This window comes from Geotrypetes seraphini, chromosome 5 (genome assembly GCF_902459505.1).
Source record: "Geotrypetes seraphini chromosome 5, aGeoSer1.1, whole genome shotgun sequence".
NCBI classification, from domain to species: Eukaryota; Metazoa; Chordata; class Amphibia; order Gymnophiona; family Dermophiidae; genus Geotrypetes; species Geotrypetes seraphini.
The window spans coordinates 245,948,442-246,236,799 of NC_047088.1; the positions used below are offsets into that span (position 1 = coordinate 245,948,442).

The following is a 288,358-nucleotide window of genomic DNA, read 5'->3' on the forward strand; positions in this document are numbered from 1 at the left end:
CCCAACGTCCGATTCATCCCCCAGCCCCCCCGCATGGAGAAGCAGCCTACCGTTGGTTCCCGATGCCAATGAGCCCTGCTGCTTCCTCTGCCGGCGGTCCCACCCCTTCTCTGAGCCCTGCGCTGCTTCCTCTGCCGCGGTCCCCTCCTTCTCTGACGTCAGAGGAAGGGCGGGACCGCCGGCAGAGGAAGCAGCAGGGCTCACTGGCATCGGGAACCAACGGTAGGCTGCTTCTCCTTGCGGGGGGGGGCTGGGGTATGAATCGGACGTCGGGGGGGGTGCGAGCGGTCCTTCAGGATGGGGGTGCGAGCGGTCCTTCGGGGTGGGGGTGCGAGCGGTCCTTCAGGGTGGGGGTGCAAGCGGTCCTTCAGGGTGGGGGGGGCCAGCGGTCCTTCGGGGTGGGGCATCAGGCTTTCAGGGTGAGGACAGGACTTCAAGGGGGGACAGGACTTCAAGGAGGTTTTAATTCATGGAGCAGCATGCGCGTTATATGTATGTGCGCGCTATATATTAATTTCTTTACCTAAATTTCGGTTTCCCATGCACTATACCCGTGTGCGCGTTTTACACAGGTGCGCGGTATATTCGTGAAAATACGGTACATAAAATCGACGCGCTCAAACCATGTAGGGTCCATATGTTTCTTGAGGTTCCGGTCCTAGATGCATTTGTGTGGTTTATTTGTTTGCCTTAATAAAGCCATCAACTTGGACATTGATTCTCCACAAATTTTTTGGTTTCTTTGTGTGTTCTTTTTGTTTAATTTTTGGATTAAAAAAATAGGAACATGTCAGCCCTTACTACCGTCAGCTGCACTGGTTGTCAATAGAAGCAAGAGTACTTTTCAAATTTGCTTGTATTTGCTATAAGATGTTATTTGGATTAGCTCTGCTATATCTCTTCTCTCATTTTGAATAGTACTGTTCGACTAGGCCTACTCCGGCGTACTGGTTTATTTACTTTTCCTAATCCCAAAACTTGCCGTTATAAAAAATATTTTGATCGATCTTTGGCTTATCAAGCAGGTAAAGTTCAAGGGGCTCATAATCGAAAGAGAAAAACGTCCAAAAACCGGCCTAAGTCGGCACTTGGACGATCATAAACGAAAGGCATCCAAGTGCCGATAATCAAACCGGGTTTTGGACGTATTTCTAAATGACCTAGGCCTTCATAGTGCCGCTGAACGACCATAGCTAAACGGGGTGTTTCAGGAGTAGTGTCGAGGGCGCGATTTGGGCGGGACGTGACTTAGTCGTACTGCATGTATAACCGAAAGTTATACAGCAGAGGATCGACAAAACTTGGACGTTGTGACTTAGACCATTTAAAACATGGTCTAAGTCACAAAAACCCACCTAAAGTGACCAAATAAGCACTGCAAACACATAATACAGACCCCCATACACTACCCCAGGGATCACTGATCTCCCCCCCTAAAAATATTAATCACAACTTGAAAATTGTGCCTCCAGAACATCATCACCTGGCAGCCTGGCATAGGAAAGCCTAGTCGTGCTGCACATAGGCATCTTAAACCGTCTTGGGGGTGGGTTAGGGACCCATAGAGAGGTGGACCCATGCCCATAAGCTCCTGTAATCACTGCATTGATATTGAAACATGTGCACTCCCCTATATACCCCCAAAACCCTTTTTTATTAGCATATAAGTGACTCCTGCAGCCATAAGGGCTATTGGGATGGTAGATAAATGGGTCTAGGGGATTCTGGAGGTGATTTGGGGGGCTCACCATGACCTATAAGGGAGGTGTAGTGAGATGAAGACATGGCACCCTTTTTGTGAAGTTCACAGCAGTGCCCTATAAGGTACCCCACTATTTAGGTGCCATGTCTGGGTGTTCAGTCCATCACTTTGCAGACCCCTCCCATGTCCAACAGGGCTTGTTCTAGGCATTTTTGATTTGGACGAAAAGTTGGACGAAAATGTGGTATAAATTGGACAATTTAGCGGCTTGGATGATCAGATCAGCAGGACGTATAGTTAGACGATTTTCAAAACGAAAAAAATTTGGACATACTTTGGACGACTTGCGACTTGGACAAAAATGCACTTAGATGTTCCTTTCGATTATGCCCCTCCACGTATGGTTAGACGACCTGATTCAACAATGTGCATCTTATTGCAACTTTAGAAAATTGGTTAATACCTATTTGTTAAAAAAATTTGTTACTTGATTGTTGACTATGTCATAGTTTCTTATTGTATTTTTCACTATTGAAATATTGTACTGCTTTTCTATGTGCTTTGTATCATCACTGGAATGTCCAGTCCTCTTATTCTGTGAATCGACTAGAACTTTTTGGGTGTTGGCAGTATAGAAAAATAAAGATATTATTATTATTATTTTTTTTAATCTTTATTCATTATCAAACTTACAATAAGTGTGACAGTAAGTTAAAACATTTTAACATTAAATATATCACTTATTATTCAGCAATAATATAAATCATATAACCTTATCTCCCTCCCTTCCCACCCTTTCATAACAAATATTTTTATATAATATACTAAAAATTATTCCGTCCCTGAATATTGAACTTATAAATTTAAGGGAAAAAATGGGATCTATTCAATATTTTGTTAACAGCTCCCACACATCTTGAAATTTCCTTAAATACCCCTGCTGTGTAGCTATTACTCTTTCCATTTTGTATATATGACACAATGAGTTCCACCAAAATTATAATTCAATCTACTCCAGTTCTTCCAGTTACAAGTAATTTGTTGTATGGCAACCCCTGTCATTATAAGCAAAAGCTTATTATTATTCGAAGATATCTGACTTTTTGCTCTCATTGACATGCCAAATAATATAGTATCATAGGTCAATGCCACTGGGTTTTCTAATAAACTATTAACATGGCCCCAAATTGATTTCCAAAAAGTCATAATAAAAGGACAATAGAACAATAAATGGTCTAAAGTCCCTGCTTCAAGATGACAATGCCAACATCTATTAGACTTAGAGCTATCCAACTTTTGTAATCGAACAGGGGTCCATAAAGCTCTATGTAATAGAGAAAACCAAGTTTGTCTCATAGATGCTGACACTGTACATCTCATCCTCCAAGTCCAAATTCGTGTCCATTGAGACGCAGAAATTTGATGCTTAATCTCAATGCTCCAAATGTCTCTCAGACCAGTCTTTGGTTTCTTTTTAATAAATCCAGTTAATAATTTATACCACTGGGCGGCCTGGTGCCCCAGGAAGTCCACCTGAAAGCATAAGAATTCCAAGCTATATTAATTATTAAGATTTTTCTATTCAGGGAACCCCGCCTGAATGGCCTGCTTCAGTTGCATCCATCTAAAACTTTGTGATTTATTGAGGTCATATTTATGTTGCAACTGTGAAAAATCAAGCAGCTTACCATTAGATATAATATCCTCTAAAGTACGTATTCCTGCTATCATCCAATACTTCCAGATGATTTTAAATCCGCCAATTTGAACCTTAGAGTTCAGCCATATAGTTTGATTTGTTGATTTGTGAGTTGGAATAGGTGTTAAATTACTTACCTAAGAACATAAGAAGTTGCCTCCGCTGAGGCAGACCAGAGGTCCATCTCGCCCAGCGGTCCGCTCCCGCGGTGGCCCATCAGGCCCATTGCCTGAGCAATGGTCCCAGACTATCCCTATAACCTACCGCTACTCTTATCTGTACCCTTCAATTCCTTTATCCTCTAGGAACCTATCCAAACCTTCTTTGAAGCCTTGTAACGTGCTCCGGCCTATCACAGCCTCCGGAAGCGCGTTCCATGTGTCCACCACCCTCTGGGTGAAAAAGAACTTTCTGGCATTTGTTTTAAACCTGTCTCCTTTTAATTTTTCCGAGTGCCCCCTTGTACTTGTGGTTCCCCGTAATCTGAAAAATCTGTCCCTGTCTACTTTTTCTATACCCTTCAGGATCTTGAAGGTTTCTATCATGTCTCCTCTAAGTCTCCGCTTTTCCAGGGAGAACAGCCCCAGCTTTTTCAGTCTGTCAGTATATGAGAGGTTTTCCATACCTCTTATCAGTTTAGTTGCTCTTCTCTGGACTCCCTCAAGTACCGCCATGTCCTTTTTGAGGTACGGCGACCAATATTGGACACAGTACTCCAGATGCGGTCGCACCATTGCACGATACAGTGGCAGGATGACCTCCTTTGTCCTGGTCGTGATACCCTTATCTTAACATATCTTAATGTTTTCCATGTATCTACTAATATTCTGTTTTCTTTATACAACCTAGGCATTTTGATACTGAGAACATGGCATAATTGCAGAGAAACATGAGGCGCCATGCCAACCATAACCAATCTGGGATATTCTCAATGAACTCTGGGAGGATCCAATACATACAGAATTTTAATTTATGCCACTTACTTATTGAAAGGTTCTGATGCATCCACACTCTTAATAACTTAATGATCTTAAAGTCTCTGTGTCTCTGCGAGGACTGGCAGAGACACAGAGACTTTAAGATCATTAAGTTATTTGCTCCACCTACAGCTTAGTAATTTTGACACTATTTTTGAGAAAGTCTGATCCATTAGAAGTGTCTCACTGTAGGTAGGAGGGGGATGAGCCGGTGAAGACCTGGTCCCTTTCCAGTGCGGAAGCATTTACCTGTTCACGCACGGGGATCTGAGGCTCTCCCTTATGATTCATTATTTCAAAGAGTGTGGATGCATCAGAACCTTTCAATAATTAAGTGGCATAAATTAGAATTCTGAATTTAATAGCGAGAAAGTTATTGGATTTGCATTGAGTTTTTTTCCCTCGCTCCTGTATATAGGATATTTTAGGACCCAATACATACCCTGGCGCATAATTTAGGATTGATGATACCTATAAAAATTGGGAAAATTTACCCCTCCCTCTACCATCGGCTTTTGTAGAGATACTAAAGCAACTCTAGGAGTTTTACCCAGCCAAACAAATTATGTAAGAACACTATTTAATTTTTTATAAAAGGACCCTTGAAAAAAACCCGGCAACATACCCATTTGATAACAAACCACAGGCAAAATCATCATTTTAATAGTTTGGACTCTCCCCCACCAAGAAAGATGTAAAGGATTCCATTGCTCACACATTTCTGTTATCTTCAGTAATAAAAATTTTACATTCATTTTCATTGTGTCTTCCAGCGTTACCTAAATATTTTATTCCATCCTCCTTCCATAGAAAGGGGAATGAATCAAACAAACCTTTTGTACAATGCACATTAAGTGGTAGAACTTCTGTTTTACTCCAATTTATCTTGTACCCTGAAAATTTTCCAAATTTCTCTATCAATTCTAGTAAGCTTGGAATGGTTGTTTCCGGATTTCTCAAATGAAGCAGTGTATCATCTGCGTAAGCAGAAACCTTATATTCTCGATCTGAATAAGGAATACCCTGTATCTCCTTCACTTGCTGAATAGCTAATAACAAGGGTTCTAATACAATATCAAAAAGCAGAGGAGTTAAGGGACAACCTTGTCTAACCCTCCTCTGCAGACTAAATGCTCTGAGAAATTATTATTAATATACAATCTAGCAACAGGGGAGCTATACAATGTTTGAATCATTTGTAGAAATCCTGAACCTATACCAAACCATTCCAATGCTTGATATATGGAGGTACACTCAACTTGATCAAAGGCCTTCTCTGCATCCAAGGACACAGAAAAGGCCGGATCATTCACGGCTTTTGATAAATTTAACATATGTAAAGCCAACCTGGTGTTATTAGAAGAATGTCTCTGAGCAACAAACCCTGTCTGGTGCATACCAATAATAAAGGGGAGAGCCTTAGCCAAGCGCAAAGCCAAAGTCTTAGCTAAAAGTTTTCCATCTACATTGATTAAAGAAATGGGCCTGTAGCAGGGCCATTGATTGAATATTTGAATGATTAGATACCTTTTTATAGAAGAATAGTATGATATGGGATTGGGAGGGTATAATGTGTGAGATTCAATAAAATGTTTATATGTGTGGAAGGGAAGGGGGGAGGGGGGATAATGTAGGATGTAATATTATATGAATTATACAAGTGAATTGTATGAATATTGAATGTTTATTGTATACTTGTTATGAGATATAAAAATGAATAAAGAATTGGGAAAAAAAAAAGAAATGGGCCTGTAGCTTGAAACCAATGTGGGATCTTTATTTGGTCTTGGTAAAACTATAGTTAATGATTCTGCCATAGTACTTGTAATGCAACCTTTAGTTAGTTGAACCTGATATAAATTTAACAAATATGGAAATAGGGTATTTTGAAATGATTTATAAAACTCTACCGTGAAACCATATCCACCTGGAGAGGATCCAACTCTAAGGGATTTCAACGCTGTTTGCAACTCTTTTAGTGATATTGGCTTTTCTAAACTTTCTTTTATTTGATCAGGAATTTTTGGTCCCTTAATTCATTTTAAAAATTCTAAACCTTCCTTTTCTTTATCTAAATAAGGCTCAGAAGAATACAGGACTTTATAAAAATTTAAAAATTGTTTTAAAATCGGTCCAGTATGAGAATAGGTATTACCATTCTCATCATTTACTGCTATTATTTTTGTTTTTGTTTTGCTTTTAGATAATTTGCCAATAAACTTCCCGCCTTATTTGAATTTCCATAATACAAAGCTTGTTGAGAAAATAAGTCTTTCCTTATCAATTTAGAAGCAATCTCATTATATTTCCCTTTAGCTTTTAAAAGTGTCTGTAGTGTAGAGTATTCCCATTTATCAATCAATTTTGATTCCAATAACTTAATTTCTTGTTTCAAATTGGAAAATTGTCTTTTAACTTGTTTCCTAATATGTGCCGAAAATGAAATAATTTGACCTCTCATGGTTGCCTTAAAAGCATCCCATAAAGTTTCCATAGAGATATCTTCTGTATTAATAATATGAAAATAATCATTATTAATATAGCCATCAACTTGGACAACGATTCTCCACAAGTTTTTTCATAAACACGGACTGTGTAGGGTCCATATGTTTCTAGAGCAGTGGTTCCCAAACCCTGTCCTGGGGGACCCCCAGCCAGTCGGGTTTTCAAGTTATCCCTAATGAATATGCATGAGAGAGATTTGCATATAATGGAAGTGACAGGTTTGCAAATCTCTCTCATGCATATTCATTAGGGATATCTTGAAAACCCGACTGGCTGGGGGTCCCCCAGGATAGGGTTTGGGAACCACTGTTCTAGAGGTTCCGGCCCTAGACGTATTTGTGTGGATTATTTATTTGCCTTAATAAAGCCATCAACTTGGACATCGTTTCTCCACAAGTTTTTTTTGTTTCTTTGTGTGTTCTTTTAGTGGAGAGAATAGGGTCAATTTCTTTTGTTGTATCTTTTCACATTAGAAATGACACAACACAATGCGTTTTCTTGTTCTTCTAAAACGACAGTACATTCCCACAGTGCATATATTTTTCTTCTCTCGACTGGTCCTTCCCCCAGATCACCCATTTATCTCATGGTACGGGGGTAGGGAACTCCGGTCCTCGAGAGCCGTATTCCAATCGGATTTTCAGGATTTCCCCAATGAATATGCATGAGATCTATTTGCATGCACTGCTTTCAATGCATATTCATTGGGGAAATCCTGAAAACCCGACTGGAATACGGCTCTTGAGGACCGGAGTTCCCTACCCCTGTCATGGTGAAACCTAGATGACTAGATTTAGCTCTTGTGGGGAGGGAGAGATCAAAATTTTTTTAATTTACAGTAATTTAAGTATAGGTTAAGAATGGGCTGTACTGCAATTTAAGTAGAAGTTTTGAATGGAGAAGAGAGGGTAGAGGGGAGGGGGGCTTAAGGGGGGGTGAGGCGTAGACTGTGGTTGAATTTTAGTTGAAGAGGAGGGTTTTTATCGTTTTCCGGAAGGTCATCAATGAGTTCTATAGTCTGATTTGTGGGGGGGAGGGGAGTTGGTTCCAGGTACTTTGTCAAATGCCTTTTGAAAATCCGAATACACAATATCAACCGGTTGTCCACATGTTCATTCACCCCTTCAAAGAAATGCAGTAGATTGGTGAGGCAAGATGTCCCTTGACTCAAACCACGTTGGCTTCCTCTCATTAATCCATGCTTACGTATAAGCTCTGGCATTTTGTTCTTTATAATAGTCTCTACCATTTTGCCCGGCACCAACGTCAGACTCACCGATCGATAATTTCCCGGATCTCCTCTGGAACCCTTTTAAAAAATCGGTGTCACCCTCCAGTCTTCCAGTACTATGCTGGGTTTTTAAGAAAAACTACAAATTACTAACACCAGCTCTGCAAGTTCATTTTCCAATTCTATCAGCACTCTGGGATGTAAACCATCCGGTCCAGGCAAAGCCCTTTAAATCCCTTAGGGCTTCGGGGGCAGTTACTGCAGTGGCAGCTACTAGTGAGGCTTTGTAAAAAGGGGGTTAGTCGGTTAGTTAGGTCGGCGTCCTTTTATTAAGGACTGATTTAGTGAAAGCTAAATGCTAATCCTATGGGCATCTTAGCATTTGGCGTGTGCTATTTTTTAGTGTGCTCTAAATCAGTTAGTGCACCTGAATAAAAGGACCCTTTGGTCAGTTAGTTAGTTAATCTTTTTTGAGGTCACCAGAATAAAAGCATACATACAAATAATTACTCTAGTAACATTATGGGCTCCTTTTACAAAGCTGCACTAAAGTCTTAATGCACGGAATAGCGCATGCTAAATTGCCACGCGCACTAGCCGCTACCACCTCCTTTTGAGCAGGCGGTAGATTTTCAGCTAGTGTGCGCTAAAACCGCTAGTGCACCTTCGTAAAAGGAGCCCTATGAATCAGTAAGAACCCATAATGCAACCTGAAGTGATCTACAGGCCACTGAACATCCAGCAACATGATGTAACAGCAAATTATTTTGTAATACCAATTAATTCCCTTCCCCCCCCCAAGACGTGGCAGTTAGAAAATATCCGCTACCTCGGATCATCTATTGATCAGTAGACTATGATCCCTGTGATCCAAAGTCAACCAATACGATTCCCAGATGTATTGAAAAATCTGACCTCTACATTCCCTTGAATAGCTTGCATCCCTCCTTTCCATCAAGGCTAAATCAAACATAATATTTTTCTAATGGGACTAAAGAGGCCATCTTTTACTCTCCAGTATAGAAGAATGGACTTTCTTCCCCAATACCAAGGCTTTACGTAAAAATAATTTTTGTCCCTTGATCAAAAGAACTAGTTCTTTGCACCCTTGTGTCATCAACAAGACTTGGCCTCTAAAACTTTCAGTATAGTCCATGAATAATTTCAGAGAGTGACTAGGAAAGAATGCGTAAAGCTTAGCCAATGCGCTGGCATTTCCCTCATCATAATTCATAAGAACATAGGATTTTCCCTATTTGAGTCTAGCCTTACCTTGGAACTTATCCAACCTTGTCTTGAATCCCTGAAGGGTGTTTTCCCCTATTTGAATCCCTGAAGGGTGTTTTCCCCTATAACAGACTCCGGAAAAGCGTTCCACATTTCTACCACTCTCTGGGTGAAGAAGAACTTCCTTACTTTTGTACGGAATCTATCCCCTGCTAACTTCAGCGAGTGCCCTCTCGTTCTCTCTACCTTGAAGAGGGTGAACAACCTGTCTTTATCTACTAAGTCAATTCCCTTCAATATCTTGAATGTTTTGATCATGTCCCCTCTCAGTCTCCTCTTTTCAAGGGAAAAGAGGCCCAGTTTCTCTAGCCTTTCATTTTACGGCAACTCCCCCAGTCCCTTAACCATTTTTGTCGTTCGTCTCTGGACCCTTTCGAGTAGTACTATGCCATTTTTCATGTATGGCAACCAGTGTTGGATGCGGTATTTCAGGTGGGGGGTGTACCATGGCCCAGTACAATGGTCTTTTAAAGCACCCAAACTCACTCCTGCTCTGAATGGAAAGATTTCCAGCCTTTTCACAACCAGTGAATGGATGGAAACAGAGAAAGCTGTCAAGTTACAGTACAACATGCTCCGATAAATTGCACAAATCCCCCCCTCCCCTTTGCACTGTTCTCACACAAATTTACCTTGAGAATGATTGGACCGATATTCATATGCAATTATGTGGTCATAGCCAGCAGGCGGCAAATGCTAATTAACACATTTGCATTTTTTCAAAAACATATATGAAGGTATACAGGGCAGGATTAATTCGTTGAAGGCCCCTAGGCACCCAAGTACACTGGGATCCCTGCCATGCCCCGCCCCACCATGCACCCAGGCAGAAACAGGAAGCTGCATCAGCACCACTTGCAAAATTACTGTTCCCATTGCCTTTCTTACCCATGTTGCTTGCTTGTTTTACTTTCTGTCAATGGGGGGGGGGGACACGTTGCCGATTGGGGGGGCTCGCATTGCCGATCGGGGGGGGTCCACATTGCTGATCGATGCTGGAGGGGCCCATCGCCATTTGGAAAAAAACAATGTTCATGCCCTCCTTCATCGGGCCCCCCTGACCATTTTGGGCCCTAGGCATGTGCCTACTTGGCCTATTGGTTAATCCTGCCCTGAAGGTATGCAACAGGAGAATCACCTCCACAAGTTCAATGTCACAAAGCAAGAAGTGGAGATGTCCAATCAATTTATTTCACAAATCTCTTTTATTAATTCAAAAACCTAATGACTCGACATGTACATGTTTCTGCCAAAATGGCCTGCTTCAGGAGTCTTACAGCTGATTGAACCGATATTCGTAAGCAATTATGTGGTCATAACCAGCAGCTGGCAAATGCTAATTAACACATTTGCATATTAAAAAAAAAAAACGAAACATATCAGACCATTTAAATTGCTAACCAGCATGATACTCAAGGTTGGCACAACCCAATAAATGTGGTAAGTATGGCAGAGGACGCTGTCCTTTAGAAGACACCAAATCTTCCACAAGCTAAGCACTGTGTTACCTGTTGTGTCAGCCCTGCCACATCAGGACCCAGGGCCGCCTCCCCTCTCGCTGCTACCATTGCGGTTACCACTGCTGTACCTCTTCTTTGAGCTCATGGGGTGCAATCAGCATCAGTCTTAGGAGAGTCTTAGAGCCCATGTGCTCATGAAGATCCTTCTCCCTGACAATGGGACGCATGAGTTAGAGGGGGCAGAACCAGCAGGACTTACACCAGCTGCGAGTACACGAGCTGGGAGGCTCTTCTGTACATATTGTGCTTTGATTGCTGCTGCAGGCCGACCCAAAGGTACAGTATTAGGGGCAACCACAACAGATGCAACAGAAGACTGGGAGCTAAGGAGGTTTGAGGGGAAATGCTGAACTTGGTAGGGGAGGAGAAAGAGAGGGTGATGTTGGACCTGAGGGGTGCGGAGAGAGAGAGTGATGCTGGATGGGTGGGAGGGAGGGAGAGTGAGAGAAAGAAAGGGCAATGATGGATGGAAAGTAGAAAAGAGAAAAGGGAGATGTTGAACCTTGGTGGGGGATGAGAATGAGGGAGGTGAAGGAAACTGATTTATAGGTTACAAGTGGCATCATAAACCTTTGCACAAGCCTTGTGTCTGTAAAGAAAGAGGGAAGGAAGAGGGCAAGCAAAGGTATGTATCTAGTGCCGGCATAATGCTACACTATCCATATATTCAAAATATTACCAGGGATAGCGGCGCTGAATATATACATTAAATAATTTGTCAATGTTGATGTGTACAGATGTATTGATGTGTACCGATAAAGACCATTGGCTAAACCTTCTGTACTCGAAAGGCATCTTTGGCATTTGAACTGACTTACAGTAGTTCCTCCTTCCATGAAAAGCCATACTGGGTCTGAATTTGGTTGGTCATGGTGATGGTCTTCTCTACTCTGGGCCTGTCTTGCATGTTTATCAACAGAAGAATGGTGATGCCTGGCAGGAATTCCGAGGGATATCTGAAATAACTGGCATTTTATTGTCAGATGCCAAAGCTCAGCCAGGTGTTCAGAAAATGGAGCACTTTTTATATTCTATTATTATCTCATCTCTACAGAGCCCTACCCGTCCTGAAAAGTGATCTATTTTAGATATCAATTCATTTACCTACCTGCTGGAGCCACTAGAGGTCTCTACAAATCATTTGGCAAACTAGATGAGCTTCGTGGTCCTTATCTGACTTTCCCATGAGGTAACTCGCAGTTGTCCTAATTCTTACAGATAAATTTAAAAAAAAATGGATGGCGAGAGTTTTCAGTTGTCCACTAGATGGCCATCTTACATTTTTATTGAATGTTTTAAAAACAGTAGATTTTAAAGGCATTTTCTTGGGATTTCGCTATCCAACAGTATTGTTATTTACATTTGTGCAAAATGTAATTTTAACCCCTTTGTATCTCTTGTTGCATTGGATAAATGCCTATAATGGCAGCAGTAGAAAATCTTTCTTAAATAAAACTGTAGTCTAAACTTGAAGGAGTTATATGAAGTTTGTATGGGAAGGGTTTCTGTTCTACTGTCTTCCAAAATATGGAATGTAGTGGTAATACTGGATGCTAACCTGCCCATGAAATGTCAGATTAAGAGGGTAGCTGGAGTTGCTTTCTTTATAACTGTGTTTGGTGAAAAAATTGAAATTTATTCTTCAGCTAGATGAGCTGAAAATTATGTTACGGCCTTTAGTCTTGTCACATTCCAAGTCCTGAAATGCAGTTTTGGGAGAATTCTATAAATGGAAAGGGATTAGAACTTGTATACTGCCTTTTTGTAGCTATACAACCCTACCACACTCAAAGTAGTTTACATACAGGTAATAATAATAACAGTTTATATACTGCAGGACAGTGAAGTTCTATACCAGTGGTTCCCAAACCTGTCCTGGGGGACCCCCAGCCATTCAGGTTTTCAAGATATCCCTAATGAATATGCATGAGAGAGATTTGCATATAATGGAAGTGACAGGTATGCAAATCTCTCTCGTGCATATTCATTAGGGATATCTTGAAAACCTGACTGGCTGGGGGTCCCCCAGGACAGGTTTGGGAACCACTGTTCTATATGGTTTACAATGATTAAAAATGCTACAAATTGAGTAGAACCAACAAAGTTAGAAATTAGTGACTAACAGTTCTAAAGATCAGATGTTGTGGGAAAGATTGTACAAATCAGCTATCTAAGTACTTCCGGAACAGATATGTTTTTAGGTGTCTCCTAAATTCCCCATAGTTATTGGCATGTATAAGTAACTGTTCGAGATCTTTACCCCATAATGCTGCTTGATAAGAGAAAAGATGTTGATGATGTCTTTTAAATTTACAACCTCTAACCGGTGGAGAAACAAGCTTCAAGTGTGAGCTTCTCTTATGTCTGTTGGTTGAGAAAGAGAAAAGGTCAGTTATATATTTAGGGGCTAGATTGAATAGTACCTTGAAGCAAAAACATCCAAACTTAAACTTCACACGTGCTTCCATTGGCAACTTCCATTGGCAACTTCAAGCATTTTCCCTATCTGTCCTGGTGGGCTCACAATCTATCTAATACAGTATTTCTCAACTCATTCCTGGAGTACCCCTTTGCCAGTCAGGTTTTCTGGAAATCCACAATGAATATGCATGAAAGAAATTTACATATAATGGAGGCAGTGTACTCCTATTAAGCGCACACTACTTAAGCACACATGTCAATCCGGTCCGAAGGGCGTGCACTTAAGTGGATTCAACTGTAAATTAAATGACCCCTTAGCTATGGACCTTCATATAGAAGAGTCAGGGCACAGGGTTATTTATGAATGCCAAACTCAAATTAGTATAATAATTGTTTCCAGTCAAACAAATTGTCTTAAAACATCAATATCTTACATTCATAAATTCTATGAAGTATATCCTACACTTAAGTTTTATATTGAAGACATTTCAGTTGACTCTAGTCACCAACCAAGGTGTAAATTTCTGTGCCTAGTTGTTATCCAGAGCTTGAGTATTTTAGAATATGATAATTTACACTCCTATTTGTGTGTTCTACCCATGCTCCAGCCAAACTCTGCCCATCTAGATGCCTACTTGCATGTTGCGTACGTTTCCATTAATCTTTAAACAGTCATATATGCAAAAAAATAGCCACTTAATAATAATAATAACTTTATTTTTATATACCGCTGTAGGCAGCACTTCATGGCATACAAAGAGACATACACAAGGTAATGCTTATTATACTAATTTAATCGTAATATAGCAGTAATATACAAAACACAAATGATTTAGAACAACTTCACCATGACTGCAGCAACATCGCTCCTCACGGCTGGGAAATCCCCCTTTTCAGGCAGCCGATGGACTGGGTCAATTGTATGATTCTACCTTTATGGCTTGCCGATGGATTCCAAGGGAAGTCCCACGCTTGCTCCCTCTTTTATAATGTTTTGCTACATGACTAGTTTCACATTACTTGCTACATTCCTACCTATCATACCTTCCCCTGTATTTCTGCAGTAAACAGCAGGCTGGGACATTTATTAAGCCAAGATAAGATTCAAGCCTCCACCCCCCTAATGAAGTATCCTGAGATTCATTGTTCATTGCTCATGCTGATTACACCAAATTCCACACGCCAGTTTTTGGAAATGGCTGCACAACCACAGTACCACAAGCAGTTCAGAGCGGTTTACAGAAGAAGAGATGGTATACAGACAGCGATGTTACAAAAAAGACTTTCAAATTACATTAGCATGTTAAAATTAGTCAAATTTATCTGGAAGCATTGATTCAAGATGGCAGATTAAATACTTGGCTGAGCATTCCACTTCAGAGTGCTCGCCTAACATCATTTTTTTTTCTATCTAATTACCTGCAACATGCCAAAGCGGCAAGGTCATAGTGCTGCTGGAGCCTCATGGCGATCGGGCCTGGCTGGTCTCGGCAACATTGACGATCTCCTGCGCCGAATGCAAGACATCACTAGAGTGTCGGCACGCCCGCTGGAGATGCACCAGGGCGAGACGGAGGCATCCTCCTTGGGCCTAGAAACTACCTTGAGCCCCAAAGCTGGAGTGCCTCCCACTCCTCCTCGGATTGCCAGCTCCCCATGGGTAGAGGAGCCATCAGAAGTCGATGAGGGACTCTCCCCAGAGGGCAATGGGAACTTAGAGGGGAGCATGGAATTGGATCCCCTGCATCTTCAGGGTATTCCTATGGAATCTGGGGACTTGCCAGCACCATGGTTTGCCTGTGAGCAGGAGAGCTGTAGCCAAGAGGGAACCTCAGTTGGTGAGAACATTGACTTTTCTTCTAAAAAATTTTCTTTTGCATTAAAGAAACCACAAGAGGTAACTCTTGAAGCTATTTGGGACCTTGTGGTGGATTTAACTAAAACAATTAATCCTCAGCTCTCTCAGTTACAGCAAAAAATTAATACTCAAGAAAATGAAATTAAGAATATTAAAGTTGATCTACAAGATTTGAAAATTCAACATTGAATTCTTCCCAAGAAATGAAAGTTTCCCAAGAAATAAAAGTTAGGGCTCCTTTTACTAAACAGCACTAGAAGTGTTAGTGCAGGTCGGTGAGGTACATAAGAACATAAGAATTGCCGCTGCTGGGTCAGACCAGTGGTCCATTGAGCCCAGCAGTCCACTCACACGGCGGCCCCCAGGTCAAAGACCAGTGCTCTAAATGCGTCCAGCCTCACCTGCGTACGTTCCAGTTTAGCAGGAACTTGTCCAACTTTGTCTTGAATCCTTGGAAGAGCGTTCCAGTTTTCCACTACTCTCTGGGTGAAGAAGAACTTCCTTACGTTTGTATGGAATCTATCCCCTTTTAACTTTAGAGAGTGCCCTCTCGTTCTCTCTACCTTGGAGAGGGTGAACAACCTGTCTTTATCTACTAAGTCTATTCCCTTCATTATCTTGAATGTTTCGATCATGACCCCTCTCAGGCTCCTCTTTTCAAGGGAGAAGAGGCCCAGTTTCCTAATCTCTCACTGTACTACAACTCCTCCAGGCCCTTAAGCATCTATCTCGCTGGCCTGCGCCAAAAACCTCTAGCGCCGTTTAGTAAAAGCCAGAATTAGTGCTTTGTTTGATTAGCTTTCAAAGACAAACAATGCACTGTTAATCCGATAAAAAATATATATCACCTTTATTCCTTTTGTTTTATTTCTATTTAATTCTATATAATATCCTAAACCAGGGGTGTGCAACTTGTGGCCCAAGGGCTGCATGTGGCCCTGTGAAGTATTTTGTGCGGCCCCGGTCGAGGGCGATGCAGTGTTTTTCTCTGCTGCCCCGGGTGTTTATCGTCTTGCCAGCTCCCTCCTCTGTCTTGCTGCAGCGTTTGTGCGGCCCCAGAAACATTTTTTTTTTGGCCAATACAGCCCAGGGAAGCCAAAAGGTTGGACACCCCTGTCCTAAACAGTGGACTAACACAACTATCACACTTTGTCACATATGTAATACAGAGAAACCATGGCCTGAGTAAAAAGATTGTGAGGCATTCTGCTCTTTATAGTTTCATATTTTGTCCTGATTAAGCTGGAGCCCCTGAGAGCAAGCGGAAAGCGCTGAGCCAAATATTAATAATTCTATGTCCATATGAAAATGCATTGTCATGGGGTCAGAAGACCAAATAAAAAGAAAGGCTGAAAAATCTTCCAACATCTGTTGCTCCTGTGCTGTTATTCTTGGAGGTCTTTGGAAACACAAATAAAATCCATTTGGGGTTAACTGAAGCTCAAGGATCCCTACTGGGATAAAAGTTGCTTCCTACAACAAAATAATTGTTTTATTATGTAACTCTCGCTATACACTATCATCAATTCAGGACGTGTTTGTTTTGTGTCCACTAATATTTCATTGGAAAAAAGTGCACACGAATACTTTTATGGGGTTGAATTATCTTCTACTTTTTAACATGGATGTAGGGATGGAGATCTGATAAGTTCTGATCCATGGCATCAGAACACAGGCAGGGTTAACACGCAGGCGGTTCTGAACGCAGGCCGGGTCAGCACACCGACCTAGGCCCTGTGTGCGGATCTAGGCCTGTGTATGGATCTAGGCCTGGGTTTGGTTCTGAGGCCCTGTTTCTCATTTCCTCTCCCTCTCCCTCTCCCTCTCCCTCCTGCCACGTATACATTCTAAGCAAGGACAAGGGTTGCACCTTGAGCAGAAGGCTGAGGCATTCCCCCCTCCCTGACTCTTGCCACATATTAACCTGACATACATTTACCCTTTTTCTCTTATCTTGTTTAAGCATCCCTTATATGGGCAACAATCAGACTTTGCCTGAGCAAGGCTAATCAAGAGAGCTTAAGAAGCATGCATTATAACCTTTGGACTGTCACATGCCATAGTAAGATTTGAGACATATCAGAAATGTACACATTGGGAATCACTTTATTGTAACTGTTATTATGTATTCATATGTCACGTGAGATAGTAGCTTTGAGACACACATGATATAGATAAACAATGGTTTAATCCTCACTGTAAATGCATTATGAAATTATAACCTTGTAGAGCATTAACTAAGTAATTAATGGAAATATGATTCTCAATAAAAAGAGGGAGAGACTATTCATTTGGAGCGCCACCTCTCGACTCTAAGCCTGAGTGTTTGTGTTTCCTTTGTGGCATTCCTACACATGGAGTGTACTAAAAGTTCTATTGAAACCTTTTTTTTTTTTAACATTCTTTCCAATCCGAAAGAATGTTGGAAAGAAAATATGGTGCTTACAGAAGTGCTGTTCACATTTTAGATGTCCATAAACCAGCAAATGCCTCAATTAAACTTACAATGATAGCTAAGAAATTTGATCATGTGACACCTCTCCTTAAGAAAGCGCATTGGCTCCCAGTTGATCACCGCGTAACATATAAATTAAAGGTCCTTTTACAAAGCCGTGTTAGCAGCTTTAGTGCACGCACCTTTTTAGCGTGTGCTAAACCCCGCGCTAGCCGAAAATCTATCGCCTGCTCAAGAGGAGGTGGTAGCGGCTAGCGTGGCCGGCAAATTAGCACGCGCTATTACGCACGTTACACCGCTAACGCGGCTTCGTAAAAGGAGCCCTAAGTCTGTTAACTCTCAAATCTGAGAAGGGGTAAAACGCGGACCTCACAGACTTAGCGGATCTAAAACCGCACGTCCTTAAAAATCTGAGGTCCGTGTCCGTGCCGCTTGTAGTTTCTGTCTCTTACAGACCTCTATGACATTTTAGCGCTGACGGATCCGTCTCAGCATAGGGAGGGAAAAGTATTAGGATCCGTCAGCGCTAAAATCTCACAGAGGTCTGTCAGAGCCAGAGACTAGTGCTGGAGCGGCAGAGCAGAAGACTTCTTATGTATAGGTTTAAGTCTGCCGGATCTTATTATAGTTTACAGTAAAGGTACGCTATAGTGAATCAGGCTTCCTGGATCGCAAATTTGAGGTCTCTTTCAGGAGATCCAGAAAACCCGGCACTTAACAGGGCTGTTTAACCATTTTGCACTCTGCTTATCCTTTAAGCCCGACATATAATTTGGCTCTTACAGATCTCTATAAGATTTTAGCGCCGATGGATCCTAATACTTTTCCCTCCCTATGCTGAGATGGATCCGTCAGCGCTAAAATGTCATAGAGGTCTGTAAGAGACAGAAACTACAAGCGGCACGGACAAGGACCTCAGATTTTTAAGGACGTGCGGTTTTAGATCCGCGAAGTCCGTCAGGGTCTGAGAGGTCCGCGTTTTACCCCTTCCCCCTCAAATCTCTTCTTTACAAAACTCCCGCTTTTATTGATAAATTATTGATTCCCTACACCTCAATTAGAGTATTGAGGTCAAACGACCAACATCTATGAACAGTTCCCTCACTCAAAATCATTAATACACGGCGGTAATTCATCTTCTCTGCCACAGCCTCCCATACATGGAATTCCCTCCCTATCTATTTAAGGGAAGAACGTAATCTAGACAGATTTAAGAGCAAGTTAAAAAGCTTTCTGTTTAAAGACGCATTTGATAGTTAGAAAGCCTGACCAGGAGCCTCAATTAAATGGTATTTCATAACTTTTTTGAAGCCCGTTGCTTTCTCCCTTGCTGTTGTTTTTTTTTCTCATACATGTTTTATTTACTATCAACAACTTGTATTTCTCTTCCCATCCTCTCCTTTTGTTAGGTTAGTTCTAAGTGTTTGTTCTGTTTCCCCCTAAAATTTTGTAATTTTATTGATTTGTACATCACTTAGAATTTTTGAATAAGCGATTAATCACATTTATTGTAAACTTGAAACTTGAAACATGTAGACTTTATCTTGAATTAACATCTAAATCTCCAGGATAAACATGTCTAAACTCAAAAACACCTTAATCGGTATATCACCCTCAGTGTATGCCCAATTTTCAAGCAGTAAATGTTTTTTTTATATACAGTATAGTGCCTCAGAACACCACTCCAGGCTCACTGAGTTCACAGCCCGAAGCTTGTACCTATATTCGCTGATTGTACCTATATTCACTGATTGTCCAGCCCTTCTTTGTTGTAAACCGCCTCGAACTACTACGGCTTTGGCGGTATATAAGAAATAAAATTATTATTATTACTAGTCTTATAGCCCATTACATTAACGGGTGCTAGAATATATGTATATATGTCTGTCTTTATTTCTTTCTCTCTCTCCTTAGCCGCTTTCTGTATTACTGTCTTTCTTTCTTTCTGTCTTTCTTTTTCCTCGGCTGTCCACCACCACGTGTCCGTTCTTCACAGGCTCTGTTTATTTTCTTAATTTTAGCTAACTTCAGCTTTCTATACTTTTCTTAATCTTTAAAGTCCTTAAAGTGCAAGTGCAAATAGCTTTTTGTGCAACTCATTATATCATTTAAATGATCTTCTAGTTTTACACACCATTCTTTTTCTTTTTTAAATCTTTATTGATTTTCAAACTTTGACAGTGCAATACAATTAATTGAACATAAAATACTGCATAAAACGCACTATTAATTACACAAGTAATACATAAAACAATCATTTTCTCCCACCCTCCTCCCAATTATTAATACAATAAGACATGATGTGATTGCAATATTATAATTAAGTAATTTTAATCCTCAAAATACATTTCCCTCCCCCCCAGGAAGGAAATCTAAGAAAAGGAGAGATACATGACCCCTATTGCGAGGTAACAAACATATTCAATGGGCTCCACACTTTATTAAATGAACTACTAAACCTCATACATTCCGCATTCATTCTCTCATATTTATATGTAGTACACACATTTGCCCACCAAAATGTGTAATTTATTCTGTCGTGTACATACCATTCTTTAAATATCTTTACTTAGCTTTATACTGTGGTCTCAATATTTACTGCTTGAAATTTGGGTATACACTGAGGGTGATAAACCGATTAAGGTGATCTATTGGAATTTTTCAAGCTTTAAGATTAAATGTATATGATATTTAGAGTATCAACTCAAAAACATGCATATAGCAAGGGGGTGTGGCCTGGTAATGTTCTGGGTGGGACTAGGGCGGGGCTAAGCATAACCATGTGTTGCCCATTGGAGACAGAGAATGCACTTCTGTGTCTAAAAAGATCAACTTTGGGATTTACACCTGCTCCCCAGGATGCCGAGCCCCCTTTTTTACGAAACTGCGATAGCAGTTTCTAGCACGGGGAACCGCGCTAAATGGCCCGTTTTGCTCCCGACATTCATAGGAACTCAATAAGCATCGGGAGCAGCACAGGCCATTCAGCGCGGCTCCCCACGCTAGAAACCGCTATTGCAGTTTCGTAAAAAGAGGCCTAGTAGAGGTTTCAGAAAAAAATTCTTGTATTTAATAGGCACTTCACTGGTGGAATTAGGGGACACATACCTTAATCTCCCAGCGGTTGATGTCCTGGCTCTGTAACACAGGTGTGTAGTCAGGCCTAAGATTATGGGAGGGCACAGAAATTTGCCACACCCACATTTACTTGCTTCCTGAAATAGAAATAGTCTTGGGTTAAGCAAAGCCTTTCAGGGAGTGTGGGGGACACTCAAGAGAAGACTCGCTGGCAGGTATCGCATCGTGTGAGGTCCTTTGGGGAGGGTGTAGTTAAGGATACTCCCTGAGAAGACCTTAGTGTGCGGAGGGAGATCCGGTTCTTCAAGTACTCTGGGCCTATTTCCTTTGAGGGCCTTGAAGATCAGGCAGAGAGTTTTACATGTGCAAAGTCTCTCAATTCAGTCCAGCTCTTAAACCTGTGCATTTGTATACAGTATTTCATCACCAAAACACACAGTAAGCCTTCGCATGTCCTGACAGGAATTCTTTTTGCAATTCAAGATTACTGCCTCAGGGGGTGACCAGAACGTCACACACTGCTTCAACTCTCATGGCACAAAATGGCTGCACGCTTAACATGGTAAAAAAACAACATTTTGCAGTAATTTGCCTGTCAGTGCACACTAATCCTGTGGGGGTTTAAAAAAAATTTTTTTTTCAGGAGACGGAGTTTCTTGGGCGGGGAATGGTCGTGGAAGCATTATCTAACTAGCTCATTTGAATTAGCACATGCCAGTTGGATAACACTGACAACAAAGAAACACTTAGCACCTCCTAAATAAGAGACAGTAAGGGCCAAATTCTATAAATGGCGTTCCGATTGTAATAATAATAATAATAACTTTATTCTTATATACCGCCAGCAATCTTGCGACTTCTAGGCGGTTTACATTAAATAGAAACTGTAAATACAATAAATAATAGCTGTAGATACAATGAATAGAGCTGTACATACAACGAATTGAAGAGAATAACAGTGTGCATCTGATAATGTCATCATTAATAATAGTACCAACAGTTTGTGTGTAGGGTTAGGGTTAACATTTTAACATTGTAGGCAGCGGTAGGCGTCATACCCCCGCCTAACCAACCAATCGGAACACACGTTTTCTAAAAAACTAACAACCCGAGGCAGGCTGCCTACACTGTAGGCGTCTGTCGCGGGTGGAGGGAAACACCAAGGGATGCTTAAGCTCGCCCAAGGCTGGGCTTGAGCATGGTTTTGACCAGAAGTGAAATATTCCAACAAGTAATGAATAAATAATTTAAAGATAGAATTAAAATAATAATTAAAGTAAACAAAATAGAGATAAAAATAAGCATAGAGAGAAACAGAAACACTCTCCAAAAAAGCATCAAGATCTTTGACTTGTAATTATTATGATCATTTAACACCAGATCTTAAATGCCTTTCCGGAATACATCATATCCCTATCCCTCTCCATACCCACCTCCATCTCCACCCCAATTCACTTCAACCACCATTCCCATTCTATTCTTTAACTGCCATCAACCCCAGTTCCGATGGCTATCGTCTGGGTCCCGAGTTTCCTCCAAGAACAGGCGACATCTCTGGCAAGGTAATATCCACCGCTGCTGCACAGGATGCGAGATCATGTAATGTAAGGTAATGTAAGTCTGGGAAGTACATGAGAAAGAGACTGGGTAAAAGCTAGGGTACATGAGAGCCTGAGCAAAGGGGATATGTGTGTGAGAGAGAGAGGCTCAGAGGGAGCATGGGAGAGTGTGGGTGTGGGGTGTGTGCATGCATGTCTTGGCCCTCCGAATCAAATTAATTAAATCATGGGCATACAAAACTTTTTCCCCCAAATACCCCGTGCAATATAACAAAGTATAGAACATATCACAGTATAATTAACGAAACATATCAAAGCCCCATCAACACCTTCTATCGTATCAAGCAGCCTTATGGGGCAAAGACCTGGAAAAACTAATTATACACGCGAATAACTATGGCGAATTTAGGAAACACCTAAAAACATACCTGTTCTTGAAGTACCTAGGTAACGAATCTGGAGAATCGCTCCCATCACAATCTCTCCCTTAAATCTGATCCCTAAACTGTTAGCCACTAATCTCTAACTATGTATGTTCCACTCAATTACATAGAAACATAGAAGATGACGGCAGAAAAGGGCTCCAGCCCATCAAGTCTGCCCACCCTGCTTACCCACCCCCTGTCTATGCCCTAATGACCCAATTTCCTTATCTTGACCCTCGTAGGGATCCCACATGGGTATCCCATTTATTCTTAAAGTCTGGCACGCTGTCTGCCTCGATCACCTGCACTGGAAGCTTGTTCCAATGATCAACCACTCTCTCTGTGAAGAAATACTTTCTGGTGTCTGCAGCAGCCACTCTCTCCTCCTCTCCCTATTGGCTAAGGCTCTTAACATTTGCATCTCCTCTTCCTATAGGCTAAGGCTCTTTACACCTGCATTGTGATGTCATAGAACTTTCTGATTATAGAAACATGATGGCAGATAAAGGCCAAATGACCCATCATAGAAACATAGAAACATAGAAGATGACGGCAGAAAAAGGCTGCAGCCCATCAAGTCTGCCCACTCTGCTTACCCACCCCCTGTCTATGCCCTAATGACCCAATTTCCTTATCTTGACCCTCGTAGGGATCCCACATGGGTATCCCATTTATTCTTAAAGTCTGCCACGCTGTCTGCCTCGATCACCTGCACTGGAAGCTTGTTCCAATGATCAACCACTCTCTCTGTGAAGAAATACTTTCTGGTGTCTGCAACAGCCACTCTCTCCTCCTCTCCCTATTGGCTAAGGCTCTTAACATTTGCATCTCCTCTTCCTATAGGCTAAGGCTCTTTACACCTGCATTGTGATGTCATAGAACTTTCTGATTATAGAAACATGATGGCAGATAAAGGCCAAATGACCCATCATAGAAACATAGAAACATAGAAGATGACGGCAGAAAAAGGCTGCAGCCCATCAAGTCTGCCCACCCTGCTTACCCACCCCCTGTCTATGCCCTAATGACCCAATTTCCTTATCTTGACCCTCGTAGGGATCCCACATGGGTATCCCATTTATTCTTAAAGTCTGGCACGCTGTCTGCCTCCATCACCTGCACTGGAAGCTTGTTCCAATGATCAACCACTCTCTCTGTGAAGAAATACTTTCTGGTGTCGCCAAGAAATTTTCCGCCCCTGAGTTTGAGCGGGTGCCCTCTTGTGGCCGAGGGTCCCTTGATAAAGAAAATATCATCTTCCACTTCGACACGTCCCGTGAGGTACTTAAATGTTTCGATCATGTCTCCCCTCTCCCTACGTTCCTCAAGAGTGTAGAGCTGCAATTTGTTCAGTCTCTCTTCGTACGAGAGACCCTTGAGCCCCGAGATCATCCTGGTGGCCGTCCGTTGAACCGATTCAATTCTGCGCACATCTTTCAATTTGTAGCATCTTTTTAATCATTGTAAACCGCATAGAACTTCACGGTCCTGCGGTATATAAACTGTTATTATTATTATTATTATAATGTGATGTGCTCAAAAACCAAACCAAAACTGGAGCCATCATCGCACATCAGTGCTCCTAAAGCCGCCCGCCCATTGCAAACACAAAATATATACGAGGGGCCGCTGAAAGGTTCTCGGCCCAACCAACAAAGTTGGGGAAGTCTCCATCGAGGGCTATAGCCCTACAGGGAAATTCTACAAAGGGCGTCTAACTTAGGGGTCCTTTTATAAAGGCGTGTTAACCGATCTAGCGCGCCTTAATAAAAGGACCCCTTAATTGGCAAAATACCCTTAATAGACTCAATAATTGAAAAAAAATAAAAATAAAATTAATTCTGCGATAGGCACCTCTCCGATTCTATAAAAGACCTATCGCATGGCACTTGTGGCGCTTAACGCCTAAGTGGGCGTGTTTAAGGGCAGAGCATGACTCAGGCGCCACTAAGGGCTCCTTTTACTAAGCCGCGATAGCGTTTTTAAAGCGCGCTGAATTGCCACGCACACTAGACCTTATCGCCAGCATGGAGCTGGCGTTTGTTCTAGCCGCGTAGCGCGGGATTATCGCAGCTTAGTAAAAGGAGTCCTGAGTGCGATTCTCCAATAACTTAGGCGCCCGAAATGTAGGCCTTTAAAACCTTCGCCTAAATTTCAGGCGCCTAAGTTTTTACATAGGTACCGCTAGCCACGATTCTGTATGAGGCGCCTAAGTGTGACTGACACATGGCCGGCGCTTATTTTTTTTTTAGGTGCCAGCCAATTTAAGTGCTTCGACACAGAAGGGAGGGAGGAAGGAGCACTAACCTGGGGCATAGGAGGGAGGGAATAGAAAGGGAGAATTGTTGGGCATGAATGTGTGAGTGAGAGGGAAAGAGATGGCGCACATGAGGAAAATTGGGCAGAGAGAGAGAGAGGAGTGAGATAGAGATGCATGGGGAATAAAATGATGAGAGAGAGAAATGTTGAATATGGTGATGGAGAGGGAAGAGAGGAACAGATTGAAGGGAATGCAAGCGGGAGGAATGTTGGACATAGGGGTGGTGGGAGATATGTGGCATTGTGCTGGAGAGGGGTGATAGAAGGAGAAATGGGCATGGGGCTGGTGGGCAGTGGTGAAAAATGCTGCACATGATCTGTGGGATGAGAGAGGGAGGGATGTTGGATGTGGCAGTAGAGGAGGTGGGAGAGATGCCTGGATCTCTCAAGACAGATGGACAGTGAGAGAGAGAGGGAGACATTGCCAACAGGGATGGAGGAGAGAGGAAGAAAAGTTGGACTCATGGAAGGACAGACAGAGATGTTGGTTGGGGAAGGGCACTTTAAATTTATCTTTTAATGCGACGCGCTGACCTCCTGCATGCATTTGTCCCATGCGCTTTCATCTATGAACCGAAATCTCAGGAGGCACCAAGTTTGAGATACATTGACTTAGGGGATACTAGAAGAGGGTATTGAAAAGTTCTCAGCCCAACCAAGAAGAGAATGAGGTGAATATGGTTCAATCAATGAACTGATACAATGTGAAAAAAAACAAAACAACAACCCATTGAATTTAGTTTCTGCCAATTGAGACTTAAGGAAATAAGGTAACACTCTTTACAGCTACAGTTGCAAAATAATACTGACTTTAGGACGGTTCATAGACAACGGTGCGAAAGACAAGAGCACGCGCCGACAATTGAGCGCAGCGTGGAGGTGCGCGCCGCACAAAATTACAGTTTTTAGGGGCTCCGACGGGGGTTTTTGTTGGGGAACCCCCCCAGTTTACTTAATAGACATCGCGCCGGCGTTATGGGGGGTTTGGGGGGTTGTAACCCTCCACATTTTACTGTAAACTGAACTTTTTCCCTAAACCCAACCCCCCACACCGCCCCCACAACGCGGCGCGATGTCTATTAAGTAAAGTGGGGGGGGGGGGTTTCCCCCCCACGCCCCCATCGGAGCCCTAAAAACAGTAATTTAGAGCGGCGCGCGCCTCTGTGCTGCGCTCAATTGTCTGGGCGTGCCTTTGTCCCGGCACACTTTTGACCTGACACCCTTTAGGACAGGGGTGTCAAAGTCCCTCCTCGAGGGCCGCATTCCAGTCAGGTTTTCAGGATTTCCCCAATGAATATGCATGCTAAACAATTTTGGGATTTATAATATCAGTTCAATAGCTCTACTATATTAAAATATATTTTATGAACACAAAGAGCTATATTTGTTACAGATTTATAAACTAAAATTCAACACATACATCAATCACTTCTATTTATTTTATACTTTTTAAAAAAAGATTTTTTCATCCCACACATGTGTTAATACTTCATATCATATAAATATACACATAAATAACTTACTACATGTGTGGGGTGAAAAAAATCTTTTTTTAAAAAGTATAAAATAAATAGAAGTGATTGATGTATGTGTTGAATTTTAGTTTATAAATCTGTAACAAATATAGCTCTTTGTGTTCATAAAATATATTTTAATATAGTAGAGCTATTGCAGTGGTTTCCAACCCTGTCCTAGAGGATCAGCAGGCCAGTCGGGTTTTCAGGATAGCCCTAATGAATATGCATGAAGCAGATTTGCATACCTGGCACTTCCATTATATGCAAATCTCTCTCATGCATATTCATTAGGGCTAGCCTGAAAACCCGATTGGCCTGGTGGTCCTCCAGGACAGGGTTGGGAATCACTGAGCTATTGAATTGATATTATAAATCCCGAAATTGTTTAGCATGCATATTCATTGGGGAAATCCTGAAAACCCGACTGGATTGCGGCCCTCGAAGAGGGACTTTGACACCCCTGCTTCAGGAAGTTGGTTGGGCTGAGAACTTTTCAGCACCCCCTCCTAATACATTAAAAAAGAAATACACTCTAAAACAGTGGTTCCCAACTAGAGAGTTGCGCGGGGACAGAAATACCACCCATCCCTGCCAGTCCCCACCAGGATCCTCTCCGTCCCCACCCATCCCTGCAAGGAATTACTTCCATCCCCGCCCGTCCCTATAAAAAGCAGCAATTACTTCTGACAGGATCATCAATTCCACAATTTCTTTTGTGTTTGCGCTGCTGTTTTCCTTGTGGAATCTCTTTGGTGGAACCCTTTTTTTGTTTTCTGTTCAGGTAATTAACTTATAAACCCCCTCTTTTACTAAGGCTGACGTGTCCATTATATTATATGGACGAACCCTGCTTCCAAAGCCTTCCATCCCCGTTGGAGTCCCGTTGGCTAGAGGTGTGTCCCCGTGGGAGTCCCGTGGGCCAGAGGGGGGTCCCCGTGGGAATCCCGTGGGCCAGAGGGGGGTCCCCGTGGGAGTCCTGTGGGCCAGAGGGGGGTCCCCGTGGGAGTCCCGTGGGCCAGAGGGGGGTCCCCGTGGGAATCCCGTGGGCCAGAGGGGGGTCCCCGTGGGAGTCCTGTGGGCCAGAGGGGGGTCCCCGTGGGAGTCCTGTGGCCAGAAGGGGGTCCCCGTGGGTTGGGGGATTCCCGCGATCCCCGTTCCCGTGCAGACCTCTATTCCCTGTCCTGGAGGACCATCAGGCCAATGGGGTTTTCAGGCTAGCCCTAATGAATATGCACGAGAGAGATTTGCATATAATGGAAGTGCCAGGCATGCAAATCTGCTCCATGCATATTCATTAGGGCCAGCCTGAAAACCCGATTGGCCTGGTGGTCCTCCAGGACAGGGATGGGAAGGAACCGCTGCTCTAAAACACTTTTCTCAGCAGCAGAAAGTTTGATTGCAGGAGAAGGCAGCAGAGTTGCCCAACTCGAGGCTTTCATCCTTTCCCGCTCGGCTTGGAAGGGGTTAAAAGGCTCCGGCCCTCGGATTGGACGTGCTGGGCGGAGAATTCAGAGCCAGACTCCGCTCCTTTTGTACAATCCAACTTACGGAGCAAAGGGAGGGAAAGCGGCCGAAAGTTTCGGTCCCCGTCGCCGGGCGGGACTTGGCCGATCCAGGGGACAGAGCTGGGGGTCCGTTTGGCTACTGGGCTGCGCTGAGTCTTGACTGGGGTAGGAGGAGATCTTAGGGGGGGGGGGGACGCTACCCTGTCCGATCATCGATGCCAAAGATCTGTCGCCTCATCGGAGCCCCCAGAGTCCGGCTGCTTCCCCCCTGGATGCCGGCTGACCCCCCCTCCCGGAGCGCTATGACTTTCCGGAGGTCGATCGGTGCCGAAGCGGCCGGGTAGGAGCCGGAACCAAGGAGTCGGGGGTGCGGACGCCGAACTCCCGGGCCCCAAACGCCTCACCGGAGCCGGGCTCGTGCCGTCACCATGTCCCGAAGAAGGGCGATCGCCGCTTGCCTCCTGCCTTGCGTTTTCGTTTTGTGTTGCCCGCTCCACTGTGTCAAAGGTAAGACGCGAACCAGAAGGCGCGTTAAAGTGTGCGGAAAGAAAGAGTTTCTCGATGCAATAAAAGCAGCTTTAATCGGTGCCTAAGCAAATAATAATAAAAAAAAATAATCGTGGTGGGGTCGGGGGCCGTGATTGCGAACTTTCTCCTGAGTGGGTTTTTTATGGGGGGGGGGGGAGTTAGGGATTGAATAATTGCTTTAACCGGGAGATCGATAGCGCACTTATGAACTGCAGAGGTGGTGCGATGTCTGCTTATGGTTTGTTTTGGAGGGGGGGGGGATGTGCTGGAACCCAACCCGCCCAGCGGGCTCTGTGCCAGGACTGGAGGCTGCTCTTGATCCGGGTCAGAACCGGCCGAGCGCATCTGCCTTGCAAACTGCTGACCTCAAGCTGTCCGGATGCCTGAGAGCGACCTCAAACGGCATCTTAGCAGGGAGTAAACAACTGCACTCGGGGCCTGATAGGTCTGTTCCAATAGGTACAAGGGAGGGGGGGGGGGAGCAGCCGCAGTGCATCAAGTGCTCTTTGTGTCACTTTCAACGCCTCAAGAAAGTTCAGCGCTTTGTCCTGAATTCAGGGGTCTCAAAGTCCCTCCTCGGATTTCCCCAATGAATATGCATGAGATCTATGTGCATGCACTGCTTTCAACGTATATTCATTGGGGGGGGGGAGGGGGAACCCGACTGGTTTGCAGCCCTCGACTTTGAGATCCCTGAATGCCCCCACCACGCACTTGGGTTAGCCTCCTGGTTGGTGTGCCAGCCCCATCCATTTGCACGGCTTAAAGTGCCAGCCCTGGGCTTGGTTTGGAGCAGGGAGAAAGACGGTAGCGGAGTTAAGTGGATGGGGGTAGCCGACAGCTGGGATGCTGAGTGACAGAACTGAGTTTGGGAAGGCTAAGGACACCCCCCCCCCAAAAAAAAAAAAAAACACTTGAAAGTTATGTGCAAAGTTTCTTGGAGCTCCAGTTCACTCCTTAGGATTTGCACAAAGGTGTTCCAGTCAGGAACAGGGTCAGTTTAACCATTAGGCAGATAAGGGGTGCTTAGAGTGGCAGCTTCTGGGAGGGTTGGGAGGCAGCAAGAAGCATTTGCTCAAGCCTCAAAGCAAAACAATGGGCTCAGACAACCAGGAAAACGCCAAAAAAAAAAAAAAAAAAACCTTCAACAACCCATTAATGCAAACTTTGACCGGCAGTGGGGGTGGGGGCAGTTTTCAAGAAGCCCATTTCCAGATAAATAGCTATGTGCTAGGCCAGGTGTAGGCAATTCCGGTCCTCGAAAGCCGGAGCCAGGTCAGGTTTTCAGGATATCCACAATAAATATGCATGAGATAGGAAGGAGGCGGTTCATAGGCAACCCCGCGAAAGACAAAGGCGTGCGCCGACAACTGAGCGCAAGATGGAGGCGCGCGCCAAAGAAAATTACAGTTTTTAGGGGCTCCAACAGGGGGTTTTGTTGGGGAGCCCCCCCCCCCAGTTTACTTAATAGAGATTGCGCCGGCGTTGTGGGGGGTTTGGGGGGTTGTAACCCTCCACATTTTACTGTAAACTTAACTTTTTCCCTAAAAACAGGGAAAAAGTGAAGTTTTCAGTAAAATGTGGGGGGGTTACAACCCTCCAAACCCCTCACAACGCCCCCACAATGCGGCGCGATCTCTATTAAGTAAAGTGGGGGGGTTCACCCCACGCCCCCCCGTCGGAGCCCTAAAAAACAGTAATTTTCTGCGGCGCACACCTCCGCGCTGCGCTCAATTGTCTGCGCGCGCCTTTGTCCCGGCGCGCTTTTGACCTGACACCGAAGGAGGCAGTGCACTGGGGTGGTCAACCTCTCCCTTCCCCCTCCCTTATTTACGCTACTGCAGTGCTCACGCCTATCTTCCGCTAATGTCCTCTCCACCCTTAGCCATACCCCTTTTGAGTGTGCGTGCTATGAAATTTATGTGCGGATGTTAAAGAATGGCAACTAGGGCAGATGCGTGTGTAAATCCAAATTGTTGCCAATTGACTGTTGATGCCTCGTTAACCCATTGATTTGTACGGGCATCTGCCCTGGGCACCCAACTTTAGGCTTCTAACTTTGGGCAACCGATACAGAATTCAGGGATTTGTACTTAACACGGGGGTCCTTTTACTAAGGCGTGTTAGCCATTTTAGCGCGCGCTAAACGCTAACGGGTCCATTATAGTCTATGGACGCTTTAGTGTGCGCTGAAACGGCTAGCACGCCTTAGTAAGAGGACCCCCATCGCCAGTTATATTTAGAAGTACTTTTGAGTATCAGCCCTGATGATGTCAGAAGGGCAGTATATAGGGATGATGATGATTATTGTGCTTAATTATCAAAATCTCAAGTTGGGTCTTGGGATTCTCAAAGTTAATTGATGGGACACTCAAAGCTGAATATTTACGCAGGGTGCCTGGGCACAACCAAAGGTGACAGGACTAAATCGCGCGAGACAACGGTGCGCCGACATCTGAGCGCAGACAACTGAGCGCAAGGTTGACGACGCGCCAAAGAAAAGCACTATTTTAAAGGCTCCGACGGGGGGTGTGGGGGGAACCCTGCCACTTCACTTAACAGACATTGCGCTGGCGTTTGGGGGGTTGTAACCCCCCACATTATACTTAAAACTGAACTTTTTCCCTAAAAAACAGGCAAAAAGTTTGGTTTCAAGTATAATGAGGGGGGGTTACAACCCCCCAAACCCCCCACAACGCCAGCGCGATGTCTGTTAAGTAAAATAGGGGGGTTCCCCACCAACACCCCCCATCGGAACCCTTTAAAATAGTGCTTTCCTTCGGTGCGCTGTCAACCTTGCGCTCAGTTGTCTGCTCTAAGTTGTCGGCGCGCCGTTGTCTCGCGCGATTTTGTCTATGAACCCAACCAAAAGAGGCAGCAGGAGACAGGAAAATACCGTGACATTTTGTGAAATGTCATATCTCAAGCAAAGGTAATAACCACTGGAGACCCCTGCTGTTACTTTTAGTCAGGGCTTGGAGAAAGAAGTTTGGCAGGACATTTTGCAAACCAGATTTCTCTTCCAAGGAAGCAGAGTAGCCCGGCCAGCCTTCCTTTGGTTTGTATTGTAAAATATGTGAAAGTTTAGGATGAGAAGTTTTGTAGAAGTCCGGATTAGAGAGTTGCACGGGGACAGAAATCCCACCCATCCCCGCCCGTCCCTGCCAGGATCCTCTCCGTCCCCATCCGTCCCCGCCAGGATCCTCTCTGTCCCCACCTGTCCCCGCCAGGATCCTCTCTGTCCCCACCCATCCCCTCCTGGATCCTCTCCGTCCCCACCCGTCCCTGCCAGGACCTTCTCCATCCCCACCCGTCCCCGCCAGGATCCTCTCCATCTCCACCCGTCCCCGTCAGGATCCTCTCCGTCCCCACCCATCCCCGCAAGGAATTACTTCCATCCTCGCCCGTCCCCATAAAAAGCAGCAATTACTTATGACAGGATCATCAATTCCACAGTTTCTTTTTTGTTTGCGCTGCTGTTTTCCTTGTGGAATCTCTTTGGTGGAACCCTTTTTTTGTTTTCTGTTCAGGTAGTTAACTTATAAACCCCCTCTTTTACTAAGGCTGACGTGTCCATTATATTATATAGACGAACCCTGCTTCCAAAGCCTTCCATCCCCGTGGGAGTCCTGTGGGCCAGAGGGGGTCCCCGTGGGAGTCCCATGGGCCAGAGGGGGTCCCCGTGGGAGTCCCATGGGTTAGGGGGGATTCCCATGGGACTCCCGTGGGACCCACGGGATTCCCGCGATCTCCGTTCCCGTGCAGACCTGTAGTCCGGATGGCTTGATGTTGACGTACAGCTGTCTAAATTTGATAGACGACTTCTTTCGGGTAGAAAACTTTGGGGATCGATTTTCAGCTCATGGCAGTCGATGTTCTTTTGAAAAGCTGAATACCAAGGGCAAAGTTGGAATTGGACATTTAGGGCCAGATTTTCGGGATAGGCCTCATTTTCGGGGAAACAGGGTACTTTGAAAGATTACCAATGAGGAACCAGTCTGTGTAAAACTTTAAAATAAATCCTGGTCTGGAAAGGTAACCAATGGACATTTTTTCAGTAGTAGTGTAACTATCAAATTTTCCAGCTGAGTGAATCAATCTAACTGCTGTATTCTGAAGTGTTTGAAGCTTCTTCATCTTCCAGTCCAAGTTGCCTATAGTTATCTGAGCACTGGCACTGAATCTCAGTGGTGCCCAGAGAACTCTTGGCTCTGCCTCAGGGTTCATAGACAACCCCGCGAAAGACAAAGGCGCGCGCCAACAACTGAGCGCAAGACGGAGGCGCGCGCCGAAGAAAATTACAGTTTTTAGGGGATCCGACGGGGGTTTTTGTTGGGGAGCCCCCCCCCCCGTTTACTTAATAGAGATCGCGCCGGCGTTATGGGGGGTTTGGGGGGTTGTAACCCTCCACATTTTACTGTAAACTTAACTTTTTCCCTAAAAACAGGGAAAAAGTGAAGTTTTCAGTAAAATGTGGGGGATTACAACCCCCCAAAAACCCCCACAATGCCCCCACAATGCGGCGCGATCTCTATTAAGTAAAGTGGGGGGGTCCCCCCCAAGCCCCCCCGTTGGAGCCCTAAAAACAGTAATTTTCTGTGGTGCGCACCCCCACGCTGCGCTCAATTGTCTGGGCCCGGCGCGCTTTTGACCTGACACCCTGCCTCAGACCACCCTGACACTAATCAGAGAGTTGCAAAGTGATGTGTGCCACTGAATACACCACACGTCAAATTTTTACTTTTTTTTCAGATGCAAGAAGAAAATGAGGTTTACTTTATAGAACCTGACCTCCTGTGTATGAAAATAGCCTCCGTTTTCTCCTGTCACCTATAGTTTTTGAGCAATAGCATGAAAAGTCATAATGTAACGCATTGCGACGATTTAAGAGTTCCTATAAATATCATATTCTAGAATCGTTTTGCTGTTGAAGTGCGTTTATAATTGAGATTAGGAGCATCTCTAATTAATGTCCAATAGTCAGCCAGCATTGATGAATTCCATCTGCCCTGATATCGTTTCTCCATTGTAGCAATGTCCTGGTGAACCTTTTCCCCGTGCTCATCACTAATAATATTTCAGAGATTGTTATAACAGTTACTCCAAGCATTAGAAAATATAGCGAAAATGGTAATTTTTGTATTATGATGTTCTTTTGCCAAAAATCAGAGAGTTATACCAAAAAAATTAAAGTCAGTTTTGAATTCAGCGACCCCCAAATCACTATAGAACACCCACTACAATTCATGCCCCAAAACCTCATATCAGTGGAAATCCAGGCCCGAGTATCAGCCTGCCTGTCTGACATTGTTACCTGGATGTCTCGCCATCATCTAGAATTAAATAAGGCCAAGACTGAACTCCTTATCTTTCCTCCTAAACCCGCCTCTCCCCTTCCTTCTTTTTTCTCTTTCAGTGGATAACACTCTCATACTCTCTGTCTCATTGGCTTGCATACTCAGAGTCATTTGACTCATCTCTTTCCTTTTCTTTCCATGTCCAACAGACCGCCAAAAGCCTGTCTTTTCTTTCTCTACATCTACAACATCGCTAAAATCCAGCCTTTCTTTTCTGATCACACTGCCAAGAACCTCATTCACGCTGTCGTCATCTCTCACCTAGATTACAGCAACTTGCTTTTTGCAGGTTATCCTCTAAATCCTCTCTGTCCCCTTCAGTCTGTTCAGAATTCTGCTACAAAATCCTGAGTGGAGTAGAACAGGTACTAGTGGATTGGTTTTTCACTCCATCAAAAATTACAAAGTCTAGGGGACACTGAACATAAGAACATAAGAACTGCCATCTCCGGATCAGACCTTCGGTCCATCAAGTCCGGCGATCCGCACACACGGAGGCCCAGCCAGGTGTACACCTGGCGTAATTTTAGTCACCTATATCCCTCTATGCCTCTTGTAAGGAGATGTGCATCTAGTTTGCTTTTAAATCCTAGAACGGTGGATTCCGCAATGACCTCTTCTAGGAGAGCATTCCAGGTGTCCACCACTCGTTGCGTGAAGCAGAACTTCCTGATATTTGTCCTGGACTTGTCCCCCCTTAGCTTCAGTCCATGTCCTCTTGTCCATGTCACATTGGACATTGTAAATAACTTTTTTTTTCCTGCTCTATTTTGTCGATTCTTTTCAGTATTTTGAAAGTCTGGATCATATCCCCTCGCAGTCTCCTTTTCTCAAGGGAGAACAATCCCAGTCTCTTAAGTCGTTCCTCGTATTCCAAGTTCTCCATACCTTTTATTAGCTTCGCTGCTCGTCTCTGCACCCTCCTCATCAGTTTTATATCCTTCTTTAGGTTGGGAGACCAATGTTGGACACAGTATTCCAAGTGTGATCTGACCATTGCTCTATAAAGTGGCATTATAACTTTCTCCGATCTACTCGTGATTCCTTTCTTTATCATGCCTAACATTCTATTTGCTTTCTTTGCCGCTGCCGCGCATTGTGCTGACGGTTTCAGGGTCCTATCTATCAGTACACCCAGGTCCTTTTCTTGTTCGCTCTTACCTGGATGAAGTTAGGGAAATATTTTTAAAACCAATAGGAGGAAATTTTTTTTACTCAGAGAATAGTTAAGCTCTAGAACAGTGTTCTTCAACCACCGGTCCATGGACCAGTGCCGGTCCACAGAAATTTCTTGCCGGTCCACAGGGCCAGCACGTGCATCAGGCCCAAAACAGTGTTCTTCAACCGCCGGTCCACGGTGTGATCGATGCGGCATTATCTTCGAGCCAGCTCCCTCTTGCTAACTGATTCAGTGCACAAAGCCACGGGCAGTGTCTCCTACGGGCATCCTGTGCCTGAACCGGAAGCCTTCTCTCTGACGTTGCAACGTCAGAGGGAAGGCTTCCAGATGAGGCACTTGAAGTGCAAGGTGCAATTAGTACTATTAGGGGGCGGGGTCTGGGGTGGAGATTGGGTAGAGATGGATGGGGTCTGGCCCACGACTTAGCCCCGTGTTCTTCAACTGCCGGTGCACGGACCATGCCGGTCCACAGAATAATTCTTTTATTTCTGCCAGTCCATAGGTGTAAAAAGGTTGAAAAACACTGCTCTAGAACGCATTGCTAGAGGTTGTGGTAAAAGCGGATAGCATAGCTGGTTTTAAGAAAGGTTTGGACAAGTTCCTGGAGGAAAAGTCCATAGTCTGTTATTGAGAAAAACATGGATGTCTCTGCTTGCCCTGAATCGGTAGCATGGAATGTTGCTCCTCTTTGGGGTTCTAGAATCTTGTTACTCTCTGGGATTCCGGAATCTTGCTATTCTTTGAAATTTTGTATGGAATTTTGCTACTCTTTGGGTTTTGACCAGATACTAGTGACCTGGATTGGCTACCATGAGAAGGCTATTCTTATGTTCAGTGTCTTATGCTCATGTTAACCCTCTCCTCAAGTCGCTTCATTGGCTCCCCGTATGTTCAAACTCCTCTTACTGTTCTACAAGTGTATTCATTCTGCAGCTCCTCAGTATCTCTCCCCTCTTGCCTCTCCCTATAATCTCCCGCCCTGGCAACTCCCTTCTCTACTGCCAATTCCTGACTCCGATCCTTCTACCTTGGTGCGCCATATGCCTGGAACAGTGCGTCGAGCCCTGTCTCTGATAGTCTTCAAGACCAGGCTTAAAGCTCACCTTTTTGAAGCTGCATTTTAAGTTCTTCCCTGCTAACTTGTAAAACACCCATATTGGCCACAGTGAACATGAGGTACTGGGCTGCAAACAACCCCCCCCCCCCAGCAGCGGCGGCGACTCCCCCTTGCAGCAAGAGAGATGCCAGTTATCTCCCACTGCCAACCAACAACCCTCCCTGAAGCGGGAGAGATGCCCAATCTCTCCCGCTACAAACAACCCCCCCCCCCCACTCTTAGCAGCGGGAGAGATGCCCACTCTTTCCCGCTGCCAGGTGATCCCCCCTGCTGCGGGAGACATGCCCGCTCTCCCCCCACTGCCATACAACACCCCCCGCCTCCAACACCCCCCCTTATCTCCATGTAGATATTTGACCTGAGGGACGTGGATTCCCTCCACCCAGCTGGCCCGTGTCTTCCAAAATGGGCCTTCTCCTCCCTAGTGCATCTTGGGATGCACCGGGGAGGGGCCTGAGGCTCTGATTGCTGCTGGGGGGAGGGGAGAGTTTGTTGGCTGGCATCTCTCCAGCTGTTGTTGTGTTTTTGTTTTCGCGTTTTTCCGCCGACCTCAATTGCATGCTTAACTTTTTTGAGAATGTCTCACTTTTTTTAAAAATTCGCTATCCAAACGGCTGCGTTAGCAGACCATTGCTTTTTAACGTGGGGTTTTCTGAGAATCCTGTTCTCGGTGACATCCTGAGGTGTTTTATAAAAATGTCATAAAAGGCCAGCTCCGTGGGTACTTGAGTTCCTCTAGTATTAAACAAATTCCTTGACTATATCCAGGGAGAGGTCATTTCTGTTGGGCTTAGCACCCCCTAGTAATTTGAAAAGTTGACTCCTATGCATCGTAGGACAAACTGGGGATCTCTAGGGAAATGGTTAACCAGGTCCCGGAGAGCTTTTGGAGAATTTTGTCAGATGATCAAGCAAGTTAGAAAGAAACACTCTCTCAAAAACAGTAAAATCCCGAAGCATGTTTGGCAGGAAACTGTGTTTTTCATCTTTGCTCCATGAACAAGATGACAATCCTTTTTTGCTTGTGTTGAAGGTCTCAACGTTTGCACTAGTGGAAGTGCTACGTCTTGTGAAGAGTGTCTGCTCATCCATCCCCGGTGTGCCTGGTGTTCCAAAGAGGTGGGTAGTGCTAATCGGATTTCTTTCTCCTCTTTGAGTCTGGTGTATGCTTTATAAAGTGGGTTAGGAACATCAGGAATAAAATAATTTATTATATGTGTTCCTGAGACCAAGGAGGCTCTAAGCTTCTACATTCCTAAGAGCACCTTTGATCACAGAGCAGAAATACCTGATTGACTTAGATCAGTGGTCTCAAAATCAAACCCTTTGCAGGGCCACATTTTGGATTTGTAGGCACTTGGAGGGCCGCAGAAAAAATAGTTAATGTCTTATTAAAGAAATGACAATTTTGCATGAGATAAAACTCTTTATAGTTTATAAATCTTTCGTTTTGGCTAAGTCTTAATAATAATATTGTCATTTATAGCTAAAGAAACGGATGATCAAGAAATTCTTTTATTTTACTTTTGTGATTATGATGAACATACCAAGGGCCTCAAAATAGTACCTGGCGGGCTGCATCTGTCTCCTGGGCCATGAGTTCGAGACCACTGACTTAGATGGTAGGGGGTAAGGGGGCGAATTCAGCATAGGGCGCTAAGTGATGTGATATAGCAGGCCACTCTAGAATAAAATATTTATTTATAGTGTTAGTAATCCCTTGCCTTCTTTCCTCATGTTATTCCCCTTTAACAACAATTTATTATTTCTATAGCGCTACCAGTTGCACGTAGCGTTGTACATTGTACAGGCAAGAGACAGTCCCTGCTCAGAAGAGCTTACAATCTAATTATGACAGACACACAGAGGGGGCTAAAAGGTGGTAGGGGATTATTAAGGACATAACAGACAGATACGTTGGTTGGGTCAGTGTTTTCAATGCAGCTTCAATTATCAAGAAATTGTAGTTCTTTTACCTATTGTGTCTGTCTTAAGCCCTAATTTTTGTTTTATTTTGGATTTATTGGTTTTTATTTCTTCCCCATTATTCTTTTTAATTGTGCACCGCTCAGAATCTTATGCGTGGGGATGTCAAGAAGAAAATAAACTTGAACTGGGTAGTCATTTTGGCAAGTGCCACATGATAATGGCAAATCCTTCCCGCACTTCAGTAAAAAGGCTCTTTCGTATCTTGCATTCTAATTCTCCAGTCTTTTTAGATCTGTAGTATTTTTGTAGAGATCTCTCAATCTCTTTTTTTACATCTCTAGTCACAACCTGCTTCTTATTAGGAGTTAATTCAGGTGATTTGGAAGCATTCATATGTGTATACTCTTCATCTATAGATATAATGGGTTTATCTAGGATAAGCAGCAAAAAAATCTGTTTTACTCTTTTGGGATCTTGCCAAGTACTTGTGACCTGAGTTGGCCACTGTTGGAAAAAGGATACTGGGCTTGATGGACCTTCGATCTGTCCCAGTATAGCAATTCTTATGTTCTTATGTGAGCCAAGTATAGGACAATCAAGCCATTGTGACATCACTGCTGAGGCTGGCTCTTAGGCATTGGTGGAATGAGGCTTTATGACATCAAAATCCCAGCTCTGGAATGTTGCTACTCTTTGGGTTTCTGCCAGGTACTTGGGGCCTGGGTTGGCCACTGTTGGAAACAGGATACTGGACTTGATGGACCTTTGGTCTGTCCCAGCATGGTAGCACTTATGTTCTCATGAGTTATCTCAGGTCTTAACATCTTCTTGATTGGGATATTCTGACTTTCCTGTTTTAACAGTATCCCTTGAAAATATATTGCACACCTGAGTGACTGTAAGATTTCTACCATGATCTAATTTAAAAAGTGTTCTCTATATTTTTTTAAATGCCGGCCTCATAAACCAGGTTGATCCCTAGTGAAAGTGGGGTCCATCCCATTGGAATAGGTTCTTTCTTCCCTAGAAGATTCCTCCATTCCTAATGAAATCTAAATCTGTCCTCCCTGCACCATTATCTCATCCATAGACTCAAACTCCCAAGGTCAGCCTTCATGGAACAGGGAGCATTTCTAATAATATTCCCGTTCGAGGTTCTGGATTTCAGTCTCCTAAATATGGCATCAAGAATATTCAAGATGCACCTTCCTATGTCATTAGAACCACATGTATCATGAGAGCCTGCTCCTCCCCAGCACTAGGTGATGCCTTGAAATCTACCTCTTTTGCCTTCCATTTCCATCGGGATAATGTTCACTCCATCTACTGCCTTTCCCATAGATACTCCATTGCATCTGCGCTTACTCCCGCCACTCTAACACCCAGACCCAGATTTAGGCATCTGCCTAGGGTGACCTGAGTTGGCCACTGTTGGAAAAAGGATACTAGGCTTGATGGACCATCGATCTGTCCCAGTATAGCAATTCTTATGTTCTAATGTGAGCCAAGTATAGGACAATCAAGCCATTGTGACATCACTGAAGAGGCTGGCTCTTAGGCATTGGTGGAATGAGGCTTTATGACATCACAATCTCAGCTAAACAGAAGCCCGATTCTGCTTACTTTAGGACAGTGGTCTATGGTTTCTGTGGGAGAAACCTCCCCTCCCCACTGCTCTCCAGTCCTGTCTATGGGTGCCGCCATCTTAAGTCTGGTCTGCTCGTACCATGAGCTATTTTAATATTCCCGGCTACTTAAAGAGATTCCAAGCTTCTGGTTCTAACTTAAATTTGTTGTGCCACTGATTTTCAGTTCTCTCCTTTAATCTTTGTGCTGGATGTAGTTTGTGTCATACATCACCAGCTTCATGTTTGCATCGTCTTTGGAAATTTGTTATTTCTTTATAAGTATTGCTTTGCTTTCTCCAGCTTTGGGAACAGTGTGGCCAGTCTTGCCAAGAATACTGCCTGCAGACTGTCTGGCTTGGGCACAAGATGTAACTCGGAGCTTGCTAGCAGCCGTGGTTGTCTGCTCGCTTTTGCTAAGCTCCCACTCTACAGAATTCATTCATCTGGAAATGCATCAAAGCGGCTTCACTTGAGGATAATTGGGTACAGCCTGTTAATTGGCCTCTCTGAGAAAACCACAGCAGAGTGGGACTTCAGTGAAACTACGCCGACTTTGCCCATCCGCACGACAGCTGAAAACGTATGGGTGTCGTTGCTGTGTGTAGCAGTTGGGTCTTTTTGGGCGTTGCTGGCGGGATATAACCGCTCATTCACGTTTACCGAGAAGTTTGGGCTTTTTCAGTGACTGATGTACTGCGGTTTCTGTGCACCGGGTCACATTGGTTCACAAAGGTTAAAAATAAAATGAATATAAAAGAACACCAATTACAAATAGGAAAGACTCACACAGTTCAAGAATTCATACACTCCTAAAATAGTGATCTCCGTGCATCAGGCTTATCCATTACCCGAGCACCACAGTGATATGTAAAAAAAAAAAAAAAGAGTTTTCCATTAGATCTTAAACTTTGAAAATGACAATTCTGAATGAATACAGTGAGAGAATATGATAAGGACCTTATGCTCCATTTCCACTACCCAGTTTCCTTTCCTGTTGGAATATCTTTGGTTTTACCTTCACTTTCTGGAAGTCCTGTTCCTATTCCATGCTTTCTCCACCATCTCCATTGGGACAGTGAAACTAGCAGATGAAAGGAGGTGATATGTAATGGTTAGGCGAGACCACTTGAAGGGTATCGTGTTCAGTAGCTAATATGCATTTTGATTCTACAACAGGTGTCTTCCATGTCTCTGCATATGGGAAAGAGGACTCGTACGCTGTCTTTTTGCAGCTTTTGCCATTTCAAAGCGGTGGGCACTGGAGGATTAAGTGACTTGCCAGGGGTCACAAGGAGCAGCACTGGGATTTGATCTCACAACCTCTGGGTGCAGAGGCAGCAGCTCTTCCAGTGAGCCACACCTTCAATCTATCAGTTTTTATGTTTGCTGAGTATAGGGCAATCAAGCCATTGTGACATCACTGATGAGGTTGGCTCTTAGGCATTATGACATCACAATCTCAGCTCTGGAATGTTGCTACTCTTTGGGTTTCTATTGGAAACTGTTGGTTACTGGGCTTGATGAAAGGGAATGGGGACTTGCGTACCACCTTTTTGTGGCTTTGGCATTTCAAAGCTGACATTCAAAGTGGTGGGCACAGGAGGATTAAGTGCTGCCATCACACTCTTGCCCCACCCACTTCCGTTATGTCAGCAAGGGAAACCAGTGGATAGATGCAACAAGCACTCCGTCTTTTCTTGTGCCCTTTGCGGCTGCACTGGCCACACATAGCTAGCTACGGTCCTGTATAACTTCAAAAGGATATGCAGAAAGAGGGCAAGCACTCTCTGGAAAAGAGATACCAGAATGGTGCAGAGACTGCACCAAAAGCTCTATGAAATAATATTAAATCAGTGTATTGCAGTGTCTCGCAATCTTTCTTGAGCCGCAAGACACTTAACGGTGGTGGCCATGGCTCGAGGCACCCAGAAACACGTGATGTCGCCATGATGATGTCACACGCATAAAGGGCCTTCAGTCGGGCCCTCAGCTACTGGGGGGTGGGGGTGTTGACAGGGAAGAGGGCCGGAATGAAGGAGAGACACAGGCACCGGCTGATTGCCTATAGGATGTGCCTTTTGTGGCGAGAAGCACGCCCAGTAGGCAGTCAGCCGGCGCCAGTGCGTCTCCTCCTCCCCAGTGTGCCGCGGCACACCTGAAATCTCAGGAGGCACACTAGTGTGCCGCAGCAGATTCCAGGTGTGCCGGTAAGGAGGAGAGGTGCCAGTGCCGGATGACTGCTTACAAGATGTGCCTCTTGCGGTGAGAGGCGTGTCCTATAGGCAGCCGGCACTGACAGCTCTCCTCCTTGCCAGCCTCTCCCCGCCTCTCCCCTCCTTCTGGATCCCCCACTGGTAAAATGACAGGTTCAGGGCTGCGGCCGGAGGGCCTCAGCGCATACGTGGACGTCGACATGATGATGTCATGTATGTGTGTGACATCATCACATTGACGTCCACGCACTTCTGGGTGCCTTCCGGCCGGGGCACCGGATTTATGGTGTTGCCGGGCCGAAATGTTTGCGGGACGCTGTACTAAACCAAAATGCGTAAACGGTGGGAGGAGGGGAGAGTGGTGTGAAATACGAATGAGATATTTGGACACTTCAGAGGAATTAAAACTTGTCCAGTGGAAAGGAAACATTAGGTGGTGTATGATATGAGACGTAGAAGTCACAGAACCCCAGGAAGCTTGAGATGAGCCCAGTGCAGTCTTTGATCTGAAGAAGTGAAAGGACTGGCAGAACCCACAGGACGTAAGAAGGGCCCCCGTCTTCCTCATCTGCTGCCACATTTCATTTGTTTTAGGCATGCTCCACCCTTGTCATTCTCGTGAAGTGTTTGCTAATGTTACTCATCCGTCTAACGCCCTTTGAGCTGTAGAGCATTCCCCTGCTCTCTTGAGAAACAGATGGAATGATAGATACCTGCTTTCGAGAACTGCCGTACGGCAGCAGCAACACCATTACACAACGAGATCCAATGCATTTTTCATTCTTCGCTTAGATGCAGTCCCACAAACTTGAGAGAGCCCGCCTGCTTTGACGTCTCTGTGAATTTATTAAAATTGTGTTTTGCGTTCTGCTTGTACTCTCTCCTACACACTGTAACAGAACTGTCATTAAAGAAAGGGAGAGAGGTGAGCGGACGGCCACTAGGATGATCTCGGGGCTCAAGGGTCTCTCGTACGAAGAGAGACTGAACAAACTGCAGCTCTACACTCTCGAGGAACGTAGGGAGAGGGGAGACATGATCGAAACATTTAAGTACCTCACGGAACGTGTCGAAGTGGAAGATGATATTTTCTTTCTCAAGGGACCCTCAGCCACAAGAGGGCACCCACTCAAACTCAGGGGCGGAAAATTTCATGGCGACACCAGAAAGTATTTCTTCACAGAGAGAGTGGTTGATCATTGGAACAAGCTTCCAGTGCAGGTGATCGAGGCAGACAGCATGCCAGACTTTAAGAATAAATGGGATACCCATGAGGGATCCCTACGAGGGTCAAGATAAGGAAATTGGGTCATTAGGGCATAGACAAGGGGTGGGTAAGCAGAGTGGGCAGACTTGATGGGCTGTAGCCCTTTTCTGCCGTCATCTTCTATGTTTCTATGTTTCACTTGCGATTATACTTAAGCTGCAGCTGGGCTTAAAAACAAAGCACTTCCTGTTAGCAGAATTGTCCCTATTTCATGAAGCTTAATGAGTGTATAGTCTCTGATAGAGTCTTCTGCTCCTAGCCTCCCTTTTATAAAATCATAGTGCGGTTTTTAGCGCCGGCAGCGGTGGTAACTGCTCCAATGCTGATATGAATGTTGAAGCTGTTACCACCGTGGCCTGTGCTAAAAACCACGCTACAGTTTAGTAAAAGGAGAGGTTAATTTCTCATCAAAGTAATATCGAAGCAGGCTTTCATCAGAAGTCTGTGTTCGCATTCCCCTGAGGCATGGCAGAAAAGGTGTAAAAATTGCCATAGAGATCTAAGATCTTAAAGACTTTAAAAACTGCTTGAGTTTTCACAGTTGCAACATAAATATGGTCTTAATAATTCACAAAGTTATAGATGGTTGCAACTGAAGCAGGCTATTCAGGCGGGGTTCCCTGAATGGAAAAATCTCACTAATCAATATGGTTTAGAGTTCTTATGCTTTCAGGTGGACTTCCTGGGACACCAGGCCGCACAATGGTACAAATTAATATCTGGATATATAAATAAAAAACCAAAAACTGGCCTTCGGGACATTTGGAGCATTGAGATCAAGCATCAAATTACAGCGTCTCAGTGGCCACAAATTTGGTCTTGGAGGATGAGATGTGCAATGTCTACATCTATGAGACAAACTTGGTTTTTTTCTGTTACATAGAGCATTTTGGACCCCTGTTCGTTTACATAAATTAGATAGCTCTAAGTCTGATAGATGTTGGCACTGCAATCTTGAAACTGGGACTTTAGATCATCTATTATTCTATTGTCCATTTATTTTGGATTTTTGGAAATCAATATTGGGCCAAATAAATAGTTTATTGGAAAATCCGGTGGCCTTGTCATATGATACTATTTTATTTGGCATGTCAATGAGGGCAAAGAGTCAAATATCCTCAAAAAATAATAAGCTCTTGCTAATTATGACTGGAGTAGCCATTCAACAAATTACTTTAATTGGAAGTATTGGAGTAGATTAAACTTTAATTTCTGGTGGAATTCTTTATGCCATATATATAAGATGGAAAGACTATTAGCCACACAGAAAGGACATTTAAATAAATTCAAAGATGTTTGGGGACCATTAACAGATTATTGTAATGAGTAAATAACATTTTTCCCTTATTTACACAGTTGTAGCTGAGAGGGTGGGTGGGGGGGGGAGTTTCTGATCTTACATTAATTGCTTGGATTAGTAGAAAAGAATGTATTATATCAGTGTTCTTCAACTTTTTTACACCTATGGACCAGCGGAAATAAAATAATTATTTTGTGGACCAGCAAACTAATAAGACTGAAATTTTTAAAAACCCTGTTGCCGCCCCATTCCCGCAAGCTCGGTCCCATTAACCATCTGATCCCATCCGCACAAGCCTCAAATAGTTATGATTTTATATTAAACATATTTTATTAAAGTATAAAAAGAAACAATATTCTGTACAATTGTCATTTTATAAATATAAATAATACAGGGCAAGGATTAACAAAACCCCCGTCTCCCCTCCCCTTCACATATATCCCCTCTACTATCAAGAAAACTGAATAAGCCAAAATATTACAAAATGCTACACAAATATCATGCTAACAGAATACCGCAGTCACACATTGCAGGAATGGTGTTAGGGGGAGTGCAACTAGGGCAACTGCTTCCTGGTCAGAGAGAGCCCTAAGCCAGCTGGAAGCTAAAGACGCACTGCCTTTGCACTCCCCAGTTATGTCTAACATCAGCTCTAGCAGGATACATATTTTAAATCTGATATATTCTAATCACAAGATAGAAATAAAATTATTTTTTCTACCTTTTGTCGTCTCTGGTTTCTGCTTTCATTGTCTTCACTCTCTTCCATCCAGCGTCTGCTCCTTCCATCCACTGTCTGCCCTCTCCCCCTCCCATATGTTATCTGCGTTCTTTCTATGCCCCTCTCTCCTACACCAGATCTAGCATCTTTGTCCCTCTTTCCTTATTTTTCATCTGACCCCCCCTTCCCAGCATCAATCTCTCTCTACTTTGTCATTCCTCTGTCTCTCCCCTTTCCCTCATCTGATCTCTCCATTCCATCCTGACTTCTTCCCCTCCTCTAATCTCCCTGCCAGCTGTTTCCTTCCAATATTCCTCCTCCCCTGTCCAGCAGTACCTTCTCCCTTTCTTCCTCCCCTTATCCAACAGTAACTCTCTTCCCTTCCCCTTCTCCCCTGTCAGCAGTATCCCCTTCCCCTCCCTTGTCCAGGAGTACCCCTTCTCCCTTTCCTCCTCCCCTTATCCAACAATAACTCTCATCCTTTCCCTTCTCCCCTGTCAGAAGTACCCCCTTCCCCTCCCTTGTCCAGGAGTACCCCTTCTCCCTTCCCTTTCCAGCAAATGTTTCCTCTATGTAGGCTAGCGGCAGCTCTGTGTGCTTTTAACTTCGACACACAGCTGCCCCTAAGCAGTATTTTAGCCGCGGTTTCATGAGGCAGCCTTGGGGCCTTTGGTAGGCTGGCCCGCTTCGATGATGCGATGTGGGCCGCCCTACCAAAGGCCCCGAAGCTGCCTCATTAAACCGCGCTAAAATACTGCTTAGGGGTAGCTATGTGCCGAAGTTAAAAGCACACAGAGCTGCCGCTGCTTGTCTGGGGGTGTGGAGACAAAGGCTGGAGCAGGAGACACACGTGGCAGGAGTCGGTGGTGGAAGGCAGGAGTGCCGACATAGCGACGGCAACAGGAAGTTGCATGTCAGCTGACACCAGCACCTTTTGCTGCGGCGGGGACCCGAATCCTTCACAGACCGGCAAGATTTTTTTGCGGACCGGTGGTTGAAGAACTGTGTATTATATGATATACATGATTACATATGATATGGTAAGGGTGGGAGGGGGGGGATAAATTTCATTAATTTAAGATGATTGTAATAGAAATTCAAGTGATGTTTGTAAGTTTAAATGTTTTTCTGATTACACTTGTAAGTTTTAAAAATGAATAAAGAATTAAAAAAAAAAGACTTAAAAAAAGGTCCTTTCCTACGAACACATGTCATTAATTCCAAAATATGAAAGAAACCCCCCAAAAACAAAAGCAAATTATGAAATACAATCTCTTTTGCTATAAAGATAAAGAGAAACAGGAAATGGAGTCAGGAATGTAGAAGAGAATTTCTTACATTTTTTTAAACCCAAAAGTGCAACCGTGGGTTTTGGTTTTGGTTTTTTTTTAACTAGGGTAAAAATAAAATCATTGGAGTTCGAGAATGTTCCAGAATTTTTAATGAGAAAAACACCCTTGCAGAACTGGAGCAAAGCTCTAGTATAAATATTGGCATAACTAACCCCCCCCTTTATGAAACCACATAGGAATTCTATGAGCATCGCTGTGACTACGTGGATTACTCTTCGAAGTATAAAGATTATCAATTTATGCTTACTTTTTTGATTATTGCACAAATATTTAAATAATTTAAAATAGACATTTAAAATAAGGGGTTTTTTTGACTGATGATAGCTCGCAAGAGTCTAAGACAAGTTTTAAAAATCAAGCAGCTGCGGGCGCTTAAAGTCTTTTTCCCCTAGGTAAAAAAAGTTTTGAACACATAGCTGATTGTTAAGCAATTTGATTCCACACGGATCCTCTGATTAAGTTTGGGGTTTCAATAAGTACCGCAGCCTGAGAACCAAGGCAACCAGAATCAGTTCCCGCTGCAGATTCCTGTGACTCTGGGCAGTGTCAGGCCAAAAGCGCGCCGGGACAAAGGCGCGCGCAGACAATTGAACTGAGCGCGGGGGTGCGTGCCGCAGAAAATTACTGTTTTTTAGGGCTACGACGGGGGGGGGGGGTGTTGGGGGGAACCCCCCCACTTTACTTAATAGAGATCGCGCCGCGTTGTGGGGGCGTTGGGGATTTGGGAGGTTGTAACCCCCCACATTTTACTGAAAACTTCACTTTTTCCCTGTTTTTAGGGAAAAAGTTAAGTTTACAGTAAAATGTGGACGGTTACAATCCCCCATAACGCCGGCGCGATCTCTATTAAGTAAACTGGGGGGGGGGGCTCCCCAACAAAATTCCCCATCGGATCCCCTAAAACCTGTAATTTTCTTCGGCGCGCACCTCCGTCTTGCGCTCAGTTGTTGGCGTGCGCCTTTGTCTTTCGCAGGGTTGTCTATGAACCACTCTGGGCAAGTCATTTAGCCCTTCATTGTCCCAAGTACAAAATCAGTCCCTGTATATGATATGTGAACTGTTTTGATTGTAAGTTACAACCATAGAAAGGCACGGTATATCAAGTCCCATCCCCTGACCCTACTGTCCCAGGGTCACCTAGCCACATCCTGATTCTCCCCGCACTGCTTAAATGGATTGCTCAAAGTCACAGCTGGCTCCTGAGCCACTCCCCAATCACAGCCCCCCACAATGCATGCACCCTAATCAGAACACCCCAACTTGAAACTTCCTCAACTGGTAGACCGCCCCCCCCCCCCAAGTCCAGATCATCCCACTTAGAAGTTACCTCCAATCTCAAGCACTTCTCTGCACCTTCAAATCAGAGCTCCCTCCCCCCGGCCTACCTTGCCATATTGCTATGGTCTAGTGGGGTCAGGCAGGAGTGACTGAGGTAGATACTAAATATGAAAACACCCACTCTATATTTAAATTCAAGCAGTCAAAACTTACTCACGTTAACAGCGCTCAGAACCACACAAAGTGGTAAAACAAAGATGATCACAATGGGGTGAAACCCCCGAAAGCAATGTCTTCAAGGTTCAATCATTGCACTTCGCATTTTATATTGGTGACCACTCTAATTACTCAAAATATTAGATGGTGCAAAATCTGCTATGTACTCATCTTAAAGGGCTGATTCTTCCAGGTTCTGACGCGTTTCGCCAGACCAGGCTTCCTCAGAGAACCCACGAAATAGTTTCTTCCAAGTTTCAAGTTTAATAAAATTTCGATTTGATCGCAAAATCTTACTTCAATGCGATTTACAAAAAGTGTTACAAATTGGGGTGACATAAAACAAATAACATATGACTCAGACAAATGATTTACACAACTATACCAATCAAACACAAGAAAAAAAATAAAATAGATTCAATACAATTTATAAAGTAAATCAAACAGGGTAGGATTTTGAAACAAAAGGATGGGTAAAAGATTACCTGCTCGATTTTACTTATAGCTCTTTCTAAAGAAAAGAAAGTCTTGGTTAAAAGCTTCCTTAAAAAGCCAACTTTTTAGTAGGTTTTTAAATTTACCAAGCAATTTTTCATCCCTTATCCCTGGGAGGGAATTCCAGATATGAGGGGCTGTGACAGACAAGATCGCGTCTCTCCTGGGAGTAGATGACTCTTAGTGACGGGGATTAGGAGGAGAGATTTCTCTTCTGATCTTAAAGATCTTATAGGAGTCTAGGGAATTAAAAGTTTTTCTAAAAACAGCAGGGGCTTTGTTTATTAAAACTTTATGAGAAAGTAGAGCTATTTTGTATGTGATTCGTTGGTTAACAGGTAGCCAGTGTTTTTCCTTAAAAAGGGGAGTCACATGATCCAATTTTTTCTTTTTAGTGATTATTTTTATTGCCTTTTTGCTTAGTCTCATGCGAGGTGCAATGATTGAACCTTGAAGACACTGCTTTCGGGGGTTTCACCCCATTGTGATCATCTTCGTTTTTTGACTGCTTGAATTTAAATATAGAGTGGGTGTTTTCATATTTAGTATCTATTTCACGTATCACCCACGTGGTTATTTCTTACCCCAGACTCACATTTTAGGAGTGGCTGAGAGTTTTCCTACCTCACCCTCTTCTGGCTCTCCTTCATCACTCTCCTTTCCCCCCATCTCATCAGTGGTTAGAGCTACAGCCTCAGCCCCCTGAGGTAGTGGGTCCAAACCCCATTCTGCTCCTTGTGATCCTGGGCAAGTCACTTAGACCCAAATTCTGTAACCAGCGCCTAATGTTAGGCACCTATTTTGGAGGCGCCTATCGAAATTGAAGAACAAGCTCAATTAAGCGTTTTCATCAGCACTGATTGAAACCTAGGCGCCTATCAAGAAAGCGTGATTCTGTAACACGGCGCCTCTAAAAATTTAGGCGGCCTTAAAAAAATAGGCGCTATGCATGTTAGCCGTGGGCGTGGCTACATGTTAGGCGCCTTGTTGCAGAATCACTGCTCTTAAGCGTACTTAAGCGCTCAGCTAGGCGCCTAACTTTTAGTTGTGCCTAGAGCTGGCCTGTTTCTTGGGCGCCTCCAAAATAGGTTCCGCTCAGCGTGATTCATTAAACAGCACCCAATTTTGCTTGAATCGCGCTGAACAGTGCCTCATTAGGCGCCTAACTTTGGGGCATTTCTTATAGAATTTGCCTTTTAATTCTCCACTGCCCCAGGTACATTAGATAGATTGTGAGCCCACCGGGAGAGATAGGGAAAATGTTTGAAGTACCTGTATGTGAACCGCTTTGAGTGTGGTTGTAAAACTACAAAAAGACGGTATACAAGTCTCAGTCCCTTTCCCTGATGTCATAATGCCTCATTCCACCAATAAAAGCCAACCTCATCAGTGATGTCACAATGGCTTCATTCTTCTATACTTAGCTCACTTCTGAGATTGTATCGGAAGAGAGTGTGGCACAGTGGTTAGAGCTGCAGCCTCAGCCCCCTGAGGCTGTGGGTTCAAACCCTGTGCTGCTCCTTGTGACCCTGGGCAAGCTACTTAATCTTCCACTGCCCCAGGTGCATTAGATAGTTTGGACAGAGAGGGAAAATGCCTGAAGTACCTGTATGTAAACTGCTTTGAGTGTGGTTATGAAACTACAAAAAGATGGTATACAAGTCCCGATCCCTTTCCTTCACCTTCCATACCTCTAGCACGGGCACGTTGCAGCATAGTACAGGGAAGTCAGCCCATTCCGAAGCAAAGGGTGCTTTAACGTGAGGGTGGAGCTTTCCTGTGCTCTGACCTAGATTATTGTGACTGGTGAGTACAGCTGCTCAGCCTCGGCAGACCCAGCAATCATTTTAGAAAATACATAATTAGCTTTTATAAATTTTTGATTATCTTTTATAATGACAGTAATTTCCTTCACCTTAGTCTTGGCCATGTTGACCAAAAGCGTATCTAGACAGAAACAGCTGAAGTGACTTCACTAATCTAGGCAAAGAATGCCTGCAGAGGTTAGAGTCAACACAGGTATTTTTATAACCTGAAACTGTAAAACTGACTCATATGATTTTCTATCCCTCCCCCCTCCCCTACAGCTCGCCAGTCATTTTCTCTAATTTTACCCTTCTCATAGGAAGAGAACCCACATTAACCTTTATGAAGAATTGAGTGGTTAGGCCTAACATCCAGGTTCAAATTCTGCTTCTCCCACTGACCTAGCTTGTGACCTTGAGCGGGCCACTTTGCCCTCTCTTGCCTCAGGTACAAAGCTTAGATTGTATATCATCTTTGAGCTTGATTTGGAAAGTAGCTCACTCTGAAATCCAAATTGCGTTCCTGTGCTGTGGAAGTTAGCACACTGTTTTTCTTTGCAATTTCAAAGGGTCCCTTAAGGAGAGGATGTGGCTGACCTGGTGACCTCCAGGAGCAGCAGACAGTGCTTGCTGCCTCACTAGAGGGGCAGGCCATTTTTCCTCTTGGAGCTTGTGCAGAACTCACAGGGATGGGTAGGCATGATTCCAGAGGCCCCTGTGCAACTGGGATGTTAAACTAGTCACCTGTCTGCCTTGTTGATACCACATTCTAGAGCAGTGTTCTTCAACCACCGGTCCATGGACCAGTGCTGGTCCACAGAAATTTCCTGCCGGTCCACAGGGCCAGCACATGCATCAGGCCCATAACAGTGTTCTTCAACCGCCGGTCCACAGTGCGATCGATGCGGCGTTATCTTCGAGCCAGTTCCCTCTTCCTAACTGATTCAGTGCACAGGCTCCTATGGGCATCCTGCGCCTGAACCGGAAGCCTTCTCTCTGACGTTGCAAGGCTTCCAGATAATTGCAAGGTGCAATTAGTACTATTATGGGGGCGGGGTCTGGGGTGGAGATTGGGTAGAGATGGGTGGGGTCTGGCCCACAACTTATCCCCGTGTTCTTCAACTGCCGGTCCACGGACTGATGCCGGTCCACAGAATAATTCTTTTATTTCTGCTGGTCCATAGTATTGCGGTATATAATCTGTTATTATTATTATTATTTAAAAAGGTTGAAAAACACTGGGCTAGAGCACATTGTTGAACTGTATAGCTATTTATCCTTCTGTCCACGTCTACACCCCTGGTGGATGGATCTCAAAGACATGACCTAAAACTCCAAACGGAATCTCACTAATACTCGCATGCCACCTCAAATATGACCCGAATTACTACTGCATTCTCCGACAACAAACATGCACCCACTTACTAAGAAAGCTATCTTACCTCCATGTGATATTGACACTGAATGTGTTGCAATTGAATCCACCCTATATCCACTAAGGTCTCCTTTTACGAAGGTGCGCTAAGCGTTTTAGCGCACGCACAGGATTAGCGCATTAGCGGCTAGCGCGCACTATTCTGCGTGTTAAGGCCCTAATGCGCCTTCATAAAAGGAGCCCTAAGTGTGTTCTAAGCCTTCGTGTTATGTCTATACTGTAATCTAAACACCTTTGTCTATACAGTGATACCTTGGATTACGAGCATAATCCGTTCCAGGAGCATGCTCGTAATCCATAATGCTCGTTTACCAAAACAAAGTTCCCCATTGGGGATAATGGAAACTCAGATGATTCGTTCTAGAACCCGGGGTCTATACCTGTCGGGTGCCGGGTGCTGCAGCGCCATCTCCTCCGTCTGCCTCCTCCGTGGGTCATCTGAAGAAGAACCCCCACAGTGCCGCTTCGTGGGGGAGGGGGATGCCAGCCGCATGAGAACCTGGCAGTGCCGCTTCGGGGGCGGGGGGGGGATGCCAGCCGCCGGAGAACCTTGCAGTGCCTTCAGAGGGATGCCTCCTTCATCCGCCGGCCAGCCCTCCACGTTGGATGCCCCTCGCATGCTGGAGAGCCCCCACCCGAGCCCATGCTGCCGAGCGCCGCCCCACCCGCATGCCACGCACAATGCCGATGATTGACGCTGTGTGCGTCACACGCAACGTGCAGGCGGGACAGCATCTGGCTGCGCAGGCTCAGACAGAGGTCCTCCAACCTGCGGAAGGCACCCAATGTAGAAGGCTGGCCGAAAGACGGAAGAGGAATCCCCTGTAAGTGCTCGTTGATCGGGGCAGTGCTCGGTTTGCGAGTCAAAAGTTTGCTGAGTGTTATGCTCGACTTGCAAAACACTCGCAAACCGGGTTACTCGCAAACTGAGGTACCACTGTACTGTAAATGCTGTAGAGTCTGTATTTCTCACCAAAGTATGTCCTAACCATAATATGAATGTACTCTTGTAACCCGTTCTGGGCTCAATAAGTGAAGACAGATTTTACACACAGAGAGAGGGGTATTCACAAAGTCCAGACTGGGACATGGTAAATTCCCATAGTATTTTGCAAGAGGCTCTGCCCACCATAGAGCCTTGTATAAAATGAGTGCAAGACCGCATTCATCCCCTTCTCCCATCACTCGTAGTAACATAGTAAATGATGGCAGATAAAGGGCTGTGTGGTCCATCCAATCTGTCCAACATTCATTCTTAAGGCAACAAATCGGTAATTACTCATTTAACTTGCGAAGTTTCAGTATCAGATGTCTCTCCCCCCCCCCTCCCACCAAGCCCAGGTGGATCATCTTGTTTGTGTTGGCTATGAGACTTTGATGGACAACCCTCGCCGAGCAGCACTTATAATGTAGGCACACCTGGGCACTGTTTATGGAACCCGACCCTAAACGTCCATTTTTTTTCAGCAGGCTTTTGTAGTCTTGCTCCCCGGAGGGTAGGCGTGAGGAGGATATGAACCTGAGCATGGGTATTAGTACAAAAGATATTGTTTGCTAATGTGGTTTATGTATTTTATCCTTTTTAAATGGAATGTTTGAATGGGTGGCATCTGAGTCAATCGGGGACTCCCTTAGGCTACCTCTGTATCCTGGATACAAGGGGGGAGGAGCTAAGGCCAAGGAATGTCTTGTGTGCTGTCCTATCATCAACCTGAGTTCTTTTTTTTTTTTTTTTTTGTCATTTTTTATTTATATAATTATACAATCTTATTTTACAAGAATTAATTCTTGTTACATTGAATACAGGGAAGAAAAATTTTTAACACAATAATACTTTTACAACAAACATCATACTGATAAACCCCTTCTTAGACCACAATAAACAGGGGATGACCAAAACTAAAATTAGAGAGAAATTAGAGGAATAAAGCAAAGAAGAAAGGCATAATGTATCTAGCGCCCATTACTATTATTATCCCTTGATCTTTAATCCTTAATGATCTGCTTAACATCTAGAAATTCCTTCAGATGGTTAGGAGAGAAAAAAACATATTTAACACCTAAGTACCTAACCAGGCATTTGCAGGGATACACCAATAAAAATGTTGCTCCAATATTTATAGTCTGTTGTCGCATTGCAAGAAACTCTTTCCTCCGTTCTTGTGTAGTCTTAGCTACGTCAGGATATATCCATATTTTCCGACCCCCAAATAATTTTTGGGAATTTTTGAAAAACAATTTCATAATCATATTCACATCCTGTTCAAAAACAAATGATACTAATAATGTTGCTCTGTCCATTTCAGATGTTATCGTTTGTTCCAGTAAAGCCGTCACATTTGCAAAATCTATCACATTTGTCTCTCCTTCTCTTACTTTCCCAATCTCATTTCCATTTGCCTTTCCATTTCCGTCAGACATCTTTTTATTTGGTAGGTAATAAATTTTGTTAATTGGAGGAATACAGTTAGAAGAAATTTCCAAATTCTCAATGAAGTACCTTTTCAACAAATCAATAGGTAACATTCCTGAAGTTTGAGGAAAATTTAGAAAGCGGAGGTTCAAACGCCTATTAAAATTTTCAAATTGTTCTAATTTCTTATGAATGGAGAGCTGTCTTTAATTGAAGCCAATTTAAATTGTTGCAATTGTTGTATGTCCCCCTGCATTTGCTTGGCTTGGCCTGTAAACTCCATTTTCATAGATTCAACTGACCCAGTCAAAATTTCCAGTTTTTCATTTAATTTTGTTACCTCATCAGTTGATTTTTCTATTTTCCCTTCCATCCTCTGCAACAATTGCCAGATGCTGTTCAAAGAAACCTCCGTTTGAGAGAGGGAAAAATCCCCTCTCTCTGCTGTTGATTCCCTCTGCCGTCCCGCCGACAACGCTGAGCCCTCGCCGGGAGACCCCACGCTTTCACTTCCGGAAGCGTGTGTCTCTCGCCACAGCGTTTCGGCTGTAGCCGGACACGGAGGCGTCGTGGGAGCTGAAGGAGACAACGATGTTTCAGTGCCCGAAAGGGCCAGTGACTCCCTCCCGTCCCCGCCCAACGCCGAGCTCTCCACTCCAGCCTGTGTGAGCGCCGGAGAAGGCGCGAAGAAACGGTCCATCGTCTGCTGAATCGGGGTGGACGTCAGGGCCGACGAGGCAGAAGCCCTAAGCACCCCTTTCCTCTTAGGAGGCATCCGTGTAAGGTATTTGAAAAACGCAGATTAGGAACTTGTTGAGAACGTCTCTCGCAGCTCCTCTACATCGCCGCCATTTTGGTCGCCCCAACCTGAGTTCTTTTTAGTTTTATATTTTTTTTTATTATTTATCCCAGATTGTATCCCGCTTAGATAATGCTTGTGGAAAAGTGGCATGTGAAGTAGAAAAGACTATAAACTGTGAAAAGCTGTAAACTCCTGGCCAGTGCTTTTCAACTTTCTTCCGGAGGCGCACCTAGCCAGGTCTTCACAATTACCATAATGAGTGTGCAAGTCAGATTGGCATATGGCGGTTCTCAGAATTATGCAAATTTATGTCATGCTTATTCATTGTAGTTGGTAACCCGGAAAACCCAATCAGTGAGAGGAACCTCCAGTAGAGGGTTGAGAGCCATTTCCCCTGGGGATAGTCCAGTATGTGAATTTCAGCTGTAGGTAATGACTGAAGATAAGAAGCTTCCCTCGCATTGTCCATCCAACGCTCCTCATACCACATCCACATCCATTTTCCATCCTGTTCTCCCCAAAGAGCTCAAAACGGCTTACAGATTACTGTATTTTCACGCATATAAAGTGCGCGTTATACACGATTTTACAAACCGTGCATAACCTTGCGCGTTATACGCGTGAGCGCGTTGTACAAATTTTTTTTTTACATAGTTCCCCCCCTCGACGTCCGATTCACCCCCCCCCCACCGCAGGACCGCTCGCACCCCCACCCCGAAGGACCACTCGCACGAACCCGCACCCCTACCCCAAAGGACCGTTCGCACGCACCCGCACCCCCACCCCGAAGGACCGCTCGCACGCACTCCCACCGCACCCGCACCCCCACCCTGAAGAAACGCTCGCATCCCCACAGCCTCCCGACCCCCCCCCCCATCATGTAGAAGCTCCTACCGGTGTCCTGCTGCTTCCTCTTGGCGGTCCCGGCCCTTCTGTGAGCCCTGCGCCTGCGCTGCTTCCTCTTCCAGGGCGGGACCGCTGGAAGAGGAAGCAGCGCAGGCGCAGGGTTCACAAAAGGGCCGGGACCGCCAAGAGGAAGCAGCAGGACACCGGTAGGAGCTTCTACATGATGGGGGGGGGGTCGGGAGGCTGTGGGGGTGCGAGCGGTCTTTCAGGGTGGGGGTGCGGGAGCGTGCGAGCGGTCTTTCGGGGTGGTTGTTTGAACGGTCCTGCGGGGGGTGGTGAATCGGACGTCGGGGGGGGGCATCAGGCTTTCAGGGTGGGGACAGGACTTCAAGGGGGAGAGGAGAGTCGAGGCGGGCGAAAGGAGAGTCGGGGTGGCCAGAGGAGAGTCGGGGCGGGCGAAAGGAGAGTCAGGGCAGCATGCGCGGTATACAGGTGTGTGCGGTATACAAAACTTTTTTTACATATATTTCGGTTTCCTGCGCGCTATACCCGTGTGCGTGTTTTACACGGGTGCGCGTTATCTACATGAAAATACGGTAATATACGTGGAGGGCCATAATCAAAACAAACGTCTAAGTCCGATTCGCACATAGGGTGCTAGATGCCCAAAGGCTGCAGTGGGAAAATGCCCATTTCTGAAAAATCCGTCTGAATTTTTTTTCCCAAAAAACCTCTATCTGGATGTCCAGGCTATTGTTCATCCAGACCTCCAGAACGTCCATCTTTATATTACATTTTCGTCCAAGACCCAAATGCCCAAAACAAGACCATTTGGACGTGTGATGGGCCAGTCTTGAAATGGTCTGGCCACCCAGACATGGCAACAGAACAGTGGGGCACCTTAGAAGGCACTGCTGTGAACTTCACAAAAAGGGTGCCACGTAAACATCTCACCAGAATTCCCTTCTAGGTTATGGTGAGCCCCCCCAAACATCCCTAAAACCCACTATACCCACCTGTCCACAATCCCAATAGCCCTTATGGCTGCAGGTGGCACCTATATGGCAGTAGAGCAGGGTTGGGGGGTTGTTTTTTTTTTTTGTTGTTGCAGCATAAATGTAGTGGTTAGAGTGGCTTATGGGCCTGGGTCCTCCTCTCTATGGTTCATTAGCCCATAAGAGACCTGTGCATAGCTCTACTAGGCTTTCCTATACCAGGTGCTGATATTCTGGAGACAGGTATATAAGTTTTTATTCCAATATTTCTGGGTGTGATGGGGGGTCAGTGAACACTGGAGGAGTGTGTGGAAGGGGTCTTTACTTTGTCTCTGCAGTTGTTATCTGGTCACTTTGGAACGTTGGATACCTTTTTGGCACTTATACCTGTTTTTACATTGTCTTAACTCACAACATTTTAAGTTTCGTCCAGGATGTCTAGTAAAACATTCGATTATCCCTCTAGGACAGGGATCTCAAAGTCCCTCCTTGAGGGCCGTAATCCAGTCGGGTTTTCAGGATTTCCCCAATGAATATGCATTGAAAGCAGTGCATGCACGTAGATCTCATGCATATTCATTGGGGAAATCCTGAAAACCCGACTGGATTGCGGCCCTCAAGGAGGGACTTTGAGACCCCTGGTCTAGAATGACTAAGTCTAGGTCAGCCCCCATCCCACCCTAACCACTCCTTCAGATACACCCCTTTTAGTCCTGGGCACAGAGCGGGATTCAGAGGCCTAAAAAGTCCCTGGACACGTCCAGAAAATCAGTTTGATTATCGTCATTTAGACGACCTGTCTTTTAGGTCGTCCAAGTGCCGACTTGGGTGAGCTTTTAGACGCGTTTTAAGTTTTGATTATCAGCCCCATAATATACAGTTTACAGGTTCAATTTGCCATAGCTACAATGCAAGTTTTTATCTTAACGTGACACAAACAGAAGTTTTAGTACCAATAAACATTTCTTTGTGATCCATCGGTCGTGGGCAGACAATTTTCATATCTCTGGCACATCATGGAGGAGCCTTTTATACTAAATCAGTCATTATGCTAAATTATCATTTGGCCAAAAAAAAATCATGACATTCGGCTCTAACATCTGGAAGCCAGAAGCTTTGCAGTGACATGACATTTGCCTCAGCTGACTCAAGGCTGCATATTTACGTACGCCAGCAGGAATAGTCTCAAAACAAAGCCCTGACAGTTTTCTCCACTCTTTCCACCCCCATTTTTCTTGATTTTCACAACTGCAACAATCATTTGGCATAGCAAATTCTCACGTCTATAAATGGTTGCAGTTGAAGCAAGCCATTCAGAAGGGGGTTCCCGGATTGGCGAAATCTGAAAAATCAGTATAGCTTGCCGGTCCTATGCTTCCAGACGGATTTCCTAGGACATCAGGTCGCCCAGTGGTATAAAATAATATCTGGTTATATGAATAAGAAACCAAAAAATAGTCTTAGAGACATTTGGAGTATTGAGATAAAGCAGCGGATTTCTGCGTCTCGGTGGCCACGAATTTGGACTTGGAGGATGAGATGTACAGCGTCAATATCTATGAGACAAACGTGTTTTTTTTCTGTTACATAGTAGTTTTTAGACCCCTATTAGATTGCAAAAAAGTAGATAGTTCTAGGTCAAATAGATGCTGGCACTGTCGTCTGCTCTTTTTTTGTCTCTTGATACTTAAGTTTTGGCGATTCATTTGGAGTCAAATTAATAGAATACTGGAAAATCCAGTGGGTTTGACATACGATACAGTGCTATTTGGCACTGAGGGTTAAAAGCTCAATAACTTCCCATAACAAACTTCTCTTTATTATAATAATAATAATAATAATAATAATAACTTTATTTTTATATACCGCCAACAATCTTGCGACTTCTAGGCGGTTTACAATAAAGAGAAACTGAACAGACAGCTACTTACAGAGTATGGCAGTGTTCATCTGATAGTAACAGCATTAACAATAATAACAACAGGTTGTATACTGCAGGACCATGAAGTACCATGTGGTTTACAATGGATTAGAAAATTCCATAAATTGAATGGAGCATTCATTGTTAGTGATTAGGGGTTAGCAGTTTACAAGATCAGATTTGGGTGGGATTGCGAAGGGGGCTATTGTTCTTGTTCGTTACCTAGGTATTTCGAGAACAGGAATGTTTTTAGGTGTTTCCTAAATTCTCCATAATTGTTTGTGAGTGTGATTAGTTTTTCTAGGTCTTTGCCCCATTATTATGACAGGGGTTGCCATACAACTTATTTTGAAGAACTGGAAAAACTGGGATCGGTTAAATTATAATTTCTGGTGGGAATCTTTATGTCACACTTTTAAACTGGAACATATGATAGCCATACAACTGGGACATTATAGGAAATTTAAGGATGTTTGGGAACCATTGAGAAAATTCTGTAAGGAATGATTATTGATTTTAATTTAGCCCTTTGAATATACACATCCAGAGAGGGTGGGAGGGTGGTGGGGATATACCATTATTTTAAATTGGGAAAGGTTATTATTGAAAGAATCTCTGTTTTTCTTGATTAGTCATTGGGTGGGTGGTTGGTTGGGGGGGGGGGAATGTTTGCTCATGTATGTATGTAAGATGAACGTGCTTTCTTGAATTATTATGTTTTTATCTACTTGTTTATTGCACTGTTGATAGTTGGAAAATCAATAAAGAATTAACCCCCCCCCAAAAAAAAACCTCTTTCCACCCCCATTTTTCTACTGTCCATCTGTTGTTAGCCTCTGGGGTTGTATTTCCACAGGTAGCTTTTCCTCATAGTCCTCCAGTGACCTCTAATATTTGGGTGTTTATGCAAAGATTAGTGTAAAATATGGCATATTTTGGCCATGGGAAAGTGCAGGTGATGCGGTCTATCTTTTTATATCTCATTTAGATTCGACTATTTTCAGTGGGTGTGTCTTATGTAAACCGGCGCTTATCAGTCTTTCTGTGGCTACAATCTCAAACCACACTAAACTTGCGACCCCCAGCTAGCGTGGACCCATGACGTCTTATGGAGCACCCACCTGGGTCGCACCCCCAAATGTGGGCTTCTGGGGTCACAACCCACAGTTTAAGAAGCTCTGATGTCGGTAATCTAGTCCGTAGCCAGTTAGCTGATGAGAAAAGTGCCTCTGGACATGGAAGGAATAACAATAGCCCTCAGTCTTGCTTTTCCTGATAAGAAAGGCAGTTTTGCAGTGTCTTAGGAAGGTCTCATTGGTTACTGATGATTCACTGGACATCAGGAACTTGACAAAGATTCATATTTTATGTGTGTTAGTAAGTTTCTGTACTTGCCAAGCTAGTAGCGTCAAAGTATATCAAGCCTAATTAATAAGAGATCATTTCTTTAGGTAAATATTGGGGGGGGGAAGGGAGGTTAGGTAAACCTATTCATGTACCCCCTAATTCTGTAAACCTGCATGCACAGTTTTACGCTTAGGGCCTGATGTTGTATAGTGTGTCCAAATTTGCATGTGGAAATCTGCGCATTGTCAATTTGCGCAAGTTTCAAGTTTATTAAAAAAAATTTTTTAACCATTTAATCAGGTTTCTAAGCGGTGTACAATATAAAATTAACATAAAAACAGGTTAAAATTAGGAATACTAAACAATACCAAACTAATTAGTGAAACACATAGTAAGACATATGGACTAACTCAAACAATAGGAAAGAAGGGAAGAACTACAATCGTGAAAGAGACAGCGCAACAAAAGAGGGAAAGAACAATAGGTTAGGCTAAAAAGAGATGAAACTTGTTTGTTTTTGTCCTTAAGAGGACAGTTATTGTTCGAAGGCATCCTGGAACAAAAATGTTTTTAATTTAGATTTGAATTGTTTTGTTACGGTTTCACAGCGCAAATGATTAACATAGAAACATAGAAACATAGAAAAAAGCGGCAGAAAAGGGCTATAGCCCACCAAGTCTGCCCATTCCTTGTATCCCCCCCCCTGAGTTTACTCACTTAAAGATCCCACGTGAGTATCCCATTTTCTCTTAAAATCCGTCACGCTGCTGGCCTTTATCACCTGGAGTGGGAGTCTGTTCCAATGATCCACAACTCTCTCGGTGAAGAAATACTTCCTGAAGTCGCCACGAAACTTCCCTCCCCTGATTTTCAGCGGATGCCCTCTGGTGGTCGAGGGTCCCATGAGCCGGAAGATATCATCTTCTGACTCGATGCGTCCCGTGAATTCCAGAAAGAAGGGGCAGTGACAGCAAAATTATTGGAACGCAATGTATTAATTCATTTTAATGATTAATTAATTTTAATGATGATTTTGTGACATTGAACGAAGCATTTTTGAAGGATTATAAGGAATTAAAAGTCTGTCAATGAACTCTCGTTGATTATTTAAGCTTGTTGTAAAGGTTAAGAGTAAGATTTTATAATTAATTCTGTGTCCAATGGGTAACCAATGTGCGTTGAACAGGAGAGGTGAAACGTGATCTAATTTCTTAGCGCCATAAATAATCTAGATAGCTGTATTCTGCACTATTTGAAGCCGTCTTAATTTCTTTTTTTGTAATGCCTTTATAAAGGGCATTGCAGTAATCTATGCAAGAAATTACTAGAGAGCGGATCAGTGTATTCAAGGAAGCTAGTTCTAGTAACTTCGCAAGAGAACGTATCATTCTAAGACGATGGAAGCATTTCTGAACAACTGCACTGATGTGATTGTGATAAGAGAATTTTCTGTCAAAAGTGACTCCTAACAATTTTAAAGTAGGGACGACTTTAATAGGAAGCTAATCAGCGTGTCAAAGCAGCTCCTGGTTGGTGAGGCCCGATTTTAGTACAGGAAGAGGGCGCTCTGGCTGCCCTCTCCTGCTTCTCCAGCTGCCCTCTCCTAAAAACCGTATTCGCGGTTTTTCAAAATTCGCGAGGGTTCCTGGAACGGAACCCCTGCGAATTTCGGGGGAGGACTGTATACCAATGAAAACTGTCCTCTATAATTTATATGTATTACCTGTGGAACACATTTATTTGAAAATTGTACAAGGTTTTGAGTGATGCACGAAGGGGAGGCAACGTATACAATCAAAAACATACACGGGAAAAGGGAGCTGATTGAAAAGCTGCTTAAGCGTCCGTCCATAAGACATTTCAATGTACAATTCAGATGAGAGTGTTAAAACCTACGTTATGGGTTAGTAAAAGAGGGGGCTATTTATTTTTAAAATGTGTATGTATATGGTGCATTTTTCTACTTAGTTCCAATATGGTGGAACAATTTACCAGTAGAGTTAAGGAAGGAAGAATCATTTCAAAATTTTAAGAGACATCTAAAAGCACATTTTTTCAAATGGCTCTCCCGAATTGAATAATGGAATGGGGACCGCAATCTGCCAAAATTTGTATTAATTTTACTGATTCATGTTGATTTGGATTTATTTACAGATTGAGATCTTTAAGTCTGTTCTCATACGCCCTATGATGAAGACCACATACCATTTTAGTAGCCTTCCTCTGGACCGACTCCATCCTTTCTATATCTTTTTGAAGGTGTGGCCTCCAGAATTGTACACAATATTCTAAATGAGGTCTTGCCAGAGTCTTATATAGAGGCATCAATACCTCCTTTTTCCTACTGGCCAGACCTATGCAACCTAGCATCCTTCTAGCTTTCGCTGTCACTTTTTCAACCTGTTTGGCCACCTTAAGATCATCACATACAATCGCACCCAAGACCCGCTCTTCTGTCGTGCACATAAGTTCTTCACCCCCTTGAGTTTTTGCAGCCCAAATGCATGACCTTGCATTTCTTAACATTAAATTTTAGCTGCCAATTTTCAGACCTTTCTTCACGCTTCGCCAGGTCTTTCTTCGTGTTATTCACACCATCCTGCAGATTTTGGTATCATCTGCAAAGAGGCAAATCTCACCCGACACCCCTTCAGCGATATCGTTTATAAAAATGTTAAAAAGAGATGTGGACTGTCTTAAAATAAAATCATGTTATTCAAAGAAATTCCCTCATAGAGGGAGGTAGTTAATCTGTCTGCTTTTTAGGATGACCCTAGCCTCCAAAGAATAAAAAGACATGCTTGTTGAGATTGGGGATCATTTTGGTGATCACTGTGAATAACAGCCCCTTCTAGGAGTGATTTTACAAGAGCGTCATTAATCAATCCACCCCTGGAATGACCCCCTCCACCGCCAATCTCTGCTTCTCTTTCTTCTCCTGTTTCTACAGTAGCTGGGGGTCATTCGGGCGAGCAGATGCTTCAATAACTTTCCTTCATGAGCGAGTTCCTTGCAGCGAAAGTGTCTGATTCAAAAGATACATGTCTAGTCTTCGGTTCGTGCCTTGAGGTATAATCAAATCACTCTTCCTTTTGGACAAAGCTGCCGACTTTCAGATCAGGTTTGACTACTGTGTGCGTGCTGCTTCTCACCCCGTGGCAGAACCGAGTCATTCATTGACGTTCTATGATTGATGTCAGTCGGACATACCACAGCTCATTGGATTTTAAGCATTGTGTTACCGTAGCTTCCAGTTTTTGAGCACTGTCTGATCCAGTCCTGGTGAAACCCCACTGCCTGGGCTTCTACACGTGCTTTATTTAGGAACGTCGGAACAACAGATTTTATCATGCAGTAGAATGAAACCGGTACTCTTATTAGCCTATCCTGGAAAAACAAAGCGGGTGATAACTGTTCTTATGTGCTCAGCTCAACCAGCTCGGTACAGAAACATGGCAGCTGTGATGAGCAACAAAAGCACAAAAATCCCCAAACAATCCTTAGTTTGGTGTGAGTGTTGGTGTATGTGCAGTATGGAGAAATGTTCCTTTGTGTTTTTGGGAGAAAAAGAAAAAGGTGGAGGAATGTTTAGCTTGCTAGTATGAACACTAGAAAGGGACTTGGGGGTGATGGTGGACATAACAATGAAGCCGACGGCACAGTGTGCAGCGGTCTCTAAGAAGGTAAATAGAATGCTAGGCATAATCAAGAAGGGTATTATAACCAGAACGAAAGAAGTTATCCTGCCGTTGTATCGGGCGATGGTGCGTCCGCATCTGGAGTACTGTGTCCAATATTGGTCGCCGTACCTTAAGAAAGATATGGCATTACTCGAGAGGGTTCAGAGGAGATCAACACGCCTGATAAAAGGGATGGAAAACCTCTCATACGCTGAGAGATTGGAGAAACTGGGTCTCTTTTCCCTGGAGAAGAGGAGACTTAGAGGGGATATGATAGAGACTTTTAAGATCATGAAGGGCATAGAGAGAGTAGAGAGGGACAGATTCTTCAAACTTTCGAATAATAAAAGAACAAGAGGGCATTCAGAAAAGTTGAAAGAGGACAGATTCAAAACGAATGCTAGCGTGTGGTGGACACCTGGAATGTGCTTCCAGAGGACGTAATAGGGCAGAGTACGGTACTGGGGTTCAAGAAAGGTTGGACAATTTCCTGCTGGAAAAGGGGATAGAAGGGTATAGATAGAGGATTACTGCACAGGTCCTGGACCTGTTGGGCCACCCCATGTGCGGACTGCTGGGCACGATGGACCTCTGGTCTGACCCAGCGGAGGCACTGCTTATGTTCTTATGTCACTAAACATGCTCTTTCAGTTGTGGAATGGCTTCTGTGCTACTTTCTTTTTTTTTTTTTTTTAAATCTTTATTGAGTTTTAATCTAAAACAGTGTCATACAAATGAACAAACAGTAGGTATTACATACATTACCCTAATATCTGTACAGGTAACATATATATCATTCAAGATTTTCAGTTTTCCTACATATAACAATAACATAATATAACATAATATATAGTATAAATGAAGAATAAGTTACCCAAATGTCACCATCAATATTTATTCCCCTCCCTCCAACCCCCCACCCCCCATGGATGTGTAAAGGTGAATGAACAAAAGGAAAGATAAGATAAATATACATTATTATAATTTTACAAATTTAGTCAATGGGCTCCAAACTTTATTAAATACACCACTAAATCTCCTACACTCTGCATTAATTCTTTCATATCTGTAAGTGACCAAAAAGTATAACTTATTCTGACATGGTTCTTCCAGTTACTCGTTATCAATTGAATGGCTAGACCTGTCATGATCATAAATAGACGACTCTTATATTTATCTAGAGTGGGTTTCACATGTAATATCGTTCCACAAATTATAGCCTCTTATGATAGTGGAACGTTTGAAACCAAAACGAAATTTATTTGTCCCCAAATTGACTTCCAAAATATAAATATAAACAGACAAAAATATAGCAGATGATCCAAAGTCCCTATATCAATATGACAATGCCAGCTACTTTCTTATATCATGATATGGTTCCATCATTCACTATTGTACACCTCGTTGTAACTGTTCTTCTGAGCCATGATTATATGCTATGTTTATATGATTATATGCTACCTTCCAATATAATGTAACTTCATGGAAATGCCCAGTTATCTTCCAATGTAATCCGCTTAGAATCGCAAGGTACAAGCGGAATAGAAATCTGTAATGTAATGTAATATACCATTTATATCCTAAGTGGTTTACATTCAGGTACTTTATGATATTTCCCTATCTTCCGGGTGGGCTCAAACTCTTATCTAGTGTACCTGGGGCAATCAGGGGATTAAAGGGCAAATTCTATAAGAAGTGCCCAAAAGTTAGGCACCGATATAGGCACCTTTCAGCGCGATTCAAGTAAAATTGGGTGCTGTTTAGTGAATCACACTGAGCGGCACCTATTTTGTAGGCGCCCATGAGAGCACTTAAGCACGCTTAAGAGCAGTGATTCTGTAACAAGGCACCCATGCCTAACATGCCTAGCGCCTATTTTTTTGAAGGCCGCCTACATTTTTTAGAGGCGCCTTATTACAGAATCGCGCTTTCATGATAGGCGCCTATATTTCAATCAGTGCCGATTAAAAAGCTTAATTGGGCATGTTATTTAATTTAGATAGGCGCCTATCTAGTTGGGCGCCTCCGAAATAGGAGCCTAACTTTAGGCGCTGGTTACAGAATTTGGGCCTATGTGACTTGCCCAGGGTCACAAGGAGCAGCGAGGGATTTGAACCCACAGCCTCAGGGTGCTGAGGCTGTAGCTCTAACCCCTGCGCCACACACGCCCACATTCTGCCACTGTTAATAAAGTACATTAAAAAAAACCCAAAACAAAACCCTGTAGCTTTGAAAATATGGATAGTTGAGGATCTGTTTTCAAAAGGACTTTTCCCATTCTGTCCCGGGGGGGAAGAGGACTTGCATTCGATCAACAAACAATTGACTTCAGTCTTGACTAATGGTTAGTGCCTTGGACTGAGAACCTGGCCATCAGGGACCAATTCCTGCTTCAGCTCCTTGTTGATTCTGGCCAAGTCATTTAATCCTCCATTGCCCCAAGTACAAAGACTTAGATTGTGAGCATACTAGGGACAGAGAAAGTACTTCCTGTAATAAACATAAGCCGCTTTGGCTGTACCACAGAAAGGTGGCGTGTCGGATCCATGAGTCTTTAAAAGCCTTGAAGGCAAGAGAGATGAGAATTCCAGTTGAAAAAGTCATTATTCCCAACAGGGACCCATGTTTCAGCAATAACAAATGCCTTCTTCAGGGGACACCGTGGTGAATTAGTTACTGATTTACTCAGTCAGCTGTTTTATTGAATCAACCTAGCAATACCCATTTTAGGCATCATAAAGCGCCTCTGTAAGAATGATTTGTGTACAAGGTAGATACCAGAAATGTAAGCCTTGAAAACCATGGCATTTCGACTTTTTGTATCTTCACAGTCTCTAACTGTGGCCCTACAAGCCCCACTTGTAGAGAAGAAACTCAGGTTAGCAGGGTTTATCATGGATCTTCTCATTTTAGTTGACCGTATTAGCTGCAAAATCCTTTTGTGGTGACTTCTTGCCTCACAGTCCCCGCTCACTGAACCTTCTCAAAATTTTGTTCTTGTTGGTCATCTGTCGAAATGAAAACCAGTACAGTACAGGTGTTGTTCATTCATGTTCTTTTTTCTTCTCTCCTAGGAAGTGGAGGGCATCAAATCCATCACATCGAGGTGCGACCATGTGGAGAATCTGCTGAGAAAAGGTTGCACGAAAGGGTTTATCGAGAATCCCACCGGCAGCTTACGTATAGTGAAGGACCTTCCCCTGAGTAGTAAGGGTTCCAGCACTTCTCACGCTGATGTCATTCAGATAATACCTCAGAATATCTCTCTCAGTCTGCGGCCTGGTAAGTTTACAGGATCTTCACCGAGAGGCTTACATACATGGGTAATAATAATAAACTTTATTCTTATATACCGCCCTACCATAAGTTCTGAGCGGTTCACATAAGAAGACTGTTCATTCAGTGAAGCATACAAACAATTAAGAAAGAATACATCAAATTTCACACTTTATCAAACAATTTAGTCTTCAGCCACTTCCTAAAAGAATAGTAGGACTTGTCTTGGGGAATGAGATAACTCAACCAGGAGCTCATCTTCCCTGCCTGGAAAGCAAACGTCCTTTCAAGTAATCTCTTGTATCGAACAGATTTTACAGTTGGATACATAAACATATTGATGTTTTGAGTATTTCGGGAGACTTTGAATTGTTTTTATTTTCTTCATTGACATGCTTTTTAATTTTTTCATTGCTAATTGGAATAGCCAACGGCTCCCTTGTCTACTCCTGGACCGTCTTTTTGTACTCTCTGCTATTTTCTTCAGTACTTGGTAGACAAAGGGATAAAATGAATCCAATCCAATCCTTAGTCTTATATCCCGGGTCATTCCCAAAAGAGACTCGATCCGGTTAACAAAATTAGCCCATAGGACATAGCAAAACAATAATTGGACAGAGAGTTCATCTACTACAATCCCCTATATATCAGTTAAAAAATTTCTTGAATAGATACGTCTTCAAAGTTTTTCTAAAACATATCAAAGAGGAGAGGAGTCTAATTTCTGAGGGAAAGTCATTCCAAATTTTTACCAAGGCAAATGCTATAGAGTGTGAAAGCCTACCTAAAGTTTGAAGGGGATGGAAAGCGTCGACCTGAATGATTTTGACTCTTATTCTCCCTCAATCCCCCCTTCGTAAAAGATACCACTACAGATTCTTGTGTGTGAACAGCCAGGACTCAGTTTCTTCTATAACTCATCCAATGAAGCTCTGTTGACTGATCAGTACCGATCACTGGGACCAATGGTTTTTATTTAAACTTTTTGGTGTCATAGAAACATAGAAAATGACGTAAAATCTGTCAAATAAAATTCAAGGGTAAAATGTTTGTTTTAACAAAAATTGCGAGCTTCAATTTGAGAGTCCAGGCTTATTAAGTGGTCTCATCATGAGAAGCGCTCCACTGTGTCAGACCAGGGGTAGGTAATTCTGGTCCTCGAGAGCTGGAGCCAGGTCAGGTTTTCAGGATATCCACAATAAATATGCATGAGATAGATTTGCATCTCAAGGAGGCAGTGCATGCAAATCCATCTCATACATATTCATTGTGGGTATCCTGAAAACCTGACCTGGCTCCGGCTCTCGAGGACCGGAATTGCCTACCCCTGTGTCAGACCAATGCTTCATGGAGAATAGCATCTTGTTTCTGACGGAGGCCAAACTGGGTTGTGTGGAGACAGCACCAAATGGATCCTAAAGGGCAATCCATTCCATTTTTGTTGTCTTAATTCTGATGTATATATTTTTATCATTATTTGTTGTATTACTGTTTATATGCTTCTATGATTACCTTATCACGTATTGTAATTTTATATGTATTATGTTGATTTTATTTCTGAAAGCCACCTTGAGTCTGTATGGACCACATTACGAGAGGATTTACCCTTTCCAAGAAGATAAGGAAATTCAAAATCAAAATTAAGAAAACACAAAGAAAAGTTTTTATATATCTATCAATTAAATCAAAAATAATAATAAGCTTTGTTAATTCGATCTACATTATATGGTGAAATACTAAATTCTTCTCAATAAATCAGTACTTTTACACCTTCTGTTACTCCTGTAAGCTCAAGAATTGTTCCAATTGAATAGGATCCCAAAAAACAAATTCCTTCTCTTGAAACTCTGTCATACGTGTACACTGAAATTTCAGGAAAAAAGTGTCTTCTAGAGCCAAAACCCAAAGAAAAACTGAAGGAATAATTCCTAGTTCTCAGCAGCAGGAGATTGTATTTCCAAGCCCTATTTAGCTAATAGTTATTAATGACAGAAACTGGGCCGAAACTGACCCTCTGTGCAGGTTACTCCCTTATTTTTTGTTTAAGGTTGTAATTACTGCCCTTGCCCCCTCTCCCTTCCACTCTTTCCCACCACCCCGATATCAGCACGACCCCTTGCTCTTTTCCACTGCCCTAACATTGCCACCTCCTCCCCTGTACCTCTTTACATCTTCGCTGGCAGTGAACAGACTGGAATACCTGCTGCTTGCACCGGCTGAGCCTTCCTTCTGACATCACTTCCTGGCTCTGCAAACAGGAAGTGATGTCAGAGTGAGGGCTGAAGCCAGCAAGATCAGCTGAAGGACAGCCTATTCGTAGCAGTAGGGGGGGTGCCCCTCAGAGACCCGTCTCACTAAGTTGGCGCCCAGGGCAGTCTATCCCCCCCACCTCCCTTGCTACGCTATTGCCTGCCATACATCCCAACTTGTGTCTGGTAAACTGCCAGCGCAGGTCACTCTCTTATATAATAAATGGATCTGTATCTCCCAGGTAATTAATATCCTATGCATTTTTTGCATAATTTACTACTGAATGATATACTTCAAAGAGTAAATTGGGGCATTCACTTGTAAAATTTGCCGTGCAGTAACTATATAGGATGCATATAAGCCCAGAAAATCATTTCTGCAGTTTTTCTTCGCTGGAGATGTGTGGGTAGCTGAGACATGCACTGATGAACCGCAAAAACAGAACATAGATTCCCACACTCTAAGAATGCAGTGATGTCACGCAGTTGTTCTTTTCAATTAGATCCATTGTCTAGGGTACATTGGTTGTTTATAGAGAGCTAGGATGAAAAAATAGTCTCATTTGTAGCTGGCGTGTGTTTACTGTAACTTCCCAGTACTGGGTTTGCTAATGAGTCTGCCTGCAGTCTCTTAAGGCATTGTGATGACCTAAATCTAGGAACCCATTGCTTCATTTCTCGTGTCATTGACAGAACACAAAAGTCACATAAGAATAGCCTTACTGGGTCAGACCAATGGTCCATCAAACTCAGTAGCCCATTCTCATGGTGGCCAATCCAGGTCACTAATACTGGGCAAAACCCCAAACTGTAGCAATATTCCAGAATCCCAAAGAGTAACAAAAGATTCTAGAACCGATCCCTGAAATCATGTCTTTACAAGAAGTTCCTAGACAGAATGTTATCATTCCAGGCAGCCAAACTGAACACATGGCTCGTAAAACCCATTCTCGAGGCCACTTCTTACGCCGACTTCAGAAAATCACTGAAGACCTGTCTCTTTAACAAATTCTAATTCCCAGATCTTGCCCAATCCCCTTCAGCTATCCTCATCCCTATCCCCAATTCTATTGATTTTAGATTAACTCATCCTTCTTCCTATTTGTAAAGGTATTCCACCCAAATTGTTTTCCCCTGCACCCCAATCTCTGACTAGATATTTCCTTTTGATTCAAACCATCTTGGTTCTCTTCCATTTGCAATTTGTATCCCAGAAAGTACTTTTCTGTTCCCCTTAGATCTCATACACTCATTGTATGTAATTTGTTGTAAACCGCTTTGAACTCATGGAATAGCGGTATATAAGAAATAAAATTATTATTATTATTATTATTATTATTAAAGAGTATCAAGATTCCATGCTACCAATCCAGGGCAAGCAGTGGCTTCCCCCCATGTCTTACTCAATAACAGACTATGGACTTTTCCTCCAGGAAATTGTCCAAACCTTTCTTAAAACCAGCTACGCTATCCTCATATATAGCAGAATCCAATGTGCACAGCTTAGGAATACACTGGCAAATGGTGATCTTAGCTCTCAATTGGAAACTACCCTGCCATCAGGGGGAAGGAATGTTTGCGGTCAGTTGACTTTAAATCAGTTCTTGGATCAAGGTCTCTTGTACTCAGGTAATCAATGGGGTTTTAGATCATTCTAAAAGTGGATGGGTGGGACTCATACACACACATATAACCTATACAACATCTAAGTTATGTGTGTTTGGGCATGGCGGAAGGAAAAGCTATTGCCGCATAGAAACATAGAAATATAGAATATGACGGCAGAAAAGGGCTATAGCCCATCAAGTCTGCCCGCCTAGTGACCCACCCTCAGACTTTATCCCGCTAGAGATCCCCCATTTCTTTTTAAAATCTAGCACGCTGCTGGCGTTAATCACCTGCAGTGGAAGTCCATTCCAATGATCGACTACCCTTTCGGTGAAGAAATACTTCCTGGCGTCACCATGAAATTGCTCGCCTTTAATTTTCAGCGGATGACCTCTTGTGGTCGAAGGTCCTTTAAGAAAGAAGATATCGTCTTCCACCTTGATGCGGCCCCGTGATATATTTAAACGTCTCAATCATGTCTCCCCTCTCTCTACGTTCCTCGAGCGAGTATAGCTGCAATTTATTCAGTCTTTCCTCACGAAACTGGTACTGCGCTGCGTACTGAAGGAGTTCTAGAGTACGGATTTATACATACTCCTTAGAGGCTTTGGAAAACTTTTAGATATTTACTGCATACAAGGCGCGCGAGAAAACAATTTTATGCAGCACTCCAGCTTTGACACTGAGAAGTTGTGTTTCATGTTGGGTGTTTTGTCTTTGCTGATTTGAAATACAGAGTTGTGTTTTAATGGGGGGATTTTTGATGGATTAAAGCAAAGAAAGGACAAACTCGAAAGTTACCAGCCAGCATCTAACATCCCATTTCCCCAAAATTACAGAACAGTCAGTGTGAAACTCGGTGATTGGCTAGAAGAGAGAAACTGGCTAGACCTATGTCAATCTGGATTCGGACCCAGTTATGTAGCAGAAACGGTCCTTGTATCTCTACGAGATGAGGGGATTTGCCTCAGTTTTAATAAAGCTAGATTCTCAGAAGCTTTTGAACCAATGGATCATGATATTATGCTGTCATGATTGGCAGACACAAGTATCAATGGAACAGTACTTGCGTGGTCCAGATCCTTTCTATCAGACAGACAACAGTCCATACTGTTTGGCAGCACTTCTTAACCACCATGGGCACTGACCTATGGGATACCACAAAGATTACAATAACAATCTCCATCAACCTACAGGGTCAGAGCATGGCCAAAATTAGGTTAGTGTTCCCTCTTCGTATGCTACATAAAGGCTTCAACAAGCAGTTGAGTTTTCAGCTGTTTCCTGAAATTTATACGATCTTTACATAGTCTCATAACCCCAGGGAGTGAGTTCCATAGTTTTACACCCACTTTCGAGAACATGGATTCCCTCATCTTCTTATAGTGAATTCTTGTTTCCTTGTCATTCACAAGACTCATCTTGATATAGAACTGAGTGTCCATTGACTGAATCCATTGATTGAATAGAACTGAGTGTCCATTGATGGACTCATTTTCGAAAATGCAGATCTCTAAAAAATGGCAAAAATCAGCACTTGGAGGTCCTAATCACTGGGATGTCCAAGTGCCGATTTTCGAAACTGTCTTTCTGGACGTTTTGTGAGGCGTCCCAGCTGCTGTGCATCCAAAACATTTAGCCTAGCCTCAAAGTCAGATTTTATTGCCCTATTCTGAGTTACAGTGACAAGTCGGGATAAAGGCACTTAAATTCATGAATTAGTATTGTATGATGCTTCAGACCAAAACATTAGAGAATATTTTCAGGCACCCGCATGGTCAGAAACTAAGTTTACTTTTTGTCTAACGCTGGCATTCTTTCCTCTCCTGAAGGTGCTCCAACTTCATTTCGAGTCCAAGTCCGGCAAGTGGAGGACTATCCTGTGGATTTGTACTATTTGATGGACCTTTCCCTCTCTATGAAGGATGATTTGGACAATATACGAAATCTTGGAACCAAGCTGACTGAAGAAATGAAAAAACTCACCAGCAACTTCCGCCTGGGCTTTGGGTCTTTTGTGGACAAGAATATTTCCCCTTTCTCCTACAAGGCACCCCGGTATCAGAACAATCCTTGTATAGGGTGAGTGAGGAAGGCCATTGACACTAGGTCCAGGGCATACATTATCTGCAGTTAACCGTTTGCTGATCATAGCTCATACAATGGCTATGCTTGATTTGAGAAGATAGCTGCAGCGGGTGGTGTCAGAAGTGTGGTTATGAATAGATGTAGCTATGAAACTGCAGAACAACTGAAACTTTGACATTATTGACCAGGAAGCATTACAAAATAATTCTTTTAATTTTCAGAATTACACTTTGGTGCGACATATTGACATTGCAATTAAGGCCTCCTTTTACTGTGGTAACAGTTTCTAGTGTGGGGAGCCACGCTGCTCCTGACGTTCATTGAGTTCCTAAGAGCGTCGGGAGCAGCGCGGATCCCCGCGCTAGAAGCTGCTGTCGCAGTTTCATAAAAGAGGGGGTAAGTGTATTATATGACATGTTGAGGGGCATTTTCGATAGGACGTCTAAGTTCGACTTTGGATGTTTCCCGCAAAACATCCAAAATTGGACTTTCAGAAGGGTTGATTTTCTAAAATGTTGGACATCCCAATTTTTTTTTGGGGGGGGGAATCATCTAGTTGGACATCTTGGCCACTAGGACATCCAACTAGATGTCTAACCTCAGGACGTCTAACTTTATTCCCCATTTTCGATCACAATACCATCCAAGTTGAAAACGCCCAAATGAAGCCCTTTTGGACGTGTGAGGGACCAGCTTTCTAATGGACTGGCCACACAGACATGCCAGCAGAACATTGGGGCGCATTACAAGGCACTGCTAAGAACTTCACCTAAACAGTGCCAGAAGTACATCTCACCATACCCCCCTTTATAATGTATGGTGAGCCCTCCAAAACTCCCCCCAAACCTACTATACACACTTGTCCACCACCCCAAAAGCCCTTATGGCTGTAGGTGGCACCTATATGGCAGTATAGTAGGGTTTTGGTGGGCTCACACTTTCCACCATAAAGGTAGTGGTTAGAGTGGCTTATGGGCCTGGTTCCTCTTCTCTATGGTTCACTAGCCCACCCACCTGACTACTTAAGACACATGTATGATGCTCTACTAGGCTTTCCCATACCAAGTGCTGCTGTTCTAGTGTCAGGTATGTGCTGTTTCATTCAGATTTTTGGGAGGGGGGTCAGTGACAACTGGGGGAGTGTGTGTGGCTCATTACTTAATCCCTCCAGTGGTCATCTGGCCAGTTTGGTTACCCTTTTGGCACTTAGACGCTTCTCAAACAGGTCTAGTTGAAAATGTCTAAGTTCCATCTAGGACGTCCTGGGAAAGGTTTGATTATAGCTGCAGGATGTCCAAGTCGAAGCCCACCTCTACGAGACTACTTTCAACTCCTAACTCCTCTCAACTTGGGTTCTGCATCCTTAACCCTATATGTCACGTCTGTCTGTCCAAGTACGATTGTAAGCTCTTCTGAGCAGGGACTGTCTATTAAAAGGCAAAATGTACAGCACTGCGTATGCCTTTCAGTGCTATATCTACAAGTCCATGTGGATCCTAATCTAATTTAATGTAAACCGCCTAGAACTCGCTGGGTATGGCGGTATATAAGAATAAAATTATTATTATTATTATTATTATATTAGTGATAAATAGTAGTAGTAGTAGTAAGTTTTTATGTATGTGCACTCTTATAGAATATATGTCCAATGTGCGGACAAGTTAGGCACAGGGATTTAGGCCTCATTTTCCTTGGCCTAAATGGGTGGATCTAAAAGTTGTGATGCTGGTATTTGGCGCAATTCCTTAAGGTACGTGTAGTTTTCATTGAATTGTGCTAAGCACAGTTCTAGTCGACACTGACTTTTGGGGCACCATATATAGATTATGGCCCTAACTGGGTCACAATCTGGATAAACAAATAGGGTTGCCAGATTTTCCTTTCGGAAAATCCGGCCCACCTAACCCCACCTCCAGGCCCGCCTAGTTCCGCCCACCCCCACCCCCAAGCCTACCCTAGCCCCGCCCCCCCCGCCGCCTGTTCTTGTCGGTCAGGGAGGAAGTCCGCGCATGTGTGACTGTCAGGCAGTCACGGCGGCGCATGTGCGGACTTCCTGCCTGCCCGACACAGCTTTTCAAAACCCGGATGTCTGGTATCCCTATAAGCAAAGGCTATACAAATTTTATTTAGATAATTATCTGCATAGTGGTCTGGATGTAGCCGATATTTGGGTAAAGGCTGGTGACTGCAGTATACCCGGCTATTCAGCGCTGATATCTAGGTACAGCCCGATGCTGAATATCTGGGTATAAAAAGCCTGTAGGGTTTGGAATTGTTAAAAAAATACTGACTGCTGCATGTGCAGTTTTTCCTTAACATTTTCGACACAACTTCTGGTACTCTATCTTATTTGTCTGCGCATTCAAGGCCCTGGTAATAGCGCATAAAAGAATTTACGCCATCCCTCCTTCCTACATAAAATCCAAGCTAACCATGTACACCCCCACCCGCCCCCTCCGCTCAGAAATGGAGAAACGCCTACGCGTCCCCCCAGGAAGGTCCCTCCGCTCAGAAACCGGCCGCAAACGCTCCTACAGCCACTTCATCCCCCAGCTCTGGAACCAACTCCCCCCGCAAATCAGACTACAGAACTCATTGATGACCTTCCGGAATATGGTAAAGACCCTCCTCTTCAACTAAAATTCACCCTCAGTCTACACCTCACCCCCTTAAACCCCCCTCTACCCTCCCTTCTCCATTCTAATCTTCCACTTAAATTGCTGTATAGTTAAGGTGACCATACATCCCGTTTTCGGGCCGACCGTTCCGTTGTCCCGACCCACTGCTTCGGGACACCAAAAATGTCCCGTTTTCAAGGACAGTGTCCCAAAGCTGTGCGCGGGGACACCAGGACAGCCGATAACTTTTCCTCCCTGCCGTGCAGATTGAAAACCTGGGCCGCCGCCACTGCTTCTTGTTCTTCCCGACATCAATTTTGATGTCGGAGAGGAAGTTCGGGGCCAGCCAATCGGGACTGACAGTTAATAGATGTCCCCTTTTGATGAAAAAAATAAATGGTCACGTTATGTATAGTCCACTGTAGTCCACTCTTAACCTGTACTTAATTTACTGTATAGTCCCTGTATTTAAACTACTGTATAGTCTTGTATGTCCAAATATACTCCAGTGTGAATGTTTGCTTGTAGATCGTTCTGAGTTACTGGAAGGACGGGATAAAAATCTAAATAAATTTTAAGTGCTTAGCACAATTCAATGAAAACTACACGTACCTTAAGGAATTGCGCCAAATACCAGCATCACAACTTTTAGATCCACCCATTTAGGCCAAGGAAAATGAGGCCTAAATCCCTGTGCCTAACTTGTCCGCACATTGGACATATATTCTATAAGAGTGCACATACAGCACAGTTACTTACCGTAACAGGTGTTATCCAGGGACAGCAGGCAGAGAGAGTGTGGCAGCAGGGGAGAGTGTGGTGCAGTGGTTAAAGTTACAGCCTTAGCACACTGAGGTTAAGGGTTCAAACCCACGCTGCTTCTTGTAACCCTAGGCAAGTCACTTAATCCCCCCCCCATTGCCCCAGGTACATTAGATAGATCATGAGTCTACTGGGACAGAGAGGGAAAATTGCTTGAGTACCTGAATAAATTCATGTAAACCTTTCTGAGCTCTTTTGGGAGAACAGTATAGAAAACTGAATAAATAAATAGTGTGGAAAGCTTCAGCCTCTGATAACCAGAGCTGGTATTGTGACATCATAATGCCTCATTCCACCAATGCCTAAGAGTCAACCTCATCAGTGATGTCACAAAGGCTTGATTGTCCTATACTTAACTCACCTTTACTGCATTTTTATTTCTAGAGTGGTGCAGTGGTTAAAGCTACAGCCTCAGCACCCTGAGGTGCTGGGTTCAAACCCATGCTGCTCCTTGTGACGGTGGGCAAGCCACTTAATCCCTCCCATTATCCCAGGTACATTAGATAGATTGTGAGCCCACTGGGACAGACAGGGAAAAATGCTTGAGTGCCTGAATAAATTCATGTAAACTGTTCTGGGCTCCCTGGGGAGAACAGTATAAAAAATTGAAGAAATAAATTACTCCATGTGCTGTCAACTGGGATGTTTTAATGCATATTGTGTTGACATTAGAAGTAGGTACACTTCTCCCTCCGTATTTGCGGTTTCAGCATTCGCAGTTTCGATTATTCACAGTTTTTAGCATGCTGGCTCCTTCCCCCCCAAATTATGTCAGCTTACATAGAGAAATCGCTGATTCCAAGCGTTTACAGAGAAAATTGCCGATTCCTAGCACTTTCGTCACCGTGTTTTGCCTCCTTCAGGAACAGGCCAGGTCTCCCACCATGTTATTCACGGTTTCACCATATCCACGATGGTTTTTAATAGAAAACAGCGAATAACATATGAAAAAGTTATTCGCGGTTTTTCTGTATTTGCGCTTCTGTTAACCCCCTATCACAGCGAATACGGAGGGAGAAGTGTACCCGTAGTTATGGTTGCCAGTACTTGGCAAGAGTCAAGAAGACAGGTTGTCTGAAGTTCACTGTTAGCTAACATTTTCAGGGTTTCATTGTCCGTGACATAGAAGTTGGTTAGTTATCGTTTTCTCATTATTCTTCTGACGTGTGGGAGAGATGTCCAGTCCAGAAGCTTGTGTTTCCACAGCCTTGGCTGCAGAGGGTGTTTCCTGTTGAGTCAGCACCTGGCTGGGGAGTAGGAAATCTGGTTCTGTCAGAATGCTTTAATTAAAGGTCTGAGGTGATTCCTGGCCCTGCATATTCACACAATCTCTCTTCCGGAATGCCAGAGAGAGAGATATCTGCAGATTTATCACCCCCATGATGGGGGATTTGCAATCACAAAGCAGTGTTGTCTTTAACGCAGAGCTGAAATGTGATTTAAGACGGGCTTCTAGAAAGCATTCTACTTTAACAAAGGTTCTCCCTCGGGCTCGGAGTAATCTTGAACAGGCTTTAAGTCTAGCAACGCATTTAGGATTTTTGCCAACAAAAACAGTGTTTGCGTCAGCAAATAGCTTAATTCTCAGTGTCAGCTGAAAGGGACATTCATGCTTAAGTGTCCATTTGATCAAATAAAGAGGTGTTATGATGGTACTTTGAAAGATATTATTGAGTAGTTAAATGGTACAAAGTAATAACTTATAATATCAGCTAGAAATTGATTTCTCGGAAAGCTGGTTTGCAGTATTTCCAATCTCCGCCAGTCAGTTATATCCAAAACTAGCCCTGTATTTATGTCCTGCATGTCAGAAATTCTTGAAAGTAGGGCTACCATATGATTGGGTTTTACTTCCATTGCTTTGAAGTAAAACCCAGGGGGGAGAGTGTGGCACAGTGGTCAAAGCTACAGCCTCAAACCCACACTGCTCCTTGTGACCCTGTGCAAGTCACCCAATCCCACCATTGCCCCAGGTACATTAGATAGATTGTGAGCCTGCCAGGACTAGGGTTACCATATTTTGAGCTGCAAAATCCCAGACACATGGCCCCACTCTTCCACCTCCAGCCTGCCCCACCCTGCCCTATTCCCATCCCCACCCCCTAAAGCCTCTTCTCGTCTTCCCTGATATGCTCTGGCTGCATCTGCAGGGCCAACATGCACAGATGTGCGTGACATCATCCATGCATGCTCAGAGGCCCTCCAGATGCGGCCAGAGCTCATCTGGGCTTTCCAAAACCCAGACAAACTGCCAAGTTTTGGAAAGTCCGTCCGGGCCTGGACAGTCCTCTAAAAAGAGGACATGTCTGGTAACCCTAGTCAGGACAGACTGGGAAAAATGCTTGAGTGCCCAAATAAATTCATGTAAGCCATTCTGAGCGCCCTGGGGAGAACAGTGTAGAAAATTGGGTGAAGAAATAAATGTTTCAATCTGTCCTCCTTGCAATGGAAGTAAAACCCAGATGTCTCAATCCATCCGCCTTTTTCTGGAGCTATATCAGTGGTCTCAAACATGCGGCCCACCAGATACTATTTTGAGGCCCTCGGTATGCTTATCATAATCACAAAAGTAAAATAAAACAGTTTCTCGATCATATGTCTCTTTAGCTATAAATTACAATATTATTATTAAGACTTAGCCAAAAGGAAAGATTTATAAACTTTAAAGAGTTGCCGGACTTGATGGACCTAAGGTCTGATTCGGTGAAAGCATTTCTTATGTTCTTATGGAAAATTGTTATTTCTTTAATAAGACATTAACTATTTTTTTCTGAGGCCCTCCCAAGTACCTACAAATCCAAAACGTGGCCCTCAAAGGGTTTGAGTTTGAGACCACTGAGCTATATGGTAACCTTACTCGGAAGGAAATGGGAAATGTGGGATTCTGGAAGCCAGCTAGCACTAATCAAGACTTTGGCCCTCTTGTACAATGGCGCGCTAAGCGTTTTAGAGCGGATTTATCACGCGCTAAAGTTTTATTTTTTTTTTGTAAATCTTTATTCTAAACTAAACCTTAGGTTTGTATACCGCATCCTCTCCACAATCGTAGAGCTCGGCACGGTTTACAGGAGTTGGGAGAGAAAGGAACTCCAATGAAGGTTAAAGGATAAAGTAAGAAGAATATTTAGAGGGCTTAGTATGCCAGAGATGGAGTAAGTATTACTATTTTGAGAATAGCCAGGCTTTCAGATGTTTGCGGAAGAGTTGGAGAGAGCTCAGGTTCCGAAGAGGGGAGGTAAGGTTGTTCCAGAGCTCAGTGATTCTGAAGGGGAGGGAGGTCCCTAGTTTTCCTGCATGGGAAATGCCTTTTAATGAGGGGAAGGATAGTTTTAATTTGTGGGTGGGTCTGGTGGTATTAGGATTTGAGGAGTTCCAAGAGTGTGGGATAAAGGGAGGGAGGATGCCATGTAGGATTTTGAAAGTTAGACAGGCGTTTATCGGAAGCCAGTGAAGCTTGGACAGGAGCGGTGAGACATGGTCGAATTTACTTTTTGCGAAGACAAGCTTAGCTGCGGCATTCTGAATCCGCTGAAGTCTATGAAGGTTTTTCTTGGTTAGGCTTAAGTAGATAGAGTTGCAATAGTCCAATCTGGAAAGGATGATGGATTGGACAAGGACAGTAAAGTGTTTTTGATGGAAACAGGATCTTACTTTCCTCAGCATGTGAAGGCTGAAAAAGCATTTTTTTTTTTACCAAGGAATTGAGGTGGTCGTACAATAAGTGTGATAATACATAAACACATTTGCCCATTGAGAATATCACTTAATATTCAGCAATTATACCAATTATAAAATCTTATCTCCCTCCCTTCCCACCCCTTCATAACAAGTAATTAAATTACTTTATATAAGATGTTATACTTAAAATCCCCCCCTCCCTGAAAAATGAACTTTAAGAATTAAGGAAAAAGTAACATCTAATCATTACAAAATTTTGTTAATGGCTCCCACACATTTTGAAATTTCCTAATATATCCTCGCTGTGTTGCTATTACTCTTTCCATTGTATACATATGACATAATGAATTCCACCCAAAATTATAATTTAGTCTACTCCAGTTCTTCCAGTTATAAGTAATCCATAGGATAACATGCAGGTGTTAGCGTTTAGCGTGTGCTAAAAAGCTTAGCACACCTTTGTAAAAAAGAGGGGGTTTGTCTAATAGTGGCGTAAATCTCACAGAGCTTTAATGGCTTTATGCCACCTTCTTATTAGCCAGTTGATGAACGATGGTTTTTGGTTTATTATTTTTTGATGAACCGCCTTTTCTGGCAAATGGGTCAAAGTGGTGTACATAATACATTCAAAAGAAAGAAACTCCATTAAAATGTGACAGTTTATTGTGGATATAGTTGGTTATTACTGACTAGCATCTGACTGATCACTAATAGCTTGTAAAGGGCATTCCAGCTTTTCTGTTTGTCGAACTGGACTTCAAAAAATACAAAAACCAGGGTACACTTAATGAAATTGCATGGAAATACTTTTAAAACAAATAGGAGGAACTATTTTTTTCACTTAAAAAAATAGTTAAGCTCTGGAATTCGTTGCCAGAGGATGTGGTAACAGCAATTAGCATAGCCAGGTTTGGACAAGTTCCTGGAGGAAAAGTCCATTGTCTGCTATTGAGACAGACATTGGGGAAGCCACTGCTTGCCCTGGATCAGTATCATGGAATGTTGCTACTATTTGGGTTTCTGCCAGGTACTTGTGAGCTAGTATGGCTATTCTTATATTCTTATGTGAGCCAAGTATAGGACAATCAAGCCATTGTGACATCACTGATGAGGGTGGCTCTTAGGTATTGGTGGAATGAGGCATTATGACATCACAATCTCAGCTCTGGAATGTTGCTACTATTTGGGTTTCTGCCAGGTACTTGTCACCTGGATTGGCCACTTTGGAAACAGGATACTGGGCTAGATGGATCATTGGTCTGAGCCGAGGACAATCAAACTGTTGTGACATCACTGCTGAGGTTGGCTCTTAGGCATTGGTGGAATGAGGCATTATGACATCACACTCTCAGCTCTGGAATGTTGCTACTATTTGGGTGTCTGCCAGGTACTTGTGAGCTAGTATGGCTATTCTTATATTCTTATGTGAGCCAAGTATAGGACAATCAAGCCATTGTGACATCACTGATGAGGGTGGCTCTTAGGTATTGGTGGAATGAGGCATTATGACATCACAATCTCAGCTCTGGAATGTTGCTACTATTTGGGTTTCTGCCAGGTACTTGTCACCTGGATTGGCCACTGTTGGAAACAGGAAAGTAGGCTAGATGGACCAGTGGTCTGACCCAGTATGGCTATTCTTATGTTCTTATTAGCATGCCTTGAAAAATGTAGTGCATGCAAAATTGATTCAGCGCAAGTAAAGTCAATTTGCACTTGTGAAAAAAATGTTATATGCATAAGAGCATAAGAATTGCCGCTGCTGGGTCAGACCAGTTGTCCATCGTGCCCAGCAGTCCGCTCACACGGCGGCCCCCAGGTCATTCTTTGGTAATTTCGAAAATTGATTGTTGTAACGCGTTGTTCAAAGGTATTGCTTTAAAAGAAATCCATCGTTTACCGATCATACAAAATGCTTCTATAAAACTCATAAAAAAAGCAAAAAAATTTGATCACGTTACTCCACTACTCAGGGAAGCACATTGGCCCCCTTTAGCCCATCGAATAACCTACAAATTAAACTTATTAGTCTTTAAAAGTCTTCTATGTAAATCTCCCTCTTTTATTTACAGAGTTCTGATCCCTTATACTCCACTTAGATTGCTTAGATCTATTGATCAACATCTTCTGTCAGTTCCTTCTTTAAAAATTATAAATCCACGGCCAAATTCAATCTTTTCCGTCACAGCACCTCAAACCTGGAATTTACTTCCAATCAATAGTCGAGAAGAATTAGATTTGGTTAGATTTAAAAGTAAGCTCAAATGCTTTCTTTTTAAAGATGCATTTGACAGCTGAGATAACCAGAACGTACGACCCGACCAAAGTTTTTTTATAGATCTCATTATATTTACTACTCTTGCCTCCCTTCGTTTTTCCTTCCTAATGTTGTTTACCATAAATGTTTTCTTTAACCTTCTCAAAATTGTATTTCTTCCCCTTCTCCTTTCCCTTTGTATCCCATGTTTGTCTTAAGTTTTTTTAATTAAATTGTCAGTCTCCCTCTAACTTATGTTTATTATTATACTATGTACATCGCTTAGAATGTTAAATAAGCGATTAATCAAATATTAAATAAACTTGGAAACTTGCTCTAAATGAGTCCAGCCTCACCTGCGTACGTTCCACTTTAGCAGGAACGTGTCCAACTTTGTCTTGAATCCCTGGAGGGTATTTTCCCCTATAAAAGACTCCGAAAGAGCGTTCCAGTTTTCTACCACTCTCTTAATAAATCTTGGAGCACAACTGATAAACTTTCCTGTGATAATGCTTAAGTGCTCAACCAACACAAGGTACAATCATTCAGTACTTGATCTCAACGCCACCTTCCTCACATAAACAATTAAAAATGCATAAATTATAGTGCTAAGTGCTCAGACCCACAACCTAAGTGCTCTAATAGTGATATTAAGCAGAGGTTGTACAAGATAGCACACATAGTAACATAGTAGATGACAGCAGATAAAGATCCAAATGGTCCATCTAGTCTGCCCAACCTGATTCAATCTAAAAATTTGTTGGGGATTTTTTTTCTTCTTCTTCTTCTTCTTAGCTATTTCTGGGCAAGAATCCAAAGCTCTGCCCGGTACTGTTCTTAGGTTCCACCTACTGAAGTCTCCATCAAAGCTCACTCCAGTCCATCTACACCCTCCCAGCCACTGAAGCCCTCCCCAGCCCATCCTCCACCAAACGGCCATATACAGACACAGACCGTGCAAGTCTGCCCAGTACTGGCCTTAGTTCTTCAATATTTACTATTATTTTCTGATTCTAGATCCTCTGTGTTCATCCCACGCTTTTATGAACTCCGTCACCGTTTTCCTCTCCACCACTTCTCTCGGGAGCGCATACCAGGCATCCACCACCCTCTCCGTAAAGAAGAATTTCCTTACATTGCTCTTGAGTCTCCCACCCCTCAACCTCAAATTGTGTCCTCTGGTTTTACCATTTTCCTTTCTCTGAAAAAGATTTTGTTCTACGTTAATACTTCAGTCACACATGGCAGGAATAGTGTTGGGGAGAGCAACTAGGGCAACTGAGAGAGAGCCCTAAGTCCCCGGTCAGAGAGAGAGCCCTAAGTCAGCTGGAAGCTAAAGAAGCACAGCCTGACCTACTCTTCCTGGAACATTGGTCCTCAACTTGGCAACTAAGTTTTAATGCCAAAAAGTGTAAAGGTCATGCACCTTGGCAACAGAAATCCATGCAGAACTTACACCCTAAATGGTGAGACCTTAGCAAGAACTACAGCAGAACGGGACTTGGGAGTAATCATTAGCGAAGACATGAAGTCTGCCAAGCTTCATCCAAGGCTAGACAAATGATGGGTTGTATCCAAAGAAGCTTCGTCAGCCGGAAGATCGAAGTTATAATGCCGTTGTACAGATCTATGGTGAGACCTCATCTGGAATATTGTGTACAATTCTGGAGACCGCTTTATCAAAAAGATGTGCAGAGAATGGAGTCGGTTCAGCAAATGGCCACCAGGATGGTCTCAGGACTCAAGGATCTCCCTTATGAGGAAAGGCTGGGTAAGTTGCAGCTATATTCACTCGAGGAGCGTAGAGAGAGGGAAGACATGATCGAGACGTTCAAATATGTCATGGGCCGTATTGAGGTAGAAGAGGATATCTTTTTTCTTAAAGAACCTTCAGGGGTGGGAGATTTCATAGTGACACCAGGAAGTACTTCTTCACCAAAAGGGTGGTTGATCATTGGAATAGTCTTCCACTGCAGATAATTCAGGCCAGCAGGACTTTAAGAGAAAATGGGATAAGAATGTGGGATCACTTCAGGGAAGAATTTAGGGGGTGGGTCATTTAGAGTGGGCAGACTTTTTTGCCGTCATCTTCTATGTTTCTATGATGTTCCCAGTTATGTCTAATACCAGCTCTAGCAGGATACATATTTCAAATCTGAAATATCCTAATCATAAAATATAAAATACTTTTTTCTTTCTACCTTTTGGTAATTTTATTCTTCAAATCACATTAGTCTCAGGCTTTGGTTTTGGGTTCCTTCTGTCTTCATCGTGGCATGGCTGGCTCCTGAAGGTAAAATAGGCGCAAGAGGAGCTGGGGAGGAGATGCCGAGTCTGACACGGGCGCAATTTTTTTATTCTATCAAACCTTAGCAAAAAAATTAATAACGCAACGGTGGAGGTTTCTATCGTGAGCTGGCGAGGTAAATGCTCTGATGTTCATAGAATTCAGATGAATGTCAGAACATTTACCTCACTGGCTCATGGTAGAAACCTCTACTGAGGTTTTGTAAAAGCAGCCCTAAATGTAGTCAGCACAGAGGTGATGGTTTACCACCCGGTCAGTAGATTTGTCTTTATTCAGTGCACCATACTGTACGGTACGTCTGGTCTCCCGCAGTGGTGCCTCCCTCCCCCCCTCCCCCCCCCCCCCCGCAATCTGTGCAAAACTCTGCTGCACGACTAATCTTCTACCAAACTCGCTACACTCATGTCACACGTCTCCTTAAATCATTTCACTGGCTCCCTATACGCCTTCGCATACAGTTCAAGATCTTATTGCTGACCTACAAGTGTGTTCATTCTGCTGCCCCCCAATATCTCTCCTCTCTTCTTTCTCATTATATATCTCCCAGAGAACTCTGTTCCTCAGATAAGCCGCTCTTAGCCGCTCCTCCACTGCCAATTCCAGACTTTGTTCCTTTCATCTACAGTAGCAGCCCCTATGCCTGGAATAAACTGCCTGAGTTTGACAGCCAAGCCCCTTCCCTTGTTTAAAAGCAGACTGAACACCCACCTTTTTGATATAGCCTTCAATCCTTAATCCTACTCCTCTGCCCTCCAACCTAGCCAGCAGATTAACAATTCCCCTTAACTATATTCATGATATCCTGTTTGTCTGTTTAGATTGTAAGCTCTTTTGAGCAGGGACTGTCTTTTTTGTGACTCTGGAAAGCACTGTGTATGCCTGGTAGAGCTATAGAAATAATTCATAGGAGTAGTAGTGTGAAGAGTTTCAGTCTTTGGGAAGCAGATCTGGTATTGTGACATCATAATACCTCATTCCACCAATAAGAGCCACAATGGCTTGATTGTCCTGTACTCCCCTCTGCCCTCCAACCCAGCCAGCTGATTAACCGTTCCCTTTAACTATATCCATGACATCCTGATTGTCTGTTTAGATTGTAAGTAGAGAATGACACGGTGACAAAATTCATCACCATTCCCGTCCCCGTGGATAACCGCGGTAAACAATCTTCATGTCATTCTTTAAGGAGAGAGGGAAGAATTAGAGTATGAATGGCCACAACCACTGACCCTCAAGCTTTGCTTTGAAGAACGCCGGTGTAGAGGAACTGAGGCTGAAACAGACACTAAAAAATGACATGGGATTATTTCCCGCGGTTATCCGCGGGGACGGGAACGGTGATGAATTTTGTCACCGTGTCATTCTCTAATTGTAAGTTCTTTGGAACAGGGACTGTCTTCTTTGTGACTCTGTACAGCGCTGCGTACGTCTGGTAGCGCTATATAAATAATTGATAGTAGTGGTAACAGAAGAGTTAATTTTATGTTCTGTAGAGAAGACATTTTTCAAAGTGTGAAGAGTTTCGTGTTCACTGAAGAGTTCTCTTCCTTCATAATGTTTCAACAAGTATTTTTCAAATCTCTATCTTTAGATACAAGTACTTTCCAAACTGCCTGCCATCCTTTGGATTTCGCCATCTACTCTCCCTGACAGATAAGGTGGACAGCTTCAACCAGGAAGTCCAGAAGCAGAAGGTGTCCCGGAACAGAGATGCCCCAGAGGGGGGCTTTGATGCAATCCTGCAGGCTGCTGTGTGCAAAGTGAGTGTTTCTCTCTAGGTCTGGGGTTGGGCGTTTCCTCAAGGTTTCAAGGTTTATTAAATATTTGATAAATCGCTATAACTTTATACAAAGCGATGTACATTAAAATACAATTAATTAAGATAAAAACATACAATAAATATATAAACATTAGATATTAGACAAGACAGACAACAATTGGGAGGAAAGGGAGGTTAAAGTTACATATCTTATAATAAGAAACACATTTAAGGGTAAAACATTGAGGAGGTAGTAAAATTCTTGAAACAAAAAAAATTTTTATTAAAAAAGAACAAAATTTTTATGTATTAAAAATCTTTTTAAAAAGAAATGTTTTCAAAGATTTCTTAAAAGAGGGAATGTCTTTTTCATTTTTTATATATTGGGGCAATGAATTCCACCATTGGGGGCCCACGACCGAAAACATGTCTAATCTACGGGTGCCTATAATTTTTAAAGATGGAATAACTAATAAGTTTTGAGAAGATGACCTGAGTGCGCATGCGGCACAATTCAGTTTCTAAAAATCTGTGGTGTATTTCGTTCTGCAGCCACTACTATGTCGACACGCATCCTGCCTGGTGAAAAGTTATTCATTAAGGTGGCCGCGAATCAATCTGGAATCATTATGAGATAGAATAAATTCAATATGCGAGGGCTCTTCCGAAACTTTTCGCGCTTCCATATTTTCATGGGAAATGGTCGGGGCGAGAGAAGTGGATTGAGATTTCACTCCGTCAAAAATTTTGAACTCAAAGACTAGGAGGCCAAGTTACAAGGAAATACTTTTAAAACCAAAGAAGCTTTGGATAGGTACTTGGAAGACAAAGGGATTGAGGGGTACAGATAAGAGTAAAGGTAGATTATAGGGATGGGATTAGAGGTAAGTTACAAAATTAATCAGGGACCACTGTTCAGGCACTAGGCCTGATGGGCCGCCGCGGGAGCGGACTGCTGGGCAAGATGGACCTCTGGTCTGACTCAGCGGGGGCAACTTCTTATGTTCTTAACCAATAGGAGGAAATATTTTTCCACTCAGAGAATAGTTAAGCTGTGCGTGGAACATGTTGCAAGGGGTTGTGGTAAGAGCAGATAGCGTTGCTGGTTTTAAGAAAGGTTTGGACAAGTTACTGGAGGAAAAATCCATAGTCTGTTATTGAGAAAGACATGGGATAAGCCACTGCTTGCCCTGGATCGGTAGCATAGATTGTTGCTACTCCTTGGGATTCTAGAATCTTGTTACTCTCTGGGATTCCGGAATTTAGCTATTCTTTGTGGATTTCATGGAATGTTGCTACTCCTTGGGTTTTAGCCAGGTACTAGGGACCTGGATTGGCCACCGTGAGAACGGGCTACTGGGCTTGATGGACCATTGGTCTGACCCAGTAAGGCTGTTCTAATGTAAGTGGTAAGAGAGCATGTCATATAATGTCATGTGACTAGTCAGGCAAGCTGGCTCACCTGTAGAAAAGTGATGTAAATTGCTTTTGCGATATTTAATAAATAGTGTTTAAAAAAATAAAAGTGCATAAACTTTTTGAAGATCCCTCATATTTAGCCTTAGGATGCTTTGAAGTAACACAGCCTAGTAACATAGTAAATCAGTGGTTCCCAAACCTGTCCTGGGGGACCCCCCCAGCCAGTCAGGTTTTGAAGATATCCCTAATGAATATGCATGAGAGAGATTTGCATACCTGTCACTTCCATTATATGCAAATCTCTCTCAGGGCTGGGGGTCCCCCAGGACAGGTTTGGGAACCACTGTAGTAAATGATGACAGATAAGAACTATAGTCTAGTGGTTCTTAAAACCTGTCCTGGGGGACCCCCAGCCGGTCAGGTTTTCAAGATATCCTTAATGAATATGCATGAGAGAAATGTGCACGCCTACTACCTACTTTATAGGCAAATCTCACTCATGCATATTCATCCTATTGATACCAATAACCCATCTGACATATCTTTAATTAATACAAAACTTGAAAAAATCCATCACTGGTTAAACAACAATCGACTTGCATTGAATATCAATAAATCTAACGTATTGCTCTTTCCCTGGAAAGATAATCCTAAACTCATCCTTCCAATCTCCATTAATGGGATTTCTTTACAAGTTGTAAACAATACTAAAATACTTGGAGTAATTTTTGATCACAAACTCTCCTTTCATGATCATATTAGTAGCGTCATCAAGTCCTCATTCTTCAAACTTAGACAAATACGTTCTATCTCACAATTTCTCAGTACCGACTCTTTGAAAATTCTTATTCATTCTCTCATCATCTCAAAATTAGATTACTGTAATGCTTTGTTTAAGGGAATAGCCCAAAAAGAAATCAAACATCTACAGATCATACAAAACACATCCATTAGGCTTATTTCAAAAGCTAAAAAATTTGAGCATATAACACCACTTCTTAAGGAAGCCCATTGGCTTCCAGTGGCCCACAGAATATTATACAAACTTAGCTTGCTCACCTTTAAATCTCTTCTTTTTAAAACTCCTGCTTTTATTCACAAATTATTAATCCCTTACTCTTCTAATAGAACTCTAAGATCAGATCAACAGCATTTATTAACAATCCCTTCGCTAAAAATAATAAATACACGCCGGCAGTATATTTTTTCAGTCACAGCTCCTCAAACCTGGAATTCTCTCCCTAGTTATTTACGAGAAGAAATCACTTTAGAAAAATTCAAAACTAAACTGAAAACCTTCCTTTTTAATGACACCTTCACAATTTAACCCCAATGAAAAATTTTTCTTTTTAAAGAATTTTAATAAGTCTTAGAATTAACCTTTTCTTCTGTCCACAATCTCATTTTAATCATCTTCATTTTTTAACCCCTTCCTTATGTGTTTTCCATTTTTGTATCCCACTCTTTAATTATATATTGTAATCTCTTCCCCGTCCTATCCCTTTGTGTCCAGTTCTTGTCAAATTGTCTATGTCCTGTCAGTCTTTATTTATTTTATATATATATATATTTTTTTACTGTAATTTTAATTTCTTGTAAATCGCTTTGAAGAATGACAAAGCGATTAATCAAATACATATTAAACTTGAAACTTGATTAGGGATATCTTGAAAACCCGACTGGCTGGGGGGGTCCCAGTTTAAGAACCAGTGGTATAGTCCATCCAGTCTGCCCGTGTCACATTCATTACCGGATCGTTATTGACCCAACAGTCCAATAATATTGCAACGTTTGACTCGCAGAGTTCCACTATGCAATGTCTTCCCCTCGCCCACTGAGATATTCAGGACTCGCAAAGGGGATGAGTTCTCGTCTGGGAACCAAAAACCGTCTCCGGACATGCTACTCTGGTCCGTGTCCTGCAAATGGCAAAACGCTGCAGAAGATTCTTCGACTCTGGCAAGGGTGCTCATTCGCCTTCAGCTTTGAGCATTTGTGGGGGGGGGGGGGGGCCTAGAGCAATAGACCCGATTTCACCCCATAACACTGTCCCCCCCTCCCCCCCCCACTGATGGCGCAGCAAAGTTTTTCCGAGTTTGTAGTCTGCTCTGTTTCACTCTGACTAATGTTTTGGAAGAGCAGTACCAGCCGTGGAAATAAAAGAAAATTGCTCTCATATGCTGGTTGAGACTTCATCCGCCTCGATAATAAACTCTTTACTGAGGTTGCAAAGCAGTGCTAGCAGTGCAGTTTCTTCGTGATGCCGGTGAAGCATCTTTTCCTGGAACAGCAGGACAGATGTTGCCTGCAGCCCTTGGCAGTAGGTTCTGAGCTCAGCCCGTGTGTCTGGCACATTCCGTAAGAGCTTGGTTTTGAGTCAGGCTGGTTCTGCGGCGACATCCGTGAGGCACTTTCCATGGATGTCGCCTTTTATTTGGCCAGTTGATGAGCGATCTCATTTCTCCTTTCGGTGAAGAGTGTGGCCATTTTAGGCTAATTCAGTGAGAATTTGAGCTGTCATATGAAAAGCAAAGGTTACTGCTCCAGTGGTTGCCAATTTGTTAAACATATAAATGAGTTTAAGGTTTGTTTGTTTTTTTTCTTTTCATTTCCCCTTTTCGTAGGGACATAGAGTAGCTCTCTGCATTTTGCATGGAGAGAAATTGTATCTTTGCTTCCGAGAGTTTCTCACTGGTTGAGCTAATTTGGAGAGTAATGTTATATTGGAGTCAGGACACCTCAAAAGCTGTTTTTCAAATGCCAAAGAGCCTGCTGTAGCCAACCTCTCACTAGGAAATAAAGGCAGCCCAGGAGGTTTTGCGCAAAAGAATTTCTTTGCCGGGACTTTTGCTTTAAATGGAGAAAAATATAGCAAACAGACCCCCTTTTTTATGAACGCATGGGGCAGGTTTTAGCTCGGCAGCGGCGGTAACTGTTCAGACGTTCCTAGAATTTCTATGAGTATTGGAGCAGTTATCGCTGCTGCTGGCGCTAAAACCCGTGCTATGCGCTCGAAAAAGAGGGTGAGAGTATTCAATAAAAAGGGTCCCGATGAACTTAAACTGGAGCAAATCAAACAGTCAAAAGACAAGTTTAAAAAGCACAAGGAGGGATGCTAAGTAAGATGATCCCCTTAAAAATAATATTCAGCCTGCAGCAGCTGGGTTTTTTTTTTGGTTTGTTTGGTTTTTTTTTAAATCTCCAGCTGCTGCATGTTTTTATACCCAGGTTTTCAGTGCTGAGCCCAGTGGCATAGCAAGGGAAGGTGGCATCCGGCATTTCTGCGCCATGCACACACCCCCCCCCCCTTCATTTTTCCTTGTCGTGTGCTTCCCTGTATACCTCTTCAAATTTTTGCCAGCAGTGAGAAGCACCTCCTACCTGCTGCTCTCCCTCTGATGTCACTTCACCCCACTTATGCAGTTTCTGCCGGAATATCAACCAGGTGTGCATAAATTTGGGCAACCTGGCACACTCCATGCCACTGCCTTGGAAACAGGTCATTTTCCTCCACAGCTCTCAGGTGAAAGAACAGAGATGTGCGTCTCTCAATCTGTTCTCTGTTTTCTCTCTTTCCTTGGTCATACTTTTCACTCACAGACTTCCCTTGCTCTGCTTTCTCCTCCTGCCTGTGTTTCAGATAATTGATGGAGTCAGTGAGGGTAGGAGGTGCCCCCCTCTTTCCACCCCCTCCCCCGCTCCTTCCGCAACAATCCCCGCAGCCTCCTTTCTGCCACCCTGCTTCTTCCGCCCCCACGCCACTCTGCGCCCTCTCTTCCTACCCCCCCCCCAGTACCTCTTTAAATCTTTGCCAGCGTGAGCAGATTCTCTGGCCTGCTGCTTGTACTGGCTTTCCCTCGGATGTCCCTTCTGGGCCCCACGACCCAAGGGTGTGTGGTACCCCCCCCTGGATAGGTGGCAGCAAGTCCACCTTCCCAGATTCCGTGCTGGAAAGAAGGCAGAGGCTCTTGTGGGGAAGGCCCATTTAGTCCCGGAATTGCTCTTAAAATCCCGTAGGTCGCTGTGGGGCTGGTAGATTGTCCGATTTGAAAACAAACGTTTGATGTTCAAACAGCATTTACTGTACATAGTAGAGTCGGAGGCCTGAAAAGACCCTGATGAGCCTTTATGTACATCAGTAGGTGAAATAGTTTGACACTAAACCAGTGATTCTTAACTTTTTTTGAGTCATGGACCCCTTTAAGAATCTGATGAAAGTTATGGACCCCCCTTTCCTAGAGACATTCACATAAATACAACTTTGCATGCAATGAGTATAATGTACTTTATTTATCGAGATTTGATTGTCTCATACGTATATTACATACACAAAGGGCTCCTTTTACAAAGCCGTGCTAGGGCCTTAACGCATGGAATAGTTTATTAAGTTTATTAGGATTTTATATACCGCCTATCAAGGTTATCTAAGCGGTTAGTACAATTAGGTACTCAAGCAATTTCCCTATCTGTCCCGGTGGGCTCACAATCTATCTAACGTACCTGGGGCTATGGAGAATTAAGTGACTTGCCTAGGGTCACAAGGAGCAGCGCGGGGTTTGAACCCACAACCCCAGGGTGCTGAGGCTGTAGCTTCAATCACTGCGCCACACACTCCTGGCTAGCTGGTACCGCCTCCTTTTGAGCAGGTGGTAGATTTCCGGCTAGTGCGCTATAGTGCGCGCTAATCCGGTACGTGCGTTATCACCGCTAGCGCGGCTTTGTAAAAGGAGCCCAAAGTATTATTAAACTTTAAAGTAAGCAATCTAAAAAAAAAAAAAGCCTACTCCTTTTTATGCAAAAGTAATGGCCACTCATTATAATTATGAAATACAATCCTCTTCTGCAAATTAAAACAGATCTACTACTATATCTACTCTCTTGTTATCTGCGAGAAGAATTTTTTTCGGACCTTCACAGATCCCCTAAACTAAACTAAACTAAACTAAATCTTGGGTTTGTATACCGCGCCATCTCCATATTTGTGGAGCTCGGCACGGTTTACAGGAATTGTAATGAGAAAGGAACTCCAAGGAAGGGTTGGGTGAAGATCGGAGAAGGAAGAGTGTTAGCGGGCTAGGATGTCAGAAGAGGAGGGAGTGTTAGGTTTTTGAGAAAAGCCAGGTTTTCAGATGTTTACGGAAGGGTTGGAGAGCACTCAAGTTCCGAAGAGGGGAGGCAAGGCTGTTCCAGAGCTCGATGAATCTGAAGAGGAGGGAAGTCCCCAGTTTTCCTGGGTGGGAAATGTCTTTTAGTGAGGGGAAGGATAATTTCGATTTTTGGGTAGGTCTGGTGATATTAAGATTTGAGGAATTCCAAGAAAGTGGAATTAATGGAGGAAGGATGCCGTGGAGGATCTTGAAAGTTAGGCAGATTCATTTGAAGTGAAACCCTCCTGAAACCCGTTCATGGACCTCAGGTTAAGAACCCCTGGTTTAGAGCATCTGGGCCTTAGAGTTACTTCCAATTTGGAAGGGGGACTCTTTCTGCTCCACTGGACTGGCAGGCAGGTCCGATCTACTTCAGGAGTAGGGTTCAAGTTCAAGTTTATTTATTCTTGATGAATCGCCTATATAAATTGCTAGGCGATGTACAATGATATAACATGAATTAATAAATGAAACAAGTACAATATTAATAGTGACATAAAAAACAAATTAGTTGTTGGTTAAAATAGAACACACTTACAAACTGATTGTAAATCTTATGTTAAAATAATATGTGGCTAAAAACATACAAGACTTGTGTGGGTTAGGTGGGGGAGAAGTTACAGTTTTTGATAGAAGAGAAGAAAAAACATGAAAGGGAAAAAACAAAAGGTGGGTAAAAATGGCTGTTTTTTTAAAAAAAGATAAAAAATATAAAACTCGGTAATGGTTATAAGATTATCAATTTTTATTAGTCCTAAGTAAAAGATTCCAAGAGTGAGGGGCAATAACTGAGAACATGTCTTGTCTTCTAGTTCCTATCATTTTAATAGATGGTACTGTAAGGATGGTACTGTAATAGCTGAAGATGAACGAAGTGAGCGTGTTGTACAGAACATGGACATAACAGGACGCACTTCTAAAGGCAGGAGATAATGTTTAAAAAACTGAAATATCTTTTTTTTTTACATTTTCCTTTTTTTTTTTTTTTTTTGTAAAATCTTTATTAATTTTCAAAATTAATACAAAGTGCCATGAACTATACAAACATTAATAAACAACATGAGCACTTAAATTCCATCAATAACATTACAGAAGAAAAATATCCCTCCCCTTCCTTCCAGCAGTTCAATAAAAAAAAAAAAAATAATAATAAATAAACCAAAAAGATATGCCCCCACCCACCCACCCCGTCCTGGATATGTATAAAAATAAAAGAAAATTAAATAAAAACAATTATGTTGAATTGACAAAGGATGTCAACGGGCCCTCACCAATTTATTTATTTATTTTATTTTATTTTTTAAAATTCTATATTCATTTTTATTACTAACAAAAAGTGCAACACAATATTCACATCAGTAATAATAAGTAAGCATTTAAATACAATCTTAAATACCAATATGCCCCAAAATATCCGCATTTCGTCTTTTCGTATTTATAGCCTAAACATAAACTTTTTTCACTCCAGCAATAAAATGTTAGTTCACCAATGAAAAACGTTTTGGGGAAAAAGGTTTTATAAACATTCAAGAAAACCCAAGAAAAATGATGTGTGCTTAAAATTTTTATAGAGACAATATTCTACTCAAGTGTTTTGTCTGGCAGCTAGTGAGTAAATACTTGTGTGGTAAATGGGAAGAGCTTTGTGTGTGAAACACAGTTTTTTTGCTGATACAAAACAAACACACATGTATAAACTGCTATGAATAGATGTCCCTCATGCCTAAAAAAAAAAGAGGAAAGCCTTAGATAACTTAAATATATTCTTCCTTCCTGCGTGCAAGTGAGACTGGAAGGAAGCCACACAAATCTATTTTACTGTGAGTGATTTAGAGACGTCTAAATAAAAAGAAGTCCTGGGATCAGTGCTTGGCTCTTGTGCTGCATCTTCTGTACAACAGTTTCTGAGAGATTATTGTCCGTACAGAATGTTCTGGTGTGGTTCAAAACCACTGTTACTGTTTCTTAGACACATTTTGGGGTTTACAGTATAGCCACAGACTGTAAGACAAATGAAGATGGTTAAACAAGGGCAAACAACATTTATCTTTCTCCCTGGTCTCCCAGGTAGTTCTGTGCTGCTAGGAGGATCAGCCGCACCCTTTCTTTTAGGCCCAGCAAATAATGTTCACGTTTCTGTTTGCTTCAAGAGCCAGGTTTCAGTTGCTAAAGGTAGTTAGGTCCTTCTAGAAGCCCAGAAGCAAATGAGCTGCATCCTTTCTTTTTGGTCCAGCAGTGTCTCCATATGGGGTAGTTTTGCAAGGGAGGAGCCTAAAGCCCTGATTGGTCAAGCCAATTGGTCAAACCAATCAGGGCCTTAGGCTCTTCCCTCAGTATCCTGGATACAGAGGGAGGTGCCTAAGGCCTGATTGACTCAGATACCCTTGGGACTTAGGCGACGGAACCAATCAGAGCCTGTAGCCCTTCCCCGTGCATCACATGATGCACCAGGGTGAGGAAGGCCTGTCATTTAGGGCTGGTGGGCCCAAAGCTAGAGCCTCAGAGTGGACTTCCTATATATCCAATTTTAAAAAAGGTTTGGGGGGGCAGTGGCAGGAGGGAGTGAGCATCCCTCCTGCCATTTTTGGGAGGTTTGGGGGGACAGTGGCTCAGGGTGCTTGGCGCGGGGGGGGGGGGGGCCATGGCCCAGGGGTGTTCTGCGTAGCAGGAAGGAGTGGGCATCCTCCTGCCAATTTTCTCTTATGCTGCGTTTGTAGGGGGTCATCGGGGAGGGCTGTAATCGGCGGTGGGGGACTTTTTTCTTTTTTAATGGGAGAGAAAAAATGAAAACAAATAAACAGGCAGATTTGTCGGTTTTTCTGATCGCTAAAATGCTGGGTTTTTTTTTGTTGTTTTTTTTTGGGGGGGTTGGAATAGCCAAGTGATGTTAGTGCATCAATCGCTTGGCTACTTTGCATGGGGTTTTAGCTAATTCTCATGGCCGGATCAGAAAATAAGCAATCGAGGGGAAAAACACGCGGTGGGCCGTTTTGTGCATCGGGTCAGTAAAAGCGATCGTCGCTAAAGCTGTGAAAACAAGTATAGCGACGATCGCTAACTTTAGTGCATCTGGGCCTAAGTCATCGCTTTTATTATATTTACAGCCTTTTCCAACAAAGCTGATCCCATGCGTCCCAGGAGTGCAAGCGGCCCTGTGACATATTGGGATTCGGGTCTGATTCAGCATTTGAGAGGGGGGGGGGCGGATGTCCCCCACTACTTCCCCCCCAAATTCAATTCAGTGTTTCGGGGGGCGATGCCCCTATCTTCCCTATCATCGGGAGCAGCGCGGCTCCATGCGCTAATAACTGCTATCGCAGTTTAGTTAAAGGGGGAGTTGGTTAACTAGTTTTGAATTTTCCCCTTTTAACATTTTTTTTTCCGTAGATTATATCACATGATTTTCAATAAAAAGATTATTTTCTCCAAGGGAACATAAACAGTATATTATATGGATGAGAGGAATGTGCTAGGGTGTTCACTTTACAAGAAGACTGAGAATTTCCTTCTTGAAAAAACAAACAAACCCCAAACCTCCCCAAAAAACAAGTTGTAACAATTTTTCTTGTTATATCTGGTCTACCTCATTCCCCACGTCTTTGAGGTTTGGGGAAACATTTTATTGATTTGCTTTCCAAGTGCAGTAAGAACATTATTGAAGCTAATTTACGAATTTAAACTCCTCTTTTACAAAAGTTGGCATCGCAGGTTGGCGCGGCAAATGCTCCAACACCCATAGGAATTGAATGGGCGTCGGAGCATTTGCCGCGCGGCACTCGGCGACGCAGCTTGGTAAAAGGGGACCTAAGTTAGGCATCTGATGTAAATGCCTGTTTAGGTGCTTAACTTTACATGCCTTATATAGGATTTTTCCCTTAATGCAGAAAAGGCACAAAAACTGAGGCCCTCTTCTATTAAACTGCGCTAGCAGTTTTTAACGCGGTGAGCCGCGCCGAATGGCCTGCGCTGCTCCCGACGCTCATAGAGTTCCTATGAGTGTCGGGAGCAGCGCGGGCCATTCGGCGCGGCTCTCTACACTAAAAACTGCTAGCGCAGTTTAATAGAAGAGGGGGTGGGAGAGTACAAGGGCATTTTTCCGGTACTTAACACCTATTTTAATTTTTATATATCAGGCTATGTATTGATTAAAACCAGAAGCCCCAGAAGTATGGTTAGGGCTCTTCAGCTTGGAAAAGAGACGGCTAAGGAGAGATATGATCGAAGTCTACAAAATCCTGAGTGGTGCTGCATCAAGATTTACAAAACCTAGGGGAACACTCGATGACGTTACAGAGTAATACTTTTAAAACCAATAGGAGGAAATATTTTTTCACTCAGAGAATAGTTAAGCTCTGGAACACGTTGCTAGAAGATGTAGCTGGTTTTAAAAAAGGTGTGGGCAAATTCCTGGAGGAAAAGTCCATAAACTGCTGTTGAGATAGACATGGGAGAAGCCACTGCTTGCCCTGGATCAATGGCATGGAATGCTGCTGCTATATGGGGTTTTGCCAGGTACTTGTGACCTGGATTGGCCTCCGTGAAGACGGGATACTAGGCAAGATGGATCATTGGCTTGATGGTTTTGAGAGAGATTGGGAAATGATACAGTGGTTCTAGGTATCTGACAGCAGTGAGTGGGAGTTAGGAGTTGAAAACCCCGTTTTACTAAGGTGCACTATGCGTTTTAGTGCTAAAAATACGCGCATGCTAACCGCTAACGCATTCATAGACTAACATGCACTTGCTAGCGTTTAGCGTGTGGTTAGCAGGCGCTAAAACGCTTACTGCACCTTTGTAAAAGGAACCCTAAGGGCTCATAATTAAAAAAAAAAAGTCTAAAAACTGGCCTAAATGGCTACTTGGACAAGCCTGATCGTCCAAGTACCCATAATCAAAGCTGGTTTTAGATGTATCTAAAACCAGCTTAGGCCATTCCCCTGCCTCTAAACGCAGAGAGAAAAGAGGTGTGTTTAGAGGAGGGGAAAGGGTGGGCGGTGGGCGGGAGGTAGGCCGACCTACACCTAGGCGTAAAACACGTATAACCAAAACTTTAGGCAGGTTGCCTAGTCGGCACTTATACGTTTTGACTTAGACCAAGACAAAACAGGTGTAAGTGCTGTAAAAGGGGCCACTGAGCTGATGGCTGCAGCTCAGCGGCCCCAGCAACCTGCCTATTGCTGCAGGGGAGATGGCTCATCTCTTCTGCCGCGATGGTGATCGCCCACCCCCCTCCGAACTGCGGCACTTCAGGGTGAGCATCGCGGCAGGGCATCTCCCTTGCCGGCGATCCTCACTCCGAAGTGCCGCGGTTCGGAGGGGGGTGGGCCATCACCATCATGGCAGGAGAGATAAGCCATCTCTCCTGCAATGATCAGCCCTCCCTCCCTACTATGATCGGGCATTAGGGAGCCCAAGCCCTCCTGCCCAGGCACCCCCGAATACCCCGACACTATCGGGGCAGGAGGGAGCCCAAGCCGTTCTGCCCAGGAGAACCCTGAACCTCCCCGACACTATCAGGGCAGGAGGGAGCCCAAACCTCCTGCCCCGGCACCCCCGAACCTCCCGACATGATCGGGCAGGAGGGAGCCCAAGCCCTCCTGCCCTCGATGCAAGGGCCCCCCCTTGAACCCCCGATCGGCCCCCTGCAGACTCGCGACCCCTCCTGCCGACCCCCCCTCCCTGTACCTTCAAAATCGTTGGTCGGACGGATGGGTGTCAAGCCCGTTTGTCCGACAGGCCAGCCATCGTTGAATGGCTGACCTTAGGGCCTGATTGGCCCAGGCGGCTCAAATCCCGCCCACAGGTGGGGCCTGAGACGCCTGGGCCAACCGGAATAGGCCCAGTAGGCTTAGGCCCCTCCTTTGGGCGGGGCCTTAGGCATATGGGCCGGGTTGGGCCTATTCTGGTTGGCCCAGGCATCTCAAGCCCCACCTGTGGGTGGGATTTGAGCCGCCTGGGCCAATCAGGCCCTAAGGCCAGCCATTCGATGATGGCTGGCCTGTTGGACGGACGGGCTTGGCACCTGTCCGTCCGACCAAAGATTTTGAAGGTACGGGGAGGGGGGGTGGGGTGGGGGGTCGTGGGGCCAGTGGGGGATTGCAGTCTGTGGAGGGGTGATTGGGGGTTCGGGGGGGCCCTTGCGTCGAGGGCAAGAGGGTTTGGGATCCCTCCTGCCCGATCGTGTTGGGGGGTTCGGGGGTGCCAGGGCAGGAGGGCTTGGGCTCCCTCCTTCCCAGATGGTGTGGGGGGTTCAGGTTCGCCTGGGCAGGAGGGCTTGGGCTCCCTCCTGCCCCAATAATGTCGGGGGGTTCGGGAGTGCCGCGGGACAGGAGGGCTTGGGCTCCCTCCTGCCCTGATAATGTCGAGGGGTTCGGGGGTGCCGCGGGCAGGAGGGCTTGGGCTCCCTCCTGCCCGGATCGTTGAAGGGGGGGAGGGATTTTATAACCGGTGTTGTTTTTGACAGACACCAGTTACAGAATCCAGCTTTTAGGCAAAGGACTGGCTCCTCCTTCGCCTAAATGCTCTTATTTTGGGCGTTTGGGAGTTAGGCTTTTTTTAAGGTTGATTATATGGTGTAAGTTTATATGTAGTGGTGGTCTGGGCGTTTAAACAGCTGAACGTAGAGGCAGGCCATTATAAAAAAAACAACCTCCTTTTGGACCTTTTTTTTGATAATGGACATTTTCCCTGCTTCTACTTTCAACGTTTAAGGCCTTAGGCCAAAAGGGGACTTAGTCTTTTTTTTTATTATGCCCTTCCAAGTGTTCTCAGGTCTCTCTTTCTCTGCTGTAATTATTATTTTTTTTTTAATCTATAGTAGCTGCTCTTTCTGTATAGCTGCATGCTGACGTTTTCTGTATTATTTTTGAATTTCTTATTTATAGGATTCTAGTTCATTTTGTTTGGCTTTAAATACCATGGAGCCATTTCTAAAACAGCTTTAATTTGCTCTGAGTAAGAAAATGAAGCAAAACAAGAGGGTTCATCCTTTAATGAGAGCTTGTCTGCCATCTCTTGGAAAAGAAGGATATCCTTTTGAAGAGCTTAGCAATCACTTATTGTCAAACCTTTCTTGGTTCATAAAATCAGGCCTTAATCCCTTCAGGCTGGTGCATAATCCTTTGGAAACCAGAGCTCCTACTTATTCCAAAAAGATGGGAGGAACATGTCATAGGAGGTCTGCAGATGAAACAGCCTGAATTATCACAGACAAGTAACTGCCTGAAGGAGACCATTCAACTTTAGAATTTGCACATTGCTAGTGTGGTCTGGTTACACAAATATACTCGTATTAATGTATACTTGGCAAAAACATAGATTCCAAATGGCCCAGTTCCGGGAAGGAGAATTAAGTCTAGTTCTGGACTTCTGACAACCCACATCCTGATTCTTCTGCTTCTAGGTGTGCTGATTCCAAATGGTAGAAGAAGGGACTACAGGTTCCATGATGCACTGGAGCAGTGACATTCACTTTCAGTACTGGCATGTCAGATTTTCAGGATATCCTTAATAAATATGCATGAATGCTGATTTGCTTAAAATACAAGTAGCATGCATCTCATGTGTATTCACTTTCAACCTAGCCTTTGGGACCCACCCAGTCCAGCTTTTAGGATATCTTCAACAAATCCGCATAAGATAGATTTACTTGAAATCGAAAGTGTGTGTGCAGATTTGTCTGATGCACAGGGATGTTCACAGGGCAAAAATGTTAGTTGTGGTCATTCCCATAAGTTTTGGACTTTTTAGGTGCATAAAGAAGAAAATCCAGAGAAAACCAAAAAAACTCTGTGGAGTGACGATGTTCCTAAATGGACTTTATTTGAAAGTATCAAAGTTCCAAAGGTACACTAAAATCATCCACACAAAATAATTCCATCCACATAAAAGTAAATCATCCACATAAGAGCCTTAAAGGACCTAGTCCGCTAGGGATACAGGACTCAACACGGTCCGCGTTTCGACAAAAAGTCTTCTTCAGGGGTCCCTGGGGGTCTTATAAAGGTGTGTACGTGGGAAACAATTGTGTGGTGAACCGGAAGTGAGACACTGCTTGCATTTGCAATGGGAAGGTCAATTCCTTTTGTTTTTGCTTTTTAGGTGCATGTCACATATTCAGTTTCATTTTTTTTTTATATATATATATTTTATTATTTTATAAAATTACAACAGTGTAATACATTTGAATAAAAATAGCAAATTATTACCTAAAATACACCATTTCATATAAATAGTATATAGAAATATAACAATACCCCCCTTCTAACAATAAGTGATAATACTAAACAACTTTATTACTATAATAAAAAAATTTCATAACAGTTTTTCCAGTATCTTTCCCTCCCCTACCCCTCTCCCGTCCTGGATATGTAATGAAAAAACTTAGAAAGTAAAATATTATTATTTACTGTGAATCAACAAATAAAGTCAATGGACTCCATATTTTTTTAAATAAAGCACTTTTAAATTTTTTTTAATGCATGTTAAAATGTTTTAATGCCATTCAATTTAACGCACATTTAATATGCAAAATGTGGGCGCCCAGTTGGGCACAAGTTCCAGATCGGCACCTAAGAGAATTAGTTAATAGGCTCCAGTGAGTTAATTATGGAGCAAAACAAGGCCTTATTTGGCACTAATTTTGACTTGGCCACCAATCTGGTTACTCATGATTCTGTAATGCTAGGCACCTAACTTGGATCATTTGCAACTCAAAATGGGGTATGGCCATGGGAAGGGGGCAAAAAAATGCATATAGACTAGAGAGGATCCACATCCACTTTGTATAACATGATTTACACCAGGTTTTAGCTGGCATAAGTGCTCCTGGGATTCAGAGGGAGGAGCCTAAGGCCCTGATTGGCTCAGATACCTAAGGCCTGTCTCCTTGGGAGGAGCCTTAGGCATCTGAGCCAATCAGGGCCTTAGGCCCCTACGCGTGCTTCACATGATGCACCGGGGAAGGGAAGGCCCGCCATTTTGGACTAGCGGTCCATTAAAAAAAAAAAAAAAAAAAGGTTTCCTGCCCCGAACAGCTGAGTGGCAGGAGGCTGCTTCGGAGCTTCTCCTGCTTCTCAACTGTTTGGGCTTCCCCTGCTGGCTCAGACAGGGCTTACAATGAACTTCCACTCAAATCATTTGCATGCAAACCTTTTTGTGCATTAATAGCTCTTTTGGAATCAGCCAAAAATCGGAGCGGAGCGGACCCATGCGGTCTTACCAACCCTGTTTAGTGCATCCAGCTCTGAGTAAGCACAAACTTTCAAGCTACAGTAAACCCTCCCCTCTTCCCCCCAAAAATGTGCCTTTGGAAAACACTGTGAACACAGGGGGACATAGGCCTTTTAGATGATCTGTGCATTATATCTACCAGAGTTGCTGTCTCACCTGTGGTCAACCAAACAAGCTGGAGGTATGGATTTATAGTTATTCCTTTGTGAAATCCACTGCATCATTTCTTCTGTACTACAGAGATGTTGAAGGTACAGTTGAGGAAAATTGTTTTATCCGGTAAAAAACCAATGGTGTTCTTCTATACGTATAGGAAAAGATTGGTTGGCGGAAGGAGGCTTCCCACTTATTGGTGTTCACGACAGATGATGTGCCGCACCTTGCTTTGGATGGAAAGCTAGGAGGTCTGGTACAGCCCCATGATGGCCAGTGTCACCTGAATGAAGTAAATGAATACAGTGCCTCCAGTGAGATGGTGAGAGCTGGACCACAGGATCATTGAGCTATATTTTTCCTTACATATTTCCATAATTGACTGACTTTAATTCATTTTGCCCAACTTCAAACTAGTTGTAGACTCAGAGGTAGGCAAATTAGGACTGAATGGTTCGAGAAAATTTGTATAACAAAAATAAGATATACCACAAGATTATAATATAAAAAATGATGCTGAATAAAAAAATAGATGTTCATAGGCCATCAAGATCATTTGTGCCAGATTTATAGAGCTTTTCACTCTCTGGTTCAGGATAGTAAGAACTGATAGAGATGGCCATTGTGAGCCAAGTTTTGGTCTCAGTCCACTTCCTGGGAATGGTGTCCACAGAAACCACCATCACATTTGGTACCAGTGAGATCACTGTTGGCAATCTCAGCTGAGGAACCAGAAATTGTGCAGGGATGGAGACTAAATTACCCTCTCACCCTTCGAAATGGTCCCTGCAAAGTATACTAACCAAATGGTGGTGGTTGTGGTGGTGGTGGGGAGGGGGGTGGTCAATTGCTGTTGCCCATGTTGTCCTTATGCCATTGATAAATGGAGGGTTTCTATTTCCAATCTGGCATCCTTCACAAGAACTAAAATTCCATAGAGAAATGAACTCAACAATCCTCTCTGCAAAATATAGTGATCGTATAATTGGTAGTATTAAGAGGTTGTTCTCCATTTCCATAGAAAAATTATTTGGATTCAATAAAGGCTGTTATGTGGGTGTTGACGTGTACTTGGGAGTACAACAATGTCTCCTGTACCGGAAGCTAAGCACACACAATGGAAACTCTCTTGTGGTTGTATAATCTTTTCTCTAGCCAAATCTGCAGTGCATCCCTAATGTATAGGGCCCAGAAGAAGAACTAGAAGGATTAAAGTAATAGGCTGAAAATCTCTGAGTGGAGTGAAAAGGGTAGATATGAATCACTTGTTTACTCTTTCCAAAAATACTAGGACTAGAGGGCATGCGATGAAGCTACTAAGTAGTAGATTTAAAACAAACCAGAGAAAATATTTCTTCACACAACGTGTAATTAAATTCTGGAATTTGTTGCCGGAGAATGTGGTGAAATCAGTTAGCTTAGCTGGGTTTAAAAAAAGGTTTGGATAATTTGCTAAAAGAGAAGTTCATAGGCCATGATTGAGATGGCATGGGGGAAATCCATTGCTTATTCCTAGGATAAGCAGCATAAAATCTGTTTTATTACTTGGGATCTAGCTTGGTACTTAGAAACATGGCAACATGATGGTATATAATAGCCAAATGGCTCATTTAGTCTGCCCATACTTGGGACTTGGGTAGGCCACTGTTGGAAACAGGATATTGGGCTTGATGGATCTTCAGTTTGTCCCAATATGGCAGTTCTTATGTTCTCATTGTTTTTATTTAGGTTGTTGGTCTGAATGATTTCTTTTTATGTTTTTAAGAATTTAACTTTTTTTTTAAACTTTTTTTTAGAAACACAATGCAGTTAGGAGGAACTGCTTCTTTCCCCCTACCTTAGGCATTGTTTATAATGCAGTTCTAAAGTTGTAATTTAGAAATAGTTGTAGCCAATTTCTTCTGTATTTTCCTAGGATTATCCATCCCTTGCACTTCTTGGAGAAAAGCTGGCTGAGAACAACATTTACCTCATCTTTGCAGTGACAAAATCTCATTATATGCTCTACAAGGTAAGCTATCCAGTCACTACTGGTTGAACAAAATGGCTGCCCGCAGCATATACTGAAAAGCTGCAATTGAAAAGTTTTATGTGTACTGACAAATTTCTGTTAAAATGAATTTGTGAAACAAGCTGGAAAAAAATCCTAAAATCAAGAAAGAAAGGAAATGAGACTTGTATAATAATAATAATAATAATTTTATTTCTTATATACCGCTATGCCATAAGTTCAAAGCGGTTTACAACAAGTTACATACAGTGAGAATAAGAGATGTTTACAACAAGAAGTAAGAGATGTTTACAACGAGATACATATAATGAGTGTATGAGATGTAAGGGGAACAGAAAAAGTACTTTCTGGGATACAAAGTGCAAATGGAAGAGAACCAAGATGGTTTGAATCAAAAGGAAGTATCTAGTCAGAGATTGGGGTGCAGGGGAAAACAATTTGGGTGGAATACCTTTACAAATGGGAAGAAGGATGAGTTAATCTAAAATCAAGAGAATTGCCTTATTGTAGTTATACAGTACTTTCAAAGTGGTTTATATATATATATAGGTACTTATTTTGTACTTGGGGCAATAGAGGATTAAGGGGGTTTTTTTATTAAAGCGCACTAACCGATTTAGCGCATGTTAAATGCTAAGGCACCCTTAGAATATAATGACTTACTAAGGGTCACAAGCAGCAGTTCTACCACTAGGCCACTCCTTACTTCAAAGAAAGCCAAATGAAGTGAAAATGAAATTTGACCAGTTCCTATCTCTAATAACAGTTCTCATGAGCCTTCCATAGACTGCCCAGAGATTTCTACATAGGTCTGCCTGGGTTTTTTTTTAGGAGACTGTGGAATGTCTCAGAATCCTATTCCTTTCTCATCTCATTTCTCCTCGGTAATTCTGTCTCTTTCCCCTCCCCATGACCCTGTTCTTCTCATTTCCAAAAGCTGCCTGCACAGTTCTCTCTGAGCTGAGCAGAAGTCCTCCACCGACAGTTCTGCCACTAGGGGTTGCTATTTCACTATCACATTTTCAATAGTGAGGGACAGGCAAGATCTGCAGGACTCTAAGGAATCTTCCTGTCCCTAGTGATTTAAAGCGCCACCCCTCGCTGACGGCAGTGCAGTTGGAGGACTCCCACTCAGCTTAGAGGGAACAGAATGCCCGAGTAAGCGCCACGTATAAGTGGAGACCTGAAAGAATGCGCACAGACATAGCTACTATGAGTGGAGAATGATGTGATTTGATGAAAAATAAACAGCAATATTTTTGAAGAGGTTTTCCTGTTCCTTTGAAGATTAAAGGCTTAAAGCGATGAGCAGGTTGGGAGGTGCAAGCCGTTGGCAGATAGCCTGGCATCAAGGATAAGCAATTGCAGGGGTGCTGCCAACATGTAGCTAGAACTTGTTCTAACTAAGCAGTGAAAGCACTTCTCCTTCAATTTGCTTGCAACTTTAAGAGGCACAACTCATATGACTTATCTTAATGATTATTTGCTTTAGTAACTGTTTATGTTTGCACTTAAGAAACAATTAATTGCAAATTTTGTTTGAAAGAATTTTACAGCACTGATACCTGGAACAACAGTGGAGATTTTAGATCAAGACTCCAAAAATATTATCCAGCTGATAATCAATGCATACAATGTAAGTTTCTCTTTCTTCTTGTACTTTCTGTGCATTTGCAAACTTAAATGCTGTTTGTTTTAATCTACAGATATGTTTGCAGAAATGAGCTGGCACCTTAATACATCCTTCTCATGATAAATTTTATTCAAATGTATTATTTTTTGCACAAAAATCTACGGGGCCCTTTTACTAAGCTGTGGTAACCATTAATGTGTGCTTGCTCCAGGTTAAAAAGCATTACCGTCGGGCACATCGTGGTGGTTTTGGGATCGGTACATGCATCCTACAAACTAATAAATAGATTTTATTTTTATTTTTTTTTCAAAACTGTTTATTAAACGATAAAGGCCAAACAAACATAGCCGGTGAGACAGCATTTGCAGTCTACAGTATACAGGAACAGAAACAACAAACCACCCAAATGGGCGGAGACCGGTAGAGTCCAGGTAGAGTTCTTATACCCAGACTCGTCCAAGCCCTACCCAACAAGAGAAGCCTCCCCCCCTCCCCGCCTTTAATCCACTGGCAACATGGGTACCACTGGCTTCTGCAACCAGTTGAGAACTTGGCTTTTAATCAGAGGGGGAAGAGGGTCCAAATAAGGCGCCCAAATGGACAGAAAAAGCTTACTACGATGACGAGAAAACCAAGCTGACAGGGATTCCCAGACCATTAATAGATGGAATTTATTGCGCCAATACCAAATGGTGGGACTGGGGCATGTCTGAGATGGAGAGCACAAAACTATTCCACCGGCACAGTTATCTCAAATTAATCCGTATATGGAAACAAATCAAACATATACAGCTTTAAATAATCTAGAAACAGTAGATATCATACTTTTGGGGGTCATTAATGATTTTAGGTTAAAGCTAAACCCATAGCCATTCAGTCAATTAGAACATTCATTGGGTTTAGTGCCAGACAAAATAGGAGTAGTGACAGGGAATCTCCCTTAAATGTATCCTGATGTTACAAATGCCAAATTTTCCAGCCTCATAGTTCAGATGTTACCAGGCTGGAATCTAGACAGTTAAGGGCAATTTTATAAGGATCCACCTAATTTTAGGTGCTAATACCAGTATTGTAGTCTTTGCTATACCACCTGCCTGCACACAATGTTCCCTCTGAGCTGAGTGGGAGTCCTCTAATTGCATTGCTGCCAGTGGAGAGGGTGTTTCAATATTGTGTTTTCAACGGCTAGGTAGAGGCAGGTTCCTTGGAATCCTGCAGAGCTTGGTTGTCCTTGAAAACATGATAGTTAAACAGCACCCCCCACTGGCAGGACTGTAGATGGAGGACTTCCACTCAGCTTAGATGGAAAAGTGCCTGCACAAGCCCTATGGGCATCTCGTCATGAAAGTGCAATATTTCAGCTTCCAGTTGAAGTACATGCATTGGACGTTTTGACCAACTTTAAAAGGCAGTTGAAAGCATATTTTTTCTCCATGCATTTGGTTCAGCTGTCATTTCAGAGGGAGGGAGAAGCTGATTGTAGGGTATTTTGGGGATGTTTCTTGTTTAATGAGCTGTGCTGGTAACTTCTTTTATCTTTAATTATGTTAAAACAAACTCAAATGAATATCGTAGGTCTCTCCTAGTTTTCTATACCCTTCTTTTCTATTATAATTGTATGTTATAAACCTCCATGATCACAGCCAGGTGGTATAAAAATCTTTACTAAATAATTATCAATGATAAATATAAATGTCCACTTACACAATAAATAACCTTTTATAACATAAAAAATATTTGTAAATCAGAGTACTTTTCAATTCAGAGCAATGCACAAAAATAAAAAAACCTTACCATTATAATGTTTTTATTATAATAACATTATAATGGTCAGGTTTTTTAAATTTTTGTACATCGCTCTGAAATAAAAAGTACTGTGATTTTATGAGTGACGTTTACGTAATATACACATTATAATAAAATTCAATCATTGACATATTTAACAAACTATTCAGGGTTTTTTTTTTTTTTTTGGTGTGTTCAATATTTTTGTTAGTTTTGCAATGAAAAAACAAGAAAAAAAGATATGCTAAACAAGTTTTGGTATGTCTGATTGTGGAATCATATCTAGTACATGGGTATACAAACGTAGTTTGCCACCAGAAACCAAACACATCATCTGAGATTTGTTAAACAGGTCCATAAATGTTACATATTGATACCGTATTTTCACGCATATAACGCGCGCGTTATACGTGGTTTTTACAAACCGCGCATAACCTTGCGCGTTATACGCGTGAGCGCGTTGTACAAAATTTTTTTTACATAGTTTCCCCCTCCCCCGACGCCCGATTCATCACCCGGAAGGAGCGCTCGCACCCCCACAGCCTCCCCCCCTCCCCCATGGAGAAGCTGTCTACCTTGTTTCCGGATGCCAGCCCAGCTGCTTCCTCTTCAGGCGGTCCCGCCCTTTCTCTGACGTCAGAGGAAACAGCTGGGCTCGCTGGCATGCGCGGTATACGGGTGTGCGCGGTGTATAAAAATTTCTGTACGTAAATTTGTGTTTTCCGCGCGCTATACCCGTGTGCGCGGTTTACACGGGTGCGCGTTATCTACGTGAAAATACGGTAACTCTTTTTTTTTTTTTTTAAATCTTTATTCCATTTCAAATCTTAAATCAAGTACAATAAATACATATAATAAGGTAAATGTGTTATCGAGGCACAGGGCTAAAAATTCCAGTAGACCTTATCTCAGAAGTATGAGACACGACACTTGGGGCTCCTTTTACTAAGGTGCGCTAGCGTTTTTTAGCGCACGCAGGAAATTACCGTGCGCTACGTTTCTAGAACTAATGTCAGCTCTATGCTGGCGTTAAGGTCTAGCACGGGCGGCAATGTAGTGCGCACTATTCCACGCATTAAAGTCCAAGCGCACCTTAGTATAAGGAGCCCTAAATATGGGATTGATCTGTAGGAAAGAGCTGAGATAAAGGAGATTGAAGACAAAGTTTTATTTTATTTTTCTTTCCAGCTTATGATTTATCTTTAATCTTATCTATTGTTTTGCCTTTTGTCTTTGTTTTGTTCTATTTCTATCATTTAAATTTCTCCAGAATTCTACTGTTCAACGGCTCCCCCTTCTGCTTCTATTCCTTTCTCTCCTCTCTTCTACCTTCCAAAGTATTTAGATCAATGCTGTCTTGTTAAAATGTCTATTTTATTTTTATTTTTCCTCTAACTCTACTTTTCACTTCTCTATTACCCTCCAGGTACTTTAGTTAGATTGTGAGCCTTCAGGACAGTAAGGGAATTTTTCAAGTACCTTTCTTATTTCTAATCTTAATGTATATTTTCTGTAAACCGCTTAGAACCTAACGGATGTAGCGGTATATAAGAAATAAATTACATTACATTACATTACATTACACTTTTTAACAACCTTCTAAAAACTGCATATAAGAAGTAGAATTAATGAAAAGAGGGTGAAATTCAGAATCTAAACAGCTGCTTAATGGGCCAGTTGCCTGCTTGCATATTTTTTGTGGGCTAGATGCACTAAAGTCAGCGATTGCCGCTAAACCTGTTTTCACGGCTTTAGCGACAATCGCTTTTACCAACCCGAGGCACAAAACGACTCGCCACATGTTTTTCGCCCTCGATCGCCCATTTTCCAATCCGGCCATGCAAATGAGCTAAAACCCCCAAGCAAAGTAACCAAGCGATTGATGCACTGACATCGCTTGGCTACGCAAAACCACAAAAACAGGGGTTTTAGCTATCAGAAAAAAAAACCCGACCATGTTACCGACAGATCTGCCTGGGGGTTTTATTTTCAATTTTTTTTTTTCTATAGCACAGATATTTTGCGTGTGTTACACATGCAAAATATATCTGTGGCACAAAAAAAAAGAAAAAAAGTCCCCCACCGCCAATGACAGCCCTACCTAATGACCCCTGACGAACGTAGCACCAGGAATCCCCCTCCCCACGAGAGAAAATTGGCAGGAGGGATGCCCGCTCCCTCGTGCCACGCCGTCCCCCACCTCCCACCCCCCCGAGAGAAAATTGGCTGTTGTTACAACTGTGTGTTTTTGATTTCTCTGTTGAAAGAATTACGTACTGTATATTGGTTGGCAACATTTTGACCCTCGACGCAGGCATTTGCCAAAACTCAAGCCATGCTGGGTCTTGGAATAAAGGTTGCTGCATCCCTTTGAATGTTTCATCTGAGGCCCCTTCACACTTTTCCTGCACTGTGGACCTTGTGTTCACCTTTCTCCCTCTGCTGTATTCCTTACTAGAAAGGAAAGCCAGCTCAAAACCTTAACCAAAGAAAATTCAGTCACAACAAGGGGAAATTCCAGCAGGAAAAATGTTTCTTATGACAAGTTTGTATTTGCTACAAGTGCTGCCACACCGCAAAGCTGCTAATTTTATTTTATTTTTTTTAGAAATTTGAATCAGTTCCTGAGTTTCTTTTCTTTCCTAGACTGTATTACCCGAACATGAGTTATTTATACACTTGTATGAATGCAGCAGAGCAGAGAAAAAAGAAACATTCTTTCTCATTTTCCCGCAGCAGGACGTGTAGACTGATGAATCATTCATGTCTGTCTAACTTTGGGTACGGCCTTGCCTGTGGCATTACCACAAGGCTCCCAGTCAGCCTTGTGGATAAACATGCAAAGGAGTCACCAAGTTCCATCATACTCAAAGGACTTCACAGTTTAGACAGGTTCTGCCAGTACTGAGTTAATAGTAAGAGGAGAAGAAATCACCGAATAGCATTTTCTAGAGAAGATGTATGTACACTTCTCCCTCCGTATCCGCGGTTTCCGTATCTGCGGATTTGCTTATTTGCGATTTTTCGGCTGCTGACTCCACCCCCCCCCCCAAATTACATCATCATCATTAAAGTTCTTTTTCCTTTTACTGTACCGATAAAAAAGTTTAGCGTTTACCATTCACTCTGAAAATCGCTGCTTCCCAACATCCATAGGGAAGGCTTCTTCCCAGCATGCATGGAGAAAATCGCTGGGAATCGCTGCTTGCATGCTATTAGCCCTAAATTCTCTTTGAATCACTGGGAATTGCTGTTTGCCTGCTTGCCTGCTATTTGCCCTAAATTCTCTTTGAATCGCTGGTAATCACTGCTTGCTTGCTCCAAGCCCTGAAATCGCCAGGAATCGCTGCTTGCCTGTTCCAAGCCCTTAATTCTTTGGGAATCGTTGGGAATTGCTGCTCGCCTGCTCCAAGCCCTGAAATCGCTGCTTGCCTGCTCCAAGCTCTGAAATCGCTGCTTATTTCTAAAACCGCAAATAACAGTAGAAAAGTTATTCGCGGTTTCAATAATAAAAACGATGACGTTTTCTAAAAAATGCGAACAACATTTAAAAAGTTATTTGTGGTTTTTCCATATTCATGCCTATGGTCTGCTCGCATCCCCCGCGAATATGGAGGGAGAAGTGTATAGCAAAACAGAGAGTATACTGGAATAGATTAGATTAATTTTTAATATATTTATATACTACCATGCCAACATTCAAGGCAGTGTATTTTATTTATTTTAAGAAGAGACAGCTGAGAGGAGGCAGGATAGAGATCTATAAAGTACTGATTAGAGTGGAAGAGGAAGATGTGAATTGTTTGTTTACTCTTTCCAAAAATACAAGGACTAGGGAGCATACAGTGAAGCTATTAAGGTGTACATTTAAAACAAATCAAAGAAAATAACATGTAAGTAAATTCTGGAATTTGTTGCCAGAGAATGTGGTAAAAGTAGTTAGCTTAGCAGGGTTTAAAAAAAAAACAAAAAAAAAACGTTTGGACAAGTTCCTGAAAGAAAAGTCCACAAACCATAAGTAGTATAAAATCTGTTCGCATCTTGCCAGATACTTGTGACCAGGATTGGCTACTGCTGGAAAATGGATAATGGGCTAGATGGACCATTGGTATAACCCAGTATGATGTTACTTATGTACTTAATTTTTTGTCTATCCTGAGGTTTGTTGGGTCCCTGCAGAAATACCAAGGGTGCCCCATCCAAATGTGTGAGATTTACTGTCATAGGAATAAGACTGAAGGCCTGTGAGTGAGATTTTTCTCACAGCAAGTTATCATGTTTGGTCCAAAGAATACGACAACACCATAGCAAATGGGAGTTATCTCTGGTACATAAGCTGATTTCATATGCGTAGCGCAACGGGATATCAGATATGACCTACGAGTATATCCCGTTGCGCTACGCATATGAAATCAGCTTATGTACCAGAGATAACTCCCATTTGCTATGGTGTTGTCGTATTTATATATTTATCATAAATATTAAAGAGTGACGAGGATGGTCCAAAGAATGGCAGGAAGAACTGGTAACAAAGAGTTATCCTATAACTTCCACGAGCGCTTAGCTTTTAGGTGGAATCAGGGCTTCATTTGTAGGTAAAAAGGAAGTGGAACTGTGGAGCCTGGAGAGGCTTGGGTAGACCGGGAGCAGCAGGAGAAGAGAGGCTGGATTAGGGAGTAGAGACAGTTCACTGCTCTGCTCCGGGCTCACCCCTGCAGGCTGCTAGAAACAGAGGGGATAATAAAGCAGAATGCCCCTGCTGCACTGTAACTGCATTCCAGGCCGTTTCCCCCCCCCCCCCCCCAAACAACATCTTCCCATCTTCCCCTTGATAGTCGGGCTTGAATGCTACCTGGTCTAGCTGGACATAAGAATTGCTGCTGCTGGGTCAGACCAGTGGTCCATCATACCCATCAATCCCCTCACGCGGCGGCCCTTAGGTCAGAGACCAGCGCCCTAACTGAGACTAGCCCTACCTGCGTACGTTCTGGTTCAGCAGGAACTTATCTAACTTTGTCTTGAATCCCTGGAGGGTGTTTTCCCCTATGACAGACTCCGAAAGAGCGTTCCAGTTTTCCACCACTCTCTGGGTGAAGAAGAACTTCCTTACGTTTGTCCGAAATCTATCCCCTTTCAACTTTAGCGAGTGCTCTCCACCTCGGAGAGGGTGAACAATCTCTGTCCAGTGTGTATATAATGAGATAAATTGTCAAAGTTTGCAAAGCCATTACAGCCTTTTGATAGGTTGTGCTCCCTATGAATTCTAGTCCTACCCAAGATCCTAAGAATTGTAGAGGAGCCATCGTAGAATATATGCAGTTCCAAATAAATCTGATTTTTTGTTCTAGCTGGTAAGGTCGTAGTCCTTCCTGATTAAGACACCGGGGCATGTCTGCCAACGCCGCAGGGATTGTTCATACCACCATTGATTTTTGTTTTCCAGGCTCTCCCAGTTTCAGTTTGTAAATCCTGGTACTTTGTGATATTTTCCAATTCTGGGGTCCTTTTATTAAGCTGTGCTAAATGCTAAGACATCCATTATATTCCTATACTAGTCTTTAAGCCCGTTACATTAACGGGTTCTAGAATATGTCTGTCTGTCTTTCTTTCTGTCTCTCTCCCTCCCGCTGTCTGTCTTTCTATCTGTGTCTCTCCCTGCCCCCTATGCAGCAGCATTTCTATCCTTCCCACGTCCCTGTGCAGTAGCCAGGCATAATTTGATAGAATATGGTTGCCAGTTATGATCCGGTCTGGTCACTCTGGTCACTCTGGTCACTCCAGTCCACTGTCGCCCATTATCTCTCTTCCCGTTCATGGGTCCTGTATTTATCTAGCCCCTTCCCTTCAGGCCCGTTATCCTCCTTCCAAATGGCAAAGTCTCCCTTCCCTTCCGTAGCTGCTGTATCACCTCTAGCCCCTCCCCCACGGGCCCGTTATCTCGCCAGCTTCCTCTTCCCTCCCGTTCCCGCATCGCTAACATTGTGTCCGTCCACCCGGGCCGGGTGCGAATCGGTGGCGCCCAGCCTGCGCGGAAATAGGAAGTTGCATCGGCGAAGGCGGGCCCTGACGGGATTAAAGGAAGGCCTCAGGGCTGGAGGTGTTCATCGTTGCGGCCCCCAAGGCAAGTCTAGAGGGCGGGAAAGAGCCGGAGCTGTGGCGGCACCGAGTACGTGCGCGCGAGAGTGGAACAGGGGGAGGGGGTTGGGGTTGGGGTTGCAGCACGTGATCTTATTAGCAGCTCTGACGGACGGACGGACCCTCGCTTTCTCGTACTTCACTTGTGGAGGCAATCGGCGGCTGGCTGCAGTCCCGGCTGGAGTCCTTGTGACGTAGTAAGTGCGCATGCGCACTCTTGCAGGCACAGCGCGACAGATCAGGGATCAGGGAAGCACGGGCTAAGAGTGCGCATGCGCGCTTAGCGTTTTATTATAGTAGATTCCTAAGGCTAGTCTCAGTTAGGGCGCTGGTCTTTGACCAGAGGGCCGCCGTGTGACCGGACTGCTGGGCATGATGGACCACTGGTCTGACCCAGCCGCGACAATTCTTATGTTCTTATTTAGCGCGCCCTAATCTTTAGTTCACGCTAAATCGCTTAGCGGGCCTTAATAAAAGGACCCCTCTATGACTGTATTCTTAATTCTCTGTTTCTATTCATTTTTAATCACGCTGAATACATTTTTTTTTTTTTTTTTTTACATAAGTGGCAGTGAATCAATCTGGCGACTGTCATGTTGCTTCCTAAATTTGGTTTCAACAATTTTGCTGCAGCCACAGAGACACTCTTAAAGAGGAATTTCTTCATTTATTTACTCGCTTTGGAACCCTTTTACTAAACCGTGTCAAGGGCTAATGCATGCCTAATGTGGGGAAAATTAATGAATGAGAGACTGACTGTGGTAGTATTAAATACCAGTGGGGAGAGAGCAAATGACTCCTAAAAACGCTCAGAAAAGTGAAACTCTGAAAGGGAGGTGGATACCTCCCCTTGAGGCAAGAGTTTACCGTCCAATCATTGCATTTGCTTTATAGAACATCACTTTCTGACCACTGGTAAAAACTAGTATTGTTTGAATAAACTCTGTTAAATTGACAAAAAAGTTCAAAATAATTATGCACAACTCTTGCTCATTGGAACGATGATACCGAACGATGATACCATGCACTTATCTGTACCAACTTTAAAGTTTGTAGTTGTAAGGGCACTTTGGGAGTCTCAACGCGACCCCGTTTCGAAAATTCTGCTTCAGGAGACCCAATGCTACAATGCTACACACTGTTAAACGTATCTGTCCAAGAGGTGATCGTTTGTAAAACGTCGTCTGGAATTTTTGAAGTTTTACAAACGATCACCTCTTGGACAGATACGTTTAACAGTGTGTAGCATTGTAGCATTGGGTCTCCTGAAGCAGAATTTTCGAAACGGGGCCGCGTTGAGACCCCCAAAGAGCCCTTACAACTACAAACTTTAAAGTTGGTACAGATAAGTGCATGGTATCATCGTTCCAATGAGCAAGAGTTGTGCATAATTGTTTTGAACTTTTTTGTCAATTTAACAGAGTTTATTCAAACAATACTAGTTTTTACCAGTGGTCAGAAAGTGATGTTCTATAAAGCAAATGCAATGATTGGACGGTAAACTCTTGCCTCAAGGGGAGGTATCCACCTCCCTTTCAGAGTTTCACTTTTCTGAGCGTTTTTAGGAGTGTGTGGCGCAGTGGTTGGATCTACAGCCTCAGCACCCTGGGGTTGTGGGTTCAAAGCCCGCGCTGCTCCTTGTGACCCTGGGCAAGTCACTTAATCCTCCATAGCCCCAGGTGCGTTAGATAGATTGTGAGCCCACCGGGACAGAGAGGGAAAATGCTTGAGTACCTGATTGTAAAAACCGCTTAGATAACCTTGATAGGCGGTATATAAAATCCTAATAAACTTGAAACTTGATTTGCTCTCTCCCCACTGGTATTTAATACTACCACAGTCAGTCTCTCATTCATTAATATAATTCCTTTTCTGACTGGTATTTACATTGAGTCCCTGTATGCCTTTCTAATGTGGGGAAAAGGTGTCGGCTGATAGATTCTGAGAACTGATATGAATCAACAAAGCACAAGTCTTATCAGACTTGTGTACCTACATACTGGTTTATTTTAATTTATTTAAAATATTTACAGTATATTCCGCCAGTCACTACTGCTTCTAGAGTGGCGCGGTTAAAGCTACAGCCTCAGTACCCTGAGATTGTGGGTCCAAACCCCCACATCAAATGATAACTAATATGTTCCATAAAAACAATATGAACTAAATCAAAATGATCAACCATATGCAAATAAGAAAACGCACTGCGTTACAGATACAAGTCTCTAAAATTACAAAATAAGAATGATAGAAAATAGAATTAACAGGCTGGGGCTGCAGATTCAGCTCCATAAAATACAGGCCCTGACATTTGAAAACTGATCTACTCAAGTTCTTCTCATATTAACTTACCATAATTACATTTGACTCTGACTTTGTCATTAGAGAATGACACGGGGAAAAAATTTGTCCCCATCCCCGCGAGCTCGGTCCTCGTCCCCGCAAAACATCTGATCCCATCCACACAAGCCTTGAATAGTTTTATACTGAATTTATTTTCTTAAAGTATAAAAAGAAACAATATTCTGTATAATTGTCATTTTATAAATCAAAGTTCTGGCTGCTGAACTAGCGAAAGAGATGTTCAGCTGGCAGGGCTTTGTTTATAAATTTTGATAAACACAACTAATATACTAATTTATCTTAAAGCAAAAATAAATAAATAAATAAATAAATATAAATATAATTTTTTTTTCTACCTTTGTTGTCTGGTTTCTGCTTTCCTCATCTTCTCCTCATTGAATTCCTTCCATCCACTGTCTGCCTTCTCTCTGGCTCTTCCATTTGCTCTGTTACTGTGCTTCTTCCACCCCTACCCCACTCATTGGTCTGGCATCTCTGTCGTTTTCCCTTCCAGCGTCGTCTCCCAACTCCCTTCATCATCTGTTCCTTTCCACCCCCCTCCTCCACCCCTCTTCAGCGTCTGTTCCTTTCCACCCCCTTCCCTCTCTCCACCCCCCCTTTAGCACCCCTTGCACGGTCTGTGCATCTCCCTCCCTTCCCCTTAACTTCGGGCTGTGTTTTAATTTAATTTGTTCAAGCAGTCCAAGCCTGATGTCGCGTGCATCTGCGAAAGCTTCTCTGACAGAACTGGAAGTTGCATCAGAGGAGAGGCTTCCACAGGCGCACACGACTTCAGGCTCAGGCTGCTTGAACAAATTAAATTAAAAACGCGCCCCAAAGGTAAGGGGAAGGGAGGGAGGGAGATAGATGTGGCAGCGATGGGTAGGTGGGAAGGTGGGAGATAGATGCAGTAGTGGCGATCGGAAGGGAGGGAGGGGGGAAGGTTTGCATGCGATCGGTGACCGCATGCGTTCCTTCCCTTAATTGTGGAGACAAGGCTATTCACCGCTCCGCGGGGCGGTGGATGGCCTTGTCCCCATACCCGCTGTGAGCACTTTCTTTTTCCCCACCATTTCGGCGGGTTACCCGCGGCTACCGGCAGCTAGCCATGGGTAACAGCCAATGTGTCATTCTCTACGTGTCATGATCCTGTGTTATTTGTACTTGTATCTTCACCTCTCGTGTCTGGTTGTCTACTTAACTCCTGTTAACCGCATCGAACTTCACAGTATATTGCGATATACAAATAAAATTTTATGTTATATTATGGGGGGGGGGTCTTTTACTAAGGCATGCTATCTAATTTAGCGCACGCTAAATATTAGAATATAATGGACACGTTAGCATTTAGTGTGTGCTAAATCAGCTAGCATGCCTTAGTAAAAGACCCCCATAGCATAACATAAAAGGCCCCAAATCCCTACCTAACACTAGATTGCATATTCCTACATTTCATCAAAACTCTTCCCGTGGCCTTCCAAGTTTGTACATTCTCACCAGGGATCGGTAGTTACTCTACTATATATTAAAACCATTGTCCACAGGCAGAATTTAAGTCTAGGGATGAAGATAATTCGAAGATTGGTAAGGAGCTTTTCTTTCTTCCATGACATGATACCATTATTCAGAAATGCAAATTGGGACTATCAAGGTCCCCTCCTCAGGCCATGTCTGGTGACATCCTTCCATTTGTCCTGTTTGTGGCTGGCAGTTCATCTCCTAGTAGACTGTGGTCTAGTTAGGCAGAAAGAATTTCTTGGGTTTTTAAAAAATCTTTATTGAGTTTCAAACTTTGATAGTGCAATACAAATGATAAACCAGAAAAACTGCACAAAACACACTATTCACGATACAATTATTACATTAAACAATCATTTTCTCCCATCCTCATCTTCATTCTTAATATAATAATACATATGATGTGATTACAAATTATAAATAAATAATTTATTCAAAATACATTTCCCACCCCCCACCCTCCCTGGATGTGTAAGGAAATCTAATGATAAAGAAAAAAAAATATGACCTGTATTATAATGCAATAAAATTAGTCCATACATCATTAAAGGATTTACTAGTCCCCAAACTTTCCACCATCATCCTTTTATACTTATATGTGGTACACACCTTTACCCACCAAAAAGTGAAATTGATCCTATCATGATTTTTCCAATTCTGTGTAATCAATTGAACAGCTATTCTCATCATTATCAGGAAAAGGCAACTTTTATACTTATCTAAAGTAGGCTTAATATGTAGTAATGTACCCCAAATTACAGCTTCATAAGATAAGGGAATAGCTGCTTCAAGAATGAGATTAATTTGTCCCCAAATTGACTTCCAGAAACCAAGTATCAATGGACAAAAATTTCTTGGTTTTAAAATGTAGATGTTTCCCGACTTATCACGTGAGACGAAGAAGTACAGACATGAATTTCTTCTTCTTAAGCCAGGTGTCATAGCTTTCGGGGCTACGTTCTATTTAAGACAGGTGAAGTATTTTGTGCGGCCCCGGTCAAGGGCGATGCAGTGTTTTCCTGCTGGCTCCTTCCTCTGTCTTGCTGCAGCGTTTGCGTGTTTGTGCAGCCCCAGAAACATTTTTTTCAGCCAATGCGGCCCAGGGAAGCCAAAAGGTTGGACACCCCTGATTTAAGACATCCCTGTAAGTGTCTTGTGTATCACCATGCAAACAAGTATGTTTCTTCGAACCTTTTCAATTAACTCCCTTTTTGTCACTATCTCGTTTGGAGAAAGAAAAATCTTTAGATTGAATTAGAAATTAGCTCTCAGCTCTATAGCCTTTGATATACTTTGAGTATTTACTTATGTTTCTCGCTGTTTGTTAAATCTTTCCCTTTTTCTGTACAAGTTATAATGCTTGATATTAATGTTTAAAATTGTAAATAAATAAAATTTTAAAACATGGGAATTTTCAGCCTTAATTTTGCACTGTAAATTGTCAGAAAGTAAAAAGAGGTGTCCTGTTATCCAATAACTAGACCTGTTTAAAAGGAAACCAGAAAAGCAGTAAGTGGGGGAGAGACACTTTCCTTTATTAAGCCAGCAGGTTTTCGAGACTGCTGCCGTCTCCTCCGGCGTGCTCCCTTTTTGCACTGGAAGCATTTGTCTTTCAGGATTTGCTGGGTTATGTTACAGTAGCTCTTTTCCACACCCTTTGCTCGAGAGCAGATAAGTGAGATTAATAGTTATTCAGCATGAAAGGCGTGCTTTAGATTAATGCTGGGCAGTTGACTCACTTTGGTGCTTGGAAAAACATTATTTTTCTCTCTGTCTTTACTTACTGTGGTGGTCAGCATGTCACTTTTCAGCTGTGTAAGGCAGCCATAGGACACATCTATACAGCTCTCCCTCCGGATTCACAGTTTCATTACTCGCGAATTTGGTTATTTGTGGTTTCTGAGCCCAGTACACCGCCCCCTCTTTGTGAATCGCCCCGTCCCCGACCTCCCCAGACCTTACCTGGTGGTTTAGCGGTGACGTGGAGCAGGAGCGATCTTCCTACACTCCTGCCCCGTGCAGAGCTGTCATCAAAAATGGCTGCTGTGAATTCCCGTGGTCTCACAAGGCTACATGGGAATTCAGGGCAGCCATTTTCGATGATGGCTCTGCACTGGGCAGAAAACAAAAGGAATTGACCCCAAAATATCCACAAAGAAGAAAATCCAGAGAAAACCAAAAAAAATCTGTGGAGTGATGATGTTCCTAAATGGACTTTATTTGAAAGTGTCAAAGTTCCAAAGGTACACTGAAACCATCCACATTAAAATAAATCATCCACCTAAGAACCTTAAAAGACCTAGTGCGCTAGGGATACAGGACCCAACACGGTCCGCGTTTCGACAAAAAGTCTTGTTCAGGGGTCCCTGGGGGTCCTATAAAGGTGAGTACTTGCAAGCAGTGTCTCACTTCCGGCTCACCACACAATTGTTTCCCACGTACTCACCTTTATAGGACCCCCAGGGACCCCTGAAGAAGACTTTTTTTGAAACACGGACCGTTTTGGGTCCTGTATCCCTAGCGGACTAGGTCCTTTAAGGCTCTTATGTGGATGAATTACTTTTATGTGGATGGAATTATTTTATGTGGATGATTTCAGTGGACCTTTGGAACGCTGACACTTTCAAATAAAGTCCATTTAGGAACATCGTCACTCCACAGAGTTTTGGGGGGGTTTTCTCTGCACTGGGCAGGAGTGTAGGAAGATCGCTCCTGCCCCGCGTCACTGCTAGACCACCAGGTAAGGTCCGGGAGGCGGGGGTGGGTCAGAGTCGGCCCTGACCCGTGCGAATACAGAGGAAGAAGTGTATTCTCTGCTGCTTTCAGCGTGGGATTCTTTTGTCAGGCTTCTGGTCTGTTGTGAGTCATTTCCCAGTGCTCAGAGTTGCTTCCAGGCGCTCTGGCTGTTTGCAACAGGTGCAAGCCCCTATTCAAGTTTCATAAATATTTCATATACCACCTATCAATCTTCTTTTAGTTCAGGGGTGTCCAACCTTTTGGCTTCCCTGGGCCGCATTGGCCGAAAAAAAATGTTTCTGGGGCCGCACAAATGCGCAAACGCTGCAGCAAGACAGAGGAGGGAGCCGATAAGATGGTAAACACCCAGGGGCAGCAGAGGAAAACAATGCATCGCCCTCAACCGGGGCCGCACAAAATACTTCATGGGGCCGCATGTGGCCCTCGGGCCGCAGGTTGGACACCCCTGTTTTAGCTCAATAATTTTTATTAAAATTTCCATAAAATACAATACAATCAAGTTTCAAGTTTATTAAAAATATTTTTTAGACCGCTTTTTCTGGTTTCTAAGCGGTTAACAATATAAAATTACATAAAAACAAATAATAAATTACATAAGAACGTATAAAAACAGGGATAATAGATAAAAGTCAAAGACGTACAGACTACACAACAATGGGATAGTAGGGAAGAACTACAATTGATATAGAAAAGGTGAGACATAAAAGGATAAGACAATAGGTTAGGTAAAAAGTAGCAGAAGTTTAAATTTAAATTTAGCCCTTAAAAGGGCAATTATTATCCAAAAGCATCTTGGAATAGAAATGTTTTTAATTTAGTTTTAAATTGTTTTATATCAGATTCGTAGCGCAGATGGATCGGTAATGAATTCCACAGAGTGGGGGCAGTAACAGCAAAGTTATTGGAGCGCGACATATTAATAGATTTTAACGAACTTGAATTTCATATGTAAATATAAAAGATAATAAAGAAGCAATATAATGCAAATAATACTCATTGATGCTATCATAAATACTACCGTAAAGACCATGTGGATGTACATCGCGCAAAACAAATCCTCATATTTTAGCAGGCGCAAACCTATAACGATCCAAAGGCCCCCCCCCAAACTTTATTAAACTTTTTTAACGCATTCAGGGCTCCTTTTACTAAGGTGCGCTAGGGCTTTAACGCACGGAATAACGCACGCTGCATTGTCGCGCACGCTAGACCTTAACGCCAGCATTGAGCTGGTGTTAGTGCTAGCCGTGTAGCACGCGGTAATATCCTGCGTGCACTAAAAACGCTAGCGCACCTTAGTAAGAGGAGCCCTCAATCTTTTAGCAGCAACAGTGTTCCACCAGGTTATGTAGTCAACCCTCGATACATCCTTCCAGTGTTTTAAGATGATTTTAATGGCCAAATTAAGCAATATCCTTAATCGTTTTGATAGATCTTCAGATATCGGTTGACCTATCAATCTTCTAAGCGGTTTGTACATAATAAAAACAAACAGATAGGGGAAACGTACGTTGCAACGTACAAGACTTACTGTGTCAGTAGGTTTGGATGGAGGAAATGCAATTCCAATAGGAAAGAGAGCCATCTAGGGCAGGGGTAGGTAATTCCGGTCCTCGAGAGCCGGAGCCAGGTCAGGTTTTCAGGATCTCCACAATCAATATGCTTGAGATCGATTTGCATCTCAAGGAGGCTAGTGCATGCAAATCCATCTCATACATATTCATGGTGGAGATCCTGAAAACCTGACCTGGCTCCGGCTCTTGAGGACCGGAATTGCCTGCCCGTGATCTAGGGGAAATACGAAATGGGCGGGGCTTCTCATCTGATAACCAAAGCTAAGACGCAAGTATTGTTTCATAAGATTAGTGTGTTAAAGGTTGAAAGCATCTTTAAAGAGAACATAAGAACATAAGCATTGCCTCTGCTGGGTCAGACCAGGGGTCCATCGTGCCCGGCAGTCCGCTCCCGCGGCGGCCCCCCAGGTCCATGACCTGGAAGTGTTCTCTACCTAACCTAAAATATCCATACCCTATTCGCTCAATGTCCTGTAAGGTAACTCTATCTGTACCCTGTAATCCCCTTCGCTTCCAGGAAGTCATCCAGCCCCTTTTTGAACCCCAGAATTGTACTCTGTCTTATCACCTCTCCAGGAAGCGCGTTCCAGGTGTCCACCACCCTCTGAGTGAAGAAGAACTTCCTTGCATTCGTTATGAATCTGTCTCCTCTCAGTTTTTCTGAATGACCTCTTGTTTTAGTTGTCCCTGCTAGTCTAAAGAATCTGTCCCTCTCCACCTTCTCTATGCCTTTCATTATTTTATAAGTCTCTATCATGTCCCCTCTCAGTCTCCGCTTCTCCAGGGTAAAGAGCCCCAGCCTGTCTAACCATTCGGCATATGAAAGGTTCTCCATACCCTTTATCATCCTCGTTTTTAGTTTTCCTTTGAATCGATCTAGTATAGTTTCGTCCCATACTTCATAGAAACATAGAAGATGACGGCAGATAAGGGCCATGGCCCATCAGGTCTGCCCACTCTACTGACCCACGCCCACGTCTACTATCCTAGGGATCCCACTCCTGGGGAGCAATGAGCTTTTACGTGTGGGGACTTTCGCAGTGCTCACTTTAAATAGCCTGCATGGTTTATAAGATTTTAAATCAGTCTTGCCCAACCTTTTTCTCTCAGGGGCCACGTTTTGTATTTTATAACACTTGGAGGGTCAAAACATGGACATTGTATTGCCACATGGTTTGTCAAATTGTAGCAAAATATGACAACACATTGTCCCCTCTCAGGCTTTCACCCAGCCTCTCTTTCTCATGTAACTTATATTAAGACCTTTCCCGAAAATCTTGCGAGAGCTTTTTTTCAGGGAAATAAGGTAATAAAGAGAAAATAACTCTTGAAAGCACGTCTAAGATCAATTAAATTGGTCCAATAAAAAGGTATCATTCACTTGGTAGTAATTCCGGTCCTCAAGGACCACCAACAGATCAAAATTTCAGATTATCCCTAATGAATTTACTTGAAAGGGATTTGTAGGCCTATTGCCTCCGTTGTATGCAAATGTCTCCGATGTATATTCAGAGATATCTTGAAGCCCTGACCCTTTGATGGCCCTTGAGAACTGGAAGATGGAACTACTAATCTACGATGTGTGTGTTGACCTGTATTTCTGCAGAATATGAATTCAAATGGTCTGGTGTGCTCTGTCCTCAGGTTTTTGGTTGTTCTGGTGGTTTGGCTGCTGAGATGGATCATAGTAAAGAATGACATGGTGACAAAATTCATCACCTTTCCCGTCCCCGCGGATAACTGCGGGAAACCATCTTCATGTCATTCTTTAAGGAGAGAGGGAAGAATCAGAGTATGAATGGCCACAACCACTGACCCGCAAGCTTTGCTTTGAAGAATGCTGGTGTAGAAGAACTGAGGTTGAAACAGACACTACATAAGAACATAAGCAATGCCTCAGCTGGGTCAGACCCGAGGTCCATCGTGCCCAGAAGTCCGCTCACGCGGCGGCCCAACAGGTCCAGGACCTGTACAGTAATCCTCTATTTATACCCTTCTATCCCCTTTTCCAGGAGAAAACTGTCCAATCCTTTCTTAAACCCCAGTACCGTACTCTGCCCTATTACGTCCTCTGGAAGCGCATTTCAGGTGTCCACCACATGTTGGGTAAAGAAGAACTTCCTAGCATATGTTTTGAATCTGTCCCCTTTCAACTTTTCCGAATGCCCTCTTGTTCTTTTATTTTTTGAAAGTTTAAAGAATCTGTCCCTCTCTACTCTCTCTATGCCCTTCATGATCTTATAAGTCTCTATCTTATCCCCTCTAAGTCTCCTCTTCTCCAGGGAAAAGAGACCCAGTTTCTCCAATCTCTCAGCGTATGAAAGGTTTTCCATCCCTTTTATCAGACGTGTCGCTCTCCTCTGAACCCTCTCGAGTATCGCCATATCCTTCTTAAGGTACGGCGACCAATATTGGACGCAGTATTCCAGATGCGGGCGCACCATCGCCCGATACAACGGCAGGATAACTTCTTTCGTCCTGGTTGTAATACCCTTCTTGATTATACCTAGCATTCTATTCGTTTTCTTAGCGGCCGCTGCGCACTGTGCCGTTGGCTTCATTCTCATATCCACCATTACCCCCAAGTCCCTTTCTTGGCACTACAGAATGACAGTCTCTGGTATCCAGAGCAGATATTGTGATGTCATAATGCCTCATTCCACCAGTGCCTAAGAGCCAATCACATCAGTGATGTCACAATGGCTTCATTATGCTTGGCTCACATAAGAATCAGAGTACGAATGGCCACAACCACTGACCCGCAAGCTTTGCTTTGAAGAATGCTGGTGTAGAAGGACCGAGGTTGAAATAGACACTAGAAAATGACATGGGACTATTTCCTGCGGTTATCCGTGGGGACGGGAACGGTGATGAATTTTGTCACCGTGTCATTCTCTAGATCATAGCGCAGCGTTGCTCAGAGCAGTGAATCAGAGTGATCAGTTGTACTTCAGTTTTTCCCTTCCCAGGAATGTAATTGGCCTTTTCGCAAAGCATATGGAGGTACACTGGGCCTGACTTATGAAGAAAAAACGAAATACTGCAAATGGCCAATGTATCCACAAGGTATGGAAAATAAGAATCGTTGTTTTGCTTTATTTTATTCTTCCTATCGCTTGGTTTTTAGAGTATCCGATCTAAAGTGGAGGTGACAGTCTGGGATCACCCGGAGGATCTCAGCTTGGCCTTCACAGCCACTTGTCAAGATGGATTGTCGCATCCTGGACTCCGGAAGTGCGAGGATCTCAAAATTGGAGACACTGTGAGTTTTTCTTTCATCTTTATTTTTACTACATTTTTCAAAATATTACAAAGCATATAATATACATCAATTTCACATTTATACAGTGAAATTATTATTAGAGACACTGGAGCGAAAAAAAATTCTGTAGGTGCAATTGTGAGGGTAGATATCTGCCAACACTGTAGTTTCCAAGTTTACTTAGGGCTCCTTTTACTAAGGGCCTGTTTTACAAAGCTGCCGTGCGGCAACAGCCCCGAAGCCCTTTAAATCTCTATGGGCTATGGAACCGTTACCGCGCGGCTTTGTAAAACAGGCCCTAAGGTGCGCTATGTGTTTTAGCTTGCGTTAAATGCTAGCACGCCCATTATAAGTCTATGGACCTGTTAGCGTTTGTAAAAAAGGGAGTTAGTGTTTGTTATCTCGTACACCAAGAAAAATATCCAAGAGGCTTACAATTCAAATATAAAGCAAGAGAGAGAAAGGAGGAAGATAGGAGCAGATAGGACGGTAAAGGGTCTGGAGGAAGTGGAGCGTCAATAATTGCTATTCGTTGTGTCAGAGGTGCTACTTTGGAATGGTCAGTGGTAAAAGTTGAGTCGGAGAGTTGAGTCGGTTCAGCGAATGGCCACCAGGATGGTCTCAGGACTCAAGGATCTCCCGTATGAGGAACGACTGGGTAAGTTGCAGCTGTACTCACTCGAGGAACGCAGAGAGAGGAGAGACATGATCGAGACATTCAAATATGTCACGGGCCGTATCGAGGTGGAAGAGGATCTTTTTTTCCTTAAAGGACCCACGGCAAAAAGAGGGCATCCGTTGAAAATCAGGGGTGGGAAATTTCATGGCGACACCAGAAAATATTTCTTCACCGAAAGGGTGGTTGACCACTGGAATAATCTTCCACAACAGGTAATTGAGGCCAGCAGCGTGCCAAATTTTAAGAAAAGATGGGATTGGCATGTGGGATCTCTTCATGGAAGTAGTTAGGGGGTGGGCCATTAGTGTGGGCAGACTAGATGGGCCGTGGCCCTTTTCTGCCGTCATTTTCTTTGTTTCTAAAGGAAGCAGAGGAGACCAAAGGCCTGTTGGCTGGATACCATCAAGAATGAACATCAAGCAATTGAAAGAAGCTTGATATATGAAAAATAGTTCATGTCCACAACTACTTGAGAGACACGTGGCCTAGGAATGCAGTGCCTAGCTTGGAAAGGAGACGGCTGAGGGGAGACATGATTGAAGCCTACAAAATCCTGAGTGGAGTAGAACGGGTACAACTGGATCGATTTTTCGCTCCGTCAAAAATTACAAAGACTAGGGGACACTCGATGAAGTTACAGGTTGCCAGAGGTTGTGGTAAGAGCGGATAGCGTAGCTGGTTTTCAGAAAGGTTTGGACAAGTTCCTGGAGGAAAAGTCCATAGTCTGTACTTATATAAATCGTGAGGCTGCTTTGACTTGTTTCTATATGACTTTTTGAATTGAGAAACAAATAAACATCCGGAAACTTGTGCTCCACTTTGTGTTTTCGTTTCTCGGCTGGTTCTTCTGTTGCTCTGCCTGGATCTGCTCATTTTCTTCACATTCCCATATTTCTGGCTCAAATGAAGAAGACAGTGCTGGATGTAGAGGGAACGAGGGTGATCAACCTTTTATGTTGTATTCAGTTGCCTTTTGGTATTACATAGCTGACAGTGCAAAGGCTTTATCCTAGGCCTGCCTTCAGGACAGACGGAAAGGTCTTCAAATAGTGTGTTCTGTAGATTACACTGTAATGTCACAGCTGATTTCCTGGTGCTCAAGAGAATTTGGCCACTAACAAGGACCCACCCTGCTTCAGTTTCTGGCATTGGCTAATGGGTGGACTCTCCAGTTGAGGCACATTTGCAAAGAATTATCTTAAGTTGTTTATCATTTAACATGCCCAGAAGCCAATTTTTAATTTTTGAAGGGCGTTACTGGAAAAAAAGGCAACGGATTGTTTTTTAAATTATTTGTGCATTTAAAGTACATTCTTTGGCACTATTAACATTTGAAAATTAATAAAGATTTATTAAAAAATAAATACATTTTTTAATCAGTTTTCAAACTGCTGCTTCATTACCAAGATAACCAGTTATCTTTAGGAGAATTTTGAGTTGAAAATTTGGCTAAATCTAACCAGTCAAATTTTGATTGACTAGATTTAGGGATCTTAACTGGTTTAGCGACTGATCGAATTTGCCGACCTGATGCACCCTGATAGTTTTCAGTACGATAGTATATTCTCTGATTCTGGCATGCAAATGTGGTCATTAATATTAAAACCAATCATCTGATCGATGGCCAACATTGCATGCCAGAAACAGACCAGTACAACAAACCCAAAAAACCCGACAGGTTGGAAACCGTGTTACCGACAGGTCTGCCTCTTTTTCTTATTTTTTTCTATGGGCACAGATGTGTGTATGTAACACACACACAATATCTGGCCCATAAAAAAAAATGCCATGCCGTGCAATGGCAGCCCCCCTCCCCCGATGACGGACCCCCTCAACGATTCCCCAGAACCAAAATATAGGCAGGAGGGATGCCCACTCCCCACTGCTGCTGTAACCCCCCCCCACGTGCCAGGCGAATTGCCTCCCCCCACTTTGATAGAAATCAGCAGGAGGGATGCATACTCCCTCCTGCCACTGTGAACCCCTCCAACCAGGAACCCCCTTTATTGTAATACTCAGGGGGAGTAATCAGTGTGAGCTACAATTAAGACGAGTTATTGTACCACAAGATGTGTTATTTTAACACAGGTCCCATTTTATGTAATGGGATCTAATTATTTATAACTGGGGTTTAAACATCTCCATTGCATTAATATATAGGAAGTAAGTCTTTTTCAGATGAAGGAAGCTCCAGAATGAGAGGCCATAAGCTCAGGAGGCTGGTAAATGCGTGGACTAGTCTCCCAGTAGAGGTGATGGAAACAAAGACCGTGTCTGAGTTCAAGAAAGCATGGGATAGGTACGTGGGATCTCTTAGAGAGAGGAGAAGATAGTGTTTGTTGCGGATGGGCCATTTCTTTCTACGTTTCGAAATAACATGCCTTAACCGTAGCCCACATTGATAACTTCCCCCCCTAAGTGTAGTAACTGACGTTATTAGCCCAATAATATGACTTAAAGGGCTCTCTAGCAATAGTCCCAACTAGTGCTGCCCGATTCACGATTCAAATCGGTTCACCGATTCACTTCGGGTGAATCGATTCAAATCGGTTCAAAACAAAAAAAAATCGGCTTCCCGATTCGCCTGACCCTCTCCCCTCGCCCCCTAAAGCAGGAGCAGCCGCGCTGCTCTTGCTGGCCGGCAGCTGCCGCACCTGCTTTAGAGGGCGAGAGGGGAGGGTCAGTCGGGAAGTGCTGCTGTCGGCTTCCCCCCCACCACCCCCGGCGTCCAGCTTCCACCCCCCTGTCCTCCCCGCACTGTTTACCTTCCAGGAACAGCCTGCAAACAAGATCGCGGTGCTAGCGATCTTTGTACTTCTTCAGAGCTGTTTCCTCTGTCGCGGTCCCGCCCCTCCTCTGGGGATAGGGATTTTGGATAGGAGGGTAGTTGGGAAAAGAAAGGGAGAGATGGTGGACCCTGGGGTGGTGGGGAAGGAGGGAGAGATGCTGGATGAAAGGGTAGTTGAGAAAAGGTGGATCTGTGGAAGGAGACAAAAAAAAGGAAAGATGCCAGACTTTCAGGTGAGAGAAGGGAAACAGAAAGGGAGGAGAAAGATAGAAGATGGATGGTTAGCAGGGAGAAAGAAGAAAGGAGACCCTGGCAAGCAAGTTATCAGAAGACAACCAGAGCCTGAGACCAACAAAATTTGAATAATGACCAGATAACAAAAGGTAGACAAACTAATTTTATTTTCTGTTTTTTGATTACAATATGTCAGATTTGAAATGTGTATCCTGCCAGAGCTGGTGTTAGACTGCAAACGTGAGCTAGGATTTAACAGAGAGAGGAAAAGTCTTTGTTTTGTTTATTTTGTTTACACCACAGCGCCAGTGTGGTTAGGAGAAGGCAAAGGGGGTGAAGAGGCTGTAAAATAAACCCACCAGGATGTTTGGAAAAAAACACCCAATTGGGCAGGAAAATTGAATCGAATCGAATCGAAAAACCAATTCAATAGGCTGAATCGAATCGAATCAAAATTTTTTTCCCCTGAATCGGGCAGCACTAGTCCCAATACAGCCATGTTTCGCCTATGTAGAGGTTGCATCAGGGGCGAATAAAAATGTTTTTATTCTCGCTGTGTTCTCTAGAGATTCTATGAGCATCGAAGCATTTATCTTGCTGGCCAATGGTAAAAACCTCTACCACAGCTTTATAATTGGCTTAAATTAAAATTAATTGGATGATAGGCGACTTACTCATTAGGGTAGATGCCTAGCCCAAGGGGCCTACTAGAAAGTGGTCATGGGCTTGTTTTGCATGGAAACGTCTAATGTGAGGGAATGGTATTTGGGCCAAGAAAATTCTGGCATAAATAGGGTGCGCCTAAGGTTCAGGCACCTGCCAGCACCTAAGTCCACTTTAGGCGTCACTAAGCGCGATTTTGTAACTGGCACCTAACTTAAGATTGAACATAACAATAGCCTTACTGGGTCAGACCAATGGTCCAACTAGCCCAGTAGCCCGTCCTCACAGGGGCCAATCCAGTACCTGGCCAAAACCCAAGGAGTAGCAACATTCCATACAGAATCTCAAAGAATAGCAAGATTCCGGAATCCCAGAGAGTAACAAGATTCTAGAACCCCAAAGAGTAGCAACATTCCATACAGAATCTCAAAGAATAGCAAGATTCCGGAATCCCAGAGAGTAACAAGATTCTAGAACCCCAAAGAGTAGCAACATTCCATACAGAATCTCAAAGAATAGCAAGATTCCGGAATCCCAGAGAGTAACAAGATTCTAGAACCCTAAAGAGTAGCAACATTCCATACAGAATCTCAAAGAATAGCAAGATTCCAGAATCCCAGAGAGTAACAAGATTCTAGAACCCCAAAGAGTAGCAACATTCCATGCTACCAATCCAGGGCAAGCAGTGGCTTCCCCTATGTCTTATCTCAATAGAACACTCGTGTATTTTTCCTCCAGGAACTTGTCCAAATCATTTTTAAACCCAGCTACTTTAACCGCTGTTATCACATCCTCTGGCAACATGTTCCAGAGCTTAACTATTCTCTGAGTGAAAAAATATTTCCTCCTATTGGTTTTAAACTTCATCGTGTGTCCTCCTAGTCTTTGTAATTTTTTTGACGGAGTGAAAAATTGATCCACTTGTACCCGTTCTACCCCGCTCAAGATTTTGTAGACTTCAATCACCATAAACCAATATGGGTGCTTTACTAGTTGGCAGGGAAGAACTTAAAACGCAGCTTCAAAAAAGTGAGCTTTCAGCCTGGTCGTGAAGACTACCAGAGACAGGGCTCGACACACTGAGTCAGACAGGTTGTTCCAGGCATATGGCGCAGCAAGGTAGAAGGATCAGAGTCAGGAATTGGCAGTAGAGGAGAAGGGAGTTACCAGGGCGGGAGATTATAGGGAGAGACAAGAGGGGAGAGATACTGAGGAGCTGCAGAATGAATACACTTGTAGAACAGTAAGAGGAGTTTGAACGTACGGGGAGCCAGTGAAGCGACTTGAGGAGAGGGTTAACATGAGCATAAGACACTGAACATAAGAATAGCCTTTCTGGGTCAGACCAATGGTCCATCAAGTCCAGTAGCCCATTCTCACGGTAGCCAATCCAGGTCACTAGTATCTGGTCAAAACCCAAAGAGTAGCAACATTCCATACAAAATCTCAAAGAATAGCAAGATTCCGGAATCCCAGAGAGTAACAAGATTCTAGAACCCCCAAAGAGTAGCAACATTCCATGCTACCGATTCAGGGCAAGCAGAGGCGTCCATGTCTTTCTCAATAACAGACTATGGACTTTTCCTCCAGGAACTTGTCCAAACCTTTCTTAAAACCAGCTATGCTATCCACTTTTACCACAACCTTTGGCAATGCATTCCAGAGCTTAACTATTCTCTGAATGAAAAAAAAAATTTCCTCCTATTGGTTTTAAAAGTATTTCCCTGTAAATTCATCGAGTGTCCCCTAGTCTTTGTAATTTTTGACGGAGTGAAAAATCGATCCACTGGAACCCGTTCTACTCCACTTAGAATTTTGTAGACTTCAATCACCATAAACCTACCATAGGCACATTTTTTCACATTTTCCCTAGGTACTATGTTATACTATGTTTTCCCCCCCCCCCCCCTCCGCATTTGTCTCTCAAGTAGTGGCGGACATTAACTATTTTTCATATATCAAGCCACACTCAGGATAGGACAGTAATTGGAAAAGAGTCTCTGTCTTATGGTCCGAATATCTTATTCTGTTATACAGCTCTGATTTAATATTAGGGCAGTGTACAGGTTGACAGATTTATCCTTGGGCTTAGAAATTCTACCATTCAGGACATTCTCTAGTTTTAAGCTTCTGCTTTCCCAGTAGGGTTTCACTTCCTGTGCTGGTGGGTCTGTGGAAGCTGATTCTGAAAAGTAAGCAGAGATGTAGACCACAGAGATAAATGGTTCTCATGAACGAGTCCTTCCCCTCCTGCCTCTAGCCCCGACTCAGCAAGGATTATAGCGTCAGCAGTCAGGCCAGGCTTGCAAGATTTCTCCTGTCCCGAGACTCCCCTCTGGGAGAGAGGGACTGTTGGAGGGTGGGGGGGGGGGTCACTGCTGTTCATTAATTCTCCTGTTCGTGCAGGGGAAGGACTGTTTTGGTGAACTGTGGCCTTGAATTAAATTATTGGATTTGCTCCAGACATGCACGCACAAACTGAAAAGGTTCGCTGTCTCTGTTGAGTTGACTAGGCTTTGTACAGATTGATCCTAAAGCTAGAGCTTAAAACATGTCTAAGATTCTTATAAATTTGCTTCTTAAGGCTTCTAACTTCATAAAATAATCAGTAAGTTAGTGATTACTGAATCGTGTGTCAAACCATCCATATTCAAAGCATGTGACCCTAAAAGTGAAATAGGGGTTGATTTTAGCTTTGTTATTGAGTTTGGTAAATTCATATTTTGTGGACCAGATCAGAAACACTGACAGAAATCGGATTGTTTGGGGCACTTGTTATTACATCTCCAGGTCTGAATTACCACTCTCTCAGTTTCTTAATTCTCCAGCTTTTCCTTTTCGCAGTAGGGGTGGGGAGGATGCCAGTCTAGAACTGATGGTGCTTCACCCTCAGAAGGTTTCTTGAATCCGGGGGGGGGGGGGGGGGGGGAAGAGACCTAACACTGTTCACGTACAGTTGAATATCCAGAGCATGTGTCACAGCTGAGAAGCTATTGGTTTCTTTTCACAGTCCTGAATGTTTTAGTGTCTTTTTTTTTGTCACATGATCTGTGTGTGCCAGTTGAGCTAATCATTCTGTTTATACAGATACAGGCGCTGGCACCAACCGGCTGCCACTCAGTCCTTTGCACTTGGCACACTGCACTGTACGTTCAAAAAACGCAGAGCTGCCAAGGAGGGAGACTTTGGGGCCGGTCCTGGATCTCTGCCAACCTCTTCCTGGTGCATTATGGGATCTGCAGCACTGGTTTCAATGGATAGAGTCACGGACTACAACCAATCTCCCTGAATGTATAAATAGACTTCTTATACCATGCGCTCCAACAAGATCCCGCAGATCAAGCACTCAGCTTCTGTTATCCATTCCCTCTTTACGACTTATTAACACAATGCGTTCAGCAAGCGTTTCAGTAAAGGCACCCTTACTTTGGAATTCCACACCGATCTATTTAAGGGAAGAAACATCTCTAGACCGTTTTAAATCAAAATTAAAGGCTTTTCTATTTAAGGAGGCCTTTGATTTAAAACCGTCCTATTAAGGATGCCTTGAAATTAATTCTCTCAGTCTTATTTTCAGGCCCTTCCTCACGTGCTATCCCTGTATGTCTTCTGTCCTATTTCTGATGTAGTTCTTGGCCCATTCCCTTTGTACCAGTATGTCTGCTTGACTTTGTTTGTTTTCTCTATGCTTGTTGGACATATTTTATGTATCACCCATTTTTAAAAATGTACTCCGCTTAGAAGTCTGATTAAGCGGATTAACAATTTTTTTATTAACTTGGGAACTACACTGCTTTGGGATATATGTTTAAAACCAGGACTGGACAAAAAAAAAAAGTCCCTCCTGGAATGGGTAACTTGGCAGCTCTGGAAGCAGTGAACAGCTCTGAAAGACTACTTCAAAACAAAGTCAGTGGCTACCAAACAGTGGGGTCAGGACCCCAAATGGAGTTGCATCATTGGTGAATGGGGGGTCACAGAAGCCGGGCTGCTCCCCCATCCCCCTCCCTCTGGACCTTCACTCTGACCTATGTGCCCAGCAGTGGTGATCAGCATGAGGCCTCCTCCAGTGTGGGCATTCTGTTGACCTGGAAACTCACACAGATTAATGGAGTCTTGTGAATACTCACTGGCATCAGAGTAGAGAGTTGCACGGGGACAGAAATCCCACCCATCCCCGCCGGTCCCCTCCAGGATCCTCTCCGTCCCCACCCATCCCCGTCAGGATGCTCTCCGTCCCCACCCATCCCCGCAAGGAATTACCTCCATCCCTGCCTGCCCCCATATAAAGCAGCAATTACTTCTGACAAGATCATCAATTCCACAGTTTCTTTTGTGTTTACGCTGCTGTTTTCCTTGTGGAATCTCTTTGGTGGAACCCTTTTTTTTGTTTTCTGTTCAGGTAGTTAACTTATAACCCCCCTCTTTTACTAAGGCTGATGTGTCCATTATATTATATGGACGAACCCTGCTTCCAAAGCCTTCCATCCCCGTGGGAGTCCCGTTGGCTAGAGGGGGGTCCCTGTGGGAGTCCTGTGGGTTAGGGGGGATTCCCGCGGGACCCGCAATCCCCATTCCCGTGCAGACCTCTACATCAGAGATGCCAAGCAACCCTTTTCCAGGCTAGAGATTTTGGAACTGCCCTGGATTTCAGATCAACCTTTGGGAAGAAGAACCCAAATCGTAGTTACCAGGTGCTAGGCTTCACCTTAGGGGGGTAAGCGCCCCCCAAAAGATCTAGTTGTCATCATAGACAATACACCGAAATCTACTCAATGTTCGGTGGCAGCCCAAAAAGCAAACAGGATGCTAGAAATTATTAGAACAGGGATGGTAAATAAGACTAAGGCCTCCTTTTACGAAACTGGAATAGCAATTTCAGCATACACTATGGGCTCCTTTGACTAAGGTGCGTTTTTAGCGCATGCAGGATTTTAGCGCATGTTAAAACCCACGCTATGCGGCTAGAACTAACGCCAGCTCAATGCTGGCATTAAGGTCTAGCGTGCACTACAACTGCTATAGCAGCTTAATAAAAGAAGCCCTATAACTTAGAATGTTGTTCCAATGTCAGCATCTTAATAGGCAGCATGGTGAGGGGCCTAGGAGCCTCTGGGACAGATCGGAAAAATATTGAGTACCTGACTACTGTTCCATGTGTTGTAAACCGCTTTGGGTGAATCTCTTCACGAAAAAGGCAGTTAATAAATCCCAAGCAATAAAGTAGAGGTGGAACATGTGGAGGGCCACGTTCACTATGACATCCAAATCTGAGTTTGGACATTTTGTGGAAGACGCACAAAAATTCAGTAGCAAACATGGCCAGTTTTCAAAATTGAAAAATGTCTGCCTTGGTTTTTGGAAAATGGCAGTTTCTCAGATGTGCGTTTAAACTTTTGAACCATTAAAAAAAAAAAAAAAAAAAAATTCAAAAGAAAAAGGCGCAAAACAAGCGATTGGGATGTAGGAGGGGGCCAGTATTTGAAGTAGACTGGCCACACAGAGCAGTGGGGTACTGCAGTGAGCTTCACATAAAGGCCCAGGTATACATCTCACCATAATCCCTTATGGTGAGCCCTCCAAAACCCACCAAATAACCTACGGGACCCAACTGTTCACCACACCAATAACCCTTATGTCTGCAGATAACTCCTATTTGATGTTACTGTATGGTTTTGGTGAGCTCACCCCTTCCGCCACAAGTGTAGTAGTTAAGAGTGGGATGTGGGCCTGGGTCCCCCTGCTCTGCAGTCCACTGCACTGACCACCAGGCTACTTCAGAGACGTGCTTACTTCTCTACTAGGACTGGCCATAGCCTCTGAAACTGTCATGCAAACAGGTATGTACTGGTTCATTTATATCGGGGGGGGGGGAGGGGTTAGGGTTAGGGGTGAGTGACCACTATGGGTTAGGGTTAGGGAATGACCACTATTGGAGTATGGGAGGTCATGCTTATATCCCTCCAGGAATGTACTGGCTCATTTATATCTTTGGAGGGGGGGTTAGGGTTAGGGGTGAGTGACCACAATGGGCTAGGGTTAGGGAGTGACCACTATGGGTTAGGGTTTGGGAATGACCACTATGGGTTAGGGTTAGGGAATGACCACTATTGGAGTATGGGAGGTCATGCCTATATCCCTCCAGGAATGTACTGGCTCATTTATATCTTCGGAGGGGGGGTTAGGGTTAGGGGTAAGTGACCACTATGGGTTAGGGTTAGGGAGTGACCACTATGGGAATATGAGAGGTCATGCCTATATCCCTCCAGGAATATACTGGTTCATTTATATCTTCGGGGGGTGTTAGGGTTAGGGGTGAGTGACCACTATGGGCTAGGGTTAGGGAGTGACCACTATGGGTTAGCGTTTGGGAATGACCACTATGGGTTAGGGTTAGGGAATGACCACTATTTGAATATGGGAGGTCATGCCTATATCCCTCCAGGAATGTACTGGTTCATTTATATCTTCGGAGGGAGGGGGGTTGGGGTTAGGTTTAGGGGGGAGTGACCACTATGGGTTAGGGTTAGGGAGTGACCACTATGGGTTAGGGTTAGGGAATGACCACTATGGTTTAGGGTTAGGGAGTGACCACTATGGGAGTATGGGAGGTCATGCCTATATCCCTCCAGGAATGTACTGGTTCATTTATATCTTCGGAGGGGGGGGGGGGTTGAGGTTAGGGGTGAGTGACCTCTATGGGTTAGGGTTAGGGAGTGACCACTATGGGTTAGGGTTAAGGAACGACCATTATGGGAGTATGGGAGGTCATGCCTATATCCCTCCAGGAATGTACTGGTTCATTTATATCTTCAGGGGGGGGGGGGTAGGGGTAGGGGTAGGGGTGAGTGACCACTATGGGTTAGGGTGTAAACACTATGGGTTAGGGATAGGGAGTGACCACTATGAGTTATATATCCCTCCAGTGGTCATCTGATAAGCTTGGGTACCTTTATGACACTTATTCATTATTAAAACAGGTCTAGTCCCAAATGTCCAAACTGCACTGGACATATTATTAAATTGTCAATTATGGCAGAAAAACGTCCAGGTCATAAGCCTGCCCTAGTCCTGCCCACACCATGCCCCTTTGAGATTTAGATGAACTGCAGACGAACAGCATAGATACCCATCTAGAAAGCGGGTTTCGAAAATAGCGAATTGGAAATGTCCATCTGCCCTTTTGTGCCACCTTTTGGACATCTTTCTTTTTTGGAAAATGAGCCCCATGAGATAGCGTGACAGGAGTGGAGTGTGGGTGCCTCATTGCAGTGAATTCTTGCCTGTGGAGAGAACGGGAAGAATTTCTGTGCCATGCGGGGAAGTAGAGTTTAAACGTCTGAGGGAAGAGTAGGATTCCCAGGTCTGATCTCAGTAATTCTCTGGAAGTTCAGTGGACCTCATACGCATTTCTGTTTGGAAAATGAGAGAAGGCTGTACAGTGGAAACTGTGGACTATGCAAATTTTTGTTCCCTGAGCTCATCTTAAAAGCTCTTCCTGTTCTGATTTGGCTTCTCGGGTACAGTTTGTCTGGTTTGGAACAAAATTGGCGCTGTAAAATAAATAAATTACAGTGGCACCTTGGTTTACAAGCATAATTCGTTCCAGAAGCATGCTTGTAATCCAAAGCACTCGTATATCAAAGCAAATTTCCCCATAGGAAATAATGGAAACTCGGACGAAATGTTCTCATTAACTGGTCAAATGAATTACATTTTAGTGCAGGCCTTTAATACAACCGTAGATATGAAATAAATATTAAATGAGGACAAAAAGAAAGATGAAAAAAGAAAAAGAAACGGGGAGTGAGTTGAAATCAGCCATTAAGGTAGCTTGGCCATCACAACAGGACACAACCTTTGCAAGCAGGAGAAGGCACCGTTGCCCAGCTCCAGGAGTAACCGAAAACAGCAGGGTCAGAAGGGAGAGATGCCAGGGCATGGGGAGAGAGAAGAGAATGAGACTGAGATGCCAGACCATAGGGAAGGAAGGAAAGGAGATGCTAGAGCATGGAGGGAGACGTTGAGATGGAAGGAGAAGAGAGGAGAGAGATCACAGGGCATGGGGGCAGGGGAACAGACCATAGGGTCAGTTGGGGTGGGAAGGAAAGGAGAAGAGAGAGATGCCAGAGCATGGGGGAGGGAATGGAGACAGAAAGACAAAAATGGAAGAGATAGAGAAAGAGGGTGGACGCAGGATGGAATGGAGAGTGAAGAGAAGATGAGAAAAGCAGAAACCAGAGATGACAAAAGGTAGAAAAAAAAGGGTTTTTCTTGCTTTAGAATAATGTAATATTGTAGCTGTATTGATAAACATTTATAAATAGAAAATGGAAATAAGGTAATCTTTTTATTGGACTAATTTTAATACATTTGTTTACTAACTTTTAGAGACCAAAATCCCCTTCCTCAGGCAGTGGCGTACCAAGGGGAGAGTGTGTGTGTTTGGGGGGGGGGGAGGTCACCAGCAGCATCAGTCAGTTGAAGACGCTGCCATCGGCGGCCAGGAAGCTTTCCCTCTGCAATGTTCTGCCTTTTTGGGGACAGGAGGCTGAAGCAGAGAGGGAAAGCTTCTGGGGCCACCAAAAGCGACGTATTCTACTGACTGACGCTGCCGGCAGCCCGAAGTCTGCAGGTAAGCAAGAAAAGAAAAAGGTAGAAGAATCTTCATGAAATCCGATATTTTATTTCTCAAGATTGAGGCTGGCAATTGAGTAAAGCTTATGGAACAGAAAGCAAGGCTAGCTGCCTGTTTCTTTTTTTGACAGTTCGTTTCATTTCATGGTTATTACTAAAAATATTTTTTATTGTGGGGGGGGGGGGGTAAAAAAATGATCCACCCCAGGTGTCACATACCTTAGGTATGATAAGATAGACACTTTCAAAAAGAGTATGGTAATGTCCAATAAAATAAACTATTAACTACTAGATTCCACAGTTAATATTTCTTTATATCTTTTTTCATTATTTTATAGATATATATCTAAAATTATTACGGTGATGTGCTCAGACCATTAACCCAATAAATAGATGGCCCGAAGATTTTGAACGAATCTGGTCTCAGCTAGCCAGTATCAGTGTCCCTCCCCGACGAAGCGGACGAAACTCGAGTCGGGGGGACGGGAATCGATGAGGATAAAAACAATTATCTTTGGATTTTAATCTTCACTATATTTGTTAGAACACAGTCACCATTGAGATTTAACAAGACCAAGTTCAACAACAAAAACCTCTCCATTAAGATAAGTACAAATATAACAGTTGAATAGGTTTAAGATCATTTAGGGAGGGTCGGGGACAGGTGGTTGCAATGATGGTCCCCTTGTTAAACTCATGGTAGTGACTTCACTATTAATGGTCTGAGCACATCACCGTAATAATTTTAGATATATATCTATAAAATAATGAAAAAAGATATAAAGAAATATTAACTGTGGAATCTAGTAGTTAATAATTGAGAGTTGTTCACAGAATATCACTGTGTATCTTCCTATTATTATTCAATAAAATAAACTAAACAGGAAACAGCATTTTTCACTCAAAAATGAAGGAAAAAGCCTCAGAAAGGGCCCTCCCACCTCACCAAAACGGCTTAAAGACGCTGAGACGTCCGTTTCAAATAGTGTTTTAGAGTCTGATCGGTCGGGATAGACCCTGAGGCAGCATGAAAGTGTGAAACGCTGGCCACCGTTGATGTACCGATCAGCAAGATAAGTGGAACTATTTCCTCTATCCTCATTGTTTATTGGCATTGCACAGCACAGCATAAGGCACGAACATGTGATGAAGGTTTTTTGCCAGTGAGGTGACCGCTCGACCGCCTCTTTAAGCCGTTTTGGTGATGTGGGAGGGCCCTTTCTGAGGCTTTTTCCTTCATTTTTGAGTGAACTGGTCTATGCTGTTTCCTGGTTATTTTATTTTATTGCAAAAGCAACAAAACCAGAGAAAACAAGGGGTCCAACCTTGTCTGCAGTGAAAAACCAACCAGAAGCAAACAAACCAAAACTGCAGGCGTGTACACGATGCAGGCAAATTTTATTGTGACAAAAAAATTATATCTAAAAACCTTTTTACCAAGCAAGGGACCCAACACGGTCCGTGCTTCGGACAACCTTCATCAGGGGTCCTATTAGGTACAAATATAATACAAAATACAATATTAAAATTATTATGTGATGTAAACTATTAAATAAAATATACTATTTATAAAAGCATAGTGATCTTGTTTGTACATAAAGCAAGTGTATGGAAAGAAGGAAAGACTGCATGCAGTGAAAATAAACTGCATGCATAACATACATAAATGAACAAATCGAAGCATAGTGGATAACAGCAAGAAACAATAAAAGAAACGTGAAATAGGTAATAAAATAGCCAAAGTTTTCAAAACATCTGGGTTTTTCCTGGACATAGCCTAGGTATGCCACTGGTAGAGGGGCCTTCTGGGGGTGGGAACACCTAGTTAAATGGTTTGAGAAAACAAGGAAGGGCAATTTTTAAATGAATTTGCCCATGTTAACTAAGCAGTTCCCCAGGTAAATTCTCCAGACTGGCATTTGGCGTTTGCTCAGGAGACAAATATATGACCTGAAAGAGGGCAGGTCAGAGCAGGTAATGAGCATTTTGAAATCTCCATCTGCCCTTTGCACTTGCTCTATACTCCTGTGTAGCTCCACTCTTCCAGGTCCATTTAAAAAAAAAAAAAAAAATTTAAACGCTAACATTCATCTGTTCCACTGACGGAAGAGTCTGGAAAGTTGATAAAAGCGACTCAAGTTGAAGGCCGACCTGTTCTCGTTTTTCTGCAGGTTTCCTTTGACGTATCTGTCCAGGCGAGTAGCTGCCCTGCTTCGGACACCAAACACACTTTCATTCTCAAGCCCGTAGGGTTCCGCGACACCCTGGAGGTGACGGTCGCCTACAACTGCAGCTGTGGCTGCGCAGCCGAAGTGGAGCCGAACAGCGCCAAGTGCGGCAGCAACGGCACCTACGCCTGCGGCCTCTGCAAGTGTGACGCGGGCTACTTAGGAGCAAAGTGCGAATGCCGGGAAGGAGACAATGCGAACACGTATCAGAGCATGTGCCGGGAAGCGGAGGAGAAACCCCTCTGCAGCAGCCGAGGGGAGTGCAGCTGTAACCAGTGCGTCTGCTATGAGAGTGATTTTGGCAAGATCAGCGGCCCCTTCTGCGAGTGTGACGACTTCTCCTGCCCCAGGTACAAGGGCGTCCTCTGCTCAGGTGCGTTCAGGGTTTATGTCCTTTGTCAGCCTCAGGCGCTCTATGTTTGGCCAAACTGCTTAATGATACAATTTCAGACAGTGGCGTAGCAGGGATGAGCGGCGCCGCTCTTCCCCACCCCCCCTGCCACGCACACCCCTTCCCTCCCTCCATCCCCCTGGTACCTTTTTATCTTCAGCATGAGCAGCCAAGAGGCTTCGGCGCTCTCTGACATCACTTCCTAGGTGCGGGTCCCGGACGTGACGTCAGAGAGCGCTGAAGCTGCTCGCGCTGAAGATAAAAAGGTACGGGGGTGCGCGGCAGGGGGGCGGAGAGCAGGAGGGGTGCGAGCGCCCCCGGGAAGACTGCGCCCGGGGTGGACCGCACCCACCTTACTACGCCATTGGTTTCAGATGAGCCAGGTTGCTCTTTTTCAACCCATTCTGTTATGTCTTGCGGAATCTGAATCACTTCCTCTGTGCTCCATTGTAGACCTGGAAATATCTAATTGTAATAATTGAATGATGTCGATAGTTTATATGGGATACCAGGGGCTCATTTTCAAAAGAGAGAACTGTCCAAAAAGTGGCCTAAAGGGGCAGATGGATGTTTTTCTTCCTATACCCTTCTAATTCGATCTTTTATAGACGGATTTCTAGGCCGTTCACCCTCACTTCATCTAAATCTCAAGGGGCATGTTAGAGGCATGGGGTGGGTAGGACTAGAGCAGGCTTAAGACATGGACATTTTTCTGCCCTAATCAAACATTTAGGAATACACTTCTCCCTCCGTATCCACGGGGGTTAGGGGCAGAGCCGGCCCGCGAATATTAAAAAACCGCAAATAATATTCAGGCCGGTTCTGCCCCTAACCCCCGCTTCCCCCCGGCTATTTTAAGCCCTTTAAGCCCCCCCCTTAAGCCTTACCTCTTGGTCTAGCGGATCTTCCCACGCTCCTGCCCCGTGTAGATCGCTCATAGGAAATGACTGCCTTGAGCTCCTGTCGTAGCCTCGAGTGAGCAATCTGCACAGGGCAGGAGCATGGGAAGATCGCTCCTGCCCCGAAAACCCGCTAGACCACCAGGTAAGGCTTAAGGGGGGGGCTTACAGGGCTTAAAATAGCCCCAAAATTAAATTTTTTGTTTGTTTGTTTTAAAATCGCGAATAACCGAATCCGTGGATGCTGAAACTGTGGATTCGGAGGGGGAAGTGTGTATCCTAGGCACAATTTGGATGTTGGGGTCTAAAAAGGTGCATCCAGGAATTATTGTTTCACTTTTTTTTTTTTTTTTTTAACGTTGTCAGTGTTATCGTGGAACACAAGTCTCCTTTTTGGTCTTGTGTTGGCTTCTAATCTTCAATCCATCAGTCACTTTGACGCTAGGACTCTCTCCGAAAGTCCTGCGACTTATCTCGACTGCTGACCCTATTGAAGAAGGTTTTCAGAGCAATAAGTTTCAACTTTCAAGTTTATTGTAGTTTTGATTTAAACGCAATATCAAGTATTTTCAATGCGTATAACAATAATAAAAAATTGGGGGGAACAAAGAAAATCATTAAGACAATAAACATACAAGCCTATCCATAGTTAATTAAAGATACATAAGGAATATAAGGAAAAACTACATTTGTTTTAAAAGAAAAAAAAAAACCCCCCGAAAATAAAAAACATTTAGGAAAGGAACAACATCGGGAAGGGGATTAAAAAATATTTTAATAAAATTTGGTTTGGAAAAAAATGTTTAAAAAAAAAAAAAAAGGCTTAATCTAGAAGTAAATAGGAAAATCAAAAAAGATTATCTGATCTAAGATTCCTATGTATCTTTATAAAGATAGCTTTTTAGTTTGCTTTAAAATTTTTCTAAAGAGGTTTCAGCGCGCAGAAAAATTGGAAGATTATTCCAAAGCTGGGGTCCCAAGATAGTGAAAGTTGTAGTTCTTCTAGTGCCAATTATTTTCACACCATCCCAAGATTTAAGAATATAAGAACATAAGAAGTTGCCCCCGCTGAGTCAGACCAGAAGTCCATCTTGCTCAGCGGTCCGCTCCCGCGGCGGCCCATCAGGCCTAGTGCCTGAACAGTGGTCCCTGATTAATTTTGTAACTTACCTCTAACCCCATCCCTATAATCTACCTCTACTCTTATCTGTACCCCTCAATCCCTTTGTCTTCCAAATACCTATCCAAAGCTTGGTCTTATTCTTTAAACCAGTAGCCTCACAACCCCCAGACCCCACTCCGGCCCATCTTTCTATAAAATTGCTGCGTGAAATGGCGTGGGAGCCGCGTTAGTCCACTTTTTAAAAGATTATATATAGAAATAAAACTAAACAAGAGGAATAAAGGTGATATCTTTTCATGCGGCTGTCCCCCCCTTTACAAAAGCGTAGTGCGGTTTTCAGCACCGGCCGCGGATGTAATGGCTCCGACGCTCATAGGGATTTAATGGGTGTCGGAGCGATTGCCGCGCAGTAGCCATTCCCGCACCTTTGTAAAAGAAGGCCTAAGTTAGTCCAAGAAAACAGTATCACATTTATTCCTTTTGTTTCATTTTAGTTTTATTTATTTCTATATATTATCTTAATGTGGAGGAAAAGTCCATAGTCTGTTATTGAGAAAGACATGGGGGAAGCCACTGCTTGCTTTGGATCGGTAGCATGGAATGTTGCTACTCTTTGGGTTCTAGAATCTTGTTACTCTCTGGGATTCCGGAATCTTGCTGTTCTTTGAGATTCTGTATGGAATGTTGCTATTCTTTGGGGTTCTAGAATCTTGTTACTCTCTGGGATTCCGGAATCTTGCTGTTCTTTGAGATTCTGTATGGAATGTTGCTACTCTTTGGGGTTCTAGAATCTTGTTACTCTCTGGGATTCCGGAATCTTGCTGTTCTTTGAGATTCTATATGGAATGTTGCTACTCTTTAGGGTTCTAGAATCTTGTTACTCTCTGGGATTCCGGAATCTTGCTGTTCTTTGAGATTCTGTATGGAATGTTGCTACTCTTTGGGGTTCTAGAATCTTGTTACTCTCTGGGATTCCGGAATCTTGCTATTCGTTGAGATTATGTATGGAATGTTGCTACTCTTTGGGATTCTAGAATCTTGTTACTCTCTGGGATTCCGGAATCTTGCTGTTCTTTGAGATTCTGTATGGAATGTTGCTACTCCTTGGGTTTTGGCCAGGTACTAGGGATCTAGATTGGCCACCATGAGAATGGGCTACTGGACTTGATGGACCATTGGTCTGACCCAGTAAGGCTATTCTTATGTTCTTACCACACCATTTCATTCAGCATTTGTATGGAAAAACGGGCTGGAAAGTTGCAAAGAGCCTTCAACCACAGCTGTTTGGGGGTAGGGGGAGGGCTAGGCAGTAAAAATAGAAGAAAACTCCCAATCTAGTCCCGCTTTTCCTGTGATGGTCCTTTGGTTGAGAGGCAGTTTTATAGTCGTTCTTGATGATGGGCTGTTAATGGGGAATTACAGGGGCATATATAAAGCTTTGGATTCCCTGCTTCTTAGTTGTTTAGAAATGTATTCAAACTACATGGACTTTTACCTAGTTATTTTCTTTGAATTTGTTATTAGAAAGCGCCCTACATGGGATTCGCGGATCTTTGACTTTCCATCTATTAAGGGATGTGTTTACAAACGATTCTTTGGCCGAATTCCATCTTCTCAGGCCGGTATATGGGATAAACATCTTGGTAATTTTATATTAAGTTCCAAAACCTATCTGGCACTTAGAAAATTGTTAAAAACATACTAGTGTGGTAAATTTTTTAACTAATGGATTGTAATTCACTGTGAATGTCTAGTATCTTTACTGTGTAAATTGCGCAGAACTGAGAGGTAGCCGACCCATATTAGGGAAGAAACAATACTTAACAGGTTCAAAGGAACACTCAAATGTTGGCTTTAGAAGGACGCATTTGAAACTTGAAACCTTTTGAGGCGACCCCTTTCTTAAAGGAAATTTAAATGGAAATAATTACCTCCCCCTTTGTTCTAACTAGAGGATGACACAGGGAAAAAATCTGACCCCGTCACTGCCCCTTCACTGGACCACGGTCCCCTTCATCGCCCCCGTCCCTGCCGTCCCCTTCACTGCCCTGTCCCCTTTACCGCCCCGTCTCCGCCCGTCCCCGCAGCATCCACCCTTCCCTCTCACCACTTCACCGCCCTTCAGTGGCCCGAGAATCTCCCTCCCCTCCCCCTTACCTTTGTGGCACGTTAGTAAAGAAACCCAACACGGGGCCAACACGGTTTTGGAGCTTTGGAAAAAGTTAACATAAGCGTTGCCTAAGTCATTTCCGAATATCGATTACAAGCAACGGAGCTGGTTTGGCGCAGGATGTTTGAGCTAAGTACCTTACACAATATATGAAGAATTTTGTGTATGAATCGTTACAATTTTGAATGAACTGAATGAACTTTATTTTTTGCTATGAATTGAACAGCAATTTAAAATGAACTGTGGGTTTATTTCAGCTGAAGTAACTTCATTTTTAAATACTTTTTAACATTTCAGCATTTTTTCCTGCTTTTTCTATGAACTTCTAGCTTTTTTAGTCTTTCAAGCACTATAGCACTTTCAAGTTTGATGAGTTTAAATGAAATGTAGGATTGTTTAGTTTAAAATAAGGAGTTAAGATATACTTGAAACATAATGAAAGAAATTGAAATGTAAGAAGATAATTAAATTGACACTCTAATAGAGGTTGGTCTTGAAAGCAGTGTTCCCGCTAAGCTGCGCTGGGGTGCGCTGGCGCACAAAATATTACCTCGCAGCGCACATGTTTCTCGTCACAGCGCACACAGTGTAGAGCACAGTTCTTCAACCGCCGGTCCGCAAACAAAATCTTGCCGGTCCGCGAAGGATTCGGTCCCCGCCGCAACGAAAGGCCGGCGTCAGCTGACTTGCAACTTCCTGTTGCAGTCGCTGTGCCGGGACTCCTGCCTTCGCCGGGACTCCTGCCTTCGCCGGGACTCCTGCCTTCCACCGCGTTTGCCTCCTGCCTTGTCTCCGCACCTCCAGACCAGCAGCGGCAACTGTGTATGCTTTTAACTTCGGCACAGAGCTGCCCCTAATCAATAGTTTAGCGCGGTTTCATAAGGCAGCCTCGGGGCCTTTGCTAGGCCGGCCCACATCGCATCATCGAAGCGGGCCGGCTATCAAAGGCCCCGAGGCTGCCTCATGAAACCGCGCTAAACTATTGATTAGGGGCAGCTCTGTGCCGAAGTTAAAAGCATACAGAGCTGCCGCTGCTGGTCTGAACTCTTGGGCCGCTGAAGGAGGGCAAAAAGCAGCTGTCCTGGAGGTTTCCCTTCCTCTCGCCTTTACAGGTTCCTTTTTTCCACCTTTTTTTTTTTTCCTTCAAACGGCAACGGGCCCCAGCATCGACATCAATCAAGTAAGTTCCACTGTCAATCAAGCGGTTCTGCTCGGCCAAAGCTTCCCCTGTGACATGAGCCACCCTCAGGGGAAAGAAAGTGACCCACAAAGGTGAGGGGAAGGGGGGCAGATGATGGAAGTTGGGGGGGGGGGGGAGAGAGAGAGAGAGAGAGAGAAGGGGCAGATGATGGAATGGAGGAGATGAGAGAGAGAGAGAAGGGGACAGATGATGGAAGTGAGAAGAAGGGAGAGAGAGCAGAAGGCAGATGGATGTCAGTTGAGAAGGGAGAGCAGATGCTGAATGGAAGTGGGGAAAGAACACATACTGGATGGAAGGAGGAGATAAATAAAGGGGGAAGAAAATAGTAAGATAATGGAGGGGTGAGGGAAAGGGGTGACAAGCTGTGTGTAGACACAGTGAAAAGAGGGAAACGGGACTAAATAGTAAGAAAGAATTTAATTTAGATGGAGGCAGAAAATAGAGAAGGAAGACCAGAGAAGAAAAGGGAAGAGAGAGCAGAGAATGATCAGATCTGAGTGGAGGAAATGAGAAGAGAGATATGCTAAAAACCACAGGGGGGAGGGAAGGATAGAGATGCCAGACCATGAGGGGAACAGAAGGAAGATGATGGATGCTAGACCAAATTGGGGGGTGGGGGGGGGGCAGGAGGAGAGATGGCAGGGAAAGACAGACAGTGAATGGAAGGGGCAGATGCTGGACTGAAGAGACAGAGAAGGTTATCATGCTGCTGTACCGGGCCATGGTACGCCCTCACCTGGAGTACTGCGTCCAGCACTGGTACTTTAAGAAGGACACGGTACTACTCGAAAGGATCCAGAGAAGAGCAACTAAAATGGTTAAGGGGCTGGAGGAGTTGCCGTACAGCGAAAGATTAGAGAAACTGGGCCTCTTCTCCCTTGAGCAGAGGAGATTGAGAGGGGACATGATAGAAACATTCAAGGTACTGAAGGGAATAGACTTAGTAGCTAAGGCAGGGAGAACGAGAGGGCACTCTCTAAAGTTGAAAGGGGATAGATTCCATACAAACGTAAGGAAGTTCTGTGGTAGAAAGCAACATATTTATTTGGCTCATAACTTGCTGGCGCCCGATATTTTTAGCTCACAGTGAAAAAAGTTTGCTCACAACACCCGCCCGCTTAGAGGGAACACTGGGACTCTTGAGTCTCAAAAAAAATGATATGCTGATTCTTTAATTAAATTTTTAAATTTTAAATTAAAGTAAATTTAATTTAATTTAAGTAATTTAAAATAGATTATAAGTTATATGTTGATTCTCTACTAAATTAATTAATATTAGATTAAAAGTTATTAATTAATTAATTAATTAATTAATTAAAGTAATAAAATAAATATTTTGGGAGGAAGGTGGGGAATTAGCCTGTGATGTCATAAGGAGGCAAGAGAGTAATTCATTCTTCTCTTGAATAGTTCCAGTTGGAAAGATCTACTCCTAAGTCTGAGGCATTTCCCCGTAATAATTAATTAATAATTGTAATATTCTAAATAACTAGATTTAAGGTTTACAGTAAATTTTAACAAATTATTTTGGAATCGGTGTCTCGCTTTTTTGAGTTTTGTGAATGGTTTTTGTTATTTGTTTATTTTATTAATATAGTACCATCATGAAAAAAATAAGACATCCCCATAAATAAGCCCTAGTGCGTTTTTTGGACCCAAAATTAATATGAGACACTGTCTTATTTTCGGGAAAACATCGTAGTTGTGCCTGAACAGAAATCTCTGGAGTCGATTTGTGAGGACTTAAAACGCGTAAATTTGGACAGTTTGCCTCCCCGGGTCCGTAGCCATGTCTTGAATAGACTGCAGTTGTATTCCATCCCGCCTGTCTGATCTGGGGGGAGGAGGGGGGTTGGGGGGGGGGGTTCTGGGCAGGGTTTGCTTTTTTGGGGGGGGATTGGGGGGTCGGGATACTTTGTAACCTGAGAGGACATCAGAGTCCAGTCCTCTTGGGGGAAGGGAGCTTTGTTTTCAATATTTGAAATACTTTTTGTCCCGCTGTTTACTTTTGTTATGGTTGTTGCTTAATAAAAACAGGTTTCACTTAAGACGTTACTTTTGATACTCACATTTATGCTGTTCTAATTTATGTTCTTTTAGTTTGTATTTCTGCAACGTGTACACATTTTTTCAGACCGATTCCCATGCCCTTGAGCCAGGCTTCCGATTGGAGGCCAAAACACAGACTCTGTCAGGTCTCCGAAGGCAAAGGACTCTGCATCCATGTATTAATCCATGTATTTAATTTTGGCTTCCGAGTTTCTGTGAATAAAATCTGTTGGTTCCAAGGCTGAGGTGTTCAGTCCCGATCCCTGCTTGTTTTCTCCCTCTGCCTGAAACTGATGCCAGCCTACTCCCCTCTGACGCAGACCTCCTGTACCTCTGTGGGGCAGACTGGCATCACTTTCAAAGAAACATAAGAATTGCCGCTGCTGGGTCAGACCAGTGGTCCATCTTGCCCAGCGGTCCTTAGGTCAAAGTCCAGTGCCCCAACTGAGTCTAGCCTTACCTGCGTACGTACTAGTTCAGCAGGAACTTGTCTAACTTTGTCTTGAATCCCTGGAGGGTGTTGTCACCTATAACAGCGTTCCAGTTTTTCACCACTCTCTGGGTGAAGAAGAACTTCCTTACGTTTGTACGGAATCTAACCCCTTTTAACTTTAGCGAGTTCCCTCTCGTTCTTCCTACCTTGGAGAGGGTGAACAATCTGTTTTTATCTACTAAGTCTATTCTCTTCATTATCTTGAATGTTTCGATCATGTCCCCTCTTTTCAAGGACACATACGGTTACTGGGAAGGCAGATGCGGGCAGGGCTTGAGCTGGGGGAGGTAATTGGAGGTGGCAGTGGGGACAGTAGCAAGGCTTTCCAATTGGGTTCAGCAGTTGGCAGAAACTGGAATTTATACTGGCCATTTTTCTATCCTGTTTTTATGAGAGATCAGTGCCCTGTTTTTTTAACCGACTAGAGTGCTTTAAGATATCAGATATTAGACTCCCTCTGCAGCTCTGAAATTAGAAATCAGTGGCATACGCAGGGCTGGAAAAATATTTTGAAATGTTAAGCTTTGGCCACAGTGAGGTTTTTTTGTTGTTTTTTTTTAAGAGAGAGGATTTTTATTTTATGCTTTTGTTTCTTTTGGCTTTGGATTTTTTTTCATCATGGAAGGGAGAAGCTGGAACATTTTTCTTCTGTTTTTACTTTCCCTTTTTCTCCCCTGTACCTCCCGACGTCCCGTAGACCTTGGCCCTCCCTTTCTGCTCCCGCCTCTCCCCCCCCCCATCTCCTCTAAGGACTTTCTCAGGCATGGTGCTTGAAGCTGGCTGCCAAATTCCAACTGCTTTGGTTAAAATGTCTGTGAGAATTCCATCCGCACAACCGCTCACGTGCAATCATAATTATGTCTTTTAACATACACGCAAATACACACACTCTGATTACTTCTCAGAGTAAAGTGCCAATTTAACTAAACAGCCTTAGGCTAAAATGAAATCTCATTCTATAATGTAGCATTATGACAATTTAGTGTGTTATTACAACATGGTTTAGGTTTGTTTTATTTTTCAGGGGGGGGGGAGTGAGCTAGGAAGCTGGAAACCCAACTAGCCTAGAAATTCTGCCTCTTCTTAAGCATTTGTCGATCTCATTCAGTGCTGTTGTTGGAAAATTGTTATCCTTTTATTTGCCTCCACTATTTCTTGTTAAAGAACTGTAATGGCACAGCACTGCCCTAATGTGGCCATAAAAATATAGCTCTGCAAACAGAAACTGGTAAACTTTCCTTTAGATCTACCTATATTATTGTTCTTTATTAGGGGCAGTAGAATTATAGCATCCACTCCCAGGTGTGGAGTAGGGTTATCATATATGTAAAGACAAAAAAAGAGGACACATGACCATACCCACAATCCTGCCCACACTCCACCAATTTCAGTGGTCCCCTTTCCCATCCTCTGTATCCTTTTATTGCTTCTCTCTCTCCTTCGAACCCCCCCCCCCCCCCCGTCTCCTGTGGGTGCTTTCTTTCTTTCTTTCTTCTCTTTTCAACTTCCCCCCTCCCACAATGAGTGACCCTCTTCTTCCAACCTCCTCTCCTGCTTTTTCTGTCTCTCCCCTCCCATCCAGCAGTACCCTACTCCATGCTCTTTTCTCCAGCACTCTCCATTCCATAATGCTTCTCCAGCCTTCCCTCACTCCATTCTGTTTCTCCAGCCCCTCCCTCCATGCTGTTTCTCCAGCCCTCCCTTCATGCTTTTCTCTAGCCCCACTCCATGCGGTTTCTCTAGCCCCCTCCCTACCTGCTATTTCTCCAGTGCTCCCTCCCTCCCTGCCGTTTCTCCATCCCACCCTCCATGCTGTTTCTCCATCCCCCTCCATCCCTCCCCCATGCTGTTTTTCTAGCCCCCTCCTTCCATGCTGTTTCTCCATCCCTCTCCGTCTCTCCTTCCATGCTGTTTCTCCAGCCCCCTCCATGCTGTTTTTGCAGGCCCCCTCCAAGCTGTTTCTCCAGCCCTTCCTCCCTCCATGCTATTTACCAGCCCCCTCGCCTCCCTTCCCACCTCCGCCACTGCTTCACCTCATAATCTCTCTAGTTCTCGACTCCCCCACCTACCTCCCGGAAACTGTAATTGAATCAGGCAGCCAGCAGCAGCAATAAGGTAAACCTACTACCGCCGGCCCTCCCCAGTGACTGGGAACAGGAAGTTGTTGCAGAGAGGTGGCTTCTGGGGCAGGCTGGCAATAGCAGGCTCACTTGTTGCTGCTGCCAGCTGCCCGAGGATTCAATTACAGCGGCTGGGCCCGGAGAGGAGCTAGATGGAGTTAGGAGATGCCTGGAGCTTCTCTATTTTCAAAGGGCAGATTCTAGAAATGGCACATGACTCAGCAAGTGCCTAGGGAAACAGTACCTACCGCATGGCAATCAAAGTTAGGTGCTATTTGTAGCATCGCGCCTAGCGGCGCTTAAATCAATTTAAGCACTGGTAGGCGTGAAGAACTTTGCCACCAGTATATTAAGCCAGGGTTTTCTTGGCCTAAAATCCACTCCTAATCATGCCTACTTGCTGGTAGGTGCTAATAGGCACCTCGAGTTAGGCGCCTACCGGCTAATTAATTTTTTAATCATTTTTTAATTGGCTTTTAATGGCACTTTCAATTATCTGCACCAGTTAAGCCAATAAAAAAAATGAATTTAGGCGCCTAGATTGGGTAGGTGCCCTGATCGAGCCACCTATCTTTAAGCATCATTTATAGCAAACCTTTCAGCACCGTGGTACACTAAACCCGGTGCCGCGGCCGGAAGGCACCTGGAAGTGCCCAGAACTTCGATGCGATGATCATCACGTCAACGTCTCCACATGCGCGGAGGCTCTCCAGCCGCATTCCTGAACCTGTCACCACCGGTAGGGGGATCCTGGAGGAGGAAGAGAGATGCTGGCGAGGAGGAGAGTCATCGGCACCAGCTGACTGCCTGCAGGATGTGGCTCTTGCCGTGAGAGGCTCATTCTGTAAGCAGTCAGCTGGCGCCGGCGCCTCTTCTCCTCGCCAGCATCTCGCGGCACACCTGGAATCTGCCGCGGTACACTGATTTATAGAATCGGGGCCAAAGTGTATGTTAACTCAATCTGCCAAGCAGCAGAGGTCAATGCCAAGGAGTGAGGATAACACATCTGGGGCACATTCTGATTGATGATACCCCAGATCCAGGGCTGTTCCTAGGGCAGGTGAATCAGGTCATCAGTTTTGTCCTAGACGTTTTGGGCCAAATGCTTCTGCATTACATCGATAGGTTCTCTTTCCTCTCCCTGAGAGGGGACATGATCGAAACATTCAAAATACGGAAGGGAATAGACTTAGCAGATAAAGACAGGTTGTTCACCCTCTCCAAGGTATGGAGAACGAGAGGGCACTCGCTAAAGTTGAAAGGGGATAGATTCCGTACGAACGTAAGGAAGTTTTTCTTCACCCAGAGAGTGGTAGAAAGCTGGAACGCTCTTCCGGAGGCTTTTATAGGGGAAAACACCCTCCAGGGATTCAAATAGGGGAAACACCCTCCAGGGATTCAAGACAAAGTTAGACAAGTTCCTGCTGAACCAGAACGTACGCAGGTAGGGCTAGTCTCAGTTAGGGTGCTGGTCTTTAACCAGGGGGCCGCCACGTGAGCGGACTGCTGGGCATGATGGACCAATGGTCTGACCCAGCAGCAGCAATCCCTCCCTTTCTGATGTCATGCTTTCCACCCTCTCTGTCTCACAGTGGCAGGAGGAGTCGGGGAGCAGCTCTTCTTGGCCCTGATGCACAAAAGGTTTCCTTGCCAGTTAGGGTGGTTAAAACCAGTTTTATTTGCAAGGAAACTCTCCTGCCAGTGTTGGAAAGGGTTCTTCTTGGCTGCTACCGATCGATTGTCATAGCAGCCACCGATAATTCTATGCCACGCATTACAAGGAGCTCATTAGTATTATAATGAGCACTCCATGTAATGCACAGCAAAACAACATGTTGTTTAGTGAGCAAACTTTAATGTCGAAAGCGCGCAGGACACTGGCGCCCCGACAGTCCCACCCCGACATTTGCGCTCAGGACAAATGCACGCCGCCAGTTTCGCCAGTGTGAGGCCTTCTCGTTTGCACTATAAGGGGGGTGGGGTTCCCCCACTACAGTTACAACTCCTCGCGCTCCCATTGGGGAGGGAAGCCCCCCCAGTACACTGAAAACTCCCGTTCTCTTTCCCGTTTTTGCTTTTCAGGAGTTTTCAGAGTAGTTCCACACCCCACCCACCCCAGCGGGAGTGGGAAGAATTGTAACTGTAGTGGGACATTCCTACCCCCACACCCCCCCCCCTCATAACGCAAATGGGAAGGCCTCAAACTGGCGGAACTGGCAGCATGCATTTGGTCGCGCAAATGTCAAGGCGGGATTGTCGGCGTGCCAATATCCTGCGCGCTTTTGACGAGTCACCATCTTTAACGGTAGCCTCTGAGCTGTTGTAGCCTTACTTTCCTGAGAGAGTGCGGCGCAGTGGTTAAAGCTACAGCCTCAGCACCCTGGGGTTGTGGGTTCAAACCCACGCTGCACCTTGTGACCCTGTTCAAGTCACTTAATCCCCCCATTGCCCCAGGTACACAAGCTAGATTGTGAGCCCACCGGGACAGACAGGGAAAAATCCTTGAGTACCTGAATACATTCATGTAAACCATTCTGAGCTCTCCTAGGAGAGCAGTATAGAAAATTGAATAAATAAAATGATCTACTAATATACGTGAGGAAGTGAGAAAGCGAAGACAGGACCTGTATAATGCAAGATGGCTGCGAGCCCTGTAAGCAGAGCAAAAGAGAAGAGTAAACAGAGGAATCTAAGTTCAGGAAAAAGCCTATATAAGATAATTCACTACTTCTCGATCATGATTTGTGAACAAATCTCAAACCCTTTCTGATTACAAATCTCGGTTCATAGAGACTCAGAAATAAGAAGACTGCAGCCTTTTTGAGGTTTAACAGTGTTTTTTGTAAGTCAACGTTTATTTAAATTTTAGATTCAAATATACATTGCAAAAAAAAAAATGTAATAAGAATAACAGCAAAATTAAAAATAAATAAATACATACATTTGTTTATATACACCCCCCCTCTCCTTTTATAAAACTGTGATTTATTTATTTATTTATTTATTTATTTAGATTTATATCCCGTTCTCCCAGTAGCTCATAGCGGTTTTTAGCGCCGGCCAGCTCGCTGAATGCTCCGTGCAGCTCTAACGCCCATAGAGTTCCTATGAGCAGCGTGGAGCATTCAGAACGCCAGCCAGTGCTAAAAAATACTATCACGGTTTTGTAAAAGGGGGAGGGGTATTTAGGCCCTCTTTTACGAAGCCACTGTAGAGGTTTCTACTGTGACCCAGGGCACTAAACCTCTACCGCAGCTTAGTACAATGTGGGGGTTATTTATTTTAGGCAGCATGACGGTAAGGCAACAACAGGTGACAAGTAACAACCAGCTTCAGGAAAAAAGAAAAAGATTAAGAGAAAGATACACCGCTCTAGGGCAGCGTTTCAGGAAATATTTAGAGCGGCAGTGAGCTCTAGTCGGCAAATACAATTCATATCTATGTCAGGCACACACTTTCTCAACATGCACAATGGCCAACTCTGCTAAAATCTTTCCAAAAGGAGAGGATATGCCTCAACACCAGCACAATTAGTCGGACAAAATTGGAGCTCTCTGCCCTGCCGAGGCAGCTCAGGGTGCCCGATTTCAAAGAAAACTATTGCAAAAGAAAGGGGCTCCTCAGTTTTAAAAACGTTCAAAATAGCAGCCCACACCTGGCTCCAGAACAGCTGCAAGCAAAGGCAATCAAAAAACATATGACGAAAAGAACCAAGCCCGACACGGCACGGACCACTAGACTTACCAGCCCATACCCACTACAGCTGCACTGGAGTTCAACGCGCCCTGTGTCATTAGAAAACTGACATTTGCCAGAGGTTGTGGTAAGAGTGGATAGCGTAGCTGGTTTTAAGAAAGGTTTGGACAAGTTCCAGGAGGAAAAGTCCATAGTCTGTTATTGAGAAAGACATGGGGGAAGCCACTGCTTGTCCTGGATCAGTAGCATGGAATGTTGCTACTGTTTAGGGTTCTAGAATCTTGTTACTCTCTGGGATTCCGGAATCTTGCTATTCTTTGAGATTCTGTATGGAATGTTAATCTTCTTTGGGGGTTCTAGAATCTTGTTACTCTCTGGGATTCCGGAATCTTGCAATTCTTTGAGATTCTGTATGGAATGTTGGTACTCCTTGGGTTTCTGCCAGGTACTAGGGATCTGGATTTGCCACCGTGAGAACGGGCTACTGGGCTTGATGAACCATTGCTCTGACCCACTAAGGCTATTCTTATGTTCTTATGACTGTTTCACAGAGGCTAAACACGAAACTGCCAATAACTGAGCCCAAAAGCCAACCCACTGAGCTGCTGCAAGCTCATCCCCCAAATCACAGACCCACTGCTGCTGAAGTCCCCAGACTCTGGTGGCCTCCAGACCCTTCAGAATCTTACAAAAACAGTGCTCCTTTTGGGTGAGAAAACTGCATTCTCTTTTGGATGATGGTTCCACAGTGACAGCCCTGGGAATTTTTCCTCCTGCTACGTCTCTTTCTTCTCCGTGGTTCAAAATGTTTGTGTTTGTGCATCAGGCCCTCTGGCAGCATGCCATTGTAAAGTGTATCCTCTGGGGTCCAGAAGAGTCTGTAGAGGTCAGGCTCATCCATTTTACGATCGTCACCGCTGACCTGCAGGTCTGCAGTTTGTCAGTGGCTGCGGTTGTCCTTGTAAAGGGATCGTGGAATTACCCTGAGGAATGCAGGTCCTTTTGAAGCCGAGACATTCAAGGATTGTGGAGTACAATAGGCATCTCGAAACGCTTCAGTCAGTTGTGCGAAGTTAGTTTACACATTTAATTGGGCTCTCACCCTTATTTTAATGGTGTCTTGAAAAGCCATATTCTTCAGTCATGGCACATGGGCTTGTGCCACTGGGACGGGCGTGCACCTGAGAAGCTGAAAGCTGTGCCCTCGGTAGTTTCACTACCAGCAGGGCCTCCCAAGGTAGATAGGTTTCATTGGAGGGGTCAGACTAACCATGTACATAAGAGAAGCTCACACTTGAATTTTGTTTCTCCACCGGTTAGAGCAGTGGTTCTTAACCTTGTTGGAGGTACTGAACCCCACCAGTTTCATATGCGTGTTCACCGAACCCTTCTTTATTCCCTTAGTTTTGCCGGAGCTAGACTAGAATTACTCAACTTGGCATTGCAAATCATGCAATTAGGACGCTGACTCCCATCACGTTCCGTTATACATGTGAATCCATATTGTACATATTCGTCCGACCACTTTCGTATTTTGCTCGACATAGTTAGTAAGGGATTAAAATATTAACATAGGTATCACACGACGTACCATCACAACAGTTACAATTCGACTACTGTGCGCATCAAATCCCCTGCAGCACAGATAGGCCAAGCGATGTTGCGCGATCACCTGCAGCCAATTATGGACAAGCGGGGCGTATCATCACGAATCATAAGCGCTTCGGCCACGTTCAATCATCTTATCAGTTAAATCACAAATTTTGATCAGGAATTGATTGATGTATATAAGGCGTTAGTTACAGATTGATAGATCAAGAAACCGAGTACACGATCAGTCTTGATCAAAATCACTGAATAACTGATAGATGATTGAACGTGACCGAAGCGCTATATGAGTCGGAGGTGTGTTTTGACCTCCGCCGAACCCGCGAGACTGACTCACCGAACCCCTGGGGTTCGGTCGAACCCAGGTTAAGAACCACTGGGTTAGAGGATGTAAATTTAAAAGACATCAGCAAAACCTTTTCTCACATCAGGCAGCATTATGGAGTAAAGATCTGGAACAATTACTTATGCTTGCTAATACTTATGGGGAATTAAGGAGACACCTAAAAACATATCTGTTCCTGAAGTACTTAGATAGCTGATTTGTCCAATCTTTCCCACAATAACTGATCCCTGTTGGTCACTAGTTTTCAACTTTGTTAGTTTTACTTAATTTGTAGCATTTTTAATCATTGTAAACCATATAGAACTTCACGGTCCTGCGGTATATAAACTGTTATTATATGTGGGCGGCAGCAGGTGGACAATGTTGGAGGCGGAGGATCGCATTTGATGCAACAATGGTAACAGCTGGTTGCAGTACATGAAAGAAGGACACGGTACTACTCGAAAGGGTCCAGAGAAGAGCGACTAAGATGGTTAAGGGGCTGGAAGGGTTGCCGTACAGCGAAAGATTAGAGAAACTTGGCCTCTTCTCCCTCGAACAGAGGAGATTGAGAGGGGACATGATTGAAACATTCAAGGTGCTGAAGGGAATAGACTTGGTGGAAAAGGACAGGTTGTTCAACCTCACCAAGGTAGGGAGAACGAGAGGGCACTCTCTAAAGTTGAAAGGGGATGGATTCCGTACAAACGTAAGGAAGTTCTTCTTCACCCAGAGAGTGGTAGAAAACTGGAATGCTCTTCCGGAGTCTGTCATAGGGGAAAACACCCTCCAGGGATTCAAGACAAAGTAGATAAAGACAGGTTGTTCACCCTCTCCAAGGAAGGGAGAACGATAGGGCACTCTCTAAAATTGAAAAAAGGGGATAGATTCCGTACGAACGTAAGGAAGTTCTTCTTCACCGAGAGTGGTAGAAAACTGGAACGCTCTTCCGGAGTCTGTCATAGGGGAAAACACCCTCCAGGGATTCAAGACAAAGTAGATAAAGACAGGTTGTTCACCCTCTCCAAGGAAGGGAGAACGATAGGGCACTCTCTAAAATTGAAAGGGGATAGATTCCGTACGAACGTAAGGAAGTTCTTCTTCACCGAGAGTGGTAGAAAACTGGAACGCTCTTCCGGAGTCTGTCATAGGGGAAAACACCCTCCAGGGATTCAAGACAAAGTAGATAAAGACAGGTTGTTCACCCTCTCCAAGGAAGGGAGAACGATAGGGCACTCTCTAAAATTGAAAGGGGATAGATTCCGTACGAACGTAAGGAAGTTCTTCTTCACCGAGAGTGGTAGAAAACTGGAACGCTCTTCCGGAGTCTGTCATAGGGGAAAACACCCTCCAGGGATTCAAGACAAAGTAGATAAAGACAGGTTGTTCACCCTCTCCAAGGAAGGGAGAACGATAGGGCACTCTCTAAAATTGAAAGGGGATAGATTCCGTACGAACGTAAGGAAGTTCTTCTTCACCGAGAGTGGTAGAAAACTGGAACGCTCTTCCGGAGTCTGTCATAGGGGAAAACACCCTCCAGGGATTCAAGACAAAGTAGATAAAGACAGGTTGTTCACCCTCTCCAAGGAAGGGAGAACGATAGGGCACTCTCTAAAATTGAAAGGGGATAGATTCCGTACGAACGTAAGGAAGTTCTTCTTCACCGAGAGTGGTAGAAAACTGGAACGCTCTTCTGGAGTCTGTCATAGGGGAAAACACCCTCCAGGGATTCAAGACAAAGTTAAACAAGTTCCTGCTGAACCGGAACGTACGCAGGTAGGGCTAGTCTCAGGGCGCTGGTCTTTGACCAGAGGGCCGCTGCGTGAGCGGACTGCTGGGCATGATGGACCACTGGTCTGACCTAGCAGCGACAATTCTTATGTTCTTATACTGCGCTGAAAGAAGGCCTGGCAATCTATTTCTGTATTCTGCCATGAAAACTTGATGGAGAGAGATCATCAAGTTGCTAGGACTGGAACACGCGCCAATGGCGCCTAACAAAGCCATATTGATCGATTAAAAAAAACGAAGGAATTGGGTTTTGACACCATTTCGTGGCGCTATTTGTTGTGTGAATTAGTGAAATTTGGGTTTGAGGGAGCAGAGATGGAGAATGTGTTGTTGTATGCTTCCCTTAAAACTGGGATGGTGGTAAGTGGATGTCTTTCGTCCCCGGGGCTGCTTGCTCTTCATACTGAGCTATCGGACAGGAGATTGGGGGATATGTGGGAGTCCAGATAAGGGAGCCCTAAATAAATCAGCTGGGACATGATAAATGAATGATAATGGCAGATCCACCCACCTAATACGTGCCTTCTCGGTGCACCCCTCAACAGGGGGACCCACGCTTAAGCTGCACAGCTCCTTTAGATTCTGAGCCTAAATACTTTAGAAATCATTGTGCCCACTGCGGAGAGAAAGGGCCCTCCCAGAGCTCTCCATTAATGTCAGAAACTAACAGTTTTCCCTGTTACTCCAAACTCCTTAATTCCTCAAATTACTGCAAGGTATCTGATACCGTGGGCAAGAAGGCAGATAGATTACGAACCACAAGCAGAAGACTTTCAGCAAACAGAGCAGGATAAATAAATAAGGGGTTGGGAGGAGCTGCCGTACAGCGAATCTCGGAGAGAGCGAGACCAGAAGGCTTTGAGCATGCGCAAATGCTCAAAGCCCAGTCCAGCCCGGCGCGGGGAAGAGGGAGGATCTTCGGGCACTGGCACTGGCACGTCCTGTGCATGGATGCTGGTGCCGGTGCCCAATCAGGTAAGCGACCGATGTCTTTGCGGTGCTGGGGGGGGGGGGGATGTAGGATCGTGGGGGAGGGGGGGTGACGCGAGCGGGGGGGAGGATGCCGGTTCGCAGGCCAGAAGAGAGAGTAAGCGGGAGTGGCGGGAGGAGGTTATAGCAGCATGCACGGTATACGCGTGTGCGTGCTATATAAAAATTTTTTTACACAAATGGTTTGGACCCGCGCGCTATACACGTATGCGCGTTATAAGCATGAAAATACGGTAAACTGAGAGCTCTTCGGTGATGTGGATATTGAGGGCTGGGTGGGACGAAATGCTGCTGCTGGATGACCCATTGCGCTTCACCTCACAGCGTGCAACATTGAACTGAAAGTGTACTGACAGATTGATTCTTTGTACAAATTTAAGCCTAATTGGTAGGATCTGGCTTCTATTAACTCCCGCTTGAGGTTAGTGGTGTCTAGAGTATATAATTTCTTGGTTGCTGTAGTTTGTTTAGCATCCGTGCTGGGGTAGATTAAAGGCCTGATTCGCTAAAGCTTGTTTGCCCTTCTGTTCCTCCGGGAAGTAAGCTTGAGGAATTGGGGGGTCCTTAACGTTTTATCAGCAGCTCATTGTTTCTTATGAGACTGAATGAAAATGACAGCCATAGCCAGGACTGGTGCAAGGTTTCCGGTTGCTTGGTCAGCTTGATAAAGTAGGGTTTCACTCCGTGCTTGATGGTGACAAATATGCACCCCCCCCCTTTGCTAACGCCTCCCATCAGACTACCAGCGCTGCTATCATCTATGCACAGCACAGGTTGCACCAGTTCCCAGCCCCTTGTTCCAGATGACCCGGAAGCCTGTGAGAGCGGGCAAAAAAAATTCCAGATAAAAATCAAAAGAATTGGGTGTATTCCAGTTCAGCGGATCATTATTGCCCCCCCTCGGCTCCAAAGCAGAACAAAGACTCAGCATTCCCGCAGGGAGATGCCTCCGAACGAGTATGGCGTACAAAAGATCCTACAACCATTTCCTGGTGTCAGGTCAAAAGCGCGCCGGGACAAAGGCGCGCCCAGACAATTGAGCGCAGCGCGGAGCCGCTCAAAATTACTGTTTTTAGGCCTCCGGACGGGGAGGCGTGGGGGGGAACCCCCCCACTTTACTTAATAGACATCGCGCCGCGTTGTGGGGGCGTTGTGGGGGGTTTGGGGGTTTTAACCCCCCACATTTTACTGAAAACTTCACTTTTTCCCTGTTTTTAGGGAAAAAGTTAAGTTTACTGTAAAATGTGGAGGGTTACAAACCCCCCATAATGCCGGCGCGATGTCTATTAAGTAAAGCGGGGGTTCCCCAACAAAACCCCCCGTCGGAGCCCCTAAAAACTGTAATTTTCTTCGGCACGCGCCTCTGTCTTGCGCTCAGTTGTCGGCGCGCGCCTTTGTCTTTCGCGTCGTTGTCTAGGAACCCTATTTCCTACCTCAGCAATGGAACCGACTACCCACACAGATCAGGTCGCTAGACTCACTAATGACCTTCCTCAGAGCAGTAAAGACCTTCCTCTTCCGCCAATCAGGCCTTTGCTATGACCAGTCTGGTCTCTAGAATGAGCTCTGTTATTGTCTACTGTAACTAATCTAATCTAATCTAAATCTTGGGTTTATATACCGCATCATCTCCGCAGATGGAGCTCGACACGGTTTACATGGTTAGGGAAGGAACGGAACTCCAGTGGAATTATATAAGTATGAGAGAAGAGAGGTTGGTGTGAGAGTGCCAGGAGCGGGACGGGGTTACGTTCTGGAGAAGAGCCAGGTCTTCAGATGCTTACGGAATGGTAGAAGGGGGCTCAAATTGCGGAGAGGGGAAGGGAGACTGTTCCAGAGCTGAGTGATTCTGAAAGGGAGGGAAGAGCCAAGTTTACCAACAAGGGAGATGCCTTTTAAGGAGGGGTAGGATAGTTTTAATTTTTGAGTGGATCTAGTGGAGGTTGGATTTGAGGAATTCCAGGATAGAGGGATAAAAGGAGGAAGGATACCGTGGAGGATCTTGAAGGAATTTATGAGTATAGTGAGAGAAGAGATGGCCTGTGTGGGTATTTTCTCAAATAGATAGGATGGGAATGGATCCAAGGTGCAGTTACAGGATTTCAGTTTCAGGCAGAGTTTGAGGACCTATTTGTTGTCATGACTAGTCTGTTTTCAAACGATTGTGAATGTCTACTTGTAACCCGTTCTGAGCTTCTGGGAGAACGGGATAGAAATTGAAATAAATAAATGATCAAGGAAGTGTTTTGTGTGTACGAGGGGCCATTGAAAAGTTCTCAGCCCGACCAAGAACTTGTAAGTTTCATGGCTCCACATCATTCCCTTTTTGGTCGGGCTGAGAACTTTTCAGCGGTCCCTCATATAGGAGATTGATTTGCATGCACCGCCTCCATTGTATGTGGATATCCCGAAAGCCTGACTGGCAAGGGGGTACTCTAGGATTGACCTGGGAAACACTGTGCCAAATGGTAGTGTCTCGATTTGTATTCATAATAATAGTGAATAATTTAACTTGCTTTGAAGTACATTATCATGTTAGTGAACTTAGGGGTCCTTTGATTAAGGCATGCTAACTGATTTAGTGCGTGCTAAGGTGCCCATAGAATATAATGGATGCCTTAGCATTTAGCACGCCTTAATAAAAGCACTTCTTAGTCCAGGGATCTCAAAGTCCCTCCTTGTGGGCCGCAATTCAGTCAGATTTTCCAGGTACTTTAGTTAGATTGTGAGCCTTCGGGACAGTAAGGGAATTTCTAAGTACCTTTTCTTACTTATAATTTTAATGTATATTTTCTGTAAACCGCTTAGAACCTAACGGATTAGCGGTATATAAGAAATAAATTACATTACATTACATTGAAAGCAGAGCATGCACATAGATCTCATGTATATTCATTAGGGAAATCCTGAAAACCCGACTGGATTGCGGCCCTCAAGGAGGGACTTTGACACCCCTGCTTTAGCCCTTTGTTTGTATCTGAGGCAGCATGCCGTGAAGTGACTTGCCTAACGTATTTCAGCAGAAGAGGTGAGATTTGAACCCTGGTTTTGGCTGGCTCTTAACACACTGCTCTAACCACTAGACTGCTCCCATTTTCTGTGAAGTAAATTTGTATTTATTTTATTTTTAAAAATTTCTATCCCGCTTCGATACTAAGCAGGTCACAATATCCGATTGCACAAATTAATAAAAACAACAAATACATAAGAGTTCCAATTCTGCAAATCCAACAGAACAAATTTGGTATATATTTTCTGAAAGCTTGGATCAAATGCCATGGTTCCTCTCCATAGAGTGCGTGACATGTGACTTCACTCAAATTCAGAAATCTAATAAATGTTAGACACCTAGCGCCTGTCTGAGAGAGAGCAGCGTTAGCCAGGCAGATTCTCCAAGGGCTGTGCTTGGGATCTTGGTTCTCTGCATTGAGCTTAAGGAGCAGCTTCTTGAGCTGGGCTTAGGCACAGCTAAAGTCTCAAACAAAATAACAATCGGGTTTATACCACACAACTCATGTCATTTAGGGAAAGACCTCAGATTGCCTGCACCAAGGAAGAATAGACATTCCCAAATGGCTTATGCAGGAACGGGTTCTCTTTCATCGGTCTTAAAACCTCTCACAATACTGATCAGATCTTTGGCATTAGATGGCGCCATTTTTTTGAGATGTGAGAATAGTTAAGCTGAACATGTTTCTCCCCCGAGGAAGCCAAGAACATTGGTGAAACGGGTCCCGTCGGGCTACAGCATTACCTGACACACACTAAGATAAGTGCTTTACATTTTTTCATTGCTGGTCTTGCCAAAGATTTGATCAGTATTGTGAGAGGTTTTAAGACCGATGAAAGAGAACCCGTTCCTGCATAAGCCATTTGGGAATGTCTATTCTTCATTGGCGCAGGCAGTCTGAGGTCTTTCCCCCTTTATTCACTCTAAATGACATGAGTTATGTGGTATAAACCTGATTGTTATTTTGTTTGCAACATTTGAGGGGTATTTTTTGCTATTACCGTGTTTCTCCGAAAATAAGCCCTAGCATGATTTTTGGGGTAAGTCTTAATATAAACCCAACCCCCTGAAAATAAGCTCTTGTTGCCAGCAGCAGCAGTGCTCCCCCCCTCCCGCCGTGAAGGAGCCTGTCTAGCTTGCTGCCGGTTTGTTATAAGGTACATTTCTTTCTGTCTCGCAGTCGAAGGGAGAGATGGGTTTGCAGGGGGGAGGGTGGGCTGCGGCAGGGGGAGGATAGAAAAATGCTACCCGGAGGGGATGGGAGGGAGGGATACAAGCTGCAAGGGTTCTGCTGCACAAGGGATGGGAGGGAGGGATAGAAAGATACTGCACAAGGGGATGGGTGAGAGGGGAGGAAAGATGCTGCACATGTGGGAAGAGAAAGGAAATAGGAAGAACTGGGTTGGAGGAGAGGAAGGGAGAGATGACCATTGTACATGAAAAAATAAGACATCCCGAAAATAAGACCTAGTGCCTTTTTTGGGCCCAAAATTAGTATAAGACAGTGTCTTATTTTCAGTGAAACACGGTAGTGTTACAGCTAAAGTCTTGCCAGCAAATGTTTTCTTTCCCTAACTGGGCTGTTACATGCCGTTTCTGATGCGTTCTGGCAGCAGACGCAGCCACAGTGGCTCCATGAGATACGATACACTTAGCAGACTTTGCATTTCTCTGATGAGATCAATTTCGGACCTTAACCGCTGAGCTATCTTTTTAATCAAGCACTTAATTATGACTCGTGTCACCCGAGGCACTACGGTAGCACTATTTAGGGAGAGAGAAAAATGACGGTCACCGTTAGGTTAAGTCCACAGCATCCAGCTGTTTTTCTTGGCAGCATTTGCACATCAAATACTGGGATCTGTTTTGTGACAAACCAGCTACTGTATTATTGAAAAACAAGAGACATGTGTAAGCTCTGTGGTACCGTGTGGAATGCTCGTGCAATGAATTATAAATTTATTCTGAGAAACCCAATGGAAAATCTTAAAAAATGTTCTTCATTTGGTTATGACTTAATATGTATTTTTTAGATTGTACTTGTTTCCTCATCCAGTAGATTCAGTAAATCATAGAAAGGGAGGGGGGAGGGGAATTTTCCCTATAAAGAGCATTTCGAAGATGTCACAGGGATGAAAATTCAGAAGACGCATGAGAAAATGCTTCTTTACTGAGAGGATAGGAATGTCCTCCAGAATTCAAGGGAAAAACATAGCAGACAGTGTGCGTACAGGGTGGGTTGGAAGATTGCACTATTGCAGACAACCCACTCTTTACTCTGTTGAATGCAGAGAAAGGGGAGAAGTGACAAGACAAGGGGCAGATATAGGAAGCCTTTCCTCTCTTCCTCTTTACGAAAGGTTTGGACCATTTCCTGGAGGAAAAGTCCATAGTCTGCTATTGAGACAGACACGGGTGAAGCCACTGCTTGCCCTGGATCGGTAGCATGGAATGTTGCTACTCCTTGGGATTCTAGAATCTTGTTACTCTCTGGGATTCCGGAATCTTGCTATTCTTTGAGATTCTGTATGGAATGTTGCTACTCTTTGGGTCTTAGCCAGGTACTAGGGACCTGGATTGGCCACCATGAGAATGGGCTATTGGGCTTGATGGACCATTGGTCTGACCCACTAAGGCTATTCTTATGTTCTTATCTTCTTCCTCCTCTGAGAAGACAATAATAATAATAATAACTTTAACAGGGTAGGCAATCCATAAACTCCAGTATGGCATTGCTAGGTTGCTTTCATTCTTACTTTTGTCTACTCTTTGGCAGCGGCATACCTGGCAAGGTGGGAACCAAGGGCAGAGCACCCCCTACTGGCCGTAGCACTCCCTCCTCCAGGCAGTGGCAAGAAGCGTGGATTGGTTACAGGTTTGCAGGCTGCCTGTGCATAGTCATCGGCTCTGCTGGCCCCCCACCCCAGAGCAGGAAGTTGACATCAGAAGGGGTGGGAGGGCCAGCGGACCACAGACCCATGACCGCTCCAGCACCCCCCGAGCTCCCTGCATCTGGGGCAGATCCCCCCTGCCCCACCCTTGGTACGCCACTGTAAGGGAAGGGATACTTTATTGATCGTGTGATTTGTTAGGATTATAAACCATAGAGGAGACTGGCACAGGGTCATTTTTTTCTTTCAGGTGCCGTGTGCTTACAGTGCCATTTGCTTTCATCCGCTTAGGTCATGGAGAATGCGTTTGTGGGGAGTGCAAATGCCACGCTGGTTTTATCGGGGACAATTGTAACTGCTCGACAGAAACAGACAGGTGCATCTCCGGTGACGGGCAGATGTGCAGCGGCAAGGGCAGCTGTGTTTGTGGGAGTTGTCAGTGCACTCACCCAGGAGCCTTTGGAGAGACGTGCGAGAAGTGCCCCACGTGTCCAGACGCCTGTACTTCTAAAAGGTAGGCATGATCAGGTCCAAGCAAAGCAACAGAAGAACCAGTGTTCCACCAACAAAACTGAGAAATGAAGCGCAAAGTGGAGCACAAGTTTCCGGATGTCCAGGAAATATTATTTATTTCTTGGACTATTTGAATTGACTCAACATCTGGGTTTTCTTTGAGGTCTTTTTCCTCTGTTAGAAGTACAGTGGAACCTTGGTTTGCGAGTAACGCGGTTTGCGAGTGTTTTGCAAGACGAGCAAAACACTCGGCAAACTTTTGTCTCGCAAACCGAGCACTGCCCCGATCAACGAGCGCTTACAGCTGCAGGAGGCGCCGCTTCAGGGGGATTCCTCTTCCGTCCGCCGGCCAGCCTTCCACGTCGGGTGCCTTCCACATGTTGGAGAGCCTACGCAGCCGAGTGCCGTCCCACCTGCACGTTGCGTATGATCACGCACAACGTCAATCATCGACGTGCGTGTCATACGCACCGTGCAGGTGGGACGGCACTAAGCTGCCCCCCGAAGCGGCACTGCGGGGTTCTTCAGCGGCTGACGGACGGAGGAGACGGCACCCGACAGGTACAGACCCCTGGGCCACCCCTCGTCACTTCCTCGGCACCTTTTGAGTTCTGGAACAAATCGTCTACGTTGCCACTATTTTCTATGGGGCACTTTGCTTTGATATACGAGTACTTTGGATTGCGAGCATGCTTCTGGAACTAGATGCACCTCTCCTTAAGAGTGGCATAGAGTGATACGGGTAAGGGTAAACTAGATGCACATCTCCTTAAGAGTGGCACAGAGTGATACGGGTAAGGGTAAATTAGATGCACATCTCCTTAAGAGTAGGATGGACTGTAAACCTCCCCACAATATCTTCTATATCACAATTGTTAAATAACAAAGTCTTCAGGCCCTCAGAGGTGCCACCAGATGCTCAATAATATTTCATAGCAACTGGCTTTATGCCCCCTATTGTCATCGGGTCTCTTTGGTTTTTTTATGCAATGCTAAATAATCCTATGTTTGTATTTTTTTGTTTTTTCAATTGAATGCTAAATAACCTTATGTTTGTATTTTTTTGTTTTTTCAATAATCCTATGTTTGTATTTTTTTGTTTTTTCAATTGAATGCTAAATAACCCTATGTTTGTATTTTTTTGTTTTTTCAATTGAAAAAACAAAAAAATACAAACATAGGATTATTTAGCATTGCATAAAAAAACCTTAAAAAACCAAAGAGACCCGATGACGATAGGGGGCATAAAGCCAGTTGCTATGAAATATTATTGAGCATCTGGTGGCACCTCTGAGGGCCTGAAGACTTTGTTATTTAACAATTGTGATATAGAAGATATTGTGGGGAGGTTTACTGTCCATCCTACCCCTAAAGTTGTTACAGCACGTATTCTTCTATAAATATTTTTGACTTATAAGCCCATCTCCTTAAGAGTGGCATAGAGCGATACGGGTAAGGGGTAAATTAGATGCACATCTCCTTAAGAGTGGCATAGAGCGATATGGGTAAGGGGTAAATTAGATGCACATCTCCTTAAGAGTTGCATAGAGCGATACGGGTAAGGGTTAAATTAGATGCACATCTCCTTAAGAGTGGCATAGAGCGATATGGGTAAGGGGTAAATTAGATGCACATCTCCTTAAGAGTGGCATAGAGCGATACGGGTAAGGGTTAAATTAGATGCACATCTCCTTAAGAGTGGCATAGAGCGATATGGGTAAGGGGTAAATTAGATGCACATCTCCTTAAGAGTTGCATAGAGTGATACGGGTAAGGGTTAAATTAGATGCACATCTCCTTAAGAGTGGCATAGAGCGATATGGGTAAGGGGTAAATTAGATGCACATCTCCTTAAGAGTGGCATAGAGCGATACGGGTAAGGGCAAATTAGATGCACATCTCCCTTGAGAAGCATATGGTGATATGGGGACTAAACCTAGGCCAGGGTACACCTGGCAGGGCCTCCGCGTGTGCGTATCACCCAGGGTCTGATCCGAAGATGGCAATTCTTATGTACCACTGTATAGTGCATTTTTTTAACTTTAATGCATACACAAATATAATAATAATAATAATAATAATAATAACTTTATTCTTATATACCGCCATACCCATCGAGTTCTAGGCGGTTTACAACAGTTAACAAATGATCTGCATTGACAAGCTTATTTACAACATGTTACAAGCAGAATTACAAATAAATTACCTGTAGATTTACAGTAGATTACAACAATTTTCAATTTACAATTTACAACAGTCTGCAATGAAGTTACCAACAATTTACCGTAGTCTGCAATGAAAGGAAGATGTATAACAGTTTAACTGAAATTGTGGATAGCCCTTGGTGGTTACAACAACTGCCTCTGCCCCCTGAGGTTGTGAGTTTAATTCCCACTGTAGCTCCTTGTGATTTTGGGCAAATCACTTAACCCATCATTGCTCCAGGGTACACAATAAGTACCTGTCTAAAATATGTAACCACACAGAAAAAGCAGTATATCAAGTCCCTTTCCCTCTAAAATAAAGTATGGGAAAAATGAATTAAAAATGTAATGACACAAACCACGTTTTGTTTCCATGCACATTCCCTACTGAGTTTTTCACTGATGAAAGGAATCCTGTTTTATGATGGTCTAATTGGCAGTTATCCAGATAGATCTTCAAGTATAGACCAAGGCTTAGCTTTGCAGCTTCCTCATATGATGAGTCTGAGGTCTGCAGTAGTGGGAATAACAGACAGATCGAGACAGGCCCTTCCATGGAATTTTAGTTTCTGAAGCACTTAAGTCCATTTGATGTGTTGTTCCAAGATGGAGCAAACAGTCTACTTAGCAGGATATGTATACATAGGAATTATGAATAATGGGTTGAATTTGGAGCTCATTCATTACTGTTTATTTAGCTATAATCAGGAACTTGGAATGTCTTTTAGTTTTAAAATAATTATTCATGTTTTAGAGTCTTACGTTTATGAACGGATCTTGGTAAAGAGCCACCCTCAAGTAAAGAACCTCAAGGGCCGGTCAGATGGCTTGGTGGCGGTGTTGTAAGTTACAAGTAGAAGGACCTGGGTTTCATTCCTGGGTCAGGCCTGGAGAGAGGGAGGAATTTCAGGCATTGCACAAGAGGAAAAGGTAGGGGTTACCAGACGTCTGGGAAAACCTAGACTTGTTCTCTTTTTAGAGGACTGTCCAGTTTCCCAGATGGACTTTCCAAGACCTGGCATTTGTCCAGGTTTTGAAAAGCTCCGAAGAGCTCCGGCCGCATCTAGAGGGCCTCTGAGCCTGTGTGGATGACGTCACACACATCTGCACATGTTCCAGGCCCTCCAGATGCGGCTGGAGCTTGTCCGAAAGAAGAGAGGAGGCTTTGTGGATGTGGGGCTCGAGGCTTAACTGGGCGGGGTTGAGGCAGAATGGAGCGGGGTCATGTATCCAGGATTTCCCTGAGAAAAAATATAGTAACCCTTGGAAAAGGAGAGAAGGTGCCAGAAGAGGGAAGTAGCAGAGAAACAGATATACAGAGGGATGTGAGATTAGGTGGAGAATGAATGGGGATGAGGGAGAGGGAGGGGGAGAGCTTCCCTCTCACAGCCAATACCTTCAATTATACACAATTCCCCCATTTTGTCTTCACCTGACCCCCCAATAATTGTTCATTTGTTTGTTTTTTTATCATTTATATTCCACACTAGTGTTTAAGTGGGGGGGGGGGTAGGGGGGATGACAACGATGAACTGCCTTACAGTAAGTGAGGGAGGGAATCGAAGCGCACATGCGCACTCCTGCCGGCCACAGACCTACGGATCACACAGGTAAGAGTGCGCGTGCGCGCTTAGCATTTTATTATAGTAGATGAGTGTCCCGCTATTGGTGAAGGATCTCTCCCCTCTTTACATTGGGAGCTAATATGGTAGACATGGCAAGCTTGATTTTTTTTTTTTTTTTCTTCACATTTTCTTTTACTGATTTCTTGCTTGCCTGTACTTTTTGATTGCTATTGTATAAATCTTCATAAATATAACATTTTTTGAAATGCTTTTGCTTGCCTTTGCTTACAGGGACTGCATCGAGTGCAGATTATTTAACTCAGGGAGACTGGCTGACAATCACACCTGCCAAAAGCTTTGTAAGGACGAAATCATTACTGTGGATGACCTCGGTAAGTCCGGCGTGTGGAAGGTCCTTGCTTGCAGAAGTAATAATAACAATGGTGTCAGGTCAAAAGCGCGCCGGGACAAAGGTGCGCGCAGACAATTGAGCGCAGCGTGGAGGTGCGTGCCGCAGAAAATTACAGTTTTTACGGCTCCGATGGGGGTGTGTGGGGGGGGGGAATCCCCCCACTTTACTTAATAGAGATCACGCTGCGTTGTGGGGGGTGTGGGGGGTTGTAACTCCCCCACATTTTACTGAAAACTTCACTTTTTCCCTGTTTTTAGGGAAAAAGTTAAGTTTACAGTAAAATGTGGAGGGTTACAACCCCCCAAACCCCCCACAACGCCGGTGCGATCTCTATTAAGTAAACTGGGGGGGCTCCCCAACAAAACCCCCCGTCGGAGCCCCTAAAAACTATAATTTTCTTCGGCACGCGCCTCCATCTTGCGCTCAGTTGTCGGCGCGCGCCTTTGTCTTTCGCGGGGTTGTCTATGAACCAATAACAATAATAGCTTTATTTATATCCCTCATACCTTTTCAGTTCAAGACGGTGTACAACAAGAGGTGCTGTAAGGACAGCGAGGTAACATCAGTTAGATTTGGGAAGGGGTAGATAGACAGTTTTGAGACAGGGCAAAATTAGGTAGGTGGGGGGAGGGAATGTGTGAGACTGAAGAGCCAAGTAAACTTGTCAAATAAGTGGGTTTTTAAAGATTTCCTGGATTGATGTGGCTCATTGCTTTGATGTAATGGCCTTCTCGAAAAGCTACAGTAATCAAGACAGATGTTAATCCAAAATTCACCAGATAATAATGGAAATACCCTGGTTGGATCTTCTAACACTCTCAAAACAAACATTTATTATCTGTACTAATTTACATTCTGAACTAAACTGTTCCTATTCTGTTTTCTCTCATTCCAAACTGTACTTAACCCCAGTAATGTCAGCCCTGAGGACCTCTGATGTTATCCTAAATTACGGGCTGGCATCCTACTTTAACCACGACGAAAGCAGTTGTTTGTAAAATGGAAGGGTGTTTGCAAGGGAAGGTGGTCAAAGTTTCAGAATGATTGCAGAATGTTAAGCTGTGCAGACTGATGAGCGTCGGGAGGGGGGAGGGGGGGCCATTCTCATTCTCTCCCAACCTCATCCATCCATCTTTCCCTCTCGTGAAATTCTTGCGATGCTCTTCATCTTCAGGGCAGTGACGTAATAAGGGGGATGCGGGGTGTGTGGGTGTGAATAACATGAAGAAAGACCAGGCGAAGCTTGAAGAATGGTCTGAAATTTGGCAGCTAAAGTGTAATGCTAAGAAATGTAAGGTTATGCATTTGGGCTGCAAAAACCCAATAAAACTCATAACAGGTCATAAAAAAATATGATCATGTCACACCACTAATCAAATCAGCTCACTGGCTTCTGATTTCACACCGTATTTTGAATACTGGTAATAGAATTTTATAGGTAATACATAAGAACATAAGCAATGCCTCTGCCGGGTCAGACCTGAGGTCCATCGTGCCCAGCAGTCCGCTCACGCGGCGGCCCAACAGGTCCAGGACCTGTGCAGTAATCCTCTATCTATACCCCTCTATCCCCTTTTCCAACAGGAAATTGTCCAATCCTTTCTTAAACCCCAGTACCGTACTCTATCTCTCTCTACTTTCTCTATGCCCTTCATGATCTTGTAGGTTTCTATTATGTCTCCTCTGAAAAGCGGAGACTCAGAGGAGACATGATAGAGACCTACAAGATCATGAAGGGCATAGAGAAAGTAGAGAGAGATAGATTCTTCAAATTTTCAAAACATAAAAGAACAAGAGGGCATTCGGAAAAATTGGAAGGGGATAGATTCAAAACAAATGCTAGGAAGTTTTTCTTTACCCAACGTGTGGTGGACACCTGGAATGCGCTTCCAGAGGACGTAATAGGGCAGAGTACGGTACTGGGGGGTTTAAGAAAGGATTGGACAATTTCCTGTTGGAAAAGGGGATAGAGGGGTATAGATAGAGGATTACTGCACAGGTCCTGAACCTGTTGGGCCGCCGCGTGAGCGGACTGCTGGGCACGATGGACCTCAGGTCTGACCCGGCAGAGGCATTGCTTATGTTCTTATGTATTACCTATAAAATTCTATTACCAGTATTAAAAATTCGCTTGACAGATACTCCATTGTTTCTCAGCAAATTCTTAACATCTTATAACCTTTCGCAAACACTCAGATCTCTTAATCAAAAACCACCCAGTTGTTCCAACATTTACCCCCTCTTCTACGAAACCGCGCTAGTGGTTTTTAGCGCGGGGAGCCGCGCTGAACGGCCCGCGCTGCTCTCGACACTCATAGGAACTCAATGAGCGTCGGGAGCAGTGCGGGCCGTTCGGCGCGGCTCTCTGCGCTAAAAAAAACGCTAGCGTGGTTTCGTAGAATAGAGGGTTAGACAGATATTTCAAGATTCCATGCGTAATTCAATTTTTTTCAGTGCAGGGTCCGGAACTATGGCTTATGTTGCCCACTCACCTGAGGCTTCAACCTTCCCTTATTACTTTTAAGAAAGACCTCAAGACCTTTCTATTTACTGATGCCTTTACTTAGGCAACTGATTCTAAAATGCGTAATTAGAACACGCCGGTCAAACATTTAGGGCTCCTTTTATCAAGCCGCGCTAGAGGGGGTTAGCGTGCGCTTTGACACGCAGCTCCTGATTGGATAAGGCCCGACTTGGTGCAGGATGAGGCGGTCGGAGCATACCTCGAGTGATTTCCTGCACTCGGGGCGTTCCGGCTGCTCTCCTGCTGCCCTCTCCCGCTGCCCTCGTCAGGCTCCCCCTGAAAAACCGTATTTGTGATTTTTCGAGATTCGTGGGGGTTTCTGGAATATCGGGGGAGTACTGTACTCTAGTTTGCCAGTTAAAAGGGCAAACACTATACAAACCCAACAAATAGCTTTGGGGAGTAGCACTCAAGGATCGTCCCAGTAAGGTAGATAGGCAATTCATAATATCTGTCCAAAATGGTAACAATTTTGGGCAATCTCACCAGACATGCAAAAAGGTTAATATTACACCACCAACACAGGTTCAGTGTCCGGGGAAACATGTTATGCAATCGCTCTGGGGTATAATACCAACGGGTCAGGACTTTATATGTGTTTTCCTGTATCAAGGCACAATTGGAAGCTTCTTCTAAACTATGTTCCTACATTCTCACGTCTTGCTTCTCTTTTGCAATTTGGTCCTGGGAGCCCATGGGTGCCTACAGTTGGTCATTGACCCTACACTTAAACTTTAACACCTCCCAGCATGGCCAGCGGCAAAGTCAGTCGACCACAAACTCCCACCAGCCGCAGCCTGCTTTACATAGAGTAGTGATGTCGTAAACAAAGCCTATATTTAAAATCCTGGCTCTGCCTCCCTCCACCGAGACAAAATCAGCACATTCCGAGGACAAAGCAGATGTGGAATGCAAATAGAAATATGAATTCCTAATAGTCTTGGAAAATAGCCCAGTGTGTCAACAGTTAACTGTCTTTTCTCATGGTAGGACCATGAAAATACTTGAATTATTTTGCTAAGAGTGCCAACCAACATATATGTAGATGCTTCAGAAATTATACTATTAAATCTACAAGGAAGTTCAACGCAAGACATTGGAAGAATGCAAAACATTTGTGAGCACCAGTGGATCTGAATGGGAAAGCGTGTCTTGTATAATGGTTTTGTTTTTGCTGGTCTACTAAGGGCAGATGCTCAAAAGCTTACCGTGCAAGCAAGACTGGTTGTAGGCAGTCTAGCTTGCTTGTTAGTTCAGCTTCTGATGCACAAAAGGGTTCTCGGTGGCTTTTACCATTCACTGAAAATCCTACGCAAATGCGTATTAAAATGAGCACTCCTTGTAATGCACCTTTTAGCATACAAACTTTTCTGGCAGGTCTGAAGCCTTGGTAACGTGAAGGTAGGAGCATTTTGCTTGAATTTAAAGTCTGAAGTCTGCAAGAGTGGCAGGGCGCATGTTCTGTGTGCATGTGTGTCCCTTGCTTAACAGCTGCGCCTAACAACCGCATCTAAAATCACTGTGGAACTCCTGAACTCGCCTTAACAACAGAGGCTTCATCTGCAGCTGGAAGGAAATTGCTTTTGCCCTTGCTGCTGTTTTCCTCTTGTCCGGAGCTGTGGCGATTATGGGCCTGCACTGTACTGGGCCTGCGCACAAGAGTTGTGCCTACCACTCAGCTCTTGTGCGCAGGCACTAGGCATGTTAAGAACATAAGAATAGCCTTACTGGATCAGACCAATGGTCCATCTAGCCCAGTATCCCATCTTCACGGAGGCCAATCCAAGTTACAAGTACCTGGCAAAACCCCAAATAGTAGCAACATTCCAGAGCTGAGATTGTGATGTCATAATGCCTCATTCCACCAATGCCTAAGAGCCAACCTCATCAGTGATGTCATAATGGCTTGATTGTCCTAAACTTGGCTCACATAAGAATAACCTTATTGGGTCAGTTCAATGGTCCATCTAGTCCAGTATCCCATCTTCACGGAGGCCAATCCTAGTCACAAGTACCTGGCAAAACCCCAAATAGTAGCAGCATTCCAGAGCTGAGATTGTGATGTCATAATGCCTCATTCCACCAATGCCTAAGAGCCAACCTCATCAGTGATGTCACAATGGCTTGATTGTCCTATACTTGGCTCACATAAGAATAGCCTTATTGGGTCAGTTCAATGGTCCATCTAGTCCAGTATCCCATCTTCACGGAGGCCAATCCTAGTCACAAGTACCTGGCAAAACCCCAAATAGTAGCAGCATTCCAGAGCTGAGATTGTGATGTCATAATGCCTCATTCCACCAATGCCTAAGAGCCAACCTCATCAGTGATGTCATAATGGCTTGATTGTCCTAAACTTGGCTCACATAAGAATAACCTTATTGGGTCAGTTCAATGGTCCATCTAGTCCAGTATCCCATCTTCACGGAGGCCAATCCTAGTCACAAGTACCTGGCAAAACCCCAAATAGTAGCAGCATTCCAGAGCTGACATTGTGATGTCATAGTGCCTCATTCCACCAATGTCTAAGAGCTAGCCTCATCGGTGATGTCACGATGGCTTGATTGTCCTATACCTGGCTCACATAAGAATAGCCTTATTGGGTCAGTTCAATGGTCCATCTAGGCCAGTATCCCATCTTCACGGAGGCCAATCCTAGTCACAAGTGCCTGGCAAAAAACCCAAATAGTAGCAGCATTCCATGCCACCGACCAGGGCAAAGCAGTGCTTCTCCCATATCTGTCTCAACAGCAATTTATGGACCTTTCTTCCCCCCAGTACAAGCAGCAAGTATATAACTTGCCGGCCATTTGTGTTGATCATCACCCAGTAAAACAAAAATGCTGTGTAACTCGGTGTTTTCTGACGGTTTGCTGAGTTCTGTGCATCTGCCCTAAGTCAGCTGCTAAATAAAGTGCCATTGGGAACTACTGACTCCTCTGCCGTGAGGCTTGGCAGTTTCTTCTTGCTCCGAGTCACTGCTCCCCTTTGCCACACCTCCTGGGTAGCTCAGCAGTGAGAATGGAACCGTGTGCATGCAGATGACGGATAGCAGTAGTGGTAGCACCATCTAGTTGCCCACAGAACAGTCTGGCTGAGATTCAGAGCAATTTAAGTGGACAGGAGAGGCTTTGGCATGCTGCCCAACTACACAACAGTAACCGGTGCCGCTAAATATAGGGCTCCTTTTACGAAGGCGCGTAATTGTACGTGCTAAACCGCCGGCCGCGCAAGCCACTACCGCCTCCTCTTGAGCAGGCGGTAGTTTTTCGGTTAGCGCGGGGTTTAGCGCGTGATTAAAAGTCGCGTGCGCTAAAGCCACTAACACGTCTTTGTAAAAGGATCCCAAAGTCTCTGACTGCCGATGTTAAAAGTGGGCAGGGCAGGGCTGGTAGAAGGGGAGTCACTGGGGATGAGCTGGCAGCAATATTCAGTTCCACGACCCGCATAGCTAACTCGACCAATTTAGGACAGCTCAAAAGCTGGTTAGGGAGCCTGGCACTGAATTATCTGCACATAACTGTTTTTCCTTAAGTCCCCCAATGCTCCCCTTGGCTCCCCCCAAAATCTCCCCTCCTTCCCTCCCTGTGGTTTATGAAGCCCTCCCCCAGGCCTCTCTGATATCCCTGGTAGTTCTAGTGGGGGCAGGCAGGAGTGAATAGGGTGACCAGAGGTCCGGTAAAACCCAGACAGGTCCTCTTTATAGAGGACTGTCTGGACGCCTGGAGGGATTTCCCAAAACCCGACAGTTTGTCCAGGTTTTGGAAGGCCCCAAGCTTGGGGCCACACCTGGAAGGCCTCCGAGTGCGTGTGGATGTGACGTGACATCCTGCCGCATCCGCACATGTTCGGAGGCCCACCGGACGCCGTCCTGAGCGCGGGGAAAAAGAGACGAAATTCGTGTGGGGCTGCGGCAAAACTGGTCAGGACTGGGGACAGAGTGGAGCAGGGCCATGTGTCCTTTTTTTGGGGGGGGAGGGGTAGCCCTAGGATTGAAGCCCATTTGCTTCTGCGATAGAAACACACTTGGTCCCTGCCAGGACTTAATGTTTCTGTTTCTGTTTTTCTCTCCCTTCCACTTCTTTATTCCCTACCATCACTTTCCAGTATGTCTAGTTAAAGTCTAAATGTTCACAATCCCCTTTTTTTTTCTTTTTAATTTCTTATATATTGTATTAGTTTTATCTTTTATCTTATTTTAACCACGAAACCGGCTAGATACTTGCTGATAGTCGGTATAGTAAAATTTAATAAACTTGAAGAGTGACGGTGGCAGTTGTCAGATTCTGAAACGGGGGTTTGAATGCTTCTTGATGACAGTATTGGTAAAGAAAGTCCTTCTAAATGACACAAAACCTATGAATGTTCTTGCTGTTTGTACAAAGGCGGTATACAAGTCCCCTTTCCCTTTATGAAATGATTTATCCAAGGAAGTGTACAGCAAGTTATTTTTTTATAAATATGGGTACTCTAAGGCCTCCTTTTATGAAACTGCGTTCCTTTGAGCGTCGGGACCAGAGCAGGCCATTCAGCACGGCTCCCAGCGCTAGAAACTGCTTTCGCAGTTTTGTAAAAAAGGGGGGTAAGTGTTTCCCTTTATGTCCTAGCAGGCTCACAATCTAACTATGGTACCTGGGGCAAAGGAACTTTAGGTGACTTGCCCAGAGTAGAGAATGGCATGGAGACAAATTTTCCTCGTCCCCTTGGGAACTTATTTTCCGGTCCCGTCCCAGCAAGTTCTTTTCCTGTCCCTGCCCCATTCTTGCAAGCTCTGTCCTCATCTGCACAAGCCTCAAATGCTTTAAAATCCTAAGTAGCAACATTGTAGAGCTCAGATTGTGATGTCATAATGCCTCATTCCACCAATGCCTAAGCTCCGTCCTCATCTGCACAAGCCTCAAACACTTTAAAATCCTAAGTAGCAACATTCTACAGCTCAGATTGTGATGTCATAATGCTTCATTCCACCAATGTCTAAGCTCCGTCCTCATCTGCACAAGCCTCAAACACTTTAAAATCATAAGTGTTCGAGGCTTGTGCGGTTAAGGCAGAGTTTACAGGAATGGGGCAGGGACAGCAACAAAACTTGCGGGGAGGGGATGTTGAGATCCTGTGGGGAGGGGGACAAATTTGTCCCTCTGTCATTCTCTAGCCCAGAGTCACAAACAGCAGCGCTGGGATTGAACCCACACACTCAGGGTACTGAAGCAGCAGCTCAGACCACACGTCCACCCCTCTAATCCTGCTTGTTACGTAGCTTTTACTCACAGGAGTCTGACTGCGCAAGCGCTTTCACATCATGTCCTTAGACGACTCCATCCAAACTGTGGATTCTGCCAGCAGGGAATGCCAAATTTGATTTCACTTTCTGATCCATGCATTGTTCTTTTCAGAGTCCCTGAAGCCTTCCGAAAAAACCCTCACGGACAAAAGTTAAAAAGCTGAGTCAAGGCCCACCTAGAGATGTTCACCAGTTCCAATCGTCGGCCCCCAGCCACTAAACAAATGTGACTTTACTTTTCTCCTGAGTGTTTGTGTTTTGAAAGGATTATGAATGGTGAAGAGGACAGAAAACACTTTTTTTTTTTTTTTTTTGCATGCCAACAGTTTCAGACATTTCAATTGGTACATATGGAGACCATTAGGGAACAATAGGAAACCCTTGTAGTAAAAGGAATTCAAACTCCACCGAATGCCAGAAACTAGGAGCACAGATGCCAAATCTCACTTGAGAGAAGCTCGTTGCTTTCTCCTGTATGAACAGCTGAATAGGGACTGCAGGTGTTCAAGAGTAGAGAATGACACGGTGACAAAATTCATCACCATTCCCGTCCCTGCGGAAAACCATCTTCATGTCATTCTTTAAGGAAAGAGGGAAGAATCAGAGTATGAATGACCACAACCACTGACCCGCAAGCTTTGCTTTGAAGAAGGCTGGTGTAGAAGGACCGAGGTTGAAACAGAACTACAGAATGACAGTCTCTGGTATCCAGAGCAGATATTGTGATGTCATAATGCCTCATTCCACCAGTGCCTAAGAGCCAATCACATCAGTGATGTCACAATGGCTTCATTATCCTTGGCTCACATAAGAATCAGAGTATGAATGGCCACAACCACTGACCCGCAAGCTTTGCTTTGAAGAATGCTGGTGTAGAAGGACCGAGGTTGAAATAGACACTAGAAAATGACATGGGATTATTTCCCACGGTTATCCGCGGGGACAGGAACGGTGATGAATTTTGTCACCGTGTCATTCTCTATTCAAGAGTTCCTGCCACCAGGTGGCGGGGTCCGTCCAGCTTTTCCACGTAGCGTCTCCCTTGCTAGCAGAGGGTGTAGGATTCGGGGCTCCTGACCACTTTCTGTTTCTTTTCCAGGAACCGATGACCAGGACAGCACCGTCCTGTGCATTTACAAAACTGACAGCGACTGTGTGATGCGGTTCACGTACTCCGAGGACGTCAGTGGGAAGTCTGTCCTCACGGCGCTAAAGGAGCCAGGTTGTTAAAATAGATTTTCTTTTCACCACGGTTTGATGAGCCGGCAGTGAGCCAAAAATAGAAAAGCTGCTCGGATGTTGTCTTCCTTGTGCTTGTAAGATTGTGGGTTAGCTTTGGAACAGCTGAAGGAAGGCGTTGCACGGTGTTGGGGGGGGCCACACCAGAGCATTGCCCAACATCCACACAGCTGCAGCCAGCTAAACCCAAAAATGTCTTGAGGCCTGCCAAGGGAAATAGTCTTGGGCTTCAAGATTAGGGGTTGCGCAGAGATAGCAGACTGCACTGTATTCCTTGGAATAATAGGTTTTAGTTCACCACACTTCTGGATAGCTCCCTGGATATGCCTGTTAAACTTATGTATGTCCTTGGCCTCCACTCCCAGGCCTCAGGGGGGGTCTCCAGAAGGTCATAGAAACATAGAAACATAGAAATAGACGGCAGATAAGGGCCCACGGCCCATCTAGTCTGCCCACCTTAATGTCCCTCCCCTACCTTTGCCCTGTGAAGAGATCCCATGTGCCGATCCCATTTGGCCTTAAAATCAGGCACGCTGCTGGCCTCAATCACCTGTAGTGGAAGACTATTCCAGCGATCAACCACTCTTTCAGTGAAAAAGAATTTCCTGGTGTCACCTCGTAGTTTCCCGCCCCTGATTTTCCACGGATGCCCTCTTGTTGTCGTGGGACCCTTGAAAAAGAAGATATCTTCCTCCGCCTCGATGCGGCCCGTAAGATACTTGAACGTCTCGATCATGTCCCCCCTCTCTCTGCGCTCCTCGAGCGAGTATAGCTGTAATTTGTCAAGCCGTTTTTCGTATGGTAGATCCTTGAGTCCCGAGACCATCCGGGTGGCCATTCTTTGCACCGACTCTTTGCACCGAGGTCCAGCAGAGAGATTTGCATGCCTTTTACTTACTAATCTGTCTCATACATATTCATTGGGGATATCCTGAGTAAAACATCCCACCTCACTGGACACAGAAAAAATAACATCATCATTCCAGATGTGCCCTTTGGTTGGCCCCCTTGTGATTTGCTTGGCATGATACTGTACAATGATGGGTTTTGCCATTGCTGTCTCCTATACAGTGTGACACAAAGACAAAGAAAGGTACCTCAGACAGGTGTACAAGATGCAGGCAAAGTTTATTTTGAACAAACAAATTGTCACGTACAATTAGACCACTTTTTACAGAATACGGGACCCAACACGGTCTGTGTTTCGATCAACACGTCTTCTTTAGGGGGTCCCATAAGATGGGTGGTTACCAAACACACGCAACGAATATGCTGGAGGTGGCCAAGGTCCCTCCGAATGCACAGCCTCGCACGCGGGCGCATGCGCACATCCGCACGTATTTGGACGCTACTGTCTTGAGCTGATGAACACAAAGGAACTTCCATTTGGCTCACACACATAGCACTGCTCCCTTTCCATGTCTAACCACAAAGCTTCATAAAGATCTACATAGGTACCGATACTTGTGAAGCTACTTCCTGGAAATCTGACTGGTAGCCGACCAGACAGATTCTGCTGTGTGCGTGCGTATTTTCGCACAGATCCAAACTAGGTCCTTCTTCCCTCCAGTGCCCGCGGTTCTATTCTAGGGATCAGGATCCTCCCTTGTCCCCATGGGTGGATACCAGTACATAAGAACATAAGCAATGCCTCTGCTGGGTCAGACCTGAGGTCCATCGTGCCCAGCAGCCCGCTCACGCGGCGGCCCCAACAGGTCCAGGACCTGTGCAGTGATCCTCTATCTATACCCTTCTATCCCCCTTTCCAGCAGAAAATTGTCCAATCCTTTCTTAAACCCCAATACCGTACTCTGCCCTATTATGTCCTCTGGAAGCACATTCCAGGTGTCCACCACACGCTGGGTAAAGAAGAACTTCCTAGCATTTGTTTTGAATCTGTCCCCTTTCAGTTTTTCCAAATGCCCTCTTGTTCTTTTATTTTTCGAAACTTTGAAGAATCTGTCCCTCTCTACCTCTCTCTATGCCCTTCATGATCTTGTAAGTCTCTATCATATCCCCTCTAAGTCTCCTCTTCTCCAGGGAAAAGAGTCCCAGTTCCTCCAATCTTTCTCTATCTATCTCTCTCTATTTCTGTCTCTCTCTCTTTCTTTCTATCTCTCTCTCTCTCTCTCTCTCTATTTCTCTCTGTCTCCCTTTCTCTCTCTCTTTCTGTCCCTCTCTACTCTCTCAATGCCCTTCATGATCTTGTAAGTCTCTATCATATCCCCTCTAAGTCTCCTCTTCTCCAGGGAAAAGAGTCCCAGTTCCTCCAATCTTTCTCTATCTCTCTCTCTATTTCTGTGTCTTTCCCTTTCTCTCTCTTTCTTTCTTTCCATCTCTCTCTCTCTTTCTCTCTCTGTCTCCCTTTCTCTCTCTCTTTCTGTCCCTCTCTACTCTCTCTATGCCCCTCATGATCTTATAAGTCTCTCTCATATCCCCTCTAAGTCTCCTCTTCTCCAGGGAAAAGAGTCCCAGTTCCTCCAATCTTTCTCTATCTCTCTCTCTCTCTCTCTATTTCTGTCTCTCTCCCTTTCTCTCTCTCTTTCTTTCTATCTCTCTCTCTCTCTCTCTATTTCTCTCTGTCTCCCTTTCTCTCTCTCTTTCTGTCCCTCTCTACTCTCTCAATGCCCTTCATGATCTTATAAGTCTCTATCATATCCCCTCTAAGTCTCCTCTTCTCCAGGGAAAAGAGACCCAGTTTCTCCAATCTTTCTCTATCACTCTCTCTCTTTCCCTTTCTCTCTCTCTCTATTTCTGTGTCTTTCCCTTTCTCTCTCTCTTTCTTTCTTTCCATCTCTCTCTCTCTGTCTCCCTTTCTCTCTCTCTTTCTGTCCCTCTCTACTCTCTCTATGCCCTTCATGATCTTATAAGTCTCTATCATATCCCCTCTAAGTCTCCTCTTCTCCAGGGAAAAGAGACCCAGTTTCTCCAATCTCTCAGTGTATGAAAAGTTTTCCATCCCCTTTATCAGACGTGTCGCTCTCCTCTGAACCCTCTCGAGTAACGCCATATCCTTCTTAAGGTAGGGCGACCAATATTGGACGCAGTATTCCAGTAGTAAGTTTGTTCTGTCCCAATCAGATCTGAGAGCAGAACCTGCTGAGTTAACAGGCTTTGATGTTCCAACATTGATATGAAAATGGTCTTCCAGCACATCTAGTCCCCGCTAATCCAGACTTATGAGCTAAATGTTAACTTAACCTTTCTCTTTGTTTCTCTACAGAATGTGGAAGTTCCCCAGATGCACTTACGGTCCTGCTAGCTGTCGTGGGAAGTATCTTGCTCGTAGGATTTGCCCTTCTCGCCGTCTGGAAGCTAATTATCACCATCCATGATCGACGAGAGTTTGCTAAGTTTCAGAGTGAGCGCTCTAGGGCCCGATATGAAATGGTAAGTATTCCGCACATCTGTCAGGAACTGAGCATCTTTGTCCAAAAGTATCATTTAGTGCCGAATACGGTCTAGGAATCTCAAAGGCCTTAGCTACAGGTAAAATTCTCTTTCCTCTATTGCCCCAGTCCTAAGTAGGTCCACACATATACAGTTGTACCTTGGTTTACGAGCATAATTCGTTCCAGGAGCATGCTCGTAATCCAAAGCGTTCATATATCAAAGCATAGTTCCCCATAGGATATAATGGAGACTCGGCCGATTCGTTGCTACTACTGCCAGCGACCGACATAAACATGACGGAACTGCAGAGGAGTGAGAAAGGTGATGGAGCAGTGCCAGATCTCCAGGGAAGAGGAGGAGGAAGAAAATCTGTTCCAAGGGGAGAGATGCTGAGCCCACAGTGGGGAGTGTTTATTCCACCTCCCTCTGGATTACCGTGTGGACAGAACGGTTAAGTAACCAGAAGGCAGCTGAATTCAAGAGAACTCTGCTGTTTCCACTGCCAAACCAACCATGTAACTTGCTACCCACTGGGGCCTTGCAGCTTTAACTTTTTTTTTGTTCGTTTTGTGACGTGAGTGCCTACCTTCTTGCCAGCTCCCTCCTCCTTCTTGCCGCAGTGCTCGCTCAAAGCCACGGGCAGCAGTTCCCATGTGCTCCCTGCGGCCGACCCGGAAGCCCTCCCTCCGACGCCGCAATGTCAGAGGGAACACCTCCGGGCCAGCTGCAGGAGGAACGCAGGAGCCGCTGCCCGCGGCCCCAAGCGAACACCACAGCCAGGAGGAGGGAGCCGGCAAGAAGGCAAACATCCAGGGGTGGCAGAGGAAAAAAAACGCATGCCCTCGAGCGGGCCGCCCAGGGCAGCAGGTTGCACACCCTAAAAGGAAAAACTGCAGTGTGGAAGAGAAGCAGAAAGAAAATCTGCAGTCGGTGTGCGTGCATTGCAAGGTGTGGAGAGGGGAATGCGGGATGTTTTACTTTGGGACACGCTCGTTTTCCGAGTCGCAGATTTTGCAAATGTTTTGCTCGTCTTGCAAAACACTCGTAAACCGCGGTTTGACAGTATTTATAGTAATATACCCCCTCTTTTATGAACACATAGCGTGGGTTTTAGCGCTGGCAGCTGCGGTAACTGCTCCGACGCTCATACGAATTCTATGAGCATTAGAGCAGTTACCGCCGCTGTTGACACTAAATCTCGCGCTATGCCTTCGTAAAAGAGGGGGATAGTTAGGAAAAGCAGTATTTATTTATTTATTTAATCTGGAGTTCCTGCACTGCTTTTAACTGCAGGAGCAAAGCAAGGCAGTGTACAATCTATTGAGCAAATAAAAGAAAGTGCAATTTATGAGTTAGGATAGATGAAGTCGTACTCAAATCCATTCAGAACAGGCACAGTAGGACAGAGACAATAGGGTGGGGGTGAAAGGGAGAGCTAGAATTAGAGAGCGTGGGGCCTTTCTCTCAACCCGAGGAAAGCCTAGCCAAATAATAAGGTTTGAACTGCGGTTTTAAAATTCTTGAGTAGGGGCTCGCTATGTTTTGTTTTAAAACCTGGCTCCGGCTCTCGAGGACCGGAATTGCCTACCCCTGGCCTAGCACATAGCTATTTATCTGGAAATGGGCTTCTTGAAAACTGCCCTCACCCCCACTGCCGGTCAAAGTTTGCATTAATGGGTTGTTGGGAATTTTGGGGGGGGGTAGTTTTCCTGGTTGTCTGAGCTCATTGTTTTGCTTTGAGCAAATGCTTCTTGCTGCCACCCAACCCTCCCCGAAGCTGCCACTCTAAGCACCCCTTATCTGCCTAATGGTTAAACTGACCCTGAACACCTTTGTAGTTCGACTACAGCAGGGGTAGGCAATTCCGGTCCTCGAGAGCCGGAACCAGGTCAGGTTTTCAGGATCTCCACAATCAATATGCATGAGATCGATTTGCATCTCAAGGAGGCAGTGCATGCAAATCCATCTCATACATATTCATGGTGGAGATCCTGAAAACCTGATCTGGCTCCGGCTCTCGAGGACCGGAATTGCCTACCCCTGGTCTAGTAGATTCTAAATCAGGGGTGTCCAATGTCGGTCCTCGAGGGCCGCAGTCCAGTCGGGTTTTCAGGATTTCCCCAATGAATATGCATGAGATCTATTTGCATGCACTGCTTTCAATGCATATTCATTGGGGAAATCCTGAAAACCCGACTGGACTGCGGCCCTCGAGGACCGACATTGGACACCCCTGTTCTAAATGCTCATAGCGAGGAGCAGGTAGAACTGATCTATGGTCGGTTGATGAATGGAGGGAACGAGGAGTATATAAAATATTCAACCGGTGGAGATATTCAGGCACCTCATATCATAGTGCGAATGTAAGAAAAAGGATTTTGAATTTAATTCATTCTTCAACTACCGCGTTTCCCCGAAATAAGACCTACCCTAGAAATAAGCCCTAGTTAGATTGCCCCACCCGAAGCACCTCCCGAATGTTGACATTCCCCGATTCGTTGGCGGCAGCGCTTTCTTCCTCCCCCCCCATGTGCAGCATCTTTCCTCCCCGCTCACCCATCCCTTTGCACAGCATCTTTCCATCCCTCCTTCCTATTTCACACAGCAGAACCCCACCGACCCTTCCACTGCGAGAGCAATATACCTCCATTCCAAACAGCGGCATCACTGAAAAGGCTGCTTTGCGGCCTTCCCTGTGAGGGTGCGGATGCTGTGGATATCAGCAGTGGGAAGAGTTTGGGTGCAGTAACATTTTTGGCATAAACTCCAAATCTGAACCCAAAATTTGATCAGCCTCTACTTCGAATATATGCACACACATGCCAAACTCCGAGCAGGGATGTGTGTCAGCATTTGTACAGTACTAAGGCTGGTTCAGGGAGTCTATATTATAAAGGCACATTACCCCCCATGTTGCAATTATAAAATAAGGATCATTTTGGACTTCTCACATAGGCATCCAGTTATGAGGCCTGAAAATGTTGTTTTCTCGTATGTATAAAAAGGACTTATGAAATAACCCCCATGAAAAGCAGAGGAATAAGAATTAATCTCTGGTATAGCAAGCCAAAAGTATCACACACTTTTCCAGTTCTTAAATATTGTATAAAACACAGTCCTTTCTTGTACAGTCAAACCTCAGTTTGCGAGTAACGCGGTTTGCGAAAATTTTGCAAAACACTGGAGCAAACTTTTAACTCGTGAAATGAGTATCTCGTGAAATGAGTATTGACTCGATAAGCGAGCGCAGCCCACCCCCAAACCCTTACTTCTAGCAGACACCACCACCGAGTGCGGCCCACCCTCAAACCCTTACCCCCAGTGGACACCACCGCCTTGCCTATACCGTATCCAGCTCCGCCGGAAACAGGAAGTGTGATCAAAAGGGGGCGGAGCTTGGACAACAGCATGGATGCAATGGCGGGCTGGGCTCTCAACGTATAACCAAGGCTGGTGGGCTGCTGGCAGCTGTTGTGGAGACCCCGGGGTCAGCATGGGAGTCGGGGTGAGTCTGGCAGGGGTAGGCTAGTGCCTGGAGAGTATTGGTGGGGCAGTGGTGGTGTCTGGGGGCTACGTACACATGAACTGGGCCAACGGTGCTATACAGGGTTGGTGGCGGCAGCTGTGGCCATGATACAAGAAGCGCAGCCAGCACCTTGGAGCCAGGGAGCACCATCACCACCTGTACCACCGTTACAACATGAGCCCCCTCTCCAGTTCCCAGAGCTACATGAGCAGCAGTGGAGGCATCACTAATGGTAAGTTTTGGGGATGTGGAACGAATCGTCTGCGTTTCCATTAATTCCTATGGGGACAGTTGCTTTGATATGCGAGTGCTTTGGTTTACAAGCATGCTTCTGGAATGAATTATGCTCGCAAACCAAGGTTCCACTGTATTTTACATTTCAGGAAAAGACAGCTCAAATAGGACTTATCCTAGTCACTGTGAAATCTGTAAATACCATGGCTCACCTTTTTTTCTTTTAGGCATCCAATCCACTCTATAGACAGCCTATCTCAACACATAGTCTTGACATGGTCTTCAACCTACTCAACAAGACTCATAATGGCGCAGTGGACTGATGGCGGCAAAGCTATGAAGTGAAATCCTAGGAGCGCTGCTGGATTACTGCTTGGAAAGATGAGGAAGAAACAACCCTTACCTGTGGGCGAATGCCCTTAAAGCGAGACTGACGACAAATTGCTCAGCAACGCACGCCTTGCAGCTCCTGGAACTGAAGTCCTGCCCGCAGGCTCTTTGGGTGTGTTTTAGGCGATGAGGCGCTGGCAACCTCCTTTCTCAATCCCATACGTCTTAAAACTTTACCCGCTCTTTGCTGCGATTTTGAAAATGCCCGTTTTGCAGCTGAAGCAATCTGCTGCAGCTTTCCACATATCAAGGCAGAAGTCAGTATTCTGAATTCAGGTGGAGGGACATGCCTTAGAGGAGGGATTAGCTAATCTTCAGAGGGTTAGAAAGACTCTAGGATACAACATTTTTAGCAGGGTTTTTTGTTGGTTTTTTGTTTTTTTTTAATAAAAATGAAAATAAGTAAAACCTTTATGCCTAAGTGACATTTTCTCTGTTGTTCCATCTTCAATGCTACTATTGGGTGCATTTAACATAATAAGCCCAGAACAGACGCCGCCATTTTATTTTTGGCTGCTTTCCTAGCTGAGCAGTTTGCACAGAACAGTTTCTAAGAGCACAGTGAGTTTCCATTTTTTTTGGCAACCTTAACGTTTTATTTTGTGTTTGCACATGTTGCTCTATGACGATGGTACTAATGTACAAGTTGCAATATTATTCTCTGTTGTACAGAACAATACAATGATAATGTTACCGTCCTAGAAACAAGTCTCTTTTTCTTTCATGATTTCTCTATATGTGACAGACAGAAATCTAAAAAAAATAAAAAATTATTTATTTAAATATTTATATACCATGTACGGTTTACAAAGATTACAATCATAACAGGTTAAGCACCACATATGAACACAATTGCAAAACAGCACTGATAAGAAAGGAAAAGAAATCCCCCCCAAAACAAAACCCTAACACAGGAAAGCACTAACAAAAAATTGAGTTTTCAGCATTTATTTATTTAAAAATTTAGTTTTGTCTACTCTGTAGAGTTTTTCAAAACGTTGCTCGGCCAGGGAAAATACTCACTACCAAATGTACTTCTCATCTAAGAGGCTTTTACCTATGCAAATGTATTCTGAAACCACCCAGCTGACTGTGGAGGCCCCCAGGATAGCAAAAAGGAAGCCCTCAACTAGAGTGACGATGACGACCCATGTCCAAGAAGACAGGCCTGGTTTCACCCCAGCTGCTGTGTGCCATGGAAATGTAGTTTCACTTCCCCTTTAAAAACAGGACCGTCACCTCTGGCAGAAACTTTAGGGCCACTAAGTTTTGAAGTATAATCAGTTTCATTAAACAGGGCCTCTGAAATTTCTCTACATCCAACAAAAGCGATGGCACGACTTCACAATGAGGAAAAGCTAAAGTGACTAGGTATCTTCAACCTGGAGAAGAGATAGCTCAGGGGAGATATGATAGATGTCTATAAAATACTGAGTGGAGTGGAATGGGAAGATGTGAATTGCTTGCTTACTCTTTCCAAGAATAGTAGGACTAGGGCAATGGTCTCAAACTTGCGGCCCAAGGGCCACATGAGGCCCGCCAGGAACTATTTTGAGGCCCTCGGTATGTTTATCATAATCACAAAAGTAAAATAAAACAGTTTCTTGATCATATGTCTCTTTAGCTATAAATGACAATATTATTATTAAGACTTAGCCAAAAGGAAAGATTTGTAAACTATAAAGAGTTTTACCTCTTGCAAAATTATTTCTTTAATAAGACATTAGCAGTTTTTTTCTGAGGCCCTCCAAGTACCTACAAATCCAAAATGTGGCCCTGCAAAGGATTTGAGTTTGAAACCACTGGACTAGGGGGCATGCATAAAAGCTGCTAAGTAGTAGATTTAAAACAAACCAGAAAAATATTTTTTCAAATAACATGTAATTAAACTCTGGAATTCATTGCTGGAGAATGTGGTGAAAGAAGTGAGCTTAGCAGGGGTTAAAAAAGGTTTGGATCATATCCTAAAACAGAAGTCCATAAGCCATCATGAAAATGTACTTCAGGAAATCCACTCTTATTCCTAGGATAAGCAGCATAAAATCTGTTTTACTCTTTGGGATCTTGTCTGGTACTTGAGACCTGGGTTGACCACTGTTGGAAACAGGATACTGGCCCTAATGAACCTTCAGTCTGACCCAGTACAGAAACTCTTATGTTCTTATAAGATACATTAAATCAAAAATCCCAGTCCACCATCTCATAATATTGGTTATACATATCAAGCTGTTTTTCTTTTAAATACAACTGAGTCTCAAAAGCAGCTTATTTTCTCGGGCAAAATTACCCGATAAGTATTTCAACAGCCGCAAGCTTCCTCACTGGCTCATCAATCCTGAAATTTCTCTCTCTCTCTCTATATATATATAAAGTGCTTAAATATTATATAATAGTTTTACTCATCTAAAATACCAAATAGCGAAGTAATGCCAAACCCAATGCCGACATGCATGGCGTCAGGGCAGGGTAACAAAAACTTTCACCATGGGAGGGAGGTAAAAACTCTTAGAATCGGCTGACAGGATGTCACAGCCGATCGCACGGCCTCCACCAGGTCTCACGGCAGGCCCGGTGGAAACCTGCAAGTCATCGGGAGGGGTGATAGGGTACAGAACCCGGCAGGGAGGGAGTGGGGCTGGGTGCAGAGACTGGCAAGGCAGGGAAGTGAGTGAGTGAGGTTGGGGGGGAGGGGAAAGGTTACTTCGGTTTATATTTGATTATATATGGCACTCAAAATTATTTCTTGTCCAGTAGTTAGTAGTCACATATGTTTTTCTTTTTCTCTCTGAAACACAAGTCGCTTTAAGCACATTTTAAATAGTTCTTTCACCAAGCTATTATAATCTGGAGCAATCTTCCTCTAAATTTAAGAAATACTTCCTATATTCTCTTCAAGCTATCGGCTACGTCCAGATTGAACTTGTTGTACACCACCTGGGGTGAATTTCTTCAAAAAGGCTGTAAATAAATATTACTTCATACACACATACTTGAAGGCTTCTCTTTACTAAATATGCCAAGAATTAATGTTATTTTAATTAATGTAATTCTCATCGGTTTGCATTAATCTTAATATCAACCACTCAGAATTCTTGTCAAGAGTGGGCTGTGAATTAAGTACTTCAGTTAAATAACTCTATTGCTTATTGCCTAAGAAGCCTCTTGGAAGGTTTCAGGGACACAGACTGTGCCCCCATTTTTATTTTGTAATGGTTTCTAGTTTATGGCACTATAGAAGTGCAGATCATTAATTGAGATTAACCACTTTTATGAAGAGATTCACCTAAGGTGCTGCATTAACTAACTAGCAAATGACTGTAAAAAAAAAATCCTTCTAAATAAAAATAGCTTCAAGAGGTTTGAAGATTTTGGCAGATTCAATCCTCCTGCTTTGGCAAGTTTTTACATCACATCCTCAGAGCAGACCTGAGATCATAGCTCTCCCTGTGCTTGGATCTTGCAACACACAAGAGGACCAGGAACCAGAAGGAAGTTCAGTGGTTCTGAACACTGCCAGTCTGCTTTTCAGGATAGCCACAATGATTATGCCCAAGATAGACTTGCATAGCAAGTAGGCATTGCAAGCAAATTTACCACATGCATTTGCACTATGGCTATCTTGAAAATCTGGTTGGCTGGGTTTTCCCATAGGACTGGGTTGGGAACCACTGCCCTAGTATATCTGATGTGAAGAAGTACAAGGGATTTTGTCTGTGCCTTTGTAAGACGGAGAAGACACTATCTGTGTACTGCTAAATGTAATTCTAAGCTAAGACATTCCAAATAGAAAACAAATGATGTTAAGAGTTTAAGCTTCGCTGTTGCTTTATTTCTAGAAATGAACAAGAAAATTGCATCCACTACAATCATAAACAAAAGCCTAGATGAGGTATCCAGCATGTTCTGCACAGAGCAACATAAGAATATCATACAGGGACAGACTATAAGTCCATAAAGCCCAGTATCTTGTTTAACAGTAGCCAACCCAGGTCACAAGTACCTGGTAAGATCCCTGTTTATCCTAGTTATAAGCAGTGGATTTCCCCACATCCATCTTAATAATGGTTTATGCACTTCTCTTTTAGGAAGTTATCTTAACTTTTTTAAACCCTGCTAAGCTAACTGCTTTTATCACATTCTCTGGAATGTTCCAGTTTAATTACACATTGAGTGAAGAAATGTGTTCTCCTGATTGTTTTACATCTACTACTTAATAGCTTCATTACATGCCCCCTAATCCTAGTATTTTTGGAAAGAGTAAACAAGCAACTTATATCTTCCCATTCCACTCCACTCAGTATATTATAATCCTCTATCATGTCTCCCCTGAGCTGTCTCTTCTCCAGGCTGAAGAGCCCTAGCTGCTTTAGCCTTTCCTCAAAGGGAAGTCATCCCATTCCTTTGATCATTTTTGTCACCCTTCTGTACCTTTTCTAATTCTATATAAGAACAAATGAATTGCCACACTCAGTCAAACCAATGGTCGATCTAGCCCAGTATCCTGTTTCCACAGTGGCCAATCCAGATCACAAGTACCTGTCAAAAACCCAAATAGTAGCAACATTCCATGTTACTGATCCCGGGGCGAAAACACTGGCTTCCCTCATATCTTTCTCAATAGCAGACTATGGACTTTTTCCCCGAGAACTTGTCCAAACCTTTTTTAAACCCATACACATTAAGCAGCGGTGGCTAAGAAAGCAAATAGAATGTTAGGAATGATGAGAAAAGGAATAGAAAACAAAGATGAAACGTTTACAATGCCTTTGTATCGCTCTATGATGTGGTCACACCTCAAATGCTGTGTGCAATTCTGGATGCTGCATCTCAAAACATTACAAAGACTGGGGAATGTTTGATGAAGTTATACAGAAATGGGTCTAAAACCAATAAGAGGAAATATTGAGCTCTAGAATGTGTTTCCAGAGGATGTGGTAACAGTGGATATTGTGCTGAGGGCTTCACCATATGCTCAACGGTGACACCTAGATTCTTTTCCTGGGTGGCGATTCCTGCCTCACGTAGCTATAGTTCAGGTTCCTCTTTTCCCCATGCATCATTTTGCACTTGCTCACATTAAAAGTCATTTGTCATTTTGATGCCGAAGCTCAAGGTTCTCTTGCAATTTTTCACAATTCTCTTATGCTGTAACAACTTTGCTCCATCAGCAAATTTACCCTTTTTACTAACGCATAGCATGGGTTTTAGCGCTGGCAGCAGCGGTAACTGCTCTGACGCTCATAGAATTCCTATGAGCATCGGAGCAGTTATGGCTGCTAAAACCCACACTAAGTGTTAGTAAAAGAGGGGGATAATTAATTATCTTACTAGTTATTCCAATCTCTAGATCATTGATTTAATACGTTCAAAAGCACAAACCCTAGCACAGACCCCTGGGAAACCCCACTATTTACAAAAAAATGCAAGGAAAAGGCTGTTAATACAAGAAGGAAAAACCTCAGAATCCTATTAGGGAGAAACCCTCCACCAACTAGAGAGAGTAAATCACTTCATAGGCATAATAGTTCAAAAACAATTGTGCATAAACAGTTCAATATATCTTAGTCAGATGAATAATCTTAACAAGTCACTTATCTTTGAGCGTGTGAGGCTGGATAAACTCATAGCCTGTCTGACCAATAATTGCCAGCTTTTCACCTTATGGCTGCATCAGGGAGAGGCAGGCCTGAGCATAACATCGGCACTCTTCGTGCTCACCAGTGCCCATGCAAAGCCCTATGCTTGCAATTTTTTGTACAGCTGGTGTTTTGAAAGCACAGTTACTTACCGTAACAGGTGTTATCCAGGGACAGCAGGCAGATATTCTTAACGTATGGGTGACGTCACCGACGGAGCCCCGGTACGGACACTTTTAACTAGAAAGTTCTAGTTGACCGCACCGCGCATGCGCGGGTGCCTTCCCGCTCGATGGAGGAGAGCGTGGTCCCCAGTTAAGATAAGCCAGCTAAGAAGCCAACCCGGGGAGGAGGGCGGGTCCTAAGAATATCTGCCTGCTGTCCCTGGATAACACCTGTTACGGTAAGTAACTGTGCTTTATCCCAGGACAAGCAGGCAGCATATTCTTAACGTATGGGTGACCTCCAAGCTAACAGAGGGGGAGGAGAGATGGTTGGCCATTAGGAAAATAAATTTTGTAACACAGATTGGCCGAAGAGTCCATCCCGTCTGGAGAAGGCATCCAGACAGTAGTGAGTAGTGAACGTGTGAACTGAGGACCAAGTGGCAGCCTTGCAGATTTCCTCGATGGGCGTGGAACGGAGGAAAGCCACAGAAGCAGCCATAGCTCTTGACTCTGTGGGCCGTGACAGCACCTTCCAGTGAGAGACCGGCCCGAGCATAACAGAAGGCAATGCAGGCAGCAAGCCAGTTAGAAAGCGTCCGTTTAGAGACAGGGCGACCTAAATGGTTAGGGTCACTTCATAGGCATAGAAAGAGCTGAGGGGATGAGCGGTGAGCCCTGGTGCGATCAAGATAGTAAGCAAGGGCACGCTTACAGTCCAGCGTATGCAGCGCCTGTTCCCCAGGATGAGAGTGGGGTTTGGGAAAAAAGACAGGCAAAACAATGGACTGGTTGAGGTGAAAGTCCGAGACCACCTTGGGAAGGAACTTAGGATGGGTGCGCAGAACCACCTTGTCATGGTGAAAAACAGTGAAAGGTGGGTCGGCAACCAGTGCATGCAGCTCACTAACCCTCCTGGCAGAGGTGATGGCAATGAGGAAAAGCACCTTCCAGGTAAGAAATTTGAGGGAAGTCGAGGCAAGAGGCTCAAACGGAGGTTTCAGGAGGGCGGACAGAACCACATTCAGGTCCCAGACGACTGGAGGAAGCTTCAGAGGTGGGTGGACATTGAAGAGGCCTCTCATGAACCGGGAAACCAGGGGATGAGCCGTGAGAGGTTTTCCGAGTATTGGCTCATGAAACGCATTGATGGCACTGAGGTGCACTCTGATTGAGGTGGACTTGAGGCCAGCGTCAGATAAAGAGAGCAAATAGTCAAGTATAGTCTCCACCGCCAAAGAGGTGGGATTGTGGTGATGCAGTAGACACCAAGAGGAGAACCGGGTCCACTTCTGGAGGGTGGCCGGTTTTCTGGAGGCATTCAAAACATGACGGACAGGCTGAGACAAATTTTCTGGAGAGGTCAGCCTGAGAGAAACCAAGCTGTCAGGTGAAGCGAAGACAGATTGGGATGTAGTAGAGACTGATGCTGCTGTGTAAGTAGAGTAGGAAACACAGGAAGAGGAATGGGCTCCCTGGAGCTGAGCTGGAGCAGGAGAGAGAACCAGTGTTGGCGAGGCCACCGAGGAGCGATGAGAATCATGGTGGCATTGTCTCTGCGGAGTTTAAACAACGTCCGCAACATCAGAGGAAGTGGAGGGAAGGCATAGAGAAACCAACCCGTCCAGTTGAGCAGGAACGCATCCGGGGTCAGACGATGAGGAGAGTAGAGTCTTGAACAGAAAAGGGGCAGTTGATGGTTGTGAGGAGCTGCAAAGAGGTCCACCTGAGGAGTGCCCCACCGATCGAAGATGGAGTGGAGTGTGGTCGGATCCAGAGTCCACTCGTGAGGTTGAAGGATGCGGCTGAGATTGTCGGCCAGGGAGTTCTGTTCGCCCTGGATGTAGACAGCCTTGAGGAAGAGATTGCGGGCCGTGGCCCAGATCCAGATGCGGATGGCCTCCTGACAGAGGAGGGGAGAACCGGTGCCGCCTTGCTTGTTTATGTAATACATGGCGACTTGGTTGTCTGTGCACAGGAGAAGAACCTGAGGGTAGAGAAGGTGTTGGAAAGCTTTGAGTGCATAGAACATGGCCCTGAGTTCCAGGAAGTTGATATGATGTTGACGCTCCTGAGGGGTCCAGAGACCCTGTGTGTGAAGTTCTCCCAGGTGGGCTCCCCATGCGTAGGGGGAGGCATCGGTGGTGATGACCATGGAGTGAGGGGGTAGATGAAAAAGCAGACCCCTGGAAAGATTGGAGGAGTTCAACCACCATTGAAGAGATCGCTGAAGAGACGATGTCACACAGATGGGATGAGAAAGAAGGTCCGTGGTCTGAGACCATTGGTTGGCTAGAGCCCACTGAGGTGTTCTGAGGTGGAGTCGTGCCAGAGGGAGCACATGGACCGTGGAAGCCATGTGGCCCAGGAGGACCATCATCTGCCGAGCAGGGATGGAGTGATGAAGGAGCACCTGGCGGCAAAGATGGAGCAGGGTCTGTTGACGGTTGGAGGGGAGGAACGCCCTCATCAGAGTGGTGTCGAGAACAGCTCCAATGAACTGAAGTCGCTGTGTGGGAAGCAGATGCGACTTGGGGTAGTTGATCTCGAACCCCAGAAGATGGAGGAAAGAGATGGTGTGTTGAGTGGCTTGTAGCACAAGCGGAGACGTAGGTGCTTTCACCAACCAATCGTCCAAGTAGGGGAACACCTGGAGGTTGTGAGACCTGAGGAAGGCCGCCACCACAATAAGGCACTTGGTGAACACCCTGGGCGATGATGCGATGCCAAAGGGTAGCACTTTGTACTGGTAGTGATGGTGCTGTATCTGAAACCGGAGGTAGCGACGTGAAGTCGGATTGATTGGAATGTGAGTGTAGGCCTCCTTGAGGTCTAGGGAACATAGCCAGTCGTGTTGAGAGAGAAGAGGGTAAAGCGTGGCAAGGGAGAGCATTCTGAACTTTTCCTTGACCAGACACTTGTTGAGGTCCCTGAGATCGAGGATGGGACGTAGGTCTCCTGTCTTCTTGGGTACCAGGAAGTAGCGGGAGTAGAATCCCTGACCCCTTTGGTCTTGGGGGACTTCTTCGATGGCATTGAGAAGAAGGAGGGTTTGAGAGGAGTGAGAAGCAGACTCTACGGGAGGATTGTCTGGTGGAAGAGTCTGGAAGTTGAGAGAGTAGCCGTGTCGAATGATGGTAAGGACCCACTGGTCTGATGTGATGACCTCCCAACGGCTGAGAAAAAGTTGCAGGCGTCCTCCGATAGGTTGAGGAAGAGGTAACGCTGGTGAGAGACTGGCTATGCCCTGGAGAAAGGAGTCAAAAGGGCTGAGGTTTTGACGGAGGGAGAGGCTTGGCAGGTTGATGAGATTGGGAGCGAGCCTGAGTTTGCTGTTGCTGACGAGGTCGGCGAGGTTGTTGCGGAGGTGGATGAAGAGGTCTGGCTGAGAATCTGCGTTGGTATGAAGACTGCTGTCTATAGGGGCGAGCAGGCGGAGTCTTCTTCGGTTTGATGAGAGTATCCCACCTGGTCTCGTGAGCAGAGAGTTTCTGGGTGGTGGAGTCTAGGGACTCTCCGAAAAGTTCATCACCAAGACAAGGTGCGTTAGCCAGGCGGTCTTGGTGGTTAACGTCGAGGTCGGAAACTCTCAGCCAGGCCAGACGTCTCATGGCAACCGCCATGGCCGAAGCTCGAGAGGTGAGCTCGAAAGAATCATAAATAGAGCGCACCATGAATTTGCGGAGTTGGAGCAGACTGGAAATGTGTTGTTGGAAAAGAGGGACCTTACGTTCAGGAAGATACTTTTGTAATGAAGAGAGTTGTTGAACCAGATGCTTCATGTAGAAGGAGAAGTGAAAGGTGTAATTATTGGCTGTTTGCAAGCATTGAATTTTGATAAAGGCGCTTGCCAAATTTATCCATCGTTTTGCCCTCTCTGCCAGGAGGGGTAGAAGCATAAATACTGGATCCCTGGGTTTTCTTCAAGGTGGATTCGACAAGAAGAGATTCATGGGGTAGTTGGGGTTTGTCAAACCCCAGGATAGGGATGACCCTGTAGAGACTATCCAGTTTTCTAGGGGCCCCCGGTACCGAGAGAGGGTTCTCCCAATTATTGTAGAAAGTTTCCCATAAGATGTCGTGGACGGGTAACTTCAGAAATTCTTTGGGGGGTTGCTCGAAGTCTAGGGCATCTAAGAAAGCCTGTGACTTCTTAGAGTCAGATTCTAATGGGATAGAGAGAGCCGCTGACATTTCCCGAAGAAATTTGGTGAACGAGGATTGTTCAGGCTTGGAACCGGTATCGATTGTGGAGGGCTCCTCGTCGGTTGAAGAAGCCTCATCGTCGGTACCGGGTTGGGATTCTTCCCAGAGGTCCGGGTCCCTGACGTCAGTGTGTATAGGACAGGACGGTGGTGTGGATGGTTCTGCGTGGCGAGTCTTAGAGAGAGATTTGCCAGAACGCATGGAGACGGTACCGGGGGAAGAAGAGCGGTGCCGGTCTCGGGGGGCTTGGCGACGGTCCCGATGTCGGAGAGGATCGGCATCAGAGTGTAGTTGCACGAGAGGGTTGATGGGTTCCGCCGCGATCACCGGCATGGACGTGTTTAATGGTACCGATGGAGTCGACTCCGGTGGTATGGTGCGAGGCTCGGGCCGGTCCGGTACCGGAAGGAGCGGGGCCAATATTGTTGCCAACAGGTGTTGTAGTTGTTGCTGTAGCTGCTCCTGTAATTGAGTTTGGAGTATGGCCGCAATGCGGTCGTCCAGAGGAGGCACCGGTACCGCTTTTTTTCTTTTTCGGTACCATAGGTGCTGCTCTACGCCCCGGCGATAAGGAGGCCGATGACGAGACACTCACCGAAATCGGGGCGGAGCATTTACGGGGTCGGCTGGATGCCGGGAGGACCGGTGTCGCCGCCGTGGCAGGAGGGCGCTCAAGGGAAGTGGAAGGCTTCTTAGCCGGCTTACCTGACGCCATCGATCCCGAGGAAGGATCAGGCGGTGTGGAGGTAGTCGGTGCCAACTTTAGCGGCGCCGTCGATGGTGTGGCAGACTCCATGGCAGATCCGATGCCAAAAAGGATGTTCTGCTGGATCTGCCTATTCTTTAACGTACTTTTTTTAGAATAGCACAGCGGGTGCAGGTGTCAGCCCAATGCTCTGGACCCAGGCACTGTAAGCACCAATTGTGCGGGTCAGTGAGAGAGATCGGGCGTGCACACCGCTGGCACTTCTTAAAACCCGGCTGAGGGGGCATGAATGGAAACACAGCCTCCGCAAAATCAAACCCGGAGGCCTGTATGTTGGCAACAGGCCCCGCCGGGGCCGGCCAGAAAAATAAAGGAAAAGACAAATTAAAGAATTTTTTTTTTTTTTTTTAAAGACGAAAAGGAAACCCGAAGGGAAAAATGCAAAAAAGGAAGAAAATTACGCGAGCGGGAAGGCAAAGTAGGATATTTCAACAGCCGTTGAAAGCACATGCGTCTTCTTCGCTCCGCGGAAATGAAGAAACTGGGGACCACGCTCTCCTCCGTCGAGCGGGAAGGCACCCGCGCATGCGCGGTGCGGTCAACTAGAACTTTCTAGTTAAAAGTGTCCGTACCGGGGCTCCGTTGGTGACGTCACCCAAACGTTAAGAATATGCTGCCTGCTTGTCCTGGGATAATAAGTAATTGTTCTAGCTAAGGATATTTTGATTACAGTAAACCCTCGATTTAATGGACTGCTTGGGGGGTGTCCGTTAAATGCAACTGTACGGGAAATCCGAATGTTCTGAAAATGACGGCGATAAGCGCATTTTTTGTTTACAGTAATTTAAGAAAGTAAAATACTGTAATAAAGCAAAATAACAAAGCAAATACATATTATAAAAGTAAAATTTATTTATAAACACATCATAAGAAAAATTAATTTACTGTATTGCAGTTGACAAGTCGGGTTGGGGCGTTTTTTTCTCATATTGGCCGAAAATATGTTTCTAATGCCACTTGCCTTTTGGAACATTGTTGCTTATTAATTATAATTTCTCTAAAATTGCGGAAATGAGAATATTGCTGCAACTTAGGGGTCTGACAACAAGTTGATAAACAAAACCAAGTCATCCAGATGACTTCTAACTGGACTCAGTTTCATTTTTTTTGTTGTAGGCTCTTCATCACTACTCATGAAGTCAGTTTTCAGTTCATAATTTCTTGAGCTGTCTCACTCTCGACTTCTTCCAGCCACTCTAATAGAGCTTCTTCGGTTGTATTATTTTTACATTACATTACATTAGGGATTTCTATTCCGCCTGTGCCTTGCGGTTCTAGGCGGATTACAATATAGAAGATGTCTGGGCAATTCCAGTAGAATTACATTACAGGATAAGAGTAGATTACAGGAACAGTAAAGAATTATGATATAACAATTTAACAGAATGGTACATAACACAGAGGATAATACATGTCACAGAAGATAATACAAATCACAGGAGATAATATATATCGATTGAATCAAGTTAAATCAGGTGTAGTGTAGAAGAGTTACAGTTCATTCTAAATCACAGACAAGGAGATACTATAGGTGGGTATTTCTGAAGGTGTTGATTGGGAACTCGTTGGGAGGAGGTTAGAGTGATGGGAGATATTTTTTGAACAATAGTGTTTTTATTTCTTTACGGAAATCTTTTATGTCTGTTGTTTTGATCAGTAATTCTAAGATGTCAGAGTCGATTTTAGCTGCCTGTGTCCCTAGAAGGTTGTCGTAAAGTTTCTTACGACGAGTTCCGTTGAGAGGTGGGAAGGTGAAGATGTTCTGCGTTCTCCTTCTTCTGGGTGAGAGGTAGTAGTGAAAGCGGTTGTTTAGGTAACTAGGTGCCGTGCCGTGGGTTACTTTGAAAATGAGACAGTAGAGTTTGAATTGTATTCTTGCTCTTATTGGTAGCCAGTGAGATTCTAAGTATGCATTAGTAATGTGGTCATGTTTGCTGAGTGAGTATATGAGTCTGAGGGCTGTGTTCTGGATGGTCTGCAGTTTTTTTATTGTGTTGATAGGGCAAGGTAAGTAAAGGCTGTTGCAGTAGTCTACAATGCTCAGCACAAGAGATTGGACAATGATCCGGAATTGGTCTTTATTAAAAAATTTTCTGATTTTTCTTAGATTTCGCATTGTGAAGAATGCTTTTTGGGTGATTTTATGAATTTGTGTTTGCATTGTGCAGCATCTGTCTAGATGTATACCCAGGATTTTGAGGGAGCTTTGTATTGGGTACTTGATTGAGTTTACTTCCAGTTCTGTTAGGGATGGTTTTTTGTCCTTCTCTAGCATTAGGAATTTAGTTTTGTCTGGGTTCAGCTTCAACTTATGATTTGTCATCCATTTTTCTACTGTTTCTAGTGTTGTTTTTAGGCGTCCTGTGGAGGTTGGATTGTGGATGTCGAAAGGAAGGAGGATGGTTATGTCGTCCGCATAGCTGAAGGAAGTAATATTTAGGGTGTCCAGGGTGGTGCCTAGGGAAGCTATGAATAGGTTGAAGAGTGTGGGAGAGAGGGGAGAGCCTTGTGGCACTCCGCATGGATTGGTCCATGGTTCTGATAGAATGTCTTTTGATTTGACTCTATATGTTCTAGTTTTAAGGAAGCCTTGGAACCAATTGTGAACTTTTCCTGAAATTCCAATTGCGTCTAGTATCTGGAGAAGTATGGAATGGTCCACCAGATCGAATGCAGCCGAGAGATCAAATTGGATGATTAGCAGTCTGTGTCCTTGGCGGAGGTGTCTTCGAGCTATGTCTAGTAAAGATACCAGAAGAGTTTCTGTACTGTGGTTGGTTCTAAATCCGGATTGGGATGGATGTAGGATGTTGTGGGCATCTAGGTACATGGACAGTTGTTGTGCTACTAGCCCTTCTATTATTTTGACGTATGTTGGAATTGAAGCGATTGGTCTGTAGTTCGATGGGCTGTCTATTAGACCTTTGGGGTCTTTCAGTATAGGCGTAACTATGATTTCACCAAGGTCAGGTGGGAACTGGCCTTCCCTGAGTGTGGTTTGCAGCCATAATATGTAGCTAGCTCTGAAGTTGGTGGAAGCTGTTGCTAGTAGGTATGGTGGGCAGTTGTTCAGATCACATGAGGATTTGCAATATTTTCTGTATAGCCTGTCCAGATCAGACCACTGGATTGTGGGGAAGTCGGTCCAGGATCTGTCTGCTGATATGGACTCATCTGTTATGGGTTTTATTAGAATCTCGTCTATGTTGTTTTGTGAGTTATTGAATGTTGTTCTGATTGAGATGATTTTATTTTTGAAGTGGTCTGCTAATTGGGAGGCTGTAGGTGTTAGGTTTCCCTGGGTGGCTAGACATGGTTTGGTGTCGGTAAGGGTTTTTACTAGGTTGAAAAGTTTTTTTGTGTCTGGTTTGTCAGTGCCTATGAGGTTGGAGTAATAGTCTTTACGTTTTTCCTTCAGTTTGATTTTGTATTGCTTGATTTGGATTTTCCATTCTGTTTTAGTATTATCTTGTTTCTGTTTTAACCATGCCCTTTCTAGTTGTCTACATTTCCTTTTTAGTTGTAGGAGTTCGATGTCAAACCATTTGTCTGATTGTCTACATATTTTATTTTTTGCTTTTAGTGGTGCTAGTTTATTCAAGGTCGATTCGCTGAGAGACCGCCAGGTGTTTATGAATTCACTAGGGTTACTGGAAACTAATGCTGGGTCCACTGCGCTCCAGAATGTGTTGGGGTCGATTTTCTGTCTGATCATAAAGCTTGTTTTGGGAGGAGTGGGTTTATTTTTGTTTTGCTGCCATTTTTGTTGCCGGAAACGGATCTTTCTGTTTTAGAGGCTTGTGGATTTTCTGGCAGTGCGCAGGCCCGAACTTAAATTCTCGGAAGTGCCCAGTGCCAAATATTTTGTCTGTTAAATCTGAAGTCTGGATAAATGAGGTCCGGATAATCGAGGGTTTACTATTTACCCATATCCATTGAAAATCCCGACCAGTTAAGCCTACTCCCAATTTTCTATCTTTTAACCAGTTTTTAATCCATAATAGGACATACACTTTTTGAAGATCCATATATATAATATAGAAACATGATGGCAGATAAAGACCAAATGGCCCATCTAGTCTGCCCATCTGCAGTAACCATTATTTCTTTCTCGCTCCGAGATCCCACATGCCTATCCCAGGCCCTTTTGAATATCAACCAACTCACCTTTATCCACAGGTTTATTCACACCTTCAAAGAAATGTATTAGATTGTGAGGCAAGATTTCCCTTGACTAAATCCATGTTGGCTTTGTTTCATTGAGCCATGCTTATGTATATGTAGATACAATTTTAGGCACCTTGATGGACAGAGTAGACGGACCCTGCCTGTCTTTAGCTGCCTTCTTTCTATATATTACTATACTTTTGAACCACACACACAAAAAAGATCACAGCCCATCTCCAACCCAAGTCTTTCCATCATTCCGCAGTAACATATTTAAATACAAATCACACAACACATGAGAATGAACACACAGTGCCATCTAGTGGCAGACAGTAATCAGTGAGGTTTACTGTTACTAAATATAGTTCTGGAGACTTAGCAATAAACTACACCACAAACTGGAACAGAATGCACCTAATGCTTTCCATTCTTTCCCAAGGCAGTTCATGTAGTACATTCCATACACTTTTCAGATAAGCAAAGGGACAGAAAGCTATGGAAACATACAGGGACCTGTTTACTAAGCTCTAATAGCTGTGACCACAGCAATTAACGCAGATTATCTGCATTACTTGTTAATAGCTAACATGGGTCACTGCTGTGCGTTAACATGATGCAATAGTTATGTGATATAGTTAACACTAAATAGGCGTAACTAACTGCATCATATTAATTGCACAATTACTACTAATTATTTCTATAGCACTTCCAGACGTACGCAGTACTGCAGTCACAAGGAAGACAGTTCCTGCTCAAAAAAGCTTACAATCTAAAGAAACAGACAAGACAGACAAACAGGATGTCATGGATACAGTTAAGGGGAACGGTTAATCAGCTGACTGGGTTGGAGGGCAGAGGGGAGTACAGGACAATCAAGCCATTGTGACATCACTGATGAGGTTGGATCTTATTGGTGGAATGAGGCATTATGACATCACAAGCTCAGCTCTGCTTCCCACGCTACTACTACGAATTATTTCTATAGCACTATCAGACATATACAGTGCTATACAGTCACAAAGAAGACGACAGTCCCTGCTCAAAAGAGCATACAATCTAAACAGACAAATAGGATGCCATGGATACAGTTAAGGGGAACTGTTAATCTGCTGGCTGGGTTGGTAGGCAGTGGGGAGTAGGGTTATGGATTGAAGGCTATATCAAAAAGGTGGGGTTTCCAGTCTCCTTTTAAACAAGGGAAGGGTCTGAAATCGGCATATGATAATCACATTTCTTCTGCATTAACTGAATAGGAAACCAGTGAAGATGCCCAACAGCTAACACTGAGGTTTTCCAGTCTCTTCTGCACCTTATTTTTGCCATTAACACAGAGTGACTGCAAAATCTTACCGCACTTTAGTATATAGTACATTCAGAAAATCTAGACTGCCCAGTTTCATGCTTGGCATAAGGTCATTCTGGCTTATGCCTTGGTTAGTCACAACTAAGTTTTTGGTGCTTAGCCCGCATTTATTTGGATTTTCATAGATTTACATTGAGCATTTCAACCAGAAGTCAAGAAAACATGGTTGTGAAGAAATATTTTCTGACACTATATGTGAATCATCTTCCTTGTAACTTCATAATTTGGACCTCTGCTTCTAAAGTTTCTTTAAAAAATGGTTTGCTTCAGGTGGCAATTATACTGAAGCATTTGAAGCTCTCTCATCCACATGGAGTACATTTAGGTCCCATCGAACATGATTTTGGTATAGATGGCTGTTTGCCTTCTGGGAACTGCTTCTAGGCTAACTAGGTTTATATTTCTAAAGTAAGCCTTCCAGAACAGGATATGATATTCTGGGATGAAATTCCATCAATCCCCTTTGTTCCTAGATATTATGTCCTTCCCAATGCATCTGGCCTGGGATACAGCATTTTTACACTGTTTCATTATCTTGAGCACATCAAATAGGTCACCCCAACTTAATACGACACTCATTGCTCCCTCAAGACTATAGAAATGTTTACAACTTCTAGAAATTGGAGTTAAGATGGAAAGAAACAACCATTACTTGCATCTTCCATCATTATAATTTTACTGGATATAATTTCTGATCATAGCGTCAGTCCCATTAAAAAAAAAAAAAAAAAAAAACAACCCTCTCCTATATTACAAAAAGATCAAGAAATCAGAATGGGAGGAGGAGGAAAGAGGTCAACAGGCGAATAAGGCAAGGTATTAGGAAAAAAGACAGGCAACACAATGGATTGGTTGAGGTGGAAGTCCGAGACCACCTTGGGAAGGAATTTAGAATGGGTACGCAGAACCACCTTGTCATGGTGAAAAACAGTGAAAGGTGGGTCGGCAACCAGTGCATGCAGCTCACTAACCCTCCTGGCAGAGGTGATGGCAATGAGGAAAAGCGCCTTCCATGTCAGAAATTTGAGTGAAGTAGTGGCAAGAGGCTCAAACGGAGGTTTCATGAGGGCTGATAAAACCACATTCAGGTCCCAGACGACTGGAGGAGGCTTCAGAGGTGGTTTGACATTGAAGAGGCCTCTCATGAACCGGGAAACCAGGGGATGAGCCGTAAGCGGTTTTCCGAGGATAGGCTCATGAAATGCAGTGATGGCACTGAGGTGGACTCTGATTGAGGTGGACTTGAGGCCAGCATCGGATAGAGAGAGCAAATAGTCCAGTACAGTTTCCACCGCCAATGAGGTGGGATCGTGGTGATGCAGCAGATACCAAGAGGAGATCCTGGTCCACTTCTGATGGTAACATTGGAGGGTGGCCGGTTTCCTGGAGGAATCCAAAATGTGACGGACAGGCTGAGACAGATTCTCTGGAGAGGTCAGCCCGAGAGAAACCAAGCTGTCAGGTGGAGCGAGGACAGATTGGGATGTAGTAGAGACTGATGCTGCTGCGTAAGTAGAGTAGGAAACACAGGAAGAGGAATGGGTTCCCCGGAGCTGAGCTGGAGCAGGAAGGAGAACCAGTGTTGGCGAGGCCACCGAGGAGCGATGAGAATCATGGTGGCTCTGTCCCTGCGGAGTTTGAATAACGTCCGCAACATCAGAGGCAGTGGAGGAAAGGCATAGAGGAACCGATCCGTCCAGTCGAGCAGGAATGCATCCGGGGCCAGATGATGAGGAGAGAAGAGTCTGGAACAGAACTGGGGCAGCTGATGGTTGTGAGGAGCTGCAAAGAGGTCCACCTGAGGAGTGCCCCAGCGAGCAAAGATGGAGCGGAGTGTGGGAGGATCCAGAGTCCACTCGTGAGGTTGAAGGATGCGGCTGAGATTGTCAGCCAGGGAGTTCTGTTCGCCCTGGATATAGACAGCCTTGAGGAAGAGACTGTGGGCCGTGGCCCAGGTCCAGATGCGGATGGCCTCCTGACAGAGGAGGGGAGATCCGGTGCCGCCTTGCTTGTTTATGGAGTACATGGCGACTTGGTTGTCTGTGCACAGGAGAAGAACCTGAGGGTAGAGAAGGTGCTGGAAGGCCTTGAGAGCATAGAACATGGCTCTGAGTTCCAGGAAATTGATGTGATGTTGACGCTCCTGAGGGGTCCAGAGTCCCTGGGTGCGAAGATCTCCCAGGTGAGCTCCCCACGCATAGGGGGAGGCATCTGTGGTTATGATCGTGGAATGAGGGGGTGGATGAAAGAGTAGACCCCTGGAAAGATTTGAGGAGTTCAACCACCATTGAAGAGATTGCTGAAGAGACGATGTCACAGAGATGGGATGAGAAAGAGGATCTGTGGTCTGTGACCATTGGTTGGCAAGAGTCCATTGAGGCGTCCTGAGGTGGAGTCGCGCCAGAGGAAGCACATGGACCGTCGAGGCCATGTGGCCCAGGAGGACCATCATCTGCCGGGCTGGAATGGAGTGATGAAGGAGCACCTGACGACAGAGGTGGAGCAGGGTCCGTTGTCGGTCGGAGGGGAGAAACGCCCTCATCAGAGTGGTGTCGAGAACTGCTCCAATGAACTGAAGTCGCTGTGTGGGAAGCAGATGCGACTTGGGGTAGTTGATCTCGAACCCCAGGAGATGGAGGAAAGAGATGGTGTGATGAGTGGCTTGTAGCACAAGTGGAGACGTAGGTGCTTTCACCAACCAATCGTCCAAGTAGGGGAACACCTGGAGGTTGTGTGACCTGAGGAAGGCCACTACCACAATAAGGCACTTGGTGAACACCCTGGGCGATGATGCGAGGCCAAAGGGTAGCACTTTGTACTGATAGTGACGGTGCTGTACCTGAAATCGAAGGTAGCGACGTGAAGTCAGATGGATTGGAATGTGAGTGTAGGCCTCTTTGAGATCTAGGGAACATAGCCAGTCATGTTGAGAGAGAAGAGGGTAAAGCGTGGCAAGGGAGAGCATTCTGAACCTTTCCTTGACCAGACACTTGTTGAGGTCCCGGAGATCGAGGATGGGACGGAGGTCTCCTGTCTTCTTGGGAACCAGGAAGTAGCGGGAGTAGAATCCCCGACCCCTTTGGTCTGGGGGTACCTCTTCGATGGCATTGAGGAGAAGGGATTGGGAGGAGTGAGAAACAGACTCTATGGGAGGATTGTCTGGTGGAAGAGTCTGGAAGTTGAGAGAGTAGCCGTGGCGAATGATGTTGAGGACCCACAGGTCTGATGTGATGACCTCCCAACGGCTGAGGAAGAGTTGAAGACGTCCTCCGATCGGCTGAGGAAGAGGCAATGATGGTGGGAGACTGGCTATGCTCTGGAGAAAAGAGTCAAAAGGGCTGAGATGGTTTTGACGGAGGGAGAGGTTTGGCAGGTTGGTGAGACTGTGAGCGAGCCTGAGTTTGATGCTGTTGACGAGGTCGGCGAGGCTGTTGTTGAGGCGGGTTGAGAGGTCTGGCCGAGAACCTGCGCTGGTAGGAAGACTGCTGTCTGTAGGGACGAGCAGGTGGAGTCTTCTTCTTAGGTTTTATCAGAGTATCCCACCTGGTCTCGTGTGCCGATAGTTTCTGGGTGGTTGAGTCCAGGGACTCCCCGAAGAGTTCATCACCAAGACAAGGTGCGTTAGCCAGGCAGTCTTGGTGATTAATGTCGAGGTCAGAAACTCTCAGCCAGGCCAGGCGCCTCATGGCAACAGCCATGGAAGATGCTCGAGAGGTCAACTCAAATGAGTCATAAATGGAGCGCACCATGAATTTCCGGAGTTGGAGTAGACTGGAAATTTGTTGTTGAAAAACAGGAACCTTACGTTCAGGAATGTATTTTTGTAAGGAGGAGAGTTGTTGCACCAGATGCTTCATGTAGAAGGAGAAGTGGAAGGTGTAATTATTAGCCCTGCTGGCAAGCATTGAATTTTGATAAAGGCGCTTGCCAAATTTATCCATCGTTTTGCCCTCTCTGCCAGGAGGGGTGGAGGCATAAACACTGGAGCCCTGGGTTTTCTTTAAGGTGGACTCCACTAGAAGAGATTCATGGGGTAGTTGAGGTTTGTCGAAACCCGGGATAGGAATGACCCTGTACAAACTATCCAGTTTGCGAGGGGCTCCTAGTACTGTGAGGGGGTTTCCCCAATTTTTGTAAAAAGTTTCCCTTAAGATGTCGTGGACGGGTAACTTCAAAAATTCTTTGGGGGGTTGTTCGAAGTCTAAGGCGTCGAGAAAAGCCTGGGACTTCTTAGAGTCAGATTCTAATGGGATAGAAAAAGCCGCCGACATCTCCCGTAGAAATTTGGTGAATGAGGACTGTTCAGGTTTGGAACCGGTATCGACCATCGAGGGTTCCTCGTCCGTTGATGAAGCTTCATCATCGGTACCGGGTGGGGATTCTTCCCATAAATCCGGGTCCCTGACGTCGGTGTGTGCAGGACGGGACGGTGGTGTGGATGGCTCAGCGTGGCGAGTCTTAGAGAGAGATTTGCCAGAGCGCATCGAGACGGTACTGGGGGAGGAAGACCGGTGCCGGTCCCGGGGAGACCGGTGTCGGTCTTGATGTCGGGGAGGGTCGGTATCAGAGCGTGGTTGCACGGGAGGATTGAGTGGTTCAGCTGCAAGCACCAGCATGGACGTGTTCAACGGTACCGATGGGATCGACACCGGTGGTATGGTGCGAGGCTCGGGCCGGTCCGGTACCGGAAGAAGTGGGGCCAACATTGCTGGCAACAGGTGTTGGAGTTGCTGCTGTAGTTGCTCCTGCAATTGGCTTTGGAGTATGGCCGCAATGCGGTCGTCCAGAGGAGGCACCGGTACCGCTTTTTTCTTTTTCGGTACCATAGGTGCCGCTCCATGCCCCGGCGATGAGGAGGCCGATGACGAGGCACTCACCAAAATCGGGGCGGAGTGTTTGCGGGGTCGGCGTCATGCCGGGAGGACCAGCGTCGCCGCTGTGGCAGGAGGGCGCTCAAGGGAAGTGGAAGGCTTCTTAGCCGGCTTACCTGGTGCTAGCAACCCCGAGGAAGGATCAGGCGTCGTCGAAGTAGTCGGTGCCGACTTTTGCGGTGCCGTCGATGGCGCGGCCGATTCCATGGCAGATCCGGTACCGAAAAGGATATTCTGTTGGATCTGTCTATTTTTTAATGTACGTTTTTTAAGAGTAGCACAGCGGGTGCAGGTGTCAGCCCGATGCTCTGGACCCAGGCACTGTAGGTACCCATTGTGCGGGTCAGTGAGAGAGATCGGGCGTGCACACCGCTGGCACTTCTTAAAGCCCGGCTGAGGGGGCATGAAGGGAAACACGGCCTCCGCAAAATCAGGCCCCGCCACGGCCCGGCCTGAAAAATAAAGAAAAAAGAAAAAGCAAAGTTTTTTGTTTTTTTTTGAACGGAAAAGAAACCCGAAGGGAAAAAGAACAAAAAAGGAGAAAATTTTGCGAGCGGGAAGGCAAAAATTAGATTTTTCAACAGACGTTGAAAACACATGCGTCTTCTTCGCTCCACGGAAATGAAGAAACTGGGGACCACGCACTCCTCCGTCGGGCGGGAAGGCACTCGCGCATGCGCGGTGCGGCCAACTATAACTTTCTAGTTAAAAGTGTCCGTACCGGGGCTCCGTCGGTGACGTCACCCATGCGTTAAGAATATGCTGCCTGCTTGTCCTGGGATAATTATAATTTATGAATGAGTTTGAAATAGGAATTGAGTGCTCAGTTATATTATAATATTCCTATTTTCTATAATTTAGAAGAGCCAGTTTGAGTGGATTATCTTAGACATATTTAAAGCATGTTCATTGTGGATATCTTGAAAACTGGCTAGGTGTGTTCTGAGGACCGGGTTAAGAATGCCCAGTCTATGGTAACAGGGCAAGAGCCTCTGTTCAGAATGGTGCTGATCGAAACTGAGAGGGGACAGGCTTAGAACAAATGCTAGGAAGTTCTTTTTTACCCAGAGGGTGGTTGACACATGGAACGCGCTTCCGGAGGTTGTGATAGGCCAGAACACATTACAGGGGTTCAAGGAAGGTTTAGATAGGTTCCTAAAGGATAAGGGGATTAAGGGGTACAGATAGAAGTAGAGGTAGGTTATAGAAATGGTCAGGAACCACTTCACAGGTCATAGACCTGATGGGCCACCGCGGGAGCGGACCTCTGGTCTGACCCAGTGGAGGCAAGTTCTTATGTTCTTAACCCAAACACAAAGTAATACTGCTAGAGGTTCAAGCTGTCAAATTCTTGGGGGGCGGTGGGGGAATCATCTGCCAGGATTCAGGGTCTTAACAGGTAAGACAAGGGAACCCCATGCATCTTTCACAGATGCTAGCATCTAAAATAAAATCTCCTACACCAGGGCAACATATTGGCCCAGTGCTCCTCCAGAGAATAAAACATCTTACAAGGCTGATCCCAAGATGCATTTGTCATTCCCATGGGGGTCAGTAAATTAGCTTAGTAACTTCCCTCCTAAGGAAGTAATCCTATAAAGAAGTTGCAGGAGGCCTGTCTTCCTTTACTAACTGTAATTTCTTTTCCTACTCTATGACTCTCATTAAAACATTTTTGGAATTGTAAATCTCCATGATACACTGCCATTTGTAAATCTGTCAAATACTGAATAAAATCTAAATGGGACACACCAGGCATAAATGATTAGAATACAAGCCAAAGTTCTGCCTAAGCGCTGTTCTACAAATAAACGCACATTTTACAGGTAGGCGTACACATGAGTACAGTGTGGGTGGGACTCAAAGTATTCCAAAAATTATGCACTTAAGTTACCAACACAGCTCTGGCAGTTAGGTGTGAGCATTTACACCGACTCTATGACTAATGCAAGTGCTTATGGTATATGCAAATACATCCAGGTATACTAATATTTATCATGGAATATGGGTGTCTATGCTCCTTTATAGGGGCCCTCTAGACATCCTGTATTATATTTGATCTCCACATGTCACAGCAAAGCTCCTAGAATGCAGACAGATGTTATTTGTGTCACTGCTGTCACCATTATGTAGCCGGCATAGTATCTCAGGAGCAGTGACAGTTGTTGGTGGGCATGAGTGGCAAGAGTCCTTGACTCATCAACTGTGCAGCTCCTCTGACCATCAACACTGAAGCAGGTAAGGTATCATCTCTTCATTGCAAATGTAAACCTGGATCTGATCACAATAGCCTGGTTTTGCACTAGAAGAGTTTTGTTGTGTGCATGTACTGTGGTTCTTTGGTCCCTGCTGCCATATCAGCAAGGCCACAAATGCCAAGGATATCTTAACATTTGCAAATATACAGTGGTACCTTGGTTTACGAGCATAATTCGTTCCAGAAGCATGCTCGTAAACCAAAATAGTCGTATATCAAAGCGAGTTTCCCCATAGGAACTAAGGGAAACTCGCTTGATTCGTTCCCACCCACCCCCATCCTCCGAGGCCAGCTGCTCTATTCTCCCTCCCCCACGAGAATCTCAGAGAGAGCGTGAACTCACAGGCCTTGAGCATGCGCAGATGCTCAAGGCCCAGCAAAGAAGAGGAGGCCGATCTTCGGGCACCGGCACCAACACACAGGATATGCCGGTGCCAAGATGGAAGTAAGAAGCCTGTTCGGGTGGGTCTGGGGGACTTCAGATTGTGGCGGGTACCGATTGGCGGCGGGGGGTGCCGGATTGCGGGGGGCGCCGCTCGCAAATCGAGGCAAGTTCGGTTTCTGAGGCGCCGATTTTGCAAATGTTTGCTCGTCTTGCAAAACACTCGCAAACCGGTGCACTCGTAAACCGAGGTACCACTGTATTCTTATTCAAACTTACAGTGAAAAAATTTCTCACAACTATGTATCAAAATTTGATTACAAAAATAACTACTATTTGTTGTACCCGATATTGGTTTAATGGAAACTCATCGTTGGTCAGTGCACCAAATAAGAATTCTCTCTGAATTGCTCTCAAGTTCACTATTTAAACTTATATTTTAGCCTAGTCCTCTTGAGAGTCCTCAAGTCGGCTTACGTAGGCCTCCCATGCAGCTCTCCTATATGCTTCTGCTGCATCAATGCGATTGGGTGCTGACAAGATGCCCCGTCCTACAATGATGATGTCAGAGCCTCTTTTATTGATAACTTCTTGGGGAGTCAAGTACTGTTGTCCCAGATTATCCACTGAAAAAAATACACATATTTTGCAATGAAATCAGCTGAACTCAATTTGAGCAATCAAATAGGAAAAATATTTAGTTACAAGATTTTACATAGTAAAAAATAAAAAAGACCACTTTTGAACATGATCAGAGTGCCTCACAACTATACATCTCACTGTATTATGTAAATTACAAAGTTACACTTATATGGGATCAAGAAGAACTTGTACAAGAATCCCTAGTATTACCAAAAATTGATCCCAGGAATCCTGTACCTTCTCTTAAGTTTCCTTATGGATTTTATTTTTTTTGGGGGGGGGTGCTGAAGTTCAAAAAAGCCCCACCAGCTAAGGTACATGTGGGTGAGGGGAAGTTGAGCTTCCTCCTCCCCAACTAGCAAACGATCCCCCGAAAGGTCCAACTAGCCCTTCCGCACTAACTCACTGTCACCATCAACAGGTGGGCAATCTCTTCAGTCCATTATCTACATCCAGCTGAAAGTCAGCAATCATGCCGTAACAATTTATAAATGTCCAACAGATGTGAACTCCTGGATTCTATATATGGCACCGAAATTTTGATGCAGATCCACTAGATCCACTGGATGACTAGTTAGTAAGTTATCAAGTATGAATTAAATCGGCCTTAATTATTGAAGTTAATTGGCATCTATGTGATATGACGATGAATGCATCTCAAAAGGGAGCATGGCCAGAAGAGGGACATGGGCAGGTAGGTATGTTCCAAAATTCTGCACTCAGTTACAGAATAGGGGATATTTGCAGTGTGTTAACTGATGGGAGATGTTTTCCATAACTTAAATGGACGAAACCACTTTAAGTTTTCATTAAATGATGCAGCTTACTAAAGAGACTTTTACATTCAGCATTTTTGATAGAAACAGTTTCCTCTCCTGCTTCACCATGTTTGCACCTAGTCATTTATACCAGGGGCTCTTCCCCCTCTTTCATATTCCCCCTCCCACAAACTTGGTCATATTCCCAAAACCATAAGTCCCCAGTTTGGCCGCTAGGCATCACCACTTAAAGTGACTCTCCCTCCCTCCCTCCTCCTCCGGGTCCTTTACAGTATCCCAAGTCCCAGCAGATTCAAGAGAACAAAGAATCTAAGCCTTGACTAGAACCCAGTCCTTTAATGCACATCACTGTCACAGCTGCAAATGCAACAGCTTTAAACCAGTGCTTCTCAACCCAGTCCTCAGGGCAGCCAATGAATATGTAAATGATAGATTTGCATACTGAAGAGGCAGTACTGTATTTGCAACTGTTTCTCATGCATATTCATTGTGGAATAAGTCTCCTCGTAGAGGTGGTGGAAACAAAAACTGTGTCTGAATTCAAGAAAGTGTGGGACAGGTACTTGGGATCTCTTAAGGAGAGGAGAAGATAGTAGATGCTGCCGATGGGCCATTTGGCCTTTATCTGCCATCATGGTTCTATAACTATAAAACTCTATGATCTCACAATGCAAGTGTAATGAGCCTTAGCCAATAGGGAGAGGAGGAGATAGTGGATGCTGCCGATGGGCAAACTGGATGGGCCATTTGGTCTTTATTTGCTATCATGTTTCTGTATCCTGAAAACATGACTAGCTGCCCAAAGGACTGTGTTGAGAAGAACTGGTTTAAATTTTTTTTTTCCTCTACTCTAGAAAGGCTAGATCAGTGGTTTCCAATCCTGGTCCTGGAGGCAACCCAGCCAGTCAGATTTTCAGGATAGCCACAGTGAATATTCATGAGACTTGCATGCATTGCTTCCACCGCATGCAAATCTCTCAAATATTCATTGTGGATATCCTGAAAACCTGATTGGCTAGGGTGCCTCCAAGACCAGGTTTGGAAATCATTGGGCTAGAGGGCCAAATCTGAAGTTTTTCTGCCACCACGCACCAGGTTAAATCCGGGAGCTTTAACAGCTGATGCTGGAACAAATAGTATTTAAAAACATTTGAATTTTGAAAAACCCTGGAAAACTCTCATACTGTTTTCTAATGCAACACTGACTTCAGATATTTTGAAATACAGACTTAGCTATAGTGGTTCACCAAACATCCCCATTCAGATGAATTTTCATTAGTTTTGCAAAATGTGAAAAGCCTTAAGAATACTTGAGTTTGAGTGCAGATACGTTTTATGAGATAGCATGATGTCATAAGACTAGATCACAGAGACAGAAATACAAATCCACTCGCCTCCAGCCTGCATCTGAACGCCAGGAGTCAGGTGAAGGAATTCAGGTTTACTGCTCACCCTGGAACCAGAAATAAATCCAAAAACAAAGTCTGGATGCTCTTCTGCCATCTTTACCTGAATATAACCAAGATACACACACAAAAAGAAAGTAATTCAGCTGGTTCATTGAACTGGTCATCTGAACTGTTTATGGTATTGTAGTATATAAAAATAAAGTTATTAGTATTATTATAATAAAGAGCAACACCTATTACCCGCACTCAAGAATCTGCAGTACAGTATTTATACAGTAGCCCTGGTGCATGCTTTTAAGCCTCTGCTGTTGCAAAAGAAGATAAACCCCAGGGTAAATGTGAATAAAGGCTCCAGGTGCCATAACTACAGAACTAGCCCAGACTAAGCAGGAACGAAAACAGAAAGAACTGCTACAATCACATCAACCAATGGTTAAAACTGCTGCCTTGGCACCCTATAGTTGCAGGTTCGATCCCAGCGCCATTCCGTGTGACCCTGGGCAAGTCACTTAACCCTCCACTGCTCCAGGTACCATAATTAGATTGTGAGTCCACCAGGCCAGTTAGAAAAAGTACTTAGACTAGATTAGGCTCAGATTATGAACCGCTCAGATGGCCAGTATACAAATAAGAAATAAACTTTGAAATCTATGCACACACCTGCCATCTATGCACATCTATGCACACATCGCTGTCTCTGTCCCATTCCTGTAAGCTCTGCCTTAACCGTACACACTTCAAACACTTGTGATTTTAAAGTGTTTGAAGCTTGTGCAGATGAGGACAGAGCTTGCAGGGACAGGAAAATAACTCGCCAGGACGGGAAAATCTCTGTCCCCGTGCTTCAAAAAAGAGCTACAAGCAGTGTAATCACGAGCATACAACCCAGGGATGCCAAATGATGACTTCCCATAAATAAAACTGGAAAGGTTCCAGCGAGCCATCGTGGCTGGATACTGTCCTGCACAGTAACAGGGACCTAGGTGGCAAGACGTTCAGGTGACAGTTTCCATTAGAAAGCTTTGTAGAAAAACATTTTGGGGTGTGTGTGTTGGGGGGGGTGTTTTTTTTGGGGGGAGAGAGAAAGATCATGAAGGTGACTGAGTGTTGGATTAACTATGAAAATCCAAGAGATGAAATAAACACCTGACTTGTGTAATGAGCCAGACATGCCACATGTGGTTAACATTCCACAGCTGGTGGCAAGGAAGTTCCAACAATGTGGACAGAAGAACTGGACAGGCTGAATGAGCCCATACGTTACCATGCTATTTTGCCCAGTACTCTGGATCCAGATCCACTATTTCAAGTGTTTTTCATCAAGTACATCACTAGGGTGGAAAGCAGCAAACCAGAGACCAGTCTCTGGCACCCTCTAAAGCAGTGGTCTCAAACTCAAACCCTTTGCAGGGCCACTTTTTGGATTTGTAGGTACTTGGAGGGCCGCAGAAAAAATAGTTAATGTCTTATTAAAGAAATGACAATTTTGCATGAGGTAAAACTCTTCATAGTTTATAAATCTTTCCTTTTGGCCAAGTCTCCAATAATAATATTGTCATTTATAGCTAAAAAGACATATGATCAAGAAACTGTTTTATTTTATTTTTGTGATTATAATAAACATACCAAGGGCCTCAAAATAGTACCTGGCGGGCCGCATGTGGCCCCCGGGCCACGAGTTTGAGACCACTGCTCTAAAGGGAAGCCCACACTTACTGCAGCTTTTGTGTAATCACCAGTGGCCAGAGAACCACAGGAGCTCATCTCTGCTATCAACAGGCAGCCTCTTTGTAAATGAAGACCCACTTCCTTCAGTCCTTTCAGAACCCCTGGGCCAGGGACCGCATGTGCATTCACAACATCTGACCAGGAAGCTATTCTGAATACACCACCTGAAAGAAGACAGTGCCATCCTTATATTAACAGAAACTATCACAAATCCTCACCATACAATCGTTTGTTTCTCAGTTAGACATCACCAAACCAGCTGTTTCTGTCAGTGGCAAAGAATCCGCATTTTGTGATGCCTTTCAACCCAACAAGTGTACAGACACAATCATTTGGTCTTCCCAGTGATCAGCGAGATTTTGTTTTATTGTTTTTTTTTTAATGTAACTTGTGTATTTATATGTGGTTTTACAGATGTTACACTATAAGCCACTGTAAGTCACTATTTTGTTTGCACTAGCAATAAAAAGATTAGGTTCTTACCGCGATAATCTTCTTTCTTGTATATAATGCATAGGAGTCCTGAACAGTAGGGTTTTCTTCCTGAAACCACAAGCTATTGCATAAGGATGTTGCACATCTTTCAACTCTGCCTCCTTCCCAGAGGGAACAGCGAGCAAGATGATAAAGGGGACGGAACTCTCATAGGAGGAAAGACTAAAAAGGTTATGGTTTAGCTTGGAAAAGAGATGGTTGAGGAGAGATATGATTGAAGTCTACAAAATCCTGAGTGGAGTAGAACAGGCACAAGTGGATTGATTTATCACTGTTAAAAATTACAAAGATTAGGGGACATTCGATGAAGTTAAGTTACAGGGAAATACTTGTAAAAAAAAAATATTTATTTGTATTCATTTAACAAATTATTACAAGTCTGAACAATCGCACAAGTAACACAGTGACTCTTTAAATCTCCAATCAGGAAATCCAAGATGGCTGCCACAGCAGTGATTTTGGCACCAAAAATGGCCCGGGGAGACAAACTACACATATACTTGAATATAAGTCGAGACCCCCATTTCCCCGCCCAAAAGGAGGAAAAATGGTTGACTCAAGTATAAGACGGGGATTTAATATTCAAGTGCCATGCCCTGCCAGGATCTGCACCCAGTGTCCTCTCCCTCACGCCCTCCCCAGCCAGGCTCTGCACTCAGCCCCCCTCCCTCCCTGCCCTACTAGGCTATGCAGCCAGCCCCCCTCACTACTTGCCAGGCACTGCACCCTGTCCCACTTCCTCTTCCACATCTGGTGGTCTAGTGGTAGGTTGGGACAGGAGAGATCCCTCTCGTCTCCCGTCCAATACAAATAATTTATTTTTACCCCCCCCCTCCCCAATGTACGTTTATTGTTATTCCTGGTGGTCCAGTGTTGTATAGACAGGACTGCGCTCCTGCTCTGCGCATCTCCTTTCGGGCTCGGCAGCCATTCAGCTAGCAGTGCAAGGCCATGCGGGAGCTCGAGAAGCTCACTCCTCTGTGCCTGCGTGCTGCGAGCCCAGAAGGAGGAGTGCAGTCCTGCCCATACACCACTGGACCAAAAAAATCAAAAAAGTGTTTAAAGTGAGGAACCCTAACCCTGGCCCCAGAAACCTCCAAAACCAAATTTTCAGACTCCTCCCCCTCCGATTTTCCCCATAGGTTATAAAAGCCTTACTTACAGTGGCACGTGGAGCCTATCTGTATCAGAGTCTGCAGCTGAAACAATGGAGAAGACTGCTGCTTCAAATTTCACTCCTGATAAAGCCAAACAGCCTGCACTCAAGCTCCTGATAAATCAGGGATGCGAGCAAGTTACTGGGGAATGGACCCAGAGCTCCCAAAAGAAAAAAAAATAAGTTACAGCAGGCTGGCTAGACAGGTATCCTCTAAGGATTACCCTGCTAGCAGCAGTCGTATTCGTGGGGCTGAAATCACAGTCCAACGAGTGGAGAGCTCAACTTTCCCAAGACCCAAAAATGTTCGACAAGCTCAATCAAAAGTCAAACAAATGATGATTTTTTGCTTATGATCATGAAGGCATCATCATCACAGACAAAGTTCCATATGGAAGAAGTGTCGCAGCAGTGTATTATCGTGATTTTTTGCAAAAAATGTGCAGAAAAATGCACAAAACCTGACCTCAGTTGCTCTTAGCTGGGCCACTCATTCTTCACGACAACCCTCGCCCACACATAGGGAATGTCATCATTGAAAAACTACATGAATATAGCTGGGAGGTGTTACCTCATGCTCCCTACAGTCCAGACATGAGCCCACCAGACTTCGACTTTTTTCCAAAGTTGAAACAACCTCATGGACATTGTTTTGCATCTCTGGAAGAGCTTTCTTCCACCGGTACCTGAGTCATTCGGCAACTGAACAAAAATGATGTCTTGGATGGAATAATGAAGCTTCCTGGACTTGGGGACTCGGTCATTGCAAAGCAGGGAGACTATATTGAAGAATTGTAAAGAAATACTTGGAAAAAAAAACCCCATGTAAATTAGAAAAAAAATGTGCATTATTTATGAAATGACCCTCATATATAAAACATTTGAACTACTTTGATGGCAGCCAATCAGGGAGTGGCGTTGGACCAGGCAGGAAGCAAAAACCTCATGCTTGCCTTCTGTACTGCTGTGCCCTAACAGGAGAACAGCCGTCCAGGTAGGGAGGCAGGCAGGCGCGAGGAAAGCTCCTGCCAATATAGCACTGGACCCAACGGACTTAAAAAAGGTACTGGTGGGGAGTGGGGCTAGTATTCGCTCCATAAGACGTTTTATGGAGTGAAAATTATGGTAATTGGAGTTAGTAAAGTGACAACGGTGGCTTGCAATGAAAACTTCTTCCCTTAGTGATCACTACTAACATCATGCAGAAATTTACACAAATTCTATCATACATGCAAATTCTACACAATACAATCATACATGCAAATTCTACACAATACATTCTACACAAAGATCATACAAAGATCGAGAGGAGAACCGGGCAACTATAGACCTGTGAGTCTTACGTCGGTTCCTGGGAAGATTACATTACATTACATTACATTACATTAATGACTTCTATTCCGCCTGTACCTTGCAGTTCTAAGCGGATTACAACAAAAAGATAACTGGACATTTCCAGGAATAGGAATACAATTAACGACGTAGGGCCTAATACATCTAAACGATAGCTGGACGTTTTCAGGAAGAGGAATACAGTTAAAGGCGTTAGGTCTAAATCACATATTGAAGGGAGGATCCTAAGAAGGGGAGAGAGGGGAGAGGAGTGGGGTTAGGAAATTAGAATGTATTTCTTGAATAGTATGGTTTTGATTTCTTTTCGAAAAGCTTTGAGGTCAGTTGAAGCTGTCAGTAGGTTGGTGATGGAGGGGTCCAATTTAGCTGCATGTGTTGCTAGTAGGTTGTCGTACATCTTTTTGCGCTTAGTTCCTTTATAAGGGGGGTAGGAGAATGGGGACTGGGTTCTCCTTTGTCTGGAATAGAGGTTCCTATTTAGGCGGTTGTTTAAGTGGGAGGGTGCCGTTCCGTTTAATGTTTTGAATATTATGCAATATAGCTTAAATTGGATGCGGGCTTGTATTGGAAGCCAGTGTGAATCTAGGAAGGCGTTGGTGATGTGGTCAAATTTTCGAAGGGAATAGATCAGTCTGAGGGCAGTGTTCTGGACAGTCTGTAGTTGTTTTATTAGGTAGGTGGGACAAGGAAGGTAGAGGATATTGCAATAGTCCAGTAGACTTAGGACTAGGGATTGAACTATGAGTCTGTATTGTTCTTTGCCGAAGAATTTTCTAATTTTGCGAAGGTTGCGCATGGTAAAGAATGCTTTTTGTGTGATTTTGTTGATTTGCACCTGAAGAGTGCAACATCTATCTACTGTTACTCCAAGGAGTTTGAGAGTGGTCTGTATAGGATATTTGGTGGTTTTTATTTCTAGTTCTGTTATCGAGGGGGTTTTGTCTTTTTCAAGCAGTAGAAATTTAGTTTTGTCTGGATTGAGCTTTAGTTTGTGTTCTGTCATCCAGTTTTCCACTATTTCTAGGGTTTTTACCAGGTTATCTGTTGTAGTGGGGTCTTGTGAGTCAAAGGGAAGGAGTATGGTTATATCGTCTGCATAGCTGAATGAGGTTACTTCGAGTTTGTCTAATAGGGTACCAAGGGAGGCGATGAAGACATTGAAGAGCATGGGTGAGAGTGGTGAGCCTTGAGGTACTCCGCAGGGATTGGTCCAGGTTTCCGATATTAGATCTTTTGTTTTTACTCTGTATGTTCTTGTTTTGAGGAATCCTTGGAACCAATTGTATACTCCGCCTGAGATCCCTATTGCTTCTAATATCTGAAGAAGTATACTGTGGTCAACCAGGTCAAATGCGGCTGAGAGGTCTAGTTGAATTATCAGCATCCTTCTTCCTTTGCTAAGGTGTTGTCGGGCTGTATCTAGAAGGGAGGCTAGCAGTGTCTCAGTGCTGTGGTTGGATCTGAACCCTGATTGAGTTGGGTGGAGTAGGTTGTGGTCTTCAAGGTAGTTGGTGAGGTATTGGGCAACCAGACCTTCTATTAGTTTAACATAAAATGGAATGGAGGCTATGGGTCGGTAGTTGGAAGGGGTGTCTATTGGTCCTTTGTGGTCTTTCAGTATTGGAGTGACTATGATTTCTCCTAGGTCTTGTGGGAAGATGATTGAAGCACTAATAAAGGACAGCATAGAGGAACACCTGGAAAATCACGACCTGATGAGAGCTAGCCAACACGGCTTTAGGAAAGGGAAGTCATGTTTGACTAATCTACTTCAATTTTTTGAGGAGGTGAACAAACAAATTGATAGCGGTGAACCGGTGGATATAATATACTTGGACTTCCAGAAAGCGTTTGATAAGGTTCCCCACGCAAGGCTTCTGAAGAAACTACAAAGCCATGGAATAGAAGGAGATATACTAAGATGGCTAGGCAAATGGTTAGAAAACAGATTGCAGAGGGTGGGCATAAATGGGAAGTTCTCGGACTGGGAAGAGGTAACGAGCGGTGTACCCCAGAGATCGGTTCTTGGGCCCATCTTGTTCAATATCTTCATAAACAACCTAGAAGATGAAACAACAAGTAATTTAATCAAGTTTGCGGACGACACAAAACTATGTCGGGTAGTTGGGACACAAAAGGACAGAGAAGAACTTCAGAGAGATTTGAACCAGCTAGAGAAATGGGCAGAAAAGTGGCAGATGAAGTTTAACATAGAAAAATGCAAAGTGATGCACCTGGGTAAGAAAAACAAGGAACATGAATATAAAATGTTAGGTATGACACTGGGCAAGACCGAACAAGAAAGGGACCTGGGGGTACTGATAGACAGGACCCTGAAGCCGTCAGCTCAATGCGCAGTGGCAGCAAAGAAAGCAAATAGGATGTTGGGCATGATAAAGAAGGGAATCACAAGTAGATCGGCGGACATCATAATGCCGCTTTACAGAGCAATGGTCAGACCACACTTGGAGTACTGTGTTCAACACTGGTCTCCCTACCTAAAGAAGGATATAACCCTACTGGAGAGGGTGCAAAGGCGAGCTACGAAGCTAGTAAAAGGTATTGAGAATTTGAGCTACACAGAACGCCTCGGAAAACTGGGATTGTTCACCCTCGAGAAGAGAAGACTGCGAGGAGACATGATAGAGAATTTTAAAATACTAAAATGATTTGACAAAATAGAGCAAGAAACATCGTTATTCACATTGTCAAATGTGACTCGGACAAGAGGTCATGGACTGAAACTGAGGGGCACCAGGCCCAGGACAAATATTAGGAAGTTCTGTTTCGCACAACGAGTGGTGGACGCTTGGAACGCTCTCCCTGAGGAGGTCGTGATGGAGACCAGCATTCTGGGTTTCAAGAGCAAGTTGGATGCACACCTTCTTGCAAATCACATTGGGGGATACAAGTAAACAAGGTTTCTCATCAGGGAACACCTGGCTTGGCCTCCGCGGGTGCGGGTCGCCGGACTGGATGGACCTAGAGTCTGATCCGGCGAAGCCATTTCTTATGTTCTTATGTAATACAATTTACAAAAAATGTGATACGTAACACTAAAAGAAATGGAAACCAACAGCATACCTCTCAGTTTCCTAGTAAAAACAAAAGGTTGCAGAAAATTTTAAAACCAATCCTACAAAACAATTCCTCCACATTAGTAAAAAATTAGAACCCATCCTTTTTTTAATCTTGCATATACTCTAAAGCAATGGTCTTAAACTCAAACCCTTTGCAGGGCCACATTTTGGATTTGTAGGTACTTAGAGGACCTCAGAAAAAATAGTTAATGTCTTATTAAAGAAATGACAACTTTGCATGAGGTAAAACTCTTTATAGTTTATAAATCTTTCCTTTTGGCTAAGTCTTAATAATAATATTGTAATTTATAGCTTAGGAGACATGATCAAGAAACTGTTTTATTTTACTTTTGTGATTATGATAAACATACTGAGGGCCTCAAAATAGTACCTGGCGGGTCACATGTGGCCCCCGGGCTGCGAGTTTGAGACCACTGCTCTAAAGCAACACTTCAATACTGCTGCTAATTCAGTCTTACTGCCCTAGGGAGTATCCTGGAAAGACTAGGTTTATAGCTGAGAAAGTTGTATCTGGTCATTTGCAAATGTACTTCCTTAATAGAAGAATCACAAAAAGATTCTCACAAGACCACCTAAGAGCCTGGAAAGGAAAGGACAGGAAACTGTTTAGCATGACATATAGGTCCTAATCAAAAAGCAATAAAGACAGTCCCTGGGTTAACAACCAGTTCCATTTTTAAAGCTATTCTTAAGTCAGATACGCATGTAACTCAGAACTTGTAGATTTTAAGATTCTCGCTGCTTACCTCTGCTCCCAGGTGACAAAAGGGCCAACTATCCCTACTATATTCCCTCTAAGGTAAAGCATGCACAATCACACACTGTTCTTAATGTGGCCATGCTTCAATCCTGAATCTGCTACTTGAAAAGTGTAGGAGCCTCATGCCACTGGAAATACTGCTCAGTGAAATCAAATGAAGCCACAACCACGTTCTTAAATACGAGTCGTAGTTAAGTCGGGCGTCTGTAACTAGGAGACTGTCTGCACTTAAAATTTATTTGCAGTGATATTCATTTGAAAGCCAGTCTGATGACTTCCGAGCCTCTTACAACTCCTTCATTACCCACTTCTGAGTCCTGAGCCCCTTACAGATCAGAAAGTCCAACACAAGAGGAGATCAAAATAAAAGAATAGGAAAAGTTACCTTCATACTGATGTCTCACTGTGTTCCCGATATCTGCAAACTTCCGATCTTCAAATATCAGGAACTCGTGCCGATCAGCAAGAGTTCTCAGTTCCTTCATCAGATCTGGTGTGAAATGGCTCAATATATCTACATGAGTCTTTAACATACAGATGCTGGGCCCCAAGCTGTCAGCCAGCTGCAGCAGTTCTTCAGGGTCTGTGACGTCAGCAGAGAGGCACAGATTGCTCCGTTTCTTATCCATCACTTTGAGGAGCCGAGCTGCCACAAGATGAATGCCTGGAAGCTGCGCACGAGTGCCAAAGCCCATTTCTCTGCACTTTTTCTTCACTGGCATAGAACCATTCATCTGCGCGATTGTGAGGGTACTGGTTTCCTGAATGAATTTCCTCACTTTACCTACCATCTCCGTGTCAATCTTGCTGTGCTGATGAAGGATCTCCAAGAGCTTTGAAAGTGTACACACCGAATGCAAGCGAATGCCATGCTCCTGCAACCTGGCCTCCCCACCTTGTTCTCTGTTCACTAGCACAATGGCATCAGAAACCTTCAACCCCTCTTTCCGAAGGACATCGACTGTCTCCAAAATGCTAGATCCACTGGTGACCACATCTTCAATGATCAAACAAGTTTCTCCTGGATTAATTCTACCTTCCACAAGACGTTTAGTACCTGTACAGCCAAAATAAAAAATAAAAGCACTCAAGCAAAGATAGGTTAAAAAAAAAAAAGGTTAAAAATTAAATTGCTTTGTTCATCATCATTTTCTCCTTCAACAATGACATGCTGCTCTGTAAATGTGGAACTGGAAAATTCAGGGTGAACTTTGTCTCTTAAAATTCTAAGAAACGGCCTTCAGCGAGTCTTAGCAGTTCACACCAAAGGTCAAGGAAAAGGCTGTGATGGGTTAGATCTAATGGATGAGAAGCACCTGGATGGAGGAAGAGAAATACACCTAGGACTTAAGTTTGTTGTCTTTTGACCAGCAGTACATGTTAATGTTAGATAAGAAACCAAACATCCAGAAAGCACAGTTACTTACCGTAACAGGTGTTATCCAGGGACAGCAGGCATATATTCTCACATGTGGGTGACGTCATCTACGGAGCCCTGATGCGGAAGCATTTTCAAGCAAACTTGATTGAAGATTTAAGTTTGCTCTGCTGCTCCACGCATGCGTGCCTTCCTGCTCCACTAGGGGGCGCATACCCTCGTGGTCTCCAGTTCACTTAACTAGCAAAGAAGCCAACCTCGGGGAGGTGGGCGGGTTGTGAGAATATATGCCTGCTGTCCCTGGATAACACCTGTTACAGTAAGTAACTGTGCTTTATCCCAGGACAAGCAGGCATGATATTCTCACATGTGGGTGACCTCCAAGCTAACTGAAGAGGGATGGAGGGAAGTTGGCAATTTAAGCAAATAGATTTTGCAAAACCGATTGGCCGAACCGGCCATCGCTCCTGGACAGTGAGTCCAGACAGTAATGGGAGGTGAAAGTATGAACCGAAGATCACGTGGCAGCCTTGCAGATTTCCTCAATAGGTGTGGACCTGAGGAACGCTACGGAGGCTGCCATCGCTCGGACCTTGTGTCCCATTACTCGACCATGCAGTGCGAGACCAGCCTGAGCATAGCAGAAGGAGATGCAATCAGCCAACCAGTTGGACAAGGTGCGCTTGGAGACTGGGTGACCTAACCGGTTTGGGTCGAAGGACAAAAACAATTGTGGGACTTTCCGGTGTGGTTGAGTGCGTTGGAGGTAGAAGGCCAACGCTCTCTTACAGTCAAGAGTGTGGAGTGCCACCTCTCCGGGGTGAGAGTGGGGCTTGGGAAAAAACACAGGTAAGACAATGGACTGATTGAGATGAAAATCAGACACTACTTTAGGCATGAACTTTGGATGAGTGCGGAGTACCACCTTGTCGTGATGGAATACCGTGAAGGGTGGGTCCGCCACTAGAGCTTGTAGCTCACTAACCCACCGAGCGGAAGTGAGCGCAAGCAGGAAAATCACCTTCCAAGTGAGGAATTTTGGATGGCATTTGTCTAGGGGCTCAAATGGAGGTTTCATTAGTTGAGCCAGAACCATGTTAAGGTCCCAAACCACCGGAGGAGGTTTGAGAGGAGGGTGGACATTCAGAAGACCCTTCATGAAGCGAGAGACTAGGGGGTGGAGCGAGAGGGCTTTCCTTTCCAGGGGCTGATGGAAGGCTGCAATCGCACTGAGGTGTACTCGAATGGAGTTGGTCTTTAGGCCGGAGTGAGATAATTGAAGTAAATAGTCAAGGACCAGGGGGACGGGGACCGACACCGGGTCCTGGCTGTGAGAGGAGCACCAGGCTGAGAATCTGGTCCACTTTTGGGAGTAGAAGGTTCTCGTTGAGGTCTTTCTAGAGGCCTCCAATATCTCCTTGACTGATTGAGACACGGGGAGAGAAGTCAGGGGGAAAGAAACCAAGCATTCAGATGAAGAGATTGAAGATTGGGATGTAACAGCGAACCCTGACCCTGTGATAGTAGAGAGGGAAACCGAGGCAGAGGCAGTGGATCTCTGACACTGAGTTGAAGTAGAAGGGAAAACCAAGGCTGGCGTGGCCAGCGAGGAGCAATCAGGATCAGGGTGGCTTGTACTGTTTTCAGGTGGACGAGCGTCTGCAGGATCAGAGGAAACGGCGGGAACGCGTACAGGAACCTTACCTCCCAGTCGAGGAGGAAGGCGTCGGCCTCGAGCCGGTCCAGGGAGTACATCCGGGAGCAGAAGAGAGGCAGTTTGTGATTGTGGGGGGATGCGAACAGATCTATTTGAGGTGTCCCCCACTGTTTGAACACCTGTCGTAGGGTTTGAGAGTGCTGTGACCACTCGTGTGGCTGGAGGAGGCGGCTGAGTCTGCCCACCAGACAGTTTTGTTCTCCTTGTACGTACACCGCTCGAAGGAAGGTGTTGTTGGAGATTGCCCATTTCCAGAGGCGCAGGGCTTCCCTACAGAGGGACCAAGACCCTGTTCCTCCTTGTTTGTTTACATAGTACATTGATGCCTGGTTGTCGGTTCGGATGAGGACCACCCGGTCGTGGAGCAGATGTTGAAAAGCTACAGGTGCGAGATAAGATTGCCCGGAGCTCTAGCACGTTGATGTGACAGCGGCGGTCTTCCGCTGACCACATCCCCTGCGTGCGTAGGCTGTCCAGATGGGCTCCCCAAGCGTACTCTGACGAGTCCGTGGAGAGTACCTTGCTGTGATGAGGGGCGAGGAAGAGTAAACCTTTGGAAAGATTTGAAGAGTCGGCCCACCAGCGGAGCGATCTTTGCAAGGAAGGAGTCACTGTCACGGGACGGTCGATCGGGTCCCGGTCTTGACGCCATTGAGAGGCCAGGGTCCATTGAGGTATTCTCAGATGGAGGCGGGCGAAGGGTGTGACATGGACGGTGGAGGCCATGTGGCCTAGGAGAATCATCATCTGTCGAGCTGATACCGAGGTCAGCAGAGAGATCCTTCGACTCAGACTTACTAACGCCTCTAGGTGCGGAGGGGGGAGGAAGGAACGGAGGCGAACCGTATCCAGCGTGGCCCCGATGAACTGTAGGGACTGCGAGGGGCGTAGTTGGGATTTTGGGAAGTTTATTTTGAACCCCAGACTTTGTAGGTAGGTAATAGTCTGTTGGGTCGTTGAGATAACCGCTTCCCTGGACGGGGCTTTGATCAGCCAGTCGTCCAGGTAGGGGAATACCTGGAGGCCCTGGGAGCGTAAGGAAGACGATGTCGGGGTTCGAGGTACCGATCGATGTCGAATCGGTGACCTCAACCCGGACTCCCTCGGTGACAACCTGCAACCTCGGGTCGGAGTCCCGGTCCGAGGGGGAGTTCGGAGGATGCGCGGGTTGGAGAGTGATAACTCAGCCACCCTTAGCGGTCCCGTATGAGGTGTAGGTGAACGGCCTCGTAGAGTGGGGGAACCCCGGGCCTTCTTGGAGGTACGGCGGTTCGAGGTTTCTGTCGTTTTAGCCCTACGTTTTGCACCGCGGCGGTCTGTGGAGGGAGAGCGCCTCGGGTGCCTCGGTGAGGAGTCCGAGGAGGATGGAATGCGGCGAAGCTTGCACGCTTTTCTTCGAGGTGGCTCGACGCGAGGCTCAGGCTGGTCTGGCACATGCGGGGTCGAGGTCGAGGCCGGTTGCAAATGGGCCATTGCAGCGGACAGCTCCGACGAGATCATCGCTCGGAGTAGGTCCTGGAAAACGGGCACGGACAGCATCGAGGGCATGTCCACTGCCTCAGTGCACTCCACCGGGGGCGACCTCATATCAGAGTATTCCCGTGTGGTGGAGGCACGGCCCGAAGGCTTGGAGGGCTTCGCCGGGGCTGTACGCATGGGACTTCCGCCATGCGTCGCCGGCGTCCCCGAGGCTGGTTTCTTTGCTGGTACAGAACCTGAAGAGGGAAGAAGGGACTTACCCGGAGCCGAGGTCTTCTGTTGTCCCGAGGACTTCGGGTTCGAGTCTCGAGACGATGCCGAGGTATTCGGGGCCGAGGTCAAGGCCGGGGCCGACCTCGAGGCCGAGGTAGAGGGTTGGTCCGGGGCGAAAAGATCCGCCATGCGGGCTTTCCTTCGACGGAGGGCCCGGTTCTGGAAAGTAGCGCACTGGATGAGCGGCCCCCAGGCAGAGGATGCACCGGCGATGCGGGTCTGTGAAGGAAAGAAGCCGCTGGGAGCACTTTTTAAAGCCGGTCAAAGGCCGGGACACAGAATCGAAACTGGCCGCGGCTCGAATAGTCACGCGGCCACGGGGACCCGGAAGCCTCCGGGTCGGTGAAAAACGAAGCAGGAACAGTTGAAACAAGAAAAAACTCGCGCACAGCGACTAAATCGAGAAAAACAAGAAAAAATTGCAGTGCTAGAAGGCAGTTGGGGCAGAGCCTGAAAAAACACGACTTCTAGGCTCAATGAAAAATTTTGAACTGGAGTCCACAAGGGGATGCGCCCCCTAGTGGAGCAGGAAGGCAAGCATGCGTGGAGCAGCAGAGCAAACTTAAATCTTCAATCAAGTTTGCTTGAAAATGCTTCCGCATCGGGGCTCCGTAGATGACGTCACCCACATGTGAGAATATCATGCCTGCTTGTCCTGGGATAAAAGCCACTGTAGTTTAACAAACCACCAATGCTATCAGTCAACGTGTAATCAATAACTCCACGGGGTAGAAAAAGCCTCAGAAGCAAAGGGAAGCCCGGAGAAGGGGTTTAGAGGGGGGTATTGGTTGGCACAGTTGTGGGGGTTGGTTAGGGGGGGGGCTTCTTGTGTTTTTTTTCTACACATGCCCATCGCTATCATCAGCGATGGGCACATGCAAATTTAGCAAGTCTTCACTACTCTCCACCAACTTCATTTATATGAGCGTTTTTTGGAGAATGACTCACTTTTTTTAATTCGCTACCGGAACAGCTGTGATAGCAGCCCATCATTTTCTAATGCGGTTTTTTGAGAATCTAGGTCTAAGGGTCATATTCTATAAATGGTGTCATAAGTTAGGTGGCAGTGGCACCCTAGCGTCGTTTAACTTAATTGCTTTAATCGCCGCAGTAATTGTGTTGTTTAAAACCAATTTAAAAACTCATTAAAAAAAAAAGTGGGTGCCGGAATCACGTCTACAGCAGGACGCCTAATGGCACCTAAGGTCAAAATAGGCATGGTTAGGGGACCGAGCTAACTTGAATTCTACTTATTTGCTTATCCAAAAATTAATGGGTATAGATATAAGACCTTCTTAGATAGGACCCTGGCTGGAAGGCAACAATCTTGATTAGGTAAATGTATTCAGCAAGCTATGTTATCCTATTGCAGTTTTCGGAAATTAATTAAGACCACTTTGCTCGATAAGTTATTACTTAGTGAGTTTTATTATTGAAATTCTATTTTACAAATATTTGTATTTTTTTACTGTATTATTGTATTTCGCTGATTGTCCAGCTCTTTTTAGCTTAAACCGCCTAGAACGTTTGGTTATGGCGGTACACAAGTTATTAAGCGCCGTTAAGCATGATTCACTAAAAAACTTAAGATGCCCACAATGTAGGCCAACGTTTTACTGACCTACACTGCAGGTATCTTAAGTTCTTTCTTAGGCATCGTTAGCCGTGATTCTCTAAAAGGCACTTAAGCATGACTGACATGCAGCCGGCACCATTTTTGCAGGCACCAGCCTGATTTAGAAAGTTTACAGAACCCAGCCCTAAAAGCAGAAGATCCTCACACTTGTTTGCTGGCCGTAGAAGTTTAGATTCAACCCTTAGAAACAGTACTCAAAATCTAACTACAGTCGACTCTACCTAATTGCACGTCAGTTAAGCGCACACTTCGGTTATCTGCAGCCTACCACCATGGTCCTCGGTTTTTTTACATTAAAGTCAATGGACGTAAACTCTGGATAATTGCAATTCTGATAAGCACACAATCCACTTATGCACACGATGTATTCTTTCATGTAACGTTCACTCCAGTTAAAAGCAATCACGTAAATGAGCCATGTATTTTGGAACAACAGTATAGACCTGGCCATGTGTTTGAACTTTCGGAGCTGCACCATGGCATCACGTGGACAAAAAGCATTGTCTTTGGCTGAACGTGTCCACCAGCCTGATGTCAGATGCCGCTTAAACATTAATATAGTACTTGTACATAAATTGGAAGGGCCTGTCCCCTGAGAGTGGTGTACTCCAGGTCCTTCTGCAGTTGCTTACATATGGTCTTCCAATTAAATCGATAGAGACCTATACACTGCTTTCAAACATAATGAAGCTGTTGGCTTCAAGGTGCCTGCCTGCTGAATATGAAAGCAACAAAAACAAAAGGATAATCGCAAACTTCAAACATCATTACAGGTCACTCGTCCTAAGATATGTGATGGTAGTGATCGATGCAAGCATGGAATCTTGCCCCTGCGCTGCTGATGTCGCAAGAAAAATGACGGTGATCGACTCTCTTCACATGGTACTCTGATAAAGCGCAGGGCTTGCACTTAAGCAGAGTTGACTGTATTAATATTAATTTTTCATAGATGTCTACCAGAAAGGAGATAAGTTAGTTGTGTAATATTTGGTGTATATTAAACAACATAATGTAATTAAGTGGATCAATCTACTGTATGATGTCTCGAGTTTATAAATTCTGTACATAGTGTTTAGTTAAAATGAATCTTTGGGTGTTTCCTGTATCATTTCAAAAGACGAAAAAAATGGAAATCTAAAGAGTACAACCTTTTCTGCTTTTACCCTGCTGAAAACTCTTTTTGAAACATAAAACCAATGCAGTCAGTGACATAAAGGAGAGAATAGGGCGAGAGGCAATGTGAAAGAGGAATTACAAACTCTTTCACCAAGTCAAAACACATATGAATGACACTCTACAACTGGGATCAGTAAACAAATCAAAATTTTACATTAAACATTTTATGAGATGTTTGCATGAAGCACTGCAGAGAAAAATTTTTTTTAGAAATCAAAGAAAAGAACAGTAAAGTTACCATAATCTTTGGCCTCCTTTCTTCTAATGAGCATTGGTATCTGATGGGTTGAGCAGATAATAGTAGCCAGTGGCAAGGCAGTGTAAGGGACCCCGCAGACACAATCATAGGTGACTGTAGCAGCTTTTGCAATTTGAAACAAGAGATCTGCAACCTCAAAATAGTAAAGAATAGTTTTTAAATAAATAAATACATTAACACCAACATCAAATTCATTATGCTTTACAGGCAAAGGGATTAGAACAACAAAAAAAAACAACCCTAAACTATGAGTAGAAAGGATTCCATAGTCAAACCAGGTGACTAAAACAGCATGAGTGATGTTAGCTAAAAACTGGAAAAGCAAAGGCATGACAGCTATGCAGACTTTATAAACCAAACTTGATCTGTGTATCTAATGTTGACGTTCGTCATTACAAGACTGGCCCATTTGTTCAGAAGTGGGTACCTTTTGGTTAATGGAAGGCAATAAGAGAAGGCTATGAATTCTGTAGCCCAATGAATGGTAACTGATCCTTGGAAGGGAGAGGGGTGGGGAACATCTAGTTAGTTGGAATACAATGGGGTGGGGAAAACATTGTGAGATGTGGACTTAAAAAGCACAGTTACTTACCGTAACAGGTGTTATCCAGTGACAGCAGGCATATATTCTCACATGTGGGTGACGTCATCTACGGAGCCCCAGCGCGGACAGCTTTTCAAGCAAACTTGATTGAAGTGTCAAGTTTGCTACACTGCACCACGCATGTGCATGCCTTCTTGCCCACTAGAGGGCGCATCCCCACCTCGTGGTCCTCAGTTCCATAACCAGCAAAGAAGCCATCCCCGGGGAGGAGGGCGGGTTGTGAGAATATATGCCTGCTGTCCCTGGATAACACCTGTTACGGTAAGTAACTATGCTTTATCCCAAGACAAGCAGGCATGATATTCTCACATGTGGGTGACCTCCAAGCCAACCAAAAAAGGGCAGGTGGGAGGATGGCAATTTAGGAAAAACAAGTTATGTAACACCGACTGGCCACACCGGCCGTCGCTTCTGGACAAAGTGTCCAGACAGTAGTGGGAGGTGAACGTATGAACCGAAGACCAAGTGGCAGCTTTACATATATCCTCCACAAGAGTAGACCGGAGGAAAGCAAAAGAAGCTGCCATAGCCCGGACCTTATGCCCCGTGACGCGACCATGGAGCGTGAGACCAGCCTGAGCGTAGCAAAAAGAAATACAAGCAGCCAACCAGTTGGACAAGGTGCGCTTGGAAACAGGATGTCCCAACCGATTAGGATCAAAGGACAAAAACAATTGAGGAACCTTCCGATGAGACTTGGTACGTTGGAGATAAAAGGCCAACGCCCTCTTACAGTCAAGCGTGTGAAGCGCCGCCTCACCAGGATGAGAGTGGGGCTTCGGGAAGAACACCGGAAGAACAATGGACTGATTGAGGTCTCGGTCTGGAGTATTCCCTCGGGGCACTGGGCTTTGCAACTCGGGGCGGGGCCGAGGACGACCCACCCGCAGTCGAGGAGCCCGAGGATGGCGAGGCGAGGTCGGGGGACCGGAGGCCGAGGTCGAGGCCGAAGCCGAGGCCAACGTCGAGGCCTTCCCCGCCGCGGGGTCCGCAGAGAAGAGCTCCGCCATCCGGGCACGGCGTCGGCGGAGAGCTCTAGACTGAAAAGTTGAGCACCTATCACAGGAGTCGGTAGGATGCTCAGGACCCAAACACACCAAGCACCACCGGTGAGGATTGGTAATTGAGAGCAACCGATCGCACCGGGTGCACTTTTTCAAGCCCGTCAAGGGACGGGACATGGACACAAAACCCGGCCGGGAACGAACGAGGTCCCGCGGCCGCGGCTACCGGGAGCCCCCGGAGCCGAACCAAAATACTTTTTTTTTTTTTCGACGAAAACTAAAAGAAAAGAAAGAAAGAAAAACAAATCAAGCACAGCGACCGTGAAATAACGCACAGCCGCGGTGTCAGAAGGCTAAATTCTAAGAGCACAATTTCCACAGGGCTTCTGGCTCTGCGGAAAAAACTGAACTGAGGACCACGAGGTGGGGATGCGCCCTCTAGTGGGCAAGAAGGCATGCACATGCGTGGTGCAGTGTAGCAAACTTGAAACTTCAATCAAGTTTGCTTGAAAAGCTGTCTGCGCTGGGGCTCCGTAGATGACGTCACCCACATGTGAGAATATCATGCCTGCTTGTCCTGGGATAATGTTGCTTTTTGACAAGTAAATGTGCTGCTCCTGGTCATGTACATCAAGAAGAAATGCACTTTTCAGTTTTCTTAATGAAAATCAAAGCCAAAAAAAAAAAAGTGTGCCAAATCTCTACAGTCTTCCAACTGACAATGAAGCATGTCATCATGATGTCACTGTATCACAGCCCTTTAGTGTCTCAAAAAGACAAGGAAGAAATGGAACTGAAGTAAGCGAAGAGCAAGATACCTAGCCCTTGTAACAAGCTAAGAATCCTCAGTAAGTGTCAAGTTAGGATTAAAGATGGCTGTGGTGGAAGGGATGGGTTGCTGGTCCTTTAAGGGCTGAAGATCGATTCAGGAGGACCGACCCCTTCTACCACAACCGGCACTCCACCGGAGATCACACGCCAAGCCGTTCCCGCCATCTTTCAACCCTTTCACCTCCCCCCCCCCCATTACGCAGCGAATCGCAACCTCCCACAACCGCGCACCTGGTTCATCAACGCTGGCTGCGACACGACCACCCGCAGGTCGAAGTAAACGGGAGAGGACAGGCCGCTCTTCAGCGTGAAGGAGCCGAACTTCAAGGCCCGCGCCTCGTAGAGACTACACGCGAGCTCCGCCAGCGAGGACAGGGCGGCCATGGCTGCACGCGCGGGGAGAAACCACCTCGCGGCCTCAGTCCGCGAGATCCGCTCTGGACCGGAAGCTCTGACGCGACCCGAGAGCGCTGCACGGCGATTGGCTAATGCAGTGCAGGCGCGCGCCTCGGAGGACGCGGCGTTCGGCCGCAGCTGTCAGCTACGTTTTGCAAGGGGAGGGGGAGAGGAGAGAGATTGGGTAAAACAAGGATCCCGCGGACCACACGGATCTCTTCCGCACTTCCTCTTCTGTTTTGCGCTCTGTCTGCGAAATCCTAGGGGGTTGGTTAAATATTTAAATGTTTATTAAAACGTTTGCAAAGTAGAAGACATGCGAGACAAACAATATTTCACAGCATTGATCAAAACAATAATAACCAGAACAATCCCAAGAGCAAAATTCTGACAGAACAATAACAAAGTCTCAACCCTTTGTACTGCCCCATCAACAGGGTCAGCTAAAAAAGCAGCCTCTCCCACCCCCATATGTTGTGGTCCCCCCCCCCATCTCAAATGTAATAACCAAGTAAGGTGTGAAAAGAACAGCAAGCCCATCTCCCTATTCCCCTCCTCCCCCCCGGAATAGGAAACACACAGCAGCCCTCTCTTTCATAATAGCTCCAGTTTAGTACAAAACACAGGGCTCCTTTTACTAAGCCGCATTAGGGCTTTAACGCGCGAAATAGCGCGCGCTAAATTGCCACCCGTGCTAGACCTTAACGCCAGCATTGAGCTGGTGTTAGTTCTAGCTGCGTAGCGCAGGTTTAGCGCACACTAAAATGCTGCGTGCACTAAAAACGTTAATGCAGCTTAGTAAAAGGAGCCCACAGTCCAGGTATCCGAGGACTGCGTATAATATCCTTTCCGCTTAGCAGGCATCAACTTCCATCCTTCCCAGGTTATAGAGACGTAACCGCCAAGCACTCAAATCAGGTGCAACAAGTAGACTTCCGGGACCCTGCGATCAAACATAGCGCAAAATTCTCATTTTCCCCATTGCTGATTCGCTCAAACTGCGCAAAGGACAGACGGCAGAGCTTTTATTTTGGCTACTCTTCTCAATAATAAGGAACGCATCTGAAAGATCTGTGGACAAGACTAGAACTTCTCTACAAAGCTCTGTGCCTAGAAAAAAGCTGTGATTGAAATGTCAGAAAGAAAAATTGCAAATAGATAAAAATTGTCATGTAGGTTCTATTCATTCAGCTGAGTTCACTTTTGAAGGGCAATAGGTTTATGGCTTATTGAACTTGATATAATATGTCAAGGTGATTTACAAACAGAGCTCTTCATTTAGCCCTCCCACATCCAGTCTCATCTCGTATCATTGATCCGCTAAGCAGTGGCGTACCTAGCATATGTATCAATCAGTGAAGATAAGTGGAATAATTCCTCTATCATTTAATTTTCGTTGGCAAATTACAGCACAGCATAAGACTTTATCACATAATGAAGGTTTTTTCCAGTGAGGTGAACGCTCGACCACCTCTTTGAGCCGTTTCGGTTAGGTGGGAGGGCCCTTTCTGAGGCTTTTTCCTTCATTCTTTGGATTGAGTTAGGTCTATGCTGTTCCTGTCACATTTTTGGACATCTTCACATTCAGTGTTGAAAGTGTTTACTCTATCATACATTGGTTTTTCATCACATCTGGGTTACTAGCGGGTACCTAGCATATGTGACACCCGGGGCCCATCATTTTTTGGCACCCCCCAATCTGTACGAAACACATGATTTTTAGTAACAAGCCACACGTCACACATGAGTACCTAGGAAAAGGCAGCATCTTACATATGCAGTGAGCAGTACAATATCTATACACCCATTGTAACACTAAACAAACCAGACTAGTACAGATCAATCCTATACCTTCAATCCTAACAGAAAACCATGTCTTTCGAACACACAGAACACAGAAAACACCTTCGCCTAGTATGGAATATGTCATCACAAACTAACCCCTCCCTCTTTTACAGAACTGTAGTGTGGATTTTAGCCATGGTGGTAACAGCTCTGACGCTCATAGAATTCTGAGCATCAGAGCTGCTACTACCACGACTGGCACTAAAAAATGCTCCACAGTTTTGTAAAAGGGGGGATAAAATAGAAATACATAGACAAAGGTTAAATTGAACCAGAAAGAAGCTGGACTCTGCATACAATGCAACACCACAGAAACAGTGACACATGTCTCCTAAAGCAATAAATAAATAGAACATTTTTGTTCTACCTTTGTCTTCTCTGGTTTCTGCCTTCCTCATCTTCTTGTTACTCTCTTCCATCCACTGTCTGCCATCTCTCTGCCCATATATGGCATCTTCTCTCCTTCTATGCCCCTTCCAGAAACTGTATGCCTCCCCCATCCATCTCTCCTTTCACCCCCCATTGGTCTGGCATCTCTCTCCTCTCCTTCCCTCTCCCACACCTCTCTTCTGCAATCCCTTTCTTCCCTCATTTTCCTTTTCAATTTATTTTCTGCATCCATCTAGATTACGTTCTTACTACCCTCTCATCAATTTCCTTTTTTACTGTCTACCTACAGCTCGCCACCTCTTTCCCTCACCCAATCCAGTATTTCCCTAACTCAATCCTTTTCCCCCATCATGTGCCCTCCTTTTATTTATCCCCTCCTTCCATCCTCTGCTCTCTTCTCTCTCTCACTTCTCTCCATTTCCATCATCTGCCCTCTTCTCTCTCCCCCTTCTCTCCACTTCCATCATATGCCCCTTCTCTCTCTTTCCCCCTCCTTCCATCATCTGCCCTCTTCTCTCCCCCACTTCCATCATCTGCCCTCTTCTCTCTCTTCCCCCCTCCTTCCATCATCTGCCCTCTTCTCTCTCCCTACTTCCATCATCTGCCCCTTCTCTCTCTTTCCCCTCCTCCTTCCATCATCTGCCCTTTTCTCTCTCCCCACTTCCATCATCTGCCCCTTCTCCCCATTTCCATCATCATCATCTCTCTCTTTCCCCCACTTCCATCATCTGCCCTCTTCTCTCTCCCCCTTCTCTCCATTTCCATCATCTGCCCCCTCTCTCTCTTTCCCTTTTCCTTTCATCATCTTCCCTCTTCTCTCCCCCCAATTCCATCATCTGCCCCTTCTCTCTCTTTCCCCCTCCTTTCATCATCTTCCCTCTCCTCTCCCCCCACTTCCATCATCTGTCCCTTCTCCCCACTTCCATCATCTGCCCCTTCTCTCTCTTTCCCCCACTTCCATCATCTGTCCCCTTCTCTCAATCTCTCCATCCACCACAGGCCCATCTTTCTCCCTCACCTTTCCGATTTTGGCAACAAGATCGGCAAGCCCCCCCCCCCCCCACGACGGCACTGAGCGGCATCGGTGCCCCTCCCCATGACGGCACTCAGCGGCATTGGCGCCCCCCCCCCCCGCCCCATGACAGCACTCAAGTTCGGCCTCCTCCCGGCATCAGCAAAACTTCAGATCGGCAACAGGTGCTCAGTCAAAAGCTTCCCCTGACTCAGCTTCCTATTTCCGCCCAGGCAGTTCAGTCAGAATCGCAGAAAGCGAACTGGGAGCCGGGATGCAAAAAAAAAAAAAGGTACCGGGGGAGGGGGGTTGGCTGGCTGGGGGCTGGTTGGCTGGCTGGCTTGGGGACTAGCTGGCTGGGGGCTAGCTGGCTGCCACTACACATGCCTACCATTAGACATGCCCACCACTAGAAGTGCCCTGTACCCTGTCCTGGCCTATCACTAGACCACCAGAGGGGGAACAGGGGACAGGGCACACCATTTGGTTCAAAATTTTTTTTTTCTTGGTTTTACTTCTTCTACAGGTGGGTGCGTCTTATGGTCAGGTGCGTCTTATAGAGTAAAAAAATACAGTAGTTTGGAGAGTTAATAGGTGGACTTTTGAACCATTGGCTAAAGTGCCCCCACTGAGAGCAGCAACACTGGTTCTTTTTTGGGTTTAATTAATATGATGACCTTGACGAGGTGGAACCAGAACAAGTGTGTGCAGGGAGGGAGGAAGTTCTGGAATGAGGCAGCATAGGATGGAGGTGAAAGGGGATAAACTCAGAAGTAATCTAAGGAAATATTTCACAGAAAGGATTATGAATGCATGGAATGGTCTCTTGGTGGAGCTGAAGACTATCTGAATTCAAGAAAGGTTGAGACAAGCACTTGGGATCTGTAAAGGAGAGGATGGGATAGCAGATGGCATAGATAGGCCACATGGTCTTCATCTGCCATCATTTTTTTGTTTTCTGTGTTTCAACAGTGTGTTATGTAGGGTAGTCATAGTTCCAGGCAAATTTCAGTTTAAGTCACAGGATCATTATTGAGCCATTCTTTTGGCCTTGGCTTTATGCAAAGGAGCATTGTAAATCTGCAATAACCAGGCAATAGGGTCTCATTTTTAAACCACAGGGGAAATTCTGTAAATAAGGTGCTAACATTTATGCGCTGAAGAATAAGCACAAAGATGATTAGAATGCCAAAATCCATTTCTGTGCTATTCTGCAAATTCAAAGCACATATTTAACAAGTGGGTAGTCAGTGGCGTAGTAAGGATGAGTGGTTCCCCCTTCCCTTTTAAACTTCTCCAGCGTGAGCAGCATGCCCACGTCGGTGTTGGCTCGCTCTTTGACATCACGTCCTAGAAACATAGAAACATAGAAAGTGACGGCAGATAAGGGCCAAGGCCCATCAAGTCTGCCCACACCAATGACCCTCCCCTACCTCCCTTTGCGAAGAGATCCCACCTTTCGATCCCATTTAGCTTTAAAATCAGGCACACTGCTGGCCTCAATCACCTGCATCGGAAGACCATTCCATCGATCCACCACCCTCTCGGTGAAGAAGTATTTCCTGGTGTCGCCATGCAATGTCCCTCCCCTGATTTTCCATGGATGCCCTCGTGTTGACGTGGGTTCCTTGAAGAAGAAGATATCCTCCCCCACCTTGATACGGCGCGTGAGGTACTTGAATGTCTCGATCATGTCCCCCCTCTCCCTGCGTTCCTCTAGGGAGTAGAGCTGCAATTTATTCAGCCGTTCCTCATACGGGAGATCCCTGAGCCCCGTGACCATCCGTGTGGCCATTCGCTGGACCAATTCAAGTCTCAGCACATCTTTGCGGTAATGTGGTCTCCAGAATTGTACACAGTATTCCAGATGGGGTCTCACCATGGACCTATATAATGGCATTATGACTTCGGGCTTACGGCTAACGAAACTCCTTCGTATGCAACCCATGATTTGTCTGGCTTTAGATGAAGCTTTCTCCACCTGAGTTGCAGTCTTCATGTCCTCACTGATGATTACCCCTAAGTCTCGTTCCGCTACAGTTCTCTCTAGGATCTCACCATTAAGAGTGTAAGTCTTACATGGATTTTTGTTGCCAAGGTGCATGACCTTGCATTTTTTGGCATTGAAGTTTAGTTGCCAGGTCCTGGACCAATTCTCCAGTAGGAGGAGGTCGTGTGCCATACTATCGGTCTTGGATTTGTTGTCAGGTCCTGTTGTGTTCTTGTCCACTATATTGCATAATTTGGCGTCATCGGCGAATAACGTTAATTTACCCTGAAGCCCCTCAGCCAAGTCCCTTATGAAGATGTTGAACAAGATTGGGCCCAAGACCGAGCCCTGCGGCACTCCACTTATCACCTCTGTCGTTTCGGAGGGGGAGCCATTCACCACCACCCTCTGAAGTCTACCTCCTAGCCAGTCCCCCACCCATGTAGTCAAGGTATCTCCCAAACCTATAGAGCTCATCTTGCTCAACAGCCTGCGGTGTGGTACGCTATCGAATGCTTTGCTGAAATCTAAGTACACGACGTCCAGGGACTCCCCAATATCCAGCTTCCTCGTCACCCAGTCAAAGAAGCTGATCAGGTTGGATTGACAGGACCTCCCCTTTGTAAACCCATGTTGACGGGGATCTCGCAGATTCCCCTCGTTAAGGACCGTATCCAATTGGTGTTTGATTAGAGTTTCCATTAGTTTGCTTACTATTGATGTGAGACTCACTGGTCTGTAGTTCGTAGCTTCCGTCCTGCTTCCTTTTTTGTGGAGTGGAATGACATTAGCCGTTTTCCAGTCTAGTGGGACTTTTCCTTTGCTAAGGGAGAGATTGAAGAGTGTTGATAGTGGTTTCGCCAAGGTGTCTCTTAACTCCCTGAGTACTCTGGGGTGTATGTTGTCTGGCCCCATAGCTTTGTGAACCTTGAGTTTGGATAGTTCACTGTAGACACTACTGGGCGTAAACTCAAAGCTGCAAAACGGGTCTATCGAGCTATCCCCTGTTGGTAGCTGAGGGCCGGATCCCTGCGCCTCACGGGTGAAAACTGAGCAAAAGTATTCATTTAACAGTTTAGCCTTCTCGGAGTCCGATTCTACATAGTTCCCGTCCAGTTTCCTAAGGCGTACTATCCCTCCTGTGTTCCTGTTTCTATCACTAATATACCTAAAGAATGCTTTATCGCCCTTTTTGATATTCTTTGCAAGATTCTCCTCCGCCTGCAATTTGGCCTCTCTGACTGCTGTTTTGACGGTTCTTGACTTGGCCAGATAGTCTTCCCTGGAGCCCTGCTTCCCTGAATGTTTGAAGGAGATGAATGCTCTTTTCTTCTCTTTTATGAGGTTGGAGACCTCCGTAGAGAACCACTGCGGTTTGTTTTTTCTTCGTCGTTTACTTACAGATTTAATAAATCGGTTTGTTGCTTCGTGTATGGTAGCTTTCAGTGTTGACCACAATTCCTCTACATTATCAGTCTCTGCTTGGTTTTGCAGCGACTGATGGATGAATTCCCCCATGTCCTCGAAGTTGGTGTCCTTGAAGCTGAGGACCTTAGTTAATGTGTTGGATTTGGTGAAACCTTTTCTGAGGTTAAACCATACCATGTTGTGGTCACTGGATGACAGCGTGTCTCCCACAGAGACATCTGTGACACTTTCTCCGTTGGTAAGTATTAGGTCTAGAATCTCCTGATCCCTAGTTGGCTCCAAAACCATTTGCTTGAGTCTTGCTCCCTTTATAGAGTTTAATAGCCTTCTGCTGCTGCCGGTCGCAGAGGAAAGTGTGTTCCAATTCACGTCAGGCATATTGAAGTCACCCATCAATACTGTGTCCCCACGCAAGGTGATATTCTCTATGTCCTCGATTAATTCCATATCAAGGTCTTCCTGTTGCCTTGGAGGTCTGTATACTATGCCAAGGTACAGGCATTTGTCCTTTCCCCTGGCCAAATTTACCCAAAGGGATTCCCCTGTGTACCTAACATCTGTGATTCTGGTAACTTTGATGTCATCTTTGGCATATAGTGCTACCCCTCCTCCGATTTTGCCCTCCCTGTCTCGGCGGAACAAATTGTAACCCGGTATGACCATGTCCCACCTGTGGGAGTCCGTAAGCCAGGTTTCGGATATCGCCACCACATCTAGGTCGGCGCCCCTCATTTCCGTCTCCAATTCCAGAATCTTGTTGCCCAAACTGTGGGCATTGACGTACATAGCCTTCCAAATCCTAGGTTTGTTATGGCTATCTAGTGATATTCCCGATTGAGCTCCATCGGCTCCTTTGGTATTGTTTGCAATGTGTGTATTCTCCTTAGACCCTGAAACACAGTGTGAACTTACCCCGGACTCGAAAATGTCAGTATCCCCCCCGAACACGGAAATGTGAGCACTCCCCCCAGATCCATGATTGCTATGTGTATATACCTCAGATCCTGAATGGTATTTGCAGCTTACTTCATTAGATAGGTTATTAGTGCCCATACCCTCCCCCAACTTACCTAGTTTAAAGCCCTATGGAGTAGGCGGGCTAATCGGTGTCCAAAGACGTTCTTCCCTCTGCTGGACAGGTGCAACCCATCTGGTCCCTGTAGTCCTTGTAGTGCCTCTCCGTAGTTCAGGAACCCGAAGTTCATCTCCTTGCACCATCCTTGCAGCCAGTCGCTTGCCTTCTGGATCCGATTCTCTCTGGCTCTTCCCTTGCCCCTTACTGGAAGGATCGAGGAGAACACAACCTGCGCATCCAACCTCCTCAGCTTCTCACCCAGGGCACCAAAGTCCTCAGGTATCCTCTCCGGGGTGCTCCTGGCGGTATCGTTGGTTCCGACATGGATAAGAAGCATGGAGAAGTGGTCCTGGGGCTTGATGAGACTGTCCAAGCAGGCGGTTACATCCCGGATCCTGGCTCCTGGCAAACAGCAAACCTCTCTCGATTGAATATCTGGTCTTCAGATTGGGCCCTCAGTGCCCCTCAGCATTGAATCCCCAATTACCACCACTCTACGCTTCTTAGGGGAGGGCCGTACTGATGTCTCTGGGACCGGAACCTCCTGATAGATATCTTCCTGTTCCTCATTGTCAGGTCTTCCTTGAAGCAGCTGGAATCTGTTCCTCAATGGGATTTGCGGGGTTGATGTAGAACTACCCTGTGTGTGAGAAAAAGAGACAGTATATGAGGAAGGTTTTTTGTGTTTGCCTGTGGAGGAGGTTACCAGCTGCCAGGAGTCAGCGTCGTCAGCCTCCTCCTGAATTCCAATTGTTGGTCCCAATGAAGCAGGAATGGTGGTTTTAGGCGTCCCGAGGTCCTGCCAGGTTCCTGTACGGTGATCTGGGACAGTTCCTGGATGACTTCATCGATGTAGGCCTCGTCGTCCCGGATACTTCTTAAGCGCATGACCTCCTCTCTCAAGCTATTCAGTTCTTGTAAAAGGCTGTTCTCTAGTTGATCCGTCGTTTCTGTCTGCGTAGAAACTGTAGCCATTTTTGTGGGGATGGCCTCGGTCTGTACAGATACCTCTGTGCTCTGTCCCAGCTCTCCCTCTGTTTCCGTGGCCACCCCCTCGATCCCTTTGGTGACTGGACCGCCTACCTTGATTGTAGTCCTGTTGCTTCTGGTTCTACCTGCCATTTTTTTTTTTTTTTTAAGATATTTGTAAGTTATTTAATCGGGTATTCGTTAGTTGTCAGACAGTTGAAGGTTAGAAGGATGAAGGGTGTCAGCTAATTGTTAGTTATACTGCCTGTTTATTAGTTTGCAAGTTTGAGGATAGGGTGACTGCTGGTAAGAAGAAATTAGAAATTAAGCAGCAAGTTTAAGAAAGTTAGTGATAGGAGGTTATAGAGGGGCTGGGATAGCTTAAAAGCTGGGTTAAAGGTTAATTAGCTAGTTATCAGTGAAGGTGATTGTACTCTGCCTTGTTGTGTATTCGGATCCTACGTTGGCAGTTTTCTGGAGCCCCTCCTAGAGGTCCTTCTCGAGGCCCTTCGCAAAGGCGCTCTCGCTAAGGCGAGCGCCTTTGCCGCTCGCCGAACGGCTGCACGCCGTTAGCTCGCCCCCTTTTATGGGGGATCTTGGCTGTGACGCAAGTCCCGGAAGTAACACAGTAACATAGTAAATGACGGCAGATAAAGACCTGCACGGTCCATCCAGTCTGCCCATTAATTATACCCATTACAAATACATGATTAAATTAACTTGTCTCTCCTTTGATATTTCAGGGTCATGGACTGTAAAGTCCACCTGGTATTGTCCTAGGTTGCAGATGCTGAAATTGCCATCTAATCAAGCCATTGTGACATCAATGCTGAGGTTGGCTCTTAGGCATTGGTGGAATGAGGAATTATGACATCACAATCGCAGCTCTGGAATGTTGCTACTCTTTGAGTTTCTACCAGGTAACATAGTAAATGACTGCTGATAAAGACCTGAACGTTCCATCCAGTCTGCCCATTAGTTATACTCATTAAAAATACATGATTAATTTGTCTCTTTTTTGGTATTTCTGGGTCATAGACTGTAAAGTCCACCTGGTATAGTGATGTCAGAGAGAGAGCGACGATGCCGACGTGGGCAGCAACCTCATGCCAGGGAAGTAAAAAAAAGGTACGGGGGAAGGCAAGGGGCAAATGGCAAGGAGAGGAGTGGGGGGTGGGGCAGAGAGGAGGAGGGGTGTAGCGTCCTTAGGAAGACTGTGCCCGGGGCGGACCACCCCCCTTACTACTCCACTGTGGTTAGGGCTTACACACACATAACATATATGCATATCTGGCATTTAGGCATGAGCTGTATGGCTGATGTAAGTTCTCATGCATATCCACAGAGCCCTAAATACACCTGGTTAAGGGAATGGGATTCGATACACTGTACCACCTTTCTAAGGTTATAATCAAAGTGGTTTACATATTATATACAGGAGCTTATTTTATACCTGGGACAATGGAGGGTTAAGTGACGTGCTCAGAGTCACAAGGAGCTGCAGTGGAATTCAAATCATAGTTTGACACATTAGTAATCTATAAAGGAAGGTAAATGTTTCCTAATCGATGTACTGTTAAAGAAGGTAATACTAGAAGTATTTTTTACACATAAAATAATATTCAAATATGTTGGGTCATCGATTAACAATTATATTGCATTGGTGTACATAGGGTTACCTGGCAGTTTGCCGGGTTTTGGAAGGCCCCGAGTTCAGGGCCGTGTCTGGAGGACATCCACCCATGCACAGACTTCAGTACAATGACATTACATGCATGCCTGCATGCATGTTACATCATCATGTCTGCGCATACACAGAGGCTCTCCAAACGCAGCACTGAGCTCGGGGGGGTCTTCCAAAACCCAGACAAACTGCCAGGTTTTAGAAATCCCTCCAGGTATCCGGACAGTCTTCTATAAAGAGGTAACCCTATTTCCAACCCCCAAACCCCCCTCCCATGAGTGCCCCTTCCTCTCTCTCTCTCCTTCCAACCTCCTCTCCTTCTGTTTCTGTCTCTCACCTCCCATCCAGCACTACCCTATTCCATGCTCTTTTCTCTAACACTCTCTCCTTTTCATAATACTTCTCCAGTCCTCCTCCCTCCCTCCATGCTGTTTCTCCCTCACTTCCTTCATGCTTTCTCCAGCCTTCCCTCCCTTCCTTCATTCTGTTTCCCCAGCCCATCCCTTCCTCTTTTCCTCCATCTATGCTGTTTCTCCTTCTACACCCTCCCTCCTCCGATGCTACTCTCTAGCTCCTGACTCCCCCACCTACCTGCACCTCGGGTCAGCTGCTGTAACTGAATCTTTGGGCACCTGGCAGTAGCAACAAGGTAAGTCTGCTATAGCCAGCCTGCCCCAGGAGCCGCTTCTCTGCAGGTCCCGCCTATATGGGAACAGGAAGTTGCTGCAGAGTGGCAGCTTCCAGGGCAGGCCGGTGGCAACAAGCTTACCTTATTGCTGCTGCCGGCTGCCTGAAGAGGAGTAGGTGGGAGAATTGTCTAAACCTTTCTGAAAAACCATCCAGGCACCTGGAAAGTCCTCGAAAAAGGACATGTTTAGGTTTTCCCGGACATCTGGTTACTATGGTGGTGGTGGTGGTGGGGGAATTAAATAACAAACATTAAAGGTGTTAGTAATAACAATAACAAACATATTAACTGTTAGTAAATCAGGGCTCGACAAGTCTCAGGCACCAGGTCACCAGGGTGACTAGAAAGTTCTTGCTGGTGCCTGGGATTTTGGTGCCTGTTTGTGGCTGCTGCTACTGCGAGCACCTTCAGCGCGGGTGTAGGGTCATGAAATGGTTAACTGTTGTTTAAAATATTGCTCTGGCCTACATAGCTGAAAACAGTGTACAATCTATTGACCTCATCTGCCTGAAATGTATGTCCCTGCCTTACCATATTGTAAGCTAAATAGATAAGAGTTTGAGCTATGATGTACCCTGCCCTCTTGAACATGTAACATTTAGAACTGTAAGATTTAGATAAGCAGAGAAATGAGCTAGTTTTTTTTCTTTACTTTCTCTCTTTTTCTTTTATTTCCTCCTTATTTCTTTAAGCAAGTATTTGCTTTTACAACGCGCCCTTACCCCTACGTTCTATCCCCACCCCACTTTCTCCTTTTCATCTAAATTATGTAACTTTTCCCCCTCCTTCCCTTTCACCCTCACCTTCTAGTTTGTCTAGTCTTTGTCATTTACGTTCACCTTATTTATTTTTATACACCTACTACTATTTTTAATCTACCTTTTTAAATTTCATTGTTAACCGGCCAGACATTTGTTTGATGGTCGGGATATTAAACACTAATAAACTTGGAAACTTGGAAACTAGTTTCCTATAGGACTATAAATTGTATCCCTGAATCTATCATAAGTGCTAGCTTAGGACCAATAATAATTGTAGAAAGTTATAGAAGTAACAAATGAAAATTGTAGTTTTTGAATATATTAGTTTGCATATGTTTAGTGAAAAGGGCATAAAAGTCCGTGCATTTCCTGTTTTTAACACTCTTGTAAGCAGGCTGTTCACTGCACTAGAGTACGGTATGCTGTAATAAACCTCTTGTACTTTCTTCACGCCTCTGACTTTGTGTGTCCAAGTGACCTTTCACGGGGACTTCATCCTCCTTGCAGAATCTAAGTCTCACACTACAGGAACTCTCCTGGTTGTACAGGATTTGAGAACCGCGCAGTGCTGAAAATGTCCAATTAGCCACCAACTTGAAAACGGTTATTTTTGGTAGCATTCTGGGGGCGGAGTCAATGCTTAACCTGCCAAGGTAAACATATAAATAGAACTGCAGTTTACCATGGCAGGTTAAATGCTGAATATTGCACTTAACTGACTGTTTTTACTGGCTCTCGAAACCCGGAAATTCAGTGCTGAGGCCAAACATGACCTGGCATTGAACTTCTGGGGATAAAGCTTGTGGCATTCAGCAAAACGCTGATTACCATCAGCTGAAATCGAGCCCTTTGGATTCCTAAGTTTGGCAGAAAATGCAGTGTATCTTTTAGGAGCCCAGCATTATTATTATTTTTTTTTTTTTTTTAATACTGGCTCAAACATTTGTGCGTATCTGCCTTCACAGGCTAAAAACTTGGGGTAACGGAGCAAAGCCAAGAACTTTCTTCAGAGGGTGAGCATTTCTACACCCAACAAAAGTTTCCAATTTGGGAAAAGCCAGCACAAGTGACCCTGGAGTCTTTATCGGGCTTAGTGGCAAATTTGCTAAGACTATCAGCCCCAATTTCCAGTACATAGAGGGTAAATTGATTCAACATACTAAGGAGCTTATGGGGCTCATAATTAAAAAAAAAACCCAACATCTAAAAAGTGGCCTAAATGGGTACTTGGACGATCAAAAAGCCTGATTGTCCAAGTACCCATAATCAAAGCTGGATTTAGACGTATCTAAAACCAGCTTAGGCCTTTCCCCTGCCTCTAAATGCACAGAGAGAAAAGAGGTGTTTTTAAAGGAGGGGAAAGGGCGGGCGGTGGGCGGGAGGTGGGCCAACCTACACCTAGGCGTGTAGTAGGTATAACCAAAACTTTAGGCAGGTTGCCTAGTCGGCACTTATATGTTTTGACTTAGACCAAGTCAAAACAGGTATAAGTGCTGAAAAGGGGCCGCTGAGCTGATCGTGGCTGCTGTGATCAGCTCAGCGGCCCCAGCAACCTGCCTACCCCTACAGCAATGATCGTGGCAGGAGAGATAGCTCATCTCCCCTGCCGCGATCCACGCTTCCCCCCCCCTTCCCCAACAACGATCAGGGCAGGAGGGAGCCCAAGCCCTCCTGCCCCGCGGCACCCCCAACCTGGCCCATGTGCCTAAGGCCCCGCCCACAGGAGGGGTTTAAGCCTACTGGGCCTATTCCGGTTGGCCCAGGCATCTTAGGCCCCACCTGTGGGTGGGATTTGAGCCGCCAGGGCCAATCAGGTCCTAAGGCCAGCCATTCAACAGATGGCTGGCCTGTTGGACTGACGGGCTTGGCACCCGTCTGTCCATCCAACATTATTGAAGGTATGGGGAGGGGGTCGTGGAGTGGAGGGGGCACGGGTCAGTGGGGGGGGATGATCGGGGTTCGGGGTCGATCCTGTCAGGGAGTTCGGGGGTGCCCGGGGCAGGAAGGCTTGGGCTCCCTCCTGCCCCAATAGTGTCGGGGAGGTCGGGAGGAGGGGCAAGAGGGCTTGAGCTCCCTCTTGCCCCGATGTCGTCGGAGGGAGGGGTAGATTCTGTAACTGGTGTTGATTTTGACAGACACCGGTTACAGAATCCAGCTTTTAGGCGAAGGACTGGCTCCTCCGCCTAAAAGCCCTTGTTTTGGACATTTGGGGTTTAGGCTTTTTTTAGGTTGATTATATGGTATAAGTTTAGACGTAGTGGTGGTCTGGGCTAGTGCTACCCGATTCAGAGAAAAAATATTTCATTTCGATTCGATTCACCCTGTTGATTCGATTCGATTCACTGTAAAAGTCAATAGGTTCTCCGAGTGGGAACAACCTGATGTCTCAGTACTTGAGGAAAAGACCACGTAATAATGTTTATAAGATAAATCATATAAATCAGGGGTGCCCAACGCGTCGATCGCGATCGACCAGTAGCTCAGGAAGGCAACTCGAGTCGATCGCACTCGTGTTGCCGTCCTGATCTACGGGCCGATCAGCCTTCCTCTCCAGTGTTCTCCCTAGGGCCTTTTGCTGGGCGGTCCGCCCAGCTGTCATCTGCCGCTGCTGAACATTAAAAAAAAACCCCAAAAAACGGCTTGGAGATTTCAGCCCCTAGCGAACTTATGCTCCGGGCTCTAACGTGTGCGTGCCGGCTTTTCTTCTCTTCCCTCCGAAACCGGAAGTTATGTCCGGGGGGGGGGGGGAGAAGGGAAGCCAGCACGCACATGTTGAGAGCCCTGAAGCAAACGTTCGCTACGGGCTAATGCAGGAGACAGGTTAGTGAAGCATTTGTTCTTCTTCCTGCCGGGTCCTGCCTACTTTCTGTTTCCGTGAAGGCAGGACCCGGCAGCATTTCCCCCAATAGGTTGATCACGATCTTGGGCTGATCAGCCTTCCTCTTCCCGACGGCAGAATTGACGTCGGGGAGAGGAATGCTGGTTGGCCGAAGCAGGGAGAGCTTGGGGCCTGTTATTGGTGGTGTTTGGGTCCTGGTCCCCGATGGTAATGGCAGTGGCAGTGGCTTGGGGGGAGGGCAGGGAGAAAGAAAGAAAAAGGGCAGGCAGGGAGACAGAAGGAAAGAAGAGAAACAGAAAAAAATGAAAGGGAGGCAGAGAGAAAGAAAGGGCAGGGAGAGAGGAAGGAAAAGTTGGGGGAGGGAATGAGGTCTGGAGGAGAGGAAGCATACAGGCTAAAAGAAGGGAAGAAAGATTGTATGCACAGTCAGAAGAAGAAAGTGCAACCAGAGACTCATGAAATCACCAGACAAGGTAGGGAAAATGATTTTATTTTAAATTTAGTGATCAAAATGTGTCTGAATTTATATCTGCTGTCTATATTTTACACTAAGGTCCCATTTTACTAAACCGCAATAGAGGTTTTTAGCACAGGGAGCCTATGAGTGTCGAGAGCAGCGCTGGGCATTCAGCGCAGCTCCCTGCGCTAAAAACTGCTATCGTGGTTTAGTAAAAAGGGAGGGGGTATATTTGTCTATTTTTGTATGGTTGTTACTGAGGTGATAGTGCTTAGAGTCATCTGCTTTGATCTCTTTGAAAAACCCTGGAATAGGAATGATGATTAACATTTTCTATGCGTACAGTGTGCTTTGTGTTTTTTTTAAATTTTATTGTTGGTAGATCATTTTGACTTGGTCATTTAAAAAGTAGCTCGCAAGCCCAAAAAGTGTGGGCACCCCTGATATAAATGATTATACTCAAGCAGGGTGTCCTCAGCGTGAGAGGTAAGCGAGGGGAAATAATTCTCCAGCGCTTTACACAATAAGGCACAGGTTAATCACCCTCTGCCTGCACACCATCATAGGACACCTCACATATGCTCAAATTAATCAATGTGATAAATTAAACAGTGATATACAATTGGTCAATCACACAAGTGCAAGATCAAACAGGTTGTTCCCACTCAGAGAACCTATTGACTTTTACTGCTTTTCTGTGTGAGTAGATAATTAAGCAAATTTCTGATAGCCTATAGAAATGATTCTGAGCTTCCGTCCCCAGTCCCCCTGCCTATTCTGAGCTCCCATCCCCAGCCTCCAAGGCTCACCAGCCCCCCCTGCTGATTTCAGCTTCAATCCCCAGCCCCCCTGCCGATTTCAGCTTCCATCCCCAGGCCCCAAGACTCACCAGCCCCCCTGCCAATTTCAGCTTCCATCCCCAGCCCCCCTGCCAATTTCAGCTTCCATCCCCAGGCTCCAAGACTCACCAGCCCCCCTGCCGATTTCAGCTTCCATCCCCAGCCCCCCTGACGATTTCAGCTTCCATCCCCAGGCCCCAAGACTCACCAGCCCCCCTGCCAATTTCAGTTTCCATCCCCAGCCCCCCTGCCGATTTCAGCTTCCATTCCCAGGCCCCAAGACTCACCAGCTCCCCTGCCGATTTCAGCTTCCATCCAAATTTTTCAAACCACACGTTGGAACTGAGTGTTAATTGAATGCCGCAGTGCTGGCCCTGAAGCAGCGGACAAGCAGCGAATCCGCGAAACGCTGGCCGCATCGGCTTGTGCAATACTTGAGCACTGCTTGGAAAATGTATCCAGAGACAAGCGCTGTTTAAGATAAGTAGCTTGTCATTTTTTCAAATCCTTGAATAGTGCATATAATGTGTATAAAATCGCACTGATACTGATACTGAGGCGTTTTTTACAAAAAGAGTTAAAAAAATATATACTACAAAAAATTTTTTTTCTATAAGAAATATTTAAGGATTAAATTATTAAAGTTTAACATGTTTTAAATCTAAGTGGTCAATGATTGGAGCAGGGAGCTAAATTGCTACGCTGATCACTCGAGTTTGTGACTAAAGTACCATACGTAGGCTCCAGTTCTGAGGCCGTGGTAAAATAGTGTGATGCACTTTTTGGTTACAGTGGTATGTTAGTTTGTTTCTATTTGTAAATCACTACCACTTGGGATACTTGTTTATAGATTGTGCAAGTGTATTATTTGCCAACGTTCAGTTAAATATGTTTTCTTTAAACCTTGTCCCGACTGGATGAGGGAAAATCAAGTGATCCATAGCTTTAATATGTCACTCCTACCTCAGCTTTATGTATAGCATATCCTAAATATATAGATTTATATTCTTTTTTTTTTTTTGTCTCACTTATATGAAATCTTGGATTCATCGATTGAAGACTTGAGTTGAGTTAGCCAAAAAAAAATTTTACATTTCATCTGTTCTTAGGTGTGTTAAGGTGTAATATTGATTTATACTTTTAAGAAAGCAATATCTTGACTAACCCACTTTCTGTACAAGTGTATACTTGGTATGTAATTTGAAAATTCATAAATAAAAAAAAGCTTGGAGTAAATGTTCTGCCAGAAGCGGCATGGGTTATATTTATCTACCACCAGCGTTATTCTTGGATATTCAATGCTGGGCCATGGTCAGTCATTGAATATCTGGATTTATGCAGCCAGCCTCTCCTCTCTTATGCAGTTAAATGTGATATTCGGCACTGACTTTTATGTGGTCAGAAGCAGAATATCAGCACTTAGCCACATAAATGCCAACTTTGCTCCTGGATCGCCCCAAAATTAGGGTTGTCATACTCTGACTAGTATTTGTGATTTTGAGTAATGCGTGGATTTTTCTTCCACGAGCTGTGAATGATGTTTTTCCAGGTCTTGACAGCTGGAGGAGAAGTTGGAAAGTAAACCATGTCTTCCACAATACCACTGTACTGCTGGGCAGAATCAGTGATTTATTATTTCTTTGTTTAAACGGTACACTGTCAAAAGCACGGAGGACAGCGGTGCGCCGACAATCGAGCACAGGACAAATAAGTGCCACCGCTTCCACCGCTTTTGAGGCCTTCCGTTTTACGCTGTGAGGGTAGGTTGGGGGGGGGGGGACCTCTGACTACACTTAGAACTGCTCGCGCTCCTGTTGGGGGCATTTGGGGGAGAACCCCCCAGTATACTGAAAACTCCTGTTCTTTTCACTGTTCGGGAGTTTTCAGTGTAATCACCCCCCTCCCCCAAAAAGAGCTTGAGGTCTTCTAAGGGTAGAAACATAGAAAAAAGCAGCAGAAAAGGGCTATAGCCCACCAAGTCTGCCCATTCCAAGTATCCCTTCCCCTGAATTTACTCCCTTAAAGATCCCACGTGAGTATCCCATTTTCTCTTAAAATCCGTCATGCTGCTGGCCTTTATCACCTGGAGTGGGAGTCTGTTTCTATAACCATAAAGCCCTATGACCTCACAATGCAGATGTAAAGAGCTTTAGCCAATAGGAAGAGGAGATGCAAATGTTAAGAGCCTTAGCCAATAGGGAGAGGAGGAGATAGTGGATGCTGTGGCCATTTGGCCTTTATCTGCCATCATAGAAACATAGAAAAAAGCAGCAGAATAGCCCACCAAGTCTGCCCATTCCAAGTATCCCCTCCCCTGAATTTACTCCCTTAAAGATCCCACGTGAGTATCCCATTTTCTCTTAAAATCCGTCACGCTGCTGGCCTTTATCACCTGGAGTGGGAGTCTTTTCCAATGATCCACTACTCTTTCGGTGAAGAAGTACTTCCTGGAGTCGCCATGAAACTTCCCTCCCCTGATCTTCAGCGGATGCCCTCTGGTGGTCGAGGGTCCCATGAGCCAGAAGATGCATCCCGTGATGTACTTATATGTTTCAATCATATCTCCCCGTTCTCTTCTTTCCTCGAGTGAGTACAGCCGCAATTTTTTTAATCTTTCTTCATACGTGAGATCCTTGAGCCCCAAGACCATCCTGGTGGCTGTTCGCTGAACCGACTCGATCCTCAGCACGTCCTTTCGGTAGTGTGGTCTCCAAAACTGAACACAGTACTCCAAGTGAGGCCTCACCATGGCTCTGTACAACGGCATCATAACTTCAGGTCTCCTGCTGACGAAACCTCTGCGGTTCCCCCCACACACACCTCATTTAGAGCACAAAAGGGAAGGCCTCAAAGCAGCCGAAGCGGCGGAGCGCATTTGTCCTGCGCGCAAATGTCTGTGCTGGATTGTCAGCGCACCACTGTCCTTCGCGGTTTTGACGCGTCACCATTTAAATAGTTTGCAGCCAGGGCCAGTGCAAAGATATTAAGCATCGCAAGTAAATCTTGAATCTTGCATCCCTCTTAATTAACTTTTTGACGCCCCCTGGAGGCCCCCCCAAGAGTTTGACAATTTAAACTCAACAATCAATATCATCTCAACACCCTCCCACCCAGCTTGTTTTTATAACAGCAAGAAATGTGAGATCGGGTGGGGGGAGGGAATGACATTAACTAGTCCAGTGGTCTCAAACTCGCGGCCCGGGGGCCACATGCAGCCCGCCAGGTACTATTTTGCGGCCCACGGTCTGAACTAGTGCTGCCTGCTCTTTGCGGCGTCCTCTGGCTTCCCCCCTGGCCTCTAGCTCTTACCTTCAGATAATTACTGCAGCATGCAGAGAGGATTGCCAGTGCTGTAGCGATCCTTGCAGGCTGCCGTCATCCTCAGCATCACGTTCCCTCTGCCGCGATCCTGCCCCTGATGTCAGAGGAGGGGCGGGACCGCGTCAGAGGGAATGTGCTGCCGAGGCCGATGGCAGCCTGCAAGGAATGTGACAGCACCGGCGATCCTCTCTGCAGGCATGGTAATTAGCTGAAACTAAGACCGGGAGGCCAGGGGAGAAGCTGGAGGACACTGCAAAGAAGGGGGGAACATGCAAGCCTTTGGGGAGGGAAGATTTATAAACTATAAAGAGTTTTACCTCATGCAAAATTATCATTTCTATAATAAGATATTAACTTTTTTTTCTGCGGCCCTCCATGTACCTACAAATCCAAATGTGGCCCTGCAAAGGTTTTGAGTTTGAGACCACTGAACTAGTCTAAAGGAAGAAGGGATCCCCTATGTGAATTCCATTCCAGGAATGATGAGATTCTGTAAAGATCGTATGTCATTTAAGAAATCATTAAAAACACAAATATTCGTAGATGTCTTTCTCTAAGTTCAGTGGGCTTTCGATTATTCCAGGTTACAGTGATTTGGGTTTTAAGAGAAGACTGGGAAAAATTGATTTGAATCTATTGTAGTATTTTATGATGTTTCAGTTTTATAATTTGTGTATGTATGATATTAGACTTAAGCAGTTTATACTTAAGACTTAAGCAGTTTATACTTAAGTTTATACTTAAGTGTAAAGGAAGAAGGGATCCGCTATGTGAATTCCATTCCAGGATGATGAGATTCTGTAAAGATCGTATATCATTTAAGAAATCATTAAAAACACAAAAATTCGCAGATGCCTTTCTCTAAGTTCAGTGGGCTTTCGATTATTCCAGGTTTCAGTGATTTGGGTTTTAAGAGAAGACAGGGAAAAATTAATTTGAATCTATTGTAGTATTTTATAATGTTTCAGTTTTATAATTTGTGCATGTATGATATTAGACTTAAGCAGTTTATACTTAAGACTTAGACTTTAAAGCTTTATAAGCTTTAAAAATAAATAAATATCTGAAATATTTAACTTACTGGGGTAGCTGGATTATTTGAAAATGACCCATTCTTCCTGTAATCCAAAGTGTGCACTGATGGCTGTTTGTGTGGCTGTCAGGATTATTGTTTTGTTTTGACTGCGGCAGTTCTTGGCTGGCCCTCAGAAGCTGCCTGCCTAGGTGACCACCGAGACTGCCTAATGGTTGGGCTGCCCTGTTTGCAGCCAGGCTGGTGTTCCTACGTGGTGGGATGATTGTGGGTGGCATCGATCAGAGGGTCTTTAGATTTCTGAAACATCACAATTAAAAACCTTCAAGCAAGAAAAGAAAATCCATAAATGTAAACCAGGTACCCCCAAAAAGGGCATCCAGAAAATAGTGCTGCTAGAGTCTGTAAACCCTGTGTTAGATCTTAGAGTACGTCCCTTTGTTTAAAATAATCTTGAATATAAATTTTTAAAAAATCTTGCATAAAGAAAATGGGTACTGGATACACTGAGACAGTGAAAATGTTATGAACAGTGCATGAGAATACTGGATGTGGGAAGAGACTGTAATGTACACAGAAACGAGGCATTGCACATTGAGTCTTCTGTATTTCTGGGAATGCACCATCCAGATGTACATTTGAAGCATCTCCTGCAGATTGTAACATATTAATCATGGCATATGAACAGGAGGTGATCATTTTACAACAGACTACGAGTGAATTAAATTACAAATTCAATATTTACAACCAACCTTTACAAAAAAAAACATTGTGAGCATTTCAAAATGAAAACCACAGTATAACTGAAGATACATTTAAGGCAGACCAGCAGGACAGTGAAAGAAATTAAGGCTGTGGAACAGTTTTGCACCTTGGAACTGCTGAGCTGTTTGCAATGCTTATTCTTGCCAAATGGGAATAGCTATCTTTTGGCATTTTCTATCCACCCCATAATCCCTGTAATTATTTACCTCTGAAGATGCCTGATTTTGGGGTGTTTAATGCCATCCTCAGTATTAACAGATCCGTCCCCCAAGGGCAGAACAGCTTGGACAGTTCAGCAAAAAGCACCAGGCTTAGCAACTGAGCATGGTAACAAAATGCAGTATGGCTTACAGGGAGAAAAATGGTTCACAACCTTCAGGATGAAAGATCGTGTATTGAGGATGAGTCAGTCACCTTCAACAGTGGTTCCTGGATCAGGCCTGCATGTGAATCGCCTGAGAATGACTTGCAACTCGCAAGCTTAGGCAAAATGAAGATTTTCCTAAACTACCGTAGTATCTTCACAGGACACCTGATTCCAGTTTGTGCATGTGTTCTGGACAAAAGACAGGCTTTCTGCACCACCTGGGCAGTTATTTGAGGGAACCCCTGAAGAATCTGTCTTTACGGGTATTCATTTTTTGTGAAGAGGAAGTCACCCAGTGGGCAGATTTGGTAAACTGAGAATGTGCTCTTTCTTTCTTGTGATTTTCCTAGATTATGTAAAGGTTATTAAGGGTTACGTCTGTCAAAGCCCCACCCTTCAGGAAATAACTAGATTCTGGGTAGGAGTTTGCTGTTGTGCTTGGTAATAAATAGAAATAAAACAAAGGAAAATAAGGTGATACATTTTTGATTAGCTTATCACCTTAATTGCGGTTGTCAGTGTCTTGCCTGCATCTGAGTAAGTGGGACTGATGTTTCAGCCATCATGCTGTGAGGTCTGTAGTGGGTGCTTAAGAACATACGACTAGCTATACTGGGTCAGACCACTGGTCCATCTAGCCTACTTTCCTGTTTCCACAGTGGCCAATCCAGGGCCCAAGTACCTGGCAGAAACCCAAATAGTAGCATCATTCCAGAGCTGAGATTGTGATGTCATAATGCCTCATTCCACCAATGCCTAAGAGCCACCCTCATCAGTGATGTCACAATGGCTTGATTGTCCTATACTAGGCTCACATAAGAATATAAGAATAGCCATACTAGCTCAGACCAATGATCCATCTAGCCCAGAATCCTGTTTCCAAAGTGGCCAGTCCAGGTCACAAGTACCTGGCAGACACCCAAATAGTAGCAACATTCCAGAGCTGAGATTATGATGTCATAATGCCTCATTCCACCAGTGCCTAAGAGCCAAACTCATCAGTGATGTCACAATGGCTGCATTGTCCTCACATAACAATATAAGAATAGGCATACTGGCTCAGGCCAATGATCCATCTAGCCCAGTATCCTTTTCAGCAGTGGCCAATCCAAGTCACAAGTACAAAAACCCAAATAGTAGCAGCATTCCATGCCACCGATCCAGGGCAAGCAGTGGCTTCTACCATGTCTATCTCAACAGCAGTTTATAGAATTTTCCTCCAGGAACTTGTCCAAACCTTTTTCTAAACCAGCTAACCAGCTACATTAACTGCTTTTACCACATTTCTGAGCTTAACTATTTTCTAAGTGAAAAAATATTTCCTCCTATTGGTTTTAAAAGTCCCTATGTCAAATGGAGTGAGAATCACAGGAAGTCCACTGGACCTTAAGACATGCTAACTTCCCTTTCTCCCTTTTATCTGTGGACTATTATATGGGGGAGAGGGGAGGAATTGTATGTTGGACTGGTTGTTTTCATCCATGCAATGTACCAATGAACGAGGATACGTACCGTATTTTTCGCTTCATAAGACGCACCTGACCATAAGACACACCGAAGATTTAGAAGAGGAAAACAAGAAAAAAAACATTCTGAACCAAGTTCTCCCAGCCAGGCTCTGCACCCAACCCCACACTCCTTGTCAGGCTCTGAACACTGCCCCTCCCTGCCAGGCTCTGTACCTTGTCCCCCCTCTAGTGGTCTGGTGGTAGGCTGAGACAGGGCACAGGGCAGGCCGGGATGGGACAGGCAGGCCTAGTGGCAGTCAGGCAAGCCTAGTGGCAGGCAAGCCTAGCGGCCTAGTGGCAGGCAGGCCTAGTGCCTGGCAGGGCAGGCCCCCCCACCCTCCAACAGGGCCCCCCACCCTGAGGCAAACAGGCAGGCAGGGCCCTCCACCCGGAGGCAGGCAGGGTCCCCCCTAACTCCTCTGGTGGTCCTGCCCTTCCCTCCAGCTCTTTCCCCAGCGGTAGCAGCAGAGTCGGAGTGGCAAGAAGGCAGGCACAAGTTTTTTGCTTCCTGCCTTGTCCCGTGCCACTCTGTGAATGGTGGTCCTGCGCTGTAGGGCAGGAGCTTTCAGCCTCCTGCCCTTCTCTCCTGCTTTCTCCCGAGCGGCACTGGCAGCGGCAAGCAGGCAGGTGCAAGTTTTTCACTTCCTGCCTTGTCCCGCACCTCTCTGTGAATGGCTGCCCCAGTTCTCACGAAAAACTCGCACCTGCCTGCTTGCTGCTGCCGCTGGGGTGAAAGCCAAAGAGAAGGGCAGGAGGCTGAAAGCTCTTGTCTACAGCGCAGGACCGCTGGAGGAATTAAGGTAGGGGAGGTGGGTTAGTTAGTATTCGCTCCATAAGACGCACCCTTATTTCCACCCACTTTTTGGGGGAAAAAGTGTGTCTTATAGAGCGAAAAATCCGGTAATTGTTTTGTGACTGAAGCACTATGTTCTGTGCTGTAACTGGCAATATTATTTCAATAAAAAATTTTGAAAAAAATGATACTGTGCATAGGAGCCCTAATACTGAGCAAACTCTTTTAGCTGTGCTCAGGAAGGGGTCATTTCCATTGGGTTTAGCACCCTTATTAATTTTGAAAAATTTGGCTCCTATGATATTGTGTGTCTAAGGTGAGCCAGTCAAAAGAGTGGACGAGTGTTAACACCCTCTTGGAATGATTAACCACACCTTCCCCGCTGATTGATCATCCTATAAGGATTTAGTTGCCGCACCTTTCCATATCTTAAGGTGAGTTATAAGCAGCTATACAAATTAATCCCCTGAGGCACTGACAAGTGAAAGAGCGTGCTGATTGCTAAAGACCACGTGCAGAATTAGTGGAAAAAGTGGGGGTTGAACCCTGACTTTTCGATGTCTCAGCCTTCTTAAGTACTAGGCTCCTCCTCCAGTCCTCCAGTCTGGGTGCTGTCAGGTCACTACACAAAGGATTCTACTTTGGGCCTTAGCACCAACAGTTCTAGCCATTAGAGCTAAAAGTAAAGCTAAATTATAATTTAGCTTCACCATAGCCAAGGTTTACATGTTGCCTCTTCATTCTGATCAATGCGTTCATTGTTGGGTTTTTTTCCTCATTAACTATAATAGGGGTGTGCATTTGTTAATGAATGTACCATTGACCCATTAATCCACCTTTACAATTTAAAGTTATTTAATACACCCTAGGCTACTAATTAATGTTCCTTAAGTGAATTAGCGCACATTAAAATGCAATTTAAAAAAATGTGTAACTGTAACTCAAAAACCATGAAAAAATTTTGAAAAAAAATGAAAGCGGAATTTTTTTTGGCCTGCACACATATATTTATAGATTATTGGCGACAGGGAATAATACTACTCTGCAGTTTAAGAATAATATTATGAAGTCATTGGAGTGTAGGAATAGCCTAATGATTAGGACAGTGGCCTAAAAAGCAAGGAACTGAGTTTGATTCCCACCGGACATGTCACTTAACATTCTATTGTCCCAGGTACAAACGTAACTACACTTCTCCCTCCGTATTCGCGGTTTCGCTTATTCGTGATTTTCTGCATGCTGACTCCGCCCCCCCAAATTACATCATGATTAAAGTTCCTTTTCTTTTACTGTACCGAAAAAAAAAGTTTAGCTTACTAACATTCACTCTGAAAATTGCTGCTTCCCAGGGTGCACAGAGAAAAACGCTGCTTCCCAGCATGCATGGAAAAAATCGCTATTACCCTGAAAATCGCTGGGTATCTTTGGGAATCGCCTGCTAAAAGCCCTAACAGCTTTGGGAATTGCTGCTTGCCTGCCATAAGCCCTATAATATCTGGGATATTGCCTCTCCTTCAGGAACAGGTTATTTGCGGTTTCAATAGTAAAAGCTCTGGCTGTTTCCAAAGACCGCGAATAACATGAAAAAGTTTATTGCGGTTTTTCCATATTCGTGGCTATGTTTTGCCCACATCCACCGCGAATATGGAGAGAGAAGTGTACCTGTATATAGTACGGAAACCACTTTGATTATAACAGTGGCATAGTGAGGGAAGTTTGCACCCAGGGTGGAGACACTAGGCATGGTTGCCCTGTGCGCCCTCTCCAACATCACCATCTCCCGCGTAACTCTTCACATCTTTGCCGTCAGCGAGAAGGCAGGAATGCCTGCTGCTCGTGCTGGCTGAGACTTCCTTCGGACAGGAAGTAACGTTGGAGTGAGGGATGAGGCTGGTGCAAAACGGCGTGTGGGGCAGCATGCTTGCTGCCGGCAAAGATTTGAAGAGGTAGGCACCAGAACCCCTGCTAAGTTGCCCCACCCTCTCTTGCTATGCCACTGATTGTAACCACCAAAAGGCAGCATAACAAATCCCCTTTCCTTTCTCTTTTTGTGGATTTGAGGCTAAATACCTAGGGCAGGGGTGGGCAACTCCGGTCCTCGAGGGCCGGAATCCAGTCGGGTTTTCAGAATTTCTCTAACGAATATGCATTGAACGCAGTGCATGCAAATAGATCTCATGCATATTCTTTGGGGAAATCCTGAAAACCCGACTGGATTCCTGCCCTCGAGGACCGGAGTTGCCCACCCCTGACCTAGGGTTACCAGATATCTGAATTTACCTGGACATGTCCTCTTTTTAGAGGACTGTCTGGGCGTCTGTATGGCTTTTCAAAATCCGGCGCTTTGTCCGGGTTTTGAAAAGCCTCCAGCTTGGGACTTTGTCAGGAGGGCGTCTGCGCATGCGTGGATGCAACGCAGTGATGTCGCATGCATGCGACGTGATATCATCATGTCTCATCTATGCATGCGCAGATGCCCTCCCGACGCGGCTCTGAGCACGAGAAGAGGTTGGGGGGTGGGGCTGGGGCGGAACAGGGCGTGACTTGGGCAGAACAGGGTGGGGCTGGGTGGACCTGGGGGCGGGGCCACGGGTCCAGATTTTACGATTGTAAAATCTGGTAACCCTATACACCTAAATGGTCTGTAAAACTCCAGCTAGCACATGATGGTGCTTATTTTGCTGAAAGGCATATACAGGATAGGTTAGATCTCTTTTCCATCAACGTCATTTTTCTGTCTTGGTCCAATCAATTATACTATCTCGGCTAGATTATTGTAATGCCATTTATCTTGGCATCACAAAGATTTGCCTTCAAAGACTACAATTGATTCAGAACACCGCTGCGAAGTTGATTTATGGATAAAGCAAATTCGACCACGTGACTCCTTTGCTTTCGAGTCTCCATTGGCTCTCAGTCTATCTTAGAATCCAGTTTAAATGTTTATGTATTATTTTTAAAATTTTATATGGTATTTTTGTTCCTCTTGTTCCTCTTCTATGGAATGTTTATAGATTTTCATATGCGAGAGGCACTCTCCCTTCTAGGAAAGGAATTCAAGGAGCCAAGATTTTTAGCCTTTCTCTGTCTTTTAAATTTCCCCAATTATGGAATGAACTTCCTCTAATTTTGAGGTGTCCCAGCTCTTTCCAAGGTTTCCGTAAATCTTTAAAAACTTTTCTATTTGCTAAACATTTTAAAAACTAATCCTCTTGTATTTTAGCTTATCTTTTAACTTATTGTTAACCGCGTCGAGCTCCCTCTGGTTGAAGACCCGGTATATAAAGTTAAGTTTTAGTTTAGAGTTTGCAAGTAGGTATGCAGGTTATAAAAGATGTTAGTTCACACACATTCTTAATCTAGATATAGCCGTGTCCATGCCTGCAAAGTAGGTGCAATTTCTGCTGCTGCCACTAATATTTTAAAAAGACTTATAGGCGCCCGTGTATCTTTATAACATAACACCTAAGTCGGTACCTAAAATTAGGCACTCCCTTATAAAATTACCCTCCATATGCCCTGAGAAAATGGTGCTCAGAGCCACTGTTATATGACACAAGGGAAGAGATCTGGCTTTGGGTTGGATGTAGGGCCCCAGTGGCCATGCTCCTAAGGAACTCGGCTGAGGCCTGCACCTTGTTAAGAGATGTCTGGGAGGTCATCCTTGTATGCAGCACTCCATGGCTAGCTGTTGTCCTCCAGATGTTCAGGATGAGATGCCATTGACATTGGACCTAGTTGGGAGCACCTGTTTGCTTACTGAATTGCCCAAGACTAAACCTGAAGAACCTTGAATTGAAAGTTAGATCTTTTTACGTTCATTCTCAAAGAGAGTTGGTATTTGAGTTGTTGAAACCCTGTGGTGAAGCGAACCTGAACATCTGGTATTTTTGTTCCTCATATTCCTCTTCTATGGAATGTTTATAGATTTTCAGTACATTCATTTAAGTTACGTTTCAAACATGAAATAAATTGGGTTGGGGTTTTTTTTTTGTTTTTTTTAATACTCTCAAGCTGAGAACCTGCCACATCAGTGGACCTGGTACCCAAAAGCTTGGAAACATAGAATATGATGGCCTATCAAGTCTGCCCACACACCAACAAATGTTGCATGAAATGCTAGTACACAGGTAGACCAATGCAACTTCAGAGAAAAACCACATTCATCTAATTGTGCTTAGTCTAAGAAAAAGCTGTTCTGTGCAGGCTTGCAGAATGGATTCTGGGGGTGGGGGGGGGGAGGGAGGGGACATCAGAAGTCTATCCAGAATCAGTGTAGAAAAAGTATGATTATTTTCCACTGAGACAATGTTATATAGCACTCGGTGACAAATGCTCACAGTAAATCTGGACTCCACGCCAAGGGTTAATTGCAAAAGCCACTGAAGTGAATCTCGGTCACTCCATCCACTGCTCTTTCTCAAACCCATCTTTTTTTTTTTTTTCCTAAGCAAGGTACATTTCATACCACCTAAGGCCTTAAGGCTTCTCTCCGTTTTAAAGCTCTTTACTACTTTATAAGGCTACAATCTTTAGCTTCCGACTTCACTAAATTGTAAACATTTTCTTTACAACATAAATCTCTTCTAAACCAGTGGCGCATCCTATAGATATATCAAAAAAGTTGCTAAAATATTATTTCTCATCCCTCCCCTCCCCAGACATTGCTTTCTGTATTCATTGTTCTGAAATTATTCCCAGGTTGTTGTTTTTTTTTGTCTATTATTGCAGAGCACGTTTCTTTTTCTGATCGGCCCTGCTAAAATTCGGGGCTCCTGTTCTTTTTGTGTTTTAAAGCCTGGTTGCATCAGCAGTGTTCCTAGACCTCAGTAGCAAAAAAAGCCATGAACCAGAATGCAGAAAACAAGCTATGGCTCAGAAGTATACCAAGAGGCCATGTGTAAAAGTCAGATCCTGTAGTACGTTCTACAGGTTGCAAGAAACATGTTGACCAAAAGAATGGTTGGTTTGCTTGGCCAGGGGGAAAGGTTAGAAGAACACAGTGCAGCTCCCTCAGAATTTGCCCCAAACCAAGTAAGCGTGTGACAGTACCACTTTTCAAAAAGGCAAATGTTTGTATGGCCAAGAGTAATGTGCAATTCAAGCAGTAGGTTGAAACCTCCAAGATTCAGCATGGCCACCTATAATAGGAGAGTCGGGGTAGAGCGAGCACCACCTGCGCAGTGGAATGCTCATGACCAGGCGTATATGCATAGGTTCCTCCTTGCCCCTTTCTCATGCCTAGTTTTTGGACGACCCCCTCGGGGTATTAAGTTCCTAGGTTCATTCTGCTCATGATGAAACCCTTGACATTTGGAACCGGATGCACATCATTCTGGTGTTTCCTCCGCTCAATGAAAGATGCCAGTCGTGTGGTGTCCAGTGGAATTTTGGAATAGCTTCCATTGTGAGGCTGGAGCCATGGGTGCTGTAGGCAAGTGGCTGCTGTTGGCCTCCTCCTAAAGTCTTCTTGAAGGATCACCTTGATAAAGTCTCTGGCAGCATGGCTCACACCACAGAAATACTCTTGGGGGAAACTGAAATCCACCCCGCAGATGTTGATGCAGGTTTCCTCTTTGCTCTCATCCAGAAATGGGGACACCCCACTGAGCATCACATAAGTCAAGACTCCCATGCTCCAGATGTCCGTGCTCAGCGACACAGGAACACCATGGATTACTTCAGGAGCAGCAAACTCGGGGTTCCCCAGAAGCTGATGGATGTAGTAATGGCCAGTGATTTGAACGGCGTCCTCTAAATCTATCAATTTCACACGAGGCACTGGAATCCGCAGGTCTACAAGAAGGTTTTCTGGCTGTTTGAGAGAAAAAAAAACAACAACAATGACAAATAAGGCATGCACAGTAGTGCCATTATTACAAATGTAAAAAATGATGATTTTTTTCTAAGAGCACTTTACAATTGAATGTTTTAGAGACATGTGCAGCCATTCTTTTTAGCAGGATATGCATGCTATACAGACTACATGGTGAATCCTCGTGTTTTCCCAAGGATTAGATTGTTCAACTCTAATCTAATATAATAAAACGCTAGGCCGCGCATGCGCAGTTCCATCGCGTGGGTCCGTTTTCCGTGAGATGTACAGCATCTCAGACCGAAACACTCTCTCTCCTCCCCCGAGACGGATGTCGGACACGGCGGCTGTCGGCCCGTGCTGTTTTTTGATCTGCCCTGCTCCTTACCTGAAGTCCTCTCTCCTCCCCCGAGGCTGATGTCGGACGCTGATGTTGGCTGTCTCCCCCGAGGCGGATGATCTTATGGGAATCAATGTTCTTCGCTCTGCCCTGCTCCTTGCCTTACTATATTTTTAAGTTGAAAGACCAGGCAGCGGCTCCTCTCAGGATCCCCACCTGCGTCGGAAGTCCAATGCAGTCGGGGATCTTGAGAGGAGCCGCCGCGTCTTTCAACTTAAAAATATACTAAGGCAAGGAGCAGGGCAGAACGATCTTCAAAATGGCGGCAAATCGATCGCCATTCCTCTGGGGGGGGGGGGGTCTGGGAGGAGAGGGATCGCGGCCACTCAGCGCCCCCACTGAGGAGCCCAGCAACTTTCCGCTGTCCGGGACTCGACTCATTTGCCGCCCCCCCCTCTTCCCTTACCGCGGGCCCAACTGGCGATTTAAGCAGCGTGTCAGCACTCTTCACACGCTGCTTCGGGCTCGGGCCCTTCTACTGCCCTGATTTACTCTGGCACGTCTGGAGCAAATCAGAGCCCGAAGCAACGTGTGAAGACTGCTGACACGCTGCTTAAATCGCCAGTCGGGCCCGCGGTAAGGGAAGAGGGGGGCCGCCAAATGACTCGGGCCCGCGACTGTTTGTAGTCGCGACTGTGGGAAGGGAAAGAGGGTAGAGGGGGAGGGAATGCAGCTTTGCACAGACAGACAGAGGGAGGAAGGAAGACAGAAAGACAAGAAGAAAGACACAGGGGCAGGTGCACAGGGAACTGGTGTGGGGGGAGGGAATGCTGCTTTGGACAGACAGACAGAGGGAGGAAGGGACACATAAAGACAAGAAGAAAGACACAGGGGCAGGTGCACAGGGAACTGGTGTGGGGGGAGGAAATGCTGCTTTGGACAGACAGACGGAGGGAGGGACACAGAAAGGCAAGAAGAAAGACACAGGGGCAGGTGCGGGACAACGGGAGTCGCGTCAGGAGGGGTGCAGGATGCCGCAGAGGGAACTTTTCCAATGGGTGCAACTGGGCGGCTGTCGGGAGCCTCTGATCACAGGCAGAGCAAGGTAAGTGTATCATAGGGATAAGAAGGAGGAGGGGGGAGAAAAAGGAAGGGACGCCTACTGCTGGACAGGGGGAGAAGGAAAGAGGTGCTGATGGACCGGGGGTGTGTGTGAAGAAAAAGAACGGAGGCCTAATGTTGGACAGGGGGAGAAGGAAGGTGCTGCTGGACAGGGGGGAGGTAAAACAAAGGGAGAAGGGCTGCTGCTGCATAAGGAGACCTGTGAAGGGGTGGTGGTGGACACAGGGGAGGTAAAAGGAAGGGAGAATGGACAGGGGGAGCAGGCAAGGGGTGGTGATGGACAGCCAAGGAAAAAGAAAGACAGAAAGACAGAAAGCGGCTAAGGAGAGAGAGAGAGAGAGAGAAAGAAATAAAGAGAGACACACACACATATATTCTAGCACCCGTTAATGTAACGGGCTATAAGACTAGTTGGATAAGAAAAGGCAAGTGACAAGAACTTCAAGAGGAGTAAAGGATGTAGGTGTGTGGCACTTGAAAGACTTAGGGGGGGGGGGGGTAGGATAAGGATTGGGACTTATATACTGCCTTTTTGTAGTTTTACATCCACACTCAAAGCTGTTACATACAGGTACTTCAACCGTTTTCCCTGTCTGTCCTGGTGGGCTCACAATCTATCTAATGTACCTGGGGCAATAGAGGATTAAGTGACTTGCCCAGGGTCAAAAGGAGCAGCACAGGATTTGAACCCACAAACCTCAGGGGAGGCTGAGGCTGGAACTCTAGCCATTGTGCCACACTTTCCTCCAATACAATCTGAGAAGTGATCTAAGTATAAAAGAATGAAGCCATTGTGACATCACTGATGAGGTTGGCTTTTATTGGTGGAATGAGGCATTATGACATCAGGGAAAGGGACTGGGACTTGTAAACCGTCTTTTTGTAGTTTTACAACCACACTCAAAGCGGTTTTACATACAGGTACTTCAAGCATTTTCCCTCTTTGTCCTGGTGGACTCACAACCTATCTAATGTACCTGGGACAGTGGAAGATTAAGTGACTTGCCCATGGTCACAAGGAGCAGCGTGGGGTTTGAACCCACAACCTCAGGGTGCTGAGGTTGTAGCTCTTGTCCTTAAAACCTCATGCTTCAATGAACTGGTTAGTCTATAATGGTGATTTTCAACCCAGTCCTTGGGACATACCCAGCCAGTAAGTAGAAACATTCTGAGATTCAAATCCAGGCACTATGACACAAGGCCAACCTCGTCAAATTATATTTTTTTTTCAATAAAAAAGATTAAATGATAGTCTCACCTTTATATCCAAATGAGCCACTCGACAACTATGAAGGTACTGCAAGGCTTCCATCGTGTCTCGGATGTAGAAAGCTACTTTTTCTTCCATAAGTTCATCATGATTCATAAGATAATCAAAGAGCCGTCCATCATCCAAACTAGACAAAGAAGAAAGGAAATGTAAACTGCATCTTTCTTTAGTGTCATTACAACCACAATAGAAAGGTTGGTCAAGTATGTGATATATCCATTGGTCAAGTATGTGATATATAAAACAAGTGTAACAGGGCTGGGTAGGATTTCTAGGAGAGGTCTGCACACACATATAGGTTCAGAAATCAAGTTATACCTTTCAAGGAACAGAAATAAAGTAACTTCTGGTGTTACCACGTTTGTCTTTTTTGGCTCACAGCTGCCTCAAAACACAAGGATCTAGTTCTAGCCAGACCTGGAATAAAAGTCCCCAAATTCAATATATCAGTGGGTTACCTCAGCCAAGCAAATAATGCTCTTTTCACTTAACAGTCTTCCTAGGGCTCTGCTTTAGCCCACAGCTAGGGAAGTCTGGTTTCTCAGGGCTCTTCTTTAGCCCACAGCTAGGGAAGTCTGGCTTCCCAGGGCTCTGCTTCAGCTCACAACTAGGGAAGTCACACTAACAACTCCACTTCTTCCCAGGGCTTTTTCTTAACCGCTGTTTTAAAACCAGACAATTTACCAGTACCACAGCGAACCACGGGATTTTAACGGTGATTTTAGAGCATCTGGCTCTTAGTGACAGTGCAGAACTCTGTCAGATTATAGCTGCGATACGTTCAACCAAAGCACAGCTATGCACATTTTCACTGAATAACCACAGGACTCACAGTTCCAAGACCAGGATGTAGGCAGTGGGAGACTCATAGGTATCATGTATTGTGATGTACTGTGGGTGCTGCAGATGTTGCAAGAGAGCAGCTTCGTGTGCTGCCTGCTCCTTCCTCTTCAGTTTTTTGCTGATGAATTTTACAGCTACATCCTTTTTGGTGGTTTTCTGGATGCATTTCTTTACTATGGAGAAACGGCCTCTGGAAAGGACAAAAGGAAGAGGAGCATCTCAGAAGAGAGAAACTAGAATGGCACATTAGAAATGCAACCTAATAATTTCTAGTGTTTTTGTATGCACAGGAGAAAACAGAAAAAAAAAAAAATCCCTCTGCAGTAATGAATACCAGCACACAAGAGAAAAGGAGGGGAGATGTAGGAAATGCAAGATCCTGCCAAATAGAAGACAAGACTCCAGTCCAGACACTTTCTGCTTACTCCAGCCCCCATCTTGGCCTCCCCCTCTCATTATGCCTTTCCCCCATTTTTTTTTTTTTTTACCTTCCAATTTCATGAAACTCGGTGTAAGCGAAGTCAAAGTTTTCTTTCCATGAAATCGTAGAGCCATCGGCAGTGGTATCTTAAAAAAAAACAAAAAAAAAAAACGCACATGCGGACAACAGAAGATAACCATGGCAGGGGAAATTTATAGAGTTAATACTAATGCAACAGATGCAATTATATTGCATGATAAGGAATAATGACTCCTGGTCTTATTAAATTGTGCAACGCTAGAACTTTCTTGTCACAGTATACCTTGATATATTTGCAGTTAATGTTTTACGGCTGCATTAAAGTGTGCAGGGAAGGAAGGAAGATGACTTTATATCAAAATCTTATTGCACCTACGAACTTTCTGATCTACGAAGGTGGGAAAGTGTAGTGATCCAGCCTTCCCTTCCCTCTTGCGGCTCAGTGTCATCCTTTACAAAACATTTTGTCGTTTAGATCAGGATTTCTCAACTCGGTCCTGGAGTACCCCCTTGCCAGTCAGGTTTTCAGGATATCCACAATGACTATGCATAAACCGCCTCCATTGTATGCAAATTTATCCCATGCATATTCATTGTGGATATCCTGAAAACCTGACTGGCAAGGGGGTACTCCAGGACCGAGTTGAGAAATCCTGTTTTAGAATAAGTTCAATTACAGAAAGAAGGTTGGGCCCTGCTGATTCACAAGACTGATCGATAGATATACCTGTTTAATAAGCCATAACTTCGGAAACAGCCATAACTTCAGAAAAGAAATAAAAAACTACATTCTTCAAGAAATTCCTGAAACAGCCCTAACTTCATACTTACCGTCCTTCCCCCCCTCCCTCTTCTCGCCACACAGAAACTACATAACCTACTCTTTACCTCTCTAGGAAGGACAAATGTTCTTCCATTGTAACCCTCCGTTTTTTTAATCTCTTTTGTAATCCGCCTTGAACTGCAAGGTAATGGCGGAATAGAAATCTCTAATGTAATGTAATGTAATCTTTGCAGTGTGTGAAATGATTTACCACAGCTCACGAGCTCTAAGTGGTTCCTGTGTCACAGGGAGCAAAGTTGAGGTTTAATTCCACAATCCTAAGCATAGACTCCATCCACTACAGAGAGATGTGGATTTCAGGATTGCCAGGATTCCCCTTAACTGTATCCATGACATCCTGTTTGTCTATCTTGCCTGTTTAAATAGTAAGCTCTTTTGAGCAGGGACTGTTTTCTTATTCTTTGTGACTCTGTGCAGCACAGCGTACGTCTGGTAGCGTAAAAGAAATAATTAATAGTAGTAGTATGCAAAAATGCCTCATGAATATTCATTGTCATTCAAGTTTCCCTATACAAGACCTGCTCCCAGTAAGAATCTAGTCTACTTTGCCTTTTCTGGCTGCCTGGAAAAGCCAACCTTGTTTATACCATGTTTCCCCGAAAATAAGACCTACTCCCAAAATAAGCCCTGGTACTGGGATTTGCCAGCAGTTTCCCTTCCCTCCCTCCCTTCCCTTGTGCAGCAGAACCCTTGAACGAGCACCGCCCCCCCTCCCTCGAGCACCTGCCACTGTGCAGCTGAACCTCCATCCTTCCCTCCCTCCCATCCGAATCCCACTGACCGTGAGCGAGCCCTACATACAGTACCTCCCTAACCAGCGTGGGGCCGGCAGCACTCTACACAGGCTGCTTCGGCCTTGTCCACCCGTGAATTCACTCTGCCGTGTTACTGATGATGTCATTTGGATGCGGGCACTCCGGTCCCTGCTAATGAATGAAGAAGCAAGGTTCAGCTGCTCCTCAATCCTTCATCTCCTCTGAGCATGGCTCCACCTGAGCTTCAGACACTCAACGCAAGGATCTGGGACCTGAGCCCTCCCTTTCCTGCATGAGGCAGCGCGAGGGACAGGGGAGACTGCGACACCGTTGGAGGATTGGAGAACCGAACTGAGCCGAGCCTGAAGCTGCTGTTTCTTATCCCCCGAGTGGCTCGTGCTTCCCTCCCGCTGCTCTTAGCACCGGTGCTCCTCTCGCGAGACTTGAGCCCACTGTCACTTAACCCGAGTGGCCTACGCTTCCCTCCTGCTGCTCTTCTCGGCGCTGATAGCAGTCAAGCAGCGATTTTCAGAGATTTTCAGGCTGGGAAGCTGCGAATCAGCGATTTTGTGGGTGAATGTTGGTAAGCACTTAACTTTTTTATCGGTACCGTAAAGAAAAGGAACTTTACTCATGATGTAATTTTGGGGAGGAGTCAGCATACGAAAAATCGCAAATAAGCGAAACTGCGAGTGCAGAAACCGCGAATATGGAGGGAGACATGTAATTTAATAATGAGCTGATAATTGTTGTTAATGAACAATGTAGGCTACAATCTTTACTATTTAATAATTGTTTTCTCAGGTACTTTAGCTAGATTGTGAGCCTTCGGGACAGTTAGGGAATTTCCAAGTACCTAATTTTTATTTTTATTTTCTTGTAACCCGTTCTGAGCTTCTGGGGAGGACGGGCTATAAAAATGAACAAATAAACAAATAAATTAGCCTTAATTGGTTCTAACAGGTAGCAATTAGCAATTAAGTGTGCAAATTCCCTTAGATGGCAAAATCTATCACATGCACCAACAAGGGGGTGTGGCTATCGGTGGTTCTTGGACAGGTCAGGGGAATGCCTAGCAGTTATGTGTGCATGTTATGGAATGCTGTCTAGAATTAGAGGTGAGCCCTTAGCCCAGCCTTTGACATGGCGTATGTTCTAGTGACTAAAGCTAGGTGCACTTACAGTATATGCTTATATGTTAATATTCTGTAATGGCAATTGCGAGCTCAATTGCCATGACAGAATCTGCCCTTAGCGAGCTGTATCCCAGCACCTAATATTAGGTGCCTTTTCTCGAATCTACCCATAGACATAAAATTGGATAAGCAGGATTATAAAATAATGGGGAATGAGGTTAATTTCCAAATACCATTTACTCAGGTAAATGAGATATCTGAGCAATGGCGTGCGGTGAGGGGTTTCAGGGGATTCAGTCAATCCCCAACTCTACAGCTCTGCTTTTTTTTTTTTTTTTTGGGGGGGGGGGGCCTGCTCAACCAGTCAAATTGCATCAAACAAAATGTGCTGGAGATTCTCTGAACCCTTCTCTTTCCTCCCCCCCCCCCAAAAGCCCTGGCAGTACTGATTTGAATTTGATTGGCTGAACAGCATGTGCCTGTTGCCTGCTCAACCAATCAAATTCAGAGCAGTGCTCTCAGGGCCTATAGGGGACTGGGGTGAATCCCCTGAAGGCCCTGGCAGTACTGATCTGAATTTGATTGGCTGAACGGCAACTGCCTGTTGCCCACTCAACCAATCAAATTCAGAGCAGTACTCTCAGGGCCTTTAGGGGGCTGGGGTGAATCCCCTGAAGACCCTGACTACACACCACTATAGTGGAAGGCCCATACTTCCTGTACTGGTGGCTCTTTGAAGTTGTGTGCCTATAAGGATCTATTGCTTTGTTTCACTACATCTGCTACAGGGAACCTCAAACCCCTCAGGTTCCACCCTTGGCAAGTGCCTAGTCTGCCTAAAGGTTAAGTCAGCCCTATATAGGTCTAGCCTATTTATTAGCTAGGCGCTCACCGTTTTCCGGAAGCTGTACAAAGTCTGATGGTTCACTAGGTAAGCTAATTCCCCAAGGGTTACTAGCACTGATACGAAACTGGTACTGGCTGCCTGGGTGCAGGTCTTCGATCACAAGATACGTGTCCAAAGTGGAAGCTACTGACTGTTGCCATACTGCGGATCCTGGTGTAGAAAAAGCAAAGAGGTCACCTGACAGGAAACTGTTTGAAATTCTTACAAAACATCTGAAATTTCATTGTTACAAGCCATATTTCGGTTTGTAGAATTTCTCGGTTTTCTGAATGGATCTTGTACCTATACTTTATATATTCGCTAACTTCCTCCCTCTTCCCTCGCCCCAAGAGTGCTGTCACAGCGGCAGCCATTTTCAGCACCGAGAGAGCACGAGGGCAGGAGCGAGTGAGATTGCTCCTACCCCAACATCCTATTAGACCACCATGGAAGCACCGTAGGCCTTGGGATCTTGTCGCTGGGTCTGGGAGGGGGTGGGGGTGGTGGATTGTCACTCTTCAGGGTGGGGTGGGGGGGGAAGAGGAAGGGTGTTAGGGATTCCAGTAGAGGTACAAGATCCATTCCGAAAGGCTCAGAAAAACCAGGAAATTGACTACTTCTGGTTCGCATCAAATTTCGGGGTTTAAGAGCTTTTCAGTTTTTGGAATTATGGAAAAAGGAGGATGAACCTGTCTCTTCTCTGTCGGTGTCTGATGTAGTGTGGATACATCATGATGTAACTGCAGAGGTGGCAAATCTTTCTACTGCCCTCCTCTCCCCACCCCACCACTAATTCAAAAGTCTCTCACAGATAGAACCTCCTCAAAAATAAATTTAAATACATTTTTTTAAAAAAAACCTATAAAATAATAAAGATTCCAGCTGTTTGAGCCATTCATTTCTATAGTGTGGTAGCCACGGTAGGGCATTACCTTCCTCCCTATACTCCGCGGTGTAGCCAGAAATGGTGCAGTTTCCTGTACTGCAAGGAGGCATCCATCGAAGGATCACCGAGGTGCTGTTTCTTTCCTGAGCAATGGGACAGCCTGGTGCCGTAGGGACGCCTGTAAAATCAAGAGTTTTTTTAAATGTCACATAGTTGCCTGGCAGGTTGGAGTGGTTTTACGTTGTTGTCCTCTAATTTCGTTTGAATGCTCCAGGCACAGAGCTGGTGTAAATGCCTGTGTTGAAATTGCTAAAACATGTACATAATTTATAATATTCTATAATTTACGGGGAGACGTTGGGCTGGCGGTGATCAGAGATTCTTTTTAAATTTTAGATTAGCTTCAGATATTCCCAGCACCTAATCAATTATAATCATTCCTTACAATAGTTTGTTAATGGCTCCCAGACCTCCATAAACTTTTATAACTTCCTTGTTGGATAGCTGATATTAGTTAATAATTTATTTCTCTCCTTTTGTTTATGGAAGTATAAGGGGGGAGGGGGGATAATTTTATAAAATTATATGATTATATTGGAAGAAGGATGGGAGGGTGAAGTTATAGTTCGATTTCATTGAATTTATGATTAATAAGTATTATTACAGTGTATATGATTGTATAATGAATTACTTGTTGAAAGTTTAAAAATGAATAAAGAAATATAAAAAAAAAAAAAGATATTCCCAGCACCGACGCAGAATATTGGGGTTAAATGTAGTCTGGCTGCCAGAGAATATGTGGGTCTGGACAATATGCAACCTGGGCCCATATAAGACAGTCATGTGAGCCCTGACCTAATATCTTCCAGGACCCACATAGCTAGGTTTTTAAATTCCATGTCCCCTGATCCCCCCCTCCTTCCTAACCCCTCCCCCCAGACCATGAGAATCAACATCTTCCTCCTCTCCCCCCCCCCTTCCCGTAGTCTAAGGAAGAGAATGACAGGGAGACAGATTTTTCCCCATCCCGTCCCCGTGAGTTTTGTCCCTGCCCCCGCCCCCATTCCTGTAAGCTCTGCCTTAACCGCACAAGCCTCAAACACTTATGATTTTAAAAGGTTTGAGGCTTGTGCAGATGAGGACGGAGCTTGCAGGGATGGGGCAGGGACAGGAAATGAACTTGTGGGGATGGAACAATGAGTCCTCCTGTCATTCTCTAGTCTGAGGTATGCCCCCCTTGGCAAACCTTTATTCCCTGATGGTGATCCTGCCTTTTGGTGGAAAATGCTGCAACTTCTCACAGCAGATAGCAGTAGTTGTGTAGTGCAGTGGGAGGTCACAGTAGTTATTTCCCATGGCAGCCACAAGGGGCAGGAGAGATGAGGCTTTGCTCCTGCCCCCGATGTCCACACTGGAAACATCAGGGAGTAAAGATAGGCCTGGGGACCTATCTTGGACAGTGGGCTGTGGTTCAGGAGGAGAGGAAGCTGATAAGTCTTGCGAGCTAGGGCGAGAGGGCAGAATGGAGGAGGGCTATTTGGGGGTGTCTGGAGGCATATCAGGGTGACTTGGAATTGAAAACCTAATTATACATGTTCTGGCTGATAGTTATCTGGGCCCCGGCACTGAATAAGTAGGTAAAGTTAGGACAGCTTTTGAGCTGTCCTAAATTCGCCCACTTAGCTATGCAGGTGCTGGCACTGAATATTGCCAGTTCCTCCCCCCCCCCCCCCTCCAACCTGCTGAATGTTTTTTGTGGTGATCTTCTTGTGGCACTGTGTGGTTAAGTTCCACAGAATATCACCAGTTAAGCTCTGGAATACGTAGCCAGAGGATGTGGTAAGAGCGATTAATGTACTGTTTATAAAAAAGGTTTGAACAAGTTCCTGGAGGAAAAGTCCATATTCTGCCGTTGAGACAGACAAGGGAAAAGCCACCGCTTGCCTTGGATCAGTGGCATGGAATGCTGCTACTATTTGGATTTTGTCCTATGAGCATCGAGAGCAACGCAGGGCATTCAGCGCAGCTCCCTGCGCTGAAAACCGCTATCGCGGTTTAGTAAAAAGGGAGGGGGGGGTATATTTGTCTATTTTTGTATGGTTGTTACTGAGGTGACATTGCAGAGTCATCTGCCTTGACCTCTTGGAAAAAAAAAACCTGGAATATAAATGATAATTAACATTTTCTCTGCGTACAGTGTGCTTTGTGCTTTTTTTAAATTGTGTTGGTAGATCATTTTGACTTGGACATTTTAAAAGTAGCTCGCAAGCCTAAAAAGTGTGGCCACCCCTGCTCTAGATAGTACAAAAGAATTTTATGTTTTCCATCACTTTGTAGAAATATGCTTTATTGTGTACGGAAACTTGTAACCCATTCTGAGCTCTTCTGGGAGGATGGGATATAAAAGGAAATGAATAGTTAATTAATATGCAGGCAGTCGCTCATGAATATTCACCGTTGATGGACTGAAAACCCAACTGCTTAGGGAGGTCCTCTCTCTAATCATGATTCTCCGGAGAAATACTCCACAGACAGAGAAAACATAACTTTCATGATCTTGGTTACTTAAATAGAGACCTTGCACTTTGATTGTAGCCGAGGTTGAAGCTGTTCCATGCTCATTGGTTGCCACGCAGGTATAAATGCCGCTGTCCTGGGGCATCAAGTTGCAGATCTTCAGGGTCATTTCACCAGAGTCACTGGAGAGCAGAAGAAGGGCGACTTTAAATCTCTTCCTGCCACATTTAGCGTTTCTTAAATTTATCATTTTTGCCAACGCAACACCTAGCATACAATTCAACAGCATTGCTTTTTCTTCCGTATATATCGATATCAGAACATTTCCGTTCAACCCAAACCATAAGCTTGCCTTCATCTTGATTGGCAGTTCATTGGTTTAGACGTACTAGGATTAATTTTGTACTGCCTACTTTAGTTCTAGAGAATGACACAGGGACAAATTTGTCCCTGTCCCTGCAGGAACTCAATTTCCCTGTCCCTGCAAGCTTTCTCGCTGTCCCTGTCCCATCCCCCATTCCTGTAAGCTCTGCCTTAACTGCACAAGCCTCGAACACTTATGATTTTAAAGTGTTTGAGGCTTGTGCAGATGAGGACAGAGCTTAGGCATTGGTGGAATGAGGAATGACATCACAACCTGAGCTCTAGAATGTTGCTACTTAACGATTTTAAAATATTCGAGGCTTGTGCAGATGAGGACGGAGCTTAGGCATTGGTGGAATGAGGTATTATGACATCACAGTCTGAGCTCTAGAATGTTGCTACTTAACTATTTTAAAATATTCGAGGCTTGTGCAGATGAGGACGGAGCTTAGGCATTGGTGGAATGAGGCATTATGACATCATAATCTGAGCTCTAGAATGTTGCTACTTAGGATTTTAAAGTGTGAGGCTTGTGCAGATGAGGACAGAGCTTAGGCATTGGTGGTGTTTTAGGCTGGTGAAGATGAGGATGGAGCTTAGGCATTGGTGGAATGAGGCATTATGACATCACAGTCTGAGCTCTAGAATGTTGCCACTTATGATTTTAAAGTGTTTGAGGCTTGTGCAGATGAGGACAGAGCTTGCAGGAATGGGGCAGGGACAGGACAGGAAAATGAGTTCCCGCAAGGACAGGGAAAAATGTGTCCTCGTGTCATTCTCTAATTGGTTCATGTCTATTTTTCACTATGTAGACTCTTCTAGATTTTCAAAGCAAAAACATGAGTGAACTTTTGCTTTAAAAATTACACACACAGATTTGCACATCCTCTTTGTGACGCACAACTTTTCTGGCTTAAAATAGGTGCATATTTTTGAATTTCAGCCCCCTAAACATGTATTCAGTCCTACATAGGAATTCGTTTGCTGTTGCCATTCACCTTTTCAATCGGTTGTTCTGTATATCTGCTATGTGTGAATTTGTAACTTTGTTGCTATCCTTCCACTATGCATATTAAATTATAATCCGTTCTGTGCTCTTCTGGGAGGACGGGCTAGAAAATCGACTAAATATATGAGTAAATAAGTGTGTAAAGTACTGAACCCCTTCCCAACTCTATCCTCAGGAACACCACTCAGACAATGGGTAAGCTTATGCATACGTATATACATTGTACAAACGGGGGGGGGGGGGGGGGGGGGGGAGGGGGAGCTTTACCCAAACACAGGGTGGGCAATTTTATGGAAACCTTCATAGAAATTAATACCTTTGAAAATTACATTCATAGTGCCTTTCACAAGCGACGTACATTCCTAGGCAGTGGCATACTAAGAGGAGGGCAGAGGGGTGGCCCGCCCTGGGTGCCGCCTCTGTGGGCACCTCTCTGCCCTCCCCACGCCACATCACACATGCTCCCTCACCCCATACCTCCTTAAATCTTCGCCAGGGTGAGTAACTTCTGCAATTTGCTGCTCGTGCCGGTCGGGCTCCCCTCTGAAGTCACTTCCTGGTTGCGGGACCAGGAAGTGACATCAGAGGGAAAGCCAACATTGGCACGAGCAGCAGGCCAGAGAAGCTGCTCGTGCTGGCGAAGATTTAAAGAAGTACAGGGGGGAAGGGAGGTCATGGAAGGAAGGAACCGAGGGGGGTGCAGAGAGGAGGACATAGTAGGGCACCACTGCCCCCGGGCGCCTCCTACCCTCGCTACGCCACTGTTCCTAGGCTTAATTCCAGGAGAAGAGGGGAAATGAATCAGGCTATAGTTGTCGTGTCAGTAAACTGTGGGCTCTAATTCTCTGTCTCTGCAGCAAATTGCTTTTCAAAGTGGATTTTTATGAGGGACCGCTGAAAGGTTCTCAGCCCAACCAACAAAGTTGGGGGCAGTCTCCAACTTCAGGGCTATGCACTTAGTCCAGCAATTTTTGACCTTTTTTTGGTTCCGTATTTTTCCGCTTCTCATCCCACGTACCTCTTTCCGGTGCGAACAGCAACCCCCAACATCGGCTCCTCCTCTGATGTCACTTCCTAGGTGCAGTTCCAGGAAGTGACATCAGGGGAAGAGCTGATGCTGGCGTGACAGCAGGTTGGCGGGGTTGCGGCTCATGCCAGGAACATTACAGAGGTACGGGGGAAGGGATGAGGCGCACATGCGCGGTAGTGAGGGGCGGGGGGGGCAGAGAGGAGGACGGGCGCCTCCGCCCTCACCATGACGGCGCCCGTGATGGACTGCCCCTCCCCCTTACTACGCCACTGGGCACGCTAATCATATGGGCATGGTGCACTTCCACTCATGTTTATCCCCCTATCAAAGCACGCACTGTTGCATCTAGAAACGGTTTTACAGAGTAACACTTCCCCCCCCTTTTACAAAGGCGCACTAAGCATTTTAGCGCAGATGTAGCGTGTGCTGAATCAACACGTACACTAACCGCTAAAGCATCCATAGGATAACATGCACATGTTAGCGTTTAGCGCGCGGTAATATTTAGCGCGCGCTAAAAAGCATAGCGCACCTTTGTAAAAGAGGGGATTAGCCAGAAGGTCTTTCGAGCTCTTCATCAGGGCGTACCATGGTATTTATCTCAAGTTATGACACTGTGTCATCAACGTCACTCATTGAGATCAGAATTGACAATGCAACTGGCTATGGATGGTCTGACGCACGTGAAATATGCTCGTACGAGAACAATGGCTATTTCTATAACAGGAGTGAAGCTGTGGAATAATTTGGTAGGGCAATTGAGATGGATTGATGACATTCAAAGATTTATAAAGCCGTTGAAAGCTTCTCTTTTGGTGGAAGCTGTTTATATGTAAGTACCCTGTTTCCCCGATGATAAGGCAGGGCCATCAAATAAGACAGCCCCCCCTTTTTAGAAAAAAATGTAAAATAAGGCACTCCCCCCCGCAAATAAGCCACCCACCGATACCTGCGCTTACCCGAATCGGGTGGTACGGTGGGTGACTCCATGTGGTCCCTCCGTCTACCGTATTTGCCTCCATGGCTGCGTGCCGCGCCTCGTCATGAAGTGAAGAGGAGGAAGTGACAGGACTGCAGCGCGCGCACGTGACTCCACGCAAGGAAACACAGGCAGCTTCCCTCATCCCTCCCTAACGGAGACTGCAGGAGTTTGTTCACGGCCAGAACATCCAAAAGTGAGACACGCAGACAGGTTTCTTTTGCTGTGAGCAATACCACTTACTGTATATAAAGCCTGTTTAAAATGCATACGGTATATAAACAATGGTTTCACATTGTCAAGTCCCCTCTGATGCTGCACTACAGAATGATCTCTTTACTGTGTTTCCCTGATGGAGAACATTGGGGACATTAAATGGTACAATATATGGTATGATGGATAAAGCTGGCCATACACGGTACGATTTTTCGGCCGACTGATGCTTCAGCCGTCAAATAAGACAGCCCCCCCTTTTTAGATAAAAATGTAAATAAGGCATCCCCCCGAAAATAAGCCCTAGAGCATATTTTGGCCTTCCAAAAAAAATAAGACAGTGTCTTACCATCGGGGAAACAGGGTAAGAAGCAGTGCCCATGAGAATGAAGCCGTTGTAGGATATTTGTTTAATGTAATATTTTTTTTAAAGATTTTTCCCCCTCCTTTACAAAGCCGCGCTAGGGTTTTTAGCGCCGGCCGCCACGGTAACAGCGCCGATGCTCATAGAATTCTTATGAGTGTTCGAGCTGTTACCGCCGCAACTGGCGCTAAAAACCCTAGCGCGGCTTTGTAAAGGAGGCAGTTTATTTGTTAAGTCATAAATTTGTATGTATTTTGGAATCTGCTTAGGTTGAAGTGGACTCTAAGTTTTTGAATTGATTAAAATAAATAATAACCCCCCCCCCGCCTGTTTTTACAAAACTGCGATAGTGGGCTTTAACGCAGGCCAGAGCGCTGAATGCTCTGCGCTGCACCCGACGCTCATAGGAACTCTATGAGTGTTGGGAGCAGCGCAGAGCAATCGGCGCACCAGCCTACGCTAGAAATCTCTATCGCGGTTTTGTAAAAAGGGGGAGGGGGGTGTTTAAATAAATAAGGTGGTATTTTATCTACATGTGTGTTCATATAATCAGGTTTCAGGTTTATTTAAAAATTTGATATACTGCCCTATCAAAATTCAAAGCGGTTTTACATAATACAAGAATAAAATATAAAAAGAGCGTACGTTAAAAACAAATTACAAATAATGCTACAAACAATCAAACGCACTGACAAACACTAACTTACCGATACAGGATGGAAAAGGGCGGAAATGCAATTTGTAAAAAGAGAAAGCAGGGGAGAAGGACCAGAACAAAAGGAAGGGGAACAATAATTGCATAATTGCATAAATGACTAGAATATCGGCACTTATGTGCACTCTTAGCTCCTGACAGAATTATCCCTTAAGAGCGGGGCATTTTCATCCCAGTCCTTGAGACACACCTAGCCAGTCAGGTTTTCAGGATAGTCACAATGAATATGCATGAGGCAGATCTGCATACATAAAAAAATGCATGCAAATCGATCTCATGCATATTCATTGTAAGCATCCTGGCAACCTGACTGGGAAGGTCTGTCCCGAGGACTGGGTTGAGAACCCTTGTTTTTGAGGGTATGTTTATAACAGAGTATTTGTAAGCGTGGACACTTACATGCCTAGATTATTCACAAACGTACATAGATTGTTGTATTTTATAATCTATGGGGTAAATAGCAGGTGATGGTAAACCATTTTTATAGCTGCTGCCAACTTTTTGTCCCAGCATTTACTATCAGGCCATTCTGAAAATGAATGTTTTACCCAGTGTGCTGTTCTTGTTCCAGACTTTACCTATTCAGGTCCCCAAAGCCATGATGCGCAAACTCCAGTCTGAATTCTCTAAATTCATTTGGCAAGGAAAGCCTCCCGGGGTATCTCGGAAAGTACTATGGTCTGCACGAGAATTGGGCGGTAGAGTGATTCCTAATTTGTTGTAGTACTATAACATAAGAAATCACTTCTATACTGCATAACCAGTACATAAGACCATAAGAAGTGCCTCTGCTGGGTCAGACCAGAGGTCCATCATGCCCAGCAGTCCGCTCACGCGGGGGGCTCACCAGGTCCAGGACCTGTATATTAACCCTCTATCTATACTCTTCTATCCCCTTTTCCTTCAGAAAATTGTCCAAACCCTTCTTGAACTCCAATTCCGTACCTTGTCCTTTCACGCCCTCTAGAAGTACCAGTAAGTTCAATGTTGTTAACAAATACTTAAAAACCAATACAGATTAGAAAAATTTGATTAGTTAGCAAACAGATATGTCTTCAGTTGCCTTCGAAAATTAAATATCGGAGTATATCTGCTGTTTTGGGGTGGAAAGTGGTCTGCTTCTTCTAAGGGATTATGTTTACTTTGAGAATTCATCAAGTAACTTATACTTGATTAGAAGACTAGAAAAACTCAAAAAGTACTGTATACGTTATCTCCAGAGCTTATTTGTTCATTGTGGACTCATTGGTAGGGTTACCAGACGTCCGGATTTCCCCCGGACATGTCCTCCTTTGAGGACATGCCCGGGAGTCCAGACGGCTCTTCAAAACCCGGCACATTGTCCAGGTTTTGAAAAGCTTCCTGACAAAATTGCGTCAGGAAGGGGCATCCACGCATGCATGGATGCAAAGTGGTGAGGTCATGTGCACACGTGCATGTGCGTGACATTATTGCATCACGTCCGCAAATGCACGGATGCCATCTGGGTGCGGCACAGAACTGGGTGGTCCTGTGGGCGTGGCCATGGGTCTGGATTTTCCCAAAGGAAAATCTGGTCATCCTACTCATTGGGACTCCTGAAGAAGGCAATTTGCCAAAACACGGACTGGTTTTTATACCGCATGAACTTCTCCTGCATTGGATGTTGATTTTGACTTCACAGTGTCAATAAACTTTCTTGTGTTCATCTGGATACTGACCTATTTTCCCCACCTTGTTGGGTTTGGTTTTTCAATTTTTTGTGGGACTTATTTTGACCCTTTATTTTTGGGTCTCGTTTATCTGGTTAAAGCCAATATTCAGCCCTGATCTGGAAAGCTGAAACTGGACAAAGATAGGACTGTGTTTTATGTGGTCTGGTTACCTTATGCAGTGAAGTTCTGAATATCACATTACTGAGGCATTCATCAATTCTCATTGGCTTCCAATCCAGGAAAGAATACAATTTAAATTCTACTGTATACTATTTAAAACTATAAATGGAGACAGCCCAACCTATCTAAACGACCGCCTCATCCACAGCACCTCTACCAGGCATAGAAAAACACACACCCCATTCACTTACCCCCCAATCAAAGAAGTAAAACGGAAAAAACTATACAACGGACTACTGGCCACTCAGGCAGCGAAGATAGACAACCAAGTCTCCAACCTATTGACAACAACCCCAGACTACAAGATGTTCAGAAAGGAAATAAAAACTATACTCTTCAAGAAATCCCTTAATAAAGCTTAATACCATGATAAAGCTTAACCCCCCTCTTACCATCCCCTCCCTAACCCCAGATCCTACTTTTCCCTCTCTTGGAAATCTTCTCTGATCTAACGTTGTAACCCTTCTTGCATAACTCTTTTTGTAATCCGCTTTGAACCGAAAGGTAATGGCGGAATAGAAATCTGTAATGTAATGTAATATCCCCAGATAGCCCCGCACAGACAACGCAACTAGACAGGAGTTTCTCCTGCTCATTTGCATTGCTTTGAACATCAACCCCTATGTCTGTATTTGAAAATTCTGCCCCAGAAACACCTGCAGGCAAAGTGCAGGTAATTTAACACTGGTCAGTATTTTATAGGAGGACATTTATGTGCAAAATTGATTTTAAGCACAACAAGGACCTGATTCTACATATAGGGCAAACCCCCTCCCCCCAAAAGAAAAACACGGTACTGTCTAGAACGGCACTAAGGGCGATTCTATAAAAGGCAAGTGTTATATATAGAATCATGCTTAGTGGCCGTATGTGTCATTAAATCTGGGGTGTCCAACCTCGGCCCTTGCCAGGTTGGATTTTCAGGATTTCCCCAATGAAAATGCATGAGATCTATTTGCATCAGTGGAAGCAGTGCATACAAATAGATCTCATGCAAATTCATTGGGGAAATCCTGAAAACCCAACTGGATTGTGGCCTCGAGTATTGAGGCTGGGCTACCCTGATTTAAGCGCACACATTCAGACCATGGAAAACCAGGCTTAAATCCTTGCGCCTAACTTGTGCGCAGATCAGGCGTATTCTATATCAGTGTATGTAACTTTTAGGAATGCCCATGACCAATAATGCCCCTCCTCTGGCCACACCTGCTTTTCGGATTTGTGCGCTATCTCTAATGCGCATCTCTTTAGAGAATGCACCTACCAAGCTGTGCGCATAGCTTCTCTTTAATACCAATTAATTGGTCTTGTTAATCAATTAAGTTGTGCATACAAATCGGTTGTGAGCACCGATTTGAGCATACAACTTATGGCGCTATATACAGAACTGGGGTGGGGGCCAGTGGGTGATTTTATACAGGCCCGTTAGTTTATCGAGTCTTATGTATGTGCAATACGTACCAGGATGAAACCGTATGCGTGCTGTTGTTGTCAAGACAGCTTTGATCTGGACCCTTCCAAGTGATGTTTGGCTTTGGACGTCCACAGACTTTGCAATGTAGCGTCACTGTGTCCCCAAGCACACAGGTGACATCTACAAGTGGCACCAAAAATTCTGGGGCAACTGAGATAAGAGGAAAAGAAAATGTTGGTAAATGAAATACACGCAAACCCTTACTTCCTAATATTATTCCAGGTTGGACCATGCCTTTGGAGCATTCTTTCTGAACATTCTGATAAATCAAATATCATTTTTCATGAAAGATTTTTTGAGAAAGAATGCTCTTTTTGACACTGAGTTTAGTTTTTTTTTTAAATTTCTTTATTCATTTTAAAGCCATAAGTAAGTGCAAAATAAAATACAATCATATAATTCTATAAAAGCACTTAAATACAATTACAATTATAATCTATGACAAAAAGATTATCACCCCCCCCCCCATAATTATATCTAAGAACTACACTCTAATTGAGAATTGAAAAATACATTCCCGCCCTGGACGTATAAGACCAAAGAGCATAATCAGCAAATCTTCAGAAACTTCTTATAATATCCCTGATGTGTGCCCAATCCAGATCCCTAGTACCTGGCCAAAACCCAAATAGTAGCAGCATTCCATTCAGAATCTCAAAGAATAGCAAGATTCCGGAATCCCAGAGAGTAACAAGATTCTAGAATCCCTAAGGAGTAGCAACATTCCATACAGAATCTCAAAGAATAGCAAGATTCCGGAATCCCAGAGAGTAACAAGATTCTAGAATCCCTAAGGAGTAGCAACATTCCATACAGAATCTCAAAGAATAGCAAGATTCCGGAATCCCAGAGAGTAACAAGATTCTAGAACCCCAAAGAGTAGCAACATTCCATGCTACCGATCCAGGGCAAGCAATGGCTTCCCCCATGTCTTTCTCAATAATATTCGTGCTGAATCACAACACACTGTGGAAAGTTTTTTGTGAAGGATGTTTTATAGTCAATGAGATGTTTTATCCCATTTATTTTGAAATTAGTGTCCCTCAAACTGGGCTCTGATGCTTTTTCGTTCCCCAATCAAATCATTTATTTATTTATTTATTTATTTATTTAAATGCTTTGCTGTGAAGACTGTGTGCTATAACCTAAAAGTCTGGTGTGTGGAATTTTTTCGATTGATACAATTTATTTTTCCGCTCTCCTTTTTTTTGTGACTGGGTTGAGAACCCCTGGTCTGGATCTTTTGCCATTGATGCATGATCGTACAACCTTTCATGACATTCAGTACACCTTTTACATATCAAACGCCAAATTCCCCAAAAGTCCAAATCTGTCTCAGTTTAGTTACGATGGACTTTTCCAGTGATTAAAGAAGTGCCTCTCAAACTGTGTGCCATGGTGTGCCCTGAAGAGATTCCGGGTATGCCACGAGAGATTCCTGAATTTTACTTTATTTTTAAAAATTCCCTTTATAAGTCTACACTAGAATAGATGACATGTATGTCACTTACGCAAGAGTCTGTCAATGTTATGAGCGTCTGTGTGCGTACCAGACAAGCATTATTGGTCCTTGAAATCTAATGGCAAGTAGTTATCCTAACTTGAACAACAAAGCAATAAAGGCTTTGTTATCGTTTGAATCTTCTTATCTTTGTGAACTTAGATTTTCAGCTCTGACAGAAATTAAATCTAAAAAAAGAGAACTGCAGATGGTGGATGATGAAATGCGTGTTTGCTTGTCGACTATTGAGCCGTGTTTTGAGTTAATTTGCACTCAAAAATAAGCACATCCATCACATTGATTAGCAATTCTATTCTATCTACATTAGTTTCACCGTTGTTACAATTACCCATATACAATACTCCCCTGAATATGGTTTTTAGGCAGAGGCGATAAGAGAGGGCAGCTGGAGAGGCAGAAGAGGGCAGCCGGAGTGTCGGCGAGTGAAGGAAATCACTCGCTGTATGCTCCGACCGCCTCTTCCTGTACTAAAGTCGGGCCTCACCAATCAGGAGCTGCTTTGACACGCAGCTCCTGATTGGTAAGGCCCAACTTTAGTGCCCTCTCCTGCTCGGTCATTCGTGGTCAGAAAATCCGCGAATGACTGGGATTGCGAACCGCCGTCCGCGTATGAGCGGGGGGGATACTGTATAGCTTAAAGAATTTTAAATAAATAACTCTCCAATGTAATTTTATGTTGGTTTCGCAATTTTATCATTTCAATTATAATGTGCTACAAGAAACATTTGCTCCATTCAGTGTGCCGGAGCTAAAAAAAAAGTTTGAGAGACCCTGGATTAAAGCATCAATGTTCTTTAAGAACATAAAACTGTCGTATGCGGACACTGCCATCCTTCTGTGAGACTTTAATATTATCAGAGGAAAAAGAGAAGGAAATGGAAGGTTACTGGAGGAAGAGTATGGAAGGCTCTATACGAGTTAATCTTATTAGATTTCATAAGGAGGGGAGGGAAGAAATGATCTCACCTTCTTGGATGAAATTTGGGTTCATCAGCTGTAAAATATGAAGAAAGAGAAGTATAGGTTAGTTTTTATTTTCTAAAATAAAGGTGGAAGGGAAACACATGTGGAAGTGGGGTATTACGAGGGGGTGCTGAAAAGTACTCAGCCCAACCAAGAAGAGAATGACGTGGATATGGCTGAATGAAAGATCTGAAACAATATCAAAACAGAGAATTTTGTTTCTGCACATTGGTAGTTAATGAAATCAGATAACACTCTTTTCGGCTACAGTGGCAAAATAATGCTCAGAATTTAGGAAGTTGGTTGGTTGGGCTGCGAACTTTTCAGCACCCCCTCATATGTAATAAAAGCATAGGACAATCAAGTCATTGTGACATCACTGATGAGGTTGGCTCTTATTGGTGGAATGAGGCATTATGACATCACAATCTCAGCTCTGGTTACCAAAGACCGAAACTCTTCACACTACGAGATGGTGCTGAAAAGTTCTCAACCCAACCAAGAAGAGAAGGACATGGATATGGTCCAATCAATGATCTGAAACAATGTCAAAACATAGAATAACGCTCAGAATTTAGGAAGTTGGTTGGTTGGGCTGAGAACTTTTCAGCATCCCCTTGTATGTAAGCAAAATTTCATACAACCAATTATATCCCAGTGGATTCTAGCTCTATTTAACTTATTCAGCAGTTATATAGAATGTTAACATTACATAACCCCCCCTGCTTTATGAAGCCGTGTTAGTGGTTTTTATCTCCAGTTGCGGCAGTAAAAGTTCCAGCACTCGTAGAATTCTATGAGTATCGGAGCTCTTACAACCATGGCCAGCAATAAAAAATGTTCACACGGCTTCATAAAAGGGAGGGGGAGGTAGTATGCCAAGTTTTCTAAGAAATTCAGATAATTTTATTGGCATGACGATATCATGTGTGTTGCCAAAATATTACATATTTTGAAACATAGAAACATGAAGGCAGATAAAGGCCAAATGGCCCATCCAGTCTGCCCATCTGCAGCATCCACTATCTCCTCCTCTCCCTATTGGCTAAGACTCTTAACATTTGCATCTCCTCTTCCTATAGGCTAAGGCTCTTTACACCTGCATTGTGATGTCATAGAATTTTATGGTTATAGAAACATTGTAACAAATCTAAGTGGAAATGTCCAATCAGAAAGGTGCACAAAAAAGTGTCTTTCAACTCATCTGATTGATCCAAAATCTTTATTCATCCAAAGTAACTCAACGACCCGACATGTACATGTTTCGGCCTCACGGCCTGCATCAGGAGTCTATAAGTCATATATATAAAGACATAAATAGAACAATGAACATACAGTCATACATAGAAATATGATAATATTAAAACCAAAGCACAATAATAAAAATAGAATTGTATAAATATAAATATTTATAAAAAACAGCAAAGCACATAAATGAATCAAAAATATGTTAAAACCAACCTATTCTATTTTTATTATTGTGCTTTGGTTTTAATATTATCATATTTCTATGTATGACTGTATGTTCATTGTTCTATTTATGTCTTTATATATATATGACTTATAGACTCCTGATGCAGGCCGTGAGGCCGAAACATGTACATGTCGGGTCGTTGAGTTACTTTGGATGAATAAAGATTTTGGATCAATCAGATGAGTTGAAAGACACTTTTTTGTGCACCTTTCTGATTGGACATTTCCACTTAGATTTGTTCCTTTGTATTTTGTGGATTTGTTTCCCCTGTTTATAGAAACATTGTAACATGAGTGCAGATAAAGGCCAAATGGCCCATCCGCAGTGACCATTATCTCTTCCTCTCCCTATTGGCTAAGGCTCTTAATACTGTATTTGCATCTCCTCTCCCTATTAGCTAAGGCTCTTTACACCTGCATTGTGATGTCATAGAACTTTATGATTATAGAAACATAGTAACATGATGGCAGATAAAGGCCAAATGGCCCATCCCCAGTAACCATTATCTCTTCCTCTCTCTAAGAGATCCCACGTGCCTATCCCAGGCTTTCTTGAATTCAGACACTGTCTCTGTTTCTACCACCTCTTCCGGGAGACTATTCCACACATCTACCACCCTTTCTATAAAACAGTATTTCCTTAGATTACTCCTGAGCCTATCACCGCTTAACTTCATCCTATGCCCTCTCATTCCAGAGTTTCTTTTCAACTGCTGAAAGAGAGTCAACTCATGCGCGTTTAGATCACATAGGTATTTGAATATCTCACCTCTCCCGCCTTTCCTCCAAAGTATATAGATTGAGATCTTTAAATCTGTCCACATATGCCTTGTGACAGAGACCATGCACCATTTTAGTAGCCTTCCTCTGGACCGACTCTATCCTTTTTATATCTTTTTGAAGGTGCAGCCTCCAGAATTGTGCACAATATTCTAAATGAGATCTCACCAGTCTTATATAGGGGCATCAATACCTTCTTTTTCCTACTGGCCATACCTCTCCCTATGCACCCTAGAATCCTTCTAGCTTTCACGGTCACCTTTTCAACCTGTGTGGCCACCTTAAGATCATCACATACAATCACACCCAAGTCCCGCTCTTCTGACCTGCACATAAACTGTACCGTTCCCTCGGGTTTTTGCAGTCTAAATGCATGACCTTGCATTTCTTAGCATTATATTTTAGCTGCCAGGTTGAGGTTGAGGGGTGGTAGATTCAAGAGCAATGTAAGGAAACTCTTCTTTATGGAGAGGGTGGTGAATGCCTGGAATGTGCTCCTGAGAGAGGTGATGGAGAGGAAAACGGTGACGGAGTTCAAAAAAGCGTGGGATGAACACAGAGGATCTAGAATCAGAAAATAATAGTAAATATTGAAGAACTAAGGCCAGTACTGGGCAGACTAGCACGGTCTGTGTCTGTATATGGCCGTTTGATGGAGGATAGGCTGGGGAGGGCTTCAGTTGCTGGGAGGGTGTAGATGGACTGGAGTGAGCTTTGATGGAGACTTCAGTAGTTGGAACCTATGAACAGTACCGGGCAGAGCTTTGGATTCGTGCCCAGAAATAGTTAAGAAGAAAAAACAACAACAAATTTTTAGATTGAATTCAGGTTGGACAGACTAGATGGACCATTCAGGTCTTTATCTGCCGTCATCTACTATGTAACTATGTTACTATGTAAATTTCAGACCGTTTTTCAAGCCTTGCCAGGTCTTTCTTCGTGTTATTCACACCATCCTGGGTGTCTACTCTATTGCAGATTTTGGTATCATCCGCAAAGAGGCAAATCTTACCCAACAACCCTTCAGCGACATCATTTATAAAAATGTCAAAAAGAACAGGCCCAAAAACAGAACCTGGTAACATCTCTTTCCTCGGAACGATCTCCATTGATCACTGCCCTCTGTCGCTTTCCACTCAACCAGTCATTTACCCAGCCCGTCACTTTGGGACCCATCCTACGGACACTCCCACCGCAAACAAGCCCCCCCCCCAAGCAATGGGAGAGATGCTCACTCTCTCCCACCGCCAAGCAGCAGTAGAGATGCCTATTCTCTTCCACATTGGAAGAATAGGCATCTCTCGCCTGTAGCGGGAGAGATGCGTATTGTCTCCCGCAGCAAACAACCCCCTCCTATAGTGGGAGAGATGTCCACTCTCTCCCGCAACCAAAAGAACGCCCCCCCTTTCAGCAGCGGGAGACATGCCCATTTCCCCCCCCCCCCAGCCTCCAATCACTCTTCCCTCGAACCTTTAGATTGCTGATCGGAGGGATGCCTACTCCCTCCAGTCAGGTGGCCCGCCTCTTCCAAAATGGGCCTTCCCCTCCCCAGTGCATCCTGGGATGCACTAGGGAGAGGCCTAAGGCTCTGATTGGCCCAGACATGCCTTAGGTGACTGATTTATTTTGGTATAACATTAACCCCCCATTGTTCCATGTTAAAGTAACACTGACCACAAATTTTAAATATGCAGGAGAGGGGAGAAAGGGAATAGGGACTTGTATACTCCACCCCCTACTATGATTAGGGAATGGAGAATAAGCATGGTACGACTAAGACACTGGTAAATTAGGTCAGGAAGACCCTGGCCTAGGGTTACCAGATTTCACAAAGTTAAAACCCGGACATTTGGCCCCGCTCCCCAGCAACACCCAGTTCCGCCCCAGCCCCACCCCACACAAACCTCCTCTTAAGCTCGCGGCTGTGTCTGTGAGGGCCTTTGAGCATGAGCAGATGCGACACAATGATTTTATAGCTAGGTCAGCTCCTACCTGGATACGTCTCACTGACTGGATCCAGACTTGGATTTTCAGTGGCTTTATTTGGATAATATTGTTGAATATCCGGTTAGACCATCTCAGTAGTGGTCAGGTAATGCCAGGGTGGTACATGGGTGGAGCCAGGAGTTGCCTGGTTAGCATCAAAACTCATCTCCCTAAGCGGGTAACTACCTGGATAAAGTTAGGACAGAAAT

General features: G+C 44.5%; 3 protein-coding genes across 5 annotated transcripts in view; 1 reads left to right on the plus strand and 2 right to left on the minus strand.

The window, feature by feature from the left end:
* Positions 1-28,072: 28,072 nt before the first annotated feature.
* Positions 28,073-187,483, plus strand: ITGB5 (integrin subunit beta 5). The gene is made up of 15 exons (XM_033945617.1): positions 28,073-28,565; positions 37,274-37,359; positions 66,958-67,165; positions 72,849-73,098; positions 86,379-86,547; positions 102,657-102,818; positions 104,412-104,507; positions 106,054-106,143; positions 125,377-125,511; positions 140,684-141,113; positions 165,789-166,011; positions 170,071-170,171; positions 179,096-179,218; positions 182,459-182,625; positions 186,616-187,483. Exons 1-15 carry the CDS (start codon positions 28,487-28,489, stop codon positions 186,709-186,711), a joined length of 2,415 nt encoding a protein of 804 aa, XP_033801508.1. The 5' UTR covers positions 28,073-28,486; the 3' UTR covers positions 186,712-187,483.
* A 23,446-nt stretch (positions 187,484-210,929) lies between these two features.
* On the minus strand, positions 210,930-232,919 carry UMPS (uridine monophosphate synthetase). Of its 3 annotated transcripts, none has more exons than XM_033943996.1 (6): positions 232,602-232,919; positions 229,911-230,064; positions 222,399-223,070; positions 215,137-215,312; positions 213,406-213,520; positions 210,930-211,216 (listed from the first exon to the last, which is right to left on the minus strand). In XM_033943996.1, the coding sequence occupies exons 1-6, from the start codon at positions 232,752-232,754 to the stop codon at positions 211,035-211,037; spliced, it is 1,452 nt and encodes a 483-aa protein (XP_033799887.1). In that variant the 5' UTR covers positions 232,755-232,919; the 3' UTR covers positions 210,930-211,034. The 3 variants fall into 3 exon arrangements, with proteins under 3 accessions (XP_033799887.1, XP_033799888.1, XP_033799889.1); XM_033943997.1 differs by having other exon boundaries at positions 229,911-230,057; positions 232,602-232,750; XM_033943998.1 differs by lacking the exon at positions 232,602-232,919 and adding an exon at positions 232,358-232,508.
* Positions 232,920-259,736: 26,817 nt separating this feature from the next.
* KALRN (kalirin RhoGEF kinase) overlaps positions 259,737-288,358 on the minus strand; it is a 1,310,049-nt gene continuing 1,281,427 nt past the window's right edge. The window contains exons 52-60 of the mRNA XM_033944399.1: positions 283,914-283,941; positions 281,413-281,575; positions 273,465-273,586; positions 270,934-271,065; positions 270,008-270,172; positions 266,409-266,487; positions 265,910-266,110; positions 265,066-265,204; positions 259,737-262,345 (exon numbers count right to left, since the gene is read on the minus strand). Of these exons, the coding sequence (XP_033800290.1) occupies positions 261,800-262,345; positions 265,066-265,204; positions 265,910-266,110; positions 266,409-266,487; positions 270,008-270,172; positions 270,934-271,065; positions 273,465-273,586; positions 281,413-281,575; positions 283,914-283,941 (1,575 nt within the window). The 3' untranslated portion in view covers positions 259,737-261,799. The remainder of the gene's footprint in view (positions 262,346-265,065; positions 265,205-265,909; positions 266,111-266,408; positions 266,488-270,007; positions 270,173-270,933; positions 271,066-273,464; positions 273,587-281,412; positions 281,576-283,913; positions 283,942-288,358) is intronic.

What these genes read in the sequence shown, in the direction of transcription:
- ITGB5 (XM_033945617.1), top strand. Translation starts at nt 28,487, where the DNA reads ATGTCCCGAAGAAGGGCGATCGCCGCTTGCCTCCTGCCTTGCGTTTTC. An exon ending in GTGCCTGGTGTTCCAAAGAG is followed by an intron (nt 37,360 to 66,957) that starts GTGGGTAGTGCT and finishes CTTCTCTCCTAG; the next exon opens with GAAGTGGAGGGCATCAAATC. An exon ending in TGATAATCAATGCATACAAT is followed by an intron (nt 106,144 to 125,376) that starts GTAAGTTTCTCT and finishes CTTGGTTTTTAG; the next exon opens with AGTATCCGATCTAAAGTGGA.
- UMPS (XM_033943996.1), bottom strand. Translation starts at nt 232,754, where the DNA reads ATGGCCGCCCTGTCCTCGCTGGCGGAGCTCGCGTGTAGTCTCTACGAG. An exon ending in AGCCAGCGTTGATGAACCAG is followed by an intron (nt 230,065 to 232,601) that starts GTGCGCGGTTGT and finishes TACTATTTTGAG; the next exon opens with GTTGCAGATCTCTTGTTTCA. An exon ending in CGTTCAGATGCAGGCTGGAG is followed by an intron (nt 211,217 to 213,405) that starts GCGAGTGGATTT and finishes TATTTTTTTCAG; the next exon opens with TGGATAATCTGGGACAACAG.